We start from the raw sequence: 261,993 nt of genomic DNA on the forward strand, positions 1-261,993 counted from the left end.
GCTCATGCCTGGGTGGTGGTAATGTGTGCGCTTTGCATTAATGATGACGATGGGCCCATTTCACTTATGGTGCCGGAGAGAGTGTTTGCACAATGTTATGTGTGAGAGTAGTCTAGCACATGTTACTTCCTCCTGAGAGTCCTCAGCCATGAGGCTACAAAGTCGTGCTTTGATCTAGATGCTAACAGTAGCATGCTAACATGCAGATGTTTTGGCAGGTGATCTGCCGAGTGTTCACCATTGTGTCAGCAGCATGCCAACGTTGCTAATTAGCATAAAACACAAAGAACAGCTGAGGCAGATGGGAATATTTGTTATCTTGCGGTCGCAGGTCACAGTTGGAAAAATTCAAATTGTGACACAGAAAATCTGGTGATAACCACAGTGTTTCACATGCATCCACTGGGGACAATGAATGTCGCAACATTTCAATGCTAGATAGTTGTAGAGATGTTTTGGTCTGGAGCTAAGCAGTGGAGCGACAGGCTGACTTTGCCTTGCTCGGAGCCACACTGACATCATGGCTAAGCTAATTTGTCATCATGCTGTTTTACTGTGCAAAATGCTGATCAGATAGATTTATAAAAATAAAAAAAAAATCCTGCATATGGTCCATTAAATAAAAGCCCAAACATACATAGAGAGTGGAACATAGTCACAAAGCAGACAAGATGCTGCCTGGTGCCAGAACAGCATGGTGTGCATGTATACAGTAGACCCTACCTCAAGCATGAGTTTCACATTCCCCTGCAGGATAATCAGAAATGAAACCACTCTCTCCATGGGTGATGGCCACTGAGTTACCCACAGCTCTCACAGCTGTGCCATTAGGTTATAATGCAGCCACTAAAACAGAAAGAGGCTACACTCCTTCAGACTTGTGATCTTAAGGCCACAACTTCATGTTACTCTTACAGTATTAGGCTACTGTGTGTGTGTCCTACTACAAATAACAATCAGTCAACCGTATTGTAGGCTATTGGATGGAAGATTTGCGGTTTGTGGCAATAGAGAAGTGATGCTTGCTAATTATACACCTACTGGGTTAACCCAGCCACCTGTTACTTTCATTGTGTCACTTAGAAACCGATCATCAATGTTAAACTTATTCTAGTGTGCAACAGGACTCATAGCAGGACCTCTTTTCCACCTTTCACATGAACAATGCTTCTCCACTCGGTGAGTAGGCCTATCAGTTATCTTCACTGATATACGTTTTGTGCTGTATTTAAAATTGCGCTTATGGTGTGATATGGTATTTTAGATTTGATCAGAAGGGCTGCAAATCCAGAGATAGAAAATGAGATATTGATGGCAATTCCTGGTTGTATTATGAAGAAAAACACTCTGTATATTCCTCTCTGCCATTTTCAAGACTTACAGTACAGTATAAAACAGCACTGTGCCACAAAATACTTCAATCAAGTGTAATATGAGTGTTTTCTTGACATGTAAATGTGTTACTGACTTTCCACCTGCATATATTTCTCAGAGAACCACCTCTGTTGCTGTACAGATGTGTGTGGCACTGTCAGCCCTGTGGTGCTGCCTCTGCATATCGACAGCTACGGTTTTGTACCCCAAAACTCTGCCATGTGATGTCGGTGACATCGACAATGGGAGTGCTGTGACAGTGGATTGCACTGAGAGGAGCCTCGAAAACATCCCAAGTGGTATCCCCAGAGAGACTACCAATCTGACTCTCACCATCAACCATATTCCTGAGTTAAACTCCTCCTCCTTCCAGGGTCTGGAGAACCTGACTGAGATCGACATGAGGTGCAATTGTGTGCCCATCAAAATTGGCCCCAAAGACCATGTTTGCACTCAGAGTGTGACAGTAGAGGATGACACCTTTACCAACCTGAGGAATCTGCGTGCACTCTATCTAGATGGTAATCAACTGCCCAGTATACCTAAAGGCCTGCCTTCAAATCTGGTCCTGCTGAGTTTGGAAGTGAATCACATTTATGACATTTCTAAAGCAAACTTCTCTGAGCTTGGGAATATTGAGACACTTTACCTTGGTCAAAACTGCTATTTCCGTAATCCCTGTAACACCTCCTACAATATAGAGCCCGGTACGTTTTCACATCTTAACAATTTAACTTTGTTGTCTCTGAAATCAAATAACTTATCTTTTATTCCAACTCAACTACCCACAAGTCTGAAGATGCTGTATCTATACAATAATAATATTGACAAAGTCACTGATGAGGATTTTAAAACCTTAACTAACCTTGAGATTCTAGATATCAGTGGAAACTGTCCTCGATGCTACAACGCCCCTTTCCCATGTACCCCATGCCCAAATGATTCACCACTACAAATCAGCAAAGCAGCTTTTAAAATGTTAGCAAAGCTAAAGACGCTCCGCTTGCACAGCAACTCTCTGAGGTGTGTGTCATCCGAGTGGTTTACCAACACACCAGAGCTGAGGGTGCTTGATCTCTCATCAAACTTTTTGGCAAAAGATATAGGAGTCACCAAATTCCCGCTTTTCCTGGGTAAACTGGAAGAACTGGACCTTTCATTTAACTATGAGCTTCAGCTGTATCCTCGGACATTGATACTTAATTGCAGTTTCTCCAAACTTGAGTCCCTCCGAATTCTCAGATTAAAGGGTTTTGTGTTTCAGGAGCTACTGACACAGAGTATCGCTCCTTTAAAATCTCTCGCAAACCTGGAGGTTCTAGATCTGGGTACAAACTTCATTAAAATAACAAACCTGAGTATTTTGATGGAATTAAAAAGCTTTAAAATAATCAGCCTGTCTGACAACAAGATATCTTCCCCCTCTGAGAGCCAAGATGCGGTTGGTTTTTCTGGAGCAGAGGTCTCGAACTGGTCTCCGATGTCAGCTGGTGCTGAGTACCAAGGAAGTAAGGAAGTGAGAGAGATTCATTACTTCAGATATGATGAATATGCACGCAGCTGCAAACACAAAGATAAAGAAGTTGGAGTTGTTACCTCCTTTGTTAAAAGACAGTGCAGTCGCTTTGGCAAAACCCTGGATGTGAGTAGAAACAATATATTCTTCTTGCATTCAAGATTTTTGAATCTGATTGAGCTGAGATGCCTCAATCTGTCTGGAAACTTGATGAGCCAAAGTCTGAATGGCTCTGAATTTACCAATCTGAAAAATTTAAAATATCTAGACTTCTCATTTAATCGATTGGACCTGCTCTTCTCCACTGCATTTGAAGAGCTGCAAAGTCTGGTTGTCCTGGATATAAGCAACAACAATCATTACTTTGAATCTGAGGGCTTGACCCACATGCTTAACTTCACTGTGCATTTAAACAATCTTAAGACACTGATGATGAACCATAACAAGATCTCTACTTCCACTAACACAGAGCTAGTGAGCCAATCTCTAGAGAGGTTAGAGTTCAGAGATAACCGGTTAGATATATTGTGGAGAGATGGGAACACCAAATATTACAAGTATTTCAAGAACTTGGTTAATCTGACTGTCCTCGACATCTCTCAAAACAACCTCGATTTCATCCCAGAGGAAGTGTTCAGCAATCTTCCTGACAAGCTGTCTGAGCTCTACATCAAAAACAACAAACTAAAATCCTTTAAATGGGAGAAACTGCAACTCATCCATTCTTTGGAGGTTTTAGATCTCAGTATAAACAGTTTAACTACTGTTCCAAAGATGCTGTCAGCCTGTAGCACATCTCTCAAGAAACTTGTTTTACATAAAAATCTAATAGTAAAACTTGAGCCAGATTTCCTCAAAGATGCCAGCAACTTAAAATATCTGGATCTTAGTTTCAATTCCATAAAGCACATTGAGCAATCCAACTTCCCAGATGAGGTTGACAAACACTTGGACAAGCTGCTTCTGCACAACAACAAATTCTCTTGCTCTTGCAATGCAACTTGGTTCATCAAATGGCTCAACAAGACCACAGTGACTATCCCCAGACTAGCCACAGATGTGACCTGTGCTACACCAGGGGCACAAATAGGTCATCTTGTAATCTCAGTGGACCTGCTGGCCTGCCAGCACAACTACCTGTCAATCATCTTCTCCATCCTCACGACTTCCCTTATCGCCAGCTTCCTGACCCTGTCCATCTCCAGCCATCTTTTCCTGTGGGACGTCTGGTACATCTACCACTTCTGCATGGCCAAGCTCAGAGGCTACAGCCGTCTGCGCTCCCCGGGTGCCGTCTATGATGCCTTTGTCATATACGACAAAGAGGATTCTGCCGTGACAGAGTGGGTGATGAACGAAATGTCAGTTCATCTGGAGCACTCTGGAGACCACTGCCTGACGCTGTGCCTGGAGGAACGGGACTGGATCCCTGGTTGTCCCCTGATCGACAACCTCTCCCAGAGCATCCACCGGAGCAAGAGGACCGTGTTCATCCTCACCAACAAATACATCAAAGGCGGCAACTTTAAGACAGCTTTCTACATGGCCAACCAGAGGCTGATGGATGAAAAAAATGATGTCATCGTTCTCATCTTCCTGGAGAAAGTACCTTGCAATTCAAAGTACCTCAGACTGCGCAAGAGACTGTACAAGCGGTCTGTGCTGCAGTGGCCGACAAACCCTCAAGCGCAGGCATACTTCTGGTTTACCCTGAGAAGTGTACTAGTAACTGAAAGTCACAAACAATACAACAATCTCTTCAAAGAGACTCTGTAAATACAAGAAAATCGGGAATATATATTGCAATATTATGTAATAATGTACATCTGTATATGAATTACAATGTGTGAATATTTCACCATTTAAATGTACATTTTAAAATCAAATTATTGTATGAGATTAATGACTAAATCATGTCCTAATTTTAAATTCAGTTTACTGGAACTAGGAACAGGAATGAAAAAGGCAGTCTGTCATGAAAAAGGGAAATGAAACACATGTACTGTACAGTACTTCCTCATTTCATATGGTACTTTTGCCTGAGGTCTTGTTATCTGGACCATCCAATTTGTTGCATTTCACTTCAGCAACAAGGAGATTTTGTTGTTGTTGTATTTTTGCATATTGTATGTTTAAAATGAAGAAAACAGAAAATAAGTAGGCTTTGGCCTTTGGTGACACAATGGCAGACGAGGCAGGCAGGGTTTTTTCAACGGACTCTGTTTAAATTTTTACCAGAAAGACTACAGCGTTCCAACAATACAATACATGCACAATGGTGAGTTTCATCAATACATGTTTATCAAATCTGTTTGTTTTTCAACTTTTCTAAACATATAGCAGACTATAGATTGATCAACTTACGTGTTATTTATCAGACTTATTCGTCAGAGCATGTCACTGAGTTACTTGTTACCTGCATGTGGTTTCTGTGATATAATCTTCTGTCATTTTGTGCTATGGACTTTATAACATTTAATAATCCTTGAACTAACTTTGTGTGAATTGATTTGACTGATTATTCAAGTTATTAATTGGAATCTGTTTTGCATTTTTGATCCATATAAAGGAGTGTAAAATGAACACAGCCCATTAAAGTTTCATGATACTGTATCACTTATAATGTTTTTATTCTTACTGTTCATTTTTATAGGGCAACTGTTAACCTTTGTTAATTATCCCCTCATGGACTAGTTATTATAGACTTACATTGTCCAGCTAAACATTGTCCAAAATTCTTCACAGCTATATTTTAAATTGTAGCACAAACCCTAAAGTTTAAACACATGGCAAATACGGTAACGTGTCTAGAATGATTCATAAGAAATGTATAATATTTCAGGTCAATGAAGCCATATTGTACTTATTTTGATATCTGTCAAAACGACGTCAGTGAAGCGATGAAAGTCCATACAGGATATACGTATATGGGATACTATCTATTAATTTTGACAACCTTAGACCTACCGATGGAAAAATAAATGAGACAGAGGTTAGAGTGATATTATAATCCTTGAATTATTATCATCCTTATAATCCAAAAAATAACAGACTGGTTTACTTAACACAATTTTTAAAAAAAGAAGATGAAATCTTCAGCAATAGATCATTTTACTGTCACAGTCTCACTTGGTATGACCAGCGGTTTATGGTGGTTAGTGTAAACTGTAATAAATTTACAATATACTATTATCTCACAAATTCACTTTTGGCAACGGTCTTTACAGTCTCCTGTAAAAGGTTAATGTAACTTGTAACTGTGACAAAATAAAATGAGCAGCTTGTAGAGAGGGTTACTTCACTTACAGACTACTGCCACCTGCTGGATACTGGTGGCACCTTTCTAAAAAGAATTAGCTTTCAAAGGGAATAATTCACATTTTTTAAAAAGTCAAATGTACATATCAGCACTGAACCTGGTTTTGCTTGCTGTAATCATTCTACCTGATCAGACTGTAACTTTGAAAGGTATACATTTAATATGACTATGGATTTTGTCTCCATAATTTATGCTGAAAGTATATAAAGACCGCTCTCTCAGAGAAACTGTCTCAAATCTCATGTGGAGACCTGATTATTGTATTCTGACAAGAAAAAAAAGTCACTCGATCCTTTTACATTACACAAAGTTTGTGACATATTACAAGTTGCTTCAAATGACTTACTTTATTTATCTACAGGCTCTCGTATGTTGGATGCACCTGCTGCTGTTCTGTCTGTTTTACCATTATGAGATCCAGCCTGCTGCATGTAAACCTGCTTGGATGTCACCGCAGTTCCCTTGTGATGTGCGAGTCTGCAATACCTCTGAGGTCGTCTTTGACTGTAAACAGCGCAACCTGCATGCAGTGCCTGACAAGTTACCTAGTAATACAACTGAGCTGGACTTATCAGAAAATGTCATCACTAATATTTCAGCAAATTCATTTTCTAAGCTTCTGAATCTGACAACACTCAATCTCAGGTGGGCAAACAAGAAGAAAGGACTCACCATTGCTGCAGACGCTTTCAAAAATCTGACACGGCTGAAACATCTGATACTGTCAGGCAATTGCCTGAGACAAATTCCCAGCAATCTCAGCCTCAGTGTGAAAATCCTTGACCTGAACAGTAACAACATTACGTCCTTGGATAACAGGAGCCTTGCGGGCATAACAAACGTGACAAAACTGTTGTTATCCAAAAACTGCTACTCGTGGAATCCTTGTTGGAAACCTATGAATATTACAGATGGTGTTTTTGCAGTTATGACCAAACTGGAGGCTTTGGATTTGTCCTTTAACAACCTAACCCACGTTCCCAAAGGATTACCACAATCATTAAGGGTGTTAAAGCTGGGTTCTAACCAAATACAGTACATATCTGACGAAGATTTTCGAGATTTACATCATTTAAAATCCCTAAAAGTACAAGGGAACTGTCCGAGATGTCAGACGGCTCCATATCCCTGTGTCCCTTGCCCGAACATTTCACTTAATATCCATCCTCATGCATTTAATAATCTAACACAGCTTGAGACACTACATCTGGCAGGAAACTCACTGGAATCCCTGAATCCCCTCTGGTTTAAGAAGCTGCGCAAGCTTAGACAATTGTTTCTGTCATTTAACTTTTTGCTATATACAATTACTGAGAGCGCACCATTTCTAAATAACCTTCCCAAGCTAGAAAAACTTGATATCTCTTTCAACTATGCTCTCAAATCCTACCCTATAACGTTAAATCTTTCACAAGAGTTTTCAAGCCTTGCCTCACTGAAAACTTTGCATTTGCAGGGTTTGGTCTTCCAGAATATTGGACCAGGCACGCTCGCCCCACTGTACGAGCTCAAAAATCTATCTGCACTGAATTTAGGTACCAACTTCATTATTCACTGTGATTCCACCATATTCAGCAATTTTACCCGACTGAAAATGATATACCTCGGAGAAAACAGGCTGTATCCCATTCAATCGGAAAATCCCCCACTCCCAAGTGGGGGATACAATCAAAGACCAGGCCTTTCTGTTCCACCTTTTGTAAAACCTCATCCAAAGGAATTTGCCTATGAGCTATCACACAGCCTTATCAAGCAAGAATGCTATGAATCAGGTCGAGTGCTAATCCTCAGCTCAAACAACCTGTTCTACATTTCTCCAGAGCAGTTCAATGGATATGGAAATATTTCATGTCTCAACCTCTCCAGAAATGGCTTTTCACCAGCACTTAATGGCACAGAATTTTCCTTGCTGCCCAATCTGACATACCTGGACCTGTCGTTCAATAAAATTGATCTAGCTTATGATGGCGCCTTCAAAGAACTAAAGCAACTACAAGTACTCGACCTCAGTTATAATGACCATTATTTTAAAGCGTATGGAATAACGCATAATATGAATTTTATTAAAAATTTGCCTGTTTTGAGAGTGTTGAATATGAGTTACAATGCTATTTCCACATTAACGACAAAACAGATGTACAGCAAATCATTATCAGAACTGCAGTTTACAGATAATAATCTCGGGACCCTTTGGAAAGAAAAGGATGGCACATACAGCAAGCTTTTTACTAATCTTATTAATTTGACCACTTTAGATATATCTAGAAATAAAATTACAAAGATTCCAGTGATTGTATATAAATATCTGCCACATAACCTCACCACGCTATCCATAAGCCATAACTTCCTTACTGACTTCAATTGGGACGCACTGAGGTATTTCCATCAACTTCAAATTTTAGACCTGAGCTTCAACTCTTTATCTAACGTGACAGGTATAAACTTAAACATCAGTCAGACTTTGACTTTTCTTGGCCTGAGTCAGAACCACATTTCCCAGTTGGACATTGGGTTTACACAAGTTCCCAGAAGCCTTAAGACTCTTAGCCTTAGCAACAACAAACTGACCACCATCAATCAATCCACCTTCCAGTCAAAACCTAACAACCAAATCATCCAGATTCAGACTTTGTTCTTGGAGGGAAACCCCTTCCAGTGTACCTGCGATATACTAGATTTCATTCTGTGGATTGAAAACAGTGGAGTCAATATCCCGAGACTGACCACTAAAGTGACATGTCAAGCACCAGCAAACCAGAATGGTCAAGCATTGATATACTTTGACATTAACCAGTGTGTAAATGACGGTCTAGCATTTCTGCTCTACATTGTCACAACCTGTCTCATTCTTTCTTTTATGATTGTAGCAACTGTTGCTAATTTATTTTACTGGGATGCTTCCTATGTAATACATTATATCAAAGCTAAGTTGAAGGGATACAGCTCCTTGGACTCAACAGACAGTGTGTATGATGTCTTTGTTACTTATGACACCAGCGATCCACATGTCTCTGAGTGGGTGATGAAAAATCTGCGGGTGAAACTGGAAGAGGAAGGGGAGAAGTCTCTTCCTTTGTGTCTGGAGGAGAGAGATTGGCCCCCAGGAGTCCCACTGCTGGATAACCTCAATCAGAGCATCCGATACAGTCGAAAGACCCTGTTTGTTTTAACCGAGGGCTACGTCAAGACCGGGGTTTTCAGGCTGGCAATGTATTTGGCCCACCAAAGACTTCTGGATGAAAATGTGGATGTGATCGTGCTGCTGATGCTGGAGCCTGTCCTACAGCACTCTCACTTCCTGCATCTGAGGAGGAGGCTCTGTGGGAAAAGTGTTGTAGAGTGGCCGAGAACAGCGGCCGCAGAGCCCTGGTTCTGGCAAAACCTGAGGAACGTCGTCCGAGTGGACAATCAGGTGATATACAACAAGACATATTTAAAATACTTCACCACCAAGTGAAGCAAGACAGAGATTGGAATGACTGTCTGGGGGTAATTTATACATATGTCATGTGGACAATGTTATGTAAACCCATTGTTTGTTCCATCATCACCTATATCATTCTACAATACAAGAGAACTGATGATCTCATGACTGTTGCTGATTATAATGCTACTGAACTTCTTGTAATGTACGAACAAATACTGCCAAATAAATACATCTATTCTAAACATGTGTGATTTTCTATGTGGATGTTTCAGTGTGTTATCTGGTCTCCACCTACCCTAGAGAAGTGCAACCTACAAAGGGGAAATTCACTCTATATATGGGCAGAGTTAACTCCATAGTCATTCATCAGTGCGTGTTGTGTTTGACTAACCTAACTCATATCTTGATTTTAAAAAAAGAGAGAGAAACTGGTGAGATTTTACACATCCTAAATATTCCACAGTGATAGAAATCCTGAATACACACTGCATGTTTTCTTTTCCAGTTAGGCCCATCTTACTTTGAGCCTGTGTGAGTTAGTTACTTAAGTTCCCCACATGGTGTCGCCAAGATACAGTTTTAAAAGGGCACAGTATGCAAGGTAAACTTAAACTTATTTCCCCCACTCATTAACCAGTTTATAGCCCACATTTTGTTCATTGTATGAAAACAACAGACATCTGCAACCGGTATGATGACATCCAGGCCTCCTCTCGTGACAGGAGAAGCCCACTAGACTTGATTTCATCCGCTTAATTCGACACAGCTGGTCGCTGTTGACAAACGCAGTTATTTCATTTTGGTCAAATAAATGCTCACACTTTTAAACTTGGTTTGTGTTCATCTGTGAATCGATCGCTTTGAGTGCATTTTTTCTTTAGATTTTATCACTCTACATGTAAAAATACGTTTTTACAAAAGCTGCGTTTGGACACAGTGGGCGTGACGTCGGGGAGCTATTTGCATACTGCGCAGTACTTATAGTGTGATTGACGCCAGAGATATCACTCTGCCGCTGCGTCAACTAGACCGCCATCCTACCATCTCGCTGACCAGTTAAATAAATCCCGGTGAGTGTGTATGCGTTTCTACTTGAGTTTATTTCCGAGCCTGCTTTTAATTTAGCTCGGCTGAAAGATTGTAGTCCCGGTTGCACCGCGTTTTATTACATTTCTTCTCCATCGCCTCACGTTTTCCTGGCGCAGCATCAAACGGTGTCGGCTGCGCAATAGTTGGATTAAATAAGAAAAAGATGGATATAAAGCGTCACCGTTCGGCTTTGTGGTGTGTGTGGTCTGCCGTTAGTTTTTTTTCAATCTGTGTTAGTCGGCATGTGTTGCATGGACTCCCAGGTTCATTGTTCTGAGGAGGAGGAGGGAGGGGGGCGGTTTGGCAGGAGTTGAGCCCGGTGTGCCTGTCTAGATGGCTGAAAGGGCGGTGGTCCCTCAGTGCACACTGACTGACAAAGCCTGTCTCACATCAGGAGATGGACACGAGGCATATTTATACATTTATAGGTTTAAAAGTATTCTCAGCCCTAGTTATATTGTGTCTGTAAATGGCCTTGCAGGTTCTTAAATTAGACTTATAATTAGTCCCCATGTGAGGGTTAATTGAACTGTTTAAAAGACGACCGTGACTAACAAAGCCTGGTTTCCTGTCTCTCCAGATCATCTGCAAACATGTCTGACAAGCCTGACATCCAGGAAGTCACAACTTTTGACAAGACCAAGCTGAAGAAGACGGAGACTCAAGAGAAAAACACATTGCCAACCAAAGAAAGTACGTGCCTCTCCCACTTGTCTTAATCCGGAGCATTCAAGTAGCTGCAGTGGCTAACTTGGTTTGGTGCTAATGATGCAATTCTTCTTCCTCCTTGCAGCCATCGAACAGGAGAAGACGGAGTCATCATGAAGACGTCTGCCTGTTCACTGTACATTTCACAAGCCTTGCCTTTTCTTTTCTTTTTTTCAATCTCTTGACTATGTATTCCAAGTTGCAGAACTTATTAATTGACAAAACATTGGCTGTCCAACTACACACACCACTCACTTGGCTAGATGTCTCTCTGGTGTAGTGAGGAAGTGTGGCTCAATGTCGGCATAAGTTCCTGGTCACCTGTTTTGCTGTGGCTGACTCTCAAGGTGTCATGAAACAACTGAGGGACCTACACTTCATGATTTGTAGCTCTGCTCTGGTCACCTGTGAATGCTCAGAAAGCAAGCTGTGTTTCTTTTTGTAAAAAATCTGGAATGCACAAGTTTGTTAAATATGCAAAATAAAAAAAGTAAACTGACTAATGTGTGTCTCATTTATGGTAAGCGCACATCACCACCCTAGGTGATTGGATATTTTGTAGGTGTGGCATGTGTTCCCAGCGCTGGTGCAATGAGGCCTTCAGTTGAGCTAAAATGCTCCGACATGCTAAGCACTTGTCAAAACCTGACAATGAGAGCCACTTGAGTATGAACAGGTACTCATTTGTAAAACGTGAAAAGACTAAAGCTGAACATGCTTGGCTTAATAGCCAGCTGTGCTGAACTTTAGCTTTGCCTCAGGTTGACTTAAACTTTTTGGCAACCAGAGAAAACTTCCCCAACTACTAACTGCATTACATTAGACCAGCTCTTCACTGCAGCTGCACCAGGCCCATGTTCAGCCAACCTGAGCAGGAGCACATCCCCATGTTCCTCCCATTTTGCCTCCAGCTGTAGCTATAGTAGCTTCCCACTGTGAAAACTACAAGAGGCAATTTTGGGACTTTCTCCTGCCTTAAATGGATCTCAGGTGCAGGATCAGGGCAGCATGGTGTGTGGTAAAACACTATAGAGAGCAGGACCTGATGTGCCTGCCCTGTGTTGTGTTCAAAGGCAATGGGTACAGACTAGGCTGCTTTGCCTGAAGTAGGTTGAGGCTGATTTGTTGTGATCTGCCCTGAGGTTGTGTGTGCATAAAAGACAGGAGATAAGGTTTATGGAATACACAACTGTTGTCTAAAGAGCTTTACGATGTAAATTTAAAGCAAAATACAGAAAATAAAAGATAGATCACGAATTAATTGTCCCTTCAGGGCTGTTGTCATTACATACTAGAGTGAGGTGAGTAACACAGTCAGTGACAGCTTTGTGTTAACAGATGCTGTGGTCCGGTGACCTCACTGAATGTGTATACCACAGTATTGCAGAAGCTGCACTACTTGGGGCCTGTCACCAAGTAAAAGAACTACCTCAATATCCATTTAAAGAAGAAAAAGAGAAACTGTCTTTGTGATTCTGCTGCACACAGACGACAGCTGTATCTCATGTGGGGAAAGGGGGCAGGGGGAGTGCAAGAGGGGATTACGTAACTGCAATGTGTCTATAGACTATAACTGCTGTGCTGAAACAACAACAATAGGCTCTGCTGAGGGACTGGCACAATTTCACATTCATCCTCCTCTTTCCCATGAGGCTGCCTTTCATTTTTAGTATGGGAAAAAAAAGGACATTAGTTTATTTTTTGGTACTTGCTTTTTTGAGAAGCACCAGACGATTTATACACTTATACACATCTGTGATACAAACACATCGCTTTGAGAAGTCCGGTCACAAAACAGATCCTCATTGTCCTGCAACAATGTGTGCTTTTGGGAGAACATTAGCCAGTGTTACACATTAGAAGACACTACACACTTTGTTTAAATAGATGATGATTGGCCGGGCCCCCACACAGAGCCTGGTTAAGCTTGAGGTTTCTACCTGTTCTACCTGAGAACACAAGGGCCTCTGTAAATAATTTTGTAGAAAGTACAGTCTATATGAAAAGGGCCAAGAGATAACTTCTGTTACAATTCTGCACTTAATATGAAAACAAGTGACTTGACCTGGCATTTCTAACCTCGTGGTCAGACTATATAACTTTACGATGAAAAATATAGCTAAAGGGAACAGCATCATCCTCAACAACACTTACAAGGAAATAAAGGCCTAAAAACTGAAAGCTGATCTTTGAATAGGGGGTAGAACATCAATATACACATACAGTGCGTACTGATTTAGCCTGTTTACACTATTGCTGCATGTACGGGTCTGCATTCATTGATGGTGTCAGGCCGGTCAAGAACTGATAACTGTCCATGATGCAAATGACACTGAAATGACACTAAGGGCTGATTGTGGTGGGTTTGGCCCGGGGCACCACAAGGCCATCTGCCAGTGTTGTGACGGGCACCCTCTGGACCAGCTGTGACTCAGACTGGCTACAGCCCACTACGAAGAGCACTGACACTGTGTATGGCTGAATACGTAATGTGCTTTGAGAGTGAGAATGAGACCACACTGGAGCTTCTGCGGGCCAAAAGGGGCCTATGCTACATATCAACAACCGCATTGTAGTTCAAGGGTTAAACTGGCAAAAAGGCTCACTGGTGGTGTGATCTATGGAATCCAAATCAACAAGCGCTAATCTCCTCCCAAATCCCCAAGATGTTCTACTTGATATAGATCTTGCAATACAATCATGCCACAAAGTCGGTGAGATCTCATTTTCTCCCCATTCTGATGTTTGATATTAATATTCATCAGTATAGGGGAGGTTTGATGAGAGGTTGTAAGAGATGTTATAATCGGCCCTACGCCATGTCTTCTTGGCCAAATAGAGGCAACACTTGCCACCAGAAAGTGATGAGACAACCAGTTAGCATGCTAACTTCCAAAGACAAGAGTTAACACTGTTACCTTCACAGCTCTTGGTGAGTAGATAAATTAAAGAGGAACTATTCCAAATTTGCACCTTAAAGGTTATAGCTACAACTTTTTCATCAAAAGGATTCATTAAAAAAAAAAAAAATACATCCACAGAATGTCTAGAGGGGTGCAGAATAAAAGTATTAATTTTACAGATTTTTAAAAAAATAGTATATAAATAATTGTTTAATAAATTTTGGCGGGTCCAAAATATATAAATATTTACATCTGGTTACGTTGGCAACGTCAGCATGGAATGATCTCTGTGGCAACAGCATTAGAACTTTAGCTACTGCTGTAACTGGCAACCAGTAAAACGGAAGGTTGGAGCGAGAGCAGGCAGTGTGAGTGGAACACCTACTGGCCAGAAGGAATTAAACTTGTAGCTATCACCTTTAATTAAACAGCTTTGGAAGTAATTGTGATGGTTAAATGACTCTTTATGGGAAAAATGGAGGCTCTTCCGCCTAGTGTCTCTTGGCCGAAAAACCAACCTTGCAAGATCAGTGCCTCCGACCCGGTGTCCCAGATCTCATCTTGCAAGAGACATGGACTGCTTTACGGCACTACGACACAAACACACCCGGTAATCCGTAATCTCTTGTTAGCCACCAAGGTAAACATCGCTCCACTGATTGTCTTCTGACAGCTTCATTGAAAACAAATTCACATGGCCCGGGGGGGAGGGAGGAGGGTTAGCGGTGAGTTTTTACGACAGTGAAAATATGGACTCCGAAATGGAGCTCCGTAGAGAAAGAAAGCGACCAAAACAGCGAACAAGGGGCCAAACTTGCATAGTTCCCCTTTAAAGGGATAGTTCACCCTAGAATGATATTTCGCTCATTATCTACTCACCCTCATGTTGACTAAGGGCTGGAAGAATTATCAGAGTCCACCGTCCCTTCTCTGAGTTACAGGGGGTCTTGGCGTAGCAGTGCATTTCAATGCAACGGTTGCAAAGGGACACCAGAGCTCTTCGTAAAAAAACACACACAAAAAAACATCCAAATACCTCCATGATGCTCGTATGTAATGTCCGTCTTGTGCTGAAGCCCCAAATTGCGTAATTGTCCCGAAAAAAATTAAATAAGTCCACATTCCAAGCATGTTTGTAGCATTAGCTCCTAGTGTTTGTTGTCCGGTCTTCCGCTGCCAGCGCGCATGCGCAAGGTTCGCACTGATACTGAGACCGACTGAGACTCGAGTCGGTCTCAGTGCGAACCTTGCGAACTATCCCTTTAAGTTTGGTGTTGAACTCACATTGTTTCTTCTAGAAACCGTTTAATAAACGGTTGTTGATACCAACGTTGGTCATGTAGCAGAAGCAAAAGTTTAAATTAACTAATTTAAACCAAATTGGCTAATGTATTGTATATGTACAGTCTCAGTTGACTGATTATTTTTGTGTTATATGTGTTTATGTCCCCATGGCATGAAAAATGTGATTTTGGTTATTTTTTGGTGCTTGGGGAGGTCTTTGGGCCACGTATATACTGCCCCATGCATCAAACTGGTCATAAACGGAGAAACACACACCGCCCATTTGTAGGAACATTCTCTTTAAGACGAGCAGATAGCACTTCCTCCTTTCTGTGATGTCACACACAAGGTAACTCCGCCCACCATGACCAGTTGTTATTTTTCAATTTTTATGAATGCAGCTTAGGTTTCAGTTACTTGCCTGTGATTGGCCCGACCACATGCCACTCAAAAACAGTCAGCCAATCAGAGGAGAAGTTCTCATTCTCTCTTCTGATTGGCCAAATGACCTGTGCCTGCTAGAGCTCCAGAAAGAGGCAACAGAAAGGGGCAGTATAAACGATATTAAGCAGATCACAGGTACTCAAAACCAATGATACATCTTGTTAGGGATATCAGCAGGTAAATAAACCCAGAGAAAAGTGCACAGCATGGGGCCTTTAAAGCATTTTTTTTTTTTTTTTTTTTTTACAGTTAAACATGTTGCTACTCAGTGAGTTGATGTGCAGTCCTAGTCTATGTGGGCTAATTATTATCTGTGACAGGTACGGTGTGAATTGATATGAGAGGAAATGCTGATTATATCAGTAAGTAGTCTGGTTTTAGACAAACTGAAAAGCTGGCAAGACAAAACATCATTACCACAAACACACATATGTATTTCATACAACAACATTTAAAAACCCCTCCTTTGCAATAGGAGCAATTTCATGTACCTCCATAACTTCTCATTGTCTTCGTTGAAGAAGAAATGCTACAGGAGTAGAAACACAACCTGCTCCAACAGGTTATTATTGTGACATGCAGAAGGAAGTGACAGAATCTCACAGCTGCTCACAGCGACATGGTGAGACTCATCTCCGTGTCTCTGCTCCTTCCTCATGCTCAGTCTAAAACCTGAGCACCCAGTCCATCTGTCTTGTTCTCTGTTTCCATGGTAGCAGACAGGAGGTTTTAGGTTTTCACACATTACCAGCGACCACAGGGTTGTTCAGAGCTCTGAATCCATACAGCTAAATCATATCATATTCTCAAGACAACACCTGGCTGTGAAATATTTCTTTGTCATATTATCATCAACATCCCTCCACAATACAATGCTATTTTGGCATTTAGTTTTTCTACCTCTTTACATTAGTGTTGCTCAAAATAAATGCAACAGTCCAATGATTTCAACTTAATGTGGCCTCGGTTTTTATGGGAAAATATATGTGCAACTATCACAGGACAAAAGACTTGTAACTTGGCCCTTTTGGGGAATATCTGCATGCTTAAGTAAAACAAGAGAAACCCGATGCCCCACTGAACTATTTTCAGGTGGGTTGGTTTATTTTACACTGCTGCAGGTTAACAGAATGTTTGACATTCTCTGACCTGTTCAAGTTTGTTTTTCATGTTTAGGCACAGCCTTGCTTTTCTTTAGGGGGTGAGGTATGCAGCACTGCCCAAATGCTGAAAAATGTGTTGTGCTCTGACGGAACAGCTAATACGTTATTATAATGAATGAATCACTGCGACAGCATGGGCCATGTAAACAGGAGGGATTTCTTTTTTAGAACAATTGGCTGTAAATCAGCTCCGATTAAACAAGTCCTTCAGATGGCCACACAGTAATAGCTCAGTCTCAGTCAAACATGTCTGCTTCCTTAAGATATAACAAAATACATGAGATTAATAAACTATATGGGTCCATTTTAAATACATCTTAATGGCACTCAATGGGTGTGCCCACCTCTCTGTTTAACAGAACAATAACAGAATAAGCACAAATATTTATAGATAGATTAAGAAGAGAGACGCTATGGTATGTTTCATAAACTATAAATCATTCCCTATGAGTTCAGACAAAGTAGCCTAGTAGTTGAGGTCATAGTTGTAGTAATAGTGGTGCAACAAAACCACACATGGATTAATGGTGTTGAAATTATGATTAAAGATGATAACATCTATCAGTGTAATTGATGCATTTGAGAAAGGCTCACTGCTGTTTCTGCCATTAGATGTAATGAAAAGCTGAAACTGTGTTGGGAAAAAAAGTTCATTCAAGTGTATGGGGAGGTTCAGCGTCTTTATGCTCTCAATACAGAGTGCTTCAAGGAAAGGACAATTCATCTTTGTCTTCATTATCACACCCATGGTGGGAAAAAGCACTGCTGCTATTGTGTGATAGGTAGACACAAAAGCTGAGGGTCTGAGCTGGCCAATCCAGCGACACACTATTATGGTTGCTATGTGTGACAAAGAAACTCCCAGAAATGTGCCTTGTGCTATACTTGTGATTTGTGGCACTGGAGAAATATCTCTCTGGCTCACAAACTGGATCACAGAGCAGAGATGCACAAATATATAAACACGCGCAGATTTTGATGGGAAGGAAAAAAAAAAGCTATTCAAAATGTGAAATAGCTTCTTGAAACGTCATTAGCAGAGTAAACACAAAGGCAGAGCAAATACAAAGAAAGAGTTGTCTGACCTGTTTCTCATTCTCTCAAAGGCTTTAGTTAACCTTTAGTTAGTGTAATGGGCAGCTCCTCCTACTTGAATGCACCTTGCCTTTATGGTATCAGTGTTACAGAATTACATAGCAGGGATAGCAGCCAACTGGGTGAAAACACACAGTAAGTAATGTCTACAACTAGATGTAGAAAAAACACATTGAGGGAAAACAGAAGGCAAATCATAAAAATCTCATTATTAGAATATTTAAAGAGCATCAGTGAGTGTTTATTTATATAAAATAAGACACCAAGCAGGCAGACAAATGAATGGATACACCCCAGCTAGAAGGGTTTACACCCAAAGTCTCCATCACAATGACAGACCCTTGACTGAAAAGTCAGTTTGAAGGATTTGTCAGCTGGAAAAGCGGCCTGGCAATTAGATGGCCAACCAAAGGTGTGTTGGTCACACACACACACACGCACACACACACACACACAAAAACGAAACAAAACAGTGGCCTTGAAAACCATGACAACATATGCTGAACATATGCTGTACTAAAAAAGAGGAAGATGAAACTAACCTGCAAGGCAAAGGACAGGCAAGACGCTAGGAAGAAATATACCGAGGTGATAGTCTGAGACTATTTTTGTCTCCTAGAATAGCTAGTTATTGCAAATAAGCAACTAAAGTGTAATATGAACACACAACTGTGGCATAAGGTACAGTAAAGCTCTAAGGCCTTCCCCAGGAAGTGAGAAATGTTAGAGGCTGAGTTAGAAATGTCAACCTAAATCAGGGGAGAAATATCTTACTATTTCTTTGGTTTGCCTGACTTGATTTTTTTGCAGCTAGGCAGATGTGTCCCGAGTGCACTGACAGAGATGTGGTGTTGTGTGATTCGATGTGACATGTGCATGCAACCTTACAGCTGCAAGAGTCACCCTGGTGTGCACAGTAGCTCTCCAGCTGTGAGCCTGGCAACTCTAACGCTTCCCCCTTCAGCACCAACGTCTCCCAGTCACACTCAGTATATAGTACAGACGGCCGTGAAGAATTAACAGTATTAAACGCTATAATATCGGCGGTACAGACTGAATGGAGGAGGTTACTGTAGGTTTAAAGCTTAGAGTATATAATAACGGTGATCGCATGTGACATATCACGACAGGAAGTGAGAGGAGTTAAGTGTGAAGTGGGATGCCAGTTTGCATGCTGTTTAAAGCTGGAGACGGAATATGCGGCTGTGGCAGTGGATCATGGGGTGTAAGTGCTGGAAGTGAGTGTTTTAGGTCGATAGGCGGAAACGGTGGGGGGGGCGATAATGCAGAGCTGGGGCAAGCTGTTGTGAAAATGACAAATCAAGAGAGGGAAATATCTGACCACTGCAGCTGAGAGTGACAGAGAGAGTTAGAGTAAAACAGACACTTGAGATGAGCCTTCAGGGGGTATATTCATCAGTGCATGGTTGTACAAAGGTGCAACCAGTGCTACTGTGATAAACCTGAAATTTGTGTCATAACATTGGTTGAGGCCAAAACAATGTACAGACATCTGATGTAAACTCGATTTGTCCATTCATCCTCTCACTTAACATACAGTCTGTGATATAAATAAATGAACATGACCTCTACAGGGACACGCTGTTATTAGGCCACTAAGTAGGATGAATTTCCCGGTCCCGTTCTAATGCTTTGTCACAGTCACAAGTTAAGTCCGAGAAATGCTGAGGGGCTGTGTGCACTGCAGGAAACAGAAGTGGTTCCCTTTTGAGAAAAGACTAAAAGTGCCTCTGTCTGTCCATAGTTCAGACTTCAGTTCAGTTTGCAGCACTGACCAGTTCCTCCCTGACACATGCACCACTATGATGCAGAAAATGACACACACACACAAAAAAATGACCCACTGCTTTTGTTTCGTGTCATGTTCCATGTTCGATCAGGCATTCTTCCCCATAAATAACAGGACAGGATATTGACACATGACTTTTTGTGACTGCTGTTATTGGACACAAAGAACCAAAGCTTCACTAATGATGTTGCTCTCTAGTTAAGTCCCTCTGGCTTGTTGTATATATCATCGTACCAGAGCGGGATAATGCTCTTGACAAATCTTCGGAGCTCCACTATGTGTCAACTTCTCCTCCTCCCATTTCTGCTGTTACAGTGATGTTTCTGAGAATTACAGTAACTGCTTATTTACTGCTTGTGAAGGATTAGCCTCCTCTCTGAAATGAACTCATAACATGTCATTTCCAATTTATCAAAGTATTTGCGTTGCTATTTGACAAAAAGCAGATTATTATTATTATTCCTCTAGTGAAAAAAAAAAGCATCAACCATAACTGCTCGCAAGAACGCATTATCATGCCCCGACTGTGAAATCTCCCATGTTGCAATTTTACAGTTTCTCTGTGCGTTGAGGCAGCTTGTTTGTGAGTCTGTCTGAATCAAGAAGTGTCAAAGGTGTGCAGCAGGATGTGGTTAAAGAGCTGCAGTGCGTTACTGTAGCAGCAAAACTCTGCTGTGAAACAAAACTGTGCTGGCGGTGGACTTAGCCTACGTTGCAACAGCCATTGAAATAAAGCTGAAGATTTTGCCGTGCTGATTCCTAATTGCTGAATAATTCTTGTTTGTCAGCGGGGGAGGGAAGACAAGAAGAACTTGTTGATCGTTTTGCACATATAAAAAGATTATGTAAATACAGCCTATAGCTTCTGCATGTGTTCAGCAGCTGTTAAGGGCTGTAAACACGCCTGTATTCTGCCCACATAACATGCAGTGCACAACGTTGTAATGAAGCGAACAGGATGATAGAATGTGAGTCAAGATGACAGAATGTGCCAAAAGCTGAACCCATCATACTTGTCAGAAACTTTGCCACATGAGTATGTTTGTACATTTTATGCTTTGTTTTAATGTTTTGTATTGTATATAATACAAGATGGCTGTATTCAACTATTTTATTGTCTGGTGTTCTTTTATCTTCTCCCCTTTTTCACCACACCTCCAGAGTGAGGTGGACTGAACGAGAGAGCTCTTCGGACAGAAACACACTAAACCTGATGGATTTAGACAGCTTGATGAAAACAGTCTGAGGAATGTGCTTACAGTAGCTATCAGCGCTCCTATAGTCCTGGCCAGATACAGCATGTCTCAATGTGGATGTGGATGGAGCAGACATGGCCAAACTGGGGATTTACATGTTGATCCTTTGAAAAAAGACCCACAGCTTTATTTACATTCGCGATAAAGCCATAAAGGCACACAAACATTCCTGTCCAATATATTCTGTGCTCATGTCTGCAGCCGTCTAAAAAAGCCTGTTGTGAAACAAGACTGCTGAAACTGTGGCATTCAGGTTTGTTCTGAGAATGGTTTAATCTCCTCTTAATTAATGTGGATAAGCACTTGGAGATGTGTGTGTGTGTGTGTGTGTGTGTGTATTATATATGAGTGTGTGTTTGCAGCTCCAAGTGGGTCGGTGGAAGCCGTCAAGACAAAGCATGGGCTAAAGTCTTTGAACTGGCACTTCCGACTTTTGCTATTTGTGACATTTTCTCTCTTCCTTTTGGTGCAGGCCGTTTCTGCTTCATGCTGTGCACCGCTACAGAGGAACCTGTAGGTGTAACACACATGCCTCGTTCCTGTCTACCCAGACCTCGAATATCATGCAAATATGAACCAAACAAAACTCGCATGTTCAGTTACACTACTACCGTTACAGAACAACTCGTACCTGCAGATAGTATATTAACAAGAAAACATACATGTACTGTATGTCCTCTCATAAGTTTAATAATTCAGTACACTACCCCAATTTTTTATCCCTGTCTTTTGAGCATCCCTGCAGCAATAGCTATAAAGCTCATTATAATAAGAAACAGGAAATGAAACCTGGTTGTTTTCATTTTCATAGACTTTTGCTGATAACCATACAAGTCTGTAATAACAGCGTAACCGTTTTAAATGTATTTCCAGGAGCCTTTAATCCCCTAAGAAAAGCGCAGGGACATTAAAACTCTTGTGTGCTGACATGGTAAGAGGTAAAAGTGATACCGGAGCATGTCTTATCCTGTTAGGCATGCAGTTTACATTATCACTGCACTGAGGTGAGGTAGGTTGAGGTTCTCCTCTTAAGCTACATAGTTGTGTAATTATACCCAGCATGAACCTCCACAGTCCTTAAGAACAAAAGGCAGGTTTGAACTTTAACCTTTGGGGTCTTGCTACTCACGGGTTAAATGGTAAACTGAACCCCTTAAGGCATCAAAGACCAATGTTAAACTCAGTTACAGAACAATTACAACTCTTTATTATCACATTACCTTGTTTCTGTAAGAGTAGCTTTGACAATCCAGTTGCACACTACGCATGCATGAAGTCATACTCTTTGTGTTATAATTAATAGTAACAATAACAAGGCTGTCGAGGTTTCATCTGAGCGATAACAATTTATATGATATAGTATACATGATGGGATGAGGTCTTTATGATACAATTGTAAAAAGTGTATGAAGGAAAATGTAAAAGCACAACCTGTTCTGTAAAGGAGGTTTATAAAAGAGGCTCTGCAAAAGGGAAATGTATTTAGATACAGTCATGTGGCAGGAAGTACACAGGGGAAGTTCCCCATTAACCAGCCACAGATTTGAAGAAATGGAAGTAGAAACACACACACACACACATACACACAGCAGAGACACCAGCAACAGCATATGTGGATATAGTGAGCGTAAATGCACTGTTTAGAGTACATGTCAAGTTGTTCATGATTGTATGGGATATACAGTAGTCAGGATCCAGCGAGCAGGATGATTCGCAAGAAAACATTGTGGTCATGCATCACTGAGATAACCCAAACAGAAACGTCAGCATTAAGGGAGCAGACAAAGGCAAAATGCCTCCTCTAAATACAGGAAGACAGTGACGCACCGTCATCAGCTCTGCAGCAGAGTGGCCGGCGTAAGAGCTTTAAGACCGACAGACTTAATAAGTCACTGTAATGTCTCTGACCAGGCAAGTCCATTAATAAGTAATGAAGGGGGGGCACACGTCAACCCTCTCTTGAGAGGTGTGGTGCTTCCCCGTCAGTGCCATTCTCACAGCATGGCGCGTCGCCGTTCAGTGCTTCATTATTAATGAGAGGAGAACGGGTTGTCCAGCTGAGGCCAAAGCCTGTGTTTAGCCTGTCACACCCGTCATGTCGATGGGGCGAAAGTGTCTGTGTGATCTCCCACACGGCCCTGAATCCCCCAAGGTCCGTCTCTCTAGTTACGCTGGTTTCAACCCCACTTAGCAGCTCAGCCTGTCATTGTGTAATCTGCAGGCAGCAGATGTTGCAGGAGGAGCACCTGGACTTATCAGATCTCCTGAGTGTGAATTACAGGAGGGTTCTGCTGGGTCACTAAGAGGACAGAGTCATAAAATTACATCAATATAGACAAAGATCGAACATTACTCTCAAGGCCTCTTTCGGATACTTAATGTGTATAACTCAAACAATACCATAAAGGTGCCATACAGCTTGTTCTTCCGCCACGTCACCGTGTGGCATTTGACCACTGGCGCCTCTTTCAAACAGGAAGAGGAGTGCACAAAGGTTGCTGGTACGACGCATCAGTCAGAATTGCACACACCAAGTCGAAAAGATTTCTCAAGGTCCCATTTATCATCGCGAGGGGGAAGTCGCAGCTCCCCTGCACCATTGCGGACTTTGTGGAGTAATACATGACAGACCACACTGCAGTGAGCAGAAAATATTTCACTTCTGAGCTCTCACAAGAGAGATGTGTCATTAAAAAGAGAATGCATCAGTACCTGTTGCACACAGGATGCACACAAGATGTGACCCTTATTTAGACCATGTGATGCATTTGAACACATTAGCTAAAATAGCAGGTACCACAATATCTTTGATGATTTTCATAGCAGTCAGTGTTCTCTGCTGTGCACTCACTGCTCATGTCATCTCCCACTCAGGGCAGGATGTGGTTGTGTACGCTCATCACTTTCAAAATAACTCTTCAACAGCCTCGTCTCTCCTTTTATAGTAAAAGTCTTGCTCATAATGCCACTCATGAGTGGATGAATGTATGTGCCAACATAGGAGGCGTCTGATTTTATCGAATGATACTGTACCATGCACTTTGCAGAGCGGATAAACTAGGGTTTGTTTTTTTCAGTATGAGTATGCATTATCAAATTACAACCTTATCGACTCGTGTCTGCAAGCTTGGAATCAATTAAAGCAAGAGGAGAGTGAATTCTAGGAAGTGGGTCTGGCACATGCCATGCAGGCTGCTAAATGGCAAAACAGAAAAAATGAGAGTCATGTAAATCTGAACCTCACATATACTGTACACTAAACTAACCCCACACTCTTTAGACGTTCATGTCAATAGTTACATGAAATCATTGACCAATGAATGGACACCTCCCTTTGTTATGCGTCTCCACCTGTATTCTCATTCAGGTTGTGGTGCTGCCTTCTTCAGTCAACGAAAAACTATATTGCAGACAGATATGGACCTCTGGTGACAGAGACGTGACAAAGCACACAATTAACTACGAAGGGGCTGGTAAAATTCCACTCACAAACAGCTTCTGGTTTCTGTTCACGTCAAGGCACAGTGCATTAAACCGCAAACCATGATAAGTCTGACTCGCTGTAAGAAGAAAACAACGAGGTGAGACACTCGTAAAGAAATCAAGGTAAAGCTCAGTTACGCATTGATCACAGGCAGAGTCTAGAGCAACGCAACGCCTTTTGTCCATTGGCTGTGTCTGAATTACTTTCAAGTGTTGAATTGTGTCTCCCCCTTCTGGGAGAAAGCCTACCTGCAGAAAATGAGGATGGAAATATAGACTATAGGGGAATACATGTATATGCACTATAGGCACAAAGCACTCAAAATGTGTACAGCACATATACTAAATAATAAGCAATGTATTCTTGTGCTGTAAGGAAGAAACAATCTGCAACTACTGCCACTAAAAACACAGCAGTACGGTGTGCTTTATAACTGTCATAAATTCTTTTGCTTTGATATGTATAGCATATACAATGAAAATTACACATAACAGTCGTGTTGTGTTGTGTTTTTCACTTGCGCAAAAAATCACAGTGCTTCAGAATAGAATAATTTCAAACTGAATGCTCGCTACCTGGAGCCACTGCACTGAAATCCTATTTGACTGACGTTTTAGTCATGGTCTAAATGTAAAGGCCTTCAACTGGACAGATGAGGGTGCTGTTGTTGTGATTATAATGGCTTCCTCTGGTTCACCTGACTCCTGCTCGAGCACAGAACCCACAAAACTCAGTCCACACAGCAGCACTGAAGAGATAACTCTAGTGTAGTGTATAGTACACATGACCCACATGCTCAGGGTGTCAGTAATACAGAGTCAGGTTACAGACTCAAAATGGGACACATAGAGAAATGTGTGCATGTGAGTGTGTGTGCGCGCACTATTCTGTACTCTCTCCAATGATAGCCAGAGGTGGTAAGGATATCATCATGCATCAAATGAAGCTAACTTAATGGTTATAGAAAGTACTAGATGAAATTGTAGAAACTGTCACCAGAACATAGAAGATATAGAGTATATTTGATTAAATACGGTATATATTATTATGCATTGTACTTGCAATCATTTGCTTTCATGTTCAACACATACCACAGTCCACAGCCTTACACACAGGCTGCTCCACTTTTTCTAAATAGAGTGTAGTTAAATTTGTTCACATCTGTGTCCTCAAATTCTTGTTATTATTATTGTGTGGTTCAGTTCATATAATTTGTTTCTGAGGCAACACACTTCATGTTCAAATGAGCCATACCCAAGATTGACTGACAGGCCTAAGGTTGTGTTTATTAATTTCTTTTTCTGAGATCAGAAAAAAATAAAATACAGATGATAAACAAGCTAAATCCAACTCAACCATTGTTTTTAATGAAGAACTGAATAGATACAGTACTATCATGATCTTTTATCACAATAGGTTTTTGTCCCTTATTAACATATAATAGATATGTTCTGCCAAAACCACTGCTCAGCTATGCATACTTGCAGAAACCACTGCCTTCTTATACCTGACGTGGATTAGCATGTAGGATTTTCCACAAGTGGACCAAGCAATATGAGTTCAGATGCATCTTAATTATTGTTGTGTATCTCCTGATCTGCATTTGTGAACTCGTCAACATTTCTTTGTTTGAACTGATTTGTTCTGGAGAATCGCATGAGCAGAGCCACGCCAAACTCAAATGGGTATTATTGTTGTGGGTAAACGGGTTCAATAATGGGAGTGTCCAGACTGACTTTGTTTTGACCTTTTGCTATTCAAACAAAAGAGGAGATATAACCAACATTTAAGCAGCTCAAACAGTTCAGCTTCCTGACAGGAGTCTGGCAAAATAATCACAGACCTATATTGCTGAGCTCAACTACAGTGTTTAACGTCAAACTCCCCTCTCATCTGACAGTTACTTCCACTCACTGCACTTTCCAGATCATCGTTTTAAGCCTCCTTTGGTGGTGCGGTGCCGGACAGACATTTCAAATATAAAAGAAAACAGATTTCAACTGCAATGCATGAATGACCCCCCTGCCTTCCAAACCATGGGAGGCTCACTACAACAACAAACATGAAGCAAACCCTGGAGCTCCAGCAGAAAACATCACCTGTCCATCTCTCAGGGTACAGAGGAACGGGACCAGATGTTGGAGCTGACTTTGAAAGCGTGAAAACTCATTAAACTTTTTTATGGCCGAACTTGGAATTAGCATGTGTGAGAGAGCAAAACTTTCTGCGTTACCTCTGAGCAAGACATCAAAGAGTGCTGCAGCTGCTTAATGACAAGTCTATGCATGCCTGAGCTCCACAATTAGCCAGTGCAGCAAATACAAAAATATATATATATATTTATATGTAGAGATACATATATAGAGCAAAGGTAGACTATTGAACTGCAAATGCATTCGAAGCTCATGTTATTGCAGAGAAGAAATACCCTGCATATGACATTTCAGCAGCAGAATAATTTTTCCTACTCCCTGGGAAGAGTTCCATGTGATCCTGTATAGGGTTTCACTGAAGAGAGGAGCACCCCTAAACATAATCTCCACCCCCCTTAGAAACACACTCCTACCTCCAAAAGTCGCAACCTCTCCCTCACAGTGGAGTGTCATTTCACAGAGTGTCAACCCACCTCTGAAATTTCAGAGAGGAAGAAGAGGAAGCAAATTATGGGACACTGATTGAAGCTGCTGTACTTAAGAGAGTGACAGATTTTTTTTTTCCACCCCTGGAGGAGACTTTGACTTTGTGCTCTGGAAATAAATGCAATCCGGCTTGCCTTGTGTAAAGGCTCAACTGAGACCTGTCTAAGCATTTTAATGAGTGTAAGCCCCCGGGAGGAATAGTCAGAGGAACTAACAGCAACTCACAGTCAGCCCCGTGGGAAACAAAGCGCTCCGGCTGCACACAGTCACAGACATGCAGCCGTTCACCTGGGTCGGTGCTCTTCTTCTCCTGATCTACATCTCCTCCGGTAGTGCAGAGGCTCATAGGTAAGTGAGTCAATCAACTCAAACCTCAAGCGTTAGATGATGCATGGTGTGTTTTGACCCAGAGACCTGCAGCAGGTGTAAACTTTACTTGGATATTTGCTCAGTTAAGAGTCAAAAAGATGCTCCTCAATAATGTCAGACGGATTTCTATGAGTTACTTTCACTTTGCAGTGAGCCTGAATTACACTGACACTAATAACAAAGCAAAAATATTACCTATGGTTTGGCTAATATACAGTTTGGCCTACTTCCTGCTGGCAAAAAAGAGGAATTACTACCACTGTAACTGCTAGTTTGCTAGTTTAATGAGGGACAACAAATTGTCCCTACTTTGCACTGAATTATGTGCTTTAAATCTTTACAGGGAAAACTGTTGTTTTGATGGTATGTGCAGACTGCTTCTGCTGTCAACAGCACTATAGGAGCTGTGGCAGTGTGTCAGCTAAATGCGGCCCAGCAACTGTTAATAACTGAAGAGCACCTGTCACACTTAAAGAGTCCCTCTCCTCTCCTGTGAGCTATTCTGGTTGATTTTCAATCAAGTCTCAGATTCCTCCAGTCCTGCTGGAGCCAAAGCTGCTTTTAGGATGCTGCCCCGGTGAAGCCTCAACATCTGGGATATCAGATCTTGGCATTGGGCCTACGAGATAAAGATAGAGCCACTGATGCTGAAACCTGTTAGTTTTGATCTGAATGTGTGGTTCTAGCATGAATCTACTGATTCAGTCAACAGCAAATGGCAAATTACCTCTTAATCTAATTTACAGGTTAAAAATACATGCGTGCAATGTAACCTCTATATAGGATATTTTGAGTGCGACGCCGACTCGCTGACCACAACCGAGAATAACTTTACAGTAGATTCTCTTATGAGTCCGGTAATGAGAGTCAGATGAGGATCAATGTAAACAGAGGGAAATGTCTTGCATTAGGTATCGATGTGCAAAGCAGGAAGTGTCTAATTAGTGTATTTTCTCCATCTGTATCCAACATCCTGTCAGCTGTCTGTTGCTCCACAGGGAGCCCAGCTTTTATAAGGGAGCCTGTGAGGGGACACTGTGTTTAGGTTGTTTGTTTTTTGTGTGTTTTTTTTCCACCAACACCATTGGGGCCATTAATTAGAAAGGGATGTCTCAAGGTCTGAGTTTCAGAACTCTTTTCTGAGTGTGGACATGTGGATCCTCAATAAACATGGACTTTGCAATAACCTAAACATGTCCCGGTGGTGTCTCATTGTTATTAATGGGGCAAGGTTTTTTCATTTAAAGGCCAGATTACCAGGTTGGGCTGTAAACACCGCTAAGGCCGCAAAATTACAGATCTTACCTTCCACTCCTCTCTTCTTCTACAAAGGCACTACCGACAAGTCCTTACTGGAAGCCAACCAGGTGTGTGTCGCTATGGCAGGAGGCTGGAGTGTTGCTATGGCTGGAAGAAAAACAGTAAAGGACAGTGTGAAGGTAAGAGCAGATTCCTTATAATCAATAAATAATAGCTCTGAAATAAAAACACTACTCTCCTGATATGAACCCTTGTATTAAAATTCCAGTTTGCACACAATGGTTTTTGAATCAGGGAAAAATAAATAGAGATAGGAATTTTAGTTTACTGCCACATTACACTTGTGTGCAAACGGTTATTATTCTTTTCGAGAGCGATATTTTCCAAACCCACAAAATGTGGAGGCTAAGTCTGAATTGGAAAACCTTTCCTGCACAATAGCATGTGTGGTTTATCTGCAACCCACCATTCTCAAACCACTGATGTTTCTGATTGTATTTTCTTCATGTTAAATGTTTTACCAGCTCAGTGCGACCACGGCTGCAAGCACGGAGAGTGCGTTGGCCCCAACAAATGCAAGTGCTTCCCAGGATACACCGGAAAGACGTGCAATCAAGGTGAGTATTTGGAATCAACAAAGATACTCTGGATAAACGAAGGTCAAACTAAACTCAAGCTGATGAACTGTCACTTCCTTTTAATATGCTTAATTTGAGTATATTACATGACTCATGACTCTTATATTATATTATTATATCCTCCTAGATTTGAATGAGTGTGGTTTGAAACCTCGTCCTTGTGAGCATCGCTGCATGAATACTTTCGGCAGTTACAAGTGCTACTGCCTCAATGGATACACCGTGATGCCCGATGGATCATGTGCCAGTGAGTCACATCTTACTTTTTTAAAATACTCTATCTATACGGCTGAATTAGCTTATTTGCAAAATGTGTAATTATTTGTTTGTGTCCATGTGTGTAGATTCCAGGACGTGCTCTCTTGCTCACTGTCAGTATGGTTGTGAGGAAGTTCAGGGGGAGATTCGCTGCCTCTGCCCATCTTCAGGGCTTCAACTGGGGCAAGATGGGAGGACATGTGTAGGTGAGCATCCAACGTTGATTTTTTAGGAATACAAGAAAAACCTATATAATAGTATCAGGCGCATGTGAGGAGAGTAAAAAATCAGATGGTGCAGTCGCCCTTATCTAAATCAGCAATACTATACAGAGAGAAGAGGAAATTACTTTGGCTTGGAATAGGATTTCTTGCATGGGGGAAAAATTGTGCAAAGACCCTATTATGTGGCTTTTGCATGGTTGGCTTGCAAATCAGATGGATGCAATTAAGTCATATTTCTTCTCACAAAACTGTTTGAGCAGTGACAGAGCCAGTTCAACCAACTGATCTCACAGGGGAAGTAATAGAATGGTTGTAGAGCATTAAATTTCATGACTACTGTGGTTCAGACACATTGAAAAATAGACTGTAAAATGAAAAAGAAAATGCACCTTAAACTACATTTTTCCCAGATGTACTATACATAACAAGACAAAAAAAATAATGGACCCTCATTAGACAGATGCATATCAGCTCTATCCAACATAAAAGAACTAAGTAGTTTTAAATATGTGTAATATTTTTATAAATAAAGTCTGTCCTGGGTTTTACATACTCCTAACTAGCTGCGGGCCTAGTCCTCCAGCTGCAATGTGAAACCCTGAATGTGTGTAATTAGATATAAGTATGATAACATAATGATATGACTGAATGAAAATTCAAAAGAGCATTTTTTTTTCATCAAATTACGGCCTCTAAAGTAACAAGCCAATTACTGTGACTATCTGGTATTGTATTCCCATGTTTCATTTATTCCATGTTGCATCCACAGCCATGTCAGTAGCTGCTTCCTGTGCCCTTCGGCGCCAAATCAAACAAATTAGCAGTGCTGGCTAGTGGGAAGCCAGTGAGGGATCATGTTCACGATTCATGCAATTAATACAACAGGATGGTGAAAGATGAAAACGTGACTGATGACTCCATGTGAATCACAAAGGAAGCACACAGCTGGTTACACCCCACACAGGTCAATAGTCAACAGGAAGGGTCAAGCTGTTGGAGCAGTTGGAATAAGCCATTACAAAAATGATAACACTTCGTTTTAAGGCATTCTATGTTCATTTTTAGTAAATACTGTATTTACTGTTTTGCACTATTCATTTTCCCCAAATTATCTCCCATTTTGTTTCCTTTCAGATATTGACGAATGTGTCACTGGGAACAACCTCTGTCCATACAACAGACAATGTGTGAACACCTTTGGCAGCTACTACTGCAAGTGCCAGGATGGCTTCGATCTGAAATATGTTGATGGCAAATATGACTGTGTAGGTAAGGTATACACATTTATTGATCAGAAAACATACGTGATCAGTTCTGCTCCCGAGGGTACAAATAGGATTCTTCAACTTTCCAGACCTTGATGAGTGTGCAGTCGGCACCCACAAGTGCAGCCACCATGCTGTCTGTCTGAACACTCAAGGATCCCACAAGTGCAGGTGCAAGTCTGGCTTCAGAGGCAATGGCTTTGAGTGCTCGGGTGAGATCCAAGACCTGTTTCACAGAAATATGAATTAATTAATTTTAGGAGTGACTATTAATATGTACTAAAACTTGTCAAATAAAATTAGATACAAAAGACTTTGTATCTCAGGCCTCTCCTAGATGAGAGTAGTCAAGTTAAGAGAGGTCAGGAGCAGTTTTATGGCCACATATTTCATTTGGACTCTTTAACACATCAGCAAACTGCCAGACGTAGTTTCCTGCTTTCAGACTCCACTCCTCTTTGCAGATGTGGAAGGAAGGGAGGCCCACAGATTGAAAACACACCTGTATAAATATAACACTGTATGGTAGCCAGCCATCTGAAGAAGAGGAAGGGGAAAGACAGCTTGTGTTGTTGTACTCTTTGAACCAGGCCCAGATAGCAACAGGTGAAGAAGCCACATGCAGCCAAATGACATAAAAAAATAAAGGCTGTAAAATGAAGATGCCTTTTTTTTTGTAGTCAAGCCATTTTATCATCAGAGGTCGTGGGATGGAGACAAAGGCAGTGCAGATGAGTTCCTCAATGGTGAGACTGTGTGGAATCCGAGACTCTGCTTCCGCTGTTCGCTCCCTACCCTGCAATCCCATTCATCCCTTCCTCTTTCCTCCTTTTAAGAACACCTCCCCCGACTCTGCCCCTTGCTCATGGCTGAAATCGCTGTACGTCCGCAGAACACACACTGTGATATGAGACCTGGAATCCCCAGCATGACCCTCAAATAGCAGAATGTGATTAAATATGCTTGTGTATTTAACTTCTGTGCAATGAATGTCACTTTCATGTTTCACCTGCATGGAGTAGGATATTTCTATCTGTTGTTTTAGCATGCCCACTTGCATTAGTACTGTCTTCTAGGAAAAGTAATGTATCTCATCTGTGAACTGGTAAGTAACTGCGAGGAAGTGATTAACAAAAACAGCAGCTGCAAAATACATGACAACAAACAACGAATTTTGCATCCAACCCCTTGTGAAATACTGTGTTTCCGAGATGTGATTGCAGTTCCACATGTCTAACCTGATTCCTCTTCCTGCCTGCAGCCATTCCAGACTCCCAAGTGAGACACGGTAAGCTGGACCACGAGGACATCAAAAACATTATCCCCGAGCCAGTCGCAACACCGTCCCCTAAGGTCCGCCAGCAGCCGTTTGACTATGAGGGGGAAGTCTACATTGGGGCTCAGACAGAGGTGATACCTGATGAATTACCTGTGGAAGAAGAGGAAGAGGAGGAGGAAGGAGAAGAAGACAACCAGCTCAATCCAAGGGGAGACGTTTTCAGTTAAGTGCAGATATCTTGCAATAATTCTGTTTCCTGTACCATGGGTGGTCTACAATGCATTAATCACACACAGACTAAATAAACTCTGCGATTTTGCTCATGTGTCTTGTGCACAGAAAATTTTCCAATAAGCTGAAATAAGTATAAAATAGCAGGTCCAGCCCTTCAAGCATATTTACATCAATCCCAGGCTCCTCGAAGATCTACATGACTGTTCATGGTGTGTTGTTTCTAACAATGAAGACACATTTACTCCATTAAGTGAAACAAACTGGATGATTTAGGATGTTTATATCCACAAAGAATTTGTTTGCATTATGAAAAGAATCACTACTCCTTCAGTACGACCCAAATAAAAAGTAAACTCTTTACATTGAATCGTTGGTTTTAACAAGAACCCAGTAATATAAAATACAGAATATGTCACTCAGTGGCTTATTGGACACATCATTCACCCCTGTTTAAATATGCATTCTGGTGACAAATTGAGACACTTTGCCCAGAAAAAAAAAAATGTATGCAGTGCGACCATGCAGTGGTATGCATCCCACTGAAACACCACATAAATGCAGTTGCCTTTCACCACCGAATCTCCATCTTTATGGGAACATAAGAACTCAGATAGCAAGAGGAGACAGGCCCCAAGACATCCATCACCTCCAGGGAGGAATGTTACTCTGTCGGCATGTGAGAGCCCAGGGACACAAGTCATCCAGGGCCTGCTTCCCATCTCCTGGGTGGAGGGCGAGGGAGGGGAGGGAGGTTACGAAGCCCCCAAGCCTTTTATTATGTTTTCCCCAAAACAGCTGTTGTGCAAACAGACTTGACTCCTAGTGGGAGAGTCTATCATCAGTACTCTAGACCTCTCTAACACTAGCCCTCTCTGAGCGAGAAGGTTAAATAACCCCAGCTGTCACTCGTCTGACAGTCTGAGGCTGCTTGCCATGGGGGTGTTCTGCTGCAACAGCTTTAAAGTGCTTTTTTTGTATAGGAGAGGGGGGGGGGGGGGGGGGGGGTTGTATCCTAAAGTTGTAGTTCCATCTCAAGACATGAGTGACAGCAGGGCAGGCCCACACCTGTTAGTTGAAATCCCCTTTCTGGTGTATGTTTCATTGGGGAAAATCTCTTTGCTGCATAATTTTGGAATGTTATTTTATATTTTCTGAGGAATTTGTGGGCAAAACATCAATGTCAGTGTGTGAACCTTATGCAGTTTTGTTGGCCTTTATTCGTTGATTGTGATATTTGCCTTGTGGTATTTAGCCACTGATTTCTGCATTTTCTCTCTAAATACAGTATCAGAGGACTTTGAATCAGTTTTTGGCCCAGACACAGAAGTCAAAGAACTCCCAATTACACCAGTTCAAGAAGGTAATCATCAAGGATCTGTTTCTGAACCTGTGTTTTCTGTTGTTAGAATATTTACTTGACTCATTTTGCCCATTTTGCCCTTGTCCTTTCACCTTGTAGAGTTTATCATGGATTGCAACTTTGACCAGGGAGCATGCGAGTGGGTCCAAGACAAAGCTGATGACATGGACTGGAGTGTAGCCTACCATGACACTGGTAAAGTGGATTTGACTGAAAGATATTCACATCATTTTCATATGCTATAAATTTCCATATCAGTACTGAGTTTATTTTTATAAAATCCAAAAAGAAATATCATAAACACTAGAAAAAGCATTTCCAAGAATGGAAATGGTGTGAAAGCTGAAACCAGCTGAACACTATTGCTGAATCAATGCTGAATAAGCTGAAGAAATCATTGAAACAAAGTTGAATTAGCTGAAGACACTGCTGAAGAACTGTTGAAAAAGTCTGACGCTAAAGCTGAAACAAATAACTTGAAGGCTGAGAGATTAATGCCTTGTAATAAAATGATGATTCAGCAATAAAAAAAATGTACAGTATATATTTTTGTCCATCAGATACAGTTACTTTTAACAGCTATAAATTCCCTCAGGTGCTCATTATTACATGGCTATGAGTGGGCTACTCGGGGGCCAGGAGGACGTGGCTAAGCTGAAGTTGCTTCTCAATGACCGGGTCCAGCGGGGAAGCTTCTGCCTCACTTTTGACTACCGTGTGGTGGGACATAACGTGGGTGCTCTCAGGGTGATGCTGGATAACAACGCTTACCCAGTGTGGGAGCAGAACCAAAGCAAAGACCAAGGCTGGCAGACGGAGCTCCTCACTGTGGCCTGGAGAGAGAGGGCCCCAGAATCTGTGAGTCATTTATTCAGAATAGGTTGTTGAACAAATGCAGTAACAACACTTGATGATGGTGCTACTGAATGTCTTTCAGGTTAACTTCGAAGCTCAGCGTGGGACAGGTATTGGAGGAGAGATAGGGCTGGACAATGTTGTGCTGACCTCAGGGCCTTGTCAAGAGGAAGACAGTCCAGTGTATTAGGAATCTCCACCCCGGATCAACAATTTGAAACCCTCCCCTGATGACGCATGTCAAAGATTCCTGTTTCCTGTCCGTATTATGGTCTCCTATTTGTGGAGTGTTCTTTCATGACATAGCCTCAGGACATTCACACAAAGACAACTTGACACACGGTCTCACGGGGAGATTAAGTGCTACCAGTGCATGCATGTTTACTCTATCACAATGCTGCTACATCGATACATCCCAGTATCATTTCTACCGTGATTTTCAAATGCGCTCTCTTACAAATAAAGACAACTCAGATCTCAGGAATCAGTGGAAATGCTAACTGTGTCTGTTGGTTATGTTAAACAGTATTGTGCTTAATCTTGTTGTGTATGTGTTAGTGAATTGCTGAAGTTCAATGAAAAATAATCTATGACATGTAATGTGAATTCTTAGGTGAATTAGCCTATTTCTGAAATTTGATCTTAGATGAATATGTGTTTGAAGGCTGGTGAGTTTAAATGATAAAAAAAAGTACCAGTGCAAAACTGCTGTAAATTTTGCTTTCATATTATACTGTACTATTACATTAAAACTGTTTTTTTTTTCTAATACTGTCTACCTTTCCTTTTTTCCTCACGTTATAAAAATGTATACCTGCATGGGTAAACTTCAGCGTGCCCTCTGGACGTTGAGTGTTAGAGATGCTTTACTGTATATGAACAAGTCATTTCACATTCAAACTGAATGGGAAAAATATGGCCTAATGCTTAACATTCATGAAAAAGAAATAGGCTATTACTAATTAAAAAGATTAGTGAAAACAGTGAGGGAACGATGCCACTATGCTGTAAAGAAACTACATTTTACTTCAAGGGCTTCAGGTGTTTTTAAGTTGTACATTTCTTTACAACTTCCATCATTTCCATTAGCCTATCTTTCACTTATACTACTACTACACTAAACCTCAAAGGGAAATATTGTACTTTTATATGACAGCTTTGTTTTTTTTTGTTTTTTTTCACGAAACAACAAAAATATCAGCATGAAATACAGCAGACTGGTTGTGATCTAGTCTAGAGTCCGTTTCAGATGTGCATGACTTGTTCCTAGCTCCACATAAGAGACATTCCCCCATTTAACCTCAAAGATGGTTTCAGGACCATCTGTTTTATTCCAAATGAGGCAAGATGACCTAATTCATCATAAATCAAAGATTACAAGTGTCCATGTCAGATCAGATCTTTGTTTTTCTCCTTTTCTCCCATTAATCATGTCACTATCTTAGATTTATCCAGTGTCCCCTTAGAGACTGACCCCAAGGTCGGAAACCACAGAACAACCAAGTCCTGCAAAAGTAGTGTTAGCCAGCCCAAGACCAGCTCTAGCCTCTCCAGCATCTACAGCAATAAAATCCTGCTTAAACGGGCAAATGCATCGCTGCAACAAAATCAGTCAGAATCAGATTTCAGTCATTGAGGATATACAGCTTTTTACTGCTTCGTGATAACACGTGTACTTTTACTTTAGTGTGGGATTGAACGCAGTATTTTAGCTAAGGTTTACAATAAAGTAGGCAATAACGTCTCTGGTAGTGACACTTACTTGAGTAAAGGGTTTCGACCACGATGGATGTAGGCCTACACCAATTATTATGTGGTGTAAAGTCATTTGGACATCGCAGTGCCTCACTTAATAGCTTCAATTTTGTTAAATTAAAAGTGTGTGACTGGGATGCTGCTAGCTAACAGGTGAATGTCGCCCTCTGGTGGAGGCACAAACACTAATTTACAAGGAAGTAAAATACGGAGAAAAACATTGAAAACAACTTCTACTCGGTTTATACTTGGCCGAACTATAATGTGTAACTTCTGAACATTATCCTATGTGGAAGTTGTGAGGGCCTGAAAACGTTACCTCAGCACTCGTTGGTTGTTTCCATAGATATTTAAGAAGACTCACCAGCTGCACAGTGACACGGCATCGCCGCACGGCCGCCATCTTGCGTCGGTACGCTCTGTGCATATTGTACTAAAATAACCAGAACTTGCTCAGTTTTTGACCGATTTTCAAACGGTTTTGTTTGTTATGAACGTCAGAAATGCAGTTATGATACTGCATACTTAAAATCACGAATAACTATAACTATAGCTATAGGCAACATTTTTTTGAGCAATTGAAAATACAAACTCTCAAAGAGGATGATTATAATGCAGGTGAAAAATAAGTGCAATATAAAAGTGCATAAAACAAAACAACACCAAATAGTAACAGAGCGGGGGGGCACATTATATCCGATTATATCAGGCATAATTCAACATAAAACGAAGCAGTAAAAGAAAGGGGGGAAAAAAGGAGTTATACATTACAATAACAAAAGACGGGCAAAATTTAGGCTAAATTTAGGAATATTTGTTTTCTATCCAGATGATTGATTAGTAATCAATCATCAGGATAGAAAACAGAGAACTTCTGCCAGTAATCAGTACTGATTACTGGCAGAAGTTCTCTGTTACTGATCTGGCCAAAGCAAGTCGACTGACCCAATATGGCCGCCTGTGAGTTACAGCTGCGCGTAGTCCGATCATGGATGTATTAGTCCGATGATCCTCCTCCACCCCCTTGAGTTGTTTCTGTCAGACATCAGATCACATGATCCGCGACTCGTACGTGTAGCTGTTGTTAGCTTGTTAGCAGCTAGCTGTGTTAGCGCCGAGGCTTTGGAGCTGCTCATCAGGCACCGCTGCGACCTGTCCCGAGCCACACCGAGGCGTTTGGCTGTCAAACATATGCATTAACATTATTTCACTTCCCTCCGTGCTTCTACTACTCGTCTGCACGGCAGCTGCAAGGCCCGAAACTGTGAGGTACGTGCCCCATCTATCTTCCCTGATAGTAAACCTGTGCTAGCTAATTTAGTATATTAAGTTACATTATTTCCAGCTGTGTTCCCTTGTTTTCTTTTCTCATGTTGCCCAGCGCAGCTAGCACTTAGCAATTCAGCAAAACAATTAAATTCAGATACTATATGCTACAATGTTAAAGCAATTAATATAATATCGTGCACGTCGTATGTCATGGGTTGAATTTTACACCTTATTACAGTGGCCACTGCCAGCAATGGGGTGGACGCTGGGTAGGGCCTCTCTCAGCTGGGACTGCTATCCTGAGCCATCTGTTAATGAGGAAACTGGGTGTTTGTCACTGTTTTTCAGCTGGTTGAACGTTACCTACATGGCTGTTCACATCAACATTAAACAAATGAGCATGTGACCAAGGACAAGGGTCTACAGCACATGATTTGGAACAGTGGAGGAGGCTAAAATCAATCAGGGGTGAGACAAAAATGCACAAAACATTCACCAAAACTTCTGCTGTTGCACCAGTTGTTGTTTTTTTCTGTTCAAATTGATATTATTGTGGTGTACAGATGAAAATATCTTTTACATATGGCATCTCTCCACCAGGTAAATAATTTCAAAGTGGTCGATCAGGAGTAAATAGCCATGACAACAAAGACATCCCTGTTGAAAGTCATTCTGCTGGGTGACGGCGGTGTTGGGAAAAGCTCCATCATGAATCGTTACGTCACCAACAAGTTTGATGCGCACCTTTTCCACACGATTGGTGTCGAGTTCCTCAACAAGGACCTGGAGGTGGACGGCCACCAGGTTACCCTGCAGATCTGGGACACTGCTGGCCAGGAGCGCTTCCGCAGCCTCAGGACTCCTTTCTATCGTGGCTCTGACTGCTGCCTGCTCACCTTCAGCGTGGACGACAGCCAGAGTTTTCTCAACTTGGGCAACTGGAAGAAGGAGTTCATCTACTATGCAGATGTGAAGGAGCCAGAGAAGTTCCCGTTCGTAGTCCTGGGCAACAAACTGGACGTGACAGAGAGGCAGGTGTCCGCCGAGGAGGCTAAGCAGTGGTGTCAGGAGAACGGCGACTACCCATATTACGAGACCAGTGCCAAGGATGCCACCAATGTAGCGATAGCCTTTGAGGAAGCGGTGCGTAGAGTGTTGGCAATGGAGGAAAGAACGGACCACCTCATCCCCACGGACACAGTCAAGCTCCACAGAAAGCCTCGCTCTGCCACAACTTGCTGTTCATAACGTCCAGGATCACTAACATTAATTTGCTGTTATGCCTGTTAAGTGACAAGGCAGTAAGTGTACAATGCTGTAGTAACATCTTATTTAAACAAATTATGCTACTGCCTTTTGTGATGATTTGTTATACTGTTGAAGGTTTGATCATGCTAATAGTTGGATGGACTTCTGTTTAAAGAGAGAGATGAAACACTAAATTCATTCAAGTATAAATAAAAATGAAAGCACTGTATCACCCGCTCAGCTGTGCCACAGTTTAAAGGTCAGGAAAAACAGGAAAAGAAACAATTACTTTGTTTTGCCTCTACTCCACCTGTGGGGAACTTGAATATGTGACAACGGAACGAAGGCAATGTATTTGAATTTTTACTTCCCTCTAAAATTGTTTACTATTCTGAATCTGTTCTATCACAATGGCAAAATTATTAGGTGTCAATGAAAATATGTCAAGGTGTTTATACTACCTGAGAAGTGCACTTGTCATAGGTCCATTAAATTCTTTCCAGATTGTGACAATGCAGACAAAGTGATGACGTGTACATTTGTGTTTAGAAAATAACCACTTAACTAAAATAATTTATGAGACCAATAACCTTATTTCTGAGGATTATAAAGTAGCTAAGGCACTACTTCTTGTAACTAACAAATTGAGGCTTGTTGTGATTCTTGCACCTTTAGGTCTTGTTTGTGCACATTCTACATAGTAAATAGATCATGGCTATGTGCTGGGAGCACTGAGGGACTGAACATCCCTAACAGAAGATAAATATTTAAGCAAAATTAACATGCATGGCATATGTTGTATTTAAGGTTCTGGAAAGTTTTGTATTTTGTAAACTGTTTTTACCTTAAAAATCACTGAATCAAACTACAGTATTTCTTTGAGGGAAGTTAATGAAGAAGTCATGATTGAACTTTTTGGGTTGGGTTGTTGTTGTTTTAGGAAGGATTTTAATCTTTAGAGTACTCTATAAAAATGTTCAGCCTTAAAGCAAAAGTCCTTATCTAATATTGAAATTGGGGAAGCATTCATTTACATTAACTGTTTCTCATCCAGATTTCATTTATATTTAAAGTTGTACTATTGGTATGCCAAATGATAAATAAACCCCCTTGAGAATTGTTGCTTGAAGCATGTTTTTAAGCCTGAAAGATCATTCAGTATTACAAAGTTTGATATTAAATTAGGGTTGCACAATATGTAAAATATCATATTGCAAACATTTTTCAGCTGTAGTGATTGCAACATGTAATTTCAGCTGGAATGGTCACTTCTGATTTTCACTGAAAAAATGTTAAAAAATAATTTTGTTGGGTTTTGTATCGAACACGTCCCTTCACAGGATAATATAATTTGTAGGCTGGGGCGTCTCTGTGGCACCACAGCACCTCTGGTGCTAACCACATGACACATCTTACATTTATTAAATACATTTCAACTCCTGCTGTAATGTTTGTGCAGCTACTGCAGTTAGGTTATTAACTAGGCCATATGGTGATCTAAATACATTTTGGTTGTGCAGCCTTAATCTTAATCTTACACTTCACTTTGCTTTTTTATGGACATTTTTTTCTATGAAGACATAATGTCAGATTGTAAGTCACTAAATCAATGCACAGGATTGTGTTCATCTATTTGTTTTATTCATCATTGGTCAGGCACTCTGGGGATTGTTCAGCCTTAACTCTAACATTTATCATAAATAAAATAGCCATATTCACAGCTCACCCCGTGCATGAAATCATTTAATAATCATTACCCTAGAAACTAGATCAGACAAGAACATTCTGTACAGAAAACCCATGTTTATGTTACAGTTGTGAACAGGAAAAAGACAAACACACACATGAAGTGTTAAGCATATGTACAACAATGAACAAGATGCATTCAAATCCATGTGCATCTGATGTGATTAACTCAGGAGATGTTTCTTCCCAAGGAATTGGACTTTCCTCTCAAAAGCTGTTGAGCGGATCGGTGCATTGATTTCATAGAATGGATTCATTGCAAACTTGAAGAGACAAGACAGAATCATTAAATCAAACAATGCATGGACAAACATGAAGTCATATTTAGTCAAGGTATTCTCATTATATGGAAGGCAACTTACCTTAATATATAAATCATATACATCATTAAAAAAGTTCTTTATTCCGTCCTCCTGTCGCACATCATGCAGCATGATGAATCTTATATGTATGGCAAATAGTTAAAGAAAATGACTGTGCCAAGATTACTTGGGTGTAACTGTATGGAATGACAATAAAATATAAGATAATTATACTGAAAACTAATGTTAGATGATGGCAGTGAGATTACACCTGATAAATCAGAAAAGCAACAAATATGTATGTTTAGGAAACTGGATTCAGAAAATCTTTAGCATTTTGACTCATAATTGATTACATAAAACTGATAATTCATTTTCTGCCGATTAATCAACTTGTCTTGCATCTACGGTATGCATAATTATCTGAACTACAGATGTACACTTCCTAAAACCAGTAAATCCTCTCATCATTTAACAACAAAATGCCAGTGAATAAATGGAGGAATAAAGGATATGTCCTGCAGTGACGAAGGCTGAAACAAACCACTCGTTGAATTTGTCCACAGTTTTCAGGTACATGTTGTTGGAGAGCCACATGTTTTCATCAACCAAATCAAGGGCAGCGTGTGCAATGAACTGGTTCAGGTGCCGATGGTCGTCCTGTGGTCAATAAAACAAATCTTATGAAACAGGATAATCCATTAACAAACGTTATGACCTGTAATTAACTGCAAACGCCTTGTATGGCTGACAGTAAAAACAGTTAAGTGTAATCACATGACTTATAGACAACAACATCCCAACAGTTCCTGTGTTGTCTTTTTAATGGATTACACAGGTTTCATAACTCTTACTGGACAAGAAAAGATTCAGCGGCACTATTGGTGTTATGAATGAAGACACTTTACCTTTGATTCAGGTTTTCCAGATGGCAAGAACTCCATCTCAAACACCGGGTTGTCTTGATGACCAACCATGACAAAATAAAAACTTCCAGACATGGTTTTCTCGTCTTCTTAGCAAAGCTCTGACATCAAATAAAAACAAACGAGTTGGGTTAAATAATGTAATATTATCAAAATCACCAAAAATGTTTGTAAAGTCGTTCAGCTAGCAGGCTAACGTTAGCTGCATCAATCGGCAGATTCCTGGCGTCTTTCAAGTCTCTAAGTGATTCGTGTGAGATATAATGAAAATTAACTGGAAATAGACAAAAAATATATAAGAATACAATGTACACAACAAAGACAACACGTAATTTTCGATACGTCGACTTTTGTTTACCTGTTAATTTTTTTTGCTTCCTGGATAGCAGCGAGATTAGTCGCGTAAGGATGACGATGTTGTTAACTATTTCTATCTATTGTACAAGTTTTGCTTTTGAAAAAAAAAAAGCTTCATGTAAATAAAATGATAATAATTGCGTGAAAATTATTAGGATAAACGGAATAAAAAAGTAAATATATTGCTGTTTTATTTTATCTTTGTTTACGTCATAACTATGCGCCCGGTCGGATATTTCCGTTGACGGATTTAAATGTTTGAGGCACTCCTCCTGGAGAGAGATGCTTTCTGGTCGCTAGGCTGTTAAATAGCGAAATGCTTGTTGTTTTGAAAATATTTTGTTAACAAGATAACGTAGATGGTGTAGAAAAAGTCATACACAAGGTACGGCAACATGAAAGTTATTTAAAAGTTACGTTTTTGCTTTTTAGCTTGCTGTGTCAGCTCAACCGTATTGTTGTCAACTTGTGTTTGTCTTCTGTCAGCTCCTGCTGCTAACACGCCTGCAGCTATGTACTCGACTAAGGAGGATGCCCTGTCCCCAGATGAGCTGAGGAAAAGACTATACCAGACTTTTAAAAATAAAGGAGTCCTCGATACACTCAAAGTAAGAAGTGCTAGTAACACCAATGTTGATTCATGTATAGCACGCCTCACAGTCTGCTCAGGATGAGTTTGGTCTTCATTGCTGTTTCCCTCTTCTGAACCGATTCAGACACAACTGAGGAATCAACTTATCCAGGAGCTGAAACACCCACCCGTGCCCGGAGGAGAACCAGTCCCCAAACCAGTACCTGTGAAATCTGAACCTCTCTTGGTCTCGGCCTGTAACAGCATGGTGGCTGATCACCTGAGCACCTCAGGATATGAGTACAGCCTCTCTGTATTCTACCCTGAAAGTGGCTTATGCAAAGAAAAGGTGAGCAAGACTTCAGCGTTTGTTTAATTCACTGTGGCCTGAAGTGTAAAGAATATTGTTGCAGATGAAAATGTTTGGTCTCTGATCTTGTTTGGCAGGTTTTCACAAGAGAAGACCTTCTTTATCTTCTCAAAATAAGCCCTGAATCAACCCTTTACAAATCTTTGGTAAATAATAATATTAATGGGCATGTGGAATGCCTCCTTTTCTTTAAATAGGCAGGAATAAGAAATATATATTGTCAGTAATTGTTTAAATATTTATTTTTACAGTCTTCAAGTAAAGATAATGATAAAGGTAAGTGAAGCTCTTTCTTATATCAACCTGCTCCTAGCCTCCTCTACTTTTCATTGACATACACTTTATCTTTGTCTGTCAGGTTTGCTGATCAGCCTGCTAATGCAGTTATCCCGCCATTATGCTTATGGCCAGTGCCAAGATGCAGACACACAGACAAGCGCAGCAAGTCATGGAGAGTCTCTTGGTATGGTGAATTGATGTCTTGGATTGTGTTCCAGGCACATGCCATTCATTGCTCAGTTTTTAATGTTTAATGCTCTTTCTGTCATTCATTCCAGTTGAGAAGATGAAACTGATTGATAAGGAATATGAGAACTTGAATTACAGTGGGGACAAATGGTTTCCACTCCAATCAAAACTGGCTGCATATAGAAAAGAAATAGAAGCACAGATGCAAACAGAAATGGACACTAAGGTATGCATTTTTTTTTTTTTAACGAATGAGACAGAACAACTACACACTTATATCTGCAGTAACAAAGATATGGAACCTTATGTTTTCTTCTTTTTGTTTCTTAAGATGCAGCATTTTAAAGATGTTGAGATCGCCAAGGTGAAGATGGAAGAAAAATCAAAATTTCAGAAAGAATTTGATAAGCTGAAACAAGAGCTGGAGAGGACTTATGAAATGAAAGCAAAAGCATTGATGGACCGGGAAAAAAATGCCATTGATCGATTACAAAAACAACAAGAGGTAGATTGTTGCTCATCTAATGCTGATTTTTTTCCCCACCTCCCCTCTTTCCTACTTTTTTAATTCATGAAACCTTCCGAACCTCTCTCCCACACAGTCTATCTGATCTTGGTATATGTACTTCTCATTTCTTAGATTGAAGAAAGAAATGTGTATATGCAAAGACAATCTGTGCTGAAAGAAATAGAAACACTGCGGAGCAGAGAAAGTGAGCTGAGGATGAGAACGGAGGCTTTTGATAAGTAAGTTAGGGTTTTTGGATTTAAACTACTCATGTCAGTTAAGGGTTGCTGTGCCATTTTGTTTCATAGAGAATTTTGTTTTGTGCAATAACAGGACTTGTCGAATTCATGAAGAGAAGGTCAAGTCTGCAGAGGAGCTGCTCAGGAGGAGAGAACTGGCTGTGAAGACAATGGAGGACACGTTTGACCACAGGCTGCAGAATGAACTCTCCAGGTATTGTTTTGCTGAGGGTTGTTTCATTTGTCCAGTTTTTTGTTGTTGTTTTTTTGGCTTGTTAGTTGTTACTTATCCAAATTAGTCTAATGAGGGATATCCTCATTATGTGAACAGGGAATGCCACTGATGTTTTGGTGTAAGTTTAACTACGGTGTACACAGTGTACACTAAATCTGAGGGTCATTGACCTATTTTGATCCTAGTAAGTATCGGAAATAATAGTGTGTCTCTTGGTATTGGTATATATACTGTTTTTGGTTTTAGTTTAATTAAAATTCTGTAACCTAATATTTTTTATCAGTTGACCTGCTATCAGCTACATAGCATCATTTCTAGTATGTTTTTACACTGATTTAATCTGGAGAAATTTGGAACTTTTTGCTTCGTATCTGTTATTAGGTACCAGTTTGAATTGAAAGAAGAATTCATCAAAAGAACAGAAAAACTTACAGAGAATGAGAGCCGAAACAAAGGTGAGTATTTAAATGAACACACTGTTGGATACTGACTGGCTTGCTTGCTTATTTTATGTTTAAATTCACTGTTTTTCCCCCGAAGTGGAAACTGCTCGTATCCAAAAGGAGGCGGCTGTGATTGATGCCAATCTAGAGGAGCACAGTAGAGTATGTTCAGAGTTGAGACGGCTGCAGGTAAACAACACCCCCTCAGTCATCCTGTCGTGTCACTCTGTTTAATGGGCACCAGGCACAATGTTTCACTCCCACTAAATGACTGATCAGTGTGATGTGGTTGTACAATAATTATACAACAGCATACAGTGAATTTTGATAAGTTCAGTCTCCAGCTTTATTTTCCCTGCTCTTTTAATGGTTCCTGTGCTGTTTTTCCCAGGCTGAGCTAGACACGGCACAGCAGCAGATTTCTCTGCTGACTCAACAGAAGGAGCTGTTAAGAGAAAGGCTGGACACCATGAGTGACTACCCCGGCTTGAAAAGAGAGAAAGCAGAGCTGCAGGGGCAGCTGCGGCTGCTGAAGAAACAGCTGGATGAGGCCCAGGAGGAGAACCGGTTTCTCCATGCAGGTGAAGAGCAGCTTCTGTTCCCACGAATCTCCAAGGAGTCTTAGCATGACTCAATTTCCCTATCCACTTTACCATGAGAGAGTATGAGTTCTGCTTGCAATAATGTACAGCTGATTCCTTTGTGGCTGGGGGAACGTTATGTTGTAGTTATTGCTTATCATATGTAATCCCAGAAAATCAGTACCTTGGAATATTTGCAGTAGTATTTTTCATAACTCAGATAAATCCAGTTGCCTCAGAGTGCTTGAATGTGGGCTTACTGTGAGCTCTGGGAGATGCAGTGTACTGTGAAGCATTCATGCTCCTCTGTCCCACTGCTTTTGGCTCAGCCGAGTCTTTTTGAATGTGTTTTGCCTGCCAATGTGGAGCCTCTGTGCCATGTTTGTAGCTTTGCAAACAACTGTCTAAAAAGGAACCGGGGGGGATGGGGAGGAGTCACAGTGAACAGAGGCAGAGGCCTCCCATTACCCATGGCAAAGAGTCCGAATTTTACCTCTCTCTTAAGACCAATGGGGCAGGGTGGGGGGGGGGGGGGGGGGGGCAGTGAGTCTCCCTCTCCTCACTACACACATACAAAAAAAAAATGGTTTTAACCCACACGTGTTGTTTTCTCATGTAACGCCCAAACTGGAGCTGGAGTATTTAAAAATGACATCATAAATCACAGTTCTTTTTGTATATCACACAGTATTCCCACAGAGGTAGATGAGGGGAAGTGGACTGTACATTTAGATTATAATTGGATTCTGATGAATCCTCTCACAGATTTGGGCAAACCCTCCAAAGAGCAGCTGGCCTTGCAGATGGAGCTTCGGAGGCTGCAGAGCGCCCACAGACTCGATGAGGAAGAGTTTGACAACCAGAAACAGGTGCTGCAGGCACAGCTCCAGAGTGAGGTCAGTGATATCACCGCCTCTTACTGAGTGTGGGAAACTATGCGTTCAGCTTTTTTTTCTTCTTTTTTTTTTCATGCAGCTTTAATTCAACTTTTTTCAACAACAAAAAAGTCTGGACTTTCAGTGACTTGTGTTTATCTTTGTAATTAATGATTTGTGTACGGTAAGTCGTATGTGATTTCCAGGTGTTCGCTGTTTCCTGCAGGTGGAGCGCTGCGGTCAGCTTAAGGCTCAGCTGACTGAGTGTGAGGAGAAGTCGCAGTGGATGATTAACCACACCGAAGACCTCAAGATGCAGCTTCGTCAAACACAACAAGGTACCACATGATGGGCTGCGCATGTTTGCTACACGTTGATTAGTCACTTTCAATCAAGTTGCCGTTTGTAGGATGTAATTTGTATTTCATCTTTTCACAAGGTGGCTTTTTTCTCTTTTGGACCACACTACTTTATATGAACCTAATGTTCATATAGATTGAGATTCTCAGTAAAAACAAGAAAGAAAGCCATATTACTTGCGCGGTAATTGCATTGTAGATGTAGATGCATGTCAGTAGTCTTTTTTTAAATTAGTTTAGCAAACCTTTTCCCCGCTTTTGTGCTCCCTTATGGTGGTTGGTTTTCTGTATTAGTGCTGATTTCTCCTCTTCTTTGCTTTCCCTTGTCTTTCCTCTTTCCCTGTCTTCCGTGTGATCACGGCAGCGCTTGAAAACGAAGTGCTGCGTAACCCCAAGCCCTCTCTCGTTGATCGCTCGGTGCTGGAGCTCAGCGCTGACAGGCTGGTTCCCCCTGACATCTATGTGGACAGAGCTCTGCTGAGGGCCAGGGTGGGTTATGATGGTGTTTGTGAAGCAGGTGTGCCCCCCCGAGGACACAAGTTGCCCCCGAGTGACTCTCCGGACTCTGACATGGAGCTGGTCGCTGAAGCCAAGGCTCGGATCCAGGAGCTGCAGGAGGAGGCTGAGACCTTGGAGGAAGCTTACAGGAACTACCAGCAGAGGGCAGTGTACTCCACCATCTCACACACGCTTCTCCCAAGAGCCCATTCCCCACAACAACCACATCCTTCGCATCGCCCCAAGTCTCCTCCAAAGAAGCGCATCCCTCACACCCACTCACCCCGCACATCAAAGGGCTCACACAGACCAAAGTCTCCCCAAATAACTCACACCCCCTCCCTGGCATCCCGCCATGACACCAGAAACACCTTACCACCTGCGCATCTGAGAGTGACCTTCTTAGAAGACGAAAACCGACCTGAGTCCGCAGTTTTCACTGAGCGCAGTCTCCAAACAATCACGGACCCTCTGTTTCTGAGAGACGGACACCCTGAGGATGAAAGCCCCCCCGCTCTTCCCAGACGTCTGTCCTCCACACCGCACTCTTACTCCAGGAAAAAGCTTCAAAGAGAAACTGCAGAAGGTACCTTCAAAAATGCTTTATCCTGTGAAAACACTTCTAAGGGATTAGCTGCACCATCCCTTTTCACCTGTCAAGAAATAAAAAATGAAATCGTCTCATGATGTCAGTGCTCTTAAACTGCACATTTTATACATACTGTATATATTTTATTAATGCCTCAGAACATAAAAATAGTTCAAACGTTCAACACAGTCAGTCAAGATATTTTCATAGCAGCCTTCTTGACCGTCTTTCCTCCATAATGATAAAATCGAACAAACTCTTTGCCCCTGTTAGAGGCAGTTCTGTCTCCCATGGCGTTCCCGGAGCTGTCGTCTGACAGACAGCTCCCCCCTGCCCCCCGCGAGGAGGTGGTGACCTCAGGTGACTTCTCCTCCGAGTTCAGTCCTCCTCCCAGTCCTCAGCTCAAAAGCACAGCACGAGACCAGACCAGGTACCATCTGCCACAGGTTTTGCAAGGACATTCTGTAATTTTTATACACTTCGCAGCGATGGTGAATAACAATGCAGCCGTCTCTCTCTTGTATTTTTTTTTTCAGTCCACCCAAGGTGCAGCTTGTCTTTTCCAGCTCAGACTCATCCCCGCAGCCAGAGAAGATCAGCCTTGAAGACCTCACAGGGAATTTGTCAGGTACTCCAGGCTGGCATGTGTTGTTGTAAGACACTGTACAGTATGACATTTCTATATTTCAATTTCAATTTTATTTTATTTAAAAGGGACAGTGTACAGTTCAAACATAAATGTTGCCATTTGATGCACTGTACCAGATTATAGCTTTAAGCTAATTTGCATCTGTAGTCCCTTGGCAGATCACATTAAAAATACAACACAATAACAAAACAGACAAAACAGTATACAAGGATAATCAGAACATAATAGCCACAACAACATAGCTACACACGTCTGCGTGCTCCCACCCCCACCCCCACCCACACCCACCTATACTGAACTTGGCTTTCTCTCTTCATGTGACTTAAAGTCCCAGAATTCAGATCAAAGACAAACTTTTAATGTCCTGTCACTCAGTACTTTTACAGTCCTGCAGCATTATGGGTGAGATGGAGGAGAGATTGCGTGCTCGATGTTTCCGTCTGCCTCAGCCTGGGGTGCATCTGTCGTCATGGCAACCCCCTCAAATTACCATGGCAACCTCTAAGCCTCAGGCCAGAGCCACAGCTGAGGTCAATTTATTAATTAGGGACTCCTCTGATATTAATTAGTTAATCTACTTCTGACCCCTTTTTCCCCATACATTTATATGAAGTCTCAACACAACCACACACACAGGTAACCTTATGTGGTTACTGTCACACACAGACACACACAAATGCACAGAAACAGTTTGACAGCTCCTCAGTGTCAGTGCTCAGAGAAAGATGATCACATGTCTGTCTGATTGGCTTTTTCTTGACCTGAAGGTCGTGGGTTTGATTCCCTTGTTGACAGAGATCACACACCCCAAGCAGCGGCCCCGTGTGGCACTCTCAAAATATCTGTGAAGAGATTTTCTAGTTTATTTTGGTTTTAGATTATACATTTGTGTCTTTTTTTCACTTTTCATTTTTATTCATTCAAAAAAATCCCACTAAAAAATGTGGCATATCCCATACGGACATTTTGGATTTTGGAATGGCCGTTTTGTTAATGAGTGTGTGACTGGCCTCCAAAGTGTCCTTTCAGTGGCCCCGCACAATGGTGAAGATGAAGGGCAACTGATTATGTATTCTGTGCTGGTCCTCTGGCCCTGTTGCATTATGGTGCAGCATAAAAGATCTCTTTGTGCGTGTCTCCCTCCAGAGCCCGGCCACATTCCAGAGCTTCTCCTGGACACTGCTGTCCCTCTCACTGAGGAGGCCCCTGATGGCCCCGCTGTCCCCCGCCCACAGGACCTCCCAGAAGACCCGACAGACTTGCAGGGCCAAGCGGGTGAGTCTCTAGTCCCCGCATTACTGATGCATAGTCACAGTTGACCCGAATGACTCAAATGAGTCAAACACATCTTCTATTGATTACCATCAGTCTCATGAATGTCATAGCCAGTCTACAGTACAAACCTAAAGCATGATGGGAATTGATCTGACTCATGTCAATCTATACATGCAGAAGTCCCACAAATGTTAGGTGAGTCTGCCAGAGAAGAGGATGAGGAGCAGAGGTGGGAACAAGAACGAAAAGAAAGACAAGAACAAAGGCAAAGGGAGCAGGAGGAGGCCAGAGAGAGGGAGCTCCAAGAACTTGAAAGACTGGAGAACGAGATGGTAATTATTACACCGCATCAGGTTCTTTGAAAACCTTCTGATCTTCATATATTTATGTCTACTGGGGAAAGGGCAGAATGAGTGAGAATCTCTGTCTGACCAGCTTTTTCAAGAGGCAGAGCAACCAAGACAGGAAGAGGAAGAAGAAGAAACAGGGATTAAGAAAGGAGGCGATGAAGAGAAGGATAATGGAGAGGGGTCTAAAGGAGAAAATCCCCTGGAAAAATATATGAAAATGGTCCTCGAGGCAAGAGAGAGAGAGCGTGGACAGGTGAGTTGTAACCAGTTTTCATTTTTGTAGCAGACTGTTAACCCACGTATTAAACTGCGTGTTTGTTCTTTCAGAGTCCTAGAAGAGAAGAAGCAGGACAAACGAGCCCAGAAGCCAAGAGTTTGTCTGAAGAAAAAGAAGTCAGGTAAGACAGGTAACTACCTCCTACATGTTGTTTTTCTATATTGACATAAATCCACTTAGATTAAAGTTGAGATTTTCACTTTAATGTTGTGGCCAAGATTTTATTTCAACTTGAATGGGCTGACGCACGGAGCCTGAAGAACAAAAGATGTGTAACTGTCCAAATACTTACCGTCTGGACTGCATACAGTCTAAGCCTACATAATCCTTTCAAAAACATTTAATTTCTCTCATGGGTTCTCATCTTCTTGTCTTTATAATGTTGTTATTTGTTCTTGAAGGACGAGTTAATTGAGAAATACTTTACTATTTTAGTTTTTTCTGTCCCTTGAGGCTTCCATTAACTTGATTTTTGTTTTTCCAGCATAATGGCATATTCGCACAAGGATGAAGAGGATGATTTCTGGTGAGCCGCGTGGTCCCAGACTGCCATCATACACTGATAAACAAGCCTCTCTGGTCTTTTACTGGTTTAAATGTGATGTATTTGTTTATATTTTAATATTGTGTATATTTATAGGTAATGTGTATATGTGAGCTTGTTTTTACTGCAATAAATGAATAAATGCTGCGATATGATATGTTTTTTGTTTTCCTTGCTGTACACAAAGTAATGCAAAAGAAAAACACACCGATACAGAGAGAAATCTGCTTTATTTTCATAAAAACAGTCAACAGGCTTTGAGTCTTGTCATAAAGGGATTTCCAGTCAGACAGGATGCTGGATTGATGTCCTTCTGGTGATTGATAGGTAGCCTTTATTCTTTAGTTTATTTTCTTTTGGTCCTTTCAACAGGAAACACAGCATACAGAGATGAGATGTGATATACCACAGCTTCATGTGCTTCTGTCATCTTTCATCTCTCCTCTGTACACCTGTGTCTATTGGTCTTTAGAGAACAATGCAGCTTTGGTGCTACAATATCTCACAGATAATGTGTAAAACACTGGGTAGAGAGTCACAATGGCATTCACACTTTGGCTAAATCTACCATTTAGATTTTTGTACATGTTTATAAATGACTGATGTTGCAACTATGTGTAATTTGAAAGTTAAGCATCAGTAATTCATGTGGAAGCCCTTGACATTCATAGAAAACACGAGTATACTATCAGGCAACAAAAATAATGTATGACTTATATGCTTTTGACTTGGATAAAAGAACCTACAAAAACATCTATAACTAATAACAGCTATATAAAAATGGATTCATTTATAATCAGTTAGGGGGGAAAAAAGAAAACAGGCAAACACTGCCTACTACTGATGTCAGTAATAATGACTGTACATCATGTGAGTTGCTGCAGAAACAGATTTCTTCATGCAACAAACCAACATCACGTTATCCCTGTAACTCTAACAGAAATCAAAGACTACACGAGTAATTATGTCAGCAATATGACAACTGCACATCAAAAAAGATGCAATCATAGAAAATTAAGAAAAAGTGGTTTCTGTCAATAATAACAAAGCACAAAATCCTGACTTGTAATAAATTTACAGTTCACACATTGAGCTCTTTCGACCTGTTTAGATCAATAAGGTTGTTGTTGTTTTTTTCTAATACCAATACACATGGGACATAGTGTTTTCATTGTACAGATGCTACATTAAACAATGAGCTGTTGGGAAATCAGAGCTCTCATCATTGGCAAGCCTTCATCTTTTTTTTTAATTTTCCCAAATGAAAACATGGATGAAACGTTGAAGATATTAAATACATTGAATATCTTTTTGTCTCAATATTGGCAGCGGTCCACATTTAGCAAACAAGTTCTTCATATGGAATTACCCATAACAAATGTAACTCTTGACAGGAGCAAGTGTGTGTGTGTACATTGTGTGTGTGTTTGGTTAACTTTGCAGCTACATAAATACATGCTGTATGTTTTAGCAATAAAAGAGGGGTTTTCAAACTGTGCTTGTACATGTGAGAAGTGTTCCAGTTAAATTGGTCCAGAGGTTCTAGTGCACACCTGAGGTAGTGTTAAAGTAGGCCATGAAAGTTCTGTGTGACTTGTAAGTAGCTGTACAATGAAAATTAGAGTCTAGAACCAATCAAATTACCATTAATGAATATAAAAATGCAGTGAAATACTTGAATATATAGAACTGACACCTCCTGTCAGAATGTGGTGCATACTTTATATTTGACTTTCTGCAAAGTCAACGTAAAACATCTTGTGAAATGTAATAGTCTTGTGTCAGTACTGTGCGACACTCAGACGGGATGTTAAGGCCTTTCATGTGTGTAATTCATCTGCAATTTTAGCTGGAATAAAAGTGTGGGGGAAAATAAAACAGAGTTATACATTCCCTTGTTGAAAGCTGGCACCACCAGCTCAGAGGAAAAAGAGAGAGCAAGACTGTAAAACAAACTCCTTGTTATGCATTGTATGAGAATAGTGCAATGTCTCAAGCTTCACCAGCAAAGACTGGTTATAAAAAGGGCTGGAGAAAATGAAAAGACAACATGAACATCAGGTTTTTCCTCAAGGAAAAATAGAAAATAATAATAATTAAAAAAAACAGCATGAATGAAACTTTACATAGCAGTTCTAAAACACTTCCTGGTGAGTTAGTGCAGAAAGCAACACTGATGCATTAGTTTGTTAGGAGCCTGGTTAGTACTGCACAGTGTCAGAGCAGTTGGCAGGTTATTTTAGCTGAGCATTGTCTTGGTCCAAAAAGGGCCACAGTGGTTGGCCACAGTGTCTATGTGTCACTGTATGTGTGTGTTTGTGTCTGTGTACGTGCGTGGACTGTGAGCGTGTAATATCCTTATGTGTAGGAATTGAGGCATTCCTTTGAACGTGAGGTGATGTCCTGCAGCTCCCGCTCTTCCTTCATTTTGATGTCTTGGTAGGCATGCATTTGACTGGCATCCTTAAGGTAGGCCCAGTTTGCTGAGAGAATCATGAGGAAGTGGATCTGGAAGAGAAGGGTGAGGTGGATGGCCGGTGAGCATGTCAAGAGATGCAAAGCAAGCTACAGGAGTCCGAGCTAATAGTACGTACATCATAGACATACACAAAGTGAAGTTAAGCTTTTAAATAAAAGACCTAACACACAGGGACGACAAGACATCACTGAACAAGACTGTTACTTAATACTGGTGTTACCATCTCTCTCTATTCACAATACAACTACCTCACTATGCACAATACTACAGAAATGACACTTTAGAGACGTGAGGGTGAGTAAAGGAGAGGATGAGAGCCAGAAGTCGTGCATGCAAGCGTTACGCAGCTGTAAAAATGCTGGAGGTTAGTGCAAAGCATAAGATAGTGACCCTGCCACATTTGCATCTCACTTTCATATTTCTGAAACACTCTTTCTTTTTTTTGTTTGATTAATAAGAAATAGACCAGGTGGGGGATATTTTTGTAAACAAAGATTGTTTATTTTTTATAGAAAGTAAAAGCTACAGTCTTCCAAAACTTAAAGAGAAAATTAAATATATGAAATATGGAGTATAAGTAACTATAAATCAAAGAATCTGAAAAATGTAAGCATGCAGGCTCAGTGTTAAGATAAAAACAAATGGCTCTTTAATGGCACTTTGAGAAAGAATAAAAGGAGAATGTATGAAACAGAACATCAACTTCATTGCTGAGGCCATACCAGCATCAGCTCTCATAGAAAAAAAAATACATTTACTCTACTCTAAAATAGGAGAATTTCTTCTTTTATAAAATACATGAAATTAAAGTGAGGCATAGGGCCTCATACAGAAGTATAGTAAACCTGGTACTGGCCCTACCCTTCATAGTGTGTTGTGCTAATGTATGTGCAGTTACTTTGAAATCTACAAAACACACACATGGTCACCATAATACTTGTCCGCGTAATACAGTCGATGACAGGTTTTTAGTGGTTTAGAATCTATCGTCGTGACGAAGGAAATAATACTGAATGTTTGATGTGTAACACGTTGTGGTTTTTTGCGTGAATCGGTAGCAAACTTAAGGCTGAGGAGATAAACCATAAAAATATAAAGGCCACTGCTACTTCGTCGCTGTAGCTAGCTGTCGCACAAATGCTTCGCTAGAATTCATCCTGCTGATCTGGCAATCAAAAACCTTAAGCCTGAGAACACCTTCAATATTTGTCATCGGATGTCCACGTGGACTTTTTTTTAATTTTCTTTAATTATTTTTAACTGTACGTACTATTGATACTACAAGGGCTTTTGATCAGATCCCTGAATTATATCATTTCCAATTTCATCTTTTAACACCCCTGCATAAATACTGTTTCTTAACATTTATCTCTAGTGCCTCAGGAGTTTGCGCACAAATTTGCATTTCAGCTCTTGATTTCAGTCGTCCTATGATGTTTGTTTGTTTTTTATACTTTGTGTTGGTCAAAATCAGCTTCACAAGGTAGGAATATAAATAACACTGGTGTGGATTTCTAGCTGTGCACATTTCTATCAAATCTAATGGTGACATGTTGCTGTGAGTGCCAAAGAAAGCAGAACAAACCAGTCAACTACAAACCACCCCACTCTGAAGACAACTGTCATCAGGTGTCCTCGGACAAGCAATATCCCTGGATACCAAATGCTAAAGGAAGCACATCAGCTATTTACACTTCATGTGATTACTAATGGAGAGATGTTGTTTTTTTTCCTATTCTGTTTTTTTTTTTAGTTCATTTGTTGTCAGTGGCAACTGTCTCTACTCAGTACAGCCTTCAATGTGCTGTGCTCTTAAAACAGTTTAAAACTTAGTGCAGCAGTCTTCTCGACTCTTAAACTTCAAAACAGCAAAGTTATAAGTGGTAGCCATCATGTAGATCAGCTGGTGGAAGAGAACAAAGAAGGTTGTAAGAGAACATGCCGGTGACCTCCTTGTCACTAGTAAAGTGACCAATCAATTTCCAGTAATAAGAGTAAAAGAGAAGTGAAGGAAAAATACACTGCCCATCCCAAAAAAAAAAAGAGTCACCACTTGGATTTAACTAAGCTAATAGGTAAGAGCCTCCAATTGGATAATTACTGCATGAATGATTATGTTTCAGCTGGCAACAACTTATTTAACCCTAACTGATGCAGTCTCATTTCTTAAACAACCATGTTGGAAGACACATCCTGTGGTTGTGGAAAATATGTTTATCTGTTTCAGAAGGGTCAAATTATTGGTATACATCAAGCAAATAAAACATCTAAGGGCGATTGCTGAGACTACTAAAATTGGGTAAAGAACTGTCCAACGCATTATTAAAAACTGGAAGGATAGTAGGGAACCATCATCTTCAAGAAAGAAATGTGGTCCAATATGACCACAGAGTTCATATCTTAACCCCATAGAATCTTTGAAAAATGAATGCAACTCTGGACGGAGATAAATGTTGTGACATTGCAGAAGCTGATCGAGATGATGCCACAGCAAATGCATGCCATAATCAAAGCTAAAGGCGGTCCAACGAAATATTAGAGTCTGTGACTTTTTTTTGGACGGGCAGTGTATGTTAAAGATCATAAAGTAAAAATATTCTTAAATCCTATTTGCGATTTTTCTCATAATGATGATTTTGAGACACATCGAAACTGCAACTTGTTCTGTCCTAAAAACATGGCAATGTGCATCTAAGCGGACAGTAAACAGCAAATGGAATAGGAGCTGAGGGAAAGCCTGTGCAATAGTCCTTAGCGTGGTTACATAAACCATATGGGAATGACAGGAGGACCACTTGGACACATGATCTGTTGATACAAACCGTGCAAAGATGGGCTAAAGGAAGGAGGATGGAGAGACTGGAGGAAAACTCACCAGAGCAATGACAGTGGCTCCTGCCCCGGCGCACGCTACGATGTACAGGTGATAAGACAGGTAGAACTGGAAGAAGACAAGCGTCAGTTAGAGAGTGGTGCCCTTATCACACACTGTTGGGGTGTGTGTGTGTGTGTGTGTGTGTGCGAACAGGAGACAGGATCTTACCTCACTGGTGTTGCAGATGTCGCCTAGCGTAGATCCACAGGCCTTGCCTGGTGTGGCATTCCATGGAATAATTCCTGAAATATAACGTTTTAATTTACACTCAAATCCATTGTGAACCATTGGGATAATAATCAAATCTATCAGCTTCTCAGATTTACAATTCAAATTTACAATGTTACACATCCTGCAGCTTGTTCTGTAGTGTTTCTTTTTCAGTGCTCTCCACCAAGCATATTAATGAACATTTCAGTAAATATGCCAGATTTAGCCAAAAGGCTAGTTTTCATCTGTTGTGGCCAGGTCTTACAGAGTTTGTGCAATAACCAGGTATTTTTTTTAAATACCAATTACAACCATCTCGTAAATGAAAGATGCAGTTCAGTTAGATGGACAAAGAAAATAAAGATCTTGGCCTCCACTGCATTGCTTATACTTCTGCTGGAGAACCCCTTCAGGAATTAACACCTATTAAAAAAAGATTCCAGGGAACATTTGGCTTGTTATCAGCATTTCCCTATTCTATCTCTGTTATACCAAGGGTGGAGTAAGAAAACAGATGTAGTTTTGTATTTCATTTGTTATTTAGAAAAGAAAGTCCCCGGGAGGTTGGGTGAGATAAATTTGAGACGTCACAAGACAATTAAAAGAATAGAAAAACAGAGAGGAATGTGTTTTTTGGGGGACTTAAAAAAATATGACTCCCTCTTACATGGTTACAAGCCAAAAGGGTTTTAGAATGAGTGTGCACAAATTCATTGGGTTTGTTTTTGAAGTGAATGGTGCCATGCGGGTCTCTCTTTGTCCTCTTACCATACTGACGAACATCCACACAGATGGAGTCGATGTTGGTGAGGTTGGCCATGGGAGACCTCATGGCGGCACAGGTAGACCACATGTTGTAGAAGAGGAAGACCGGCACGGCGGAGAAGCCGAACACACCGAGCCAGGCCACGCCCAAAATGTAAGTGAGGAACACAAACTGAGGAACACAAATCAGAGGGTTAACCATGAAACCATAAATCAACATCGAAACGGTTTACAATTACTCCTCCATTTGTATTTTAATCACATGGCATGAGAGTAATGTGTCGAAGCACTCTGTGTTTAAAAAGTTAGGATTGCACACAGTGGGGTGGTTGTATTAACATACCATTCCGCTGATGCAGCGTCCACAGATGGTAGTCTTGAACTCGCTGTGCAGCTCCTTGACTGCACTGGTTGTGTAGAAACCCTCGGCCAGCAGGATGATCCCGTACAGGAAGAAAAACGAAGCGATGCCATAGATGACATACTGCATCAGCTGTATTCTGTTGGAGAACAACGTCACACATGAGTTGAGGCGGTAAAGCCGCAGTCGGGTGAAGCACAAATCATCCTATATCATGTTTTTTGTCTCCAATGTAACACCTGGAGACACCCACTAAAAACGTCAGGTAAAGTAATAGCATGGCATACCACTGTCTGGTGTGAAAAATGGCTGCTTGCAACCCTGTGTTAGATTTTGTATGTAGTCTTTAAAGCATCAGTAACCTGGGCTGGCTGATTAATCATAAGCAGATGGTTATGAGCTTCCTTAAGACATGAGGAGAGACGCTAAGCCCAAATGTGGAGATAACAGGTGATACACGTCTTAGGAAATCATCCTCCGAGACATGGTATGTCTCTGTAGACATCTTAAATTAAACAGAGCTCTCCACATCTACACCAACATAAAACACATGTGCACTCCTGTCTCTTGTCTGCCTCTTTTATAGACCAGACTAATGGATGTGCAGTAAAAGAAAAAAAGAAGTTCCATATTAGGATTGTTTTCCAGGATTAGGTGAACATGTGAGACATTATGAGCTAAAAATATCCCACATAAAGTCCTCATTAAAAGTGTTATCTATCCTAAGTTTGGATGTCTTTATTATACTGGTTACGCAAGAACATACTTTCCAGTCCGCATAATGTGCAAGTTTGAACAGGAAACAGAGTTCATGTGTATCTTCCAAAATCTGTTTGTATTTGTTTATCAGGCACCACATTAGTAGTATACACACATAGAATATGAGGTCACTTACACGTCAGTCAGCATGGCATGATCACTGGTGACCTTGGAGAAGTGGGTTTCTAGGATGGTCACGGTCCCAGTGAGAGCCACGTGGCCGCATCCGCAGAACAAGGCGACGCCAGAGAAGCAGAGAATCGTAGCCACCAGCGACGCATACGGCACCCCGCCTAAACATTTGATGCAGCACTCAAAGCAGCCTGTGGGGGAAAGAAAACAGGAATAAATGTGTCAGTGACAAGTGATATCATGTAACTGTGTTCTATACCAACGTCAATCAATCAGCCTTAAATTCTTTCTGTGTGTGTGTGTGTGTGTGTGTGTTTCACTTGTGGGACAGGAAGTGATCTCAGGGAAATGAAGATTAATATTCATATGAATCACCCGTTTATCCTTTGAGCCTCTCCCAGCATGCACTGGGCACTGGGAGAGGCTAATACGAATCATATTATAACTAACTGCATCACTCTTCTGGACTTATTAAAAAGCACAGCTCACTCCTTTTCTAGTGAGAAAAATCTCCTCCTCACTGCAACAAAGGAAATTTGGAACATATCTGTTCAAAATAGACCTCATAAAATTTGTCTGCACTACACACCTGATGCAGCATATTTCTTTCCTTTACAGTACGGCAATGCAAAGTACCAGAAGAAAAGGTGTCTAGTTTTCCACTATCTACACTGCCCTTTAATGTTTCATTTGATAATTCATCACTGCTCTTAAAGGCCACTAATGGCCGTCTAGCAGGTCAGAGCAATGGATGTCTGCCAAGCTGTAATGGAAATCAATGGCCGCTCACATTGAGGGAATGAAGTGACCCAGATGGGCCTGTCTCATTAAACGTGTTCTTATGCCTTGTGAAATGGGGGCCGTTAACCACAACGCACTGTTTGTGGATGCACGGAAACAAACCTCAGTGTGCTGCTTCCACAATCAGATCCACATGTGTTTGACAGGATGTTGTAGAGTCACAGGACATTCGGGTCCATGGCTGTTTATGTTTTAAAGCTTTCACATATGCCTGATATCAGACTGCGGCTTGGCCTGTTATCAGTGTTTTGTTTTTGTTTTTTCACATCAAGAACATATCAAATGTCTATGTGTCTTTATCACTACCTGTCGCCTCTGTCTATTCAGGGTTAGCACTAACTCTTTTAGCCTCTTTCAGCTTATTGTTTTGGTTTTCTGGCGCTACTATTTTGGTTCACTACTCTACTACTAAAATTAAAATACTGGTTTACTACCTGTCCAGCATCAAGTACAGTAGCAGCAGGTAACTGACAACATTTGCAACCGACATGCATCAGGTACACACAAACACATCTCTAAATGAATGTAATGTTGCACTCACTCCACAAAAAGCCCTATAGAAAAATTATTTCTTATGTACTGGCTTTGAAAAGACTGCACCAACCTGCACAGAAGAGGTATTGCAACAATAATCATCAGTGAAAGAGGGCTTTGGATTATGATAATATTTGAATGAAAGGAACTGTAAACCTTATCCATCCATCTACCATCAACAGTGATATGATTTTAAAAGTAATTAATTCAGAGCACATTTCCTGTTTGAACAAATTTTTGCATGTTGTAGGAAAGTGAAAAACAGCCTATACTGGGACTGACTGGGAAGGCCGCAGCACATCGTAGCTCAACAAAACTTTGCGTTTGTGTTGGGAGAAAACTGACCCAAAATTCCTCTCTATTCGCACGCTTCCTCTACGAGGCGAGAATCCCCAAAGTTCATCCGTGTTTGTGCTCTTCTGCCGCGACGAAAGGAAATTAAAACAGATATACTGCTGCCGGGACGCTTCATCCTGGCTGTTTGTGTAGTACAGGGAGATAAAAAACATTTTTGTCCCATGGTGGGTGAGCGAGAGTTTCCATGGCAGCATGTTAACCACAACTCAATGAGTGTGCCCACAGCAGAGTTGCTTACTTCTACCGCAGCCCACATTTCTCCAGTGAGAATGTCGGGGAGGGTGAGTGCTGGGAGCCACAGGATATTGAGCTCAGCTGCAAAGTAAATACAGTTCGTTTAAAGGAAGAGCAGCTCTTGTAGTGGATGTCACTCTCAGGTAGCTGTGATCCACAGGCAGACTATATCTTGGCTAAAAGTTGACAAAACTCATACAGTGCTGGCCGTGGTCAGGCTGTATATAGGGATTTTTTCCCCTCAGTCACACAACATACTTTCCTGGCAATGAAACTCACCCTCCTGAGGAGAGGGGAAGTTTCCATATGAAAACTATGGTTAGAGTTCATCTCTAAAAGTCACAAGGGTTTGTTATGAATTAATTTAGCTACAATCAGTTGTGATATGTACAAGATGCAACACTATTACCATAAGATGTCTAAAAACCGATGATGTCCTGATGATCACCATGACAGTCAGTAGTAGCCATGTTTGCTCGATTCTTTTTACAAATCTGGATCTGGAAATTAGAAATTTCGAACACAGACATGGATGTCTAAAGTTATAAGAAATAAAAGTGTCTCTGGGGACTTTAAAACTAATGTATGAAATGCTCCAAGCCTTTACAAGATCACACCGACCCTGTATAACCACCCATTCCTGCAGCCTGTCACGGGAAAAGGTCAGGCTGACATGCCTGCATCTGCCATCACGGTCTAACTCAGTGCAGCGAGAGAGAGAACATGTGCACTTAGTTTGTAAGCCACCAATCCTGTCAATAATCCATCTGTTTGATTAGTGTCCATTCCACAGGATTGGTTTGCTTTTGAAGCCGTCTGTCCATCCCGGCTGAGACGGGCTGGTTGGCCATCTCTCTGTCGCTGGAGAAACCTCATCTCACTTATTGGCTGTTATGCTTAATAACGCAATAAATCCAAGGTGGTATTTTCACAGCTGGACCCGACATGTTGGCAGGTTAGTTTAACTCTGTTCTGGCTGACTGAAACAACACTGGCACAAGGACAGACCCGCTGCAGAGGTTCGACTATTAGAAGACTACTCTGTTCACAAAAGAGCCTCTGTGAAAGCTTTAGCCTTGGTATAAGACATCAAGGGAGACAGACAGGGAGACATCAAAGCTCAGCAACACTTTTAAGGAGTCCTGTATAAAGTACTATGGGGACAGCGGCCGACACCAAAGTAAAATTAGAAAAAAAAAAAAAAAAACAGTGGGTGGATTCAAAGCAGAAGTGGAATTCTGAAGCAATCATGGGATCTGTGAAATATTATGTGTCTCCTTATCAGCTAATCTGCCGACTTTAAAAAGGCTCTACACAGGGTTTGGGGTTTAAAGAATGATTTGACATTTCGGGAAAATCGCTTTCTTGCTCAGAGTTCAGTGAGAAGTCAGATGTTAGACGAGTTAGTTGACAGGATACCACACTGATGGATGTTTGTTAAATACAAGGCCACAGCCAGGAGAATGTTAGCTTAGCATTTAGACAGATGGAAACACCTGGTGTGAGTGAGCTAGCTTCCAGCTGCTCAAAACCTGAACATACTACAGTATATCTCGTTTGTCCAATCTGTACACAGCACAGTGACTTCCTGGAGTCTCCCCATGGAGACGACAAGACTCCAGGAGCTGGATATTTATTGGACAGGCAGGAGCATTGTATCTATCTTCTCATCTAACTATGCATAAAAATAGTTTCTTGAAAGGCGGCACTAAACCTGATGGATAATCAATGCAATGTGTTATAGAGAATGTAAGATAGAAAGACAGCCAAGATCTGTAAACCTAATAAATACATAGTAAATACAGACTGTTTCTCTGAGTGTAGTGTGTGGGATCTCATAGTGTACAGGATGTTGCAGTGCAAACTTGAGTCCGAATCATCCTCCTCCACAGGCGATAACAGCAGGGGCCGGTAACTCCCGAAACAACAAGCTCGCACTAAACAGATCTTCCCGGCTTGTTCTTGAGTGCAGCACTATAAATGAAAATCACGTTGGGCCTTTTCCTTCTGATGACTTTCACATGCTCCCTGACTAATGCTCCTGGTTAGACCTCCAACCACTTCAAGACTCTTCGCTCTCCATCTCCTTGTTACAGTGCATGAATGGGAGGAGGAGGGACGAAATGAAAAGTAGATTAAGAGAGAGAGAGACTCAGACAAGTTAGGGACTGTTTGTAATGACAATGTCGGGCCTTACAGCAGAAGCTAGACTAGCCACATAGTGATCACGGGGGGGGAGGGAGAAAAAGAAGCTTGTGTGTGAAAGAGTGTGTCTACGCGTGTGACACTGTGTCAGAGAGACCAAAAAAAAAAAAAAAACAGAGAGAGAGTCCAAGAAGGCCTGATACAAAGAACCAGTGTGTGCAGTCCTAGACTGTCCATCACACAGGACTCTCAGGGGCCCATTCAGAATGGCAGTGAACCACAGCCCCGTCCTTCCGGCCCACAGGCTGGAGGCCCAGGACAAGCCCACCGCTGAGCTCCATCCTGTGTGCCCCTCCAAGCACTGCACACAGCTCAGCCACAATGGACCTTAGCAGCCTCTTCAAACTCCAGAAGGATCCTGTTTATATCAAAGCCTCTCAAATCATCGCACACTTTGAATGAGATGGCTCTGCAAGACCAACATGAGCTCCAGGTAAGATGGCATCACTGGCATGCAGAAGAAACAAACAAACAAACAGGAGGCACAGCCAGAAGTAAAAGTGAACATGAAAAACAGGGTGTTTATTCTTTTGTCTAATGACAATACAATCCACAATACTGGATTACCCAGCAGGCAAAGTTGACTATTGGCCTGGCCCTGCAGACCTCAGGATCATGGTTATGTCTAACTTAAGTTGAGAGTCAGCAGTAGAGAAAGTGAAAACAAGTATATATCAAGTGAGAAAAAAGGTGAAATAGCAAGAATCCCAACAGGATGTGAAAGGAGGATGTTACTATTCATGGTTGGCAACCAGGGCACTCAAAAAAATTGTTTTGCACCGCTTTAGTTCATTAAATTGTCTATTATTACATTATTGCAGGGCTTTGTGTCAGTAGTTTTAGCACCTTTGTTATTTTAGTGTGCATCGTGTACTAACTTTGTGACATACCAAGTTGTGTTCCAGACAGACTACCTGTATCTGTACCAAATGTTAGTCAACAAATTGTAATGAAGCTGCCATCTACAGTTTGCTGTGGGAGCTGTACTAAGAGGAAACGGGCGCTCACTTTGGTCCACTGCCTCCAAATGGGTTCATCCAGCCATGCACCAGTACAGTCTGCTTTAGTTCAGACTTGTCTCTAACTAACCCAGCTGCAACTGGCCCCGCTTCATCACCACCCTCCATCCTTTAACGACAGCCTTCAACCGGACACTGAATGTATCATCACTTCAACACTGAAGTCTTCCAACAGCTGGGGCCATCAGTGGGAGGTGGGAAATGTTAAAAATGCTGCAGCTCAGAAGGTAGAGCAGGTCGTCCACTAATCAGAAGGTCAGGGGTTCAATCCCCAGCTCCGCTCCAGTCTTTCTGTTAAGATACTGAACCTCAGCTGGCCCCTGATAGCTGTTATGGAACTTATTATAAACAAGTTTGAGCTGTCTGTTCTGTTAGAAAAGTGCCTTATTAGTGCAGGAAATTTACCATTCCCCTTTTAACTGCATAAAAGAAAACATTTTGACATGTCCACGGCAGGACACAAGACCAGACATCCATACAAACAAAGAACCACATGCAAGACCGCATGGTAAAAGTATGCATTTCATATACAAACAAACCCCACTCGTGCAAATAAACATGCTTGGACACACACAATTTGAGATGGGGACATTGAAACTCTTCCATCTCATCGATGAGTCCTAGAAGAGATGGAACTGGCTTCCAGCTCAATTACATTCCCCATCCCATTTTAATCTAACATCTGAGCTCATTGCTAACAGATGTGTCTGTTTACACCTAATGCTAAGTATTGTTGTTTGTTGCTCCACTGGGGTGAGCTGCAAAAACACCATTTATGAGAAACAGTCTCATTTTCCACACTCTCCACTTTGAGAGGAGCAATACTTAAAAATGCCATAATGGCCATAATGGCTGCTCTCGAGGGACGGGGGGAGATCTGAGCCTGCAAATTCATCCAAAGTGGTCCCACTGCTTACTTATCTAATGACGGAAACTTACACTCTGTCAGCTAATAGCAGTTGACTGCAGCTCACCCATGGCTCTGAGCAAAAGAAGCTGAGAGATATGCGTGTTCATTCAGTGACAATAAGCAATGATGGTCGTAATGGCTATAAATAGACCATTTGTATGCATTCAAAGACAAGGGCAAATCTGTTTACATTAACTGCTTCAGAAGGATAATTGTGTGTTTGCTTCAAATATATTACAGAAGAGTCTATTCATAGATTGATATCACATACACTCTCCAGGGTTCTCAGGGGTTGCAGATCTGGCATAAGGATTTGAAGAGAAAGTACAGTTCATCATAAAAAAAACACACAGATTGGGGCACCATAGTAAGATTTCATCCTCTAACCACCTAACTGCAGTGTCCCCAACTGGAGTCCAGCTGCAGTCCGGCATGTGTTCGGCTGGTTTCCGGCTGACGACGTATGTTCCATGTCTCTCCCCATCTCCCTCTCCCCTCATTTCCTGTCAGATTCCAACTGCCTGCTCTCTAATAAAGCCATAAGAGTCCAGAAAATATAGAAAAAGAAGTAGGACAACTGTACTAACTGGAAATGAAATCTTAGGAGAGGTCATTTCAACTGAGAGGCCTGGCTGGGTGGAGGTGCAATGTAATTGAGGCTGTAGGTGGGAAATTGGCAGTTACAGAGACTAAACATAACGCTGTAGGAATTTCCTAAGCATACGACACTTGGATTATAATAGTACAATGAGATAATACCAGCACTCCTCAAGTCACTCCTCAAGCAAAAACACTTAACGGTAGGTGACTCCTCAAATGTGATGATTTGCTGTTTTTAATCAGTTTTATGTCACCTTCGGGGTTTAACAATATTGGTCAGACAAAAACCAACTTGGCCTCTTGGGAAGCTATTTTCTGACAGATCATATGTTACTGTTTGGCTGCCATGAATGGAACAGATGTACAAAATGAAGAGCAAAAGAAAAATCAATGGTTCCTGCTGATATGGCTGAGAAGGGGGTGAGCAAGTTAATGACACTCCCGCTATAGAGTATATACACAACCCCTTACGGCTGTCTATTTGTGAGACTGGTAATGTCTGGTTCATTTATCTTTGTCCTTGCCAGCCCCTCATCCACCTCATTAATCATCAGCACCCTCCTCACCCCCCACCCCTCCCTCCCTGGAAGAACAACTCAAACGCAGCCTGAGGTTTTGATTGATCTGCTGTTGATTCTGCAACAGGCTCATTGTCCTTTAAAGTGACACTAGCATGATAATAACCGGCGGCAGCAGCGGCGGCGGCGGCACAGCATCTCTCCGACTGCGGGAGCAAGGTCTGCTGAAATCCCCCTCCCCATTCTTAAACTGATTAGATCATAAAAACAGAAGAGCACAGAGAACACAAGAAGCAAAACACACCTGACGCATGACATCAACCGCAGTTTTGCAGGAGGCAGTGATGCACAAATTTTTGCCAATGAAAAATCAACACTTTTCGTGCATACGAGCACTGAAAAGTCCCTGCTGAGAAAAACCTACCCAACTATTGTGCAGAGTGAAACCAAGCATTCTGGAGTAGGTTAAAGCCCCAGTAAACACAGCAGTGAAAAGAAGTGAACTGGCTCTTTGTGAGCACTCATTGGTACCTCTTTTGTCCTGCCTCTGGTCTTGGTTTTCTTCTGGTGGAGTTTCCATGGTTGTTTCTCTCCCATCCAGCAAAAATGCTTTCTTTCAGCAAATTCTCTCTTCCTATCTCCCTCTTTACTCTCTCCTCTCTCTCTCTCTCTCTCTCTCTCTCTCGCTTCCTCTCCTTCCTGCACGTCCTTGCTCTCTCTCGCTCTCTTTCTCTTGCTCTCTCCTCCACCTTTCCGTCTCCTCTCCCAGCTTCACGAAGCCAACTGTATATCACAGCTCCTCTCCAAGCTGCAGAGGTCTCGACAGAAGGGATTCCGTTGAAGTCTGTCGCACATTGCTTCCAGTTTTCACAGGCAAAACGTGCATCGATTATAACATTTGCAGTGACTGTTTTAGGATTCGGTTCAAGTCTGAACTGAATTTGTCCTCCTAATGACATACAAATCCTAACACACACTCCTGCCTCTTGTAGCAACCATGAAAAGCAATCTGGAGAGAGCTGCCTGGTGAGAATGGGCTTGTTACAGTGAACCCATACTTCAGTTGTGGGTTGCACAAAGGCGCAACAATCATCTTTTTCTAATTCCCATCTGACCACAGTCTCAGAGAGGGGGTAGTGTGTGTGTGTGTATGTGTGTGTGCTGCAGTGTTGACCAGGGTTGAGCCCTTCATCTTCTGATTTGCACCATATGCCCTGCGCTCCTGCAGCATACATTAGCAACCTCTGACCGCTGTCCTTTCCTCCATCTGGTGGCTTCTACCTCGCATAAAAAAGGACACAGGAAAGAAAGGCAGATCAACATTTCCTAAACACGGAGGCAGAGTGTCCTCTGGGCTGTTACAAACAACAAGAAGTAAACTGCATGTGAAAATGGAGCTCAGGGAACCAGAAAGGGAGGAACATTATGAAATTTAAGAAGCTTGAAGGAGATGATAACAGAGGGAGAAACTGGAGAATGCTACAAAAACAAAAAAAAGAAGAGAAACTATTTGTTAGAAGTGATAGAGAGAGGGGAAGATGTATGATGGGCGATGACTTGGCTGTGTTTGTTTGGCAACAGCAGGCTGAGGAGCCCCAGGGGCATGCTAATGAGAGAAAGGCCTTTCAGCGTTGGAGGGGTTGGGGGGGCTTCACTGGAGCGGGCCTGGAGAGAGGGGGCTTCTCACGGATACCAGACCTCAGAGTGGAGAGAGGGGGGGATCAGCAGGGGAGGGGAGCCTCAGGGGTCAGGGAAGTGAACTTAGCGGGGATCCCACAACAACAAACGGCACACTAATCTTAAAGTTTTTCACCGTCAGCCCCGTAAAACGCCAGGAAAAGTGACATCATCCCTGTGAAGTGGGGAACAAGCGTCCATATATAGAAGCCACGATTGTTTGAACAGTTTATGGGAGAGGATACAGCTGATGGAGACAGAGCTGCGCTTGTGATCTCCACATTAATTGCACTGAGGGGCTCAAGTGAAGCTTCAAAAACGGCACCATGTAACCCACTTAACCACACAAGGCTGATTTAAGCTTCTGAGAACGCCAAGGGATCCAGTGAAAAAGTTTTGAGAACAGAAAACAGAATCAAGCTGAGCTTTTTGAATTTTTATAACCACTTTACTTTTTTTTTCTTATATGTAACCAAACAAGGTTGAAGTCACAAACATGTTGCATCTGGGCGCACATGTTCGATTTCAAGTTCTTTGAGAAATGTCAGACATTGACCTAGGTGAAGAGGTGTAGTAGATCATTGCAAACAGCTGGAGGAAAAAGTAGGAAATGAGCGCGTCTGGTGTTTATTGTCAAGTTGCTCCTGATCTCTTTCTAAAGGCGAATCATGGAGACTATTGGATCAGCGATTATAGAAGATATTCATGTCTTGGACTCTGTTCAAGTCAGAGATACGTCTGCAGGGAAATCCAATTGAGACAAGTTTATAAAGTTAAATTTGGCTTTGCTCTTTTAAGGGGCTCTTATAGGAGCAGAGATATTTTATAAGGAGAACTAATCCAACTACGGTATCTAATACATTGGATTTTAGTTCAATTAACCTTATCAAAATCTTAGCACATAAGCAGGAGGTTGGGGTGGTGATGGGCTTATGGCACTGGCAAAAGGATATCAGCAGAGAAACTGAGGTAAAGTACTGTAAGTGTCAGGTTATAATGGCCATGCTGCCAGTGCTGCTGCATGAATAGGATTTGACATTATAGTCAACTGGTAGCCAAGCAGCTAATGCATGAATCAAATGACAGTAAAGCATGAATGAACAAGCTGGTGTTAACAGTTCCAAATTAGATAATAGATACTAAAAATTAAAATAGATACTAAACTCAATTAATGGTAAATAAATGATTTAACGCTGTGATACCAATCTCTTATAATGAATAATAGATAAAAAAAATTGGGAGGCTATAGTAGTAACTAGCCTATAGAAAAGTGATATTAGACACTCTCTGCTCTGAACTGTTGTGAGCTTTCTCCATCTTGGAGGAAGTGTTACACAATATTTTCAATAAAATATGTTAGGAAATCACAGAACTGACACAAATCCAAAATTAGCGTTTATTCAGGGTTCTGTTTTGATCACCTAATGATTACAAGTCCAAGATTCATTCTACTTTCACTTTAGTTTTGGTTTCCACCCAAGAGAATAAGAAGGAAAACCCCTAATTCTAACTGCTATGTGACTATACAGAGTTTTTGGTAAAAAAAAAAAGAAAAGAAAAACAGCTGCCTGTTGTTTGATGTGAAGCTGATTTGGGACCATAAAACTAAAACAATAAGCTAAAAGAAGCTTAAAAGCATCTTTGTGAACAGCTTATTTTATATTGCATAGAACTATTCAAGTGGATCTTTAAAGCAGAAGTAAGCGATCCGGTCGTTTTGGCTAACTTCTTGTCAGCTGATGGAGTTAGCAGTCCCCGCCCTCGTCCCTATGTCACCACATGCACGCGCATCCCTTGGCTGCACACACAGAGAGGACCGCCCCTTTATGCCGTTCTCTCTCCTCATTGGATAAAGGTTGTAGGATACAAGGAAAGTTTTCTCCTCGGCTTACAGCAGAGCAGAGTGACTGACAGACCCGTGTTTCGGACCAAACACTCTATGTAAGTGATTGTCGTCTGAAGATATAACTATTTACAGTAAGACTTATATTAACACAAATATTCCGCTTACTTCTGCTTTAATAATGATCAATGACAAAATATCACTAACAATGAATGCAGAGCATCAGGTATTTTTAGTCACACAAAAAGCAAACAGACTGACCAGACTTAGACATCACAAGCACTGTGACAGGTTGAGTGGTGTGGGAATCATCATGTGAACATAGAGGAGGTAAGGCCTGAGAGCTGCACGCTCAGCTTCAGTGTGAGACAGAACCACTCCCCTACTTGAGGACACAATCTGAATGATGATGAAGCTCATACAAATGAGGAAGAGAGGAGGGGAGGGAGTGCTTCATTGTGGGTCAACCTTACACGCTGTGAGACTGGGGGGCCCTGAAAGCTCCTCAGTGTTCAGTCACCCGTGAAGACCTGCACCCTGCTTGGCTCACACTGAGGAAAGGTTTCTCAGGGAGCGAGGTCTGTGTCCAGGCCCAAGTACCACTTCAAAAAAAAAAAAAACTACCTTCAGTCTGAGAAAGCTCACTACACCAGAGAAGAGGGCAGATCGAGCCAAAGGGTGAATGGAGTGGCCCACATGAGGTATGACTGGTTGGTAAAGCCAAAGTCTAAAAAAAAGTGAGAAAGAGAAAGAAACAAACTGTCTGTCTAAACATCTCTGAATATTTTGCCGCTCTAATGTAGCTGGGATACAGCAACACTGGCCATTCTTGTAACCACTGTTTTGACAATTTGTTTTAGTCAATATCATTCCAGTGCACTGCGATGGCATTACTGACCTAGATTTAAAATGCAGGCCCTCTTCAGTGGTCAATCTGCTCTGTATGTCTGCCTCCATGTTTGGCGTGCTGAATCCAAGTCATTGATTGGTTTACAAAAGCAGCGCACTACAAACCCATTATACAGATCCATTCACTTGTTTGCTGACCCATTTTTCCTCTGTAGGTCTAGTAGGACAAAAGCATTACAAAAGTCTGTATGACTTCTGCTGAACAACTGAATGTGTGATTTGTTATAATGACCCACGATGTACGACTCAAACTCAGCCTAGAAGTTGAACTTACATAACCAAACAGTCCGATCTATAAAAACAACTCTGGGCTTTATTCATTATGAAAAAAAAGATGTCCCTCTGTCTGCACTGGAAAAAATGAATATCCCAACTGTCCTCACTTATTAAAGCAAGACATGCAGTGAGAGAATAAACCACAATGAGCTGACTTATAATGAGCTCTGTGCTTCCCCGTGGTTCTGTCAATTACTAAAAAAATCCTTTCACAGAAAAAAAAAAAAAAAAAGGAAACACAATTCACATGTTTGAGTAGACTAAAGTTAAATGCATGTCATTCTTTTATGGTGTCATTGAAATAAAGGCTTTTCAACCTTTATACTTGAACTTGAGCAACTGCTTTGGATGTTTCTTTTGTACCGTTGGCAACTGTAACCCTCAACTCCACGGAGAGCTCACATTTAAGGTTCTTTCTGACTAATTATTATTATCATTCTTTATCCAATCAAGTTCCAAACTGCCAGGAAAATAATGAAAAATGTGTCTTGTACCCTGAATGAAAGGAGAAAAGAAGTAAATCCTAACTGCTTTTTTACCCACAACGTCTGGAAATCAAATATGCCCTCAGGTCTGAGACTATAAAATTATACTTAATGACACTTAAAGTGATTTTCTTACCAAAAAGCTGCTGAATTTGAGTTACACACTCACCCTAACACAAGCTTTGGGAGGAGGATTGTTCATTCAGTCAGCTGAGACTCTATCAATCCAGACATTTCATTTGTGGACTTTATGTAACCGAGACCTCATCCCTCAGACCTTCATCGTGACCCAACCTTAGAATTAAAATCTTAAAACCAACCTGTATCCGCCTGTGGTGCAACACATTGTTCTTCATGCTAAAGAACTCCACCGCAAGAGGAAAAGCTGTAAAGTTTGCAACAAGATGGTCGAAATCCATCTGTGCTGTTCGATTTCAACTATTTCTAATAGAGACATACTTCATGCCTTGGCATTTCCTCCATTGTAAAAATATCCAGATTGATTGTTTTTGGTCTCCAGTGTAATTATAAGCATTTGACCAAACAATGCCAAGGGTATCTGAGTCAGCACTTCTCTAATTGCATGTTTGTGTTACTATCGTGTTAGGTCTGGAAATGGAGCAACACTCATGCCTGGCAGCCATGTTTTTTCCTCTAGAAGTGACTTCACAACCCTGGCTCTGCTGGCACCTCCGCAGCCACTGTGGGTTTGGCCTAACTGTGCTGCAGGGAGAGCGAGAGACACAGATGCTTCATATTACCCGGCCTTCCAGGCTTATAGTACCTTGGAAACTGCCACCATGACTTGGCCGGACAGAAAACCATTGCAGTATCGAAAACCTAAAGACGAAGAATTTCATAATTTCAGTCTGGAGTCAAAAGATCGAATTGATGCCAGGAAACAGAAACAGAAACCTGGAAGCGAGTGAAAGAGTAACAGAGAGAGAGGGAGGAAGGGAGAGGCGTTTACAGTGCAGTAGCTGTACCCCACCACCTCCTCTCAATAAGACCAAGACGTCTGGCCATTCAAAACGAAAAAATAAAGCGTAATTATTTGATCTTGTTTCAGTGTGCACTAAATATTTTACTGAGGCCTCTGGTCTGTGTCACTGACTTGTGGTGCACCATGCTTATATTATGGAGCCAACGAACCAGACAAGAGGTACTGCAAGCAAACACCTCTCTATTATCCAGTTAGAGTAATTCCACATAATAACCGCTTGTCTTTTCAATCTATTGTGCATTGGTGGAGAATAATGAGGATACCCAGATAACCCTGAATAGTTGTCTGTTAAAATAAATTGGGGGTTTTAAAAACACTATTATTTCTCAATGAGGGAATAACACATCAGCAGTTTCTCTGGTGTGGTTGGACCTCAGGACGTCAGGCATTCGGTAACACAACCTATCATCCTGTCAAACGTGACCAAAGGCTACACTTACAAAAACTTGTATCTTAAGAAAAAATAACCGATAGACATGCCTCCTGGCTTAACACTCCCTATCTAATATTGCACATAAACATTGTGCTGATAAAGTACCTAATTCTGCAACAGTACACTTTGGCCCCTTGCAGCTGAAATAAGCCGTGAACACAACTTACAACTTTCAGTTGTAGGCTAACTTAGTTTTCAAGTTGGTATGACAAACACACTACCAAAAGTATCTTGTTTACATAGACAGCATAAACACCATTAGCATATTAAAATGGCCATGTTTTTAAAGTACTCTTCTTTCTCCACCAATATATCTGGCATATTAACCAGTTAGCTGCTAAATTTATCTGTCAATCACTGAAGCCACAACATTTTACCAGTTTTCACATTGATCTGGCAAATACATTGGCAAAATTATCCAATTTACGATACAGCAGAGATAGCATTAGCTATGCAAGTCCAATATTAGTAACTTTAGCTCTCTTTTTGTTCTCCAAATCCAGAGGAATATATCTGGCAATTGGACCAGCTTGATAAATAGCTACCTAGCTAACGTTCTATCAGTCCATCATTCAGCAATATCAATATGCTGAGTTTTGCTCAATAGAAAATAGCTGCCTGCTGTAGCTGGAAACAATAAAAACCAAACCAGTGAGTCATTTTATTGTTGTCTCTATTTGTTTTATTGTCTGGAAATATTGATTAGGCTATCACTGCTTTGATTCTCTCCTGATACCCCCCTAAAGTGTAGATGCCCCTCTAATCTGATTTAATCCATCTCTCTTTATATCTCTTTCTGGTCACCCATGAGCTGCAAACTGCATCCCCCCACGCCCCCTGCTGTTATTTTGACACCTAAGGCCATTTGAAACATCTGACTGTCCATTAAACTGCACTGGGAGCACAAATAAATCCCACTGGGACTTCTCTTAGTGTTGTTAATCCTTTAAATACAATACCTATCACCGTAAGCATTTTTATATTTAGCCCAACACAAAGACCACAGAGTTGCCTTTTATGCTACTTGAGTGGCCGAACAGCACTTTAAATCATAATGAAAAGAAAGGGGCTCGTCCATTTTTATCTTGCACCACAGATGTGCACATCTTTGAATTGAATAATGAATATAATGCTGGCAAATGAAGCAAGCAAGTGTTTATTGATTGTATTGGAGACACCTTTTGACAAGTGGAAGGTGTAAAACACAGGGAATTAACCATTCTGTTTATTTGGGTATCAATAAATCTGGCATGTTGGGTCAGGAGGCACAGAAGAAAACAGTGAAAGCAAGATTTTTCAAAATGTAATGTCTCACACACACATATGTCAAGGATCTCCCCAACTAAAATGTTCTCACAGTCTCTCACAGATCTGCTGCGACGGTAAATAACACAGGGCTGGAGACAGGCTTTCATTTTCCTACTTGTTGCACAGGGCATGTGAACATGCACACACACATACACACACACACACACACACACAATAGAGACATAATGAAGCACAGAGACCTGGAGACAGCAGACGAGACTCTCCAACTAATCTTGGGGTTACTTCCCATGAACAGCCCCCCCCCAACCCTCTCCTGTGTCTCCCCTGGCTGCTGGGATCTCTTTCTCTGTGCTGCTCCCGCCGGCCCTATTGTCCCCCACCTCACGCTGCCAATCTCTCACCCCTGACCCAAGACTTTACCCTTTTTTCTCTCTCTTCTTAACAACCCCTCCCCCAAAACTCTCATTAGACGGAGCAGAAAAAACCTCCTCCTCTCAGCTCCAGCCGGTGCTACTCAACAGCCCAGCCAGTCAGACCCCACCATGTCAGGATTCACCGTCAGCACTATGACAACAGAGCAGCCGACACTCAGATCACTTTAACGCTATTGTTCCGCCAGGCGCTCCTCCCCGTGTCTCAAAGCCCTGCGTCCCAGAGGGATGAATCCTGGAAGGACAGGGGAGTCGGCCGTAACCTGAACCTGACACTTCCATCCCCGCAGAGATGTGTTTGTCCACAGATTCACAACAGAAGCGGACACAGCGTTAACCAATATACAGCAAATACAATTACACCACAAGAGCGCAAGTTGGAAGCCATTTCCTCTAGTGGATGATGGTATTCTATCCCGGCCGACCTCTGTGAGAGTGGGTCAATCCATTGCATTATTGCTTTAAGCACTGACAGGCACTTGTCCAACAGCAGAGACTGTAATGTTCTTTTGTCCATCACACTGGACATTATATAGCACGCCACGTACTGTGCTAAGTAGGACCTACTTATGGCACCATCAGATTGAGCTGCTGTCTCTACATCATCATCAATGTCTAAACATTTACACCCTGAAGAATGTATTCATGAACACACTCCCTGCATTTAAATTATATGGAAATCTCCATAGAGCGAAATACTGTACACGCTGCGAATGAAACTCACATATAACCACTGCAGAATACAAGTAAAAACACTTGTATTCTGCAGTGGTTATATGTGAGTTTCATTTCACCAGAAGACTTTTATGTTTACATGTTCATATCCCTTTGGACCTTGATACTGATTAAAAACCATTTGTAAAATTTCCTGGCTGTCACTGGCTAAAGAAAAAACTGTTTAATTATTTTTCTTCCTCTTTTTTTTTACGCTACTTCCAGTGCAGCAAGAACCCAGAAAGTTATTTAAATGTCATACTCCAAATTCAAATGACTCTGAAAGCAATAAATAAAGAAAATTATAATTTTCTTGCATTGTCTTGGAAAATGTCCAGTGTTGATTAAACAAGCCCAGCAATAACAAACACAAGGCAACCCACACTCTAAAGCTATGCATGCTCTCCACATGGCATGGAGCAACTAAGATTATGTTATGCACACACACACATGCAACAGATGCACGCACCCTCGTACATTCCAGATGCTCTGCTCCGTCACTTACGTTTTCTGCTGTGAGCTGTGGCCACTCTATTGTTACAGTATTGTTTTCCCATAGAGCAGAGGTCAAAAGCTAAGATGACTTATGAGACCCCTCAGTGGTGGAGCTGTAGTATTCATACTGCTCACTGATCTCTGCTCCGGTCTGCGTGTGGTTACGGTGTCAAGCCCTTTCTCAGACAGAAACATCTGGGATTTCCTCTCCCCCGAAGCTGCTGTTTGCTGGTATGTTTCTCCTCCTCTCTGAATTGAATTTATAATAGAAAGTGACACAAAAAAAAAACCATGTGCAAATGGTAAAAGCATCACACATTAAAGAATGACTCAGTGGTGTGGGATTCCACGTTGACTATATGTAGAGAAAGATATTTTTCAGATCCAGCATTCAGAAATATAGTCAAATTGAAATCTATCTCCCTAAAACCCTAGAAGGTCTGTCTGTGAAGCACACACAGCATCCCCCCAAACAGTCTCCCTCAGCTATTGGGTTTCCTGCAGCTGTCGCTTTATAAAAGCTCAGCGATTGCAGATTTTCATCTGCTTGGCAGAAGTGCCTCTTCCTGCCTATCAAGCCTTTCTCTGGAGGATAATAACCAGACAATGAAAACTCTCACTTGGAAACTTTTTTTTTTCTTGGGCAGAAAAAATGATTCCTGGCAGGAGAGAGAAATAGAGAGAGAGGGAGAGAGAGAGATTGTGTGTGTGTCCAGTGGCCCTCTAACTCTGGTTTCACCGTGTCACATGCAGCGCCACGACACGACAACATGAGCAAACAGGAGTCATGCGCGTCTTCCTCATCTTAGATAAGCAGCACAACGAGCTGTGAAGAAATAAGCCTGCGCAAGACTTGTTTTTCTGACAGTGTTATCGCAAAAACAACATCTCGATAGGCTCAAGTAGAATTTTACACATAATCCTGAAAACAGAAGCAAAGAAAGAAAAAAAAGTCATGAAGGGTTACATGCTATTCATTTAAATTCCTGCCTAATTCATCCCAAGCGTAGCATTTGGCTGTATCCAAATGGTCTCAGGCGGTCTGGCATGGCTCTTCATATGGTGAACATTTCTCATTGGTGTGCAGGGGTACCCCAGATGCTTTTGTCTTACGGTTGTTTAGCAGCTGCGTAAAAGCGCCGAGGACAAAGACCTATCTGTGGAGGGTTGAATACACTCAGTGGGCACTCGGCCAACAGCTCAATCCTACAGGCTCCCACAGTTGAAAAGCAGACTAATGCATTCTGCTCTCACTCCTCACTGATGATCTTACAGAGAAATTAGCTGAATCCCCTATTATTACCTCTCATTTCACCTGACCACCCTCACATCTGAACTGAGGTCACATAATTAAATAATTATCTATACATATAGTTGTTTTTTTTGGAAATCTACAGCAGCCTTTATACATTTCCTGTCAAAACAGGAAGATTGAACACAGTGAAACTGTCTTAACTGGACCGCTTCCTCACCCATGACCAATCTAAATCGTCTGTGACAGCTCCAGTAGGTTATTGAAGGGAACCTAAGATGCCTGGATTTTGGTTGACTACTAATACATTTATTAGGGTGGTGCTGACATAGGTCAAGTGAGCAGCATCCAGCCTTTGTCTAACTGACCACAGTAGTCTGAGACACCTGTCGATAAACCAAGCATGTCTGAACACAGACTACTTCTTCCAAGTCTTAAAGCAATGAAGCAATATTTGTTCAAAAATCCACACTTGACATAGTCAAACTGGTTTATGTGACTTCTGAGGCGACAAAAAGGGTTTATAGCTCTGCACCACAGCCACACTCAAAGGCGGGGGTGAGCCAGCGGAGAAAGAGCGAGAGAGAGAGTGCAGTAATTGGGATAAAGGGTCATCGTTTCAGACAGGCTCGCCTTAAAGGCAGCCAATAGTGCTGCGCTCGTTTGTGCATGACAGAAGAAGTTGTGTCAACTGATGAATGCAAAATTTAAAAAAAAAAGAACTTTAGAGATAAGTTCAGACCCTGTGCCAACACACACACACACACACACACACGAACACACACCAAGCCAATTGCTGCATCAGTTTCAGAAGCTGACAAAAACGGCATTCAACAGTTTTTTGGATGAGTGCTATAGGAGCCAGGTTCAACCTTTTCACCAAGTGACCCTGCAGAGCTGAAACCAGTCTGAAGGCAGATGGAGCTTCACCCAGTTGGTCGACCTATGGCTTTAATCCCCTTTGTTCACAACCTGTCCATCACAGGGTCGAGGCATCGGTTAACATAGGCCTCTCTACATGCATTATGATCCATTTCAAATGCTCAAGGCTGGGAAGAGAAAATAGGTCATTCATGTTAAATATTACTGATTTATCAATGTCCTCTGATCATGTGATATGGAGAGAGTGGATCAAAGCATGGAGGGTGAAGCGAATGCAATCATACATAGTGCTGTAGAGTGGGGTTTGACAGCAGAAAATCCCTGCAAGTGGTGGTGAATGACTGTTGAATGAGTTGTTGAATGTTCATCAGATGCAGCAGCTCTTTGCTTTCACCAGCCCATTATTTCCCCACAGGCCTTCTGGAACAGTCATCTGACTGTGAACAAAAACACTAATACAGATTGCTGCGCCACTGGGAAATATCACCCCTGCGCTCTACACACCACATGCACTGATGCCAACATATTGTAAAAGTGAAGAAATAAGATTCAAATTAAGCCTCATTATGCATGTATTTGGCAGTTTAACCTTGGTAATCGTGGGTGTTTTTTTTTTTCTTTCCTGGAGCTTTGCAGATAAGATAAAGGACATATTGTATCTGGCATATTTTAGACAACCCCAGAGTTCAACTGTTTTTGCATATCTGAGACGCTGTGGTCTTGCGCATATAGGGAGTATTTTCAGATATTTAAATGCCATCCTGTTTCTACCATGTAGCAGCGTGATTGTGGCATGTCTCTTAACTAGGGTGGACTCGCACGCACACATACACATACACACTATGTCACCCACGCATCCTCTTGCATCCCTTCTGTTCAACTGTGAATGGGCTTTTGGTAAAAGTGACGGCCGAGGCACATGCTTGAACAGGCATCCCCACTCAGGAACTTCTATTCCTGTCATTTCATGTCACAATACTCAATGGTCCTCTTTGTTGTCGGAGGAGTTATTAAGCTCAACAAATTAACATGACTGCTCCGACAGACCTGCAATGCTGAACAAAAAAAAAAAAAATATATATATAAAAAGGCAGAGGAAAGCAGCATGGAGGAAGAGTTCAGAGGACACTAAGTGGAGCAGGAAGGGAAGCAGGAGATGAATGAAGTCTTGATTGAACCAAAGGGGTCTCTTAGAGCTGCACGGTTGCAAAAAGTACTGTATGGGCCTCATCTACTGTATAATTACCAAAGATGCTCAGTCATATCCAATGCCAAATGGAAAAAAGCCCAGAAATCATGTAGCTATGACAGCAACTACCTCATTATGGAGGATATTCACTGTAATTAATGACTGCAAACCACAGACGAAAAGCAATTTAACGGGTTATTGATGGTGACATGAAAATGTGGGATCAGACGTAAAAGGTTAGCACATACGTTATTGCGAGTGAATCGCGTTCTTTAGACTTGTGGAAAGAATCTTTTTTTGGAGTTAACGAGATTCAAAGGAATTTTCATAAAATAAAATAAAAAACAAATCACAACAGGGCCAAGTTCAATTTTCGCTCTCAGCACCCTTTGACCATCCCTGCAGTGACTCATCCTCGTGTTTTGCTCAGCATCTCTTGGGGATACAGAAGCATGAAGTCAGGGAGGGAGGGTGGCGTGGTGGGGAATGACCTGACTCTGTGTTATTGCTCTGCCATTCGATGACAAGATGTTGATTCCAAAAGCGCAGATTGGATCTTTCGCTGGCTCAGCATTAGCAGTCATGGGTCTTTCCTCTCCGTAGAATCAGGATGCAGGGGTCACGGCGCATACTGTCCACCCGCCGTGCGCCTGTGACAGTAATCACTGCTGATGCACGAGGCCACATAATCAGACACTTTCCAGACATCCTCGTTCGAAAGGGAGCAGGAATGAACAACATTAAATAGGGTAACTGACACCTCGGAGAGGTTTCCCAGACGCACGTGTAAAAATCATTATCAACAACACAGTCCAAGTAGTTTGTGTGTGTGAGTGTGCGTGTGCGTGTTCGTGTGTGTGTGTGTGTGTGTGTGTGTGTGTGTGTGTGTGTGTGTGTGTGTGTGTGTGTGTGTGTGTGTGTGTGTGTGTGTGTGTGTGTGTGTGTGTGTGTCAGGAACAGAATCGATCCCTTTTTTTTATGATGTGGTCTTCACCATAATTATGAAACCATAACATCCGACACTGTGTTTTATGCCTGTACTGTACATGTCCACTGGCAAACGGCGAGGCAGAAACAGCTGAGCTGTTGAACTGCAGCAAGATGTTTAATTAAAGACACATTCAAAACTGTCGTCTGTGATTAAGTCACTTTTTTTTTTCTCGAGTTAGTCAAAAACAATGATGTAACTTTTGGATCTGGTTTGCATCCAGCCCCCGTGACCTTTTCCACAAGGACCACCACGCAGAATACAAAACACTCTGAGCAGAAGTTCACCAGTTTCCATAAGGAAAAACAATCTTTCCTTTTCTCTTTTTTTACAGTCAGGATCTGGCTCCAAGAAGAACAGACCTAGTGTTGTCATGTCCATAATTTGCTGGATTTGATTACTTGCATCTCCCGTCATAGGATAGCTTTGAATGCTAAGCACATAATTCAATTGTATCTGTAAAAGAGATAGATTGAAAAGATGGTTCATTCATTTTCCACACCGAGAGCTTCTAAACTGCTTTTCCAAAACAGTCTTAAAGCCCTGCGAAGGCGTTCAGTGAGAAATAAAAAAAAAAACATAAAACTTGAGTTTGACAAGTTTGTGCTCTGCAGTTGTTACAATCTGCTGCGGGAAGAAAACACGATTAACACACTCTGCTGTGCCATGTTGTGCTTTACTAGCTAAAACCAATGTGATCACAAGGAAGATTTATCTCCAGGCCAACACTTTCTCTTCAGATGTTTGACTCAGTGGGAAAATATTCTCATAATATACAAAAAGTTGGGCTGAAACCTTGTGTGTTTTGTTACCGAGGAGGCCCATGGCAACCTAACTCTCCTGGTTGGGTCATTGTCACAAGTCTAACGCCGGGAACCTAACAAGATATTGGTGGAGAATGACTTGCCGTCTCTTTCTGAATTGAGCTCAGTGGACTGAGGCCAAGTTATCCTCCCACATCCCAAACACAGGCCAATGCACTGTTAAATCGTTCACGGTGAGGGACAGAGGAGAATCTCTCTGAAAAACACGTGGCCCCCCTCCGCAAGGTGAAAGGTCACCGTAAAATCAAATCAGACACAAGTTATATAACCTCTGAGTGACATCTTCACTTCTTCACAGATCCGTGCAACAATCCGCTTTGGAGACATCCTGTTTTTTTTGGGCTGAATGGTTTCATACACACAGATAATCCGTTTTCTGTTTTTCAAAGCTATTTCGCATGACAAATCACAGCACAGCAAGTGTGATATCAATTTCTCTGACACAACACAGCAACTTGCAAGTCTCCGCACAACAACAGGCCACACTATTTTTTTTTCTTTTTCCTGAGAGGGCCATAAAGAATGTTTGAATATGAAATGGGAGCTTTGCAAGTGGACAATGCACAAAGGTCGATTACCATGCAGAGCAATATCCTCTGTGAGAAAGTGGAAAAGGGTCTGTGGGGAATTAGTTCACAAGGCATCCGCTCCGAAACTTACAATTCACTGGACTCCTCTCTCTACATTAAAGGGATAGTTCAACATTTTGGCAAATTGGCCCATTGCCATAATCGCTATAGTCATAGCAGTAGGTTCGTTACCTTTAATTGTAGGTGTAAGCTATTTTCAGTACGGCGGAGCGCAGCAGCTGGCTGCTCAGAGCTACGCTATGGAGGCTAATGGAATTTCTTGGTTTCCCTCATTAAACTCATCAAATTCAACATCCCAAAACTCCACAGCGCTTTTGTAGACAAGTTGTGACCTGCACAACCACCACGCTATGAGATAATGACGGAACGATACGAAACGGAGCCGTTTTCGAGGTAAATACAGGGTAAATACGGAGACTGTTTGCTGAAAAACTGTCCCTGAACGCAACGCGAATCAGCGGTTTTGTATGAATTTACCTCGAAAACGGCTCCGTTTCGTATCGTTCCGTCATTATCTCATAGCGTGGTGGTTGTGCAGCTCACAACTTGTCTACAAAAGCGCTGTGGAGTTTTGGGATTTTGTATTTGATGAGTTTGATGAGGGAAACCAAGAAATTCCCTTAGCCTCCATAGCGTAGCTCTGAGCAGCCAGCTGCTGCGCTCCGCTGTACTAAAAATAGCTTACACCTACAATTAAAGGTAACGAACCTACTGCTATGACTATAGCAATTATGGCAATGGGCCAATTTGCCAAAATGTTGAACTATCCCTTTAAGAGAGCCACTGAAGTTGCACAAAGGAGCAGCTCCAAATTGGGAGCACAAAGACGCCTCTGTGAGGAGCTTCAGAGCGAATTAATGAGCGCTGATACACATTCTCACACAGTGTTCTTCCCTGGCCTCAGCTGCACCGCCGCGAACAACACACAAGCCCCCCGAATGCTGCCCAAAGCCGACTCTCTGTGTCGCCTTATTGTTGAATGTCTGGTCCGGTGATGGGGGTGAGAACAGTTGGGGAAGTGAAAGCTGAGTGCACACTGACTGTCCCATCTGGTTCACAGTTCATCGCAGTTTTAAAGTCTTAAAGTTGCTAAACATCCATGACATGAGCGCCTCACTCGTCCTGTGCGACCCACCACCCTACCCCCACCCCCCTTAAGGTTGGGAGCACAGATGGCCAACACTTGGGGCTGGTTTGAGATGGGACAGTCTCATCTCAGCCCTCCAGACAGCAATTACAAACTCTGGCATGACACAGACACACAGCATCGGACTAACACAACATGTTGCCTATCTGTGTTTTTTCTTTCTTTGTAGTCATTCCAAATCAGCAAAACACAGGGTGCAGTTTGATTAGGGAATGCAACACAAACAGCAACCTTTCACCTTTACAGAATCAGTCACTGCTGAGCAATAATGATCAATACAGGCAATCAAGTCGAGTATAAGATTGTGCAGCTACTGAGAGTAGTGGGACAGTGGAGGCAGCAAGTTGATCTGGACTTAACACCTCCGCACACTCGAACAGAGTTGACTGCAGGAATCCTGATAGACTTAATCTCTCTAATCGCTTTCCTCAGGTTGCTCCAGTGCTCTGCTCTAATGCCTATTCTCATGAAACCGGGTCAGGTTAACAGCCCCATGTCTGGGACCGGTAAGTGTAGTAGTAGTAGTAGTAGTAAAAGTTGAAATCAGTTAAGTTTGCGTGCAGCAATCGGCGCACCCCGACAGTTGCAGCGACAATAACAAAGTCTGAAGCGCAAAATGCTGTCACCACGAAGCAGCAGCGATGGTTGTGTGTCCAATAAATGAGCAACAGGGTACAAGAAGATGTGTTTGCGATACTTACCCATTTTGTTATGTGTGTTTGTAAGTTCCCCCAAAGTGTCCGAAGTTTAGCGATCGACCCGAAAGTTGAGCTCCGGCTCCACTGACGTCGCGTCCCCGGTGATGCGCACTGGCCGCCTGGCTGCTCGAGCTGCTCAACGCTGCTGCTGCTGCTGCTGCTGCTGCTGCTGCTGCGTCCCTTTGGAGACAGCCTGAGTGACGTCGCCACAGAGAGAGGGGATTAGACACTGATGGGAGGACGGACGGAGTGCGAGGCTGCCACTCCCGCCCCTCCACCACCACCACCACCTCCTCCATCCAATCCATACTCTCACCTACCCCCCCCCCCCCCCCCCCCTTCTCTTCTCCTCCTCCCTCAACTCCTTCAGCCCTCTACTCGCAGCGAAGTTCACTCATCATCATGAGCCATTTTATCTATAAGAGCGTCCCAGCAGTAAACAAAGTAGAGATACTGTGGCTTTGTGTCATGTGCTTATCGGATACACTGAGTAGTTATCAGTGTACGCGCTAGGCCTTTTATTTTGCACCACTAGGCTACATAGTGAGCCAATGTAGAGGATACAGTGTCATCAGGTCAGTTGTGTGTCATGTGTCAGTATCACTGGTCAAAGACCAACATTTGTTTGTTCGTTTGTGACCCATTCAAGTCACATGGCTAGTACTTTTTGAAGAGCATAGACATTTTTTGAACATTGCTTACTGCTGTTGTTGTAGTATTTTAACATTTTAATTGAAACATACTGGCATCAGTTAGGGGCCTGTGACTGACAGGTGACCTACAAATATTTTATCATAATGTTCTGTTTTTTGTTGTTGTTTTCAGTATTATATGATTGACCTAAACGTTCTTCAGAGTGATCTTTTCCCCAAATCCCTGGCAGTAGGATTTGTGTCACACATTCTATAGAAAAGACTTCTGTAGTGACGAGTCTCAACCAATTCTGGAGACTAGGCCCTAGACTAGGTACTAGACAGGTACTAGACAAGCAGTAAATATTGGTTGGCAACCCTCAGGCTTTTTTAAATATCGCTGTAATATAGGCAAACATTTGCTCAAAATTTTTTACTTGTCTGACCTGTTTGATGTAAATATGAAGCACAAACTGGCGTTAGGATAATCTTGTTTTTCTTCTGTAGAAATTAACAACAAAAAAAATACTAAACCTTAATTAACCTAACTATATTACATACGCACTTTAAAAAACTGCATTACATAATACTGTAAATACAAACACAATGCATTCTTCCTTTTGTATCCAAAGAAAACTATCCTTCTGAACCATCGCAATGTCCAAAACTCTTCAATTTCCCCAAAACCCTCATGTGAAGCATGCATTTACAACAATGTCGGTGGAAAACAACTCACAGCGACTCTTTTTGTACTGGCACTTGCATGCTCACATGTACATGGGTGCATAAGGTGTGTGATTTTAACGCTACTGATATTACTTCTGCAGGCAAATGAGATAAATGGCAGCCTTTCACAAAGATGGGCCCTTTACAAAAACAATGGCAGTCATCATCAATCCAGTGCGCTGGTATCCGGTATCCAAGGAGGTCTGAGCAGCCCTAATCCAACCCAGTCTTTTCATTAGTGGCCAAGTGGGCAATTCTCAATGGCCTGTTTCATGGTCAAACAGGGCATCTGCCCAACATAGCAAACACAAAAGCCTCAGAAAGACAAATATTTAACTGGTCAGTTTCAGAGTTACAAAGACCATATCATCAATTTTTCAAAAAATAGGCTTCTTTTTTTTTTTTTTTTTAATGCACGGTGGACGCACTTTATTTCTTGATCACTTTTGGGAAGTGGTAGCGTGTGTGTTGGTGAAACCGCTGATCTTTTTTAAAAGTTTCACTTCTCAGATGCACAATCTGCAATTTCAGCAAAGATCCCAAAAATACGACCTGTAAATCTCTGTATATATTTAAAGCAGAAGTGAGTGATCCGGTCGTTTTCGCTAATGCTGCGTTCCAGGCAGGCTTTTGAAATCGTAAATTACAGCTTCAAGTCACAACTTACGACTTTGTAGCGTTCCAGGCAACCCACTCGTGTTTTTCCGACCTGTTTTACCGGTGAAAGTCACTATAACGGCCACTCGTAACTTCCGACCGGTGAACTCGTACCAGATCGAACTGGTACCACTTCACGGTCGGAAAAATACGAGTTTCCTTGAACGCACCATAACAGTCCTCGTCCCTACGTCACCACATTCACGGCGTTCCTTGGCTGCACACACAGCCCTGCATGCCGTTCTCTCTCCTCATTGGATAAAAACTGTAGGATACGATAAATGTTTTCTCTTCGGCTCAGAGCAGAGCAGAGGGACTGAGAGACCCGTGTTTCAGACCAAACACTCTGTGTAAGTGATTGCTGTCGGAAGATATAACTATTTAAGACTTATATTAACACAAATATATCACTCACTTCTGCTTTAATCTATCTATCTATCTATCTATCTATCTATCTATCTATCTATCTATCTATCTATCTATCTATCTATCTATCTATCTATCTATCTATCTATCTCTTTTTTTAAATTATCATTCTGGTTATCATTCAGTGTCAGTACTGCAAGTGTCCAACAACTTTTCAATTATGTATGATCAATCATGTGCAATCAGTGCACTCTATTTGGCTGATGCATCCTCAGTTTGTTATCAGAGATCTGCATCTGCATAAACTAAAAGAGCCACAGTCGCTCTTTGTTGGCTTTCTTTCTATCAGCGTGCACAAGCTGCATGTTGGTGTGTGTGTGTGTTTGCGTGTGTGTGTGTGTGTGTGAATAGAGGATCTGCATGGGAACATTCCAGCACTGTGCTGGCTGTTACAGCAGGCACAGCAGCTGGCAGCCAGCAGGCATGCAACTGTTATTAGGGTGGCCTATGGCAAAACAAAACACATCAGACAAAGCCTTTTTATCTGACATAATACCGTACATATGGTCACGACACTTGGGCAACACACCCTGGACATGACACGATCAAAGTGACAATGCCATCTAGGATAGAAGTGACTGATAGGTGAAATAGAAACAGAAAAATGGGCTCCTGTAGCAGACGTCCAGCTCTGAATCAAGCCCTGGACACTGATTTGTAGTTTCCAATTGGTTTCAAGTATCAGATACAGTAATACTGTCTTTCTGAGTCTGTGTTTTCCTTACCAGTGATGGAACATATTCTCTGTGTTATGTTTCTAATTAAGAAAAAGCCCAGTCAAACAGAGATGATGGCAGGCAGGAGAGGCAAACTGAGGTAATCCTGCGGCGTCTAATTGCAAATAAAGCAAAGCTGCTGAAGCGCTGCACCAAACACAACAGCCACCATGGTTACAAACCGCAGAGAAAATGGCAGGCAGAGTGAATGGGCTCAAAATGAGAGGCACTTTGAAGCACAATCAGAGCGAAGTTGGCATCAGTGTGAAAGTTACATGACTGGGTTGGACACGTCTGGCCTGCGACGCATTCTATAATGTGTCAGCTCATAATGCTGCACAACGCAACTAAACAAGGGATGATAAAATAACACAAAAGTCTCAAAATAGAACACACAATCCAGTCTTGATTTGATGCCAATGATAATTTAATTCAGTTCTGTTTTTTTTTTCAAATACTTTTTCTTACAAGGGAAACAGATGTTCAGACACTGGGCAGCAAACATCCAGCCACTTTTCACATTTAAAGAAAAATGCTCAGTGAGGAGAGAGCAGACAGCCCCGTCCGGCTCAGATGTCTTGTGGGCACGCTGACTGTTTTCCCAGGAAAACTATGGTTCAGCAATCAGGCAGAATGTACTAAAACGTCAAAATACAAACCTATATCCACTGTCAGAAAGACAATGTGTCATTTTACAGCTCATCTGTTGAAGAATGACTTTAAACTGTGAAGTTGAAGGATCAGCTGCCGATTAGTGGATTGAAAAAAAAAACTCAAGTCATAAAACCTTTTTCAAACTCAGCGACTAATGTCAAAACAACATTGACACTCGCTCTTCCTCCGAACTCGAAATAATAAAAAGAATGAATCTGACTCATAAATCTGTTCTCTTTGAACATGAAGAATACAACTGTTCCTGATGGTTCATCCTTGGAGTGAAGTGAACGGCACACAAGGTTTGGAACCAACATCTGGTTTAGTAATAAGAATAAGTGGAAAATAATGTTTCATCTCAGGGAAAATAGAGAGGAAATATGTTGTTTACCACGATCCCCCAAAGGCTATCAGAAGAGTGTAATCTATGCAACCTGCCTATAAAACTAAACCCTGCTTACAAGTTGAAAACATATGCCAGCCAGGGACAATGTCTGAACCTTTTATCCAGTGTTTTTCCAAACTAATCTCCGACCTTGGTGGGTATTTCATTATGTCAACCTTCATCGAAGCTCGCAAATGGCCTCTAATTTAGCAATTTCTCCATGGAGAACAAAATAATAAGTCATATCTTGGAGGAGTTTCATATAAGTCAACCTCTGCCGGTGGTTCTGCAAACACAAAAGCATCACCGGGGCTCATGAGTCAAAACAGACAGCGGTGAAGAGGTGGTGACCAGCTCCAGCAGGTCAAGGGGAGTGATGAACATGTAAGCAGCACTGAGCTCATGTAATTTATCACCCCCGAGGCCCCAGGCAGAGGGCAGTCACATAAACAGCTCCATGCACAGCTGGGGGTTGGGGCAGGAAGTTGCATCCAGGCCAGTTATCTCCTCAAGCCCATGTGCAAAAGTAAAAAAAAAAAAAAAAAAAAAAAAAAGGGAGGGTTTTGAAAAAAGAAAACCATGTGTTACTGTTAGATCCCATGAGAGATGTTCAAGAATCTAGAGTGTGAACTGCAGAGAGTAATGCATTGAACAAAGTGAAACACATTATGTTGCATCTCTGGCAGCTTTAAGACGGAGAGGTGTTGGGTGTAACCAGGTTCAGAGGACTCGACGGCAAACTTTAACTCATGGTCATGGTGAAAAACAAAGAGCAGCTATGCACACCCTCGTGACTCAGCCTCCAGAGATAATTGGGTCACTGCAACTCTGGACTCTCCAGGATGCATCATGGGGAAACCACCAGCTGTGCAGTGTATGTACAAGGGGTTAAACGTTTGATTCCCTGCACATGTGGAGTGAAGAGATGACAGTAACATGACGGGAAGGAAGCTGAAACATGGTTTTGCAGTTACTTATTCATTCTTCCGAGCAAACATTGTCCGAATACTGATGTAACCTCTTGCTGGATTCCTTCACCACTCCCACCACTTACTGCCTGGCAGCGACGGCCATGGGCAGGGACCACATTACGATGAATAACCAATTCTCAGTTTACATGTGGCTTGAAGCTGTTTCGTTGATGACTGTGGTGTGTGAGTGTGTTTTTGCTGGAGAAGAACCATTTAAATTGGATGTTAGTGCAGTGATGGAGGCAAAGAAAATTCACATTAGTTTATACTATGCTGCCATCTAGTGGATTATTTTACTTTGCATGACTTCAAGCGTCATGCTTCAACTTCAAGAAGTGGATACCTGAGTATCAGAATAATGCATTTACACAAACTGCTGTCCTGCTATTTTTTTCTACACTATGTCTCCATATTTGCACTTGAATGTGAATGTTTAAACATTTTTTGCTTTTGGTTGAAGCTTATTCTTTTTTTTCTTTACTTTTCTACATTTGATTATTTCTATGATTGAACCATGAACCCTGTTTTATATTTGTGTATACTGTACATTTGTTCATAGTTTCATTTATTTATTTAATTTTTTAATTTTTAATTTTTTAAATATGCTATTTGTTGTTTTCACTCTAGGTCGGAGATAATCTAAATTTCAATCCTCTGTATGTCTTGTACATACAGCAGAATTGTCAATAAAGCTGACATTGACTGATTGAAAGTTTACACACTTATACACATATACACTATTAAGGTCGTGAACCTGGTTTATGAGGAGATATGAAGGTGAAATTCTTCATAGCTCGTTGTTTAATCCGCACTGTCTGACCAGGACGATTAAACAGCGACATATCAAATCTATGCCCCTATATGACAGGTGAGGTATGGATAGGTAAAAAGGTTGCGAAACATATTTTGTCAAGAAAAGAAGCCTGTTGTTGTGATGACTTTTTGTTTCAGGTTTGAGCTTGTCTGTTTGGTACAATGAGGTTTTTCTGACTGTATGAAGGATCTGCAGAAAGGAAACACATATTTGAGAATGTTTTGTTTGTTTGTTTGTTTTGATATAATATGCTCCTGAGCTCTCAGATTAAATGACATTGTTCTGTAATGTTGTGCTCTGTATTATTTGAATGGCGTTAATGAGAGTGAACCTGTAGAACAAGTAGAACAAGGCTTTACTGAAGTGTTTTATGTGCAGATTAACCACAAAACTAATGTTCTTCTCCAGACACTCACACAACAGTCTCTCATTAGCTGCTTTGTTTTCAGCCTTGATAGAAGTAGATAGCCACACACACAATCTGTACTTTCAATTAATCAATGGAATGAATGTGATTTTTTTTTCTTCCTATCACAAATGTTGAAAGTCACATTTCTCCTGAGGACTCCTGTTATGTTACTTGACAGATTAAGAAAGTGGTGCACTTGAGTTTACCTGAGGGAAATTATCTACTCCTCGGATGACAGGCGACTTATGTTATTTGAATGGTATCACCTCCATGCAGCTGCTCGCCTGTTGACTCTCCCGAGCCCCGAATGAAAGCATGTAGTGTGTGTGAATGTGTGTGTGCTTTACATCTCTGTCCCTTTTGAACTCTTCGGATTTACATTTCTAAAATATACATGTATATATGTATATAAATCCACAGTACAAGGACTCAATTACTGAATATTTTACCAACATTTTAAAGAATTTTCACATGATTATCTTATTTCCATTTTTGTTGAAACTTTTATATAAATTCTTCTTCTTGTTATTTATGATGATGATTATGATTATGATTATCTTGTAGGATATATTATTGACATTTTACTGAGTTTTTTTAAACAGCATTTGAAAATATTAGACAAAAGTTATTAGTTAGACTTTTTTTTTTAAATAAATCATCCAAGTAATCAAATCATGATTACTTTGTCTTTTACATCTGCCGCCTCCATCTTTTGTGATCACTGCAGAGTCTGTTTTGTGTCTCATGATTAATCTTCCTCCGGATTCAATAGATAAGATGCACTCTTACAGTAATATATATGTTCTCCATACATATAGGAACCAGATCAATGTATTGAACAGTTTAGTGGATGGACAACCTGTAAAAACTTGTTATCTTTGAAACTATTGCCAATCCCAAAGGCAATTATGTCAAATTGAAGGAGCAGCATCATTCAAGTTTTATATTGAAGTAATGCATCATAGTGTCCATTTGCAGGCTGATTACTCTCCACCAGCCTTGAACATAATTTCCCTGCTGTGTCTTTCCCAAACACAATGTCAATATTAATGTAATTAGAAATAAATGCATCTTCTCATATATTATTTATTCCCAGGTTTGGTGACCTCCAAATGATGATGTTTCAGTGTGGTTTTGTATTTACTTGTACAAACAGGACATGAGTCTGAGAGAAGCCATTAGCAAATTTAAGTTGCACATTAACACTGCTGCTCCTTGCATTGTTGCAATTGATTACTTATTTGCCAAATGGATTTTATCTACACGCTCCCCCTGGTGCTGCTACACTTCATGGTCTTTGCTTGAAAAGAACAAATGAGGTGAGGTGGGATGATGGAAACCGGCATGGTTCACCATGCTTATGTCAGTGTGACACAGACAAATCTATCAGAAAGCGCCTTTTCTTCTCCTTCTCCTCCTCCGTGATCACATTAAAGCAATTTTCTGCACATAGTCCTCAGAATATGCCCCACAAGTTTGGCACAACATGCTATTGAGGCTGATGTCATTGTGTGTGTAGGCTCTTGCCTGTAGCTCCTCTGTACCAAGGGAAATTGGACCTTTATAATGAACATAATGGCAGATTGTCTTTTGTCGACCTGGTAATAACAGGAATTCATTTTTCAGTTATTTCACCAATGGTTCACTGAGACTGATTTTAGTGCATGGTACACTGGACTTTCTTTTGATAAGGCAATTTAGGGTGGGGATCTTCAAAAGAGTAAATTACCTCACTGAACCTGCAACACTGGTGTATTTCTTAGTCATATAGCACACCATGTACAAAGAGAGAGGGACATGACTCAGTGATATGGGCCAGTAGGATGCCACTATTTTCTCTAAAGGCCCAGTTTCATTAGGAAACGTGGGGGGGCTCATCACTGATCCCAAGCCACATTGATCCACACTCAGTATTGCAACAGAATGAGAATGTGCACTTCTGGTGTGTGTGCGTGTGTGTGTCTGTGTGTGCATTATAAGATAAAAACTATTGACATACCGATTTTCACAACCTTACCTAACATGATGGGGCAGTTATTTTACTACCACACCTTAAATTCCACCACCAATGATCATGTTGCATAGTCTCAGAGCTTTTTTTTTTTTTTTTTTTAGGTCAGTGCTCTCTTACTTTCTGTGCAGCCCTTTTAGGACCGTGAAAAGCCACAGAGGGGAGATGTGCTGCTGTCAGGCAGAGCTTCTCTCACGACACCATCAGTTGCACTGTGATCAGGTTGTTCTCTCTGTGTGTGTCCTCCCAGCAGCTGAGTCTCAGCCCATAACCCTGGAAGACTTGGCACACAGTGTAAATATAATCTCCTGGTGTAAACTTTTCTCAGCGTATAACATTAAAAATCCCCTCCAGGCGATTAAAACACTCTGTCTCTGAATAATAATTGAGTGTCTGATCTGTTTTTTCTGAAAAAAAAAAAAGTTCAATTACCTCATTCAAAATGCATCATAATCCTTCTCCCTTATTGTAAATTCCAGAAACTCTGAATATATGCAAATACTGTTCATTTAAAAACAACATGTAAAACTGTGTTCATTAAATATTGCAGAGCGAAGGTCAAACATCCAAGTGAGGTAACAATAAGCGCTTCAAACTAAGTGAGCGGATGCAGACAAAAAGCATTTGTGCTGGAATTTATGCTTTAAAAACATTAATGATGTGACTTTTTAGTGTTATCCTTTAAAACTGACCTTCCTATGTCTTATTCTTCATCTGTTTAAGACTATTGACTGACGCCAAATTAAACTGTGCCTGATTGTTTCTCTGGCTTGATGAGAACAGCTGCACCAGATCAATATATCCATTTGTAAAGTAAAATCTAATTGGAAATTGTTGCCCATTTGTGGCTGCTCTCACTCAGACACAGAAGCGGACCCCACAGCCTCGCTGGCTGGCTCGCTGGCTGGCTGACTGACTGACTGACTGGCAGAGGCAGAAGCAGAGGCAGAGGGTGCTTTTGGCAAAACCAGATAAGAGTCGTTTGTTATCTGCCTCATAATGAGAAATCAAACAGATTCCTCTGCTTATGTGGATCCCTCTTCCCCCCGAATATATTGGCAGCGTTTAATTGTGTTCGCCAGCTGAAGCCCTCTCAGCTTTTGAGGTTCCATTCGTCATCAGAGAAATACAGCTGCTCCAATCCGCTTATCAATGTGTGTCTCGCTGATGTTTCCATGGAAACTGTGTTTACTGCCCCACAGTGTTCTAAAAATGGTTCCAAAGTGATAACAGTGCCAGACTAGTGAAAGCAGTGCAAAGATGTGTGAGGGACAATGACAATGATTGACATTGTAACAAGTGAAAATTAAAATTCATGCATATAAAGCGTTGCGTAACGTCCTTTAGACACTGTTAGAACAAATCCAGTGTGTGCAGTTTTCTGTCTTAGCGTTGTAACATGGTAAATTTGTTTGTTTGTTTTTACCCATTTTATTCTCACTGATTATTTGGAGCTGTGAGAAAATGAAATGGTGAATTAAAAATATCTCCTCATGCTGTTTCCCCCCCCTTCTCTCTGTGTGTCTTTTTTTTTCTTCTTCTTCTTTCCAGTCGCTCCTGATAAGTCATGCTGGCTGCTCTGGAGAGGTGCTGGAAATGTTAGCTGATGAGTACAATTTAGACAGAAGCGAATTAGAAATTGAGGTTGACCTTGTGACAATCTAAGCACAGTGTGAAGTCCAAATAGTGGAATTAAAAAGGCTAACTGATGTCATTATTACTCTCTCTCCTCTAATTGTGTGGGATTTTGTCACCACAAACCTGGACACCGGCGCCAGATATTTCCTTTTTATGTCTTGAGAGGATCTTTTGAGAGTTTCCACAGCTGAGACGGCGCCCAGTCATTTCAACCTGCTGATTATTCCTGATTGGTGCTTTTAAACCCAAAGGTGAAGGACACAATTGAAATGTTCCTTTTTAAAAGATGAAAGGAAATAGACATAAACAAACCACTTTTACTCTCAATTGCCTTGTCATTATCTTTTGGTTTGTATCTGGCTCTGTACTATCATAATAGTTTCTCAACACGAGAGGTCTTCAGAGGAGGACCCTATCAACCTCAGTCTCAGATGGAGGAGGCAGTTACAGCACGGTTCCCATGGCAATCAGACTGGAAGAAATAACTTTACATTCATCAAGTTTGAAGTAGGATTTTTACCATCACCATGGGAGTACTGGCTTTCAGTATACTGCTGCTGTCTGGTTTAATCATTTCCATATGAACACTGTGAAGGATCTTCTTTATTTCAATTGAACTTCTGAAAATGTGCCCCTTTTTTTGATGACATGATCTTGTTTCCTTGTTAGATAATGAGATTCATTAGAGTACTCACTGATTATTGAGTTGAATTCACATTTAGGAATGGAGTGGTAACTGCAGGTAGATGAAAGAATAGTATTTCTGGTCACTGGACACCGTGTGATGGCTCCGAATCCAAGTGATTCATGGTTGTGAATAAATGAAAGAAAAGGCTGAGATGGTTCTTATGAAAGTATTTATAAGTTCAGACTGGTCAGAGTGTGAGTTCAGTCAACTACTGACTTAATGAAAGTGGAGCTGTTCAAAAGACACATATAAGACCTGGAAGCTGTCTGGTATCTTCTCTGACTGTCTCCACATCAAATAGGATCTGCATCGTTTGACTCTAAAATATATGAAACACTCTGATGTGGATTTTCTTTTGATTACGACAAAAATAGAAGCTCTTGGTCGTGCAGTTGGCCTAGCGACATCAAAAAATTATACTAGGATCAGTTTCTAATAAGCCCCCCACCCTTTATCTATCTTTTGTAACAAATTGCTTTATTAATGGTTTATTGATTATTTATACTCTGTAGATCTGTTGTAGTAAATTAATGAAAGTGTTTCGGTTGGGGTCGAATTAATGATTTATCAAAAGTGAATAAAGTCATACAATAAACAATTTATAAAGGGAGTGATGAAATGTTTAAGTGTTGGTAGACTATATACGTGTATAGTGGGAGGCACATACACATGTTGTGGTTGTAATATCTATCCTGACATCTTCAGTGAGTTGTAACAGAACCAACTTTTTTTTTCATCACTGTGGTGTCTTTGATGTTTAAATGCTCCGTAAGGCGATGTGCAGCGCGCAGTCTTGAAGGAGGAGAATGAAGCCATGCTGGAGGTGGATGGCGCAATGAGCTCCACATGAAGATCAATAGAGTAGATTTGAATCTGCTGCATCAGTCACCATGGCTCTGTATGTTTCAAAACAAACGCAACATCACCAAGCTTCGTACAAATAACGCCATCTGTTTGTGGATTTTATTGTGGTACCTTAGAAATCTTGCTTCAGTCTATGAATTTTTAACATCACATTACATTCAAGACTCTGTACAGCCTCTGATGGTTTTCATTTAAGGTCTAAGGCATTAAATGTGAATGTTGATTAGATTTTCTTGCACTGATCCCTGCAAATTTAGTTCAATAGCTATATTTACTTTGCACAATTTAAGATAGATAGGAAATGAAAAATAGATAGCAGAGGAAGAAAAAAAACCAATGGGCTTATTTACAGCCTCCACCTATGTTGAAATTTCTCAAAATTAGAAAAATACAAATAAAGATAAGAGGAAATAACATGATGATGACAAACTTAAAGATTTGAAACCAACATAATAAAAGTCACAGCAATAACATCAAAATAAGAGCAGGAAATGTAAAAATGTAATGTGTGTACCATATGAGCCAAACCAATTAGACCACATGGAAAATTATTAATGAGAAATGCTACAGCTGACGATACCTCTAGTGCATGGGGGTGGGGGGGTGGGGTTTCATTATTAACTCTAGAAAGACAACAGACATACTGGAAATTAGTCTGAATAAAATTTCTACTAGTTCTGATGAAATACAGATGTGGCACATCTGTGTGTGAGGTAAACCTGCAGTACTTTCTGACTATTTAAAGCAAGATATACATGATGAGCAGAAGAAGAGACATGTCAACCGTCCCGTCAGAGAAGATACAGTACTGATGCTCGATAATAGAGAAGAGTGTTTCCGAGGAGCTGCCAGCGATTCTTTTCTTCTTTACCTCAGGAAAACACACAGCAGAGACAGAGACAGACGAGTGGGACAGAGAACAACCCTCTGTGGTACAGCTCGCTGCTCACTTCTATAGAACTGGATTCATTTGGAGTATGACAGTCAGTCATCCTTAATGCAGTCCTCCATTTGACAAGCTGCATGCTAATCACTTTTGTGAAGCCATGTTTGTGCAAGCACATCATGTCTTGTGTTCTAACCGTGAGCCTTTTAACTATAGAGCACATATACTGTACTATATGACAACGATCAGAAGACTCCCTGCTTCTTCCGACAGACCCCTGAGATGCTGCAACCAGCTGCATTATTCCCTGCCACAGGAATTTTCCCCTCCACATTAACGTGGAATATCAACACACTTAATATTCAACACAAGCTCAGTTTCCCCCATAAATATCTAAAATAAAAATTAAAAAAAGAAAACAGCAGAGAATAAGCTCTGCTGCTCCGTCTGTGTCCCTCTCATGCATAATTGGTCCCATAACATACATCTAAGCTGCGCTGAAAGGAAGAAACTGATGTAAACCAGTTAAGCAATTGAAATTGCATCCAGTCTTCAATCTATTCTCGCATCACTTTGACAGCTGCGCAACTCCAGTGACAACGCTCAGTGAGACAAGCCTGCAAGCTAGAAATAGATAAATTGTGAGCCAGTGTCAACACGGAGCAGACACTGGCCAGGGAACAGCATGTGTATATGTGTGGGCTGTTTAGGGTCTGGGTGAGTGCACAGGAAAACTCGGAGCTCAGGGGAGCCGTCCTGACATGCAGATCTGGATGGAAAACTTGATGGATTCACTTGAGGAGTATAATTGCTTAACAAACTGAACACAGTCATTAATGTTCGATAGGTTGTACACATCCTGTAAATGTGCTGTGGCGTTTCGTTCAGCTGATTGAATGTGCAGAGACAGGGCGACTGTGGAGCGTGTATGGGGGTGTAGACTGGGGGATCAGCGGGTTTTCAGTGCTCAGTGATGGAGAAAGGCTCTGTGGCTGTCAGTGCGCTCCCACTGATGAAGGAAAGCCGTGATTGACAGATGAGTCTTAGTGAAGACCACGGCTGCTCTCTTCACTCGGCCGGAGGGATAAAATGACCCAAAGAGTGGAGCATTTAGGCAGTTCATGGTTGAACCTATGGCCAGCAGGACTCTAGAGAGGAGTGTTTCAACCATTTGTCTGTATAGCTGGGTGTGTGCATAATCTAAACATGTTAATCACTCTCCTCTGTGCCACATTGGAGCCTGAAAATAGCTTCATTTTGCTATGACAGAGAGCTTATGATAATTGAGTTGGGTGTTGTGGCACTAGAGAATTCTCAAATCCTTCCTTCTCTTCAAGAATCCACTCATTAAATCCTTTGCATTCTTCCTCCGGCATCTCCCTCCTCATCAAAATATAGCTCCCACCACGAGTTGCATCTCCCGTATCCCTGCTAGGCCCCGGGATCAGCTCCATGAGTTGAATTATAGACCGAAAAAGTCATTAAGTGGGATAAAGATACAAGGAATCGATGGAGCAATGGATACTCTGCAGCTCTCAATTGTCTCCAGTCCAGTGCACATGAGCATCAGGGTGGCAAAGCCCGCTTGTTGTTTCCAGGTGAGCTCTCCAGTCGGTCTACAACTCTTCAGTTATAGAGGGGGATCAATTACAACAGCCTACCCGGACTACGCCGAGCTTCCAGCTGGTTACTGCCTGAGCTTCAACCACAACAACAAAAAGGTCTGTGTACGAATACACATCCAAAGATCACAGCAGGTTGAATTTTTATATGTTATTTTGGGATTACTTAAAAAAAGGGAAACATTCTGATTTCATTTCAAAGTTATAAATTGTGCAGAAAATCCCTTTAGACAACACAATAAAACAGATGATGTAAAACCCCCTTAATTCCCGGCAGAATACCAGGCAGCAACCAATCTTTGTTATGTGTGGGCAGCTTTAAAATAGCGCCTTTGCCTGTCTTGAGCCTGTAATTTTAATGGCTGTGTGGAAAACTGCTGGATAAATGAGACAGACGGTCTTAAGAAGCATTCTGTCTTGTTCTGTCCCCTCATAGACAGAGAGGTAGCCTATACACCACCATCCCTCTCCCCTTAATGACACCTGGATTTGACTTCTTCTCCTTTAAATACATGACCCACCAGGCCCAAAGACTTTCCTTATGGAAACTAATGGCCAATTGAAGCTCTGGTTGGTTGTCGTTACACAGACAAGCCAAACTGCAGCTGTCTCAGAGACGGCTAATGAATGACTGGAGTGCAAAGAGAAATTTTTTGGCCCTTACCACGAGGAAATGTCCTCATTAAAGAGACTGCAGGTTTTATATGTGTTATTTTTGACTTGGATGAGATTAGGTGACACTGGAGTCATGCGCGCGCAGTAAATCTGAGTGATGCGCTGCTCATCATGCAAGAGAAAGCAAACTTACTTTCCCATTGTTAATTAAAAAAGAAAACATGGACACACAGTACATACGCCTGCTGGTAAATAATTCACACAGGGCATTCACTATTCATGGTGGTAAACTTGCTTGCACACCCTGCACAAGACCTCTGATAACACTCTAATGTTAAATCCCCCAGACCAGAGCAAGACATAAACTTCCCGAGTATGAGATTCAATGTGACACTTTATAATTTGGACCTCAGCTTTAAAGGAGGAGGACACTATGACTCGTCCTCAGGCGGAGACAGGGCCAAGATCATCTGGAGACTGGTCAGTAAACCGAGTGTCAGACCAAAGTGTAATATGGCCTCGAGCATGTCACAGCAATGAGGCATGAGAGAGTAATCTCACAACATGTTGCCTGTGGTTCACTTGATGTGAATGAAATACTTTGCCCCCCCCCTCCTCCCGACAGACACCACCCACCCACCTACCCTCTCACTAAGTTTAGCTGGTTCCACCATGAGCACATGCCTGTGTATTCATGTGGAATGAGTCATTCATGCCTGTGGTCGTGAAGCCTCACAGCCCACTCACATCCACACACTGTCAGGTTCATATCCAGCCTCGGTATCAATACCAGCAGCTTGTATACATTTATATTGAATAGTAATTACTACATCTGCGTGGTGGCCTACTAAACCTCCACACTCTCCCGCCCTTAGGGCCATTTATTTCCTGCCGTCTCCGTCTGTGTCTCTTGTCTGTCAGTTCTCTCTCCCGTCTCGCTCTGGGAGGCCAACCTTTCAGCATTTCCAATGATGTGCCTCGGAAATCTGTTTCCAGGGCAACCAGGGTACCAAATACTCTCCCAGCGGCTTCTCGCTGGTGCGTCCTTTGTTTACACTTTTCATATCTCTGTGAGGATGTAGGTTGTTCTAAACAGACAGGGATGGGAACAAATAGGGGGAAAAAGGCACAGTGCGTAAAATTACAGCCAAGGATGATGTCAGAGAAACCAGTCAATCAGCACCCGTCTATTTTTTTTTAATTCTAATTTTATTACAGCTAAATGGAAAATTATGAGGGCTGTTATATCACAGGCTTATGTGACAATGTGATATTAAATATCACATTATCGATATAATTTCATATTCTTAATTACCACATTGGAAAGCATCAACACCTCCTAACGCCAGTTGATCCTGGTGCTGAGCTGGATGCGCGCACCAGGGAGTTTCACAATAAAGGCGATTTCGTGAGGCAAAAGCTCTGATGTGAGGAAAAAAAAAAAAAAAAAAATCTTCCGTTATGTAACATGATGTTTGAACGTGTTTCTGCAAATTACCTCTCTCGTTTATTGGACTTATTGAAAACCAACTCACGTCCACCACTTTTAAGTCTTGCGCTTGCGCGTAACGGAACCGGGAGCTGTCCAAGTGCTGAAATGAGGGGAAAAGGCGTTCCTCTCCCCATTCCTCAACAGAAGACTGCTCCTGCACCTGCGAATTATCTCACTTCATATAAGTAACAACACGGGGGCCAACGGGGTGGGTGGGTTGTCTTCACAGAGCGAACCAACGCCAAAAAGCAAGAACGCATCCAGTGGTGGTGAGAGAGTGGGGGTGGTGGTGGTGGTGGTGCGTTTTGGAGTTTCACCCACTCGACGTCTAGCCACAGGACTGATGTTCCTCCACACCTCCGCTTCGAGAAATCTGTTTGTGGGAGTCAGAGTTTGAATGAAACTAAACTATGATCCGTGGCTGCGTTGAGGAATGTCTCCGGTATTTTTGTGTGACAAAAGAACACCCAAGCGCTCACGACCTGCTCAGGAAGACAACGGCGTCCCTATTTGGATTATGTGTTTGTCCAATGTAAACATATGGAAGAAATAGAAAAGTGAGCACATGGGGAAACCACCGGGAATGATTCGCTCCTTCATTAAGGTTTTGGTAGCTTTACTCACACATTTCATGGAGACGAGCAACTTTAGGTAAGGAAATGCATTTGCCAGATATGCTGATTTAATACAAATTACATTTATCATTCTTAAGTCTGATATTCAAGCTATTTCACTCTGATTAACTGTGATTTTAATGTGAAACATTATTAAATGGGTGATTTTCTTCCTCTTCACAGACTAAGTTGGTAATTGCTTGAGTGTTGCTTTGATTTGGATGGACTAAAGTTACTGATTATTTGCAGCAGTTTGTACTGTTGTTATGGGAACCATTCGCTCACATTTTAAAACGTATAATATACGGGATTTTTTTTTTTTTGCCATGGAGTGCAATGCGTTTATACCACAATTACGCACGCAATGGTATTATTTTCTATTATCCTGCGGCAGCACAAATATTCCCGTCACCAATATAAACGACAACATGCTGACATGCCAGTATGGTGGTCTTGCATGATGGTAAAGGAGAAGCCCCACGACGTCGAAATCTCATGAGATTCATCTGATACGCGGGTGCGCTTTAACGCATTTTCCAGTTTCCACCATGTGTGTGTCCATCACTCCCCGACAGCTGCTCGGCGGCAGATAAGGTTTAACGCTTGGTTCTGAGCTCTGACTTCTGTCTGAGCAAGTGATTTTCCTCACGCTGTGTGTGTGTGTGTTTGTGTATGTGTGTGTGTCTGTTCCAGAGTTGTTGATGCCAAGGAGCACGATTCCAGATCATCCTCCAACATGTCTCCATCAGACTTTCTGGACTCACTCATGGGTCGCACGTCTGGGTACGATGCACGAATAAGACCGAATTTTAAAGGTGCGTTTATTTTCTTAATAAGAAATAACCACACTTCACTTTAGACACTGAGAAAACACACACACACACACACACACACACACACACACACACACACACACACACACACACACACACACACACACACACACACACACACACACACACACACACACACACACACACACACACACACACACACACTTTACTACCTTTTGTCAACATCTTATAATGTTCACTGAGTCTTTGCATGTCTATCCACCTGTAAGTGTAACAGTAAACACAGCAGACTGACTATTACTTATCTGGAGATCCACTGGCTGTTATCTGTGGAGAAGAAACTGTGCTGCCATTGATAAGAACAATCAATCACTTGAGTTGACAGTGCCATGACTGTCCTGCTTGAAATTAAATCATGAACTAACCCATCATCATGCACTGCACGACGTTGCACATTTGTTTTCATTCAGTGAAATGATGTGCAACGTAATCCATATCCATTAAACAATATTTTGGAAACAGGAAAAGGGTGTGTGTGTTTGGGGGGGGGGGGGGTCCTTGTAAATATCACAGTCACACAGTCAGACTGGTACTCAGAGCAGACAGGGATGCCACCATGACAGGCCAAATGATGGATGGTGCCCCTGTGGCTGGGCTGCAGGCTACTCACTTCCTCTGTTGCTGTTGCTGTGATGCTGGAGACAGACACAGCATCTGTCACTGGAACAGAGTTGAGTGAGGGGAGGCAAAGGCTGGACTGCTGGGGCTCAGACCCCGACTGCAGGCTGGGTCAGGTGGGGCACGGATTTGTTGGGCAGTTTGGAGGGATTCCAGTATAGTTGAAAGCGACTAGACAGTTGTGCAGCATGGGGATTGATTAGCAAGGATTCAGAAATACATGGCCCAGATCTCTATCTGGGATCGAAGGGGAAAAGCAATGCTGACAAGATTGCTGAAATGGACTTGAGATGAGCAGAGGACAGTGTGTTTGACTCTGGCTGGCATTTCCAGGGGATGGGTGAAATGTAAGCGACTGTTTCCAGCTAATAAAGAGAGGATCAGCACACATGGATTAAAAGACATAAAGCCTGAATTGAATGCTCCTGGTTATATCCAGATCCTCGCTGTATTTAGGGATAAATAAAGCTCCCGTAGTCTCGTACACAATCTAACACCTTATCGCTAGAAAACAAACACTTTTGCATGAACCCTGTGCGATGTAAACAGATGATTTCTGTAGCGAACCTGCTAGTCATACTTTGAAGGGAGCGCTGAACTGTATTTCTGAAGGCTGACCTAGATTTCATTGCTGAGTTTGTTGTGAGGAGGTAACCGCTTTATTTTTCTGCCTCTGCTGTTAAATGTAGCCACCTGACGACAAACTGAGGCAAATATTAATACCAAGTGTCATGCAATATTGATGAAGAATGCACAGGGGAAGGGCACAGTGAAGGGCTTACAACTTCACTTATCAGATGGAGTAAAAAAAAAAAGAAGATTTGCAGTGATTTAACCTGGCAAGACTCACAAACGGTTCAGGCCACACCGGAGTAAAAAAAAAAAAAGGACACTACTCATTAGAGTGCGCTGGTTACTTTGCACTCACTAGTGTTGGAGAGAGGATGCTTTGGTTTTATATTAGAGCTAATAAATGACTATAGGGTTGAAACTGTATTTGAAACACAACCAAAACAATGCAAAGATGGTTTAATAGCAAAGAGTATGCGGCCAGTCAGAGAATTGTTAGATCATTTTTGTGAGGAAAAAAGAATTAAATGATTAATTTGCAATGGAAAGAGTTGCCAGTAAATGACTAATGGTTTATACAGCTAATTGTTGCAGCACTGCATTACAGTAATGTTTGAGTGTGTATGTGTGTGCGCATTTGCCTGTGTGGGCATGTATCCTCATGTTGAATTAAGGACAGGATGTAGAAAAGACGTGGTCACACAATGTTAACCACAGAAGATCATCATACAAGGGATAATCACTTGAGTATAGAGATTATACCAAGCTGATGCAGTATGATATTGCTGCTGATTCTTTCATATTCCATTTGAATAAAACAGAATTCAAATAACATTTTTTTTAAAAGTCTGTTTAATCTTAAAAGCAAAAACATGGATCCTCTCTTTGTATGTGATCTTTTGCCTCTAATGCATGCAACGTGTCACCAACCACTCCTGAAACTCCCATTAGAAATGATTATAATATTATCAGAATTGCTAATTGGTGTTAATGCAAATTGCCATACAATGTGCAACAACAGCTTGTAAACCAACAGATCCCAACTTTTTCTATTGAAACATCTTCACTGCTCCAAACCCAGTGGTCCTTGAGGATATGGTTTAAGGCTTTCTCCTGTCATGTCATTGTCATTCCATTTCACAGGTCCCCCTGTAAACGTTACATGCAATATTTTTATCAACAGTTTCGGCTCTGTCACAGAGACAACCATGGTGAGTTCCTTTGGCATTTTGGTTGCTTTCTGCCCTGTACAATGTGTCAATGTGTTATCTATCCCTCAACTTGCAGGTCCACCAGTTAATGTTACCTGCAACATATTTATCAACAGCTTTGGTTCTATAGCAGAAACTACAATGGTGAGTTGCGTGATGTGCTTGGAAATCTTCTAAAACCCTGATCCCTGCTCTGGAGTTCAGATTAAATCATTTTAATCATTTATTCACCCCAACCTAAGCAACTTTATTAATTTATTTATGTTTTTGACATCTATCAATGGTATGTCTTCCTATTCATGAAAATACTTTGTTTTTTTTTTTGCCATCAAGGAGTCTATTGGCGGGTCCACAAGGCACACATACATTAAATTTGTGTAACTCTCACTATAAATTACACGTGTTAGTCCAGGTTTAATGATTCATGGAGCAACATGAAAGTCAGTTCAAGTGTAGGCATTAATTGTGGGTGGAGATGGGGGGCTGTGATTTTCAGTGGAGCTCATCTGCCATGATGTAAATATGTAATGTGTGCAAGCACTTAACTGCCAAAGGGTTAAGGTAAAAAATAAAAATACAAATAAAACCTGCAAGGCTGCACTGAAACTCATCCTGATCAAAGGATCCATAATGACTGATAATAACTATTTAGATCATGAATGGTGGATGTTAATTTGCACAGGAGCTGGAGCTCATGAGATTGCCAGGCAATTACACGGCTTTAGACACGCACGCAAATATTTGGAACCGCCAATATGCTGATGAAATGTCAAACAACATAAGGGCTTCTCATCATCATGACATGTCAATTACTCTGAGCAACTGAGCTTTGTGACATTCAATCTACTGCTAACTGCACTGTTAGAGTTTCCCTCATCAGTTACTGCATCTTGCCAATGTGCCATTTAGCTTCTATAATGGCACTTAGATAATTATGATTAACAAGAGCAGTGTTACGAGGTCAGTGTTTATCAAATGGAATTTAAGATTACATAGGCACCCAGATGACAGCACTGTTATTTCAATGACATTTTAATTTTGCCAGACGTGCAACGAAAATAATATTTTGCTCATTATCCATTTTATTGCATATGTTCTCATTGATGTTACATGGATATTGACATATTTTGTATTACCACAACTGTTGTTTCTGTGTTAATGTGACAATATAGATGTAACAAGGAAAGGGAGCATTGGACTGCTTAAGTTCCCTTAAGTGAAAGTATTAGCTGTGCAATACAGTATTATAAACAACAATTCTATAAAAATGCAAACCAATCACATGTTTTTAATGTAAAATCATAACTGACAAAGTAACAGGTGCCAGATAAATGTAGTTGATGGAAAAGTAGATGAACTTCAGTGAAGCAGAAATATTAATGTGTAAAATGGGAATACTCACTCTTGAATACACATAGTTACATTTTACTACTTAATAAAACAGATTTAGGTTTTTGACTTTTTAAGAATTGGTATAATGCTTGATTGGTCTATTAATGTATTGTTATTATTTTAAGCTAAATATATTTTCGAGAAAGATAATAGTCGTGTAGGGGTAGATTTGTCAACATTTTCCTATTCACCTCATAAAAATGAGGGTTGTGTGATATTTAAAAAATGTTGACTGATGCTCCATCACCGGCATGCTTTCTCATAGCCCCAATCACCGCACCACAAAATATGCAAAGCAGCTTGTCATCTCCGCAGGATTACAGAGTGAACATCTTCCTGCGGCAGAAGTGGAATGACCCTCGGCTGGCGTACAGCAAATACCCGGATCCCTCCCTCGACCTGGACCCGTCCATGCTGGACTCCATATGGAAGCCTGACCTCTTCTTTGCCAACGAGAAAGGAGCCAACTTCCATGATGTCACCACAGACAACAAGCTGCTGAGGATCTTTAAGGATGGGTCTGTCCTCTACAGTATCAGGTGAATTAGTGAATATGATGTTATGAATGACAGCTTTTAAAAAGGAACACATGATGTAAAGATAGAGGTTTATGCTTGAACTAGGTCAGTCTGTGGATTCATCGAAAATTACATTTTGATAGCTGCTTTATCAGATAAGAAAACAGAGGTGTGTGAAAACAGTGAAAATGTACTGGATAGTTTATTCTGTGTTGAAAATCTCTGGGTTTTGGATAAAAGCTGAGATTTTAAGACATCACCATGGGCTCTGGGAAATTATCCAAAGCATTTTTCACTGCTAATGTTCTCCAGACCAAGTGATTAACCAAGAAACTAATCTGTGTATTCGTTGATGACAAAAAGAGTTTTTTTTTTTTTTTTTTGCAGTTGCAGCCTCAGACCTTGCAATACTGTAGCAGTGGTAGGAATTTGTGCAGTGAAAGATGAGAGGAGCAGAAGCTCTGATGCATAGATCGCCCCAGGACACGTTCACTTATTGCTTTTCTTACATTTCCTCTCAAACATCAAAGTCTGTCAATCCATAGCATACAGTGTTAAATGGATTTTATCGTATTATGATCACTCCTTTGAAATGGCATAATTCACTGAACTACGGAACATCCCCATGTGCAATGTAGATTTTTAATAAAGGAACGCTGATTGCAAAAGGGCAAGTGAATCTCAGGGGCATTGTTGAGAATCCAAAGCAAAGATAGAAGCAAAAGCGAAGAGGGAAAAAAAAATTGTGAATCCTTCTCCATGTTAGTCTCAATATCCATAAGACACTGCAGAAAACTCTGAAACATGCAAGCAGCTCAGGATGGGTGACATCTTAAGACCTATCAGCTCCAAATTTTGAGCACAGCTCTGTTATGGAAAATCTGTTTCATTTCATTTCAATACAACTTCAATCACACACAGCATTCAATTTTCTCTGCAGTGATATGATACAGGGCAGATCAATTCTGAGTCCATTTAAAGGGCAGCTCAAAGCTCAGGGGAGCTCAGGTGTGGAGGCAGAGTGGGTCAACGCCAGAGATGAGAAAGGCGGTTAGCCACTCTCTCCATTCATGAGAAAAATGACAGAGTGAGCAGACTGTGGGCCACAATGCATCAAAGAGACAATACGTTGCAGTAATGACAGTGTGATAGGAACCTGCTGAAGGGAATCCTATGTGGTGTGACAGAGAGAAGCGCACCATACCGAGATTAGAGAAAAGAGCAGTACCGAGCGTGATTTAATTTTCCAAGCAAATTATTTTCAATCCGTGTGCCGACTCAGCAGTTTGAGATTTAATGAGCATATTTCTGTCAGAATCTCTCCTCCATATCTCACTGCAGGACTTTGTCTCACATCGCAGGTTGACTCTCATTCTGTCCTGCCCGATGGACCTGAAGAACTTTCCGATGGATGTGCAAACTTGCACAATGCAACTGGAAAGTTGTAAGGATCGACTTTTGCCCCAGTTTTGTCAGTAGAAGTAGAAGTGAATATCTACAGATTGATTGCTGTGTTGTTGCTGTGTGTCTCTTGTGTCTCTAGTCGGCTACACCATGAATGACTTGATCTTTGAGTGGATGGAGAACGGACCAGTGCAGGTGTCAGAAGGACTCACCCTGCCTCAGTTCATTATGAGGGAAGAGAAGGAGCTGGGCTACTGTACCAAACACTACAACACCGGTTAGACACACACGCTTTAGACTTTTTAGAGCTACCAATTCCTCCCGGTGCGGTTTCTGAAAAATATGTTTGTGTCCCTTCCTGTTAAACAGGTAAATTCACCTGCATTGAAGTTAAATTCCATCTCGAGCGCCAGATGGGCTACTATCTGATCCAGATGTACATTCCCTCCCTTCTGATTGTCATCCTCTCATGGGTGTCTTTTTGGATCAACATGGATGCTGCGCCTGCCAGAGTGGCACTTGGCATCACCACTGTGCTTACCATGACCACCCAAAGCTCCGGCTCTAGGGCTTCTCTTCCAAAGGTACACAGTTCTTTCTATTTTACAGCAGGAATGGTGCACTTGTAGAAGATTCAAAGTACATAAAAGCCTCTTCTAGCAGGGTATATTATAAAGAGACTGCATGCACCACTACAAGCATATGTGAAACATTGTATACAGTATAATTGCATCAGTTTTTTTTTGTCATTTGTCCAGATATTTATTAATATGTTGCTTTACAGCATTTCACCATTAAAGGTTAAAGGTCCAGTGTGTAATATGGGGGTAGAAACGTGATATCTAGCGTTCAGATTCTAGTTTTCAGTGCTCACTCGCTCACTTGCACTCACCCCTCCCGTCTGCAAGGGGACTGTGGCCTCCGAGGACAAAAAAAAACTTGTTTACCACGACTGGTAGTACTTCAGGAGCATGGAGATTTTTATTTTATTTTCCAGCGATTATACACTTATACAAATATATTCATGGGTAGTATATCCAGATTTCGCCAATAAACTCTGCCAATTATTACACACTGAACTTTTAAGGGCAAACCACTGCATGTAGCAAAACATACATACGTATCATAAAGTTGAAATATGGGTCTAACTAGTTGTGGTGCATGGATTGTAGAAACATTACTATTTGTCAAATCTAAACATATCAGCATAGTTAGCTGGTGATAGCCCCAACAGGAAAGGTTAGCTAGGAACTGTATTAAGACATACTTTTAAAAAAATGTTCATGATTTGAAAGAATCCAATGATGAAACTAAAACTGAGAGATAAGGAAAGAATATATTCACAGTTCATAAAAAATGAATGGCGTAGGATGTTTAAAGAGTAAAGGGTCTGTAATAGGTGTAAATACAGAGACATAAAAGCCCAAGTATGGGAGAGCCAGAGCAATCAAACCGTGTAGATACAGAGGGGGTGATGGTTCTCCATTCAGGACGCCATTACTGCACTATATTGCTGTATTATTGTTTAAGATCTCGTTAACACAACCTTTTACGTTTCTGTAACAGCAATATGTCTAGCAATATGTACACCAGCTGCAGCAATTGTAGATGGTACTAGCTTGTTTTCAATCAGGGTAAATTGCCATGCACATATTTCACGAAAGGGTACTACAGGCTGCGAGTGTCAGATCTTGATCATCAGTCTTTCTCCAGGTATCAGTCTGCAGATGAGCACATTAAGGCCTCAGCAACAACAAGAGATTCTCACATGAAAGATGCGTAAACTGATAAATATTTAAAGAGAGCCTTTGAGAGCTTTGATTCAAGAAAACAATAGCTCAATGTGCCTTAAGAGCCCTCATAAAGCTGAGTTGTTTTCCTAACATGCTAATCAGCTGTCATGAAGACAGGAGGTCACGCTGATGAGCAGTAAATACCTTCGACTTCATCCTCACTCTCTCAAAAGAAACAGATCAAAACCAATGCTACAGTTCACTGTTTAATGGTAATTAAATTAGCTATTATTGCCCACTGTTTATGTTCAACTGATATTACTGGGAGATTTAATAGCCTTGTTAGCAAACACCCCCTCTAATTACAGCCATTCGGAGCTAACGTACATAATTAAGAGAAGAAACTGATTCGTGAGTGTGGATGACCTGGTAGATTTAACAGATCTATGAAGCAAAATCAGTTCAGAAAAGTTAAAAAGAAAACAAAATATTTCAAACTAAAGCACCAATTCATTTTGCTTTTGAATTGAGACAATGTTTTTTTTTCCCTTGGAGGATCTAACAAAGGAAATTTGTTTTCTCCCCCAGGTCTCTTACGTGAAAGCCATTGATATCTGGATGGCTGTGTGTCTGCTCTTTGTATTTGCTGCATTGCTAGAATATGCTGGGGTTAATTTTGTCTCCAGGCAACAGAAAGAGTTTCTGCGCCTGAGGCGAAGACAGAGGAGAAATCAAAAGGTAGGCTTTAAAAGTCTTTAAGATGCTTCTGTTTGGTTATTAAACTTTCCAGCCCCATCAGAGGGGTGGTGGAGTTGATTGGTCAGCCATATTTACCGATCCAGAGTGAAATATCTAATCAACTATTGGAGTGGATTGGAACTTTTGTACAGATATTTATGGTCTATACAAAATTACCCAGAAGATGAATCCTAATGACTTGGTCATCCTCTGACTGACCTCTTTCCTACATATATATCAAGGGGGGGGGGGGGGGGGACTCATCAATTGGAACATCTATTGGACATGAAATGTGGTACAAACAAGTGTTCCTAGGGATGATGTGCCAAGACAGGTCAATTTCAAATTTGCCTCGAAGAGCTTTCCAATCAATACAGCACCGAGGGGGCTTATAGTGCATACGATAGAATATAGGTCAGAGGAATCTGTCCTCAAGGATGGGCATGCAATACGTAGGTGTACAGAACAGATTAAACCATGTTAGCATTGTCACTGTGGTTGCTGGTAGTATGTAGCTCAAAGGAAACCTCAGTCTCAGAGCTTTGGTGGGATATTGAACAAGAGCAAAATAGTTACTTGCCTAAATTCACCCCAGAAGCAGTGGTTGTAAATACTTATCCGGTTCTCTCAAGGAATGTTTTGTGATTCAAAATTTGTAATATCTCGTGATTAATGTACATTTACTGTGTGTATACTACAGAAACACTGAGCCTGTGGCCACTGTAGACTGTAGCTCAGGAGGTAGAGCAGATTGTCCATTCAGTGCAGTGTTAGCTGCCAGCTCTGCCTTGTACATATGTTGAATGTCCTTGAGCAAGACAGTGTGCACGGGTGAATGAGAGGCAGATCGTAAAGGGTTTTGTTTGCTAAGGTGGAAAGGCACTACATAAAAGCAGACAAAAGTCTGTGCTGCAGAAAGACTAATTAAGGTCATTCTGGCCACATGTGCATGTGTTTTTCAGGATGAGGATATGCGTGAAGGCCGCTTTAATTTTGCTGGCTACAATATGACCCAGTGTCTGCCAACGAAGGACGGCTCAGCTGTTAAGAACGCTACGCCAGCTCCAACCCCTCAACCTCCAGTCCCAAAAGACGTGGACACCATGAGGAAGAAGTTTGTGGACAGAGCCAAGAGGATAGACACGATCTCCAGAGCAGCCTTTCCTTTGGCCTTCCTGATCTTCAACGTCTTCTACTGGATCACCTACAAGATCATCCGGCATGAGGACATCCACAAGAAGTAAAGACTTGACAAATAACATTTATTTTACATTTCTCAGATTGAGAAATGCTCAGAAAGCACAGTGAGATGAGATGGGATACTGTGCAACGAGAGGCACCATGGTGATGATGGCGATGTTCTTTCAGGGATAATGTATAATGTTCATGCATCGCACAGTAATGCTCATGTTCTGATAACATGAAGAGCTTTTGAGACACAGATGCTTTTTTGTTGTTGTACTGCTGCATAATATTTCCTAAAGAGTCTGGAATTATGGTTTTAACTCAAGGCTTAGTAACATGCTGGAGACGAGGGACCAAAATTTTTGTTTGAATCAGTTCTGAGTTGACATCTGTACAAACCAGGAAAAAAAAAAACATTCCATGGATTTGTAACCGTAAGGTAGATTAGCAGGACCCTCAAAGACCTTTTGTGATCGCAAAAAGGGGTCTTTCTTATAAAGGATGTTAAAGACTGTTTTATAGTGTATTATTGTCGCGGCACTTCTTGTGTTTATACAAAAATACAGAAGCAAATGTCTCAAATATACAGGCAGAAAGCACATGCAGATGCATCTTTCAAACATTAGGCAGCAGCACAAGTCTCAGGCACGAGCGCGAACAAAGCAGAAGAAAATTGGGAATTGAATTTTTATGACATACCTGAGGCCTTAGATATCAAAAAAGATTTGGTGAGATGAAGTACTATGCTTCTCTATTTTTTCAAGCATCTCCTCTTGTTTAGTGGTCAAACAGATCGAACGCACCGTTTGAGCTTTTCTACCTGTGGCCAGGCATCCAAAGGTACTACTCCGTGTCGTTTCCTTTTTTCTCTGAGTGTATTATAAAATCATATACATGTACAACTGATGTCACCTAAAATCAATGTAAGTTAATCCAGATGTTTTGAAAGTCATTCATTTTGATTTTCATTGGACAGTAATTGATCAAACAAACAGTCATATATATTTCACAGGCTAAATTCATAAAGTATAAAGGCCAATTTTGATCAAGTGTATATGTTAGCCTGCAAACTGTGAACATGCACTGCATTACTCAATGTTGTCATATGCCCATATCCACACATGAATTCATTTATATTCCAGGTAAATACTCCAGGTATCTTAGGTATGCTTTTAGAGTTTGAGACTATGTTTTTGTAGATTTAGTCTGATGAAATATTTATTGTAATGGAGGAAAGGTTATGTTTCTAAAAAAGAAAAAAAAAAAAAGCTTTCTGTATTCCTCTTCAACCTCTGTGGACTGTTTCCCTTCACTTGGCCTGTTTGTTGCTGGATGGTGACGTATGTTTGTAGAAGGATTTGACAGTGAAAGACAGATCTGCCTAACATTCATAGTACAGAGCAGCTAATGGTCACTGCACTCCTGATATACTGTGGTGAAGATTTACTGGCCTGTACATCAATAAAATTGACTGTGCACCATATTTACTTGATTTCCACCTTATATGTGATGTTAAAGACTTGGCTTTGCGAAACATTGTCATGCAATAGATTATAAGATTAGACCATATATTGCTTTGCTCTCATATACAAAATGAAGAGATGGATGCCCTTCGGGAAAAAAAAAGAACAAAACTGTCAAGTAAGGCACAAACACATGAAAATGCTTTTTGCGCCCGGTTGCAGATCAGATCAAACAAAATGACAAACACTGCGCTTTGCTCTTATCCAAGCCCATAAGTCAGGGTGATGACACACACACCGTGGATCAGTGGGTGGCCTGGGGTGACACAGATATGATCTGACTCTGGGTTTCCATTAATGCATGATAATGGACTTCACACTGTAGTGTAGCGATTCCATCAACTGGGGCTCGTGCAGCCAGAAGAATGGAAAACTATGGCCAAGTGCTCAAATACAAAGAAAGACACTATAACATTATACAAGGTAATAAAGATTCCTCTCATGCTGTTCCCACCTGTTGTTACTGCAGGTGAGCTCAGACAGCTCAATATATGTGAGAGGAGTGACCACACATTAGTTCTTGGTATTCAGATGGATGTCCTGTAACGCCATTATCCACTCAATCATGCTATTCATTACCATAGTGTGGGTGATGCCAGGATCTACCAACTTTTATTTGATTTAAAGATGAATACATGGCATGTGGAGGGCTTATTGGGAAGGCTACATGAATAATCCAACAGCCTTTTTTTAATGCTCAAAACACAGGGATTATAAACTAATCAATAATACTAATCCTCACATGGAAATACCACCCATTTCACACACAGAGCCTTACATCATGATCCGTTATTAGTGCTGTTTGAATATGCAAGGATGCAACAGTCATTTATGAAATCAAATTGGGAATGACGGCTTATGAGGGGAACGTTATTTGCGGCTTATAAAAAGGTGTTTAAGAGGGGAAACAACTTTCCCTCATTCATTTAAGGTTTAGAGAGGCTGCTTTGAGAAGTCTGAGCGAGAGAAAGAGAGAGAGAGAGAGGCAAGAAATGTGGGTTGCCATAGCAACTGCACAGCAATTGATAGGGCTAGTGTGAGAGAAAAGCAGGACATTAATGAAGTTAAGAAGACCGGTGCATGATTCTGCCAAAAGTGTCTCTTATGCATGAATATATATATACTCCACTATGTCAAAACATATTTTTTTACTATGTTAAGGGCAAAATGAAACCAGTGGCTATGTCAGGTGTTTTCTCTAAATGTTTATATCCAGATCATTTACTCAGCATTGTTCAAACAACAGCCACTGTGTGTGTGTTTAGTGTGTGTAGTATCTGTCTTATGAATGCTGCACTGTTACAGTAGAAGTAGATTGAGACATGTGGCACTCCAGCCACAGACACGCTGTGGGTTGATGTGTGATCATCTGCAGACTAGTTGTACTGATCTCCACTCCGCTCCTTTATATGCAGCTTGTGAGAGGCGAGCATTCATAGTTTCATGCTGAGAACTCTTTACTTCATTAGTTTAATAAATAAAAACTTCAATTTTAAAATGTGGCTGCATCTGGAAAAACCACAACTGAACTACAAAACGAAAGTCCTAGGCTATGTGGTTGGGAGCTTTAGAAACATGGTGAGTGATATTGTGTTAAGAATTTGTTTTTGAATCGACTTCAAAAGCCTGAATATTCAATGTTCATGTGCTCAAGATTGGTCTAAATTTACTAGCCAGATATGTCTAATATATAATTCAGCTTGTGTGTGCTGTTCAGTGTAGTACAATGCCTTAGGGCTTAATAAAAATGTGTTACTTTGTGATAAGCAAGAGGCACAATCTAAATAAATACTAGTATTTATGGTCATAATTACGGTGAGATGTCTTTAGAAATGGTTAAACAATTTAAATATGGTAACATTTAACTCAAATGTTGCTAAATCATGAGGATTTTTTGGTGTTTGAACCAGTTTTGGGCCACATGGGAGTTCTCTGCATATTGAATCATGTTTACTATGTGGTATGTCTGTATGCGGTGTGTGTACTATGCATTATGTTGTAGATATAATCAATGTCCTCCCACTTTGTTTGGTTGAGAAGAAACCCTATGACCCTGATCAATACCAGTCAACTGCAGGCAAAGATCAGATCCGTGCCCTCGTCAAGCAGCACCAATATGAGTAAGTCTTACTAGCACCATTCATTATTATGGATGACTCACCTTGATTTAAATAAAAGGCACGATCTGTGGTTCGAATGTAAACAAAAAGGTCAACCCACTAATAAAAAGCTGCAAATTTAGATTACAACTAAATTTCACTATATAACGCTACATCAAAATAAAATAAATATATACGTATATTTCAAGTTAAGCAAGAGATAAAATAGTGATTTTTTAAAAAAAAATCTTAAACTGAAACCATTTCCTCTTTTTTTTCATTAGAAAGTCACATTTTTAAAAAGTAGCTTTTTTTCTATTTTCCTTCTCCTGGCATAAATGAGCCTCCATACTAAAGTGACAGTCGACAGCTGGCAGCCACCGAAGTGTCAAGAGATGCAGAGATCTGCCCATTGTCAGTTTGTATGTCAGTCATATTAATAAGCTAGATGAGGTGTAGAACAGCAGGAGCATTACTTATTTACCACATCCTCATTCCCCCTTTAGGTAAAGGGGGCTTCAAGAGAGGGAGAGAAAACCTGCAACCTACTTCCACCATTCACAGTTAATAGAACTTAACAGGTAATAATGGGATGACAAAACATATATTTTACTCTGGGTGGCAGTCAGGGCTCAAGGGGAACACCAATACAGATGAATTTTCCTTTTCACATGTGATCTACTCTCCCTGTGGCCATTTACTGGTCTTATTTACTGTACAGGATTCACAATTCTTCTTCATCGCTAGCCTTGAGAGAGGTGTTTGTCTCACATCATAAAAAAAGTGAAGTTGTGTGTGAGTGTGTGTGAATGTTATGCCACAACAAAAGTTAACTGAGCGGCAAAGAAGAGTTTTATTTTCATTCCAATGCAACAAAAAATATGTTTTATCATCTCGCAGTAGCATTACTGTAATAAAATTACATTTTGGAAATGAGTCATCGAATGTTTAGTGGAAACCTGAGGCTGTGAGTCTGGTGGAAGTTGTTATGTGCAGCGAAGCAGAGACATTAAAAAGGTGTAAAAGAGGTGGGTGGATCTCTGACTGTGTACTACAAACACATGGACCACACACACATCTTGGTTTTTCAATCCCCTCTAGGGTAGAAAAAAAATCATCAATATAAAGGGCAGAGAAATTAATTCAGTTAATTTAATGAAAACAAGATTGTGATTATTGTGCCGCATTCTTTTTCGCAACTAATTTCATCCCCCCTACAAAAACCATCTGATGTTATCGATTCTGCTGTTAGTGCTTAAAAGAGATTTCCATCTCTGATGTTTTTGGGTGCATAGACACAAGGCTTTTTGTTTTGAAATCAGTTTTTCTTTTATTCTTTTTTTTCTTATTTAAAATTTCAATATACACATTGTGTTTCTAACGTCAATAAGAAGTCATGTTAAATAACTGATTTTTGCCAGTCTTATCCATATAAGCAAATAGTAAGGGCGAAGCTGCTTCATACCTCATGAATCCAACAAAGACGAGGCCCTTCAAGTAGGATTCGATGTTTACTTGGACGAATTGCATTTTAACTTACGTACATCACTAACAACCTGTGCTGCGTCACAGGAGCAACGGCATCCAAGGAGTGTTTTATTTACATCGTTTCACAGGAAAATAACTGAACCATGAGAGGAAACACCACTAAAAGCTTTCAGTCAAGTGCAGCCAGTGAGCAAATGTATAACCCTTTGCTCTACTGTCATCGGTTGTCTTTATTCACAACACAAATAGTTTCTCACTCAAGGATGAAAATGGTCTCTCCGTCTGCTGCTGAAGAAGAGCACCCGGCAGCAAGGACAGATGTAAAAGAGCGTTTTTGAACACACAAGGTCTAAAGGGACGCGAACAGGAGAATGAGCCGCCGAGCACAGATGTAGTACCGCATCAGTACCTGATTAAGGCTGTGAAACCCAGGAGGTGATCCGGATGGAAATGGGCTCAGGCGCTATACAGCAACAGACACTCGGAAGATACAAACCCCAGGAGGCTCTCTGAGAGCAGACACGCACAGTTTAGCCCAGAACATAACCGAGCCAACAACGGGGGGTCACATGAACAGTCTTTTTTTTCACTTATTACACATGACACGACATACGATTACAGGCTTGGCTTTTTCCCCCGCATTAATACCGACTGCATGATGAGGAAACGCAGCCTTAGCGATGGGATTTTCAACAATAACGGCGTCTGTGGTATATTAGTGGAGCAAAGTTCTCTGTAACTCCAGTAGAGCTGCTAAATCCCCATCAAGCTGTACTTTGGACATGCTTTGGGTTAATTTACGATACCGCCCAATATCCACCAGGGGGCTCAATCTGCCCCTGCTCCTCTCTACATCCCACTGCCACGCCTCTCTGCACCTCTGTAGCCCCTCCACAGTACCTGGCTCAGGTATGTCAGCGCTTCCGGGCCTCCTCGTCTTCTCGTCTTCCTCTTTTTCACAGAGAAGCGAAGACATGCAGTCTCTGAGCGACGCCACCTCTTTTTCCAGTGTCGAAGAAAATGTCTGGGCTGCACCTTGCCCTCTTGTGCCTTTGACATGCCGGATGGAGCAGGATGTAGGGAGGTAACCCAAGAGAGAGTCCAGGAGCTGGAGCATCTGTAACTGGCTGCAAAGGAACAACAGAGCCAGATTGTGCATGTTACTACACAATACACCATGTAATAGATGCAAAAAAAAAGATTACGTTTCTTGTAATTCATACCATTTATCATCCGTTACACACTCACCTGTGCAGAAATCCACTTATAGGATTTCATAATTTCAAATGCTCTGTTTAGCAAAGGATCTTAATTCAGTGGAATATCACAATGACATCCTGGTCATATTCAAAGCCTTGTTAAAGCAGATATCAGTGGAATGTTTTTGTTAATATAAGTCCTAAATAGTCCTATTTTCCGTCAGCAATCACTTACATGAAGTATTTCAGCCTAAACACGAGTCTCTCCGTCACTCTGCTCTGCTGTAACCCGAGGAGAAAATTTTCCTTGTGGGATACAAGTGTTATCCAATGAGGAGAGAGAACGGCATGAAGGGCTGTGTGTGCAGCCATGGGATGCGCGTGAATGTGGTGACGTAGCACGAGGACCAATTGATGCCTGACAAGGGCGGGGGCTGCTAACTCATGGTGCGTTCAAAGAAACTCGTACTTTGTGTTTTTCCTTCCTGTGAAGTCATACCAGTTCGATCTGGTACGAGTTCACGGGTCGGAAGTTACGAGTGGCCGTTATAGGGAACTTTCACAGACAACAGGATGGTAAAAACACGAGCTACGGGTTACCTGGAACGCTACCAAGTCGTAGTTGTGACTTGAAGCTGTAACTTACGGTTTCAAAAGCCTGCCTTGAACGCAGCATTAGCCGAAACGGCCGTGAAGCTGATATCTGCTTTAACTAACTGAACACTGCAAGTTTCTAGTTGCAGGACCAGCTTTCTTTGCTGCATTGACTAAAACTGAATTATTCAAGAGAGACTCTGGCAGCTGTGTTTGAACCATACACTAAGAAGTAAAAAGTTTGGGCAAAAAAATACAAAAAATTTCCATCATATAAATTATTTGGTGGTTTTCTGGCTTTGAGTACCCTTCATTCAAAAACAGCAACAGATACAATTGATCTTGGTAAATTACACTACAGAAATTGTCTTTGTTTGCAGGAAACTTCCGCACTTACATTTTAAAAGCCATTGTTTCAATTTATGGACTGATACTGTGCTACCAGCCAAAACCCAGTGCTGTCAAAACCAACAACTACTACATCTGTGAGGTTAATAATACAGCCATCTCACTGGTATCTGCAAATAAAGATGATTTACCTGGAGTGGACTGACAGCTCCCCTTGGAACGGGGTTATCTGATGCCAGCGCAGCAGCATGAGAGCAGATGGTCCTGAAGAATTTAGCAGTAGATACTGAGGGCTGACTTCTATCCTCTTACAACCCATTCTCTTCTGAATCCAGCCATCTATGTCACCTAGGCTGTGATCTGGAGAGTCTATGAAGAAGACCCAGTGATCCAGCACCGACAACAAACTCAGTAGGTCTTCTTCAACCTCATCTGGGCACAAACAAAAGACAATGATTAACATCAATCTGTCAAAATGTGCCAAAATTTAAATCTCAGGTCGTATAGGCTTTTGTGATTTTTTACCTGTTTTGAGTTCAGGGTTTGTCAGCAATTGGGTATGGAAAGCAGCATGGATGTCTAGAGCGACCTGACCACAGTGCAGGACAACCGGTGTTGGGTTGCTCACGAGGGAAAAAGCATCTTGTCTCTGGACGTAATGGAGCATGACATGGCACTTGACACAGCCAGAGTTCAACAGAGGAGTCAGCTTGGTCACAGCAGTCACAGCCAGTCTGCATGTGTTGAGATCATTGGGTCTGCCGGCGTTGTGCTGCTTGCTTCTTTTGGCTGCGGGCTCTGGGAACGAGGAGGAGGAGGAGGATGACGAGGGGCAGGGTGTGGGGAGCCACAGCACTTGGCTCTGGGTCTGGATGACTTCGGGCGTTGAGCTCTGGCCCGTCTCTGTCAGGATGGATAAGCTCACACTGGCCATTGGTCTGCAACAAAAATAACACGTATATATCGCTAACAATCAGATATCACATGGACAGTGGGTAATCAGATACAACGGTACAAGACGGAGAGTGTGAATGAAAGTGTGACTGTAAACTCATTAACAACACTAATGCCTCCAGGTGGTGACATGCCACCAACAGTACCAGTGAAGCAATCAAAACAGCAACATACAGCGCAGTCAGAGTTGATAGGTGAACTTTCCAACCGGAGTTCCTGAGTGCACCTGTCTCTGAAAAATACTGTACGTCCACTGCATGACGCTGTTATGACAAAGTCTGAATAATTAGGTCTGTGTGATATATATCAGTTTTACTTTTTAATAAATTTGCAAAAAAAAAAATTACATTTGATTTGTGTTTGATCTGTCATTACAGGGTATTTAAAAGTAATATATTGAACTTATGGCTGCAGAACAGGAAGAAAAACATATTGTAATTATTTTTTGGCATATTTGCAAATTCATTTTCACAGAGAAAAACTGCTTGCTAAATGCTGCTGATGGAATTTTTGTTGTGTCTAGTACAACGCTTAAATCTTCCAGTACATCTGGGGAATATGATTTCTAGGCCGGGTTGTCTATGTAGCAACACAACACTTAACAAAAATGTTGTAACACATTTTTCCTTTATCAAAATGTGCACCTTCTGTGATTTGGATTGCGCTTGGCCATATTACAGTTAGAAATAATATTTTGATAAATTGTGCAGCTCTAATTTCTTCTCCTTTTTTCCCAAAAATACACCAACATAACAAAATGTGAGAATAGTTAAGGGGCCTCAACACTTTCTGAATGGACTGTACAAGCTCATGCCAGAAGTAGTTTCCCTCCAAATATTCTCAAATAACAAACAGGAACAGGTGGATGGAGGAATTTGATAGTTTCTTGTTCCCACTAAAGGAGCTTGGTGAGTTATTAAAAATTTGTTGCCATGGGGACCACCTAGCCACCGAGCAGCTGGCTTCTGAAACTCATAATAAGTTTGGGGACAATCAAAAAATATAAATAGATAAAACAATCTTACTTTATTACTGCCATTTCCCGCTTGCATCAATGTTTCTATACAAAACTGCCTCGTTGATTACATTATGCAAAGAATTCCACCTCAAAGATGGGATTTGAAACTCAACATGATCTGGCAGCACAATGCTGTGGTCCTGACAAATCTAATCAGACAGCTATGATACGTTCTGACAGCTGGTCAGCAGTTGAGCACTTGAGTAATACTGTACATGCAAGTGTCGCCTTTATCTTTACCATACACAGATGGACCCACTCAACCAGATGAACTCATTATGCAGATACCTATTTTAGAGGGATCACTACCGAGTGTTTAGATAACGTCATGTTCAATTGGACATTTTGACTGATGCCGCAGCCCATAAAGCTTGCATGTACTCCATGCAGAAAAAATCTATACAATTCATTTCAATTAGAAGAAACAAATGGCGTTTACACAGAGCTGTCAGTCGTTAGTATCACTCCCACAACCATTCGGTCCTCAGCAATGCGATGCCACAGCTTGTCAACTTGAGGTTTTGAAGACACTGCTGGCATGTCTTGCGTCTTGTCATCCAAGGCCTCATCCTTTGACTCATCAGAGTCCCACAGAGCAATGAGGCCTTCCTGGACCAGAAAGTGCAAAGACTATAATCAGCAATGACAAGTGTGTGACAGCACTGACAAGCAATAGCAGTTCCTGTCAGACATTTCAATTTGAACAACAGTGAATTAGGTAAAATGCAGTGTACTTTTAAAATGCTATATGAAAACACAGAGAGGGGAAGTGATACGTTCTGTCAAAATACAGTATAATTATCCCGAGCATTTACATTTCATAGATATTTGCTTTGGGCCATATGTGACATTTGCTCTGGTTGTTTGTTATATGACAAAGGCCATCAGTTAGATGATCCTTTCAAGTCAAGGTTCACTCACAACCATGTCATAAATGATGGAAATTACATAATTGAGCAACAAAGAAGATGACAAGGAAACAATCTGTACCATTGGCTTTTACGACACATGTTTAGCACTGCTTTCAGTGCCTGTAGGAAAGCTACCTCAGCCCCATGTGAGGTATCATTTCAAACATGACAGATTATCAAAATGACTAATTATCAAAATGATTAACAAGTGCTAAGGGGGAAATAATCAGCTGAGGGGAAGAAAGGTAGGACAGAACAGTAATATACCTGTTTTTATGTGTGTTTTCACGTTTTAAGGTAATGACTTTAAATTCCAATAAAGGTATTATATGATGTTATGTACTCCAAGCTAAAAAATAAAGCAAGGAAGACTTGCATAACAGTACCTGCTCTGGATGCATGAGAACAGGCTCTTTTCCTGAGACCACGTCAGTAAGGGCTTGGACCGACTGCTGCACCACTCTTTCCTTCACTCTCACTTCTCTTTGAAGCTCCTGAAGCATGGTTGATCCACTCTAGATGACAAGATTTGATTGAAAGGACATTTCATTATACTGCTTTTTTCTTATATAGCTTCCTATTGTTATCTGTTTTTATGGTATGTCTGTGCGTCTTTAAATGTGAGGACTACGGATGGAAATTAGCTTTGAGCTAAATCCGGCATATTTACATGACGTCATGTGTAGTGTACGTCACCAATTGTTCATTAATGTGCATTGTCCTCGTCAAATAAACAATAAGTGTGAATGAAATAAATAGAAACTTGACACTATCATTGAGTCATCCATGAATATGGGTCATTAAGTCATACAAATACCATCATGAGGGCAGTGATCATGAAGAATAATATGGATGGGGCTATGGATTCAAATCATGAAGCTCCTTCAGGTGTTACAAGACTAGTGCTGCTCCAGAAACTGCTTAGAAATGTTCACCTGTAGTCGGGACTCTAAGGCCTGAAGAGTGAGACGGTAGTTCTCAGGTGGAGGAGATGGATTTGGTGCTCCAGTGTCCTGTCCATGCTGAAAACATGTATTGAAGTCATGATCTCAGCCACATATACACTTTACCAAGGGGAAATGCACTGGGAAATAGCACACTGTAGTTAATAACTAGGAAAAAAAATTATATTAAAAAGTGCCTCACAGAAAATGAAGTACCACAGAGGTCAGTGATGAGGAAATTTTCCAGCGGCTGCTCTGCTACACCTTCATCCTTAAAAACTAACAGCAACTGGTCCGTTCCACATCCCAGGAAGTCATCCACGTGGACCGAGCTGACTCCAGACCAGTGGGAAGCTATCTGGAGGAGAGGGATTAGACAAAATAGGCTTATTAAAAACTTGCAAAACCGTATGACTGATAACAAATAAACCCCACACAGAAGTCCCTTCTTTTTTTTTTTTAAACATACCTGAAATCCTTCCTTCCACACGGCACACACATGCCCCTGGTGAAAGGATACAACAAACAAGCAGCCATTCCTTCCAGTGTTGACCAGCTGAATATCTTCAGGTTGCTGGAAGGCGAGTTCACATGTGTCTTTCACGCTTCCATTCTCAAAATACACCAGCTGCTGATTAGAGGTCACCGCCACCACAGCAGTTTTCAGCATACCCTCCACCTCTTCTGCTGACAGCACCAGCATGCACCGTGTGATGCAAATGTAAGGGTGGGGTAAAATCATAGAGCCGTCAAAAGCCTGTCCACTTTCTACAAAATAACCCAGGGTTTGGCTTGTGGGACTATTATTGTCATTTTGCACTCCTAGGAAAAACACCTGCCCTTTATGGAGTGGGAGTTCTCCAGCAACACAGTGGGACAGCTTAATGGGGATCTGTCTCACCTCTCCTGCTTGTAAAGATGTATAGAAGACATTACCAGCATGACTCCACAACACTGTGGGGCCCTGGAGGATGGACACAGTCTCCCTGATTTGATAAGTGAGTTTAAACTCAATGCGAGGCTCCAGTCGATTTGAGCTGCTCAGTGTGAGGAGACTGTACTTGAAACCGTCTCCTCCTCTCTCGCTCTTCCGTGTCACTAAAACGCACGGAGTGGCGACTCTCCTCCGAACATCTATGACACATTTACATTTCACAACATCCACGTGTGCTGCTGACTTTGTCTTGCTGATGACAGCCGCTCCCTCCGCTGCCTTCAGGAACCTGCAGCTGTCCTCCCGGTCAAATGAAAGGCTGCGGAATATTAACTCGTTTCTTTCGCCGCCGGCCTTACCCGAAGCTCGTTTGCAGTTAAATAAGATTATCTGTCCACACAGGGAAAGCCGATGGGGATTTCGATACACATCTTCGCAGGGCAATATTTCCATTATACACCAGAGAAGTCGTATCGGACACCGACAAGGATTAATCCCTCCCTATTGACAACTTTAACTTTCATCACAGAAGTATAACAAAGCTATTCAACGGATCTTCCGTTGCTAAATTCCCCAGATGGGGAGAAGTACAGCGGTTTTAATGTCCCATCACAGCACACGAGTGTTTGTATACACTTATTATCCGCCCGCCAACCGGAATTGAACACTTCCTGACTGATGCATTGTGGGTGAGAGTTTGTAAACAAAAAAAGTGAGTTGACGACATTATCGCAGCACACTTTGCTCGCCGGTCCTGTATTTAATCGAATCAAGTATGTGAATGGCTGGATAATCCTTTTATATCACCCGTGATTATGAGCTTTAAAGCCACCAAACAAACCCCTTTATTGTGTCATTTAAAGCCGTTAAAACCACCGACAGGGAGAGGTGTGGCTTAGGTTGGAGCCAAAATGGCGGCCACCGGACGGCAGTTTCCCTGTTCGCACTGATTCATCTAAACGCTGGTAAGCTAGCTCGGTCAACAAGGAAACTACCAGACAAGGAACTACCGGGGACGGCTGAACATGGCTGAACTTGAACAACACGAAGGGGAGCAGGTATGGTGAAAGACCGCTACAAGACACTTTTCTGGGCTGCTGTTATTATGCAAATTGTTATGTTGAAACCCAAGACGTGCCTTAACCAGAAGGAACCCTGTTTTGACAGGACCTCGAGAAGAAGATCGAAGAGACGAAACAGAGATTCAAGGATGAGTTCCTCCAAGGTAACAAGTTAACACAAGTGACACAAGTGGATAAGCAGGAATTAACTTGCGCCACTTGCTTCGTCATTCCCATTTTCATAAATTCAAATACTGTACAGTTCACTGACCACGTACTGTTAACTGTTACTTAACATCATGCTGACCTAAATGCTCGGAGCCTAGATAAGCTCTTTCAAATAACTAGCTAACACTGTCTCTGTATTATAATGAAATACATTAGAATTATATACTCTGTAGAAATAACGTTATTTAGCAGAGTTTACAGCAGTATGTGGCACTTTTAAAAATAGGTCGGCCTGTGCATAATGCTTCTCTATTTACAGATTCAGCAGAAAAATATGACTCCAGAGATGTGCAAAAGTTTCAAACAGACGATGCCCTGGTGGAGGGCTACCTGACATGGAGACTTTATGTTATTGATGATGCCTTGAAAATGATTGATGAAAGTCTACAGTGGAGAAAAGAATTGGGCGTGAATGGTAAGAGTTGAATGATTTGTAATATCATGCACACAGTCTCACATCACCTAATTTTAGGGTTAAGTGTTCATTTTAATGCTAATGTCAATGCAATATCCCAGTTTTAAAATACTCAATCCTCAAGCAATATTTTATTTTCATGGCACAGGCACTATTTGGTCAGTAGCAAAGTTCAATATCCAGTTCAACCTAAAAGTAGAAATGTTGACATTGCTGTATTTAGATGTTTGCAAGCTTGCAACACACACATCACTGGTTTGTCTTTGTGCCACTCTGGGATGAATCCGGACAGTGTGTCATTGTGTGTTAAACACCCGTATATCCATGCATACGCTACCTCGGAGAACAGTCCCCTCTGTTTTAGGAATTTGTCTGAGTCACTGTTGGTTCTTCTTTAATCCAGCAAATTCAATTGTCAAACTGTTGTTTTTAGAAAATTTGATTTATTTAGGTCATTAGTATCCAGGGACATCAGAGGCAGTATGACTTTATTGCAGTTATTGAGGAGGGTTGATGACAAGCGTGCCATTCAAGCAGTTGTAAAAAGGCACACTTTAAGGAAACTGGCTTCCTCAGAAGTTAAAATTTAAAAAGGTTATAGTGCGTGACTTTCTGAGAAACAAATTAACCACTGTTCACAACTGATTTAAAGACACTTCACACAGTTTAAAATGCCTCAATTTTCTTATCTAAAGGATAATTGAAAATAACAAATATATTGTACAATATTGTGTGCACCCAAATACAGAGGAGAATTCAAATGGCCTAGCCTATAATGCCATGTTCTGAAGGATTATTGTTCTAAATGTGAACAAACACCTGTTAACAGTGTACTGTGTTTCAGATATAACCGAGAGCACCATTCCCAAATGGATGTTTGAGACGGGCGCTGTCTACCTCCATGGATATGACAAAGAGGGCAACAAGCTCTGTATGTACATGTTTTTAGCACTAACCTACTTAAACTCTGCTCATGTAGACTTAGAAACTTAGTTTGATATGCTATCTGGCCTGTTAAATGTATGTAAACAATACCCAAATTCAAAAACAGCTCATACTTGAATTAAAATAAACAAATATTCTCCTTACAACGACATGCTATAACCTTTTTTCCTGTGTTTAGTCTGGTTTAAGGTAAAGCTACACACCAAGGATGCAAAAACAATCTTGGACAAAAAGAAGTATGTTGCCTTCTGGCTGGAGCGCTATGCAAAGAAAGAACCAGGAATGCCACTCACTGTTGTGTTTGATATGGCTGAGTCTGGCCTCAGCAATATAGTAAGTCCATGATGATTGTGTTTCAGAAAATGTGTTTTTGTATCGGTTACTTATTCTTAACTGATTTGATATGCTATAATATAATTTCCAATTTAATGTTTTTCCTTAATGCCCAGGTCAAAACAAACATTTTTGTTTGCTTTCCGTTAACCGGGGCTCACTGTTATTTTTTAAAAAGGACAATTTCTTCACCGTGACTGTGCTGAGATTGAAATACTGTTGAGGATCCTCATATTTCTTGCTGTCTGAGCTGTGGTCTTGCAGGGACTGATGGTTTTACACTTTGGAGATTAAAGTAACCTTTAAATCCCGTTGGTCAATTCGAGAGGACTGCCTAATCCGTAGACTCACTGTGTCACAGGCGTTAGCTCCTTGATGGAGCTCTCTCTCTGCAAGTGTTTTTCATCGGGAAAGCTCTCTCCTGCAGAAATGGCTCAATTAAATATAAATAAAGCAACACAAACAAGGCGGAAAGGATGAATAGCTACGCATCTGAAATATGAAATGAGTAGATTAGAAGAGCAGTTTGGAAAGCAGCCTTATTTAGGCTTGTTGAACCACAGTGCGGGTTAGAGCAAGGATAGCCAGTATGATCTCATTAAGGCTTGGGAGTGAGGCTTCTGCATAGCAATGAGGTTCCTGGCCAATTATGAAGCCCAGTCAGGGTTTAGGGGCTGTATCTATTGACATATCGGCTGCTGGTCTGATGATGGTGATTAACATAAAGCAGTAACATGAACATTTATCATGTTCACCTGAAAAACATTCTTAAAGCATGACAGGACGTTTCACCTGGATATGAGCTTTGTAGATGTGATTTATAATATGAATTTTATCTCTTAGCCATGATTAGATTTTCTGGTGCTATCTAAAGAGTAGATTAAATTATCTGTTTGAATAAGAAGTCTTTTAGTATTTATGTGAAGAAAATTGCATTTGAGTTTGAGCCATTCCCTTTTTTTGATGGACTCTTTGAAATGATGAAAGCTGTTAGATATAGGTAGTGAAACAATACTCTAGTGCAAATTGTGACAAAGCAGTATATGTCAGCGAGTCACATAATTGGCTGTCTCTAGAAATTGTTCATATAAAAAAAAAGTAAGATAATTAGAATAATACTCAAATAATACCCTCAATTATTTGAGGACTATGTAGGGATCAAGCCGGGGATCATTCAGAGCAGCTTGTAACTTTCGTTTTATGTGAAGTGGGTCAGTCAGATCTAGAGGCAGTTTAACAGTGAACAAACATTCTCCCTGTTGGAAACCCATGAAGCATCTTTAGATGAACCCTTCAGATTTTCTTCGCTTTTAAAATCACTGTTTTTCCCTACTTTGTTTTTCAGGACATGGAGTTTGTGAAGTACGTCATTAACTGCTTCAAAATATATTATCCAAAGTTTTTATGTAAGTAACAAAAGTTGCTATGAAAGCACAAACATTTCTCCTCATGGAAATAGGTTTCATTCAATTAATGCTAATGTACCGCTGCTTTTAAGTCATACACTCTTTGTCTTTACTCACCATTTCAGCCAAAATGATCATCGTGGACATGCCGTGGATCATGAATGGTATTTCTTTCCTCTTTCACAGTCCATACAAACTTGTGATACTTTATGTCCATCAATATCTCATTTAAATTCTGATTTCATTACGACATATTGAACAAAGAGCTTGTCTCATTTCAGCGGCATGGAAGATTGTAAAGTCGTGGTTGGGTCCTGAGGCAATCAGCAAACTAAAGTTTGCATCCAAAACTGAGGTCCATACATATATAGGCCCAGAGTACCTGCCACCTCACATGGGTGGAACGGTATGTTTTTGTATTTCTATATTTATCATGTCCAAATAACCTTGCATCTTGAATCTTTTTTTTATTTTTATCAGGCAGTCGTAAAAGTAGCAGTTACTCAACAGAACTATGATTAAACATCCTAAAGTTTAATCAGTTTAAACAAATTTAGGAAAAACATTTTATGCCTTGAATAGTATTTGTGCCACATTTAAATCTCTACTATTGTTTTTGTTTTGTTTGTTCATAACATTTCCATGAATGAATACTCCTGTTCTGTTGTGAAATAACAGATGTTGTAAGTTTGCCTGCTCTGAGATGATCTCCATTATCTTGTATAAATGCTGATCAGGGCTGTTTGGTCATAATTGTCCCATCAACAATAAAAGTTAAATCTAACTATGTTGATTCAGTAAATAACAAATTTAAGTTTGATTATTTAACAGAATTTCCCTTTAATAACTTGTGTCTTTACATTTATTCATGCGGAGGTCCTCAGATGTCTGTGAACAATGTGATTATATTATTGCTTTGAGGAACAAGTAGTGATGTAGTAATGATATAATATATCTGGCTACATTGCAGGACCCCTTCAAGTACAGCTATCCTCCTCTTCCTGATGATGACTTCCAAACGCCCATCTGTGACAACGGACCTATTGTCAGTGAGGACGACACGGAAAGCAAAGAGGGCGAAATGGAGAGCAAAGAGGGCGAAACGGATAGCAAAGATACCCTCGAGTCCAGCTTCAACTCTGAGGTCGCAGTAAAGCCCAAAAAGGTATTTTTCTCCTTCAAGACTTATATCTAGTCATCAGGCCTTTGGAAATCAGGTGCGCTGTAAAAACTGTAAGAAATGTATAAAATTGGTAAGTTAATGATAATATGAGCAGAGCAGGACCTGTGTTTCTGTTTCTGAGTGATTGACTCATGATTAATTGTGATTCCAGCATTTCGGGCAGCGTTGCCCATCTCTAACGGGCACAACTCTCTGCTCCCAGTCATATTAGATGACTCTCTGGCCAGAGCTTTCTTGTGTTTCTTCTTTGACTCACTTTCTTTAAGTTGAGCCACAGATTACAGCATGTAATCAGGCCCGCTCTGCAGAGACAACTGTGAATTAAGTGGCAAGTAATGCCCTTATTTGGTAGACGTTAAGCTCTCGCTCATTGTCTCTGTGAAGGTGACTCCAAATGTCTTTGGCTGCGGTTAAATCCTGCCAACAAAGCCCGTGCATCACAGCATGCACACTGCTCCTCTCATCCTCTCAGCTCCTCATATGATCCACAGAGGTTGTCAAGTCTGTTACTTAAGCTGTTCCCCGCTGTAGCTGGATTCCTGTTCCTTCCCCAAAACAGCAGCATGCAGCAACAGCGTAGGCCCCATCACATTGACACCCACAGACTTTTTTTGCTTGAATATATCTGCAGCCTCTGTCGCCTCAGTGTCACTCTTGTGCCACCAAATTTCACCTGCTTGCACCACGACTGGAGCTTATGTCACAGTTTCTACTTGCTCCCCACAGGACGATTCAGCCCTCACTTCATAATCTATTTAGCTTCTTTTCTAGCAAGCAGTATGCAAAGAAAGCCTGTATGTAAATAGACAGAGGGTATTAAGGGGGTCATCTCAGGATATGCCTGGTGGTTGAAGACTTGTAGAAAGTCACATTTACATTACACATACATTTTGGTGCATCTCGTTTTCAACCATGGGTTATTTATTCCTCCTGCTTTTGTTGATATTCAGCCCTGTGGGTTTTATTTACAGATATTTTTGTTGTTTTCCTGTCACAGCCACGGAATAGCAGATTTGGGTTTAACCTACATTTGATGTGAGGACTGGGACATAACAGTGCTGTCGTGTTTTTTTTAGCCTGTTGCCTATACAGGACACTAACTGTATCTACTGGAGAGACCTAACAGTTCTGCGTCACCCTGAGCTATTCCCACGAGTCTCCTAAGCCCCAACAAACAAACAGCGCTGCTATTGTTGATAAATTAGACAGTGGTCATGCACAGCAGATTTAGATTTACAAAACAGAGATATGCTAATCACTCAATTGTTTGCCTCTATAGGATTTGTTAATAATAAAACTGTAAAATGTAAATCTAGAATCACCTGGCACTCCTTCTAGCATATTTTAGTCAGTGTATGGTGCACTCGCTCTGTATAACCCCACAGAAAACGGTGCAGAGCTCTCTATTGAAGCAATGACTTAATTTCATCTGCAGATACTAAACCTCATAACTGTAATGTAACAAGCACTTACAGTCCCCTGGGGTGTCAGCCTACATATCAAGACTTCTGAGTCAGCTCTGTGGCAGAGAGGAAGATATTTTTCATGTTAGTGTGAGAAACTGAAGTTTTCCCCTCTGCACACACAGCACCTAAGTTTATGGACGTGCCTGACTACAGCCTCTGCTACAGCTAAATGGTTTCAGGCAGCTGTTGGGGGGGGAATAAAGAGGGTCATTCTGCAGTTTCTTTCAACTTGAACCTTGAACGGTGAATTACCGTGATTAAAATGAATGCTAATGGTTATTCTTGTGACCTCTTAGTCTGCCGCTGGCTGAAGGTTACGCACTAATTAGATCTTGTCCAAGAACTTTATGAACCTCACCCCTTGGCCAAGTTCATTCACTCAAGGCTTTCCTGTTATCTACCAGAGAACAGAAGAACACTTGCATACAAACCTGTAGTTTTGTATGTAATCATTTATATTACAGGATGAATTATTACGAGTATTTGAAAAGCAAGTTGAAGTACTCGAAGTGAGATGAGGAGAGCGGTGATGACAGGTTAATACAAGAGCTTAAGAAAGATCTGTAACAGGTTAATTAGCATTAGCTAATGTTTATCAGGTATTCTGAGTAGCCTGTGCTGTGACTAAACCTCTGCCATGTGTTAATGTACTGTATCTAAAACCCATCCCAACACATTCTTCAGTAGCCTACACCCAGCTCTCTGCTTCTGCTCCGTCTTGTCTGAATAAACAAGAGCCTCTCCCTCCTTCGCCACCGCCACCCACCCTCCCTGACCTGAATTCTGGGTTCCAGGCAGCGCTGCACGGCAGAGACCTTGGTGGCTTCAGCAAGCTAATTGCCTTTCTCTCTGTTTTGAAACAAGGGCTGGAGGTGGTAAGGCAGTGTAGGATCACACCCACACATGGAGCTCTGTGTCCGGAAGATTTCGACAGGCTGGAAGGGCAGGTGTGCTCACGTGGTTTTGGATTTTTGTGAGCGCACCTCCCTCGCAGTCGACTTGATGCCATCACCACTCCTTGACATGTTCGTCCCATTGACTTGTTCTGGACCACCCCTTTCAATTGTGTCCCTCTAAATTGTACTGTACTGTTTGAACCAGCTCCCCAAATCCTGACTGTTTTAATGAAGGGATTTAGGCTAAATCATGGATAGTCTACTTTTTGCACTGAACCAAGTAAGACACTCATTTTATTGTTAACCATTGAGTAAACGGGTAACACAGTCACTACTGTCCATTAACCATTTCATATCAACTCTACCCTCTAACCTCAGGTTACAAAACTAACTTTTATTACTGTTATATAACAGTAGACAACGTTATTAACCCATAGCACTAAATCTAAACTTGCCTTTGTGGCAACCTTTTAACTAAAGCCATTAGAGCCTTGTCCACTAACACTATCCCTACTAGTGATAATCATGTAGACAGACTTTTGTGCCTTTTTGATATGTACTTTATCATCAATAGACACTCCCTATTATGAGCATTTCACTAATCTTTTAGTCAAATTTTTAATATTTGCATTTCATATCTTACACAATGTGTAGAAATCATGGAGAAATCCTTTAATTTTACTTTAATAATGCTCTTTTATATTTGATTGTACATGATTATTATAATGAAAATGTTTTAATTAATTTGATTCTAAACAAAATAAATGTCCATTTATTTTGTTTTAAATCCCCACACTACCTTTAATTGTAATATGTGTATCAAACCTAATGTTTCAAGTTTCATTTTTAATTATTTTCAACTTGCGTCATTCACCTAATTGTGTTAAGTATGCTCTTTAAAATGACAAATAAATAGAGACATTTCATCAGCAGCTGATAATCTCTTGATGTCTTCATTGTGGCAGTTGCCGTTAAAGTGAGATGACATGTTTTGTTGTTTATGACAACAAATGACACACTTCCCACTTCCCCTCCTGAGTCATAAAAGTTGCCATCACACACAGAGACCGCTAACCTTTGCCCTCCGCCCTCCCTTCCTCCCTCCATCCGCTGTTCCCATGATGTGCTCACTCGCCCATCTGTTTACACAATATGTGGTGCCAGCAACACTGTGCAAGCATGCATTTTCCCAGATCACCCGCTTCTATCCACAACGTCCAGTGCTTATGCAGAAGTTTCACAGTTTCTGTCCTGTCAGCTGTCGTATGGTCATGTGACCTGTCAGCAGACGATATGGGCCAAAGATTCTGGATGTTACGCTGAAGTGAAAGTGGATATCATGACCTGTGTCCTACTTTTGATCAAGGGTTGTTGTTTTTTTTTTAGTCTGAAGTCATGAGTTTGTGGGTTATTTGGTTCTGCATTTTTAAATGGACATGCTGCGTGTGATTGTCCCACTGGAGACTACTCGGAAGAAAGGTCAGGAATTGTCATGAGGGTTTCTGAGTAAAAGAAAAAAATATATATATATATATTTTTAAGGATCCTCTTTTGATAACATGACGCTTAACCATTATTTCACAAGAACCATTTATTAATCATTACAGATGGCTGTCAGGGGCTTCATTAACTGATAGCTTTCTCCTCATGAAGGTCAGGGGTCAAGCATTTCATTTTCATAGAAGGAACCAGATAACAGTCACATGTCCCACTATCAGTATTCAGAGTCTCTTTTCTAATTAAGTGGTCTTTGTTGTTTCAGGTGAATTTCCTGGAAGACAGCTTGAGGTCAGACGACAATGATAAAGGGGACACAAGTGCCAGGACCAAAGGAGCCAGGAAGCCCCTGACCACCTTCAAAGGCCCTCTGCTAGATGTTAGGTAGGTCACTCTACTTCCAGCTTCTCCTGGTTGTCATTGAGGCTAGACACCTGATCGTAGTGTCATTGCAGTGAGAAAGGAAACATTATCTGCACATTTTATATAGGATTTATGGTCGACACAGATTTTTCATCTTCATTAGGACATGGTGCATTTGGTGTTATTATGCATCATGTGACGCTTCAGTTGTGTCATGTTTATATAAGCTGCATGTTGTCCACTGCATGTTGTTTGGCTGACCTTGTAGGTCAAAGTGTTGCATCAATAGCGATGGTAATGTCGTTCTGTCGGTTCATGACTGTGTCTACCACTTTGGTCTACACTGAAATATTTGAATATGTAATATTAAAATCGCACATAAAAGGATTTAATGGTTCCCAGAGGATGAATCCTATTGACTTAAGCAATCCTCTGACATTTCCTGAGGTTAAGTGAAATGTCTTCACAATTATTGGTCTGCCATAAGATTTAGATAAACATTCCTCTCTCTCTCTCTCTCTCTCTCTCTCTCTCTCTCTCTCTCTCTCTCTCTCTCTCTCTCTCTCTCTCTCTCTCTCTCTCTCTCTCTCTCTCTCTCTCTCTCTCTCTCTCTCTCTCTGGATAAATATTAAATACATGTTTTTGTTGTTTGAACTAACTTATCATTTAGCACCATGATTTAATCAGTGTTTACATGTTTCAGGCACATTGGTGTATTCCCATAAGCCTCTGCTGCACTTTGTGTGTGAGACAGATAAGCAACTCTTAGCATGCAAACACGCTAAGCTAAGGTGGTGAACGTCATACCTGCATAACGTCAGCATTTCAGCAATGTCAGTATGAGTGTGCTGTGTTCAGGGAGCTGCTGGCGCTGTTATGGGACTCGCAGTCTTGTTTACAGTGGTTGTGTAGGTGAAACTCAGGGCCCACTTGAAAATCTACTGTATTTAAAAAATAAAAAGGTTTGTGGCCCACATCCACGTAACAAAAATCCGGTACAATACAGAATAGTGCCAGGTTTTTGAAAGATTATGTGTATCAAGAAGCCTCATGCAAAATAACAAATTTTAATTGCCTTGTACGTATTGACTTAAACATCCTCTTCGTGTATCGGCTCAAAGCCTAAAGTCATTTATTGATGTGTTTCTACCTTCATAGCTCAATTGATCCGGTCACACGTGGGTGGGATTGGGCAACCAATCAATTCTTCAATGAGTAGAAATTAGCTGGTGTTGTTAATTATTAATGGTGGCACAGTAATCAAGGGGACAGGCTGGCCAATGATCAATTAACCTTTAGGGAGGGAAGCACTCATTACGTCTTACACGTGTCATCGGGCACATCATATGTTTTAATTAAGCTTTCACTGAATTGCAAAGAGTGTCAACTTCAAACGTGGTGTGTTGCAAAGGAGTATAGCAATCACAGAGTGGTGTAGTCGGATCTTTGGTAAATACTTAGCAGCACATTCACACCCTGCATGATACTACTCCTCATTTTCATGAATAATGTCCGTTGAGTTCCAGAGTAACAGCTTTGATGTGAGGATTTTGACAGCTCTGGGCTGTGAATTATAGTGATAAACAGATTTAAGTGAGCCTTAAATGCAATTATGTTTCCGAGGCTGTGTTAGCCTTAATTCGAGGCTGGGGGCTTTAGCAGGGAGTAAGGGGGGCTTTGATCTTGTGTTTGCCAAAGGTTCCCAGAGCCAGTAGACTCACGCTGAGCACAAGCAAATGCCAGACTCTTACAGCTGTTTGACTGGAGAAAAGAACACACGAGGACATGAAAAAGGAAAAAAAAAAATCTTTGTTTAGTCCATGAAACGTTGCCAAGCTGCATCAGTGGGAACCTTTAGACATACAAGGCAGATATTATTGTCTTTTCACCATTTTCTACTTGGCAATGTTAATGTCCCCCAATGGAGTAAATGTTCGGTGTCTCCTGAGGCTGATTTCATGAAATCACATCCTACAGAGCCAAATATTGTTGCAAATGTGGTCAAACAAAGCATCAAGTTCACTCTACTGAGAATCAGAGTGAGAGCTGGGGTCTCATCCCAAGAATGCAACCCACAGATTTGCTTAACTCTGGATTTCACAGCTTTGATGCACAATCGGAGCTCTATCCTGCCTAAAGACCAACAGAAAATATATCACATACAGTGTCACATTTTATTTCTGCTGCAGCTCCAGCATACATACGTGCTCTGTGACTCACATGACCTGTGTTCTCCTATGGGACAAAGTAAGAAACCAAAAGGGAGATATAGTGTATGTTGATTCCATGATTACAGGACTGATTAATTTGTCCAAGTACCATTAGTTCTTCATGTACAAAAATGTAATCAACTATCATGGGCAGATGGTTATGTTGATTGAAAGCCAGACAACGACTTTGATCAACAACCCAGTTTAGATTTGGAGCTCAAGTCTTCTTCTTATTTAACTTACACGGACATATGTCTTGTCCTGTACCTTGGCTTGATGAACAAGCCGACAAACAACCAATCAACAGGGATGCGTTCACTGCAATTGCCGGTTTGCAGGCTAGATAGTTAATTAGCCAGCTGGTCAGCAGCAGCACATTAAACAGCATGCAAGCACATCTGCAAATGTCATTAAGGTCCCTGCAGATGCTGGCGTTGAGTCTCACTCACTTGCTACCACTGCTGGCAGCGCCCCGTCGGCCCGTAGCTTGTAAACCACAGGATGAATTTGTTTACATTTTTTCTCGTTCTCTGCTGGTGCTCATCCTGTCAGCCGCTGTCAATCAAATAGAGAAGCGCAGGCAGCAACATGCTGAAAAAATGAGTATTTCTGATATTTCCCCAAAGACCCTCTCCTTTCCTTTTGAAGAATAATTTTTTTTTTTTTCCTGCCTGAATGAGATTTCACTTGGACTTTAAACATGATGATAATGCTGTTTAATGTCTCCTATAGCCTGTAAGGACATTTAGATGGAGTTTTTTTCAAAGCGATCAAAAGCTTAGAGTGATCTGCTTTGGAGTAGAAGAAGTTTCATCAGATGCTGCGTTAACATTGTGGTCAGGAGCCGGGGGAACAATCTCAAGATCTGCAAAAAAAAACAGGACGTTAATTCTGCTGATTAACAACTGGGTGAACAGGTCAATCACGGAATTGATTAATCAACTAATTATTCCAGCCTCACATTTACTGTATGTCAGTTAATTCATCATCATATGATTAATGTGAATGTGTATAGAAATATTCAGCACAAACAAACGCACATTATCAGGTGTAGTAATGAAGTTGTTAAGGCGGGAGCTGCAGCTGGTTGCTTGTCTTTGGCACTAATTCATTTAGAAGAATGCACTGCCAAATCAAATTGTCACAAACAGGTGGTCTACAGTGGCCACCAATTCAGCTTTTGTCCACATAACCACTCCAGCAGAGTCTCCCAGTCCAGAGATGTGTTATCAATTTTTTAGACCACCACAGCTAATGAGATTCATGTTAACAAACATTTGTATGTATTTTTGATGCATTTGATGGTCACAAAGAGTCAATGAAACAGGTAGTTAAGGTGATGCATAGCGCCACGGTGTCGATGTGAAGTCTCAGGATAATCACAGCACACAGGCAGCGCGGCAGAGGTACTGCAGGAGCTCGGTTTGTATTAATAACAGAAACAACAAAGCACGGTGTGAAGCAAGTGGGAACTCCTGTCTGCATCTAGCGGTTGTATCTGCTCAGGAATGCATTAATATACATGGCTGTATTTCATTTAAGACCTCTGGGTTTTTTTTTTTTTTTACACAGCTCCCGTAACACTATGTGTGTTTTTCCTCTCCCTCCAGCCCTGCAGAGGAGCTCAGCTTCGGTTCTGGAGAGGCTGAGAAGAAATGTCTCATTATCCTGAGCAATGTGACCAAAAATCAAGTGGCCTTCAAGGTGAGTGTAAAGACACCTAGATGGGCATGTGTAATGTCTTAAATATTAATCAAAAACACTGATGAAGACACAATTTGATTGGTTCCAGCTAAAATTGTTTAAAGTATTTTTTCCCCCTCAGCAGTCTAAGCTCAATATCAATGTAATATTTATTTTAAAAGAAAAACTGAAATATCCCATTACCGTAACTTTCCTCTGCATTTAGTTGAAGCACCTTAGGCAGTGATTACAGCCCAGAGTCTTCTGGGATAGGATGCAACAAGCTTTACACATGGATTTGGGGGATTTCCTACCATTCTTCTCTGCAGATCCTCTACAGCTCCGTCAGGTTGCACAGGGACTATCAGTGGGCAGACGTTTTTTGTTTTTTTTTAGGTCTCCACAGAGACGTTCGATCAGGTTCAAGTCGGGGCTCAGGCTGGGCCACCTGGGGACATTCTTTAAGTCCTAACTCTGCATTATGTTGGCTGTGTGCTTCAGTGAGTCATCGTCATGTCGGCAGGTCAACACCACCGGGCCCAGTCTGAGGTTCTCTGGATCAGCTTTTCTCTGTACTTCGCTCTGCTCAGATTTCTCTCAGCTCTGACCAGTCCTGGCGTCCCTGCCGCTGAAGAACACCCCCACAGCAAGATGCTGTCACCACCGTGCTCCATTGTTGGCATGGTATTATTAGGCAGGTGATAAGCTGTGTCTGGTTTCCTCCAGACTTGATACCTTAAGTTTAGCCCAAACTCTTTCAGTTGTGGTTTCATCAGACCAGAGACTGTTGTTTCTCACAGTCTGAGAGTCCTGGAGGTGATTTTTGCTCCTGTCTGGTCATTCCGCCATTAAAGGTACATTGTGTAGGAATTACTCCCATCTAGCGTTGTTGTATATTGCAAGCAAATCAATCGTATTTTTCATGCTGCATTCACGTGAAATTGGGCAGACCGCAGACGGACAACAGCCGCTGCACGTAACGGCATAAACAAGCCTCTATGTAAACAAGTGGTCCGTCAGCACGAGGCAAAACAATACATGTGACAATATGTTGTCATGGCAATGTCTTATTGTTTACCTGACCCACGTTTTACCGGCTTTCTCTCGACTTCTGTGACTTAAATGACATCTGGTTTGTTACCGACGGCCGTCTGTCCGACTGCACTTGAATGCAGCATCAGTGTAACGCTCCATTCCTCCTCACTGCGTTACCGCGGTGACTTTTCACAGACGCCACCTCAACCTGAGTCGACAGCTCCGGTGTCTCCGGTGAGTTTCCGTGCTTTCCTACCGTCACGCTGCCACTGAACGTAAAAACATGGCAACACGACATGGCAGCTAGCCCCAAGCTTACCCGCTCGATGTATATGAATGATATGAACGGAAAATTCAGAGCTTACCCGAACACTTCAGTTTGTTGATGGGGGTGATTACTGATTAATGAAAAACATACTTTTGAACGAAATTATCGATTTCGTGAATACATAACAGGAGAAGTTACACAATGTCCCTTTAAAGCTCAGATCGGTGGCGTGCTGCAGTGATGGTTCCTCCTATCTCCACACAGGATCTCTGGGGCTCCGCCAGAGTGACCATTAGCTCTTTGGTTACCTCTCTTACCAAGGCCCTTCTCCCCCAGTTGCTCAGTTTAACCAGGCGGACAGTTCTAGGAAGGCTCCTAGTTGTCCTGAACTTCTTCCATTTAGGGAATATGGAGGCCGCTGTGCTCGTGCAAATTTTTTATGTTTTGTAGCCCTCCCTGGATCTGTGCCTGCAAAACAGCTCCTTGCTCTTCATGGCCTTGGGTTTGCTCCCATATGCACTGTCATTGTAGCACAGCAGGACTCCAAATAAAGTGTCGAAACAACTCAAAAGATGATCCAGAGAAATGGGATTTGTCATGGCAAAGGCTCTGAATACTTATCTCAATGTGATATTTCAGTTTTTACTTTCTTTTTAAAACATTTGAGAAAATGTCTTAACATTTATAACAAAGCACAACAGAGAAAGGAACAAGTGGATTTTGGATTTTAAGTCAGACAAAACCAACTCTCAGAAGATGCCAATATGAGCTGTGGGAAACATTTTCACTGACATTTCAGCTGCTTACTTTAACCCGTTGTAAATTTTTATTAAAGGTGCATGCAATGTCTCCACAGGTCCGGACCACAGCACCTGAGAAGTACAGGGTGAAGCCCAGTAGCAGCTGTTGTGAGCCAGGAGCTTCAGTCGACATAGTGGTGTCCTTACACGGAGGTACGGCACTTAAGCTTTGCACTCTACTCCATTCCCAGCAGATGTTTCCTAATTCTGAACCTTTGAATGATCAAATGGTCCAGTCTATTACTCGCCTAAAGTGCCAGCAGGAACATTTCCTTCCCTGACATACATATTTCAAGAGTGATAAAAGAATCATCTCCCCCAAAACAAACTTACCAGCCAACTGACAGCGCTCTGCGAGTAAAAAAAAAAAAAAAACATTTTGTGGCCTCCGAGCACTGAAATGTCAGCTGCAGGTGAAGATGTGCTGCACGTAGCTCTGAGGAATCTGGGCTGCGCACTTAAGGGTGGCATTTTAATGCCTCCATGTCAGCGACAGGCCTGGCCGGAGGAATTATGTTTTAGGTTGTCTGTTTGTGCAGCCCGCTGTCTGTCTGTCTGTCTGTGCCATTCTCATAAACATGAGACCTCACACCTTGAATTTTAGTTTGTAGCTTTTATGCTGTGGTGTTTTTCTTTTCACTAATGTCTAGCACAGTTTTTAACATAACCTCCTTGTTTTTGAAGCAGATCAGTCAGTTTCCTTGGTTGGTTATTGATTAAAACAGCAATTTAAATTGTTTTCTCACTTTTGCTGTACCATGGAGGATTTAAGATCCACAAATTGCAACATTTTGTAATTGTACTACCTTGCATGAATCTTTTGAATTAATTTTGCTTTGGATGGTTTTGTGCAGGTTCTCAGGCCTCTCCACAGGACAGGTTTTTGGTAATGGCTGCCGAGATGGACAACGTCGGATCACAAGAACTTCCACAGTTCTGGAAAGAAATACCGAAAACCAAGGTCGTGGAACACAGGTACTCACATCACAGTACTCACTCTTTGTTAAACCATAGCAGTAAATACTTAAAGGACTGTGTGCCCTCTTGGTGATGGCCCTGTGCTGCTGCACAGTACTCATTACAGATGTGACAGCGGACTAGGATCCATATACTCCCCATGGTCTCTTGACTCATTAGACTGTAACTTTCCCACAGATTGCGCTGTCATGTTCTGGAGAGTGTTAAACCAACAGTGTGCCCTCTGAGGGACATCCCTGTGGAAACAGGGACCAGTGGGCAGCAGGAATTTAACACAGTGGTGAGTTGAAGTGGAGAGAAAGTTTTGTTCCTCTACATAACTTATGTTCAGGATGTGATCTAACCATTCTTTAACATACTTATAAACACTACTGTAGGTTGTAGGTTCATTAAGTTTTATTGCTACAAAAGTCCAATATAGCGTATGAGCCTGGAAATGGACAAGCAGTTAGTCTGGATCTGTCTAATGTAAAGAAATACTGTATGTACATATCATTTGCGTCTCTACACTAAGAAGAATGTTAAAATAACAATTTGTGGTTTTAAATTTAGGAAGTTGGTATACTCAACCCAACTTGAAACACATACTGTGGTTTTTGCATTTCACCAGCGTGTGCCATGGTGCCAGAAAACCACAAATAAGTGTACAAAAAAGGAGAGTATCTAACCCTGATAAAGGTCTTTTGACTTAAGGCTTGGTCTATTAAAGATACTGAATCTTGCATCAGATCCAAGTGTGCAGATACTCTCCTTTTTTGTACTCTATGTATAGTCTAAAACCACATATACAGTACGTTGTCTAAAATTACAACATGTTGTTCCCGATGGTTCATTTTTAAAGTTAGCTTCCTCTTTCTACCAGTTTTTATGCTGTGCTCAGCTAGACATATTGTCTTCATACTTGACACACTCACACACATAAATATGAACTCTTCCATTATGACTTCTTTCAGTCATGCTCACCACAAGGGTGTTGCGCTAATAAACCACAACACTGATTTTAGTTTTTCTCCCACCAGCTCATGCGAATGGCGGCGAGCCACATGCGTCTGGAGCAGAAGCTGAGTACGTGCCTGTGGGTGCAGAAGGTTCTCGTCGGGTTGGTGCTGGTCCTCATGGTGCTGAACCTGCTGTGTCTCATGGCCCAGTGGAAGTCTTGACGTGCTGCAGCTCCCTCCGCCTGTATTTGTCAACCACAGACGCACAGAAGGTTGCAGCGGGTCTCACGGTCGACCATCGGAGGGACGGTCGTCCTGAGCCTCCTCTTCCCTCGCCCAGCCCTCCCTACAGGCTGTTGTCATGGAGAGGAGGAGCGCTGGCTTTAGGGACATGTGAGTTATTGAGGAGTTACTATATGACGAGATTGTACTTCAGGCACTTGCAAGTTATCATAACAGAGACACTTTTAACAAATCATTAAGGCATTTAAAAAAAAAAAAGAAGCTGATTATGGAAAAAATAAATGTGTATTTATTGCAAAAGTCACAATATTTAGTAAAGATGAGTTATTTTTGTGATCATGATGTACAATTTTTTTACATTATATAAATCTACAGAATCTAAAATAAACTCTTTTTCAACTAATCTTATTTTTTTTTACCATCACAATACTGTTCTCCCTGTGTATAGTTCCATCAGGCTGGGATGAAAGAGTGTAACTTGAAACAACATCAACCCACCCACTTTATCTGGAGATGTAGATGTTTGCGACCACTCAGAAGAGTCCTGTTTTGCATAAGTATTCGCACTCTTTAATAAACCCTCATTAGTGCGGCGGCGTCTAATTGAAAACATTGCAGTGTATGACCTAACTAAACCCCTCCACTCTCAGACCAAGAAGCCACAGGAGATCTCTGTCTCCACTATCTCCTCCATTTGTTTTAATTACCCCGACACTTGCAAACTAAAAATACCAAAGCAATTACTGGCGAGTACAAGGACACGGCACAACCCACTTGTAGCTTAGTGGGAAGCACTGATATCTATAACAAGATCCAGCTCGGAGCAATCAGGACATGAGCCAGCCGCACAAGGAATGATTACAATTTGGTTATTAGATGTGTGCACATAAGAGTTGCCTGTCTGGCAGCAGCAATCGCAGCCTGCTCGTAGTAGGTGGTTGCTGCTTGCATTCGAGGGATGATTAGAAAGATTCAAGCAATAATGAGTAAACTAATCCTACACTGATTACAAACACTGCGCTCTTTTGGCCACCACAAAATGTTTATTCCCTGGAGATTGCATTGTGCTGTCTGTTTCTGTAACTCATTCTATATTAGTGGTAACTCTTCATATGGCTCCTTCCGCTCTGAGTGTAAAAACCTCTCCGTTATTAGCCACATGCAGAAAGGAACAGGATAGTTTTAAGCCAACGTGTGCACTGGATTTAAAACTTTCATGTGCGTGTTTCACTTAAACCCTCGGTAAAAAGTGCATTTTGCACTATTTGGGTAGTAAGTGCCTATGTACTAAAAAAACGGATGGGGGTTAATGGAGTGCTAGCCTCTGGAGAATAAAAGTAAAAGCTTTGCCATCACACATAGGTGGGTTGATTTTTAAGTGCATGTGAGAGAGCCACACAGTACCTGACTGAACTCGGGAGGTCGTTCAGACACACTGCACTGCACAGGGCGAAAAACAGAGCGCGGCCATCAGTTACGCCACAACGGTTGAAGTGGAAAATGATTGGAGCGGTCATGTGGCAGGCCTTTCCAGACAGACTTGTCTCACCTGATTGTGTAGGTGTCGCTAATTACAGGGAGTGTGCACACTGTATTTCTTTCCCGACAGCTTCTGGAGTCAGAAGCTCCTCCAACCGTATTGATTTAACATTACACACCAGTAAAAGTCGAACCCCCGGTTCGATGTGCGGCTGGCCCCTCCGGCACTTGTGCAGTGTTTGAGGGGACGATGATTTAGTTCAAGTGGTAAATTGGGACGGTGTGGGGGGGCGGGGGGAGATCGATTGAATGTTAATGAGTGCTGCATTTAAGGGTGTGGGTGAATTGAGCAACTGTTGCTTTTGTCACCAGGGAGATCACTTTTTTTTTTTTTTTTTTTTTGCCAAAACACAGCCCTTCCCATCATCCCTCTAAAATGTTCTGTTGAAATCGATGCTTATAATACAGCAGTGGCAAATTACTCAATTCCAATAGCTGTAGAGCAACATAAAAATGATCCATATGCTCCATAATCGGTGAGTGCACATTATATTCTCCATACTGCACCTAGAAAAGTCTGCTTTTACCGTCTTCGTCATATATTTCCATCTAATCCTGAACCTGTTCTCTGCTCTTCCTCCCCTCTGTGTTCTGTCAGCACCACTGATTGGCTGAATGCACAGAAAAACACATGGGTCAGAGGTCAGTGAGCCCTTGAAGAGTTTTGGGTAAGGTTGGTGACAGCTGACAGGTCGCTAGCAGGCTTGGAAACATTACCGATGAAGCCTCGCTGGCATTCAATATTTATAGGGACTTGTGTGGACTAAACTATTGAGAGAATCAAGACAGAAGAATGATAAATCTGTTTTGAATTGCATGTTCCTGCTCGAGGCGGCGGATCCACAAATAATTACCATGAAATCGGCCGGCACATCCTAAATACTAGATTTGGGCAATGGAGAGAGGAGATGACCCAAAAAAAAAAGAGTGTTCTTTGGTTTCTGTCATCTGAATTAATGGGAGTCAGAAATTGTGTCAACCATTGCTCCATCTTGGTAGCAGTGCCCTCCCTTCTCTTCGGGTTACTACAATAATAAGGCACCAAAAGGAAACTAGACACTAATAAATGTCTGATTCTTCACATTAACATCCACAAAAGTACTTTGCACAGGGAAGAGCATTCATTATGTTCATGTAGGCCTTTATCCTCATGGTAACTGAATGATAACATATGAATTCATACAACAAACACTGTCACTTTTCATATGATGCATTTTGTCAGCTTTATTCCCAATACATCCATTGTTTACATTTCTTATTCTTTCTCTTTTTTGTTGTTGTTGTTGTTTAGCTTGATCCTCACGTTGTGCTTGTTTTCGAAAATATCCTCCAGACTCTGGGGAAACCTTCAATTTGCATGATATCACAACACATCCTGCGCACAAGCACGAACGCATAACATCAGAGTCTGTTTTCACAGCGAGTGAAGAACGAGCATATTTATTCACAGTCTCTGTACAGAAGCATTTATCTGTAGTTTCTCATTAAATATAACCTGCAGGCAAAATACACTGTGCATTAGAGCAACTGCCATACATTTCACTTTGCGTTTGCAACTAGTCAGCAGTAACTTAATATCATTATTTGGTGTACTTAAAACCCATTTTGACACCAAAAACAAACTTAAAAAACACAAAAGCATGAAAAAGATTTCCTTAGCAGCTGAAACTCCCTGTTGGTTTGTGTGCAGGGAACGCTGACTCATAGTTACTGGTTATCTAGATTCTGAAGAGGATCACCATGTTTGAAGTTACAGAGACACTGCGTGAATGATAATCCATGAAGCACTGCTAGATATCTTCTCCATCCAAGCCTGAAGGAGCCACCTGTAGTATCTGATGGTTTTAATTTGAAATAATCAAGGAAATTCCTTTCATCCGTATGACTTCATCATGATGGTAACACTGTCAAAAAAAAAAAAAGTGTAATCAATTGTGTCATGGTAGTCGTGGTGTGTGTTCAGCTCCCTCTTTTGAAAATGCTCCACTATCAGAGGATCTTCTGAAATGACTTGGGAGATAAGTTATCTCCGCTCTCAGCTCATCTTCTAACACGATTACTTTGAATTTTGTGCACTGAGGGAAAAATTGCACTGCGTGGCCCAGAAGAATCTTCATTTACTAAACTGTCTTTTTTAGTCACCAAAGAAAAACCAATATTAGATGAATTGTGTAATATTACAAATGTTATTCCAGTGTATTAAATGAACATTAATCATATCATTGGACCACATGAGGCAATTTTCTCATTTAAAATATGAATGAATTGCTGTTTATGAATATTTAGTGATCAAGTCTTGCTCCAGGACGTCTTCATATAAAAGTCCAGACTGATCTTTAGAATCTGTCACAGCAGAATTACAGTCCATTAGTATCACAGCCATGAGCCATGATGTAGTCATTTCAGTGCAAGATGATGCAAGCCCGCCCCCTATTGACCTAGAAGTGAATTGCTACAAAAGGAAGATTTTTTTTTTTCTTCAGTGCATTTGATCTCCCCAGGAGTCTGATTGGTAAAGAAGATACTGTTTCAGTTCAGTAGGAAGGTGAAGGTCAGGAATCCCATCCAGCCTTTGTTTGCCCACAGTCTTCCTGATGTTGAGCCGGCACAGCTGCTTTAGAGGAGACACTCCTGTTGGGGGGGCAGGCAGGCAGGCAGGCAGGCAGGCATCAGGGGTGAAAGCAAGAGCCATGATGACAGAGAGATGCTTTGATTATTAGCCACTGCTCAATGACCAAAGTTAAAGATGATTAATTTAAAAAAAAAAAAAAAAAAAAACCTCAGTCAGTCTACTGGATTAGTTTGTTTGCACTGATACCTCCTGCTTGTCTCAGCAGCCTCTCCGCCAGGCTGTTGGGAGGCGCGAGGTCCAGTGGCTGTTTGCCCTCTAGGTTCCTGAGGGAGCGGTCGGCCCCGTGCTCCAGCAGGACGGACACCAACTCCGGGCTGGACAGACGAGCGGCGACGTGCAGGGGCGAGTCACCAGACACGCTGTTGTTGTTCACACGAGCACCTGAAGGAGAGAGGAGACTAATGAGGTATGATGTCCTCGCATTACATAACTGATGAAGAGCGTCTCTGACAGTTCAACGAAGGCTTTTGTTCCTTTCCTCAACAGCACAAGGCCACAGAGAACCATTACCCTCTTACTGCTCACATTAAAGCAGTTAGACCGTTAGCTGCATTTACTCTGGTCATGAATATTCAAATGGAGTAGATAAAAGAGTGATTTGCATTAAATACAGAACAACATGCTCTTTCTTTATTGTACTCCATATTTTTACCCCACTACATTTATCTGTCAGATTCCATCCGTCCATCCATTGGCTGTACTGCTTATTCATGCCGGGCTGCTGGTGTGGGGTTGGGTGGGGGGGGTTACACCCAGTCCATCACAAGGCCGACATAGAGATAAACAACCTCACACAGTCACAGCAACTGGCAATTTAGAGTCACCACTCACCAGTTAACCTGGTGTGAACCTTTTTGCTGAGTGCTAACCACTGGGCGTGGAAAATGAGACTTAAATAAAAGTCTAGCCTGAATGTTATCTACAAAATGATTTTATTTATTTTTTTGTATATGAAATCTGTAAAGTCTCCAGAAATGATGACTATTATATTAATAGTGGAGCACATTCTACTTCATTATGCTCGAGTAAATCTAATCAAATGCAGCAGACAATCAAAACCAGAGACATCACTCCTTTCTGACTCGAGTGGCACCACTTCCAGAGCAACAAAAGGCTTTATACATCTTTTCCAAGTGCAGTGGTACCACCCACCCAAGACAAACTCTTGTCTCTAAAGTCAGTGGAGTTTCCTTTTAAATACGTTTACCTCATTGCACTCCATGTATGTATATTTTTGTACAAAATAAAAATGAGTATTTGAAGTATAATTACGTTCACTAAAGAAAATAATTTCAGTTCTGTATGTCATCATCATAAATGTGCGGACTGTGGTGTCCTCTCTCACCTTAAAGACCCAACACATTGAATGAAGAGGTCAAAGTGAGGAGCCTTCTTACCGAGCTGGAGCAGTTTCCTCACAGTGCTCACGTGCTGATTGGAGCATGCAACTTGCAGAGGAGATCCTGAGTGGTCAATGTACTGATCCACATCTGCACCATACTGAACAAGAGGCGCAATGCACTCTGGGTGACCTAGACAGAGTCATCACACTGATGTTACTTGGTTGGCTAAAACAACTGACACCATTTTGAAAAAAACATGTGCATTTCTCAGAGCCCCTCGGATATTTTGGCATATTTTGGTGCATTTTGTAGCGACTGATTAAGCTGGTTCAGCGTAGATTATCCGTGCATATATGCAGAGGAATGTGACCTCTGACCTTCGGCTGCAGCCCTGTGGATTGGAGAACTGGACTGGCTGGTCCCCACAGGAGTTGCTCCGTGTTGAAGGAGCAGAGACACACATTGCACATGGCCCCGGGCGCAGGACTCTGTCAGAGGAGTCTGTCCGTCCACATTTGAACCGTTTACCTGTTATCAGAGAGAATAGCTTTTTAGATAAGCCACCAATAACGCTCTTAATTCTTCCATTCAAAGTCAATATAGTGAACAAATCAGGGAGAAGTAGTCATATTTTAGAGCTAGCATGTGTCTGATAATTACATGTAAATAACATAAAAGTAACAATAATACTACCTAACTAATAGTAAGTAATGAAACACAGTAGATCTGCCATCAGACATGTAGTGGACTGTCGTGTTTGAACTAGTCGGACTTCATATCTGGATATTATTGTTAATGTGTAACCATGCATGCATGACGCTTGTTTGCTTTGCTTCTTTTTAATTGGTTAATCTCTCACTAAAATGTACTTGTTCACCTTGGTGTGGTGCTAAAACCAGAAAATCCAGAAATAATTGATGTGGTTGATTCCTAACTAGACCAGAACAGGGTTTAATGAAGGTTTCTTTCAAGCAAAGACAAATGAGATACTGTCGTCATTTGGGAGTTTTGTCTTAAATTCAATTGCATTCACGCAAAAAAAGAGGCACAAGCAGGTGAAGATGCCTTACTGACATTTGCCCCATTTTCCACCAGAAGCTTGGCACAAGTCTCATGGCCCTGTACACACGCTCCATGGAGGGGAGACACCTGATCCAGTGTGTTCAGATTTACACACTGACCCTGTGAGCAACACACATGTAGATTCAAAAATACTGCGTATGCACATTAATATTAACTTAAGATATTATTTCAAGATGTTTATCTGATGCTGTATTTGATCATTTAAAAATGTTCATGTCATATAGTATTCATAGTGTAATGTCACCTGTCTTTACACTATCCTATTAATCTTTACCTGAGCAATAAGTCTTTGCAGAGTGAGGACACGTCCATTAAAAGCTGCATCATGAATTGGAGACCAGTCCGATTCCACATCTAGGTGTAAACATGTAGAAAACAATGGCTTTCCTTTGTATCTTTTTTTTCAAACATAAATATGGATTAAAATGGCACATGATGGAGGACCTTGTATAAAGCAGCAAATATGCTCCAGCTGCAGTTTGAGCTCTTGTTGCCAGCAGCTACTCACCACTCATCAAAGGGTTGGAGAAAAAAACAACAGCTCCACTTTGACATGTAGTGTCTCGCGGCGTCTCTTTGTGCCCAGCGGACATATTTCATAGTGTCGTTCCAAAGCTTGTTTTATAGCCCGGTTGTTGTTGTTGTTTTTTTTGCTTCATAGGCTTTTTTGGAATAGAGGCTGAACTGCATCCAAGTCAAGTCAAAACACATCTGAAATGTTTGCTCCTCATCTGCTTTCAGTGTGTTTGATGTTGTGATGTCATTTCCTCTCAGACAAGAGTGTACTTGCCATGCAGGAAGCAGTGCTGGTTCAAGTGAGGCATTCAGAGTCTTGACCAATGAAGGTGCAGGGGGAAGAAGCTGAGGGGCCTGTTGAGCAGCTCTGTAATTTGAGTGTAATTTTGTGACCACACCACACCCTATCCTCTAAGGCCAGGGGGGTGGGGGTGGATGGGGGGGCTGTGAGGGAGGACAATGGTGGAAGTGAAGTAAAATGAAGGGAAATGAATGAGTCACCTGAATGTGTGGTGTAGTGGTCCACTGCAGCTGTATCACATGCCACAGGTTTAAAAACATAGCAGGCTAGTAATGTGCAACAACTAATAATACAATATGTGCGGATATTTCTTCTCATTGTGTTGTAGTTTTATCACTTATAAGGGCTACATATGCACATAAAAAAAATTCAACACACTAAGAAGATGAGAGGATTAATAATGAATCTATCAACAACTTTAAATTCTCCAGTGAGCCATATGTGGTTGCTGGAGTATAAATACATAATGACTATATTGAGACAATTTATTATGATGTCAATATGTCCCTGTAATTGCTAACATACTTACATAAGAAAAATCCCCTTATAACTATATTATGGAGCGATTGCGCCAATGCAAAATTTTGGTCTTTGAAGTCAAATGTAAATTTCTAATTTATGTCTTAATGATTAGTTTGGTTGCTTTGTAAAATCCAGAAACAATATATTTCCTACTTACCAGAGTGTGGATCTTTGGCCTGACAGATAAATGCTCCATACAAAGTTAAAAAGCAGAGTTGAGCACCCATGCTACCACATATTCAGCTTCAGAGTTGCAGCTCTGGTTACCTCTTAAGTCCCCAAAGGGCACAAGCTGGAAAATAATTTCCTTGCACAGTTAATATGTGTCTTCACAACAGAATAAACCCAGTTTGACTAGTCCTGTTATGCAATACATCCCTATGATTATTGATTTACTTACAGTGACATTAATTGTACTTTAGACATCATGGTGCAATGGTGTGTGACACTAGGAGCTGCATTATTTTCACACATAGCCATCAAATATACAGGATCAGCACTATCTGCTGTGACCCAAAGCGATACAGTCAGATAACATGTCGACCAGCAGAGGGCAGCAACAGAGAGCAGACTTTGCAATAGCCAAGTCAATACTCCAACTCTATTCCTCAGGGAGTTGTTAATCCCTGGCAGCAGGCTACATGCTCACCATACAATTGACTTTGTGCCTTCCTTGTCAGGGAAGGTGCATATGGATTAGAATACCATTGTACAAACTCAATGAATGCCCTCTCTGTAGTACTGAATAATGAAATCCCTTGATGCTTTGTTTCCCAAATAAATCTGCTTCAAATGTCCACCAGTCTTCTCAGATCTCGGGCCAAGCATAAGCAGATTCAGCAGTTGCCACGGCCTCTCCTCTCCTGCATCTGGCCGTGGTGAATGTCAGCTGCATGAACGCTGGAGGGGAGTGGGGGTTCAAGTATAGGCTCTATAAATCCTAACTCGATCTCAGCTAACCCATGCAAACAACAAAAATAAAGTGCACCAGAAAATAAATCACAAATCTAAGGCTTCTTGTTTACTTTTAACTCTTAGTTTGACCTTTTCGTGACCTTTACTGACGAGAATCACTCACATCACAAGGCTATTTCCACCCGCTGTGCACTCTGTCTGGATTACAGCTCACTATTTCACACCTATTTGTGCACTTGTGATTAATGAATGCACAACAGTGGATATGTGAAGCCATAATGTAGCCTACTGTATGCGAAAAGCTCCTCAGAAGCCACGTGGCCGGTCACACAGTGGTCAACAAGTCTAAATGGATGATGAGTTCATGTGTGTGTCATGAGTGACTCACATCACATATTCACTGATTGATTTATTAATTGTTTTGTCATACTAGAGTATGGTGTAGAGTTATGCACTACATCCAGTATAAAGAAGTTAATATTTCTTTACTGGTGTAATTTTCCATCTGAGATGTTTTCTTATAGTTTAATGTGGCTTTTTTTTCTTTTTTAAATCATCAGAGCATTAGAGTCCAAAACTATTTATCCCCAATAATAGAAAACAACATTTCATCACCCTTATTATACTTTAATGTGTTATTTTATTATTATTATTCTTTTTTTTTATTTTATATTAGTGTGTTTTCTTCAGACGTCCTGTGCTATGAATCAGCTCATTTAAAACACACAGCATGTGGCTGAACTAACTTCCCTTCAGACCTAAATCACGTATCACACAACAGGCCATTGTCGGGCCTCTCTTGTATTGTGGCACAGTTAAGCTACAACTGCAGGGATTAAATGGAAGCACATGATGATTCAGCCCCGTGATTTGTCAAGAGAGTTGGGTCGTGGACTCATTTCCTCTGATTTTCTTTTTCTTTTTCCTCTCGCTCCCCACTGACACCGTAGCCCACTTCTCCTCTCCCTTCTCCCTCTCTCCTTCTCTCTCCGGTCCGTGATGGCATCCCCCCGGCTGGAGACCTTCTGCTGCCCGAACCGAGACGCGGCGACGGAGTTCGTGGTCTCCTTCCAGCCGGTTCTGTTTGGGGCTCTGACTCTGGGAAGCGCAGCTCTGAGCCTCATCTTTGCTATTTTACAAGTTTTGCCAAAGCGAAAGGGCTACAGAAGACTGGGACAGTATCCTCTGCCAAGGCCGGCGTCCTCCTCACGGATATTGTTCATCATCAGTATATGTGACATACTGGGATGCGCAGGTACAAACTGTTGCTGTGGGTTTTCTTTTTTTCAGATTAGCTGGGGAGGAAAAAAATGAGGAAAGATCAGGTTGATTTTCACAGCAGTGGTGTGGCTGGGTTTAATTACGCACGCAAATATTTTGGTTTTAACCCTTTTATAGCTCTGCATTTACAGCCTGGCCTGTTCTATCCACACACAGAGACAAAATCAGATGGGAAACTTTACCAATGAAGGCAATTCAGAGAGATTCTACACAAATTGATCCCACTTTTTCTGTTGAAAAAATAAATAAATAAAAAGGAAATGAATGATGAAAAAAAAAAAATCCACCCACACTTTTTCTTTTAAATTGGAAAGTTGGTTATAGATCAAAACTGCCAGCATATCAGATATTCACTGCATTAGCATTACCAACAAATAAAAAGAATATTTTAACCCTTTACATTAAATTCCCAATTGCTCATTTGACTTTTACTCAAAAGTGACTTACAAGTTAAACATCACTAAAGCTTAACAATAATAATAATAATGCCAATGCTAGTTAATGCTATCAGTCATATACATCTGTAACTTTGTTTACTTTTTGGCAAATGGAGAAGACTCAAGTTTGGATTTAAGGAGGTGGAAATTGAGTCTGTAACCACAAGAGTGGCCTGATGAAATGATAAACAAAAGTTCCACAAGGCCATCATCATCACCATATTGTCAGTGTTTGTTTTTTGTGTGTGTGTGTGTTAATAGGCGATTGCCAGTATTTTTCAACACCCCCAGAGCAGATGTCTCTAAAATTTGTACAAAATAGATCAATTTATTTAGTTGTGAAGCAGCTTCTCTCCTATTATGTCACAACAGAATGAATCATCATCGTCTCATGTGAGTAATGAAATGACTCACTACAGTTGCCCGTCTTCTTTCCTCCTGGTCATTATTTTTTAATTTAATTTGAAAGCAGCATTGTTCTCAACACAACCAGCTAAAGTAAAGAGTCACTGATAAATTAATTTCATACTGTTCATACTGCACCACATTACAAACAATGTCACATTCACACTGTTCATTCGCGGTCGGTGAGAGCGCAGGCAGATGTGATCATGTGTTACAGTGTACTTAGTGCCCACTGAGATCCATTCACCGCTGCAAACTTAACAGCTTGAATCACACCCATGTCACGATTCTGAAGTGAAATACAGCAGCAGCATGCAGTCCGCGCTCTGTAGTCTGTATCGCATAAAGATGCTGGGAGAGCTCCTGTTTTTTCCATGGCTCTCTGCCGTGAAGAGTTTCATGTAAGAAATGGAAACACCCTTATAAAAGCCCACACCTGGAGGCACTTCATATTTCCATGATGCAAAGCTGCTATTAAAAGGACTCCGTGACTGACTCTCATTAATTCATCTGCTTAAAAATAGACTGAAAAAAACAAAAAGCAGTTGGATGTGTTTTAAGTTAATGAACCCCAGACCGAGGTTTTTCCCCCCTTGTTTGTGTTTGGATTTATCCCTCTTCTCTTCCGCTTGTGTTTGCTACACAAACAGGAACTGTCCAATTATGTACTGTTTTTTTTGTTTTTTTTCTCCTGAACTCCCCCAGGTATCATGGTGAGGTCATCAGTATGGCTGGGCTGGACCAACATCATCCAACACATCTCTGTGGCCAACAACACCGATGTGTGGCCAGAGGTCTTCTGTGTTGGCAGTGCAGTACGTATCACCTCATCCAACAAATCCAAACAGTTCAGCTCAGCCTTTATCTGAACACAACATACTGTATCTTATTTCAGTATGACTTCAGATTCAAAGAAAGGTACTATGGTGATAACAAACAAACACGTCATTGCACTGCACGCGCCATCCTCGGAAAATCCTGATTCTATGGATGAATTTCGGTCATTTGTTTTTAAAGTGTGCTCATCACAAGCATGTGCACAGCTGGGGTGTGAAATATTTGTCACATTGCGTCTTTTTGAATCTGTTACAGACCCAGATAAAACAGAAGATAAACTTGCACCAAAAACAAAGGCACAATTACTCATCCTCAAATTTAATCCAATTTATGTGTTACAGATGTGGATCCAGCTGTTTTATAGCGCCTCTTTCTGGTGGACTTTTTGCTACGCCGTCGACGTCTTCCTTGTGGTGAAAACATCTGCGGGAATCAGGTGTGCCCTCCGTTCACCAAAAGCTCATTATCACCTGAGCCTCGGTGCTTTACACTGAGCTGTCACTCCCCTCACAGCTGATGTGTAAACCACCTTTCTCTCACTTTTTCCTCACTGTCTACTGCAGATGTAATAATTCTTTGTTTTCAGAGCTGCAGCATGTGTTGTGTGCTCAGGTCTCATGACTGACTGTGTCTCTCTCCCCCCCCTCTACCCCCATCAGCACCATTATCCTCTACCACATGATTACATGGGGTCTGGCTGTGCTGCTGTGTGTGGAGGGAGTGGCCATGCTCTACTACCCATCCATCTCAGAGTAAGACTGTTTGCTGTTCCTTTAGATAAGCCAAAACACGCACCTCTCACCACTGGCTCGTCTTGTGAGCAGATAAACACAGACCAGTGACATATTTGTGTGTCTTTTTCTCCTGCAATAGCCTGAAGCTCTGTTAGAGAGTCCAGAGTAGACCCGGTTCAAAGCAGATGTAACCACAAGACAGACACAGTTTATGTCTTTAGATGAATATGTGTGGAAGTTTGCTTAATGATTAAAACACTCTTTTTGTTTTGTCTTTGTATCTAGAAGGATAATGAGCTGAGAGTAACTCTGCATTTTATTTTGTTGCATTTCTTTGTGCAGCTGTGAGCAAGGCCTCGAGCACGCAGTCCCTCACTACGTCACCACGTACGCGCCGATGGTGCTCGTCCTCGTGGCCAACCCAATCTTCTTCAACAGAACCATATCTGCAGGTCAGTTTCCTCTACGGTTGCCTCAAAGGGCTCAATGCACTAAAATTTGAGAAAACACATACAAAAGACACTTACTCAGAAAAAAATTGTTTCTGTGGACACAAAAAAAAGTGACGGACAAAGGCGAAGCAAACAGTACATATTAGAAATAATGTCTGATTCAGGTGATATTGACATTATAACACACTCATAACACATTATTTTCAAACACCACTAAGGAAGCTGTCTCTTGACTCTTGACATTTTAAGTTAAGAAGCACTGAACAAAAGAGCAGCCCACAGTCTGTCACTTTTTAGTGTCCCCAGAAACACTCTGCTGTGTTGTGAGTTTCTGCACCACACGTGTTGTCAATAATGAAGTTGTCTTCTGAATTTGTAGCACATTTATGTCTTTGAAGCTGTTTCCTGACTCAGACTTTCACACAGAGAGAAACAGGAAAACACAATCTTGTTTTTCTTTCCCCGTCACTCTAGTGACATCTCTGCTGAAAGGACGACAGGGGATCTACACAGAAAACGAGAGGCGACTGGCTGGCGAGATAAAAATGCGCTTCTTTAAAATAATGCTGGTATTCTTTATTTGGTATGTTGCCACCATCCTTAAAGGAGCAAATACAAATGGGACAAATTGTGTCATGTTGTCGTTGAAGGGTCACAAAAGTGGATTAGGAAGAAAAGACTACAAATAGATTTTTAACATATTTTTATATAGAGAGAGGCTTGAAAAACACAGCAAATGATTAGCTGTGATGTCAAGTACATGTCAAACATGTAAAGCCATCACCATTAACAACAGTTTCTCCCATAATGTAATGTAAATTTTCCACTTTTATGTGTTTGTAAATGTGTTTGTCAGAGATTATTTATAAAGAGGCTGTTGTGCTCAGAAGAAATTTAACTCTCACAAGACAAACTCATGAAAACTCACATGTATTAGTCGTCAGGAGAGGTCAAACTAATTAGCCAATGGTTTTCACAGTTTTCTCTGGAGCTGGATGTTAATGTCACATATGGTGAAAGGAGAAATGTAATTTGCTTTTTATTATCATTAAAAAAAAAAAAACTTCAGAGAGACTAATGAGACATGTTGTTTCTGCTCTGATGTGTCAGCTGGCTTCCCAACATCATCAACGAGATTCTCCTCTTCTTCCTGGAGATGCAGACAGACATCAATGACAGCGGGCTCAGGAACGTGAGGAACGCCGCTCTCATCACATGGTTTATCATGGTGGGTTAAAAAGCATAAACACACAGAATGAAGAATATTAATTTTAAAAATGTCTAACACTTTGAAATGTTGTGTTTCTTTCTTTTCTTTTCTTTTTTCCTCAGGGTATCCTGAACCCCATGCAGGCCTTCCTCAACACCCTGGCCTTCCACGGCTGGACGGGCTTCAGCGTCGACCTAAGCCTGCAGGGAAGGAGGGAGCTGGCCTGGGACTCGGTTTCTACTTCGGTGCCCAACGGAGGTGGCCACAACCCCATGGTGGGGACCACTCTGCTTTACCAAAGCCATGTCCAGGAAGCCAAGAAGCTGGGCAATGGGCAGAACCACTCCGACGCCATCAGTGTGCTCTCAGAAGGTAACTGCTTTTTTAGTGGCAGTAACAACTCACCTGTTTATCAGGGCTGGTGAATCATCAGCATGGTTTATGGACTACCTCTATTTAATAGATGAGACTATTATGAAATGATGAGCCTGCTCCCACTGTTTGGATAAGCTTATTTGTTAGTAGAGGTTTTCATTGCTATTGGTGTAAATAGTACAGACTTGGATCCATTGTCCAGGATAAACATAAAGCACTAAGCATTGTATTTTTTTCACGGTAAAATATTAATATATTCAAAGTTGTTGCTGATGTCACATAATGTAACCTTGCAAAACTTCATGTTTTGATCCATGGCGCTCTGAATAGTACAGTACAATAGCGTAACATTTCATTCCAAGGGAGGTTACACATTCTGTGTTGATAATGAGAACAGTGTTGCTACCAATCTTTGTTCATTCACCGTGGCACAACATGCTTCTTCTTCTTTTTATTTATTTTTTTCCACTAGGCAACAAAATTGAGCACAAATCCTGATCTTCTGTTCAAGGTTGTGCCGAGTTATCTCACAAAACTTTGAAGTGTCTATTGATAAGCCGAGAGCAATGGTAAAGCTGTAAGCCCAGCTAAAGCTAATGTTGTCTAAAACAATAAAATAAGATGTAAAATAAGAAATAGCTGTAGTTTGCTGTGGTGTTGGATTAGACTAAACTGGTTTTAGTTGGGTTGCACCTCGTGAAGTGGCGTCTGTGTACACTGAGCGCTGAGCTGCATTCACTGGATTAAGATATGAATATTTATTCTGTCATTCTGGCAACACTGAGTGATGACACAGGCCTTTTTCCAGCGCAGACACATGTCATGGGAGGACAAGCACAGATGTAAATAATAAAATTAATAATGGCTCATTTCCATTAAGCTGTTTCAATTCCAGGGTCGCGGTGCTGTTCACGCCGACTCACTGTCACGGCTCACTGTGACATTTTGAATAGGACAGACATTGTTAATGATATAAGCAGCGTGCTAACCCGTGCTTTCTCCCACTGTCATAACATCTGCTTTGGAAAAGGCCTGCTATGATTTCAATAAATGTATTTTTTTTTTTTTTTTGGGGGGGGGGGTGGGGGGTGTGGGGGTTGTAAAGCATTTTTGAAGTTGTGTTTGTGCACCGTCAGTGTCTCTGAAATGACAAGTCCTTAGAAATAAAGTAAATCTTTACAAGGATGAATGTTTTTCACTCATTCATATACTGTAGTCTGTTTGCCCTTTAATACAAGTAACAACAAAACCCAGATAGATAGATAGATAGATAGATAGATAGATAGATAGATAGATAGATAGATAGATAGATAGATAGATAGATAGATAGATAGATAGATAGATAGATAGATAGATAGATAGATAGATAGATAGATAGATAACTTTATTTAATCCCCAAGGGGAAATGTAATATTATTAATATTGTATCATGATGCAATATGTATATGATATAATGGCTTTGCTCATGGTTTGGTGTCATGTGGAGTCACACCCAGTAACCTGCCCCTATTTTGTCTTACTAGGTTCAGAGTCTAGTACAGTTGAAATCCACATTTCCAGCGAGATCCGAGACTATGAGGATGTAGACGCTGACGGAGAATCGCTGGACAACTCTGTGAGGCACTAGCTGGGGGTCAACAAGGACCCGCCTCTCTCCCTCCCCTCCTGCGGTGTGACGCTGCTCTTTTCGGTTGACTTTTTGTATTAGCATTTGCCTGATCTTAGCCTCTATTGTCCTCTTGAGACTCTCCCAGATATGAACAGTTCACGTGATTTTATTAGTTGGTACGACAGAATGAGTCCAAATCTTTTGATTCCAAGCCTTTTTTTTTTCTCTCTCTAAGCTTTTTAAATCTGTCTGCAGTTCAGTATAGTGGACAGCTGAGTAAAGTCCCACAGCCAGTCTCATGTATGTAGCAGTCAGTCAGCAGAACAAACAACACTTTCTCAATAATAACGCACAGGCTGAGCTCTTTAGTTGCTTGAAGTGTCTGAGGAAATATTTCTGTTGGCAGGTTCTCTGAATTAGATGCACACTGGGTTTGTGAAGATGCCGTTAAATTCCTAAGGCACAGCAGAATGTAATTTGTTAGTCTTTGTTTTTTTTTTTAACTACGTTACTGTATTTCCAACTGTATTTTTGCACATCTATTTTATACAATATTAAATATCCAAAATATTTCTTAAATATTTGTTGGTGACACTTTCTGGTGTGTTCTGAGTGGTTATAGTGTAGTAACCTTTCAAACTTAAGACTCATGAGTTAGAATATTGAAGACACATGCTCTGTAGTTTTCTGATATCAAAATAGAGTGATTTATTTGAGACACTGAATGACTTCAAAGTTTTGTCTTGGAAACAGGTGAATGCACCCTGGACCAGGGTGTGAGAGACAGTAGCTGTCACAGCACTTAATTCCATACTGGGCTCCTCAGCACGCCAACAATGGCCACCAACCCACAGCCCAATTCTCAGTCTGACACAGACAATAATGGCTCTCAGCAAATGAAAAACAATGAACCACCCATTAACATCCAATTGTGACTTCAAAATAAAAAGAGAGTGAGGAGGAGAAAAAAAAGACAAACAAATTAAAACAAATTGGCCCTTTACTTTCAGCAAAAAATCTGAACATTTGCTGACCCCCCGCCCCCTCTCCGCCCCTCCCCGCTGTTACAAAAAAAAAAAAAAAGTGCACTTCACGTTGCTCCAGCTGAATTTGACTGAAAAGAAAAGGGACCAGAAACCTCCCCCCCCAAAAAAAGGCAAATCACAGTGATGGCATGTTAGTTTGTAGATACCGTCTTGTACATTAGATCCCAGTACGCAGAGAAGAGAGGCAGACTTACTGCACACTACTGAAGCTCAGCCACAGGCATTTTAAAACTGACCTAATCTGATCAGTGGGCAGCATTTGGTAGAACTGAACAAGACCAATCATAGCTTCTCTTTTTTTCTTTCTTTCATTTTTTGACTTTTGCTTGACCTCCATCTTCTGGTCAAAATGTGCTCTGCATTTTCAGTAGATTGATCAGAGGAAAGTGCCAAAGAGAAACCATGCTAATGCTAATCAAGCTGTAAGCAGGTCTCACAGGTAGGGTTTTTTGTTGTTGGATCTTTTTTTTCTGACTTTTCGTTCCATGTGCGACACTTTCGTTTAAAAAAAAACACACCAATCAGGAGACTGTGATGACTGCTCACTCCCCACATTGTTGACCTGATGATTCCCTGAATGTGAGTAATGAAATGCACATTTCCTTCCATGGCCTTCAGTGATTATTAGAGGAGAGCGAGTCCCTGTGCCATGTGTGACTCACTGGAGGATTAAAAAAAAGAAAAGAAAAAAAAACTTGATACACTGGATATGATTGGTCGAGTTGAGAACAACTGTGTTAAAAAGAAGCTGATGAGACATGCACTTCATTTAAAAAAAAAAGGTCTGGTCACGCATTATCAGCAAAGATGTGACAGCTTTAGCCATTAATGAGCCCCTACAGGATGGCAATAAAGAGTACTGTATATAAACATATATACACAGTATATAAGTCTGTGTATTAATCTAATTTACATATCTTTACATTCTTTAAATTTACATCCAAAAAAGGGAGAAAATTCTCTTTGTAAACCACACTTTTCACATCTTGTCCACAAAATGACGTTTTCTAATCTCGAGTGAATTGAGCAGGTCATTTTAGGAGACTATTTCTTGGCAGGTTTTTCCTTTTGTTGACCTGATGTTAAACGTGAGCTAAGAACTACCTTGTAGCGGCACATTCAATTTTTGTTGTTGTTGTGGAAAATAGACAAAAAAACAAAGCAAGAAGTACTCTTGAAACAAACTATTCTCCACTGAGGAGAAGTTGAGCACCCTGTCGACAGACAATACCAGTGCTTCAGTATTGATGTTACTTTTATCATGTCACCAGTTTGTTCGTTGTGGACATGAAGCAACATTTGCACAAAGGAATTCTAAAACCACAACCTGTCTTTCGTAATTTGTTGCCTTTCGCAGCCAAACACGTGTCTCATTAACACTTTTCTCTTTCTGTAAAAAAAAAACGCATCTTTGTGTTTCCAACCCTTCCAACCCGTTAACAGCTGGACCAGTGGCCCGGAGGGATCGCAGCACTTCCTCATTAGAAACCTTTTTAAAAAAAAAAAAAACGCTGATGCACCCAGGGAGTTGGATTCAGTCTGGTCTTGTGGGATCTTTTAACCCGCTTCCATTGTCTCAAACAGGTGTATCGTAAAAACACACGTCATCAGGACTGTTAGGTACACTGAATCCAGTTGGTGTCGGCTCCTCAGAAGCTGCTGCGGTCATCTGGTTTTTACTCCTGTGAGGGTTTTATCTCAGTCCACCTTAACCTCTTCTTGAGCAATGAGAGTATGTTTGCTGATGTCAGAAGAAGGCAATTTGTTCCACATTTCAGGATTCATCAGTCTCCAGTCAGCTATTTTCGGAGATCAAGAACACATACCTGGAAGGGAGAGCATATGTTTGCATTAATACATTTCAAACAACACGTCTCTTTTTGCCTTGGTGTTTACTTGCATGCACACTGTATTTTCTAGCACCAAACTGCAGCAGCTGATCTTGTTGAGAATTATAATAGCTGTGGCTTACCGAGCCGTCTGATGCACTGGCACCGACTTTGTCCCCGGTGCTGTTCCAGCAAACCTCGAATATACCGCCAGTTCCCCTGTAGCTGTGCACCAAGGCTCCAGTCTACAACAACAGGACAAACACATAAATTACCGTCTCCATTAACAAATGATTTTGTGGTCACCATCAATCTTCTCTCCCGTGCCATTAGTGACAGTATAAATCCCTGCCCGACTTACCGTGGTGTTCCAAATGTGGACGCACTTATCGAAGGAGCCGCTGGCCAGGTGTTTGCCGTCGGGGCTGAAGGCCACGCTGTAGACAGGCTCCTGGTGTTTGGTCAGTGTGTGAATACAAACGCCTCGCTCCACATCCCACAGTCGCACTGTCGAGTCGAAAGAGGCACTGTGTGTGTATGCACAGGGGAGAAACAGAGTGCACAAATGAGATGTGGCCGGTGCCAAGGATGTGTAATCATGTTTTTGTAACTTGAAAGCAAAGTTTCACTGGGGCCATAAAAAATGACCGAAAAGTCTGTGTAGTGGCTGTGGATGCTTTTAAACAGCCTGTTTCATTATTACAACTGATTTATGATGCAGTGCATGAAACCAAAAAGACCAGGAATCAAAGAGAAATAAAACTACAAATAAGGATCACACTTTGACACTGTGAATATGAAAAAAAAGTGTGAACCTTTTCGTAGAGAATAGCACCTGAGACACTGTCGGAAATTAATGGTGATGCAAACAGGATGATTTCAATTAACACGTCTTCTTAACACAGAAGCCACGGCTCATCACCGAGGTATGAACAAACAGAACTCATCACCAATGGGTGAACTTGGTTAAAGTGAACTCTATGACAGTGTGCTGGGAACAAAAAGTCAATTAAAATGTTTTTGAAATGGCATTTACTTAAGATTATGAAGTTCCATCCAAGCTGTTGTAATAAAGTCGGTTTTATTTACATTCTGAACTACAGGCAGGTACAGTATAGTGGGTTGTGCTGATGGATGATCAGAACTGTCGCCTTATGTCTTTGTAAATGTCAAGACGATATCTGACTTTATTCCCCCATAATGTACATTTCTATTTATATTATTGAATTAATATCAAATTTAATTTGCCCTGACGTAGTTTCACATATATAACCACATATAATACGGTGTAGCTTTGTTTGCTGTAGGTGCTTCGGCGTGATATCAGTGACAGTTAAAAAATAAAACACGTCATTTAGTTTAGTTTCACAGTCAGTGAGAGAGCTGTGTTATTTGCGATGACAATTTAGTTTGAACATGGCCTTGGAATGTATTTGTCATCTTAGGTGTCATCTCCATGAAAGAGAGATACACAGGTAAGGTTGCTCATGCGGCAACATAATGCCTCCTTACCAATCATGTTGGCTATCTGCTATTTCACAGGGTGACGATCGCCCCGTGGTTAAGATCGCACAACCCTAGTAAGGGCTGTAAATTCCTGTGGTATTTGAACGAGAACATTTAAACATGCGTGCACATCTGGGTCAGGGTGTAAGGCTGTGGGCCACTGACATTTACTAGCGCTGGGATTTGCCCGGAACATGGTTTGTTCTGAGTGCCAGGCTGTGAGTATCCCCTTCCCAAATACATATAGACAAAAGCTCAACCGCATATATGCGATTTCATGAGTGCATGAACCTTGACTTTTCTCTCAAAAGGTGAGCGATGTGTGTGTCTTGCCCCGTACGGTGCTGAGCGTGAGCTATGTGTAAGTGATTTCCCACCTGGCGAGCATTATGTTGGAGTTGGGGTTGTTTGTGCCGGGGCCTGTCGGGCTCCACTTGATGGTGTAGATCTCTTTACTGTGAGCCTGGAGGTCGTGAACACAGGACTCCTGCTTCATACTCCAAATCTACATGTGAAGGAAACAACAAGAGCAAAATATAACTGAATGCAATCCGCCACCTAGGATTGTTGTGTTTCACCTCTGAGGGCTGAGGAGCGGAGGACAAGTCTCACCTTTAACGTCATGTCGTCTGAACAGGAGGCGAGCAGCATCCCAGATGGATCCCACTTAATGGCATTAACTTCATTCTGCAAAACACAAATGTTGTCAGCGTGGCCGCCGAGGGAATTCGCGTGTTATGGAAGGGAGATGAGGTCAGAGGAGCGGTGCGGAAAAAAAAAAGCTGTTTACCGTGTGGCCTTGGAAGGTCTTGAGGGGCCGGTCGCTGCCGAGGCGACATACGTGAATGCACATGTCCGTGCTGCAGGAGGCAAAGGTGGTGTTGTTCTGCCAGTCAACATCCAGAGCTGGGGCTGAGGGAATATTTGAATGCAAAGGTCCACACTCATTAAAGTGTTGGGGGGGGGGGGGGCAGGGTTTATGAGGCCACAGTGTGACCACATCTCACCTGAAAACATTTTTTTCCATCACACTCATCACCTACTATAATAAGCTTTTACTATTCTGGATGCATCTTGAATTGGCTTTACCTGAGTGGAAAGGAAACTGCTGCTTGGCTTCTCCTGTGTGCGCGTCCCAAATGATTGTCGTCTGGAAAATGAAATTGAGCATTTCAAACCACAAATGTGACAATTCAAATGCACCATTACAAATAATGCGACATATTAAAAGGGTTCATTAAAATGTGCTCCAGGGCTTGAAATTAACACGCATCATCCCATCCAATGGGTAGGTCAGGTAAAGGAAACAAAGACAAAGGTCGTACTTATTGGCCTTGGTGTGTGCATAGGTGAAATCTTTTTTTCCCTTTCTCTTTGCAAGTTTTAATTTTAAAGAATGGCCCACAACATAACCCTATCTGCAATTCATAGCATTTTATTTAACATACAGATACATTTGTGTTTAACCTGATCATGCTATGATATACAGGAGTCTTCCCTTTGTGAGTCTCTGAAGAATATACTGTTAGGACCATTTACTGTTGGATGTTTAGTATGCATTGTACTTTATGGATAGCAGTGAAATGATATGCTACAGATCCCAAAGCAGCTCATTCCGAGCCCTAGGACTAACAAATAAAAAACATGACAATATTGTTATTACTGAAGGACACAAATCCAAGCTTGGGGAGCTTTATGAATTACCTTATCTACACCAGCACTGAGAATAGAGTTCCCCTTCTTGTTCCACTTGAGTGCAAATATGGGTCCTTTGTGCTGCCCCAAGGTGCTCGCCAGATTTCCTAGAGGATAAGAGGCATATCCATTTCTTTTAGAAAAAGATCGTTCAAAAAAGTGTCACAGAGGTTGCATTATTCACAATAACAGTGACATAAACCTAATGACCGGGGAAACGATACTGTACTTGGATGATGGAGGACTTACCATCCTTTGTCCATATCCTGGCAAATCCATCATACGAGCCAGTTGCCAGTAGAGTCCCGTCGCTCTGTTGGATGGAAAGATATCAAAGCTGTTACTTCGCTGTCCTCAGCTGCACATGGTAAAAGTACGGATGGATGATTGGGGACCTACATTCCAGTCCAGTGAGGTGACGTCTTTGTTGCTGGGGACATCCTGGCCACCTTCTCGGATACAGTGGCGCAGCACCAGCTGGGTGGAGTTGGAGTTATTGTTCTCGTTGAGGTTCCAAATCCTGGCGGTGGAGTCCCCCGAGCTGAGCAGAATACCAACGCAACGGGGAAAGACACGTTTGTTTAATATGAGCTGTCAGCCAGGGGTTCTTATGAAGCCATTTGTCTTTCAAAATAAAAGCCAAAAGTGTGCATACAATAACGTTATGACTCATCCAGCGATCTGTTTCGGCACTGACAACACTCACCCTGAGGCCAGCAGATCGCTGACAGGGTTCCAGGCACAGATGAACACTTCAGACTCGTGGCCCCGCAGCACCGTGGCTTTGCTGGCTGGTATCGCAACGTCTATATCCATCTCCATGGGCTCACTGTGGTTATCTGAGAAGGGTTGGTGCGCACACAAATGAACAGATACACACATAATTAAATATGCATCAACACATGCATGCAAACACACACATGCCAACACTTAAGCAACCTTAGAAGTAGTTTAATTAAACTGCTGATAAATTAACTGTTACCCACTGTTCATGGAGGAACAGACTAATCTTAAAAAAAAAAACAGGGAGGAATGAAGTAAGTTTTTTGCTGGTTTTTTGCTGGTATATGACAGTCTGAAAAACTGACCCACTTTGCATGAGCACAATCATCGCATTATAATAAGAAACCCAACCGCAGTGATGGATGCAAAGGACAAAAAGGGGAAAGCTTGATGAGCTTTTCACTTCATTTCTACCCTGATGGTGGAACCTTACTCACACCTAACTCTTCCTGTTGCCATTGACACCTTAGAATTAAATTCCGTGGGGGATACGCCGACACAAACATACACTCCTCTCCTTCCTGTCTGTTGCTGCACCTGATCTACACCTCTCTGGTTTCACTCGCAGAAGAAGCTAAAAAACTGTGAACAATCTCACATCCTGTGAAAGCCATATAGCTATTTATGTTCCTGCAGTTTAAAAAAAAAAACACATATAGAGTCATATGTATTATGACATAATTAATGATATTGTATAATGAAATGAATTAATCAACGTGCAATTGCCTGTCATAATTGAGAAGGTTAGGATTAACAGTCAACATTTTTCTAACACCTTTGTTTTTCGTGTTTGTTATGCATTTGCTCCAACCTTTGCCACTATTGTTACACTTGTCTTCGTTAGTTTCAAATTTGTATGAGAAAAAAATAATCACTATACACTATATTTCAATGTAAATGCCAACAATATACATTAACTATAGTTTACTCAAAATAAAAACTCCTTGCCAATTAATTACAAGTCTAAAATCGTCCATGCAACACATACTTTTTTGTACTTGAGCTTTCACAACAGCAGATTGAATTACTGATAACGCCTCTCTTCCCCTCTTGATTACTGTTCAGTCACATAATTGCTTCATATGCATCATGTCAATTTGCAGTGGCTGAGACGTCCATATATGGACTGAACTTACTCATGTTGTGAGTGCCGTTCTCCTCCCCGTTGACAGTGGCTTCTCCATTCTTTGGTGCATTAGACTGGTGTCCGGAGGTGGAAGCTGCCATGCCGCCGGCCGCTTGCTGCTGGGCTAACTTGTCGCGGAAGGCCTGCTGCCGCGTTTGCACCACATCTGGCATCACGGCGTCGATGAGCGACAGCGACTCGATCGGCCGACCGTCGAAGACCGTGCCGTCCTGCAAAATAACACATCATGAGGCGGTGGGGTTTTTAATTAGCGGCTTGTCTGGAGTGGTGTTTCTCGATAATGATCAATTAGGGGTGAAATGTGTTTTCTAATTGGTGGTCCTCCACAAACATTCTTCAGTGTTTTCTCTTTTTTTTCCCAGAGTAAGGATGTGCAACAATGTGAGAAGCATTTGCAGTTAAACCGGTGTGTTGTCATAGAGATTAAAGTCTGTCTTTGAATCATTAGCAACAGAAAACATCTATGGCAGCTTGAAAAAAAGCTTGAAAAAAAAAAAAGCAGGTCCCTGCCCTCACCTCATTGATGCTGATTTCTGCCTCCACATACTGAAGCCCTTTCTGCAGGATGGAGATGAGGGCTGCAGGGGGCACTAGTGTTCCATTGATGTTGGACTGGCTGATGTGGCTTTCAATGCCAAAGGTGAATGCTGAGTGAGAGAAACCTGAAAACAAAACACCATTCATATTCATTAGTGGGAGAGTGCCAAGCACAAGATGTCTACAAACACAACACAAACATTCAAAGAAAGTCTTGTCCGATCCAAACAAAACCAACAGTAATTGAATACAAAAAAGAATAGCGTGGCAACTATGACATTTGAGAGCGTTATAAGGCATGCCAATATCAGTGTTGACCTCTGAGCAGCTAGAAGCGTGTTTTCTGCCAAATGGCTCCACCAGCGGTCTCAGTAAACAGTAATAAAATTGAGCAGCTAGAATTTGGATAATTGATTGGGCAGTGAATAACATGCTGGCATCTCAGAAGAATGGCACCCACATTACAGAGAGTGAAGGGCCAGTTCATTTGGATGCAGTATCGGCAAAAGAAAAAAATATTTTTGCGTGAGCGTGAATAACAGGAAAATAGCATGTTATGTGTTTGTTTTGCATTTTGAAACTGTTTATGTACGACAACATGGGTTTGAGACAAAACTCTGCAACAGTGGGGATTGTGTTGAACAGACTTGAGTGAGACAAACCTGATTCTTGGAGGTATCTGTAGACCAAGAAGTTCACTTCGTCGCTAGTAATACTCATCTTAGCCCAATGAAAGGGAGGAGGTATGCTGGAAGGCTGGGCTCACTCCTGTAAAAAATAATCAGAGATGGGAGTTTAAAATTAACACTTAGGTCTGCACTCTTGCATGTGACATATTTCTAAGCTGCTCTTACAAAAGATATCTTCATCACGTTCCCATAAATATAGATACAAGTACTCCACACTGCACAAAATGTGTGCCGCAGCTTTGTTTAGTGACACAGTCATGTGCTGGTATATTTTAATAGACACATAAACTCACACACACAGACGGGACAGCCCTGACCTCCAGCCTCTCTTAGTACATGATCACTCTTGTCTTGCCCATTGCTGCATGACTCCCTACTTTGACAATGTCAATAGCTGGGTCACTTAACCTGTGAATCCATGAATAGTACTGGATATAAGTATTTCCAGCCTCTCTTCTCTGGCCTAATGGGAGTGTCTATATCCATTTGGCTTCCACTGAGAACTGAATGGTGCTTCCCATTAGTGACCCGGCCAACCATCTAGATGGAAAAAGCCCTGATAAAGCAGTAAGGATATTAAATGCCAGTCTACTACCCATCTAGTGAATTACAGAAGAGACCAAGGGGCTAATTATTCATAGCAGGCAGCCTGACCTTCCCTTCTGAGTTATTTTCAACAAATAGGGGTGTTTAATAGAGCTTCTGTTAACATATCAATTGAGACTGTCTCATAACTGACGGGAGCTGAGTAAAACAAAAATGCAATTACATTGTGAATTCCATCATGTTTTTGTCCTCGGGCTGATGAACACTGCAAGAATACTGTAGAGTTCATCATTTTCCAGTGACTCAGGAATACACTTTCAAAAGAGCACGGTAAATGGAGTTGGAATGAGATTATTTATACAGTATATTCACAACCAGAATGTAAACAAATGCAAAAAAGTGAGGTAAATATGATAAGCAAGACTTAAAGTAAGGAAAAGGCAAAGCCTGCAACCTGATAATGACTGTTAAAACAAAAGGCATACAACTATTTCCTGCTCTCCCACTGGGAGATAAAGGGACAGACATTTTGCTGAGAATAAAAAGAGAAATAAAAGAGGGGGATGGTGTCAGGTATGAAGACTGCATAGCTGCCCAACCTTCATTCCTAACACTGTCCAGGCCCACTCAAGTTTCCCTTTGGTAGCATAGCAACAAGAGCGACCGAGCAAAATAGAGAATGGTGTTGTCCCAATTACCAGTGGGCATACAGCCAGAGGGGTTGAACATGTTACTCAACATGAATTATTCACTTTCACCTTGGTATATTCTTTCAGAAAGAGTCTACCTTTATTGTACCACAGCGGACAAACTAAGGCCTGGAATTATAACAACCTAGTCTGCAACCAGTGTGTCCACTATGATGACACACTTATATTCTCCAACAGGAAAGAGGAGCTATTAAGTTACACATGTAGTAAAAAAAAAAAAAAAAAAAACACTTCAACAACTGCAGAAAAAGGGGAAAGAATCTCAAAAATAACACACGCAAAGACAGAAATATGAGTGTCAACTCAACATTTCGTACATTCTCTTTATCATAAACATCAACCAACAAGGGAAACAGGCTCTTTGCTCCCATCTTCTTAAAACAAAACCAAGCTGGTCGACCTGCTTTGACCACTGTCACCATGTCTCTCTTTCACTAATTAGCTTACTTATGGGACTAGGAAGGGACAGCCACATCAAAGCCAGGCAGCCACTGCACCCAAGGCGACTACAGCAACATACTGAACAACTGGAAACGTAATTAACAGGCAGTCTGGAGGGGCTCACAGGTCCCTTCAGTGCAAGGCAGGAGCAATAATCCCTCTAACAGATGGGCGCATGATGCCACCCTCACCAACTCCCTGGGCATCCCAGCCTCCTTTGACCAAACAATGCGTGCCGTCCAGCAAGCCGCACAACACGCCAACCTTTGCTAGGGCTACGGTTTATCCACTTAACTCGTGTAGTTGAGCAGAGTCAACATCTGAAGACATGATTCCTCTGAAGAAGGGAAAAAGAAAAAAATAACACTTGCTTACAGGGCTGCTCATACAAAAAAAAAAGCATAGCACAGCACAGATTAACCACATTGAGGTACTTACATTGCTGACCTACAACTCACATTGCTGAGCTCGACAAAATTCCAACAACTTAGCCGTTTTGCCATGTTCTGCACCAGCCCAGTTTGCTTTTTCTCCAGTTGTGGCCACATTTCACACTGGATACAAATACAGCTGTTTTCTTCCCCTCTTTGTTCTCCTCTGATGTTTTATTTTGAAAGATCCTTTCTGCCAGCATTGAGTTACCATTCTTCTCAATGAGCAAATTAAACAAATGACCTGCCAACCACACACTGGCGACACCCACTTTCAACAAAAATGCTGTCACAACAAAGGTGTCAACATTTGTAGTTTCTCAATTTGTAGTTTCCTGTTGCTTTAAATGTCTCTTTAAAATGTCTCTAAGACTGAGTTTCAGTTGTGTAACAAATGTCTGAAGCATCTCTTACCAAATATTATCAGTCTGTGTAGTTTTAGCTCGCGGCGACTTTCCAGGGTACAACCAACATGCTACATTTAAAGATTACCTACTGCAATCAGATGGCTGCAGAAAAGATAAGCAATGGATGGGCCGGGGCTTGGAGCCCCAATGATAGATGATGAAAACCACTCCACACCACACACTGTGGTGAACAGGCTCATTACGGTTAACTTTCATCCGCTTACTGCAATCTTGCGACAAGTGCTGACAATGTAAACAACACCGCCAGCTTACCGAGTCACCTAAGTGCACCGTGGCCTAAGGATGTGGTCAAAGCTGAAGAATAATGAGAGCCTTTATAATGTAACTGTCTGTTGACACCTGAAACGTTGTAGCTGCTTTTTTCGTAAATCCGTCTCATGCATGTCTGACAATGCACTATCTAGCAACTCGTGCAAACACTTTCCATAAGTATGCTTTGACAAACCTCAACATAATGAATCTGCAAATATTCAAGAACACAGATGAATGGACTTCAACCATAATATTTCCATAACCAGAGTCTGTGCTGTACCATTTACAGGAAAGATACCTGAACCCCAAAGCTTTGTAAATGTTAAAAAACAAACAAACATTAAAACCAAAGTGAAAGAGCTATGATACCAGTACACATGCACAGGTTGGTTACAAACTATCCAATACTAATGCAGATGAGTGAATGTAGAAAAAATAGTATGAATTGTCTTATGATGTCGGGTCAGAACACACTGATTGTTTGGTGAACAGATCGTCTTATGGGTGGCTGGTATATCTCCAAGTTGTCAGAAATGCAAAGTTGGATTTTCTCGGTTGCCAGGGAGCACGGAATTGCCAAACATTAATTTCCACTCTGATTGGTTTGTTTTGGTTGGTAGGGGATGTTACTGCATCCCTCACAAACTCCACAACAATAATCTTGCGACTGAGTCTGTCTATTTTGAGTAATTCAGAGTTGTTTAAGGTTTTCCAAAGCAATGTGAAGTCGAATGTCAGCAGTTCTTTTACGTCTCTCAGTCTGTGCTTTGTAATTCGGAATCTTCTCCTGTGTTGTAGTGCTAATGTTAGTGCTAAGCGGCTTTGCGAATTACTCAAAACAATTCGGAGTACTGAAGTAAGGACTGACACAGAAAGTCTTTTTTGCAGTTTCTACGAAATTGCCAAGTAAAGAGCTACTGTTAGCTGTAAGATGTTTTATGACTGTGGTTTTTGTATTCATCACAGTCATATCTGATGAGAACATGTACATGTTAAAGTTCTTCAAATATAGTAAGTAGCACATGATGTTCGTTTATAGAACATCTACATTGAATCCAACCAACACGTGTGTACATTCTGCACTTTGAGATCATTCAAAGTTAAAAGAAAGGGAAATTGCTGCTGTGGTTTAACTATTTAGGATCCATTTAAGGATGAGTGTAAAAGGAGGGAACATGCTGGGAACCTGAATTTCTATTCACTGTGAACCAGTTCAGAGACCTGCTTTTGCATTGCAGCCAATATACAAAGAGGAGGGAAGCTGCAGATTCAAGCAGGTTGAATCTAACTTATAATAGATTTTTACAACAAAACGCTGACTTCCTCTTTATGTATTTGTGTGTGTGACACCCACGCACGGATAGGAAAAAAATGTTACAATTTCCGCTACTGTGGGTAAAACAAACATGCCACTGCTAATAATTTCACGCGTCGTGCTCTGAAATAGTCTTGCCATGTGAAATCATCCGTTAAACACCAAAACATCAAATAAAATGCCTTTCGAACATAAACATTTAAATTTATAAGTAATGGAGTAATGAGATCTGCATAACCAGCCATCTCCTACACATGCAGGTTTGAAAAGAATGATGTTAAAAAAAACACACACACACACAAAAAAAACAGCATACCAGGGACCCCATTTTCTCCTGAACAGTCACCTCCTGACAGATGTGCAAACAAGACCTGGAAACAGCAGCCATTTTCTCTTGAACTGCTCTGCTGAGTAAAACCCGCCTTTGAAGCTTCTGGTTGGGCTGCAGTCTTCAGGGGGGGAGGGGAGTGAGTGAGTGAGTGAGAGAGAGGGAGAGAGAGAGAGGGAGAGGGAGAGAGAGAGAGAGAGAGAGAGAGAGAGAGAGAGAGAGAGAGAGAGAGAGAGAGAGAGAGAGAGAGAGAGAGAGAGAGAGAGTGGGGGAGGGGAATCTGAGAGAGGGGATGGTGGAATGGGAGCAGGGTGATAAATAATGATCCCCACACAGGTAATCACAACAACCATTTGAGCGTTATTCCTCGCCTCTCTCTCAATGAGTCATTTAGCGGCGGCCAATGTAGGTCGACGCACGGTGGGGGGATGGTATAGCCCTTCCGTCTCTGGGGGGAAACACTTCTCCCACGCTTCCTATGGGTGGCAACACTTTAAATGTTTACCCGGGGTGGCCAAGAGTGTGCCAAGAGAAACAACGGCGCGCAGGTTTTCATTTCAACCAAACACTCCACCTACTGAGCAACACTCCTTTAAGCGGTGGCGAAAAGAACTCGTACAAGAAACGATCTGCTGAGGTGATCAGTCCAGATGAAAACCTGCGTGGTGTTGGCCCTACGTATAAGCACATGGCTACTGGCCACCCCTGGGGACCACCGGGCCTAACCTAATGTTTCTTCCAGCAATTAACAATCAAAAGAGGTCATCGGGGTAACACGTTAGTGCAACCGCAACCACTGATACTGCAAACGTGTTCAAACTATGAGCTTCGATTCCTCAAACACGCGCACACACACACACACACAACTAGAACGAGCCAAATCTTTGATATGTGCCTTGACATATTTGTGCGAATGAGTGTATTAGGTGTGTCTTTCTTTTTTCAAGAGAGAATTGCACATTCACAAGGCGCCACCATCAATTATATTTTCTCCTCGGGGGAATGAATGGGGGATGGTGACAGACAACGAGGATCACTGAAAGGATTCATCATGATGGCTTCTAATCGGGGGCGTCAGGACCTAAGATCCACCCTCATGCTGAACCCATTAGAATCAAATAAAAATGACAACTCCCACTTGCCCATTGGTGTCATTTAGTATTCTCAGAAGAAACAAAAGAGTATCAGCAGTCTCGCATTGTTCAAAGACGAGAACCCCTGGGCTTCTTCCCCTACTGATGTGGACAATACATTACATACATGAAAAAGACCTACCCAGTTTTATTAATGAGGATATAGACAATGTCAAAGAATAGATGCTAGAAATGCTAAGAGAGACAACAGTATTGATGATTGAACCGTAGCATTCACCGACCTATCTATAATTATTCAATCCAAAGCCAAAGTTACAACTGAATGTTAAATATGTGTAACTAAGACATTTTACACAGCTGCTTCCTCGTGACAGAATTATTACCTGCTGTACAGCGTAACAGTATCTAATAGGCCTTAAAGCTGATGGATTTATTATTCCAGCTGGACAGCATTACATCCCGTACCTGTAGCAACATGCCCTCACTAATGCAGATCCCTGCAGTTTTGGCCATGTACAATATTCAAATTGCAGCAGAAGCATTGCGGTTTTACAAAGACACCCCCGCCTACAAATCATATTCAGACATGGGAGAACATGCTTGTTTGGCATACATCCCAACAAAAATAACATTGTCTTTTTAAAAATTTCTTCCAGTGGAAATGAAACGCATGTAATAACCATCCACACTAAAATCATCTCATCACACTTTCTGCTAATATGATGCCATTGATTTTTTTTTCCATTTCATTCTGCCCATGCAGTGTAGGACATATTCAAATGATACTGGAATCGGTCACATCTTGCCACAGACATTTACCATCTAAATACTAGGATTCCCCGAAATTACCAGCTACTAACGAAAGTTCATTTTCACTGGCACACTATGTGAGCACGGCATACAGCATTACTTTGAGTCATCAACCAGTGCATCAAACCCCACAGAACCCACTCGTTTTTCAGAAGACATCTTTGTAAAACTGATAGTGAAAGGGTGAATATGGCAATATGGCCGAAAATGTACAGTGTGGGCTGCAGCGTCAATTACTGAGAACCGCGGCTTCTGATGAACACACACACACACAAAAATGATGGGGATTAGCCACAGCAAACATCTCCCCAAGAAAGGCTAACATTGACCTTGTACCATTGACCATTGTACCATAGTGTTAGCACTTAGCTGCCTGCACTTGTGTCCATAGCTAAGATCCTCTGTTAGTAATTACAGCATAGCTAGTGCTCTCCACAGGCTGTGGCAAGCTACTTGGAGTTAGTAAAGTCAAATACTTATGGCTGGATGGAGTAAATTGCAAATGTTGTCTCTTAAGTGTGTTAGAAAAAAAAAACATAGTGCAGGTTGTAAATGGGCATTATGGCAAAAGCTGTAAATGTAAACACAAAAGACAAACATGAATAATCCTATGATAATGATTCTAAGGTCATTTCATATGAGGCTATCGTGACTCGCATGAGGGTCGGTGCTGCATCCTCACAGACGCTTGGACAACAACATCGCTGCTGAAAAACAATTCTCTTTTAGATCTAATTGTTGACCAGCCACTTGTAACACACAGATTTTACAGTAAGGTAATTGCAAGTCAACACTTTTTGTGATTTCCTGCCTTAAAGAGATAGTTCAACCTTTTGGCAAATTTGCCCATTGCCATAATCTCTAGTCTTAGGAGTAGGTTCGTTATCTTTAATTGTCGTTGCAAGCTATTTTTAAATCGGCGGAGAAGAAAAGTTTTTCGGCAAGCAGTCTCTTTTCAGCACGACACCAGCTCTGCATTTGCCTTGAAAACAACTCTGTCTCGTAACGTTACGTTATTATCTTATAGTGTGGTGAATGGCAGGTCACAACTTGTCCACAAGAGTGTTTTGGAGTTGTTGGATTTTGTATTTGATGAGGGAAACCAAGAAATTCCATTAGCCTCCGTAGCGGTAGCTGAGCAGCTCACTTCTCTGCTCCGTCTATCTAAAAATAGCTTGCACCGACAATTAGTAAACGAACCTACTCTTAGGACTATAGGGATTATGGCAATGGGTGTATTTGCCAAAATGTTGAACTATCCCTTTAATCTTGTTTCTCTAAATAACCTGGTTTCATTTGTGCACGCAAGTACACACACAAAGAAACCAGTCGCCTTGGGACAGGCACGTGCACATACCTCTGTGGGGGTGGGAGCCAAGTGAATTGCCACCCACAGGAATTGTGGGAATAAAGGAAATAAAGCGTAAAAACACATGTTCTACATGTCATTTGTTACTTTGTGCTTAGAAACAAATAACGCCTTCAATCCTCTGACCTTGCAATTGTATCACCACATGTATAGAGAGAAATTTGCACAAGATAGTTTACTGCTCTGGTTTAATTGCTCTGTTTTTCACATCATAGAATTCACTGTACAACAAAAGACAAGTTTGCAAAATGAGATCATTTCTAATCTAGGCCAGTGCATACTTTGTATCTTGATGTTGCATAATATGATAAAAAGCCACAAGTTCCTGTGTATTCTATCTGAAATTGAGACCAAATTTATCTGTTCATTTGATCAAAAACAGCCGACAGAATAGTGAACAGAACATCTCTGCTGTGTTGACACACTGTAGCAAGGTCCATTGTCTCCACCACTGACAGGAACTGAAACTATTACATCTTTAGAGGAACGTACAATATGTCTTCACATGCTTTTACGTAACCAGCATTTTACTGAAGGAAGAAAGCATTGTATCATTTTGTCCATTTTCATTTAGTAGAGATAATGTATATTTCTATACTCATTCAATCGAAGAGGAGAACTAAGTGTTCAGGAGATTGTAAAGTCAACATAAAGGCCTCTGCCAGGCAATTCTCTTTTTTTCCAGCAAGATGAGGATTGCACAAATAAGCTGTAAACACAGCGACAAACCAGTGTGCGCAATACAAGTGTTGCTATGGTGACCAGAAGATCTTGCTTCTCTGTCAACAGCTGCTCATGCCACCCTGAATACCCCCCACTCTCCTTGAGCTTTCCTTCCATCTGACACCAGGGTCAAACAAACAAAGCAGACAAGTGAGCTGAAATGCTGATCTTTATTTTAAGCCATGCTTTGACTTATTCTTTATCTAGCATTTACACAGTGCAACATTTAACACCTCAAAACAAAGATTCCCCTACACAGTGTGTGTATGTGTCTTCTAAACGGCACAGCTACATCCCGCTGGGCAATCGATTCCACACGGATTGAAAAGTTTGGAAATGTTTTCCAATTTCTTATTGTAACTCAACAGAACTCTGGGTTCACATTCATCCAATGTATCTGGAGATGTTATAAATCTACTTGTGTATTTAGATCATCACAATACATGGAGTTACTAAATCAATCATGAGATACCAATATCATGTCTTTAATTTAAGTGCGTTCATTTCTTCCCTGGTCCATTACTGGCCTCTCTTAATGCAGACACATGACCGGACCAACAATGTAGTTTATTTGTTTATTTTTTAGGATCCAGGATGGAATTATTATTCCCCATAATATAACTGGCCTTTTGTACAGCACTGATAAAGAAAGATTATACCTCAAATGCAATTTCAATGAATTATGTGTGTACTCAATTTCTCTGTGCATTCATGTTCACAACTGGTCAGATCAGTCTGTGGTATGATGTTCAAGTTACAAACTACAAGGAAAAGGAAATTACAAACTATGCAGCAGCACACTTGAAACTTTCACTGGCATTCTACAGATGGTTGTTTCGTTTCCGGAGCAGTGCACTCAAAGCCACAATTCATGGTTTTCCTGAAAACACACACTCCCTATCACCGGCTGCCTGGCCAAGGCTCTAGACAGATAACTCACAAGTACATTCAGAACATGACACCGCAATAAAAAAAAATGAATCAGTGCAATGTTTGCCTTCCTTTTAATAACGATATTACTGACTTCCATGCGCCAGTATGGGACTGCCATTAAATGCTCATTTAGTTAACATGCAATGATGCTTGAAGGGGTGAAGACAAGAAATGCAAATAGTGGTGGTGCTCGTGTACACATATCCAATTAACATTCATCATCATCGCATTTGGTTCCACCCCTCCAGAGAGCAACTTGGACTGGAGAACTCAGTTGGAGAGGTGTTTGGGAAAAACAAATTGTTCTTTAATAAACTTTACAAACACACCATGTTGCAGCTGTGCTACCATTTATAATATCCACGCTTAATCTGCATGTTGGAAGAAAAGCAAAAATGGTGGCATGGCTGAGGATAGTAAAACTCTAACTAAACCAACAGACTTATCTAAACGCTGACAAGATATAAATATACAAACGGATCTGGATTATGCAAGTTGTGTGTTGCATGTATTAGGCGTTTCTCACATTAGAGACCTGGCAGGGCCCCGTGACAGTGGCTTTTTAACTTTTAACCAACCCCAGGATGAGGTGCCGCTGATAACACCAATGTCATCATCTCTGAGACATTATCTGTGACAGTCGCATGCATGTTTACAGGCTAGTGCAACACAGACTATGCATGTACTGTGATCAGTTATGTGCTCTGGTGCACTTGATCAGTTAATCAGAAAACCAAAACAGCGCTCATTTTCAGGTGGTGCTAGTTCGCTATTGAGGCCTGCTTTGGTTGTTTGATAAATTAATGAAGTGCGCCTTTCACCAGAGCACACTGGGAGCTGATCAAACCCAGAGAACCCTTAAATCTGACAAAATCATGTAATGAAAGATGAGCTTTTCTTGTTCATTAGGCGCAGGAGATGAGGATCTTGCGAGTTTCCTTTTTTGGATCAAGAGGAATAAAAACTACAGCAAGACATCACACACCCTGCAATGTGACGGTTGCACATGTGTGCATCTCAGTATTAATGTTGAAATGATATATTGTGCAGCTCTAGTTGAAGCACTTCCATGGCTTGTACAGGCAAGAAAAAGATGAATAACCGCATTATAAATTATCTAGTTCTTTGATAAGAAGTCAAAGGTACAAGCCTGTGTACATGATGAGAACGTGGTGCAATATGATGGGAAATCAGCTACAACTCTCAGTATGTCCATCAGTGATAATAAACATCCGATCACAGAGCTTAAAGCTCAGTTAAGTCATGTGCGCTTTTATCAGCGGGAGGGAGATGAAGATTAAGTTGCTAAAAAAACCTTCTGACTGACTTTTGTTGAACCATGATAGCTTTACATGCAACATGGGGACGCTAAATCAAAAATATTAAAATAAAATAAACTAAGTCATTGTCTAGCCCCACCCATTTTTTCAGACAGTGAAGAAGTCTTTGTCAAACCATGAGGTACAAAGTCATAACAGTTCAAGATGTGGTCTCCATGGTTTTTATGGCTCCAATACAAATTTGGATTAGGGCGAAGCAGTTCAACCTCATGTTATCGAGTACATACATTTCTTCACGTTTACACACACACACACACAAAATAATCTTATATGGCTCAATCAGCAGGGGGGTGAAAAGAGAGTGGAAACACAATAATTCCTTTTAGTCAGAAAAAAAAAGTTTCTCACTCTGGCATGCATGTGCTTGCACAACTTCCTGAACAGTCATCCACCAGTATAATTGTGGCCCCAACACCTTTCTTCTGAAAATGTAGTTAAAAATGACAGACCGACTTCAGAGGCACACTAGAATGATAGTAACTCAACTTGTTGTCTATTTTAACTTTTCCTTTTTGTCAGTATTAAGATATGACACTGCCTACAAACACACTGTCCTTGAAAACAACAAAAAGAAGTGTCTGTTGACTGAGCCTTCCCTGACACAGCCAAATCACAGTTCACTAAAAGCAAATGAACATATTATTTTAAATATAAAGAAAGAACCTGAATCTTTCTCTACAGTGGGTTCAGGAACAGAAACTGATTAGCTGCTAGACACAAGAAAGAGTTGGGAGTTTAACACACCCTTAAAGGCATGTAGTTTTCTCCCGCTTGTTTTAATTTAAATACACAGGACAGTCGAGGCACAACAGACACAAGTTCACACAGCACTAAACAGAGCCACCCCTAAATCCAAAACTAATCCAAATAAATAACTATAGCCTTGAACTAGCCAGTACTTGTATGGGCGTTATTTCAGAGTAACCACTAGTCTGCCAACTGGCAGATAGCCCATGAACACTGCATGTCTCTTTTGGAGGGAGAGAATGGTTCACCTCCCCCCATGGCCTATCATAAATAAATACTGCTACAGAAATATTTGGGCAGCCCGTTACAAAGCTCTGCAGCACCACAAGGCTGACATGGGCTTTCTCAGGGACTTCCTTGCCCTACTTATGAGCAGGAGGATGCATTTCTGTTTTGAACACACAATGTACTTTAGATTTTCCGCTGCTGTTTGCCATCTGCTGTTCACTGAATCCACAGCAGTCGCATTCAAATGATTTATCAAGAATCAATTTAGGGCAAATCGAGGAGTGACTAGAAGCCAGCAGATGAATGATGATACTTCCCATATTACAGGCCAGCCCATTTTTTTTACTAGACCTGAAACCACGTACAGCGCTGACATCACAGACAGCGTGGTTCTTATATCGTGGCTCATATCCTGTCACTAAACAAGAGGCAGGCAGACAATAACCCGTGGGCCAACAACATTATTCATTGATGTCCTCTGTGGATTCAATACATCTATGCCCATCTACTGGAGCACCAAATCAAAAGAAAGACAATTGAAGCCCTGAAGAAGAGTTAAGAAGGAACGATTCAAAGTCTATGACGAATAGAGAACATTTCTGCTACTCGCAATAACAGTAATAATTGGAAACACTTATGTTATGAGAAACTTGCAATTAAGGCATAATGAAACTCAGAGTTCTTTTAACAGGCAGCACTAAACCTGTTTTTGTAACGACTGCAATTAGACTTCACTGCCAGCCCTCACCTCTGGTGACAAAACAGGTCATCATGCTGCTAAGGCTAGGCATTACATCTGCAGTCAGTGTCTCAGTGTTACAGGTCTATCTTTGCACATATAAGCAAATCACACATGCGTACATATTTATAGATACAATCCACTGTGTTCCATTTCATACATCACATCAAACAAAACACTCAACTGCGTATAACAAACAGCCATCTACCGTAACTACGTTTCATGCCGTTAAATTAATCCACCAAATTCAAGCTCAACTAATTTTAACCCAAATGTCAACTTACTAAATTGTAAAAAAGAGGCGACCAAATGCTTAACTGATGTATGGAAACATGTAATTTTGCGTACTCTAGGGGGCTCTTATCCACTAAACACCATGTGGTCTCTGGGGCTGACCTGAAGCTCAAAGTTTCAATGCTTCAATGATTTCCATGATCGGTAATTGCCGTCCAAATCAATATCTGCATGCTAGAAGTTAAAAATGACCATTATTTATGATGCATAAACAAGAATTATTATAATTAATTATTGTCAGAAAAAGACATAGCCTATTTAATCCGAGTGATAGTTCTGTGTGTCACAGATCTCATCTCATATTACCATCACTGACACTTGTGACGACCCTTTCAGTTCTCCAAATCACTATATACAGTGGGTGACGCGTTGGAACAGCACCTGAGAAGTCAAGTGTCTGAAAAAACTGCAGTTCTCAGTGAAGCTCTTGCAGCCCTAAACATGGTATTTGGGGCAGCCCTTGTGGTTTCCGTAAACTAGTTCATGTCTTCATTAACACAAAATGGAGTAAACTAGCAAGCTGTGCTGAACAATTATTCATGACGCCAAATGAAAAAAGAAATGTGAGCGAGCATTTTGGATTGGATACCATAGATGTAAGAATCGTATATAAAAAATAGTCCGATCGTTTGTGGCACAGTTTTATAGTAAGGTCATCAAGACAATAAACCTGGATTCATGTTTAACAATGAAACTAGGGATGCATAATTAATTGCAATACAATCAAAATTGCAATAGGGTTAGCGTTAACTCCAACCCTAATCGTTAAATGGAACAAAAATAGAGAAAGAACATGATTTTTACTTATTTTTTTCCAAGTGAAAATAAATTGCGTAAATATTGAGGAACCTTAAATGAAAACTGAATAAAGCACCATAACATTAACAGATATCCAATTGAATACACAAAGGTGGTAAGTCACCAAAATGTCAAATCAAGTCCAGCCAGTACCTTCTCTCCAATGCAGACTCTTTGTTATAAAGGCTCCATGTGATTTCTGTAGCCAAACAAGACTGACTGATGTTGTGTACAAACAACATCCAGCAGCAGCCACTAGGTCAACAAGAAAATGGGGACATCACTTTTAGCATTCATTATTTGGGCCACCGAGGTAGAATCAGATTAAGAAAGCATTCAAACAGCAGTGTGTTTTTTTTTTTTTTTTTTTTTTTGGGGGGGGGGGGTGTTATTTTCATCTAAATCCTTGTCATGTCTTGCAGAGATAATGAACACTTTGATGCTCAGAGGCCAGGCGAGACATCTTAACTGTGTTTGTACATGCTGCATCCCATTATTCCATGACCTACAGAGAACAGCTACAGATACTAAGTGGGAAATAAGGTCACACAACATTTCTTTACCTCTTTGTGACAAAAGTAAACTGTTTAGTACAATGTGTTGTGTGGACATCACACACACACACACACACACGCAACACTTGAAAAATAATAATAACACTTAAAGGTACAATCAGAGTGTCCCAGGGCTTCACATTTCACAGGTTACTTTTGATATGTTGATGCCTCTCTTGTGCTTTCAGACACTTCCAGCTGACATGCTCAGGAAACAGCTTAACAGTGTAGTTATACAGTAACATGAACTGTCCCTTGACTAAAGGTGGCAATGTCTAGTACAGCTGAATGTCTTTCCCCTCCCCCACTCATGCGCTTTAAGTCTGCAAGGAAATATAAATACATAGGCTATGTGTATCATTCATATTTCAGCTTCACCAAAATGACTGAAACTGCACTGGTGCAACTTGATTTGGAGGGAGGTTTTCTTTTGTGCTATAAAAGGGCAGATTCGCCAAACTGGGACAACCTAACCCCCTGTACAAAAAGAAAAAAAAAAAAAACCGTATTGTATTTTTGTTAAGTAGTTCACAGCTGAGCTAAACCAAGGTTTTAACAAAAAATAAAAAATAAAACACATGGCGTGAGAAAAGTAGGTTGTAGCGAAAAAGAAAGACACACAAGCAAGAATTTCAACACACGTGTGAGTCAATGGGTGACTAAGCTCTGCCGGCAACAACCTCCTAATCAACGCCATAATCACCAATTTCTGAAAGTCATTATAAAAAAACCCACACACAAACACAGTCGCAGCGTGAATGCAGTGCAGCCAAACACGCGCAACTCGACTTTTTTTCTATTTCTTTATGTGTATGTGTGTGAGAGCGAAGAGAGAGAGTGTGTGTGTGTCTCTCTATGTGTGTGTGTGTGTAACTGGCTTACCTTTTATTGTGAGAGTGAACTCGTGGTGTCCGCCGCCACCTCTTCCTCTTCCACAAGGAGAACCTCCAACTTCAGTGAGCCAGCAGCGACTTTCCTCCCATTTTGCTTATCGTCATATTTCAAGTTCCGACCGCTGCTGCTGTGACTCACTGTCGGCTTATTCGTGCTATAACGAAGCGTAATCGCCCCAGACAACACTGACAACTGGCGGTAAAGTTGCGGAGGGTGGTGGTGGTGGTGGTGGAGGAGGGGGGAGTGGGAAAGGAGGAGGAAAAAAAAAAAAAAAAAACAACAAGCCGAGTTTCAGTGGCGGCTGTAAGGGCTTAACTCTGTGGAGTTTCACCGTCCACTGAGAACAGGGGACGTAAAGAGACGGCAACAAGCAGGCGCTGATCGGCAGCGGGAGAGAGACGTAGACAGAGAATAGGAAAGAGAGAGAGAAGGAGGAGGGGGAGGGAAGGAGGAGGAGGAGGTGGGGGCGCTGGGGAGGTGAAGGCTGACCTTAAACCTGAATATTGAAAACATGAAAACACAACAAAGTAGCTAGATTTATGAATCAATTCGCGAAAACATTTCTGCCTCTTATGTGTCGATTTGCCCCCCAGCTAAGTAGGTTAAGTGCTAAAAAAAAAAAAAAAATGTGGCACTGTAAAGTGTAGCTTTATCTTTACACTCAGAGTGGCTACATGTTACATAAAGAGATAAACGTATGCTCGTCGTCCAAAGACTGTTTCAAAGCCTGTGTTGCCCTTACCACTGAGCTACTGTACATTATGTAGCCAATCTAAAATGGAGACAATCCTGACTCAGTTTTGACTCACAGGAGTGTTGTAATTTAACTTAGAGCGCACTCTCGATTATATATATATATAACGTCTTAAAATGTAATATTACTTAGGTTTTTTTTGTTGTTGTAGTATGAGCAGGGAGCTGAGTCTCGCAGGCTACAGTCTTGCATGTTGTCTATCTGGCCCCATGAAGCTTCTCCTCCCCTCCCCCACACTCCGCTCTTTTTCGCCTGCCCGGTCACACAGCGGTTGATTAATTCTCCTTTCGCCTTGCTCAGTCATTCAGATTTGGAAAGTAAATAACAAGTTGACATCATTACGGCTCTACACTGGTGTGACACATTCCTTTGGTTACCGTACACACGGCAAAGTGAGCGCACTACATATTACTATATTATTTGCTTAAAGCCACAACTACTATCCTTTCTGGTGCAACGTGAACTTTATGCTTTTAGTTGCCTGGATTAGGGTTAGGGTAAAACCAATGTAGGCCTAGGGATTGTGGTTTTGTAAGGCTCTTCTTGTAGGCCTATTGGTGTAAAATTGGAGGCTACTGATCTCAGAATATTTTTCTATTATTCAATTATTCATTCATATATTCCTATTTTTCCCCTCACAAATGTTAGAAAAACATAACCCATTTTTCCGGTTTCTCTGACTTGTTACTATTCAATTTGTATATGGATTTCATAGTAGCCTAATTTTTACTTCGTATAGCCTACATGTGTTTGTAAAACCCTGACTTAGAAGTCGTAAATGACAAACTGAAACAATAAAACTAAATAAATAAATAAATTCTACGATTATCAATGCATCCTGTACCAAGCAATAAATACAGGACTGAAACAATACCGCTATCTCCCCAGTGTCCCAGAGAAGATAAGAAACATTTGCAGATATGATGAGGTCTTTGAGGCCTAAAATGAGCAGGCCTATTAGCTAAACAAGGTATGTCAGATATGACTCAGTTATAACAGGGATTAATTGCTTAGGGGAAATACAAAGTTAAAAGGTTTTAAACCCTCTCTTTCACGTGTATCCGTGGTCACAGCCATGACATAATCCTTCTGGTCGTTATATCTGTATAGGTCACTGCATAACTAAAGTGTGCTGATAGCAAGTAGGACATAACTGTATTGCTTCATACAGAAGTGTAGAGCATGTTGGAACTCTTTGTATTAGTGGGAAATGTACATTTTCTATTATCCTTGTATACACTGAAAAGCTCTCAGGAAAAGAACCAACCATCCCTGATCCATTTGTTTTAATGTCCACATCCAAAAAGATACCCAAGCTCAGTCGACCACTGCACAGAAGATAGCCAATGGCACTGCATCTGACACGTGTTTAGGGCCTTAATCTCAGTGGGAGGAGAGAGCTGTGGCCACTCTTGTCCAGGGTATCTGCATTTTCTTTTTATTATTTTTGTTAAAAATGCCACTGCCATCTTCTCTGTTCTGGCACCGGCACCACTCTGCAAAAGAAGAGACACTAGCCATGAAGGCAACACCAGCTGCCCTTTGAAGACTGACACTCGTGAGAAGTCGCAGAAGAGTTATTTGTGGTCCACAACAAAATGAATTTGACAATCTTATTGTTTTATTTATTCACTGGAAAGACCAGGGCCAACTATTTGTCTGTGCCAGCTTCTCTCTCCAGTGTGTGGTCTTCAGCCCAAACCCACTCATTCTTATAGAGGATCTGAGAACATTTTAGCAAATATTTCTCAGACAGGGATAATGTATTTATTAAGAGTTATTTTCAGCCCCGGATTTATACACTGGTAGCTTTCTAAATGAAAGACAATGAAGCAAGATAAACACACAATTCACATAGACATGCAGATGTCAGCCAGTCAGTCTCTGATGTGCAGATGTTGTAGGACCATATGCTGCAGAGAGTCTTATCCAAGCTGGTCCCTAGAGCAATCTGTGCTTGATGAGAGCAGATAAATGGATATGAGTTCATCTTTTCAGCCTGCCAAATGGCTGTTTCAGATCCCTTTCTTAACAGAACGTTTATATAGATTTCAGTCAGGAAGTGAAACCCAACTTAAACCTCTCATTTCCAGAAAATGACAGGTTAAAAAATTTGCTCAGCTCATACATCCATTTGCATTTTCAAGCTCGCTGCATGTTCCTCAATGAGTCCTTTTCCTGTCATCTTCCTGCGAGGCGCTGTGATGTGATTCAATGCTTAGGCTACGATGTTTCACAATGGTTGAACTTATGATCCACATAAGGCTAACACACGAGGCCCACTGAATGTTGAATAACAATTTTAGTTTGGGGGTCAGTTTGGAAGTATTAACTTTAAAAAAAAAAAATCAACATTCCTCATGTGATGTGGTAATTCACATCTGGCGTGTTGATGTGTAGACTTCTTCCCTGTTAAACAGTTTTGCCATGTTTGCAACAAGCAAGATTAAATTGCGAGACAGTGACAACTAGCTGCGTAATAAAAAAAAAAAGATTCAAAGATACCAACTGTCAGTGTGTCTGCTATAAAGGAGATATTTATAGGCTAGGCTTTGCTACTGCCATGTTAGCATTGCTAAGCTGTTACCTTTCGAGTTCAGCATCAAACTTTATTCCTTCACTTAGCAAGACTCTCTGTGCCTGGCAGTGCAAAGCAATGCAAATGATAACTCTTTTCTCTATAATATCTTTTCATCAACTGAGGTTAGCATGCTAACCAGCTCGCCCTGGCCCTTCTCATCGTTTCCAACAGTGACTCACTGTAGCCTCCAATCTGCCCTGAACACATAGCAGAGCATAGTGGGTGTATAACATCTTGAAAACACAAACATGGCTAAAACTACGGTATCTGTCCTGTATAATTTACACATACAAATACACAGACACAGTCATTTGACAACACATGCACTGCGAAAAATCACAACATCTCAGGGCCACCATAAAAAGCTCTTGTCAAGCAGCAATCACCTCCATCTGCTGTTGGCAAGAAACCAGTTTGCCAGCAGAAAAACAAATGTTGAAGTGTGGCTGAATATCATGAAAGCCACATACAAACAGGAACAAGGGTTACAACTTCACCTACAAAAATGACAAGAAATTTGCAACACAAATCACATAACATAAAATTAATTAATTGTAAAATAGAATCTACTGCGCAGCAATTGTGTTTGATTGTATGGTGCCTCAGTTTATTTGATCTTAATCCCAGCCCTCTCACATGTCATACAACTGCAATGGCCTAAATTTACAGTCTGGTGCTGCCAGAGGGACAACGTCATCTGCAAATATAGTAAAATTCTCAAAAATTAAATTTATTCATCTCATTTTTTTTTCTTTTTTTTGGGCCTATCCTAGTATGAACCTTTGGAACTGCCACAAACAGCAGAGATAATGTGTGCTTTAACTGTACTCAGTCAGTGCTAATTAAAAACAGAAACTGGTTCAATTGTTTCTTTCTTTTACATCAGCCTCTTGCTGTTTTAAAACCACTGCAGCTGCTGTTGTCAAGTGAGTTTATATGAGCTTTGATTGCATGGCCTCTGCTGCATGAATACTCAAACGCTCAGTGTTTTGCCTCCAATCCCTCCACACTGCCTCCTGCACACTCTGCGCTTCAATTACATGGTGTACGGTAGAAGTGCTTCCTGCCATAGAGCTGGGGCTGACCTCCTAACAAAGAACAGGTTCAATCTGCCTCCCCTCCCCCAACCCAGGAAGCTGATGAGGGTCACATGACCTTTCTAGACAGCACCGAGGAGCAATGGTAATATGTACGGGTGGGGGAAGGGTGCTGTGAGTCACACGACTCTTGTTGTGTCGTTATTAGGCCGGGAAGCGCGGGGAAAGCTCAGTCTGTAACAGGGGAATGTCCAATGGGGTATCTATTCCTCATTGTGCTCTGGTGTCCATTGACATATTGGATTTAGCTCCCTAAGCCCTGCTGCTTTATTTACACTCTAAAGAGAATAGGAGGATGGGGGCTGGGCCATCAGACTCAGTCTGGAAGAAAAGGCTTGTGTGCGTGTGTATGTGTGTGCGCGCGTGCACATATGAGCACGTGGCATTAGAGAGAAAAAGTGAGCCTGTGTACTCACTGTACAACACCTCCCCCACTCCAACCATCTACACCAGCTAGAGATAGGCCAGAAGGATTTCTGTGGTACACTGTTATGTCATAGCCAATAGACCTATTTTCTAGACAAAGCAAGAGTAGAAAATAAGAAAAAAAAACACATCTATTTTCAGGGGTAAAAGAACAAAATGTAGTCGTAAAAAAATGGAGCTGCATTAAACTGTACATTATGTGAGCTGCTACAAACACACTGTTTATATACCGCACTTGCTCGCTGAATTAAAATTGTATTCTCAAGAGCATGTGAGTGTTTAAAAAACACGTGTGCTACTTTAGGAAACCACATTCCTCCCTCCAACATAATCAAATTCCTTTGACAGAAGAGGGGGAGGGAGAGAAGGCGGGAAAAGCAGACAGATGTCAGGGATTCATGGGTCGAGGACAGAGGTCAAGGGTTGGTGACCTGGCCATCCAACAGACTCACCTTGCCTTTCCTCCCCCCCCAGCACAATGGCAGTAAATGACTTTACAATGCTTTCTTCTCACAGTGACATGTAAATCTTTGGTTACACTGTTTTGTTTTGTTTTTTTGTTTTAGCTATAGATTGCTCAAAAACTGTTATTTTATTCCTTGATTTGTTTTTGGACTAGCTTAATCTTTGAAAATATGTTTATCCTGCTTTAGAGTTAGATGAGATACACCATACATTCATCTGCCTTAGATGGCAGCATGTGATAACTGCTTTGTATAAAGACTGGAAACAAGGTGAACAATGGTGGCCTGTCTATATGTTAAAAGGTAACAAAATCCTAGCCTGCCAACCAGCGGCCTATTGCTCCTAACCACCAAATAGCCTACTGACCCCATAAAATTGTCATTTACAACATATAAGATAACAGTGAACTTTAAAGGTGCTACTACTTTGTTATCTACCAGGTTATACTTTCCCCATTTTGACTGTTTTTATGCTAAGCTAAGCTAGGTGGCTACTGAGCCTTGTTATTTCCTGAAATAAGTTAAGTGAGTATATTTAATGCTAAAGCGTTTTCAGCATTAGGACAATGTCATTTACATATAATTTCAACATTCACACGTGAGTTACTGTCGACACTGATGATGAATAGTACGCCACAGTGGTTATTTCCATGGAGACCACTGTATGAGTTTCAATCCTGAGATGTTATAATATTCCTGCCTGGTATCAGGGTGGTAATGCAGTGGTTTTATTAGATGTCCAAATCTTAATGTACATAGGCCTACTTGTGTCTAGCTTATATAGAAGCTGCCTTGGGTCAAATCAAAAATATTTATTGTTAAAACAAATTTAAACATCACAGCTTCTTTTATTTATTTTTCTGCTTTGAGATGTAGGCTTTCTTAAAATAGATCTATCAAAACCTGGATCGTTGGTGAAACTATAGGGTGGGGTAAGCAGTCGGTTTACAACCCCAGGGCGATTCTACATTCCTAATGTATGATTTCAAGTGAGGAGAATCTCATAGGAGCTGTGATCTCCCAGTGACACTGTATTGTTAGCTCGGAGGTTGGGGGATGGGCATATCTGCTGTGCACTGGATCACTGGTTTCAGCCTTCTGCTTTGTCATAGCAACATAATGCTGTGTAATGGACCTCCACTCAGCCACATACACACACACACACACACACACATGCACGCACGCACGCACGCACGCACGCACGCACACACACACACACACACACACACACACACACACACACACACACACACACACACACACACACACACACACAGCATTATTACTGGGACATGAAACTCTACATAATCCATCTCCTCAACTACAGGTTCAGAAGATGACATTTAAACATGGCTGTCATGGTTCTTGTTCTTCCTTGTGGAAATAACTGACAATGACAAAGAGAAGCATGGAGATTTACAATCGGCTGAGAATGAGATTGTATAACAGACAGGAAAGAACAAAGTGTGTTATCACACATCCGGATAAAAGTCACTCATATGGAGATGTCAAGCACCTCATGATCTGATATGTAAAATAAAACGATTCAGAGAGAATTACCATCTGTTAACATTTCCCTACCAAATGAGGTTATAAAACATGGATAAATCCTGCTGCACAATCTAAGAGATGTGTGCATGTCTCTCTCTCTCTCTCTCTCTCTCTCTCTCTCTCTCTCTCTCTCTCTCTCTCTCTCTCTCTCTGTATGTGTGTGTGTAAAAACATTTGAATGTGTCAGTGTACGTGGATGCATCTGTGTGTGTGTGTGTCAGTCAGAGAAAGAGAGATTACATTGAATTTCAAAATGTGTTCTATATTTTCCATCATATCTGATAATTGTTTGCCTGAGACAAGAGAACAAAATCCCCCTGATAAATTCTCCTTTGTTGGATATTAATGCTGGATCATCTCCTGGAAAATATTGTGAGACAGAGAGAGAGAGAGAGAGAGAGAGAGAGAGAGAGAGAGAGAGAGAGAGAGAGAGAGAGAGAGAGAGAGAGAGAGAGAGAGAGAGAGAGAGGTCTCAGAGCACTGGCCTGGCCTTAAAATTTATCTGTGGACACATTGCCATCTAGTGGTACAAAAACAGCACAATGCATATTAATAACCACTGAGACCGAGCCCATTTGGATAGCATGTTTTCTGCCTTCATAGCATGACTTAGTGGGTTTGGACCATTGCTGGTTCAGACCTCTATCGTCCTTTGTCTAGTCTTTGTCTATTTATTACATCCACTCTAAGAAAAATAAACACAAGCCCAGTTTCCTTAAAAAGGGTGCATTTATTATCATTCGCCCTGTTTACAGCCACAGAGGGATACTGAACTGTCACTCAACCATCACTGTCTACACTGAAACCAAAATGTAACTTTACCTCTGAGTGGGTGGTTTATATGTGAATAACAGCTTGTATTGGACTGTCATCTATACCCCCACCGTTGCACAACGCTGCATTGTTTTGGAACGTCATGAGAGAGGGAAAATATCTCACGCAGGCATCTATTTAGAAGTCCTTCCACGCCAAGTAGGTTTTTCCAACCGCATGTACAAGACAAATATTTTCACAGGGAACGTTAGAAAATTCTTGCGAGCACATCAGGAGTGAATAGGCTTAAAATTATGAATAGACAAAAAGACTGACTGTACAGCTTAAGGCTTTTTTATCAGCGAGACAGCCTATTTAAGGAGAAAAACGTTTTTCCACATACTGTGTTTTATTACGTTTCAAAGACTTCTCCTGGTTCACCTGAAAGAATACCACTGTGCAGCATCACAGGAACAATAACTCAAAATTTAAACAGAATCAAAAGTACTTGACCTAATCAAAGACAATACACAGATTGCACATTTGAATCACAAATTATAAAGCATGCTGTAAATCAATATTAACCACACTCTCATTTGGAAAAGATGTACACAACACATTTCTTTTGAGTTACTCTCCCTGCGGCTTACATATCGATACTCAGGGGGGAAAACAAATCTGCAAACGGAACAGAATAATTAACTCACAATGCAAATCATGTTGCTCCAGTTATCTCAAATAAAATGACACGACTATGACAAACACTGACTGAACTTGATACACTGCCTCCATTTGAACCTGTGTGTTGCCATGACATGATTTGTCGACTGACTGGGTAAAAGGAACAAAGAGGATCAATACATGAAATTAATTGTAAAAATTGATTTTCTCTCTCTCTCTCTCTCTCCCTTGTGCCACTTCAAGTGTAGCAATTGCCTTTGTTAACTTGGGCATGTGATGAAAGGTGTTTAATCAACTGCTGTGTGGGTATTGACTTGTGTGAGATTTCTGCATTTCTCAGCCTGTCCTTGGCGGTTGAGCCTGGTGATGAGATCTGTTACAGTGATGTCATTGTGGTAGCATGCTGTTACAGATAGGCCTCATGTGTTTTGTTTACTATTGGTTGCTGATGTGCCTGAAGCTCTTTTCTTGGATTCAGTATCACTCAGGGAATATAATGATGTCTTACATTAATTCATAGTCTGTGTGACTCTGAGTCTGAGTGGTGATAATGTGGTGGAGTTACAGATTTACAGTTTTGGATGCCATCAGATGGGAAGTCTTTGTGTTCCTGTCCCCTCTATCAGCGGGTGTTTAACAGTTGAACAGCAGGTGTTGGGATTCTGAAATTAATAATAGATATACACTTTTACATATGCAACACCATTAGGGACAATAATTATGTGAGCTCTCTCTTAGCACTCTCTTATTTCCGTGATTAAAACAAATGAACAGTGCCTTAAGGTTAGTGCCAGATGAGCCATTGTTTAATTTATAGAAACACACTCAAAATGTGTTCAAACTGAAATTAGACTTCATGATTCTTGCACTTTTGTTCTATAGTAGTGACATTAGCAGTGCTGGTATATACTGCCTTCATCTCTGTGACCTCATCTTCTCTTTTGTTTGAGTGTTCACAACAAAAGCCGCTTGTCTTCTCTGATCTGGGTGGCCCCTCATCAATGGCGTGAAGAGCGCGTCCACCTGCGCCTTAATGCATCAAAGATACTCAAGTGTTTGATCGGCATGCAAGGTCTTCCTTCGGGAGCATGCAGGCTGAAAACTGATCCCGGTCTGTTATCTTTTTGAGATGCCTTTCGTCAGATCATGTGACAGAAACTCACATTTCTGCAGCCCGGGGAGTGAAGCTGGTGTTAGGTGACGGGATAAGAATAACAGAGTTGACTACGTTGTTGTTTTAAGTATTAGTTCATGTCTGTAAGTTACCAGTAACCTCAAAATCAGTCAAATGGACAATATGAAGACTGAGGGCACCTTACTGGAGGGAAAATGTTTTGTTATGTGCATTCCCTCTGGGCTAGTTAATCCACACAAAGGCCTAAAGACATGTTGCTAATGGTAACTCATGGTATAAATATAGGTGTGTTAATGTTGTGACGTGAGTTAGAGATGAAATCCGGTCATATGTACATGCCCTGTTTCTCTTTTAGCTTTATAGTGTGAGTCTACAACTGGCGGAGGCTTTTCCCAGTCAATGAAAGCATGGCTTTGGACGGATACATGTCCCACAGGCTGCAGGAGACATCAAGACCGCACACAGACAGACAGTATGTTTCCTACACTGCACAATATAAACCAACCCCTGCCCCCCTCCATGGCTGTAATAAGCCAACAAATTAAGCCATTATACTGTTTTTAAGGTACACAGACATCCGTGCTTAAGTATTTTAAGAGTAGCTAGGGATCTCTCACCCCAAGTTACATTGTGTGTCTGAGACCACCAGGGAAATGATTGCACATCCATGTTATCGCTAGTGAGCTGCGGGTGTATTTGTATGTGATACAGCTGTACATTTGTCCACATTATTGCAGTCGGCGTGTTCTCACTAAAAAAAGTTGCGTTTTTATGAAAGACAAGGGAAAATGTCTCTGGTGGGAACTTTTAAGGCGATTTCATGATCTCCATCATCGTTAGGGAACATGTCTGCTGTTCAGGATGTGCTAATACGGGCACATTAACGGTTTCAGCAGTGAGTGAGGCACGGGTCAAACTATTTGGCATCATGTGTGCTTGGCCTCAGGCAGGATGGCAACTTAAGCCAAATCTAATGATGGTGTGTAAGTTTGTGTTTTTACTCCCCCCCTCTGCATACAGTTTAAGAGCAACACCTATAAAACTTCATTATTCTGCTGCTGCTGTAATGGGGTTCAGGGAAGTACTCCATGAGCTGACAAAAGCAGGAGTGTCTTATAAACCCTGGAGGGTACTTTCTAATTAAACACTCACTCCTTAACTCCAACAAGGATTTCAAGCTTTTCCTACATGTCATATTTTCTCCATACCTGAGGCTACGGGATGATGCCAGAAGTTGGGAGTCCATCTTGAGGAATTTAAGTCAGGATGGTTTTAATAGTTTTCCATGTAGAATTGTTTTTCCAAGCTACTGTTAAACTGGGAGGCGAGAGCTGAAGGCAGAGGGCTTCCCTGGGATGTTGGCAAGCTTCACCGTGGCCATATGTGAGGGCTTGATACAGAAACCTGTCTACTCTACATTTTTTGATGAGTTCTGCCATCAGAGGATGGCATACATCACAATAACCAGATGTGTATGCGGCTTTGTTGATGAACACAAAAGCTGGTACACGGCCAGAGAAATGAGTGGGAAAATGAAAATGAGGAAGAAAGCAAATGAATCTACACAAATAGGAAGGCGAGTAATATATGAGTATAAGCATACATAGTATTTGCACATCACAAGCTATGTCTAAAATAGCCCTGATGGTATGGTGTGTTGTGTATCTCCTATATTATTACATACTAGAAAGACTGCAAAAATGAGGTGTTGGTTGAAAGGTGCATTATGGAAAATGTAGGAGTTGTTTGTGAAGCTATAAATCTATACTAGGCCTACAGAAAAGCCAGATCACCTCAGCTGTTTGGATTTTACCTAATCCTCCTGCACTGTTTATCCCCCCTATCTTTTGAAGTATCAACTCTAATTATGTCTAAATCAAAACACTCATCTGTTTACTGATTATATGTATGGGAAAGCGGTTTAAGACACAATAAACTAGATTAATAGCTATAATTAAGTCCGAGAATAGAGACTTAAATGACTAACACTGGACAAGATGGTCACCTCACAAATAATAGACTGTAGATTAGTCTGCACAACAAGGTGCTGGATTGAACACCCAATAAACACCTGTCTGTTTCTATTTATACTGCATCTTATTCCATTACAAGTGCTGATTATCTCACAAGCTGCGACTGTGACTATGATTTCCATCCATACATCTTTTTTTTCTTCCTCCTTGAAGGGCCTGTTCGCTGCACAACCTGCTCCAGGCTCGGACAGTGTGCGGGACTAATGCAGCAGTCTACCTGCTTTAACGCTCCTCTTGTCTGTCAATCACCGCGGCATCCTCCAATCACAGGGCACGTGAGCCCCGTGGCTCCTCCCCAGTGTATAATTGAAGTTTCTTTAGTTTCTCCAGCGGAGCCTGCGCGCAGTAGTGTCCGATCCGTGGAGGGATTAAAATACACAACAGCGGGACCATGTTTTCCAGGAGCCTGAACGTGTGTGTGACCCTGTGTTTGTGGATTACGGCGTTAACGAGCCCGGGAAGTGTGTCCGCGAGGAAGCAGGACGACTCATTCTTTACTGCCAGTATTTACCGAGCAAGATGCGCCTCGAGATGCCTCAGTCTGCACATCACTCGTATCTCTGCTTTTTTCAAGCACTCTCAGGTACGAGCATGTGGTCACAGTCCGCTCAAACTCCCGGCAAAAAAAAGAGAGAGAGAAAAAAGAAGCTTTTGCACAACCTCGGTGTTGTGTCATGTCATAAATGAAAATGTGCCAGCCGATGCTTCCTCAGACATAAGTCAAACCTGTTTCTCCTGAGCCCATTGTGAGCAGACAGGAGCAGGTCACTAATGGTGTTGGGGACACTTTGTTTTGTTTTCTATCAGGAACGATCACAGATGAAGTCGTTTGCTGTTATTGTCATTAAATATAAAAGGCACCAGTTGCAGATAATAAGCATCCACTATATGAGGATCTGAGTTGCTTGCAAAGTTGCCTCATATACTAGGAGGATATATGACTGGTCGTCTGTGTATGGATTCAATATACATAACACAATGCAGTTTTCTTGTGGCTGAGAGATAATGATGCCTTTTTTTTTATTGGAGACAGTTTCCATTCATTACATGTTGTTTACTGGAAAATTAGAGGACTGCCTCTGTTGGTGCAAATGTGATGGGCTTAACTCTCATAGTGCTGCTGTTGTGTCTGTACTCCTCTCAGATGATAGGACCCCACTCACTGCTTTACTGTATGTGCCCACAGTGACAATTTCACCCCCTCCCTTCAGAGTAGCCTATGTTGTGATGCAGAGCTTGTCTGAAGCTGCTCGAAGTTATCTGTATTCTTTGGCTGATTTGGTTTGCGGTGTCAGAATTTGTTTTTCACCCTCCACTAGACACACTGTTCTCCCCCAGGACTCCCCAACCAAAAAGAAAAAGAAAAGAACCGGTCACTGATCCTTCTCCTCTCTGCTTCTTTTCACCAGCTATCTATCTGGTGACCAGCCTTTATACTCACTTCATTTGCATTTGCAAGGCTTGACTTTTCCTAAGGTACTTTAATGAATTCCTAATTGTCAGGAAACATTGTGGAGTGAGGTAAATTTGTAATTAGGTCTAATGAATCAACAGAGTGCTTTGCTTGTTTCTTTGTCCCCAATTAACTTTACTTTGAAAGCACTTATTGATCTAGTGCAGTGGCTCTTAATGCAGTTCCTCCATGGGACACAGAGACCTACTGCGGTCAATTCTTGCATTTTTATTAGGGGATAATACACCTGGGGTGGAGGATGAATGCGGTGAAGTGTAATAAAAGGGGGGAAAAAATAGTAGTGCTGTGCATCCAAAGGGTACAGATTGAAAACAGTGTTTCTTAAAGTACAACTTGGCAGTGGCAGGGATTTGTTTTGAGAAGAATCCAAGAATATATTACTGCCCAGGGTTGCAAAGTTGGGGAATTATATTAGTCACCGACTCACTGTGAAGTCAAATAACTGATGGAAGTCTCACCTCTAATGAACAGCTAATAGTCGATATAATTGACTGCAGAGCCACAGAGTCTGAGGCAGCTTTATTCAGAAAGGGAGGGGGGGTTCAGAGGGAGGTATTTGTCTAAAGAGAGGGGCATTTTTTTATGTTTGGTGATAAGCAAGGTTGCTTCGGCAAACCTGTGGGTCTAAGAATAGAAGGCAATTGATAATCTGCAAGGACTGTCTAATGCACTGTGTTCTCAACAGTCCTTTCAGGTGAAAGGGGGTGGTGTTGGTGGGTTGGGGAGTGTGTGTGGGGGGGTCTGGTCAGCTGCAAAAACATATGGCTGTCCTTCCACCCCCTGCCCTCTACCCCCTGGCCCTGCCAATAAATGCCAGCATCACACCTCATAGGCATGCAGAGGATACATAGTGAGCTACCGATGCTGCTGCTGTGCTGCTGCTGCTCCTCCCGGGTCACCTTCCTGCTAAACGCTGGCTCCCAATTGCGTTAAATGTGATAAGCTTTAATGTACTGTTGCCACAACGCTGGAGCATGCTCAGTCAGCACAGCCTACAGGTGGATCTGCTTCCCCTGCCAGATCTTATTACAGCACGGGGCCAACAGGCCACTTGGAGCTCCACTCCGGTGATTGAGACGACAGACCTTTCAATTCAAGTTGGACATCCTTCAGGGGTCATTTAATACTCGATAGGAAAACCAAGACATACAACACTTTCCACTTTAATGGAAATGAAATGCCTGGGCTGTATGTCAAAGCTGTGACTTTTGCCTACTGTTTCTCAATATTTTACTGCTTGTACTCCGTATCTAGTAATCTATACGGACCACTACTTATGTTGGTAATGGTACAAGAGACAAATTGTCCTCTTAACACATTTTGCAGCTGGAATTGAAGACTCTGTTATTCATATCAGCTTTAATTTGATCATTCTGTGAGCACTGGAATGATACTGTGAGAATTTGGCACTTGCAGATGTTACGAACACCCACGTGTCTTTGAATCGCAGGACGAATCAGACACTTTTGTTTTAATTGTCGCAATTATGAATTAGTGTGAAATGGAAACAAGCATGCAGTTAGAGCGTTGGGAAACACATGGGTAGTCTGTTGGTTGTCAGATTTATAGCGACTCTAGATTTATTGTTGTAATAGTATTTCCAAATACAGATTTATTGACATTTTACTCCACTTTTGGGGAACTTGTCACCCTAATATAATAGACTGAGGGGAACACCCAACCATAAATATTAGCCTCGGACACTCTAAAATATTAAGAGCGAACTGGGAGCCCTGTGCAATTATGTATTCTGAAAGCATCAGCCTTGTAGTGGATTATTTATGTGGTGAACTGTGAAGCCAAAAACAAGGTGTGTCCATGAGGTCTTGTTATTACATTCAAAGCAATAAAAATCTAACATTTTAAATTCAGTCATTCATTTCTAATGTGCCGCGCAGTAAAGTCTAAGCATCTTGCTTGAGAGATTTGTGTTTTAAAGCTAAAGGGAAGAAAAAACATTGGAAAGTAGTTTTTCCGTGTCCCCTTGTTTTCGCCTTTGATATTAAATAGCTCGCAGTGGAATCAAAACCCCGGTCAGTGTGCGTCTCATGTGTAGAGTTTTTCATTAGTGAAGACAGAGGATGAATAGAGGTCTATGTAGCTTGGCCTCACCTCTCTGTAAATGCTTTTAAACCATGACAGTCCTGTGTGTAAATCTCGGCCCCCGGGTGCCGCTGCACCACCCTGAGCTATACCTCATTTGACAAACACCCTTCACTCCTAAGTGGACACAACTTTACATCAATGTAGTATGAGATCTCTGAAGCGCCCTTTTATGTTATGTTCCGAACACATTAGCTCACTTTCAGATCCCCTGTCAAATAATTCATATAAAGTGAATAATTGATGAGCATAATGACCACAGCCCTCACACCCACTCGAGTCACCGCTTAAATCTTGAGGCCTTTTTATTTTAGTGCTGCATGTGTGCCTTTGAGGGGGAGTTATTTTGGTGTTGCCCGAGGACCCCTGAGCTGTCAAAGGACAGACAGAGACACCCGTCTCTCCTTTGAAGTCCTATCTCCTGTTAACTTGGCCAGAAATGTACAAGGTCTCATAGACACAGCGACATTTCCCAGTAGCTCAGTGTTGGAAAACATATAGGTAGGATTAAATGCAATTCAGAAACACTTCAAAGATGTAAACTGAGATCCATTTAATCCAAACGAGGGACTCACAGGAAACAAAAGATTACCTCTTTTTTTTTCCAAAGGTGGAATTCTATCCTCAAAGATAAAAGGTTTTTTTTGTTCATGTTCTCTTCAGTTGTCTAGACAATACAACACGCCCCTGGCCACCTGCTCTGCCTTCTCAGCTGACAACAGCCATAATGTAGCTCTGTGATAAATCCCCTGTTTACATGACTCTGCCAGTGTCACTAGTAAAGCGGGCGAGCTTGCAGCAGCATTCGTAGACCACTGTCTGGCCTCTTCTCCTCGACCCTATAGTCGCGCAGGAGGATATCTGGAAAGCATTCATTCGCTGGAGTCCTTGACGGTCCTCAGCACTGCATAATGTTCAGACTGCGGAGGAATGTCATGGTGAGTCAAAGGGATGAAGTCCTGACCTATAATTATTCCCCCGTTGGTCCCTGACATGGTGGGGTCAGGCCTGGACAGCTGGGGCAACATCCTGCTGAGCTTCTCTGCTCTATGGATGCTGTCACACTGCAAAATTAGCTCCTCTGTGGATCTGGCCCTGTCGCCGTTGATGGATGGGCGAAGAAAGCTGTCAAAAACAGGATTGATGATTTAGGACGTGGTCTAGAGTTGTGACAATTTGTATAAATTATCTCGAGGCTTTGCCTGCCAGTATAAATGTCAAGGTTTTTTTTTTTTAACAGGGTGTCACTAACAGCGGGTTTGGCTTGCTTGAACTGATCATTTTTTAGAGGTGAGAAAACTCTACAAGGAATTTAATCTTATGATGCAGTGCGAAATGATGTACTGGTGGGGAATATTTCATTTTTTAATCAGTGCTTGGACAAACAGGGGTGAAGGTGTTCTCATTTCGCACAGCGGGACAGAAAACTCGCTGATGCACAGTGAACTCGGCAAAGTTGGTGCCCACTTCAACTTCATTTGGCAACAAAATGAAACAACCATTCCTCCGCTCCTCAGCTACTCATATATTTTTCATCCTTATCTACAGTTTTCAGTTGAGGAGATTCTCTGAAGACATGGACATACAATCATGGATTCCTTTGAAGCCATTTGACCATTATCCTTGACACTAAAAGCACAGCACTTACTGGTACTGGATGTCAAATTAAACCCTTTAATGATAAGTTCTCTCCTAAGGTCTCATGGGAAATTTCTTCTGGATTACATTGTGGGAAAAGGCTTTGAACTTGACATTGAACTTAAGCAGACTTTTTTTTTTGCCTGCAGACCCCTAAAGTTTTGGCTGTATCCTACAGCTTCATTAGTTTCATATAGAGGCACAGAAAATATCCAAAACTGAAACTCAGATCTAGGTCACCGACTGGAATGAATTCCGTTTAATGTCACTCTAAACTCAGAGCCTCCACTCAAAAGTATTTGCATTTGTTGTCACAGTTGTCAGCAGCGATGATGAACCTAGCCGACCCAGCTGGCCTTAGCTATACACAACTTTTTTTCTCTCTTTTGGCTCCTTTCAGTGCATTGTTTTGGTTTCACAACCCACAACCTTATTGATTTGTTTCACACTCACCACTCTCATAGCAGCTTTCAGTTATTGGAGACATAAAACATCTAGAAGATGAATAAAGTCAATGTTTGACTTATATTCATCAAATGGCCAAAACCTTGACTCCTGCTAACATCGCGTCATATCATCTGGATGCATGAATAGCCAGGCTGCTAGCAAGTTTTTTCAAAGGTCGTGATGTGTCAGTGTTGTGTTTGCAGCATTGACTCTCCTCATGGGTGGCCAGAAAAGTCAGTTTTTTGCAGCCTTAAAACATTGACCTAAATGGCCCCTTTTGTTATAAACAGCACATTCACACATTTTGTCTCTTTCATGTGGATGAGCCGCTCGTTTATTGTGAAGCACTAACCTTGCTCTTGCCATCCAAGCCCAATTACGTTTGCAGCGAATGACAACATAATTCTTTGGCCCCTAATGGAATTCAGGAAATGGCCACTTGCACAAGCCATTTACCCCCACTGGTCCTTCGCTCAACAACTCTCTGTATTTACACATTGAGGACTTATAAACACGCAGCACTATTAGGACCAAATGTTTGCCTCGGCGGAGCGCAGAAGGTGACACTTCTGCTGCGGCAATTAGAGGAAATTGGCAGTATCTGCAGTTCATGTAGTAGTGCTGACATCAGTTCCCGCCTCTATGACCTCAGGGACGTCTGTGGAGAGATCAAACAGGTCCACTGAAAAGCTGAGGTCACCATGCTCTGCTGAAACTGACCAGAGGTTTTTAACTCAGGCCTCCGGAGCTGCTGACCCTTCTTTCCTGCTTAGGTTACAAGCACTCAGCACGTGAAACTGACTCAAAGTCAGTCTTTGAAATGTATCTGCTGTTAGCATTATTTGTTAATCAAAAAAGGTCATGACTGGAGGAGAGTGGTATTGAGATGTACTGTGATGAGAGAGGGTTTGGTTGGAGCGACATGAACTGGTCGTAAATATATTTTCTATGATATGTGAGATGATTGATGATTTTTTTTCTCCCCCCTTTTCTCCTAACAGAATAATGGATCCTTGGTGTGGTGCCAGAATCACAAGCAGTGCTCCAAGGTAGTGTGGTTTCACTTCTTTCATGAACAAGATGCATGCCTCATACATGCCTCATTATTAGAGGATAACACAACATAAAGTGAATGAGTCACGACAGGACTAGTTTTGTCTCGCCTGCAGAAATTGCTCAGAGAGCCGCCGACTACCGAGAAAGACTTTTCTTTTCAGCTCGTCCTCACTTTGATAGCTCCTGCTTTCATTGTGACTCATTTTGCTCTTGTAAACAGGTACAATTATATACATCTAAAAGTAACCCGGAGAGCTTAAACAGCTGTCGGTTTATGAAAGTAAAACATGATTGTTTTTGTTTCACAGACTTGTGATTTGGAATTTCTGCAGGGTGCATTACGGTACACCTCCCGCGGCGCTTGTTTGCGTTTCATGCCCTGTCCCGAAGAGGGGGTGATACAAAGCTGGTGTTGACAGCTCTTCTGAAAAGATGGTGCTGACATATTCTATCAGACTCTCCTGGAGCTGCTGACAAGGCCCTCAGACATGTGCTGTATAGACTGTAGTGAGAAAACACTGTTGGAGCTGAAATAAGAAGGATGATACGCTAGTAGAGCCCAGTCCAAGCAGCAATCTGAACAATGCTCTCTGTAGCTGTCAGGGGCTCTCACCTCCTCACAAACAGACCGTGAAACCAGGATTCAATGCAGTTAGCCCATGAGGACTCAAAATAGGACATATACAACACAGACTCACAGGAGGATGGGATTCCCTTTCATGAACACTGCGTGTCTGTTGGTTCTTCCTCCTCTGCTGGGTTTTCCTCAGAGCTATAAAATCGTGTTATAGTAAAATACAGGAAGCGACAACAAATTAGACAAAATGCTTGGCTATATTTATTGGCCTTTCTCAAAAGTTGTAATTACAGAGGAATGCACGCTGGGAAGTTGGGCAAACCTCCATTTTGTATTGATGGAGATTAATTGGAATTTTAGGACAATGCAAAGTGGTTGATTTTTTATTTTTCTCTCTCTTTGATGCAGTGCTTACTTAACACGGCCTCACGTTTGGTGTACATATTAATCACAATCAGTGTCTTGTATCAACTTCCTTGCAGAAATGACCCTTTGTGTTTTGATTTTTAAATTCCCTCTTCTTTTTTTTGAATTTCAAATTGTTTCCTTGGCTGTTTGCATGTGCCCAGGATACAACAGAGCTATTGTGCTTTGTACTTTTCTACTACATGTGCAGATGGAGCCTATAGGTCAGTTTTCCTGACACTTTCTGGCACATGTTTACAACATGGTGCTTTGTCACATCAATGAATAAATGAATGTGACCTAACCTCTTGAAATTGAACACCATGTGTTAATTAAACAATCTGAAAGTGACTAACTGGCTCTTAAAGAAAATATAAATTGAGAAGAAACATGCTCTTCAAGATGTTAGATAATCTGCGATGCGTTTGTATGTTTGAGTTTTATGTATACGCTCTCAGGAAGGCAAACCTCCTTTGTCTTCACCATAATGCTGTGAAACCTCCTTTCCACTGTGATGGCCAACATCGGCTCTTGGCACTAGTCGCTCCCCAGTCATTCAGCAGAGTTTTATGTTTGAATAAGGCTTTTGCTGGCTGTGAGTCTAAGCACAGCATACTGTTTTCATAATCAACCAGCTACCACTGCTGAAACTCAAATGTCCAAAAACCCTTTAATGGACTCCCTTTTTTTCTCCCTGCTATAACAAGCTTGTCAGTTAGCACTTCTTTATCCCACTTGTAGGCTGTAAATAAATGAGCTGGATTCCATGTTAAAATAATGATATGCTTGTTTTACAGCTGTACAACTTCCAAATAGTTTCAAGGGCCCTCTGAATTGAATTAATTTTTATCGTAGCCTAGGTTTCGGTTCAGGCATTCAGGACGCAGGATGGGAACACAAGCGCTGAAGCTTAATTTGAAGCCAGAAGTCAATATTTTGGAAGCAAACATCACCCACACTTCAGATCCACATCAGTGACTCGAGTGCACACTTAGGGGCTGTTTGTAGTGTGTCAAAACACAGCGCTATTGTGGCCACTCGAACAATTGTACCAAATGGGCCCATGCTGTACAGTGATTTCCTGTGAATAGCTCTACAGCCGCTGATTAGCCTCTTCACTTCATGAACAGCACACAGTCAAACAGAGAGACAAAGGAAGTGGCTCCCGGGGAGTGCGTTAGGGCAAGAAGGCCTGTCCACCCCAGGGCTCTGTTAAAGAGCCACTGAGAGCTCCCCTGCCTGTCAAGAAAATGCGAGGAGCGGTCTGCCTAATAATTTAGACAAAGATGCGGTGACCCCGTCCATCTGTCCACGTTTTGGAAAATCAAAGCGCCCTCCGTTTTCCGTTTGTGATGAGAAAGTCACGCTGGTCATTTCGTATGCAGTGTCCAGAGTCGGCCCCCGCTCTCAGTGTCCCCATTGTCATGGTAATTAACCTGCTTGCCCTCTCTCTCCGGAGCAGAGCGCGGTGGCATTTGGAGAGCCGGGGAGTCATTATCATGCCATAACAGTGGACCGGCAGACAAACTCCATTCAGCAGGGAGACGCCAGGAGAACAGACAGCAGGCATTTCTATGAGCTATTGTCATTTTGTCTCCCTACAGTTAAGAGCTTCCCACTTGAGAGTTTGGATGTGTTCCCTGAAAGTTTGAGAAAAAAAAAAGACTCCAGGGTGTTCTCTTCTCGCTGGTGAAAAGAATATAGATTTTGCGCATATGCATGGGAGAGTGTGCTGGAGCCGCCAAAGAGCTTTCCACATTCAGAGCGTGGCTGATATTAGCAGGGTTTGCTCCCCCCCCACCCCCCATGGGTGTGATCCAAGCTCCAAATCAAATGCTAGGATTGACTTAAGGCAGCTGAATGCCGGTCTGCAACAAAGCGGTGCGCTTCATTACTCAAACTAACTCTCAGGGAAGGAAGCGAGGAGAGGACATGTGCACCATGCCTGGATAAAGTTGGCCTGCGGTGAGTCACTGGAAAATGTCCATCGCTCATAATTCCTGAGGAAGACAGTGTAATATTTTTTCATTTAAGCACCCTGAATATCCTGGACGTTTATTAAATTCAGTATACTTTCCCCTTCACTGAGACTGATCTCTCAATTAATCAGACGGAGTGGGGATCACTTAGCTGAAAGGAATTAAAGCACGCGTTGGTAATATAACATCTTTTAGCGATGGGATGCTGACTTCACCCAACATTTCTCCAAGGAGGCAAACTCCCTGCACTTTATTTATCAAGGGTTTTGCAGAGAGGAAAAGAGAACATTGTCTAGGTCATCATTTGACGGCAATGAGTCGTGCATGTCTTTCATAGACGGCTCGCATGTCCCAGGTGGCTCTTTTGAGCGCTGCTTCCTACCAATCACACCCTGAGCCGCACATACCAGCGCCTGCAGAGAAAAGAAGTGTTTGCTCTTTTGGATTACATGCGCCTTCGTCTTCACATGTTGGGAGCTTTGGGAGTTTTTTTTTCTTTTTGCTTGAATAACAATCACTGGAATGCTACTATGTCTCATTCAAAAGTGTCTTTCAAAGCCCACTGTCAAACTTCCCCCATCCCCACCCCAGCCCTTTTCCCCTCCACATTTCCAACCCCCCACCTAATCCCATGTTTTCTCACGCCAAAATGAAATGGTCAAACTTCACCATCTCCTCTTTTTCGGAAAGCACCAATCTTAATTAAAAAAGAAGCCATTATAATAACAGCACATACTTTCTCATCACTTTTCCATGAGGGCTTTAAGAGCGTGTCAGCGCGGTTTACAAGGCTTTTGTGAGGCCATCTTTCTCTTTGGCGGGGAGGTAGTATATCTTTAAGGCTCACTGAAAAGATGTGATGAAGTGGGTGCTGGTTGGTAGTTTACGGCTGGGCATGGCTGGGGCTGTTAGGTGCTTAGACAGACTTCAAAGCACCTTTTGGTCATGTTGAGGCCAGACGTTCGTCTCACCTCCCCAGTGTTAGCCACATTACCAGCACCGACACCTCAAAGCAAAGCTGGACTAGAAATCAATCTGTCAAGTGGGCAGTGTCTGGATTGCCTGTCAGTGGGGCTGTTAAGCAGAGTGTAAAATGGGAGAGACAATCCCAGCAGCCGGTGTGACTATTGATTTTCTTATTTTATATATATGAAAGAAGAGAAGTCTGAGGTGTTTGGGATCCTGTAAAGAGACATCTCTGGAGTTTCTCTGAAGCCTCTTTCTTCTTTTATTTTATCTAGTTTGAGGCAGTGCGACTGTGAGGTTGTGAGTCTATGTGTGTGTGTGTGTGTGTGTGTGTGTGTGTGTGTGTGTGTGTGTGGGTGGCGGAGGAGTGTGAAGCAGGGCTGGTCAGTCCCAGCAGGAAGGACCTGATCTGGACATGGTTGTTAAGTTTCATTGGCTAAAGGGGGGGTCGCTTCATTGGCTGCTATCTGTGGAGCTCATTATTCACATGGTGGGTGGCAGAGAAGGAAAACCCCCCACAGCAAAAAAAAAACAAAAAAACCCAAAGACGTGGCCACAGGAGAGCAGGAGAAGAGGCGGTGGAACTGCGGTTTAGACTTCTTCTTCAGCAGTGAAAACTCACATCTAAAGCTGCTGTCTGTTCAATACCTGAGTGGTGGTGATGATGAGCACTCCAGGAAATCACCCACAAACAAACACACACACACACACAAACAAACACACAGTCCCTATCATACATACACCAACCTGTGATTTTTTAAAAGGTTGCTAGCCATTTATTTTCCAGGATAATCGACCTCTCACAGATAGCCCCGACGTGTCCTCCCTGTCAGAAGGGATTTCATTTTCTTGAAGGATTAATGTAATCAAAGCTGCTGTGAAATCCTCTTTTAGCAATAATGACCAGTCACACAGCGACAATCTGCCGTCATCCAAAGTGTTTATTCTCATTCTGAGCATGTATTGGCTGACTAACACCGATAACAACATACCTAGGTACAACATCAACCGCCTCGTCCCGCCTTGAGCCGCCGCCGCCGTGTCCAGAGGCGCTGAAATGAGAAGCAGACTCAGCGGCTTCATCCGTCCTCTGTGCTAATATGTCGTTACCGAACTGATCATCAGTCACATTGAGGAAAGGGAGATTAGAATGTAAGAATCTTAAAGCTGATGTACTTAGTAGATGTGGGCTTATCAATTTATTCCAGCTCGTCTCAAAGCTGCTGCAGATAAATCCCATAGATTGTATGTGACAGTTTCAGGACGACCGAAAACCAGAATGTGTGTCAAAGAAACAGCGATTGACCGATGTCTCAGCATTTGGTTGTTTTCAGTGGAGTAATTTATACACCCGCTCTCCAGACTGAACTTATATCAAACATCTTTTTCTCCATTTTTTGTTTATTCCCTGTGGCAATGTAAAATGTAAATCCCAAACTCTAACCGGTTAGGTTTGCCCCTTTCTTTGTAAAGTCTTTGTTCGCCGCTTTTGAAATGCACATAAAAGAGAGATGAAACATCACCTGAAGCAAGTAGAATACATTATTGTCACTCTTACAGTGCACGCACAATTTTTTCAATCTGTATGTATTACAATTGAAATGTGATACTTAAAGGGACCTGTGGTTGTTGGGGCCTGTTTGGTGGAAGCTGGAGAGGGCAAGTAGGATTAGTGAATTTGAAGTGTTTCTGAGACTCAAATAAACAAGTGGAGATAGTGCTGGAATGTGACTGCAGCACGGGATTAGCACGGCTTTCCTCCTCCTTCACCAGGCGTGTCATGTTTTAGAGGTTGTTGGCCTACATTGAGACAGAATCTCCAGGTCTCATTTCATCTGAGATGAGGAGGGATTGGGACCGCCTGAGTGGCGAATTGTAGAAAAACAAGCCAACATGGCTGACGTCCTTTTATCTTGTTTACTATCTGCTCAGTCTGCCATGACTGACACTGCTGTGGCACGAAACACATTTTTCATCATCTGCGTCTGGGAAAAAAAAAAAAAAAAAAGTGAGTTCATTATTGTTGCTGTAAATCAGCTTTACCGACGGTTCTGAATAAATATCTTTGGCAGCGAGGAAGTGTTTTATCATGTGATCTGCTCTGCTCCTGTGCATCTGTCATCATAACGTTATTCAGTGTGATGGAGTGGGAGTATATACAGTAAATCAAGCGTCGGGCAGATCTGATTTGGGGTTGAGAACTGCAGGGGAGGGTTTGGCTTTCCCATGCCACGTCACTGGCCTCTTTATCACCGATCTGACCCCACATGATGGATACATCCTGTTGTGTCTAATTGTCATGAAATGTAAACTGAGCCCAGAGGTAGGTGATAACTGAGGCTCTGGTTACAGCCACTGTAATTTTCACTCTTGTCACTGCAGAGCAAAAACAATGTGAGATGGCAGAGGACGTGTAAGAGAAGGAGAGTCGGGCATCAGTGTGTGTATGTGTGTGTGTGTCTGGGTGAGGAGGAGGAGGAGGGGAGGCAGAGTGTCTGGGTGAAACTTCAGAGTCATTAAGTATTAAGTGAACTGCTATTGCATTCCACAGCAGACAAAGCACAATTCTAGCTAAGCTGTGTGGGCTTTTTGCTCATAAATAAGGCAGGCACCTCTGATTGTGGGGTAAATGTATAATTCATGCACTGCCCCTCCTGCTCTTTTTCTCCTCACTTTCTGCCAAGCTATTCCTTTTCAGCTCTTTGTTGTTTGCGCCCTCAACTGCATTTAAATTAATAATTAAAGTGATGCTCTAAGAAATGTCTGTGATACCACCTGCTAGGTTACTCACCGTCTCCGAGTCGCGGATTTGAGAAACAAAATAGAGAGTCAGGGAGCCGTATACATTTCAGTTCACCCCACCGGAGCTGGAGTACTACTGTGTTTTAGTTGGTTGTAAATATGAAGGAATTATGACACTGGCAGCGTTAAGCTCTCCGGGCTGTAAAACATGTGGAGATTTGGAAAAATATGTCACCGCTTATATGAGGGAAATTTGAGGATGTCTGTATTTTTATCAATTAGGACAGTTATTATTTATTACACTTAGAAAAAGTCTCACATTCTGGCCCTTCTGTTTTTTAATCAAAACTGCATTAGAATATCTCCAGCAGCGTATCCAGCCTTGACAGAGGTGATAAACAGATTCGGGGTTGATGAGGATCTATTGCACCTTAATGATGAATTTCCATATAGTTTCGCTCCATGCACTTCCAAGACCTCAGCACCAGGAGCAAAGGAAGTGCCAGAGCAGCAACATGCTGTAATTGTTGTCTCCTCTAGCTCTGAATACATGTGGGTTTCCTGTTAGTTTGCAGCAGAGAGGAAAACCCAGCAGCCACTGTGGTGTAAGCTTACTTGTGAAATATCAAACCAAACATCTTTTTTTTGCATATTTTAAAACGCAAACAGTTTTTCTTTTCTTTTTTTTTGTCCTCCCTTAAAACAATCAACGTCCACCAGCCTTCATACAAAAACTAAATCCACTTCTCATCCATCTCCGTCTCTGATGAGTTATACACGTGGTATTTACAGACTGATCAGAAAAGCTTGTATTTATGAGCACTTGTGCGAGCTTGCTGTGTATTCAGTTGCAGACTCACGTCTCGAGCACGCCATGTTTCTTTTTGATCTACCTGATCCACCCCACTGTCTGCTCCGCACACACCTGTGCTGATTTACGGCGGTGCAGGAATGTAAAGCGCAGTATCTAATGAACTTAACACACTATAAGGTCACGATGGGTTGAGTTAAATACTGTCTAGACTTCATAGCTGTTCGGGACACAGATATCTTCTTCCTGATTTACTCGCTGTGTTTTTACAATCCTTTGAAACTTAATGGCCTGTCAGAGACCTATTGGAAAGTCTTGCTAGCATATGATTTTACACTCACCCTGCCGGTTGATGAAATATATTTCAGCCTGACAAACCTGTAATGAGAGTCTCAGTGTGCATTCGCCGAAAGGCAACTGTGCTGCTCATGCTACATATTTTTATTCTCAAAAAATAGACTTGAATATGACTTTTGAGTTGAATTCTGTAAGGCAGCTTGAAGTAGAGCATGTCCCATGAATGAGAATGAGGGAGAAAACAGGAAACCATCAAGAGTAATGGTCCTCATTGTGGCTTCCCTCTGAGGACCGGTGGTGAGAAAGGAGAACAGGTGACAGACAGAGGACAGTGGAGTCATGTCCACAAAAAGTAAAAAAAAAAAAAAAAAATCTGATTGTTCTCAAAATGTCAGTCATCCACGATGAAATGCCAAAAGAACAGAGGAAAAACACATTACAATCTCCTCTTTTCTTTTATGTCTACTGGAGATTTTCAGACCATGAAATGACACAGTAGCCTACTGCAGCGTGAAAAGAAGAGGGGCTGAATGTATATTATTTAAACTGTTGTTGATGATACTTGGTGTTCACAACTGAATGATTAATAATAGTCGACTACTCTCCAGTTGCAGAATTTCAGATGTGTTTTCTGATGGCAATCGCATGAATGTCTTTGGGTTTTTACATGGTTGAAATTGAGCTGTTCAAATCCCCCCCTTGGGCTGTGGGAAATTATAAAAGGCTTTTTTGTAGAAAATAATCAGCACATTGATCAGTAATGAGATGGATAATCATTAGATGCAGTTCTACGTTTAAGTTTAACTTGGTCTCTTCTATTTCTCTTCTGTCATTGTGCCTGAACTCTCGACACAGGTGCAGCTGTTGACGCACATCTGTGTTCTGTTCTAATAAATAGATTCACACAAGTACAGTATAAAGTGGATTTGATTCTTTGTGCTGTGTAGCTTTGAGCTGACAGTTTTCTGCTCATACGCCGTTCAGTAACCGACGGTGGCAGCATTTCAAAAAGACACCAAACTCTCAGGTGAATCATAAGAAGCAAAAGATGAGCAACGGCACTGAAGAAATTCTTGTTGTTTTTTTAAACGACAGAAGTATGTGGGGGTGTCATGACTTTCTTGAAGTCTCCCACGTCAGTAGTGTTTCTTTTCCATGTCTCATCTCAGCCACACTAGGTTGAGAAAGCCAACCGTTGCCTTAATGTGGCACCCCAGTGCTGGGCCAATAAGGGTCTGACTCAAAATCTGGGATATGACTATCACAGGGACTTAAATCACTTATGTAATACCCATCAACTTCTGCTGTTACTGTTAATTGATATAAAACAATGAAACAACCTCATTAATCCCAGCCATTCTGTTACTGCAACAGTCAAGATATCCATTTAGAGATTCCAGTGCAAAACTGATTTCAAATTCATGTTTCTCACATTCTTTCTTTTGGTCTAAATTGTATAAATGACAGAGTGTGAGGAAAGATCTGGCTGAGGCATATTCAGGGACACTATTACCCAATGTTAACTGAACCCTATTTTGCTGTCTCCAAAACCTCTCTTGAGATGCTCGACTTTTACACTTTTTACTCTCTGTGATTGACACTTTCCATTAAATGACTAGTTTGCACTGACATGCACAGATTGTGTTATACCAGACAGAAAACACGTGGCAGTAACTTCACCTGTATTGCGTGGTTGGCTGTAGTCTGGGAATACACATTGGATAAAGTTGGGGGTCACTGAAACATGGCCTCATAACTTTTTTCTGGCTAGTGAGAAAGTGCCTTGGCCATGTTTGTGAAAGATATATCACATGATAAAAAAAAAAAATTCTTTGTCTGTGCTGCAACACGAGCCTGCCGTTTTCAAATTTATCTACTTTGGAAGCAGTTTTGGAAAACATCCATTTTCTCAGTATGAACACATTGGCTTTGGGGAGATGGAAAGGCAAAGCGGGGGGAAAAAGATGAGTTTTAAATTTTATGTGGATTAGAGTGGACGTGGTCTGAGGGTGAAGGAGAAGGGAAAAGCGACGGATGGAGAAATGAGAGCCGGGAGGAGATAAGAACTTAGAGGGAACTTGGGGGGGGGGGAGCGAAGGCGAGACGATAGCCAAATAAAAGTGAAATAGAGTGAGAAGAGAGTGAGTACGTGGAGCGAGTGGCCTTTTTTAATAGAGAAGAGAGCCACAGCCCGACGAGCTCCTAGATGGGTCGATAGATACTACCAGAGAGCTGCGAGCAGCCGGAATAATTGAGTCTGGTCATCGTGCGAGTGTGAAAAGCGCCAGGGCAGCAGAAAATAGCAATAACTCAATGAGATTGGGGGTGAGATTTACAGTGTGAGTGTGATCAACAACACAGATTCCACCATGTCTGTCTCAGAGGAGCGGAGGGCTGCGACTCCTGAGGTGCAGCAAAGGCACCTTGTAAAATATCTGTTGGCACCTCCCGGGCTTAACGCTAACTGTCAGTGCTGCGATCGATGCACTCAGCTGCCCGGTGTCATCTCTGAGTTTTTGGAGAGGGGTGAGAAAATGTTTTTAAAAAAGGCCATGTAGATATAGGTGCTCACATGTTTTGGTGTGTGATTTTTGCACGCATGTTAAAATTAATTTACAAAACAGCAGGATCAGTCATAAATGTCTCTCACGTCTCCCTGTGACCGTGTATGTAAATATGTCCGGGGCAATATGTGGAAAATGTCATCAGTATCAGTATGAACTGCGGCCTTTCTTTTATTTTGTATACACGGTGCTGTTGCTGAGCCCGAGGCGCTCCCGACTGGTAGCAGTTCATGCTTCATTAACTAAAACAAAACAATTGCGTGACATTTTATATATACGCACTTTTTCATAGTTTGTTATTCCAGTCACTCACTCGAGTCAGGGAGCATTTTTCACGATGGGTGGAAATAACCAACGCTCCTATGATGGATAAAGGCTGTTCTATTCACTGCGACCCCCCGACCCCCCAAAAAAAATCTTTCACTTCCCATCACCCCCATCTTTACCCATGCCCCCCCCCCATGTACCACCCCACCAACCCCCTCCCAGCCTCGTCCCAGCCATGACAAACTGAAGATGGGCTGTGGCATTGGCTGCCATTCAGCCCAACTCTCTCATCGGCCCCACAGAATGCCTTTCAGGGTCCCCTAGAGTAACAACTGCTGCGTTTTATTACGGCGTGAAATGGGGAGTGAAAGACCGCTGTGGATGTTCCTACTTAACCATGCAGAATGTGTCACTATTGGGTTGGAAGATAAGGGGACAAAGGGGTGGAAATCAGCCGCTTTTGTTAACACTAACAGCCCAAGTCCATAGAAACAACCCTGTGCTCTTGTTTACATCTCTCAGCGAAAGCATTTTGTGTCTTTCTAGGTGAAATTTGTACCAGAAATATGTTAACAGCGCACTGGATAATTACATGCATTCCTTCCACTATTCAAACAGATGGTAGCTGTGTTGCCAGCATGAGAGATTTGCTTGAGGGAGACCCAGACATTGGCACCCAAACCGAGCTGATACACTGTCCAGCTCAATTATGTTCTCCACTCCTGCTCCATGGTGTGTTTTCCCAGATTAGATCTCAAGAAGTCAAACACTAGCATTGCTATTGGCGGCGCAAAGATGTGCAAATGTTTGAGGGCTCCAAGCCTCCTGGGATCCCACTAATACTCTGTGTTAGACCGCAGATATCTCCGAGCTTGTTCCCATTGATTAAAAAAGAGTGTGTAGTTTATACACGCAGGTGGTTTTGTGTATGGTTTGTAAATGGTTTTGCTTTTATTATTTTGTTGTAATTAGCTCCTGATTGGTATAATTCTCTCTTACCAAAGTCCTATATAACATGCTTTTAAAATTGCAGCATATAAAATCTCGGAGTACATGATTGGATGATGAGGGTGCGTATTTGTACCACCACCTTTAAACTACCATCACCCCCAAAGGGAAAAAGAAAAACATTGCACAACCTCATAGAAAATCTGTTATGGCACTTTTCCCAAGCATGTTTTTTGGCAGCATCAGCGCTATGGTTTAGATTGAGCACCAAACTGTGTAAATAGGAATCAAGCACTTGATTGATGAGAGCACCTTTGTAATTATATCCCGCCGTCCTATTTGCTTTGGCAAGACATCTGTCATCGGCCCTCCTCTTCCACTGCTTAAATGTCAGGTTGTGGGTGTGGCCGGGGGGAGACGATGACAGACTGTCGGTTTCCAGCACACCTGCAGGGAGCTATCACTGCCTCCACTCAAATGCTTATCTTTTTCAAGGTGCCATTCATGGTATTCCTGCTGATCAAGCAAAAGCAACTGTCTTGGTAACATTTTTTATGCACTTCCTGGTACAATTTAGATAGTTTGGAACTTTTGCCCTGAAGAAAAATGAAAAAAAAAAAACTGGGACTGTGAGGGTGAGACAACACTGAACACACAGCCAGCATTCTGATCTGTGTTGCAATATCCTCAGTACACAATGTGCTGTGTTAATTCATGCTGCTTGGCACGCAAGCCCGAGCATCTCAAGGTAACGATGATTCTATTTTCTCTCGTGTAGTTGTGATTGTGTTGAAACTGAAGAGAGAGAGAGAAGAAAAAAAAGATTCGTCCTCAGGAAAAACCAATGGAATGCATTCAGTCCGTGCACACAAGATCCCTCAATGAGTAAAATGAGCTTGATCCCCGGGCTTATGTGTGTATGTTCAGTGATTTGTAGGAGGGATTTGGGGGGCTTTAACATGTGCGTCTACTGGCAGAATGTCCTTTAGACGCTGCTGCAGCACACACACTTGCCTTAAGACCTCATTGTTCCCGCACGGTGCTCGAGTGAGGCCGGGATGCTGAGGGTTGCCGCAGCTACTGCCCCGTCTGCTCCGCAGGCTTTTGCTCTCAGCGGACACAATTGAGAACAGAATTAATGATATAAGGTCACCGTATTATTATTAATAACAGATGATGATGAAACTCGCGCAGCCTCTCCAGACGGTGAGGCAGGACTTGGACAGTGCACTCGAGATCATATGTCATCTTAAATCTCTGAGGTGTTACAGCGGTTTCACCTGATCAGCTCCATGGAAACCACATTAGTTTCTTTTGGAGCTCTCATCTGTCATAACAACTTTTCTCCCTCAAACGTCTCACATTTCCCCCCCCCCTTTCTAACACATATTTTTATATCACTGGAGTGATATCTATATTGCTGTGAAGTAATTAAAAAAACACCCTTCTATCCAAGCTCCTCCGCCCTCTGCGCTGAAGAGCCGGTTGTTAAACACTCAGCACACTGTCCACTCGGGGATCACGGTTGCCTGAGATGAGGCTGGGCGATCCAGAGAGAGAGAAAGAGAGCCCAAGCTCCGGTGTAATTGAGCGCTGGCAGGCGTGTGCATGGTCCTGATTGCAGCATGCTCCTCCAGAAGCGAGGTTTATGTTTCATCATGCGCCCGTCCACTGCACTCCATAAAAAGCAAATAAACTTTTCACTGGCAATGGCATAATAATGACAGAGCTGGCTAATGAGTGAATTAAACTGCAGTCCTGGCCTCCCGGACTGAGAGGTGAAATTTCTTACATCATCTTTATGTCAAACGCAGTCTACAGTAGGTGCCCTCATTTAACCACTTGTCTCTACTGTACCTTACATAACACTGCAGATTGGCCGCATCATCTTTTTTTTTCTTCCCCAAGTTAGTAAGTCCCTTATTCCGGTTTAACGTGTGTGTATCCGCCGATGCTGATGATCTCCATATATCTACTCTACCACATCTCCCCCGTGGTCACTGACCGACATATTGGACTGTCCAGGATGATGAATGAAGGTGGAGGTGCTGAAAGTGCTCTGCTGCGACTTGTCTCGGGGCTGTGGCCGGTGCAGGAGACTGAATTAAATGGAGTTGAATAAGTGACTTTGGCAGGTTTCTGGTTGGTGTGGTTTTGGGGCTGCTCCCAGTGCAGCACAGAAGCAGCCTGGCAGCGGTTTGTCTGTTTTGACTGAACTTGCTCTTCTCTTTCACACCAGCGCATGAGACCCCAGCTCATTTCAGTCCCATCTGAACACATTCCCTTTCCCCCCGCGGCAGCATCTGCCTAATTCTGTTGGACATACATGGACTTTTGTGTTATATCACATTGGTTTTTTATTGAGGTTGATTCAGTCAGCGGTGAGTTGTTGTATTTACAGCAAGGGGAGTTTGACTAGATTGGTAAACTTTCATTTAAAAGTTTTATCATCCCATTATGTTTGGCAAAAAGACTCTGAGCTGCACTCACACTGAGGCTTTTTCTTTTATCCCTTGCCTATGCCAGACATTCAGTAAATTTGTTCCACGTGTTTCCAAAAAAAGGAAAAAAAAGGGAATCCCAAGAACATTAAACCAAGTGTATCATTTATTAAGCACTCTCTGTTCAGTGTAGCAGAGAGAGGGGCGTTTAGTGCCAGTGCCAGAGTGTATCAGGTCCAGACATGAGCAAGAGAAGAGAAGAGGCAGGATAACAATGAAGAGCAGGGAAATCTCTCACCAAGCAGGCTGCTGGGAGTTTTTACTTGACAGGTGCGCCTGTCTGCTCATAACGGAACAACCCCGCTGCCTCGTGTTTGCTTTCCTACAAGGTTGTTTAGCAGGGCACCTGTAACAAAAAAGAGGTGACTAGCTGATGTGAACATGCGGGGGAAGTGGCTGAGCGAGGTTCCTGTCTGACCTGCCTGCGTTTGAGCACAGAAAGCACCATCTCCACAGCAGCGGCCCCTTTGATGTGGCTGCTTCTTTGAAGAAACTGACACTCTTCTCCCTTTTTCACAGTGCCTGGAGCCCTGCAAGGAATCCTGGGACCTGAAGGAAAACCAGTGCCAGGATTTATGTGAGGTATGTTACTGCCACAAATACAGTGGCCGCCGCCGCTGCTGCCGCCGACTTTGGGCGTTTTTGAGCTTTTCAGGCTCAGTGGGAAAATTCTATGAGATGAAAAGTTTGAGGAGAGGAGTGTGAAGTAACCCCCCCTTTTTTTTTGCTCTGTAATGACCTTCTCTCTGTGAGGCTAAATCAAAGCTGTTGAATGTACCTACCGCTCCAGTGAGTCATAAGCTGAAATGTAAACAGGACAATCCCTGTTAGCTCACAGAGCTGCCTGTTTGCAGCCAGGCAGACTGGTCTTAAAAAGTATCTGACATGTATTTTTCCTCTCCTCCTCCTCCTCCTCCTCCTCCTCCTTCTTCTTCTCCCCCCACACCTTAGCCGCTCTTTCCCAAGAAGCACTACGAGTGTCTTACGAGCTGCGAGTTCCTGAAGTCGGTGGAGGGAGTGAAGCAGGGCGACTGTCCGGCCCCGGAGAAGGCCAGTGGCTTCGCAGCAGCCTGCGTGGAAAGCTGCGAGGAGGATGGAGAGTGCTCGGCTGTCAAAAAGTGCTGCTCCAATGGCTGTGGTCACACCTGCCAGCTCCCAAAAAACCTCTACAAAGGTAACAGATAACGGCAAGAAGTTCTTACAATTTTTAAATCCTAGTTGATCTGACACCTGTTGTTACTGGCGGTAAAAGGTTGGTACAATAATACAAATGACAGCAGGGCAGCTACTTTGTCAGTGACCCAACTAAATTGAATGCTCACAATGTGAAAAACAAACAGCGACTGATATCAACAAAATGAGATTAAACCTATCAAAGCTGGATTATATACATGCACTATTTCCTGCACATCAGTCTCTTCCACTTAGATTGTATGAGATGAGAGGTAATCACTGAATGTAAATACACTGAGTGTCTACAGTTTAAAGAATGCTAACCATCAATTAAGTCAAAAACCGAGTCCATAAAATGTGTTACTAACTTCAAAAACATCTGTTCTGAAATCCAGCTCCTGTTCTGTTTACACTGAATGAAATATTCAAACCCGATACTTCATGTTTCATTAGTCTCATTAAATTTTCCATTAAATGTCAAATATGAAAACTTGACAGAATTTGCAACAAAGTGTTGTGTCTTTAAACATTAGTTTATTGCACAGCATGTGTTTGTGAGGATGGCACCCCTGCCGGTACACTGCAGGACGAAAAGATTTGGAAAGACTGAAGATAAACATGTCAGTAACAGAGCTTTAGTGCAGCCCATGCTGACAGCCAGACTCAAAAATGTGTGGATTGATAGTTACTTAAGTGTCTGTGTATTCAAACACTCGTCTGTGTATTTAATTACCGCCCAGCACTGTTTCCAAGGGGGATCGGATTAATACGGTTCATCAGCCGAATCCTTGATACTCTCTATCCATCTCTATTTCTCCTGTTCAGTTACTGACATTTTTTATCTGGTAATGGTCCAACACAAACGTCATGTTTTTAATGTGATTAAGTGTTGCAGTTTGCATAATTTTCATAAATAGCGTTGAACCAATTAATCCCCCTCTCAGTCAAACATTCTTTTTAGATCCCGGTGGTGACGTAGATTGCAGATTTTCTTACACAATTTTCTGACAAGTCACGGAGAATCATAAATCTTTATTTCATCTCTTTATATTGCACTTCACCCACACATTCCTTATGCTGTTTCTGTTTTAAAATGGGAATATATCTTCTGTCTTGAGTTTGCTGGATAAGCTTGAGGGTTTCGCAGACACGGATGTACCCAAGAATCTTTGCTCCAGTAAAACAGTTTAATAGCGCTGCCCAAGGCGGCCGAGTCATTATGTGAGAGAACCAAGTGCCCCCGAACTTGGAGATGGGAGCTGGAACTGCATTATATACACTATCAGCACACAATTGTCAGCGGCCCGGGGCCATAACAAAGTTGAGGAGATTGTGAAGTGAGAGCAGTGAGTCTAAATCAAGCTTTGAACTGCTGCAGTGAGCGACTGTAGCTGTGTATGCTCTGAAACGCACTGCAGTCAGCCTGTTTTTACTGTATTTAGTAGTGAGAGGCAGGAGCGTGTGATTTGTGAGTTTGAGCCGGGGCACGCGCGTTCACATAACACACACGCACGCACAGAGGAGCATGCTAGTATTTATATTTGATTTGGAAACATCCTGAGGGACGTCACGGTGGATGTCATGCTCTGAAGGTGAACAGCACGTTAATCGGGGGAAAGATGAAAGCCTGAGCACGTAACCTTGAAAATTTCAGTACAGGCGACCCAGTCAATGAAAAGCATTCAGCGCACTGTGAGACCTTCACATCAAGTGGCCTGCCCCCCCCCCCCCCCCCCCCCCCCCCCCTCCCCCCCAACCAACACCACCACCAACACCACCTCCTCTCCTCCTCCTTGCTGCTTGATTCAGTCCAAACTCCTGAGCTCACGACCGGTTGCCGTCAACACCCCGTTTACCCCTTTTCGGTGAAAGTCCGGGTGGAATTCCTGGTCCTGGTCCTCGGTGTTAAAGGTCTAATTAGTTGCTCATGGTTTGAAGAGCGTAATTGTTTCTGTGTGTGCACAAGTGTGTATGCAGCCTTCTCCGTGATGAGCCATGATGCTGGAAGCCATTAGCAAACACAAGCGGGGAGAAATGGAGCGTTTCCCCCACTGAGATCACTCTCAGATGTGTGTGTGGTTGTGTGTGTGGTTGTGTGTGCGTGTGTGTGTGTGTACAGGTTAGGGTCCCCAGCCCCATGTGTATGTCCCTGATAGAGGAGAAACAGCAGTGTTCAGGATCTCTGAGACGCCGGAGCCCCACTGGGCTTTTGGTGTGCAGTGCACTAAATAGATCTGACACCATTACCCATCATGATATATTTGCAGAGGTGTGCTACAGATGCTGCATGCCTACGAAATAAGTGGTTTGTCAGAGCCTGGTACGTGTTTTGTTTTTGTATCTTCCTCTCTGGTTCTCTTACTGTCTTCAGAAATTGCACCATGTGTGATACAACTCGATTTCCTATCGATGCTTCCCGATCAAAGGCAGCGCACAGTTTTTACACCACAGTGTGAAAGTAGGTGGAGAAAAAAAGGGAACAACCAGGAAGGTAGTTAAAACAAAATGTGAAATGTGTGGATTGTCGGTATGAAATCTAATTCTGCCAGAGTCATATTTACACTGTCACAACAAGTCAGTCAGCTAATCAGTCTGTCAGCCAACCTCAGTTTACAGTAAGTCCTCGTGCTACAGGCACTATTTGTAGTGTTTTCCTTAACCCCGGTAATTAGAGCTGTGATTATGACAGTATGTGCGTGAGTATTGAGAATTATATTCCTGGAGTGTAATTGTTGGCATGATTAACACATGAATGGATGCCGTTCTCTTGATCGTGCCTCAGCAGCAGTTACATCATGCTTTGGAGTAAGCGTGTGGCCATTGAAAAATGAACGCTCTATGATTCTTGGATCCAACCTGACCCAAAGCTATCTTTGGAAGGAGCAAGCTGAGAGAAAGTGTGTTCAATTCCCTCCCTCCCTCCCACATATTGCGGAAGAGCGACATTGTGCGTGTGTGTGTCCATATTTTTTATGTGCGCGCCTATGATTTGTGCCATGCAGGACGACTTGTGTGACTTTTGTGGGAAGATGAGTTAAGACAGAAAGAAGAGGAGGAATGCTGTGGTTACATTGGTGTTCAGTATTGCGCAGGAAGCGAGACACGTTTGTTCTCACACACTCTCACCCACACACACACACACACACACACACACAATTGGCTGTGGAGCTGTGAAACCACAGCACAATGACCCCCAGCTGTTAGTATGCAGAAAGCTGTTATCAGCGGGACAAAACAAAGTACTGACTCTCTATGCGTGTGGCTCAAGGACCCTCCTCCATCCTCCAGGATTTATATGCATCATTCAATCACTTTAACATGGTGTGTATGAAGACTGAATAGAAATATAAGTAGATCAAGCGCTCTGCATACAGAACACACAGTCTTGATTATGTTGTTTACCGACATGCTGTGCAGTAGCCTTGAGCGTGTGTTGATGCCGTTTATAAATGCCGGAGCGGTGGTGGGCCGCCCGGCTGCGACAGAGGTCCAACATAATGGTCTGGAGTGCTAGGTGATTTATTGAAAACTGTGGGATGTATTCAGCCTTCTCCTGTACTTTCAAACTCGCTTTTCCAATCTCCATCTCATTATCACTGTGCCCGACGCTCAATCAACAGCTCACTACGTCTCCACTGCAATAAATTCACTTGAGCGACTCGGTCCGACTTGGCGCGGTGTGTTTGTCCCAGGCCTGCACTTAATAGAGCTCTAATTTATCACACATGGCCACATCAGCTTTGTCTGAAAGGCTGAACGCGAAGTGCAACGATGCAAATTAACTTCACCTATATGTGTGTGTTTGCACGTGTGAGAGGGACAAAGAAAGAGAGAAAGCGAGATACGTTGTACGTGCCATCTCACATACCTAAATGCAAACTGTGTGTATCATTACTAAGAAGCGCAGCTAATAAAACACATCACTCTGGCCAGGAAATATCACAATCTGTCACACTAGAAAGATGATGCTGTTGACCCACAGCATGTATTAAATCTATTGCGGTGAGGTCATGTCTCATTTTCAAATCTTATATCTGTCCAGCTCTGAGTGTGTCGTTTATCTTTCCAGCTGACTTTCACTCACCGGAGGGAAAACAACAAATTTTCATGTCGTAGCTCACCTATAGTGTTCCACACAGTGGTGGTGGTATTAACTCTCGTCACGGCATCGTCTTCCCTGCTTGTACTTTTAGGAGTCCCTCTGAAGCCGAGGAAAGAGTTGGTGTTCTTGGAGCAGCTGTCGGGTCAGCTGGAAATCCGCTGGTCCTCCAAGTTCAACATATCCGTGGAGCCTGTCCTCTATGTGGTGCAGCGCCGCTGGAACTATGGCATCCATCCCAGCGAGGACGACGCCACAGAGTGGGAAACGGTGGCACAGGTAGGAAAGACATGAAAGACATCTAAAAGACTGAGGCACGGCAGTGAGAAGCGAGACGGTTTTTGCCCTTTTTAGATCCTGTCAAATGTTGTGTTGTCTGTGTCATTCTTTTGATGAGATTTGTATTTCAGCTTCACGTGTCCTCAGCGTGCCACGTGCTACAGCTGTGAAAGTGCTGCACCGCACCGGCAGTCTGTTGCATGCGGTTGCAAATTCCTCCCAGTCACAGTGTCTTTGAAAGTTTGGCAAAGAGAAACACACAGATGACTGATGTGGCAGCAAACTCACATTGGGGCTGTGACCCTGCGTGAACCCTGACCCCTGTGGTTTGCTCTCCCCCCCCCCCCATCTGTCTCTCAGACTGCAGAGGAGCGCGTCCAACTGGCCGACATCAGAGCCAGCAGATGGTACCAGTTCAGAGTTGCTGCAGTCAATGTCCACGGGACCCGAGGTTTCACTGCACCCAGCAAACACTTCCGCTCCTCCAGAGGTCGGTGTGTGTATCTACATATGTGTGTGTGTGTGTGTGTGTGTGTGTGGCCTTGCTTTGTATGTAAGTTCCTGTTTGACACCCTCTGCCCCCCCACATTTGTTATGGTTAAGACCTTGGAACAGGTGGAGCCCTTGGGAAAGAGTTTTCAGACCGGATTTGACTCCTTATCTCAGCAGAAAAAACAATTGTTTATAGGAATATGTTGTCTGAGCTTACTTTATCTAACTCTAAGAAAAAATCAGCATTGTTTTGAAAAAGAAAATAGTTTCTTATTTGGCTGCACTTTGCACCTTGCGCCTCTTTAGAGGCCTAAAAAACACGTTTAAGCATTCATCTTTTTGTGTGATCCCCTCCTAAGCCAAACTCCATAGCTCCATTAAACAGCAGTACACTAAATATGACAAATTTAAATATACATTTATCACTTTTGACTGATGGTTTTCACGCAGCATACATTAAACTCTTGAATTAATTTAGTTTGCCATATTAAACTGAATTTAGTTTGCCGTATTAAACTGAATTGTAAATAAGTATTCCCCCTCCACAGTTTCCACACATTTAGCCAGTGTGCTAAAAATGAGAGTTTGATACATGTCGATGCAAAGTAATGAGAAATGACTGGGTGTTCGTCTTTGCGGTGCAACCAGATCTTCATTTGTGTCTTCAAAGGAAGGGTTTCCCCGCTTCTTTACAGCCACATAAAATGTAATACGTCTGAATTAGTCAGGATATTGCAGGTTTCAAATGAATGCAAGTGTTGTCTTGCATCCAGCGGGAGTGACGCAACCAAGACGCACTTCAGATCTTTGCCACAGATTAGTGCAAACGCACTCTGATGGCGTCCTGTGTCACAGCTTAGCTCTCCCTCCCTGCATTTTCCAGTGTTGAATAACACTAAATAGCCACGTTGTGTTGCAGATGGCATTTGTTAAAGTTACAGCCAACTGTTGTGTGGTTCCCAGGCCTCGCGCGTTAGTCAATATAATATTGTGACTAGATAGCATCTGATTCACATCAGATACAGTGTGTTTGTTTGACATGTAGAGACAGAGCTTATCTGCCCGCTGGTCCGCATATATTGAGAATAAATGGCTCAGGAAGCAGCTTTGAATTCATATGTAAAACATCTACATTGTGTGGAGTGCTGTGTCTTTTTTTATCAGAGTGCACATCAAGTAACTTAGATAAAGCTTAAGGGTAGATAAAGTTGTTTACGACTGGCAGAGGTCTTAAGTGCAAACCATGTTCTGCCAAACACTAAAAACTGTGCCAAAGACAAAAAGTAAAGAGTTTGTTGGCATCTGTGGGTGTGTGTTTTCACCTGTCCTGTCAGTTCTTCGTCATACATTTGCTCCCCAGAGTGTTGTGGATGGCTGTCAGACAGATCCAGACACCAGGTGGGAAAAGGATTCAGCTGCAGGGATGGAAACTGATCTCCAATCAGACCAATCAGTGCCAGAACGTTGATAGATTGATGGGAGCTGTCATGGAGTTGATGAGCTCCTGGCCGGTGTGTCATGCCATTGTTATTTATATAGTAGGGCCATATCATCTGATTGCAATTTTGCACTACTATACTTTGTTGGGGCAATTTGTAAGAACTGACTGCTTATTTATCTTGCGCGGCCAACATCAGCTGGTATGGAGAACCGATGTGACCGATTGTGTTTTTGGACTGGATAAAATGTGTTTCAGGTGGGAGAGGGCAGTGCAGAGGAGAGCCAACTGGGCTGTGGCGTGAATCATTTTCTCATTACAGGGCTATTCCCTCTGGTCTGGCGTCTGGCATGTGGCCCTGCCTCTCCTCCTGCACCAGGCTGACATCAGCAGCCGGCAGCAGGCTGGGTCGCAGCACACATGGATAACTCAGAACCGACTTTCGTTTTGCGCACGCACACTTACACACACACACACACACACACAGAGTGCAGGAATGCTGAGTGCGGAGCCAAAGTGAGCAGCATGTGTTTGTTAACCTCTGACCCGCGCTCTCGGTCCTGCTGAACGCTGTCATAGACGTGACATGACACCTGTCATAACATCTCAGTGCGGATTGTGAATGGTGGACTAATTACTTTACACAGTGTCACACTGGTCTCCCTCCTCAGCTGCAATGCAAACTGTCAAGTGGTGAAAGGTATCTCAGCCTGAAATTATACTTTGAAGAAAACTGCCTTCGCCCAAGATTTGTTGAACCCTTCTTTTTCCTCCTCCCTAAATGCCTGCAGATGTATTAAAATCTGTTCACACTGTGACAGTGTTGTTTTCGTGTCTCTGCTACATCTTTAGATCCGTCCGCCCCTCCCGCCCCAACCAGCTTGCGCATCACCAACGTGACACTGGGCGACGAAGGCCTGGTGACAGCTCGTCTCAACTGGACCCTGTCGGAGGAGTCCGATATCCCCATACATCACTACAAAGTGTTCTGGAGCTGGACTGTGCCCACTAAGTCCATGGTGCCATCCAAGAAGAAAAGGAGAAAGACCACCAACGGGGTAATCTTCCCGTCCTGTCTTAGTGATGTGTTCTTTCTCTTCTCCCCCATTTTCCTCTCTCTAAGGCTTCAGACTCTGGTCCAGGATTATCTCAGCATCTTCTCCTCCAGCCTAAACAAATCCCTGTATACATCCACGATGGCCTGCAATGGCTAAACATGGAATAGGAGTTTCATTTACTGCAAGGTTATCAATCATACACAGATTGGTGCAATGTGTTCGGCTTTGTTTTGATTCCTTATACTGATGAAAGAACCCTTAAACGCACTGTTAAGCTTTGAAAGAAAACACATTAAGTGTGATAAATAGCTCCATTTAAAGTGATACATCATGGTTTCAAGGTCTCTGTTTCTTAAATATCACAATTTACATTCATATTGTTTCCCTTACTTCTTATTTCATTGTGCAATTCAGCTATTTTAGTTGGTATATGGCTTTATTTATTTATTACTTATTTTAACATATAAGTCAGTCGCTTAGAAGTTGAGTTGTTACGCAACTACAGTCCCAGTTCCTAAACTGTTATTATCTTTTACATGATACATTATTTTTAGACCAAGTTGCGACTAAGTAAAACGGGACAGGACAGCTAAAAACATCCAAGAGACATTTTCATCTTCCTCTTGAGTATTATTGTTAAAGCCTTCACTACTCCCAGTATCAGTTAAGTTTGCATACTGGAACATTTTCAAGTATTTACTCTGGATGGAGAGAAGAGGTTTCATGGCCCTTTGCCCTTTTTCTGGCATGTCACATAGACAAACTCCCCCACGCCCCCTGCGATTACCTAGACAGGATAAATATAATTTGGTTACAAAAGCTCAAACAAACAGGCAGGCTAAGAGCTCACACAGCTCAGCTTCCCAAGTTGGGCAAGTTGGGAACCCAAAGAAAAACATTTTGATAGTGTTGCAAACAAGTTTTTTTAGTTTCTCTGTAGAAATGACACAGTGATGTATGCAAACACTGGTTGACGTTACAGAGAAATCATATGATAAATCGCCACTCTCGTCTTAAATCACAGACGATAAATGTGACTGAATAAATGTGGACATTTGCACTGTATATCCAGTAACATTTGGCCTGATGGCACGTATCTCTCTGTGTCTCTGAGTAGTGTTTCACTAGAGAGAACCAAAAGACAGATTGTCTAGACAGTCAACACACACCTCTATAGTGTCTTCTCCTGAATTAGTTTTGGAAATGTAGAGCAGATGTGGCACCAAGGAGATAGAGGTAAGAGACACCAGACACCCTATTGACACATGTACTACTGGTTTCCACTTTGGCACCTCGGGGCTTTGAAAGCAGCCTGCTGGTAGAGGAATGTCAAAACACGCACAGTCAATAACAAGAACTCATCAAGCTCACGCTGATGGTGGAATGCTGGAAGTCAAACACAGTGAGGAAGCCCTGGGAGGCTCTGATAACATGGCTCCCTCACAAGGCCCTGAAGGCTATCTCTTCGCCACGGTGCCTTCCTCAACTCCGCATGTGTTCTCAATAAAGGAAAGGCTTTCCCACAGGCCCCCAGTTGGCCCGGGCTGAGCTGAGCTGAGCTGGAACTATGACTGGGACGGTGACAGGGGCTTTGAAAGTAGGCTCAAGTGACAGTGTGGTAACGTACACATGCCAGCATGCTAGAGTTTTTTTTTTTTTTTTTTCTCTCATCACAGGCTCAGAACTGGGTGGATCTGGAGGGGCTTCAGCAAAATAACACATACACTGTGGAGCTGCAGGCTGTCACATACTGGGGACAGGTGCGCCTGAAGAGCTCCAAGGCTTCACTTCACTTCAGCACCAGCCAGAATAATGAATCAGGTAAACACGGGTGCTTATAATTAATTGTCTTTTTTATTATTTGCCATTTTCAAAGAGTAGCAGACAATTAAAGCTTGCTGAACTGAACCACCATGAGATCGGATTTTACGGGCTTCAAATATCTGCACCTATAGGCTACAATAGAGGGAATAGCTCTGTGTAGGAGCAGGACATTCACACAAATACCTCTATTTGGATATGCATGCAAATGCGACTGACTTGTTTTTAATAATATTTTTTGGGCACCCTGGCGACGCAGCTCTAGGGATGACATTGTCAGTCGATTATTATTATTAAAGTGTTGAATGGATTGCCATGACATTTGTAGTTCCCAGGAGATGAATCCTAAAGCCTTTGGTGATCCCCCTGACTTTGCCTGTAGCGTCATCATGAGATTGATATTTGTGGTTTTTCAAGGGAAAGGTCTCGACAGCTATGTGTTGTCGTGATTTTTGGTACAGTCCTACTCAAAGTGAATTTTAACAACTTTAATCTCTTGATTTTTCTCCACGGCCACACTCATGTAAAAACCTCATTTGGTCCAAAAAATGAAGCTAGTGACGCTCCCATCAGCCCCAGCTGCACTTTGTGTAGTGAAAATGCTCACATATTTACCTAAGTTTGTGAAAGTGGGAAACATATAGGCACTAGCATATTAGCAGTGTAATTGTATGCCGACATAAGCATGTTGCTGCACAGCCACACAGAGCTGATATCATGGCTGCAGATCTTACTCTTGTTAAACTATATATAGCCTAATATACATGTCATTTACGTTCAGCCAAAGCACCTTAGTGCTGATTAAGTCCCCACTCTGATGCAGATAGCGCAGTAAGCATGGTAGGTGCAATCAGGAGTCACAGGCAGGGTCATGCGCTTCCTGAAATCAAAGAAAAACCTGGATGGAGCTGTAGATTTGTGATTGCAGATCCATATGGGTTTGGCTGCACCAACCGAGCAGATCCAATTTTCTTTTGTTTTTCTTGAGAGCTGGATTTTGCTAAATTACCGAGTCTTCAGGCAAACAATCATCATGAGAGTTGCAAAAAAGCAGGAATGGCCAAAGTACACTGACAACAGGACTGCAGTCATCCGGAGCTCGCGGCGTGCTTCGGAAGCACATGCCGAGCTTCAATGGTGCGAGTGTGTACATTTTAAGCATGTGTGGCTCTAGAGGGAATTGAACCTCTAACCTTGGCAGTGTTAGAGCTGTGTGTACCCATCAAATTACACCAGATCTATGCATAAAGAACGTGTTGTAACTGCTGTGGTTTCACAAAGAAATAATTGTGTGTTTTTGTTACCATGCTGGAGAGTCTGCCACAACACAGTCTCCGCTGTGTCTTAGCTACAGCAGCAAACATTTCTCCTTTTCTCTTCTCAGTGAAATCGGTGCACAAGTCAAAGAAGGAGGAGATATCCCCTCTTGGTTCAACCCTGGCCAAACGCCCATCTGGCCCTCTGGAGGTAGGCACGCCCTTCTACCAGGATGGCCAGCTGCAGGTCCGTGTCTACTGGAAGAACCGGGGAGGTATGCACTCTACCATATTGATTTATAGCTTTGTTAGAATCTAATTAGCACCCCATTATGCACATCAATCACTATGAGACACGAACGCCATAAGAAAGTCTTATGACTGAGGCATAGTCATGCAAACAATGGAAGATTGCTTTCATAAACATGGCATCAGATGGTGCAAATGTAATAGAGAGTGAAGTTAAGTATGAAAGAATGTGTCTTTGTGAGAGCTGGGAATGTGACTCCTGGGCAAATTGGTGTAAAGCTGCACATGGGCTGGTAGAGCGGAGCCACCGTTCAGTAAAGAACAATAAACACACAGAGCCGGAGCCGTGCAATGGGATTTATTGACAGCTGTATTTAATAGATCCTCACCCTCGCATTAGCGTTGAAGCAGCCCATTTTGTTTTACAAGACCTGATGTCATAGGGAACAGAAACGGCAGTGGGTTGCACCACCGCAAGGGGTTAAAGCCTATAGGAATGCCTGTCCCAGCGGTGTCCATTCCCCAACCCTTCTGTTAATACCAGAGTGGAAATATGGAAACCTTGAAAACCATGCTCTCAGGGTAACCTGTCAAGTCCCATTCACTGGTCTATGTTATGTTACTAATATATGTCATCGCCCAAGCCAAACTCCACATCTTAGAGTCAAGAATGCAAACCCTGGCTGAAGGAGAGGCCTGGTGAGACACCAACTGCTGAATCAGAGTGAGGGAGAGCGAGGGGGAAGATAGAGTTGGCCCAGAGCTGTTCGCAAGATTGGCCTGGACTCAGAGAGCTGAGTGATGCTGACGGGGGTCGAGCGCGGCTTGGGAATCACAGTGTTGCAGAGCGGAGTTAATCCCGGTCCAGCTTCTTTTTCTGCCTCTTGTTCGCAGCGCTGGTCTGCAGAGTGCGTGTCACTGCCACTCATTAGTGTGAGGGATGACCGCTGGCTTTGAATCTGACAGCCTGCGTTCCACCACTGTAAACACACACACACACACACATGCACAGATGGTTCTCTGGATGTCTGCTTTGTGTGACACAGAAAAGGGACAGGTTAACTGAACCACGATTAAACCCTCACTCATTGTCTCTGTGATCCAAAGCAGTCCGCCCTCTGGGTTCTCTCCAGCAGACGAAAGCGAACCTTTACTGTACACCAGCTCAGATAATATATCGCTGTCTGCCCAGCACCCAGACAATGGACAGCTCAGCAGCAGCAGCAGCAGCAGCAGCAGCAGCAGCAGCAGCAGCAGCAGCAGCAGTGGCGGCGGTGCTTCTGAGGCTCGCTTCCAGTCACCATTTGTCGAACATCGCTGAGGTTCTGTTCTCTACCTGATTTCCATGTCCCATTTGGTGTTTTACATACCACTTCCCCTCTCTCCGTCAGACCCAGCTACGGCATATCTTGTTTATTTTTTTTGCCCCGATTTCCCGGTTCCCTGTAATTCCTCTCTTCTGCTTCCAAAGAGCTCAGGGGCTCCAAGTGCCAGATCTGTGTCTAAGCCTTCAAAGGACCCCTTTTATCTCCCCACTACAACGCAGGCCTCCGCCAAGGGGCGAACATAGCATAACTCAATTATTAATCGGAGAAGTATTTCACATATCCAAGCGACACAGTCGAATGAATAATAAATCTAGTAACATAAGATGAGAGTGATGGGCAGATAAACACTGCTGATGAGCTTATGTGGAGCTACTGTACAGTAACGGAGGAGAGCGAGTGTGTCCTGGCATGACCAGGCTCCTGCTCCTCTGATGAGAATATAACATCCTTACAAGCCAAAGCAGAAAAAGTTTAGTTTGGGGAATTGAGCCTTCAGCGAACAAAAGGAAAAGGTTCATGTTAATAAGCTAATGCAAAGATTAAAAAAAGACGGAAGCGCTTTCAAGTTTCTTTTTTATTTTCAGAGACATAAGTTATCACGATCATCCATAATGGACACAGTGATAGCAGTTCTCAGATGGGGAACGTTGTAATCTGTGAGATACACATCAGTTAATCATTTCAGTCTGACAGATCGTCTTTTGATATCAGATTCATGTTCGGTGGCTGCAGTGGTGAAAGATAACCAAGTGTATTTACTGGTTCAGGGCTGAGGTGCAGTTTTGAAGTTTCTAAAAGCCACATTATCTCATTTTATTTCAAAGGGAGAAGGGTGGGGCTTCTCACGCTTATGTATTTGATCAGTGCAGTTACATCATATTCATTTGGCAACACAATGCACCTTGTCTGAAGGGAGTTACGTATGTGCGCATGTGTTTCTCAAGGACACACGTTGTGATTTGTGGGGGAGAAGCTTAGGGATGAAACAGCCAACCTTGTGTTTTATCTTTCTGTTTCATCTGATGATGACTTTCTACTAGTCACTTCGCACGATAATATTTCACATAGAAATCCTCTGATGACTTTTATAGAAACATGCATTATTAAAAATTTAAATACCCAACAGTGTGTATAGTAATTGAATTTAGCCCTACCTTCATACACAGTAATGCAACAGTAATGATAATCAGGGCTAAAAGAAACAATTGGTTTTCAATCAGTTAAACCAGCTTTTTTGTTCATTAATTATTTTTTTATATAAAAACTCAAGAAGAAGCCACATGTCTTGTTTTGGAAGCCAAACAGACCAGAACAGATCAAACATGGACACTGTTCTTCTGTTGATGCTCTATTTCATCTTATTAGATCAACTTGACTGCAGTAATTAACTCAGGATTAAAGTACTATTAAGTTTAGTACTTGCACATACTTCAACAAAATGAAGTGGGATGACTTTTATATTTTATGGAAGCATAAACACATGACTACATCAAAATACTGAGTTGTGCCTGTGATATTCCCTCCTCTCAGATCCAGCAGTGAGTCGCTACCATGTCCAGTGGATGCCTGAGTACTGCAACCACAACGAGACCCGTGGACTGGAGAAATCTGTCACGCAGGTCAGTCTCCTGCAAAACCTCTCGCGCCTTCCAAACTGATGGCGGGATCACAGAGTGCACGGATGTATGACTTGATCAGCAGCCCTGTGCTATGCAAAGCACGTGGCTAAGCTTTTGTCTGATGCCTATAAAGGACAGCTCCTCTAAAGAAAACAACTCCGCTGAGTGAGCCCGGCCCCGAAGTAGCCCTGTTGTGTTGGATTTGCACCGGGCAAATGGCTGGCTGTTGTTTCGAATGTTATGAGTCATTCGTGTGGTCAGACATGTGGTGTGTTGGCCAATAAAACGCATTTAGTTTAAAAAATGTTTCCCAGAATGGGGGATCATTCACCTCCAAAGGCTCCAGCGAAGCTCCTGCATGGGGCTTTCCTTTAGGGTGCAATAGGGTCTGTGTAGGGGTTGGGGGAGTCTTGGGGTGGGGAGGGGGTGTTAACTGTTTGGGCTCAGGCTGATACAGGATGGCAGAGGCCTGGCAATCAACGCATTCTTTGGGGACCAGCGCTCTGGTTGCTAGGAAATATACATCCATTTTCTATAGATCACTGGGAAGGATTCCAGGCTTGTGCTTTTATGTGAGCACAGCGCCTCATTCACTTTTAATCAAAGCTGTTTCATATCAGAGAGAATATACTACACGCCTTCTTTCTCAAGAGACTGCCTATTAATGTAGAACCTCTTTATTACAAATGCAAGATCTAAATCCACTAGTCAGCGTGATTTCTTTTCCCTTTTTTTTTGTTTCCTCGAAAAGAGATGAGAAAGGCATTTTTTGTTAAGATCAATAGATAATTAAAGCCTGAAGTGAGTGTAAAGTGTAAGACTGCTGCACACAATTCATTAACATGGATTTACAGGCCTTTTTTTCAAATGACACATAAATCCACTTTGGTTACTGCTTCTTAATTAAGTTCATCTTTGTTTTTGCATTTGGAGAGCTTTTAAAGAAATCATTGATATTGCAGTTTGAATAGTAGAATGGTGGTCTAACCCTTCCCATGTGAGTGTTCACTGTGGTCCTATATAATGTGGGGCATGTTCCTGAGGCCAGAGTGGGAATGTGATCTGCCCTGGCGCTGTGTATTTAATTATCTCTGAAGCTCCATGGGAGCTGACCTGGGTGACATGTCGAAGTCATCAGGGCTGAATAATGTGTTTCTTGGCTCAGGAGAACTACATCAACCTCCCGGGCCTGCTGTTCTCCTGCAAGTACAAAGTCACGGTTCACATGCTGAAGTCCAAGAGACGCTCCAAGGATGAGAGCACCACCTTCCTCACCCCATCCTGCGCTACCATCCGGAGCAAGACTCACAAACACATCCCCTGCCCAGGGGAGGGGGGTGAGTGTTCAGTGGTTTGACACATGAAGGGCATCAATGTTAGTGTCACAGTGACACATTCCTAAGATACTGTAGCTATCCTTGTCATAATGATGATGGATGTAATGAACTCAGTGTTAAAAGTATTGTTCAACATTTCGTAAAATGCCTTTTTATTTGATTTCTTGTAAAGAGTCAGGTGAGATTACACCTCTCTTATGCCTTAAGGGTAAATAAGAAGTAACATTTGATAAACTTAGCTTAGCACAAGGACAGATTACAAGAAGAAATGATTTAACTTTTTATCCTCCTTACAGAACCTGTAAAACTCACAAGTTATTTCTCAACAGCACCAGGGCTTCCAAAGGTTTTAGCAAAACCAGAGAACCTGACAGCTTCCTTCTCCATCAACGAGGGAAACATCACTGGCAGCTTCCTGTGGCGTGTCTCCAGGGTGGCTCCCCATCAGCGAATCACAGGCTTCCAGGTCACCTGGGCTGAGATCACCACAGAGAGCCGGCAAAACAGCTTACCCAACAGCATCATCTCCCAGTCCCAAATCCTGCCTCCAGTGAGTCTTTTTTTCATTAAAGCAGGAATGGTTTCTGTTTCAACTCCTGTAGTAGCCTGGCCAAGTAGTAAAAGCTGTTTTCAAATATGTTTCCATACACCGCAGGGTCCTTGCTGTCATCTATATATATATTCAAAAAAACGTGTCCCTGGCAGCTGGGAAGTATGCTGTATCTTCAGCATTTCACTTCACAGCATCTGTCAGAGGTTGAGGTTGATGTAGGGATAAGGCTGTTGTGGTACCTTTGCATGAATCTTGCGATAAGCGGCGGTGTGTGTAGACAGACACAGGGGTAGATCTGAGGAAGTGTTGTGTCCTGCTGGAAGTTCTCCTCCTCTAACTTTTCATCTGCCTTCACGTCTTCCTCTTTCATCCTCCACGAGAGCTCTAAAAAAGACGCTCTTTGACATAATCTTCTCCATCAACAACACGTTCCGCCTATCTGCACCTCCCAGCCTCTGGAGCTCGTCTATAAATAAAACCACCCACCGCACACTTTATCAAGCTGGCAGCGAAGAAGAGAGACAGCAAGCCTTATGAAAACAAAGTCTTTGTTTTTGTCTGTGGCTTGTGCAGAGACAGCTATGCGGCTGATACTCTCTTGGTCGTCAGCCAAATTCAAATCCGTGTCCTGTCAAATTCAAAGGCGCGTTCTGTTGTATTTCAGCTGATTGCATGTCTTCTCGCTGCTCCCCTCCCTCTCTTGGCAGGATCATAACTTACTTGTAGTGTCCAATCTGCGGCCGTCCACCTACTACAGACTGGAGGTGCAGGTCATAACAACCGGAGGAGAAGGTCCTGCCACTGTCAAGACCTTCCAGACCCCAACCATATTACCAGTCATTCAACACCGTGAGTACTTAGTCGCTATCAGCTGTTACTATGTCAAACAACTTGAGGAATTTATAAATTGTACCTTAATTAGCTCACTTAAAGTGATAATCTCCCAGATTTTTTCTATATTGTGGTGCTCCATCATGTTTCAGCATGTGTGTGTGTGTGTGTGTGTGTGTGTGTGTGTTAAGTATATACTGTAGATATTCCATTTATCCTTGGCCCACTAGTTTGACATTTTAGTGGCTTTCTTGCCAAGATGTAGATTAGAAGATTGCTACCACTGTTACGCTTGAGCAATAAATATCAGGCTATATCCAGCAGCCAGTTAGCTTAGCTTAGCACAAAGACTGGGAAACACCTAGCTTGGTTTTATCCAATAAAAACAAAATCTAACTCGCTAATAAACACGTTGCTTGGAAACTGCTCAGAGCCAAGATATAGTCCAGCTGTACAATGGCGGACACCAATCAGTGGTGCCTGTCAGCTCACTGGTTTGTTTTTATTCCACACAACATTACTGTCTTGGTTCTCTCTCACTTCCCTCATTAGTTTCTAAGCCACAGCAGCCAGCTGTTTTAAGGGGAGATGTCTTAAAATCCACTTTATGTTACACCCTCCCAGCACAAAAAGGATAGTGGCTATAGCTAATGAACACAGTGGAGCATTTTGCAGCTAAGAACACTGGTATTTCATTTGTGATATGGTGGAGAGAAAAAAACCCCGGAAAAAAGTAAGTGAGTGTTGCTCAAAGTAAATAATTAAAAGGTACTACTGACTTATTTGATGGATGTATGAGCAGCTGTTCCTGCTGTAGGCTATCCACAGTTCCAATCAGCACTTTTTAGGAAAGTTGCTGTGCTCCTTCCACATTATTTTGTTTTATCATCATCATCACAGCTACCCATCAGCAGTGTTGGCCATGTTACTGAAAGATTATAATTAGTTACTTTCAAGACATAATTGAATGAATGAATGAATTATTTATTTCGGTATATCAAGCTTATATAACCGAAAGGGTGTAGGTTGAAGCCAAAGCTTATATACCCCTACCCCTTTTACCTTAAAAAATTGAAATAAAATAAAATAAAAAATATATTGAATTATGGTTTTATTGAAGTAATTAGTTTTTTGGGAAATTAAATTTTGTGTTTTTTTTTCTAAAATTATTTTATTTATGTACATGCAGGCTGTTATTGTGGTCTTCCTGTGGCACAGTGTGAGTCTAGACATCTGTCAAAATGGATCACACAATAATTATGATTGTACACTGTTGCCCATAAAGTTGGAAAGATTTTGTTTTCAGACACATTCCTCTTTTTATTCCTATTATAAAGGTTAATTGTGGTTAAATTGTCATAGTGATATGTTTGAAAGAGATTGATCAATAAGGTTTGGACAAGTATACATGTTATCTGTGAAGAATAAATAATATTGTCACATCATCATTTTATCATAAAAAAATATTTTATACCAACTTTATGGACAACAGTGTACTATTTACACTACTCATTACTGTAGAAGAATGACAGGAATGTGTTTCTTCCAATGCTGTTCATCAGTAATAGTAAGTGATAGATTATTAATAGAGGATTATTTAATGTGTTTGCCTTCTCAATGGTAAAGTGTGTGTGGGATAATGTGTGTTTTCTAGGGCCCAGACTCCGGCAGCACCACTCTCATCACCAGAAACCGTCAGTAGAGAGACACTGAGTTTTCAAGCGGAGGCAAACCCAATGGGGAGACGTACCAGTGGCTCTCTGCTCCAGGCTGTCAGGGAAGGAATGTGTGGAACCGAAACAGAAACACAGCGCACCAGACCATGAACTGACCCCCCTGTTCGTGAAATATGGGTCCATCTTCTCAAGGCTCCACAACACATCAGCTTTCCTTCTCAACCCTTCTCTCTTGAACGACACAAGGCACCGGACGGGTTGGTCTGTACAGTGAAATCATAAGGAAGTTCTGAAATTCCAGGTAAAAAGTACGATGCAGAAACTACCCGCTAAAATTGTTGTTGCTATCCAGCCATCATTGTAGGCTTTGATACGATATTAAACATTTCAGCTGGATTCCATCATTTGATTAATGACAAGCAATTGGTACACGGTTTATAGAAACACAATAACTTCGGAAAAATGATCTCAGATGGTTGAACACGGAAGGGAGAAAATGCCAGAAATGTAAAACAAACCTTTTATTCATGAAGACAGAAAAGTAGAAACTCATCTATTTATTTTGTGTTACCCTTTAAAGAGGCGCTTAGGCATACAGTCAGTACTGATGGATAATGTAACTAAAGTCATCGTTGTCTAACCCAGAATATTTCACGTAGTATGTTGCATGTAGTACATTTGATTTTTTTTTTTAACTGTAAATGAATTACTTGCTTCAAATTGAAAGCTTGTAATGGTTTTGCATGACAACCGTTAGCATTCTGTTGGCATGAAATAATGGCTGTGTTACCTCTTTTCAATATGTTAGCAATATTTCATTAACAGATTAACAAAGAATTATATTGCGAGTAATATGTAATGTTTATTAATGAAATTATAACTTGTGTGGAAATGATGAATTGTACATGTTCTTTGGCTGTAGAAATATTTGTCGTGGAACAGTCAGTGAATGTCTATATTTATTTATGTGTGTATTACAAAGTTTGGTTTGGATGTGTGTGAATGTGTCTGTTCTGTGTGTTATAGTCTCAAACTTTTGAACCGGCAAAAAAATCTTGTAAAGACATTTTGTAAAAATGGAATTGTAAATACAGTCTTATGTTACATGTTATTTTTCCATGGTAGAAACTGTACAAACTGCTAAGTAATAAAATAATCCTTAACCAGTTCCCTTTGCTGTTTGTTTAATTGAAGCTGCTGCGATCAGTAAATAGACATGCTTCTCCTCCCTTTGCTATTTGGCAGTTGCTGTTGCTTATTTTGGCTGTAAAAATCCTACATGGCAGACTGTGTGTGTACAGCATATTCACTGATCGGTCCAGGAGCCCGAGACATGCGCTCTGCAAAGTCCAAATAAACAGGTCATCTAGCTCAACAGCCCGAGTGAATTTACCATCGCCGAGGTCGGGCACCCCTCAACATAATGTTCTGCTTCTCAGAGCGCTTGTGTGTTGTGTTTGAAAAGCATTAAATCCCTCCTCTGCACAGCAGCCTTTCACCCTCGTAAAATGAAAAGTGGAAATGTTTACAAGAAAATAAAGCTAAGAGTGACACTGTGAGACTTAAGCCTTGCAGTCGATGCGCGGATGTCGGATGAAACCCTTTTTTCTAGCACACAAATAATAATCCTGAAAGCAGTGCATGCAGAGCTGTGATTTATTGCACTGCCTTTATCATATGTTCCAGGCGAGCTGCTATACATTACAATCTTATTAATAGTGCTTTCAGTATTATAGAGCTTTATTCACACTGGAGATACTGGATGTGTTGAGCTTGCCATCACATTTTGTTCCCGCAGATGCTTTTTTGTGGTGTGACCCACGGGGCGTGCATTCAACCACCACAGGAACGAGAGCTTGTTGTTAAAAACTGTCTCGAGCTGCACCACTGAATATCAGCATCAACCTCACCAGTCAGAGTCTCAGTCAGTCAGAGTCTCACTCATCACAGTATTCACACCACAGTGTCAGCCTTGGTTTTACTTAACATCCGAACCAAAGCATTGTGGACTTCAAGAGACACACACCTTTGATTAAGTTTTTAACACAATGACAACATGCAAAGAACCCATCAGTGATTTATTACATTTTTTATTCTCTTTAACGTGTTAAAAACTAAGCCTATTTTCTAGGCCTTTTGTCGAAAATTGCATATCCATAATGAAATGAGTATATCTCTGCAACCACAAGGCTTATTTGAATAATTTTGGTGTCATAGTAGGCCAAAGGGAAAAAAATAGAAATTGCTGAGATGTGTAAATTTCAGTATGTGTTACTGGTGAAGAGTAAATGGCACACAAAAATTAAATAAAATTAATAATTCGCCCCCCATCATATTTTAGATGAGTGTCCTTCAGAATGATGCTAATAAAGCTCAAAACCTCTATCAAATGATTGTACAATGTATGAACATTATCTCTGCAGTGGTTGATTCTGATAAAGGGAAGCAGTACAAAATTATTGAGATTTTACTAAAAAAATATTCAGGCGAGCTTTCCAAAATGTCCATTTTTGGCACAGCTTAACCACCTGACACTATACCATTGTTTAATCTTTATTTCACACAATTTGCATAAACTAACTGAAAAAGAATCAACAGGGACTAAATAACAACTACTTTCTGTGTCCCTCTGTAAAGCTGCCTGACCTGCTTATTTGGGTGCAGTTACGCCTGGCTCTATCTCTGCAGCGGATTGGTTGATTCGAGTGATTGACAGCTCATTCAAACAGAATGAGGCTATGCCCACGTTGTGATTGACAGCACTGGCAGCCAATCAGAATCAGAATTCTTCTCATGAGCCAATCAGAATCAGCAGAATCCATGCGCAGGCTCTTGCGCTCGTAAAGGACCGTCCGGACCGATTTAGATGTAACACCGGTCAAAGTTCAAACTGGATTTACCCATAAAACAAACTTTTCACGGCAAAACAGCAAAGGTAAGAGGAAATTTACAAGCATGTTTTGGCCAAGCACTGTGTTTGCTCGACTTTGCTCGTTGTTGACTTCTCTCTCTCTGCCTTGCTTCTGTGTAGCTTCTGTGTAGCCGTGGTGCTATGGATCCTTCCAATCTTTGTAGCCGGTGTTGTGGCCCTACTGGTTTCAAGTTAACTGGTTACAGCTGCAGATGTTTTGCGCTCCCTGAGCAGATTCGTCACAAATTCACAAACATACACAACATATTACCAGCGAGTTTCAAGCCACAATTCACATCTACCGAATATGCTGCTGTGAGTGAGCACTAACAGTTACGTACCAGCCACATGGGGAAAAAAATAAAGTGGAGAAAAAATAATCTTCACATATTTGCGTGGGTCGGGACTCGATCTCGCTTCAGCAAAACCAATTACACCACTAATCACCTGTCTAGCTCTGTGAGCCACTCAAGCTCACAGGTGACAGCCGTTTCACTGGATATCAGTCAATTACGTCACTACATGTAACGTTTTGACTCGAGCTGATCTGAGACAACTGGTTACCATTGAAAATACACAGACAATGCCTCGGTGTTTATTGTTCTCTTTCCTCCAGTCTAATCAACATATTCAGCGCTACACTTCTCTCCGCACAACGCTACGCACCACAACAAAGCCTGTCGTGTTGAGAAAGTGATGAACTAGCTCGGAAATACTGTCAAAATACGCTCAACAATATGTAAACAAAAGCGAAACACTTGAGCCACTGCATGTGTACATGGGTGAAAAACGTACGACTTGCATTTAATCACATTACTGTATTGCGAATGTTTTGTGTACTTACATTTCTTTACACTTCTCTACAGATCTTATAAAACGCACAACGTATTTATTGGCGTGCATTAAAAGAAATGTTCACTTGAAGTCGCCGTGGTTCGCGGAAGAGGTGATGTTAACCTCTGCTGTTTCTGCCTTGTGGCTATGATGCGTTCAAGGGAACAGGGCAGCGTCGGACGGATTCACAGAAAAAACTGACAAACTAAACAGTTTTGGGTCCATGGCGATCTAAATGGCAAGAAAATTATCAATCTCTATTTGAACATTAGTCCAGAATGATTTTCTGTCATAGATATGTCAGTTTTTTTTGTGAATGTCAAACTAGTTTTAATGAAAAGTATACCTTTACAAAGGGCAATGATAAAATATGTCGACACACGAAATCTAAATTTCAAACAATCGACTCACGTCCGACGCTGCCCTGTTCCCTTGAACGCATCAGGCAGAAACAGGTAGACTCAGAGCTAACTTCACCTCCTCCTCGACCACGGCGACTTGAAGTGAACATTTCTTTTAATGCACGCCAATAAATACGTTGTGCGTTTTATAAGATCTGTAGAGAAGTGTAAAGAAATGTAAGTACACAAAACATTCGCAATACAGTAATGTGATTAAATGCAAGTAGTACTTTTCAACCATGTACACATGCAGTGGCTCAAGTGTTTCGCTTTTGTTTACATATTGTTGAGCGTATTTTGACAGTATTTCCGAGCTAGTTCATCACTTTCTCAACACGACAGGCTTTGTTGTGGTGCGTAGCGTTGTGCGGAGAGAAGTGTAGCGCTGAATGTGTTGATTAGACTGGAGGAAAAAGAACAATACACCGAGGCATTGTCCGTGTATTTCAAAGGCAAACCGATGGTAACCAGTTGTTTCAGGTCAGCTCGAGTCAAAACGTTACCTGTAGTGACGTAATTGACTGATATCCAGTGAAGCGGCTGGCACCTGTGAGCTTGAGTGGCTCACAGAGCTAGACAGGTGATTAGTGGTGTAATTGGTTTTGCTGAAGCGAGATCGAGTCCCGACCCACGCAAGTGTGTGAAGATTATTTTTTCTCCACTTTATTTTTTTTTCATGTGGCTGGTACGTAACTGTTAGTGCTCACTCACAGCAGCATATTCGCCGCGGTAGATGTGAATTGTGGCTTGAAACTCGCTGGTAATATGTTGTGTATGTTTGTGAATTTGTGACGAATCTGCTCAGGGAGCGCAAAACATCTGCAGCTGTAACCAGTTAACTTGAAACCAGTAGGGCCACAACACCGGCCCTCTTTCATATTGGTAGCTGATGTGTTTTGCATAATGTAGCCTATACCAGCCAGAAATGTGGCGACTGGGTCCACACAGAGGTGCTTCATGAAGTTTGATGTTTAGTTGTAAAGTGTAGCCTATTGGGCTGTATGTTTTTTTACACGTTGTAGACCAGCTTCTGCTGTTTAATTTGACGTAAAATATGAATATATTATTTAATAATTAGTGCTGTAGAGGCTCTGTGGTTGTTCTGTATGTCTGTTTGGGGTAGCCTATAGCAGGAACATACACTGGCTAAGCACCTCATTAGGAAGGCCTGCTTATTCGTGCAATTGTCTAATCAGCCAATCGCGTGACAGCAGGGTGTAACGTTGACATCAAACATCAGAAGTGGGATGGGTGGAGGTGATTTTGACGTACTTTTGGTGCCAGACGGGCGGGTTTGAGTGTTTCTGTAACAACTGATCTCCTGGGATTTTCACACACAAGAGCCACAAACACCTTGTTGATGAGAGAGGTCAGGTTGGAGCTGACAGCAACTCATTTAACTGCACTCTACGACTGTGGTGAGCTGAGAAACATCTCAGAATACACAACACATTGACCCCCACCCCCACAGCATCCCTGTTTCATATTGCTTTTCTGATTTGCCTTACCTTTTGATACACTTAGTGAAAACTACTCTCTCTAAATTGACATATTGTTAATGTAATATGAAATATTATTCCAGTGTGCTACAAGCAAAGGCTTTTCCTGTTGTGCTTGCTGGAGGTTAATCGGTGTCAAACACTGCATTGGTTGTGGCTGTATATGAATTGAAGGGCAGTGATGTTTGCATACATCTCTGTGTATGTGTGTGTGTGTGTGTGTGTGTGTGTGTGTGTGCTTTTTTCTGTTAGTGAATAGACAATGATGAACCAGACATTCAGATTTGAAGTCTGCTCACCGTTTTTCACAGAAAGCGACAAATTATTCCGAGCCCTCTTGTTTTCACACACTCAGCCTCTTCACTCAGTCAGTGCTTCGCCACTCACTTCTCAGGGATGTTGTTTATGTACAGTTCTATTATGTCACAGGAGATTAGTTCCTTTTGGTCTGTGCACACTAATCCCCTCACTCTTTTCTAGGAGCCGGGCCAGTGTTTAGCCAAGGCTCCTCACTGTGTGAGCCAGCCCAGCCCCTCTCCCTTTCAGACTGTCACAGACCCCGCTCTACACACACCAAATACCATGGCCCTCAAGTGTGAAAACCTCAAAACAAAAGGGCCTCCAGCCTCCTTTGAGGCATGTTGCAAGACGTCCAAGTCTCAGAGGACATAAAAGAAAGAGGAAAAAATGCAACAACTAAATAATAGGCCAGTCGTCAGTACAAAAGCTTTGTCTCTGATGGTACAAGGCCAGTGAGGGCTTTATTCACTTTGCATGACATTACATCCCTATTGTGAAAGTCAGGCAGGGGATATTGCTTAAAAAATGTAACCACATATTTCTGAAAACAATATTATTCATTTGGCTCTTTGAATAATCCCACTCAGTTAAATATTTACCTGTCTTCTGGTTGACATTAGCCCATATTTTATTAGGGTTGAGAATAACACAGGAGTCCTTTCAGAGGAGCGCAACAAAGATAGGCTGTTTCTCGCAGACATTTCCTCTGACCTCTTTGCACCCGTTCTGCAGATTAACACTGCAATGAGCCGTGCATTGCTATTTATCAAATCTAAGCCACTTTTATGGGTCATCCTACAATAGTTGACTGAACAACTGTAACATTAGTCCTGAAAGGATGGGTGGAGTTCAGGTTTTTGACGATAGGTTCAATCCCATGCTTGACTTTGAAGAATGAGGTGAAAAATAAAATGGATGATGGACTTTGCTTTGCCTTTTTTTCAGTTGACACCGATTTTAACCTGAATGATCCAAAAGCTCAAATTTTCACTCTCATGTGAGTTTCAGGTCAGTGAGATCATTGTGCAGAGCTCCAGATTACTACCACATGGCCCTATGTCCATTCGTGTGGGTGCTCCTCAAATATGATGAGATGGAATATATTGTTTGTGAGATTGATGAAAAAGTCAGTGCCCCCCCCACTCCCCCATTAGGAAAGGCAATGTTGCTTTAATGCTGTGGTATGGTGAGAAATCTGACCTTGCCCTGGGCAGTGGCATGTTTCTGGTTAGGCTCTGGTGAGTGGGACCAGGCAGGGGACACATGAAAGGATCTCTCTGTCAGGCCGCAAAGATGTTCAGTCTAGTTCTAATGAAGACCAGAACACATGGACAGACCTGAGAACATGCATGCCACACATTACACAAGCACTAAGAGCTGCAACACCGTGGGCAAGACCAGCGTTCTTCCTTGTCGACAAAGTAAAAAGCTTGATAAGAACACGTGCTGAGATTTAAAAAGAAAAGAAAAAAAGAAAAGAAAGAAACATTGCTACTGGGATGCTGAAGTTAAACACTGAACACCTCCAAAGACAGGCAGATAATGTGTGTGCTTTTGCTGCCTTTCATTTCATCAACGTTTCTCTTTGCCTCTGTGGCTCCATGGGGAAATTGGTTTCCTAGATTCTGCCTGGAAAAGGTTTCTCTGTTGTGAATTTGAGATGAAATGAAAACGTGCCATCTTGGATCGCAGGGTGCAAGTCAGCTGCTGAGCTGTTAATACTGTCTGTCATAACAAAAATTCAGTTTGCTGACTCGTGTTGGATTCTTGTGCAATCAACGCAATATCGCCACCATAACTTTAATCCCATAATGTAGCTAGATTTTTTTTTCTCATACTGTGTCAAAGAGGTGCAATTCAGCTCTATGGTAATTTTGTGGCAGCTGTAGTGGACAAATATTGAATTCCACAATAGAAAGATGTTTATAATATTTAATGGAAAGAAGATACTAAAAACTTTAAAGAAATGCAAGTGTAATCAGAAAACTTGCCCTAAAATATCAAAAGTAAAAAGTCAAATAGTGCAGACTAGTGACCCTCGTCAGAGCATATTGTCAGTATACAGCATTATGTTTTCTAGATCATTTCATTTAATGTATTTAGTTATTCACATATCTATTTGAAGTGTAAAACATTTAATTTTGCATTTACATTTTGTGAAATGGGATGCCCTTGGAAGCTGAAGAGCTTTTTGAGAGGGGCCCAGGCAGAAAGAATAATGAAGTTTAAATCTAAAATCAACATGTACAAATATGTATACTGTAGTACCAGATTCTTAAACTTAATACCAGAGTGAGACAATACTAGCCTAAAAAGATCAACATCACTGTGACAGTGTCAACAAATACAGAAATCAATACTTACACATTTAGATGAGAGCTCCTGAACTGTATTATGCATATATATACCTGGTGAAGATATAGCCCATACCTCAGTGTGTAAAACCATAGCCAGGATATTTAAAGGTGACCCATGCCGTTTCTCTAACAAGACTCAGCTGACCCTTATCCTGCATAAAACACACTTTCTTTAATGGACTTTGGAGTTTGGGTCAAAGGTAAGCGTGAGGTCCAGTGTGTTTGTGTTTACAAAGAAAACGTCGCCAGAGGACCCCTCTTTCCAAACCAAACATCCTCCTCCACAGGCGTACAAAGTGTCGAGATCAGGCAGGAAAGCACCATCCAGCAGGGTAATAGCTGCTTATAATCCCCTCTGATTAGTGTTAATCCCCTTAATGCTTCTTCCTGACAATAAACACATGTTGACCCAAGTGACCCACTCCCAATTAATGAAGTTAGGCAGTGTGGCATGCTATCATCTATTCGTAGTGGTCAGTTCAGTAGCCTATACTGCAGCGGCTTTGTTTTTAGGCCCAATTTGCTCTTAATGATACAATTCATAGGTAATGAGTCAAAAAACACAACAGCTGACACTTTTTCATTGTCTGGTGTCAGCTTTTCACAATACAGTACTCCCGCGGGCGTGACTAGTAATGAAGGGAAACTTTCCGTCTTGTGTTCTTTTGTCCTGTGAAGTCTGTGTGAGGGGTCGGTAGCCGGGCCTCAAAAGTGAGGCAAAGTTCACAGGTCAGCGTGTACCCAGGAGGACCGACGGCAGCGTGAGGGCAGGGCCCAGGCTCTGGGACAAGGGAACGGGGGTCAGGGGTTGAGTTCAGACGGAATTCACGCAGAGGATGTTGAAATAGATATTGTCAGGGGAGGGCAGAGCTCCCACCACCACTTTTCCTGCTGGCCGTGCCGCTAAGGACTCCTCAGTGCAGGCACAGGCAAATACATGTACATCCCCAAACTCTGAACACCAATTCAAAGGTGTTAATAAGATGATACTTCTGCCATACAAGGCAGCTGTTACAGTAAAAGAGGAAATGATAACAGGGATAATTTGATGTGTAAACACTATGCTCCAGCGCCTTGGCTTCCTCAGTATCAGAAAGAAGAGGAGGAGAGGAGGAGAATGCATCTTGAGGGCTGTTTGGGTATTAGACTCACAGTATTTTTGCTCCTTAGATCAGCTCAGACAAAGCTGAATAATTTAAGCCAAAGATTTCTCTGAGGAAAACCTGCTGTCTCCTTCTTGATTGCTCCAGACTGGCAAAGACCATCTCTTAAACAGCCAATCTACTGTTCTACGTCTGTGTGCTGTTTTCTCTCACCACGTGGAAAGACTGCAACAGATCAAGATCTGGTTCATACCCAAAAGTAATAAATGTACCTGTTTATTTACATATGGTGAGATGGAATCTGAGGTCGTCACTGCTTCACAATACCAGCACTGGGACACTTTTCAAAATTTCTGTTAAATCCATTTGTTGTTTCTGAGAAAAAATCAAAACGAGGCATGAGCTGAAAAGGGAGCATGAAATTGATTACTCTGTAAAAGAACAGCTTATATCTGCAATCACTGGTCAGAGAGCGAGGCAAGAGCTTTTACAGCCCCACAACTACATGGAGCAGCAACTGACTCCACAGATAAATTATCACCACAATAATATGAAATTATTTTTAGTTTTAATTCTATATGAATATGTAAATACATCACAGACGTAGCCAGCACACGGCTCACAAACCACAATGTTTATAAAATGGATATGTGGTATTTCATCCTCTGTGCGTATGTGTCTGTGTCTGTGTCTGTGTCTGTGTGTGTGCGTATGTGTGTGTGTGTTCCAAGGCTAAAAGCTCATTTCCAACCTTGATGATCACAGGCACGATTGATTGTAATGCTGACAAACGGGCTAGTTCTGCCCATGGCGTACAAAGGAATCTGGACATGTTTAAATCTCTAACTTTGTGTGTGTGTATGTGTGTGTGCGTGTGTGTTTTGATGCTGGTATGAAGTTGAATGCTGATGTCCCTGGCAGCTGGTTCTCATTAAGAAAACATGATGTCAAACTAAGGGCCTTGGCTGGTGAAAGTCAACTGCCCTCCTCTCTCTCCTGGCCGTCGGCGTCTCCCAGCTTATGCCAACCGCACTAGGAGCTTTCGGGCACGGTGGACGTAGGACGAGCTTTGAATGATGCTTCTGGGTGTTAATGTGGAAGAAATCATACGATGCATAACTTAAACCCATATAAATGAATCAACTCCTTGTTTTCACAAACTTGTCAGAAATTCTAAATTAACTTTGCAGGTCTGGTAAAAAAAAAAAAAAAAAAAAAGTTGGTTCCATTTTCTAATAAAGCCAACTTTGATTTAAAAAAAAAAAGAAAAAGAAAAAAGTTGTGACTAATGGTTTAATTAATGGGTAATGAATAACTTATTCATGTTTAATTAATACCTTGTATGTAATTAACCATTCATAAGAACAAAGCTTTTGTTTTCCAGGCTATGAAGAGTCCCATTATCTGTTACATGCTCCTCAGTGTGCTTTGTTTTTTAACTACCTATTCAACTCTAACTACAAAGACCCTTTGTGGTGTAATAACCCTTTATTAATGACTTACTCACTTTCTAATAAGCCTACTTTACAGTTACAACTGACTCATAAAGGGTCTTAGTATTTTGCTCTGTTATAAACCACCAAGTCTGCCCAGGAGTTGCACCCATCAAAACCTTATTACTGTTATATTAAGCATGGTAAATAAATTATTTATTGAGCATTAACACAGACACTAGATATAACTAAGGAACCCTTCATAAAGTATGCCTCATTAGAAAGCAGTGCCCAAAAAAAGTGCAAGAGTACAAGGAACATCCATTGCTTCCATGGCTTCACTTTATGGCCTCAGTGATGGCTGACCATTTCCTGTGCCTCAGCATGCTTGGAGGCACACAGGCCGGTCGTGTTTGTCTGAGGACAGTGGTGCACAGATCACGTTGATTTATGTCACCATCAAACCGCTGAAGCCTTTGACGTGTCCCATTTTAGCAAAATTACAGATTACAGACAGGATAATAGGAATATTGTTACCATATTGAAGCGGGTATTAACAGATTAGGTGTAAATATCTCAGGATCCACACACTGGATGGATCGACCATCTAAAACAGTGCGGTCACATCCTGCTCATAAATCCATGTCAGCATGCCTTTTTTCTGAGTCAGTTTGCAACATAAACAGTTCCGTTTGTGTTGAGGTGTTGAGTGGAGCCAAGATTTAGGTGAGCTGAGGGAATCCCGTGATTCAGTGTCAGGACAGGCCACTGTGTCCGTGCAGCCTGAAACACGTTTATGACACTCGAGAGGAGTAGAACATATGGTATACATGTAAGAAAGGTTTACAGAGCATGCTTAAACGAGGGATGATCTCTCTTTTACCACGCTTTGATGGTAAGTGCCTGTTAACCACCTCCCACCTTTGGGATGAACATTATCAGCTAATTATCTCATACTTTTGTTTTTGGGACAATCTGCTTTTCATCACTTATGACAGAAACCTAGAGAGTGCATTCTGGGCTCACTTCACTCGCCCCCCTTTTTTATTGATATCCGATGACTGCAGCAACATATTTTGAGGTTTTTAATTGCTTGAAGGTTATTTACTCTACTCAAGAGACTGTCTCATCAAATACTAACTGTCATTTGGCTGAGGGAAAGCACCTCAAGAGAAATCAGTGGTGAAAAAACTCACACCAACACATTGTTCCTGTTCGATTCATATCTGCTTAAGCAAACAAACATTTTCCTCTGTTCAAATCAGGAATAATTTACAGCCTTGCAGCCTTTTCTTCTTCTCACATCTGCCATTGCGTGATGTTGCCAGAGAGCTCTCTGCTCATCTCCTCTCATATTCAAAGTCCTTTAAAGCAAAGCTCCAACAACAATGAAATATTGTGCAGATGTGATTGAAAACAGCTTTCATAATGCAAGCTAGCAATGTCCCGGACTTATGTCATTCCAGTTTTAAAATAGAGCATTTGAACCATCACAGTAATTTGATTAAAATGGATTGACAGCCGGTGAGTTACTGTCTGTGTGCCAGTGGGAAAAGAGTGTTTTTGATTTCTCCTGAGGAGAATCCTTCACCTCCCCAGCAGTTTCTTTTAATATAAGGGCAGAGCCTTTCATCTGCTCCTCCGAGCGAGGCTCTTAATGCGTTGCAGATTCCTTTTCAGCTCCGACAATATTTCACCATCATCTCTTTAGAGGGTTTCTGGATTGCCTTTCAATTAATCTCACGTAAAAGCAAACTTATTATACTGTGTTTCAAACAAAGTCAACCCAATGTTTAACAAATGACTTATACACATACTTAAAAATAAAACCAGGAATTGATAAATGGCAAAGTTTTTGATTTATTATATACTAAGCTCTGATCACACTAATACACTACAGACGATGAAATACTTTTAAAAATATGTAGCTCTATGAGTGCATTTTTCAGTGTTGTGGAGCTATTTTTTTTGTGCACCTGTAGAAAATAAGTAGGCTACACATGAAACATTGCAGATGACAAATTTGGAAACAAGATTAATTTTAGCTAGATTGAAGCCATTTTCATGTACGTTTAGGCAGCATGTTAACTTGACTATTCGGCCAACAAGTAACATACTGTAGGCCATTCCTAGCCATAGCTCATAGCTCAGGAGCTATTTTAAAGGTGTTCAGAAATGGCCGTTTACCCAAGTAAGAGACCGAGCTCGGTGTGTGTGTCTCAGACGTTTGATTGACGGATGACAGATCCAATATCAGTAGCTGATTAATCATGAGCAGGATGACGTATAATTTGTGCGCCTGCATTATCCAATGCAGAAAAAAATACCACACTTTCATCCCGGATTTACTCGAAAATAGAATTGTGCACAAAGTTTGGGCTACATCGTCTGGTAGATGAGTTATTACACTAATGTTAGGACCCACACTGGGCTCAAATTCAATTTTCTTTTCTGCAGCCTTAAGTAAGTTTTAATATTGGTACATAGCTAACATTAACAGCTGTTTATTAACCAGTCTTCCAAAGCCATCATTGTATTTAAATGATGGGATAGTCACAACAGACTGGTGTGAAATGGTAAGCATGTTAGCTTTACCAGAAAGCTTGAACGGAAAGCTGACATGATAGCTAAGACAAAAAAAAGAAGTGATAGGCTAAAGCAAAACAACAACAACATTAGCATTGTTTCCCAGCGCTGGAGGCAACTCTTAGCGTGTAAAGGAGTTAAGTTTGCTACTGCAATTTTCTTTTGGACTGGTTAAGTAGCTGTTAATTATACAATTGGGTACCAAATGCCATTAAATGGCAAATAGCCCCTTTATCTAAGTGTGGTTTAAGGTGCTAACTTTGGACAGATCCAGATTAGCTGTTTTCCTCCTGTTTCCAATCCCATGCTAAACTGAGTTAATCTCTTGAATCTAGCTTCATACTTAACTGGCATTAAGTATGTGGTATTGATTTTTTTTCATTTATTCCTAAACTGAAAATCAAATGTCCTTCACAAAATATCCAACTTTTCCTTTAATCAGGGTAGTGTTTAATCAACACTGCTTATTCATCTCCTTGCCGTATTTCTATGGTTTTCTACTCTTCATAAGATTAAATTGTCCATTTTGCTCATGGACACCCTGATCTTTGATTAACTCAATTAGTAGGCTATGACCAAATCACGAACAGGAAGCCACAATATGTAAAGATAATAGAAAAAGCAAACATTATATTAACTAACCACTGTAGTGGTCGCTGTAAAATCCCTCTAGTAGTCCTCTGGCCTCCCTGCATGATCTGTCTTTCATAGACGATCAGTGTCCGCTGCCAAGAATAGCACTCTGGCTGATGTGTCTGGCTCTTGTTAGTGGAGGATAGGTTTGTGTCAAGCACAGCTTCTCTGCAAGCTGAGCTACACTGTTGTTGTGGTTAAATAAGATTGCTGGACTATTGTGTGCGTTCACTCACTGACAGACATGGTTGGTGCTGCTACATGACACACCTCTAATCAACTGATCCCCCGCCAGTGTGAGTCATCTTTTTCTCATGGCAGGGGCCAAACAGAGCGTCTTTGAACAGGTGTCCAGAGCTCTTGTTTTTCTTTCTCATCACTTCTTCTCTCTTCTTCTTTTTTTTAACATACTGTTTGTGTATCTGATCCCATCTCAGTCCTGGCCTCCCACACACTCTCTCTCACACACACCCACACACCCACTCTCTAATGCCTTCACTTGCGTTTTGTACAAAAGAAACAGGGTTAGCCTCTGGCATTTATCAAGGATGAAATGTACTCAGGGAGAGAAAGTGCCTTTGAATTTGAGCCTATTCACCACACTTTATGAGAAAATACTGAATTGAGTTAAATTTTCATTCTGGAAAAGTGGATAATATTTCTTTACTGCGATTAGTCTGCTGTATTCTTATCCCCTTTCAACCGACTAAAACTTCTTATGAAATTCTTCCAAGTGCAGTGTCACTGAAGAAATATCCAGTGATTTTCCTCTCTTGAAGCCCTGCCAGCCATTGAGGGGCTGTTTTTAATTGACTCATTGTCCACATGGTTGGAATATTCACGGGCATTGCCACGGGCTGAATTTCCTCTCATCAGAAGCTGCTGTTGGTTGAACATCTCAGATCTGAGGCCAGTAATTGAATAGATAGGCTTTTGATTGATGTTAAGAGGAAGTCCCTTTCCTATTTAAATATTCATGGGTCTGTAGCCTGCAGGGGTGAGACAGGAATCCAAAGCAAACCTGTGCACAACAATAGCAGCTCAGAGTTCCTCCTGTCTGCTTCTCATTACAGTAAATACACTTTCAGAGCTACCAATGCCTCGTGCATTCCTGCTCACTGCGCCACCATGCTCCACCTAATGGAGATTATTTGGCCTCTGAATGCAAGCCTACATGCATGGAATGAAAAGACAAATTCCCCATGATTTTACTGTTTGAGTAAAAAAAAATCACTTGAGACATGAATGAGAGTGTCAAGACATGGGGAAGCAAGTGGATTCATATTTCTCTGGACTTTATACTGGCTGCTATACTTAATTTCACTACATAGCACAAATTGGAAGTGACTGTAATGCTACTTCATTTAAAACTCATGCAACTCATGTTACAGGTGTTGCCTCTGGCATCATGTCCTCCCTCCACTAATGCACTCATGGTCTTTCAAGTCCTTGCAAATCCCACTTGAAATGTGTCAATCATGACAGGCCTGTCGCCTCCACAGCACAGATTGTCGTGGACTCCCTTGCTCGCTGTGCCAAAAATATCCCCAAACCATGAAGCATGTGCAGAAAAGCAGCATTACAGTACGCATGCTTTTAGTCTGTGGCTTGAACAAGTTCCCTCTATGAGGAATACCTTTATACTTCATGTCAAGTGGCTTTAGTCAATAGTTTTAGTCTGGATTAGCATGTGATGACATCAAAATCATTAACAGTCGCTTGCAGGCTAAGAGACAGATAAAATAACACGCTAAAAAACGAAGTGAGGAGTGGTTTTGGAGAGTAACCTCCAGCTGGTTTCATTGCAGGTTCAAGGTGGATCATTAGCAAGCACCATATCTTTTCATCCCAAGAAAAGCCTGAAGGAATTACCGGAGGTAGAATTACAGACTTTATCCTAGCCCTTAAAAACAACCATCATGAAGATATGAATCATTATGGAGTTAGTGAGAATTGACAACAAACCAAGAACGCAAGTTTCTCCTGACCGGGGTAAGAAGGATGCCTCATTAGAGTCGTAAAACTTCAGCACAATGGCAGGTATGGAAACCTGGATTCACTGAGTGTTATAATTGCTGGTGTGACCCGGGGCCTCTTATTGACTGTCAGCTTACAACAGTGTAAAACTCCACCACCAAGACGCTGAGAAGAAGAAAAGGAAACAAAGGAAAAAAAACTGTTAGAAATAAATTCACCCACTTATAAGCCAACAAACACAGACACAATCTGGGTTGGAGTGAGAGCAGCTCTCTTTGGGAAAACAAGGGGCCATGAATTGTCTGCAAAAGTATTTTGTGCATGGAATATCTCCTTTCTTTCCACAAACACGTTTTCAATCGAGGATTTAATTAAGCGAGGGTGAGAGTTTGTTTGAGGAGTACCGGGAAGCAGCACAATAATAAAAGCTCTGTTACAGAGCCAGAGAGTCAAACAGCATGCTGCTAAATACACAGCTCACATTTCTGTCGTCTAACTTTTATTATTTTTTTTGTTGCCATCGTGTGTAATTTGTCTACACATTTTAATTTATGAGGTCTCTAGGTATGAAGCCAGCACATTCCTCCCTAATGTTGATGCAAAAAGGATAATTCTTGGCCATGGGAAATAAAGATCCCTAAGTAGAATCAGAAATCGCGATTGTGTTGCTTGTCTGGTCGTCTAGACTCACACTATTCATTGGTAAAGAATGCTTTTTTGAAAATGAGAAATTATGGAGTGAAAGCACACATAGCATATGCTATATAATGTGCTTTTTTCGGCGTCTCATAGTTGTTCAGAGGACAAGTAAGCTCAGTGAAATATGTCAGTCGATTCCCAGCAGTGCCTTTGAAGTGAGAGACAAAGTGGAATGAAGCATAATATCCCCAGGGTCCCATTTGGTATTTGGGAAAATAAACATTTGCCAAGCCCAATCTTGTGTGACTGATTCTGTACGTATAGGTCTGGGAAAAGAGCCAGTAGTATTTGTACAATATAATTAAAATGATAGGTATTCAGAGATGATTTGGTCTTTGAGGACTTGTGATGATTTCATTAGTCAGTCTTGTTGACTCCAGAGAGCACAAATCTCATAACAGAAACTGCTGAGTTTATACTACAGAGCGCGTTGCAGACACACAGAGAGGCAGATAAACACACAGCGACTTTAAACAAATATCATAATTTGATGGTTTTCTTTATGGTTTTGCAGTGCAGTCAATGTTTGTCTTCAATTTTCTGAATTAAAAAGAGAAAAATGGAGTGAAGATTGTTATATTTCTTGTTGTTCTTTGGAGAAAATCCAACCCAATTTGACAAAAAATCACCACAGGGTCAATTTAAAAAGTTTTCCTCAGCAGATTTCAAACATATCAGTTGATCTTTCAGTGAAATGTATTTGACTCAGAGCTATATTTGTAGAGAACTGATCACAAATAATCCTGTGCAAAATGATCTGACCTTTCCCTTGTGTTGGACAGGAAACATTAGGGCAATCAGATTCTGGCGCTAATTGAAGATAAAAGATTAAACAAGATGAAGCAATTTGCCTGGTAAAATAAAGGTTAAATAAAATAAAAATAAAAGACACAGTCGAGCTTCAAGAATTGACCCATCAAAGCTTATCTGAGCCTTTTAATAACAAACTTACTCTCTGGCATTTATTTAGACGTCCCCTCCAAAAAAAAGGGAAAATAAAATTCTTTCTTAAAAACTGAGTTCATTTTTTTCCCTTTTTTTTCCAAAGCCCACACTTCAACTACTCATAATATCCCCGCTAAATGTTCTGATTTATTACATCTTCAAATTTCACAATCTGGGGACAAATTGGTCCCCACAAAAATGCACGAACACGGCCGAGAAGCCCCATATTAGATGAAAATGCATTCCTGATGTTGCAACATGAGAGAATGCGGGCATGGTCGTGTCACTGTGGATTAAAGGAGATGCCATGTTTTATGACCTGCAATACTGTTGCTAATTTGGGGACACTTGATATGGCGCGTTTCACTGGAGGGAGACACAAACACAGAAACCCACAGTGCTGTTTCTCTCAGCCCCAGTCGCTGCAGCTCAAGGTGACAGAGACACATGGCCCACAGGGTGGTTGGGATAAGCATCTCCTCTCTAACAAGAGGAACAAAAGCATTGTGAGGCGGAACAAGCCGTCATGCCAAAACACTCATAAAGAGGCATGAACTGGCAAGTCCTCCATCTCCACATCTTGAGAAATAATCACTCCCTTCTGGATGTGTTTATGAGGGCAGAGGGGCCTGTGCAGTGACGCCTGTACAATATACCGAGGAAGAAGCGTACAATGCCACTGATCAGAGCCTTGGACTCTCGGCGAAAAAAGGGTACGTCTGACATGACAGCATGCTTTCGTCATTTATAAACGAAAGACACGTTTTCTGTTGCGAATTTATCCCAGAGATTGTGACGTTTTGGGTTCATCAGAGCTGAGTGCAAAATTAATTCAGTAAGTCACCGAAAAAAATGACAGCATCTATATCTGTGACCACATGGACAAAAAAACATCACGCATTGTTTCGCTTTACAGCTACAGTATGGCTTCACAATCGTAGGTGTTCTCCACATGTGCTTCAGATCAAATCATAAAAATCGGGGCATACATTTAACTTTTGCAAGAAAAATCATTTATGCTAGTGAAAGCTTATATAAGGTTTGCAGTAAAAGAGAAGAATGTTTGTCCCTCGGCACAGTGTTATTGTGAAGTCCAAGAAAAGAGAGAGAGAGAGAGAGAGAGAGGAGAGTTGAGTCCAACTCCTCTGTGAGTACAGCAGCATCCAGTGAAAAGCTCTTTCTGATTCAAATGAATGGAGCCAAGGTCGGGGCCAAGCAGTCTGGACACTTTGCAGCATGCAGTCACCTCACAAAGCAGCAGACCAAGAGGCAGGCTTAGAAATGATAACTTTGTACCAAGGGGGGTGGGGGACCAGACTGGTCACAGAAGGGGGCACATTTTGTAAAATGAAAGGTTAGGTAAGTTTTATAAAGCTCAAAACGGCAACCCAAGTTCTTAACAGTAATGGTTGCATTGTTGCTGTCTCGAAATGATTGAAATTGAATGATGTGTTTGGGACCATTTTCTGTCCCTTTTTGGCTAGTATGCGTCTCTTTTGAGTCACTTAAACTCTTTTTAGCTGTTTATCATTCATTTGTAACTCTGTTTAATCATTTAGCATATGTTTTGGGTCATTTTCCAACCCTTTTTGGTTGCTTTGCATCCCTTTGTGGTGGCTGTTTGTCTCTTTTGAGTCACTTTTTTGATGTCTTACACTTACACATCCCTGCTTCCTCATTTCACCTATGTTTTGGGCCTTTTGCATCCATTTTTGGTTGTTTTGTGTTCCCTTCTCTTTTGAGAAGCATTTTTTCAGACATCTTTCATTGTTTTGTATATCTTCAGTCCTTTTGCATCTTTTTATTTGCTTTGCAATCTCCTTTTAGGCATTTTATATCTTCTTAGTTATTTTCCATTTCTTTTAAAGCATTTTACTTCTCATTGCAAACAGATTTTATTTGGGGGGGCAGGCCACCGCTCTGGCACCACCCCTGCGAGAGACAGCACGACAACACCATGGGACGTTAGGAAGAAAACCACGATCTATTGACTTTACATCAGAATTATTATGGAAGCAAATGTTCAAAGCATGACATATTGTAAGACAAGAAAGGAGCTGAAAAATGCTTCATTGGTTATGAGGCATGTCATGTGAGCAGTAGACTGTTTACAAGTTACCACAGGATTAGGACAGGGTGGATTTATGCCCCAGTAGAGGTTCAAATAATTCATGTCAAATCCAGGGATATGTATATTTTGTCCACCCATTTTAAAGCACCCCTTTCAAGCTGATGGATATGGTGAGAGCACATGACATGCAGAGGATTTGCTATTCCCTTTCATGATCACTGTGGTATTGTTTCTTTCTAAGCTTCGCAAACCTCTGAGGACGTTTGGGGAAAGCTAGACATGTGTTTGTTTGTCAGGAGCCCATTCATAATAGATCTATATTTCAAAACAAAAGCATACCATCAAAGTGTTTATCTTAATCATTACATCCTATTGAGGACAGCATTTATGAATTGTGTTACAACAAGGAAACGTGCCTCAAAACAGAAAAGAACAAGGGAAACTTCAGGATTTGGTGACACTTGATACAATGGCACATGAAATAGCATCCATTTTGGTGGATAGTTGGTTCATACAATAACAAGCAGGCTGGTTTGTCTAAACCCACACAGCTGTAGGAATCTTAAAACAATTTTTAAGCCACTGTGCACGATATGATGATTGCTTTTTGATTTCTTTTTTCTTTGCAGTCTGATTTGCATTTGGAGGAGGAGAATTCCTCCGAGAATCCACTCAGAGGAGTTGCATCAACCTTGTTCTCTGGATAGACGAAAAGGGCTTTATGTGTCTCCGCGAGCTTGTTAAAAAGCAAAGGAGAATGTCAAGGAAAAGAACACGTGGATATACTATTCCCAGTGGAACAGCCCAGACTTTAAGAGAAAAATGTGTTCCAATCTTTTTTTCCCCCCTCAATTGCTTTTGCTATCAATGAATTTTATTAAATATGAAAAGTTCACTAACAAACTGCCAGTGACCTGAAATGTCATAAAATTTTCCTGGAACTCAACTCGGAAGTGAAATAAAAGTGTGTTTGTTGTTGCTGGTTCCGAGTCTGCGCTATTGTTAATGGTGTCATTGACTTCGCTACCTTTGAATTGGTACCAAGCCCAAATGAGATTATGATTTATTTCCTACAAATGACCTTACTGTAGCATATAAAGAGGCTATTACAAATACATCTTCCACTTTAGCCGGAGCTATGGAAGTGGAGCAACAGCACAGCCCAGTTACTGTACAGAACCTGAGGCAGGAGGCCACATATGTACTGTAATGGAATCCAGGTTATGACCTATTTTTGTTTACATGCACCTTCGCTGGCATGTCATGTCTACAACAGTTCCTGTGCTGACATTTACAAGTCCGGGGATGAATGTGGAGGATGGCTGTTGCAGGCCTCATCTCCTCACATGGCGAGCGCTGGGCTTAATATCAGCTTGTCATGCATCTGAGCCAATTGCAGAACATCCTGACATGTCGTCATGTTGTGTTGCAAAACACGGTGACGAGATATCTGGACTTGGAGCTCCAGCGGCCTCGTATAGCGCCACTTTACAACTTCCTCTAATTAGTTTCTTCATTTATCAGTCAGAACTTTCACCACATGTGGACGACGTACAGTGATTCTTAGACCGGTATCACTCCTTTGATATGGAAAGAACACATCATCATCACTGTCTCCAAGTCCCTTCACACCAGGCAGCTCTATTCAGACGAATGACATTGATTGTAATTGTTTGCCATGTGAAGGTGCTCCTTTGAGTTACGTCTGATTTGACTTTAATCTGAATTTAAAGGTGTGATCACAAACAGGCCAAGAACACTGCACATGGATATCTCTGGAACTCATTTCTGTCGGTGTCTGGGCTTTGCTGCGAGGTGTGGCAGGGGAACAAGAGACAACATTGTAGCGGCTACAGCCGAGCCGAGCGTGGATATATCACTCGTCCAACTGTCCTCTCCACATCTCTCCTCAGGCTGGGATGTGAGCTTTAACCTTGAAGCAAAGGCAGCGCCGAGCATATGCAAGTAATTTGTATAGAATAAATAACAGGATGATCTTGTGACAGTCAGTACAGCTGCTCCGCTTTGTTGTTGGCTTAGCTCTCAGGCGGCAACAGTGCCAGTCTTCTTGAGACTGCCGAGATGTGAAACTGAAGTTCAAAGTTAGCCTCACAGTAACTTAAAGCAAGTGTTTACTGAGATTTACATATCTTTAAGTGAAAACAAGCTGCACCACACAGCCTAGTTTTGATGTAGAAATAATTATTTTGTTACTAAATATTTAACGTGATCAGCTGAATTTAAAGAGAAAGAGAATGTTAGATTTAACACCCATATACACTGAAGAGTAAGCAAATATGTATGTAGGGTTAGGGTTAAGTTTAGAGAGATCAGTGTTATGTTATGCAATAAAGAAAAGTCTACTGTCATTCTAAATAACACGCATACTACAGACTCCGACATGGGTATTGTTGTGCATATGTTTCTGCATGTATCCATATCAAATCATTTACAAATCTTAAGCAGTGAGATTAATCTGATATACAATCCGGAGATCCTTTATTGTACAGATGTGGCGATGTGGGCGTAAACAGTTAATACCGACTTAAATTCACATGACTCCAAATTCTCACACCAACACATGTTGAGGGTGGGGATCTATTTGGGAAATGTCTAACAGCGTGCGAGTAACGGATCATAAAGTTTGGCGTCTGGAGCAGAATTTTTTTTTTTCCTTGATGTTTGATGATTCATAGTATTGGAGAACTGAAGATAGTGAAGAAGAAGAAAAAAAAGGCTTTATATCTGTTTCACCCGGGATATCTAAGCCAAACAAAAATCTCCTTGAAAGATAAACCTTAACACCAGATCGATCAATTTCTTCACCATGTCGGATCCACTTGCCAGCGCAGGTATAGATTATGGATCTGCTCATTTCCTCTACATGAGCCAAGAAGCAGATGGATTGCACATTAAAAGACTTCAGACGCGCCAGTGGCCATTTATAAGAGCTAAAAAAAAAAAGAAAGCAAGTGGGATATAGGCGACATCCTTTCAGGAAGGAGAAAGATTTAAAATGGCATGATTTCCCAAAGGCCTCAGTAACCAAAAGGCAGTTGGAGAAAAAACAGAGAGTAAAATATAACCATCTTGAGTTTGTGACATTTGTTCTGTACATGGATTTATAACATTTTTGATAAATGAACGGTCCATGCAATATAAACTGAAGACAGCCCAAGGTTAAGATGCTTATTAGATAACATGGTTGAGGAGGATCCCCAAATTACACGTTGAGGAATTTAATTAGGTGCAAAAGAACGGGTGCGTGCGTGTTAAATGTTCGGCTCTCATGTTGAATATTGATACAGATGTAATTCCTACTCTTAGCCTGGCTCGGCTATTGGAAGGAAAACATTGCCTGATGCTTCACAGAGATTAATAACAACCTTGGTCACACAGTACATTTGCATTAGATGGATGAGAGCAGAACATTTTATCAGACATCTGTTCAACCTGACTAATCTCAGACAGTTGGAAGTGAAGCTCACTTGCGGAACCGAATAAAGCCGTGAACTGTTGCTAACACTGCACAGTGACTCGTGGTGGACTGTCATCCAAGAATACCACATAAAACCAAATCATTCTTATAAAGCTCTGCTGTCCCCACGGCTTTGAGCTGGGGCTTCAGAGCTTATAAAGGGGATAGTAAACCCCTTTAAGAGACTTTGTGGCCTTGAGGTTAAGGTAACAGCTAATTGTTTCACTTGTGTCCTCAAGCTATTCGCAGTGAGCTCATGAATCAAGCATGTGACTTATGCATCAAGCCACATCCCCTCATTCTGCTCATGCAACACACAGACTGTGATTTATGGCTGGACAGTGGCCCTGCAGAGGTGTTGGATTCAATGAAATACATGGGAGAACATCTGGAAAGCCTATTAGCGTCGAATCACAGCTTGGGCCAGTTTGATAGCGATGGCTGATGCAAGACTGAAATTGACATGCCGGTGCACAGGGGGACACTGAGCCCTTCTCATCTAACAGACATGTGTGAACCGAGGTTGCTCATATTTTAAGTAGATCAATATTAATGGTCCTACTTAAAGCGCCAGGTGAGCTAATAAGAGCCTTAAATGAGCCTCTTCCATGTGTCCTTAATGTCTCCCAGATGTAGAGTACTTCAGTCCTGTTGGCGTCCTTGGCTGGAAGCAAGAGAAACTCTTAATCTGAAAAATGAAAAGGCCTTGATAGGATAAAGCATCTATTTCCAAAGCTGCGTGACACAGTCTGTGTTACACAAGTCATTCTAGTCAAGGATAATTGGTTAAGAAGGAGCATCGGCGGGGAGTGTCTGAACAAGGTACCCTACATCCACTCATCTCAGCCCCGTAATAAGAGCATGCGGAGGTGTGTTGAAATACAACCCCATCACTATTCATCCTAACCCCCTTGATGCAACAATGACTAGCATGCAGTCTGCTTTTCATTTAAGGGAATTACCTTTGGGAGGCCAGCAGACGTCTCCTGAGTTGCTCTGTGTGTGTTCTTCTCATCCCTGCAGAGCTGTCTCATTAACACAGAACACAGCAGGCTTGCTTTCTGCATAGCCCCATCTCTTGTCCTGCCTCAGCCTGCCGCATGGAAGCCGAAAATAATGACTCACACACATTACAAAGTCCCTGTACACAGTCCCCAGTTCCCGCACCACTCCCCAGGTCGCTGCAGCTTAAGACCTCCAGCCTCTCTAACGAGTTGACTGTAATGCTGAGGCCACTTAAGACGGAGAGTGCAGAGAAAAAGAGAGCCGGGAGGGAGAGCCGGGGTGTCACACAAAAGTGAAAGAAGTAGCACCAGATTAGTTTAATTTATGACTTTCATGAGAGATATTTGTGACAGGGTGTGTAGTTACCTAATGAGGTTTTTGACATGGTACATGAGTTCTTATAGTCTTTCAATCTCAGGCAAGATGTGTGGTGTTATTTCAGACGGCAGTGGAGCAGCTATTACTCTTTTCCTCTGTAAAACATGTTTTACAGCCATTGAAAAATGCCTAATTTTTCAATCATCAGTAGGGTGGCTACTTCCTTTAGAGCACTTATGAGTTCAGGCGTCATCCCACCAGGGTGTGGCTCATATCATTTACATTTCATTAAAGCACGCTGTGAGACATCATTGATTTCTTAGTAAACCAGGAGTTTCCATGATGCAAGCTCATGGGTGGGGGGGTGCGGTAGACGCGTCACCCATCAGGAGCTGTCAGGAGCTGTCAGAGGACAGGATCCAGACGCATGGCCAGGAGAGGCCGGGCCAGCCAGCTGTCACCTCTCTGACACTGGCTGAGACCATCCATCTGGCTGAGAGAGGCCCACCATGGGTGGAGAGAAACTCACCAGATCCCAGACTTACATGCACATGAAGGCAGGAATGTTCACACACAAGCAGACGTGTTTCATGTGCACAGAGATAGATGAACAAATGTTTATCCACGTACTGTGACATACTGTGCACGCGCTCCTCTGCGCATGCACATGCGTATAAACTTGTGTATTGCTGCATGCCAGGGCTATTTCGGGTAATCATCGGTACAATCTGTGGTGCTGTCCACATGAATCATTCCCTCACAGACGGATCCGGGAAACAGAAGTGACATGCCGCCATCGAACCCAACAGACACAAATAAACAATTATAACATTTGGCCCTAACACTCACTTTCACATACAGTGACTCTCTGTCTCAGAGAGCGAGCTTTAACAGCAGGAGGTTTTTTTTTCCATACACCTACGCATCATTATGGAGTATGTAAAAGTCCTCTGTTGGCAGTAATGTATGAATGAGTGGCAGGCTTTACTCTACTCCAAATTTAGACATGGCACAGTAGTAGATCCATCTCCCATAGTTGGGTTTCACTGGAATTTTTACTCTTTTCTTTTTTGCTGCTGTGATACTCATGTAAAGTAAAACAACAACATCAGTGCACATTGGTTCAATGCGGAACGCATCCACACTGGCATGTTTAAGTAAAAAGGGTCAGCGCAGTTGCCAGACATGTGGAGAACATTTAGAGATATTCAGACTCCACATCCACCACATCAGAGACCTTCAGAGTGTCGTACATCTTGTTTTGGTAACATCTCATTTTCATAAAAATCTTAAATAGCCACAATTGTCCACAGAAATTCTGGAATTATTTTACTAAAAGAAGCATAATTCATTGACTATTTAAGAATTCTGTTCACTGAAGACTGAAATTCATTAAGTTTATTGTCATTTGCACATGTGCGTATCACTCTGATAATTGCCCTTAGCATAATAGCGGTTCAAAATGGAATTTCAGTCTTTTGGGTCAGATCTTCATTGTTCAGTAAGGGTTTTATTCAGTTAGTGAGGAGTCAATTAACAAAAGCACAGTTTAAATGTGGGTGACCTCCATGAAAATCTCCATGTGGGCGACCTTGTCTTTTCGCAACAGTGAGGCTAAAACCTCAAAGCGGCAGTTGCATTATCTTTACAGACTTTTGAATGCATCATTTGATAATTGTTGTGATCAATTCTCCATGCGTTCAACGAATGCACCACAGGAGGCTGTTCGGTGGAAATGAATGCTCTTCTCTCTTTTTGTGAGATACTTCCTCAAATTCATAACAGAGTCAAGAAAAGGTGATTATTTTGAAATCCTGGACAAAAACAGATGCAACTAATACCAAATATGTTATTCTGGTGAAGTCATCATGATTTCATGTCACACTCACGAGATGAGAGGCAACAGTGAGCCATGAGAAATGTTACTGAAAGCACAGTTCAGGCCCAGGAAGACAAAGACAGATGGAGGAGAGCAGGAGAGATCAATGATAATGTGATCTGATGACATAGTTGAGCGCGCTGTTCCCCTCTGGTGGTCTCGCCATCGACCAACTCAGAGCTGGAGAGAGTGAATTTTGTTTGGATTGGCTTTAATCTTTCCATCAGACAATACGAGGCAGGCGGTATGCTGCAAGTGTTTTCCATTTTGCCACAGGAGAATTGTGTCAGGTTCTGCAAGTGCACAAGCGCAGATACGTCAGCGTGGCACATTGACAGGCAGCTTGTTCAAATAAAGAGCTGACAATGCTCGGAGCTCGGCGACTCGACTGCTGAGAAAAGTATTTACAGAAACACATGCACATGACAACAGAAAACAAAAACAAAGTGATTCCCTCTGCTGGATCTCACAAACTGTCTGTCCATGGTGCTGAAAGCATAAATTTCCAATACTTGAAAAGGGAAATGCATACATTTTCCACACCAAAGTTAATTACAAAAAAAAAGTTACAGAGTAGCTTAAAAATGTGCTGAAATGGAAAACATAAGGTCCTGTGACAGCTTTCGCAATGCAACGTCGAGACTCTTCAACAACTTGCGTGGATCTTATCTTTGACAAATAGCGTCATATGGCGTTGGTTGTCGGAGACAGGAGAGTGTGAAACCAGATGATGAGTGGAGCTCATTGAAAGGCTATATAGTATGTGAGTCAAAGTCAGAATGTGTTATCCAGCCTTTTGGTTTCTGTCTCAACGGATATCTGTGCTGCGACCGACTTTTCTTGACAGAGGAAGAGACCAAGAGTGCAGTAATCCCAGCAGCTTTGTGAGGCTGTACCGTTAAGCTGTATATTAATGCTAAATGGTAACATCAGGACACTTTCACCGTGTTCACCATGGTCGCAATGTTTGCACCGCGGGCTGATTATTCTGCTTCATAATTCCCGGTATAGTTTTTGCTGGGTCCATTTACAGTTGACCGGCTAAGTTGAGTTAACTGCTCATTCATTTATTTCCCCCCTGAGCTATTGTAGAACTGTCAGGATTGATCTTGCATCCAGAAATTTGCACAATACATGGTGGGCAGGATTCTGTGGTAGATTACTGTTAAGTGACAATTATGTTAACTGTGAAGTCTGCCCATTATGAATTCAATACTGACATGAAATGAGGCCATTATTATATTACCTTGAGCCACTGCCAACAAAGAATTGAGTACCTTGGCAGCTAAATATGCTAACAGCTGACTGGTCTATGTGAACTTGTCACTGCAGTAACAGTGGTTACATACCATTGGAAACAAAGTGAAACTTACCAGCTCCAGTATTTAAACCAGTAGCACTACACCTCTGATATCACCTCTCTTAATTACACCAAACAGTGCAGTGTATTAAATGTTATGAACATTTGTTTTGGCAAAGGTGTCTAATGTGTAAAGGCGTATTTAATGCTCGTTATATAAAATACTGATGTTGTTAAATGGTAACGCCCAGCACTTGGGACAAACCAATGCCATGTGTTTTCTGTCCCATAGTTACTTAGCAGGGAAATTTAAGTTGTTTTTTTTATTTTTATTTTTTCTAAGCCAGCATTTTTTTGAGTGCATCCTCTGGGAAACATAACTGTCATGGTAATCTATTCAACAGTCTCAGTTTGGACCAAAGATGAGGATGACCAACTGACGGACTGACCATGTCATCACAAGAGCCACTCTAGTGCGTCTAAAAACAATACACATGTTATACTAATGTCAAACTAATGTTTTCTAACACTTTAGATGAGAGGTTAGTCTATTTTATGCTATGTAGTGTTTGGCTCTGTTTCATACTTAGCTGTGTGCCCATACTGTTTAGATAAAATGCACAAATTAGGCCAGGTTCTTCTGTGTTCCCACCACAAAGATGAAAGCTGTCTCCGAAGCAAATGCCCAAGAGAAGCCATAATGAAAACATGTAAATACTCCAAGATTTTTCCTGGCCATTCAAAAGAAAATATTTACTTATCGACTCTGCTATTGATGTTTCAGATGGAAATTATTGCCAAGACTTTGTATGACAGAGAAAGTGCGCAGACACAAAGATGTGACCAATCTTCAAACCCTTGCCAGGCCACAAGGAGATGTCTGAGACTCTGTAATTAGCTTTAAGCTGTCCTGATGTGAAGGAATCCACCGCAGGACTCACGCAAACATGGCTGCCGCTACGCACACCTTCAGTCAGCCAGGAGGGAGGTCTAATAACCAGTGTTTATATTGTGGTCACCAAATATGAACATGGCAACAGCGGTGTGTCTGGTAGACCCTGTGTTGTTCAGACACAACAAGATAACATCCTACCCCAAATTAAGTTCCTTATTACTGAAATGATGACAACATAATAACTGTAACAAATCTCCGCAATGATCTGGACCTGCAGAGCAAGGCCTCCATTATTAAGATTACAAAGGAGCTGAGATATATTTGAAGTTGCTTTAATTACCCTGATTTCTGAGAAGTTCAGTGAGGACACTCAAGCAACTTGCCCTAAATCTATTTTATCAGCCCCATTTGCAGCATTTATAGGTAAATAAGTAGCATATTAATAAGTGTTTCCACTGTGTTGGGTACTGCCGTGGGTATAATAATCTTCCTGCCTAGGGCACCCTTGAATTTTACATGATGACCCAATGCTAGCAGAAAAATAAAAAAGCACGGAGGTTGATTTGGACCCAAACATACAGCCATAAACATCATCACTCGAGAGGAAAGCCTCGTTAAAAATATAGTATAATAATAACTGTGACAAACAATGCTCTGCCATTACTCCTCATACGGTAAAAGCAGGGTCCAAAGACAATCAGGGTTTAATAGAGGTCCTTTTATAGAGATAGGAAAAGGACATTATTTCATTATAATGTCTCAACCACATTTAACAATTTATCCACATAATTATGGTGGGCACCAAGGTTGCACTGTCACAATAAAGTAGGACCCAGACAAAGCCAAGAACTTTTATTGAGCTGATATTAATTGATGTGTCCTAAACTACCCAGACTTAGTCTCTGCGGGTTCTGCCCCTGCTTCCTCAGAGCAGTGGAGCAGTGCCAAGGCTCTGTCCT

The 261,993-nt window shown here is 41.7% G+C and overlaps 14 protein-coding genes across 18 annotated transcripts; 10 read left to right on the forward strand and 4 right to left on the reverse strand.

Annotated features, from left to right (window-relative positions):
• Positions 1 to 1,516: 1,516 nt before the first annotated feature.
• On the forward strand, positions 1,517 to 4,666 carry LOC311004285 (toll-like receptor 7; the record flags this gene model as incomplete). Its single annotated transcript, XM_083996273.1, has 1 exon — positions 1,517 to 4,666. One exon carries the CDS (start codon positions 1,517 to 1,519, stop codon positions 4,664 to 4,666), a length of 3,150 nt encoding a protein of 1,049 aa, XP_083852399.1.
• A 300-nt stretch (positions 4,667 to 4,966) lies between these two features.
• tlr8a (toll-like receptor 8a) lies at positions 4,967 to 9,666 on the forward strand (the record flags this gene model as incomplete). Its single annotated transcript, XM_083996274.1, has 2 exons — positions 4,967 to 5,168; positions 6,571 to 9,666. The coding sequence occupies exons 1-2, from the start codon at positions 5,166 to 5,168 to the stop codon at positions 9,664 to 9,666; spliced, it is 3,099 nt and encodes a 1,032-aa protein (XP_083852400.1). The 5' UTR covers positions 4,967 to 5,165.
• Positions 9,667 to 10,506: 840 nt separating this feature from the next.
• Positions 10,507 to 11,932, forward strand: tmsb4x (thymosin beta 4 X-linked). The gene is made up of 3 exons (XM_083996682.1): positions 10,507 to 10,706; positions 11,306 to 11,418; positions 11,519 to 11,932. Exons 2-3 carry the CDS (start codon positions 11,319 to 11,321, stop codon positions 11,548 to 11,550), a joined length of 132 nt encoding a protein of 43 aa, XP_083852808.1. The 5' UTR covers positions 10,507 to 10,706; positions 11,306 to 11,318; the 3' UTR covers positions 11,551 to 11,932.
• A 15,552-nt stretch (positions 11,933 to 27,484) lies between these two features.
• Positions 27,485 to 35,707, forward strand: egfl6 (EGF-like-domain, multiple 6). The gene is made up of 13 exons (XM_083996551.1): positions 27,485 to 27,859; positions 29,213 to 29,319; positions 29,665 to 29,757; positions 29,906 to 30,025; positions 30,123 to 30,242; positions 31,395 to 31,529; positions 31,615 to 31,737; positions 32,206 to 32,271; positions 32,787 to 33,026; positions 34,324 to 34,398; positions 34,498 to 34,593; positions 34,994 to 35,256; positions 35,336 to 35,707. The coding sequence occupies exons 1-13, from the start codon at positions 27,786 to 27,788 to the stop codon at positions 35,441 to 35,443; spliced, it is 1,620 nt and encodes a 539-aa protein (XP_083852677.1). The 5' UTR covers positions 27,485 to 27,785; the 3' UTR covers positions 35,444 to 35,707.
• A 2,359-nt stretch (positions 35,708 to 38,066) lies between these two features.
• rab9a (RAB9A, member RAS oncogene family) lies at positions 38,067 to 40,625 on the forward strand. Its single transcript, XM_083997110.1, has 3 exons — positions 38,067 to 38,277; positions 38,626 to 38,745; positions 38,878 to 40,625. Exon 3 carries the CDS (start codon positions 38,917 to 38,919, stop codon positions 39,523 to 39,525), a length of 609 nt encoding a protein of 202 aa, XP_083853236.1. The 5' UTR covers positions 38,067 to 38,277; positions 38,626 to 38,745; positions 38,878 to 38,916; the 3' UTR covers positions 39,526 to 40,625.
• Positions 40,626 to 41,166: 541 nt separating this feature from the next.
• trappc2 (trafficking protein particle complex subunit 2) lies at positions 41,167 to 42,912 on the reverse strand. The gene is made up of 5 exons (XM_083997448.1): positions 42,858 to 42,912; positions 42,482 to 42,600; positions 42,085 to 42,233; positions 41,634 to 41,715; positions 41,167 to 41,534 (listed from the first exon to the last, which is right to left on the reverse strand). The coding sequence occupies exons 2-5, from the start codon at positions 42,572 to 42,574 to the stop codon at positions 41,436 to 41,438; spliced, it is 423 nt and encodes a 140-aa protein (XP_083853574.1). The 5' UTR covers positions 42,575 to 42,600; positions 42,858 to 42,912; the 3' UTR covers positions 41,167 to 41,435.
• A 189-nt stretch (positions 42,913 to 43,101) lies between these two features.
• ofd1 (OFD1 centriole and centriolar satellite protein) lies at positions 43,102 to 51,747 on the forward strand. Its single transcript, XM_083996345.1, has 23 exons — positions 43,102 to 43,241; positions 43,343 to 43,464; positions 43,573 to 43,776; positions 43,875 to 43,943; positions 44,049 to 44,073; positions 44,156 to 44,260; positions 44,355 to 44,491; positions 44,597 to 44,770; positions 44,906 to 45,012; positions 45,107 to 45,226; positions 45,629 to 45,702; positions 45,788 to 45,879; positions 46,082 to 46,271; positions 47,037 to 47,167; positions 47,373 to 47,484; positions 47,870 to 48,589; positions 48,866 to 49,022; positions 49,129 to 49,220; positions 50,388 to 50,516; positions 50,694 to 50,848; positions 50,952 to 51,119; positions 51,194 to 51,264; positions 51,628 to 51,747. Exons 2-23 carry the CDS (start codon positions 43,369 to 43,371, stop codon positions 51,671 to 51,673), a joined length of 3,174 nt encoding a protein of 1,057 aa, XP_083852471.1. The 5' UTR covers positions 43,102 to 43,241; positions 43,343 to 43,368; the 3' UTR covers positions 51,674 to 51,747.
• A 199-nt stretch (positions 51,748 to 51,946) lies between these two features.
• Positions 51,947 to 83,737, reverse strand: gpm6bb (glycoprotein M6Bb). 2 transcript variants are annotated; one of them, XM_083997368.1, is made up of 7 exons: positions 83,555 to 83,737; positions 59,273 to 59,459; positions 58,360 to 58,516; positions 58,020 to 58,188; positions 57,210 to 57,283; positions 57,042 to 57,107; positions 51,947 to 54,195 (listed from the first exon to the last, which is right to left on the reverse strand). In XM_083997368.1, exons 1-7 carry the CDS (start codon positions 83,556 to 83,558, stop codon positions 54,046 to 54,048), a joined length of 807 nt encoding a protein of 268 aa, XP_083853494.1. In that variant the 5' UTR covers positions 83,559 to 83,737; the 3' UTR covers positions 51,947 to 54,045. The 2 variants fall into 2 exon arrangements, with proteins under 2 accessions (XP_083853494.1, XP_083853495.1); XM_083997369.1 differs by lacking the exon at positions 51,947 to 54,195 and adding an exon at positions 55,313 to 56,069.
• A 16,585-nt stretch (positions 83,738 to 100,322) lies between these two features.
• On the forward strand, positions 100,323 to 110,653 carry glra2 (glycine receptor, alpha 2; the record flags this gene model as incomplete). 3 transcript variants are annotated; one of them, XM_083997228.1, is made up of 9 exons in its annotated part: positions 100,323 to 100,408; positions 101,065 to 101,186; positions 103,557 to 103,768; positions 105,332 to 105,555; positions 106,896 to 106,978; positions 107,078 to 107,215; positions 107,308 to 107,522; positions 109,260 to 109,409; positions 110,372 to 110,653. In XM_083997228.1, the coding sequence occupies 9 exons, from the start codon at positions 100,323 to 100,325 to the stop codon at positions 110,651 to 110,653; spliced, it is 1,512 nt and encodes a 503-aa protein (XP_083853354.1). The 3 variants fall into 3 exon arrangements, with proteins under 3 accessions (XP_083853354.1, XP_083853356.1, XP_083853355.1); XM_083997230.1 differs by having other exon boundaries at positions 103,557 to 103,624; XM_083997229.1 differs by having other exon boundaries at positions 103,701 to 103,768.
• Positions 110,654 to 115,676: 5,023 nt separating this feature from the next.
• On the reverse strand, positions 115,677 to 123,258 carry fancb (FA complementation group B). Its single transcript, XM_083997357.1, has 8 exons — positions 122,142 to 123,258; positions 121,875 to 122,030; positions 121,664 to 121,750; positions 121,115 to 121,243; positions 120,257 to 120,426; positions 118,371 to 118,783; positions 118,037 to 118,277; positions 115,677 to 116,831 (listed from the first exon to the last, which is right to left on the reverse strand). Exons 1-8 carry the CDS (start codon positions 123,057 to 123,059, stop codon positions 116,420 to 116,422), a joined length of 2,526 nt encoding a protein of 841 aa, XP_083853483.1. The 5' UTR covers positions 123,060 to 123,258; the 3' UTR covers positions 115,677 to 116,419.
• A 193-nt stretch (positions 123,259 to 123,451) lies between these two features.
• On the forward strand, positions 123,452 to 140,951 carry mospd2 (motile sperm domain containing 2). Its single transcript, XM_083997365.1, has 15 exons — positions 123,452 to 123,664; positions 123,774 to 123,831; positions 124,155 to 124,310; positions 125,155 to 125,241; positions 125,434 to 125,588; positions 126,934 to 126,994; positions 127,120 to 127,158; positions 127,276 to 127,400; positions 127,965 to 128,159; positions 132,302 to 132,420; positions 136,220 to 136,313; positions 138,452 to 138,548; positions 139,250 to 139,370; positions 139,551 to 139,653; positions 140,393 to 140,951. Exons 1-15 carry the CDS (start codon positions 123,632 to 123,634, stop codon positions 140,531 to 140,533), a joined length of 1,584 nt encoding a protein of 527 aa, XP_083853491.1. The 5' UTR covers positions 123,452 to 123,631; the 3' UTR covers positions 140,534 to 140,951.
• On the forward strand, positions 140,578 to 157,318 carry gpr143 (G protein-coupled receptor 143). 2 transcript variants are annotated; one of them, XM_083997366.1, is made up of 11 exons: positions 140,578 to 140,704; positions 144,931 to 145,131; positions 150,356 to 150,660; positions 152,234 to 152,343; positions 152,707 to 152,801; positions 153,025 to 153,117; positions 153,442 to 153,551; positions 154,026 to 154,134; positions 154,662 to 154,779; positions 154,884 to 155,133; positions 156,660 to 157,318. In XM_083997366.1, the coding sequence occupies exons 1-11, from the start codon at positions 140,673 to 140,675 to the stop codon at positions 156,761 to 156,763; spliced, it is 1,527 nt and encodes a 508-aa protein (XP_083853492.1). In that variant the 5' UTR covers positions 140,578 to 140,672; the 3' UTR covers positions 156,764 to 157,318. The 2 variants fall into 2 exon arrangements, with proteins under 2 accessions (XP_083853492.1, XP_083853493.1); XM_083997367.1 differs by lacking the exon at positions 140,578 to 140,704 and having other exon boundaries at positions 145,053 to 145,131; positions 149,294 to 150,660.
• Positions 157,319 to 158,565: 1,247 nt separating this feature from the next.
• tbl1x (transducin beta like 1 X-linked) lies at positions 158,566 to 181,135 on the reverse strand. Its single transcript, XM_083997227.1, has 15 exons — positions 180,940 to 181,135; positions 165,951 to 166,056; positions 165,268 to 165,413; positions 164,741 to 164,960; positions 163,528 to 163,660; positions 163,221 to 163,362; positions 163,071 to 163,134; positions 162,831 to 162,928; positions 162,216 to 162,276; positions 161,917 to 162,038; positions 161,739 to 161,813; positions 161,504 to 161,631; positions 159,982 to 160,147; positions 159,764 to 159,865; positions 158,566 to 159,617 (listed from the first exon to the last, which is right to left on the reverse strand). Exons 2-15 carry the CDS (start codon positions 166,006 to 166,008, stop codon positions 159,591 to 159,593), a joined length of 1,542 nt encoding a protein of 513 aa, XP_083853353.1. The 5' UTR covers positions 166,009 to 166,056; positions 180,940 to 181,135; the 3' UTR covers positions 158,566 to 159,590.
• Positions 181,136 to 192,817: 11,682 nt separating this feature from the next.
• On the forward strand, positions 192,818 to 232,447 carry anos1 (anosmin 1; the record flags this gene model as incomplete). The annotated part of the gene is made up of 14 exons (XM_083996287.1): positions 192,818 to 193,009; positions 199,090 to 199,137; positions 213,721 to 213,783; positions 214,153 to 214,375; positions 218,568 to 218,752; positions 219,113 to 219,242; positions 221,535 to 221,740; positions 223,417 to 223,561; positions 224,946 to 225,092; positions 227,925 to 228,013; positions 229,179 to 229,350; positions 229,680 to 229,900; positions 230,611 to 230,752; positions 232,389 to 232,447. The coding sequence occupies 14 exons, from the start codon at positions 192,818 to 192,820 to the stop codon at positions 232,445 to 232,447; spliced, it is 2,022 nt and encodes a 673-aa protein (XP_083852413.1).
• Positions 232,448 to 261,993: the final 29,546 nt, after the last annotated feature.

Source organism: Trachurus trachurus, assembly GCF_905171665.1.
Source record: "Trachurus trachurus genome assembly, chromosome: 21".
In the NCBI taxonomy this organism is placed as follows: domain Eukaryota; kingdom Metazoa; phylum Chordata; class Actinopteri; order Carangiformes; family Carangidae; genus Trachurus; species Trachurus trachurus.

Coding starts and splice junctions, on each gene's coding strand:
- tmsb4x (XM_083996682.1), top strand. CDS start 11,319: ATGTCTGACAAGCCTGACATCCAGGAAGTCACAACTTTTGACAAGACC. Junction 11,419..11,518: donor CACATTGCCAACCAAAGAAA/GTACGTGCCTCT, acceptor TCCTCCTTGCAG/CCATCGAACAGGAGAAGACG.
- egfl6 (XM_083996551.1), top strand. CDS start 27,786: ATGCAGCCGTTCACCTGGGTCGGTGCTCTTCTTCTCCTGATCTACATC. Junction 27,860..29,212: donor GGTAGTGCAGAGGCTCATAG/GTAAGTGAGTCA, acceptor TCTTCTACAAAG/GCACTACCGACAAGTCCTTA. Junction 29,320..29,664: donor CAGTAAAGGACAGTGTGAAG/GTAAGAGCAGAT, acceptor ATGTTTTACCAG/CTCAGTGCGACCACGGCTGC.
- rab9a (XM_083997110.1), top strand. CDS start 38,917: ATGACAACAAAGACATCCCTGTTGAAAGTCATTCTGCTGGGTGACGGC.
- trappc2 (XM_083997448.1), bottom strand. CDS start 42,574: ATGTCTGGAAGTTTTTATTTTGTCATGGTTGGTCATCAAGACAACCCG. Junction 41,716..42,084: donor TTCGTCACTGCAGGACATAT/CCTTTATTCCTC, acceptor TGCCATACATAT/AAGATTCATCATGCTGCATG. Junction 41,535..41,633: donor TATATGATTTATATATTAAG/GTAAGTTGCCTT, acceptor TGTCTCTTCAAG/TTTGCAATGAATCCATTCTA.
- ofd1 (XM_083996345.1), top strand. CDS start 43,369: ATGTACTCGACTAAGGAGGATGCCCTGTCCCCAGATGAGCTGAGGAAA. Junction 45,227..45,628: donor CTGCAGAATGAACTCTCCAG/GTATTGTTTTGC, acceptor ATCTGTTATTAG/GTACCAGTTTGAATTGAAAG. Junction 49,023..49,128: donor ACAGCACGAGACCAGACCAG/GTACCATCTGCC, acceptor TTTTTTTTTCAG/TCCACCCAAGGTGCAGCTTG.
- gpm6bb (XM_083997368.1), bottom strand. Junction 57,284..58,019: donor TGTGGATGTTCGTCAGTATG/GTAAGAGGACAA, acceptor GTTATATTTCAG/GAATTATTCCATGGAATGCC. Junction 54,196..57,041: donor GAGCCACTGTCATTGCTCTG/GTGAGTTTTCCT, acceptor CTTCTCTTCCAG/ATCCACTTCCTCATGATTCT.
- fancb (XM_083997357.1), bottom strand. CDS start 123,059: ATGGAAATATTGCCCTGCGAAGATGTGTATCGAAATCCCCATCGGCTT. Junction 121,751..121,874: donor TCTGTGGTACTTCATTTTCT/GTGAGGCACTTT, acceptor ACATGTTTTCAG/CATGGACAGGACACTGGAGC. Junction 121,244..121,663: donor CCTTAGAGTCCCGACTACAG/GTGAACATTTCT, acceptor CTTGTCATCTAG/AGTGGATCAACCATGCTTCA.
- mospd2 (XM_083997365.1), top strand. CDS start 123,632: ATGGCTGAACTTGAACAACACGAAGGGGAGCAG. Junction 127,159..127,275: donor CATGCCGTGGATCATGAATG/GTATTTCTTTCC, acceptor GTCTCATTTCAG/CGGCATGGAAGATTGTAAAG. Junction 136,314..138,451: donor AAAATCAAGTGGCCTTCAAG/GTGAGTGTAAAG, acceptor ATGTCTCCACAG/GTCCGGACCACAGCACCTGA.
- gpr143 (XM_083997366.1), top strand. CDS start 140,673: ATGGAGAGGAGGAGCGCTGGCTTTAGGGACAT. Junction 140,705..144,930: donor AGCGCTGGCTTTAGGGACAT/GTGAGTTATTGA, acceptor TTGTCTCAGCAG/CCTCTCCGCCAGGCTGTTGG. Junction 153,552..154,025: donor CAACAGAACCATATCTGCAG/GTCAGTTTCCTC, acceptor CCGTCACTCTAG/TGACATCTCTGCTGAAAGGA.
- tbl1x (XM_083997227.1), bottom strand. CDS start 166,008: ATGAGTATTACTAGCGACGAAGTGAACTTCTTGGTCTACAGATACCTC. Junction 163,363..163,527: donor AGCGATCTGCTGGCCTCAGG/GTGAGTGTTGTC, acceptor TATTCTGCTCAG/CTCGGGGGACTCCACCGCCA. Junction 159,866..159,981: donor TCCACATTTGGAACACCACG/GTAAGTCGGGCA, acceptor CTGTTGTTGTAG/ACTGGAGCCTTGGTGCACAG.